Below are 254,091 nucleotides of genomic sequence, written 5' to 3'. Positions count from 1 at the left end.
CACAGTCAATGTTACAGAACTAAAAAATGAATGAATTGAAGAAAATACATCTGATCTAACTCAAGAGAAACAACAAAAACAGTTACATTTGAAATGCATCTAAATTCAGATATTGCCTTAACGTTGTGCAGCAATACCATGGATTTTCATGCAAATGTGATCACTTTTAGCTTTGTTTGTAACACACGTTTGCCAGAAAATCTCTTCCAAACCATGTGTCTGTCATCTCTACACAGACTTTCTGTTCTCTTGTGACCTCCACTGTTTACAGGTTACAAGTCAGCCATGAGGAAATGTGAGTAAATTAGAATTTTCCCTGGACAATTCACACAATCCAGGCATATCACTCCTCATTTAGTCTCCTACATGTCCAACAAACAACAGAACATTGATAGATGGTCACTGCATTGTGGAATTTCAATGAAAACAATTAGGCTAGTTTTTTAGTGAACAAAGAAAGGGTACCACATTCCAGTGTTGTACCCATAGAAATACATTGACTCCTGACTCCTCCCCCTTCTTGTTCCACTCAGTAGAAAATTCCTTGTTCTCCCACTGAAGAAGATAGCTGAGTGTTACGTGCCATGTTTTTCTTTTGTGTGGACTTCCCTGCCTTCACCTGTCAGTCACCATCCACCAAGTCCCACCTTCACCAAGCCCCACCCTCCGTGTCAATTCTGGACAGCCAATCATAACTCGCCACATCTACTATAAAAACCCCACCTGTTTGTAACAATGGATGTCTGACTGTTTGCTCTGTGTTATGTCTTTGACTATGTATGTTAACACCTCATTTGAACTTGTCTTGTTTTATGTACACTTCCAAGGCTTGGGACAGGTAAGACTGGGGGCTCCTGTACATATGCCCGTAGGCTATGTTATGTATAGATTCACTAGTCCTTAGGGGTGATTGCCAACCAATTGTGTTTCAGTCTGCTAGTTAGAGTAGATAGGCCTTTTGTTTGTGTACTTGATACACTAGATTAGTTTACTCTCTGGTTTAGCTAGCTTGTTTGTTTGTTCTTTTGGCAACATCCAGCGTCCGTTGACCCTGGTAGTGTGTGTCTGGGTTGTTATATGTCTGGTAGTTTGTTGCACCGTTTTGTTTATCACAGTAAACACCCGTGCACTGAGTTGCTGCTTTGTCTGTGTTTTTTTGTTGTTACCAAATCTACAGCATTAACATCTCCCGGCCATTTAACATCAAGTTACATACCCCATGCACCCCTAGACCCATGGGGTCGTAACATATTTGGGGGCTCGTCCGGGATTGCTGAATTGTGTAACAAAAAAAAAAAATTAACTGTAAAGATAACATTGTGTGTACAGTGGTGCAGTATTAGGACAATGACTTCGTTTGATGTCAATGACTTTCTGAGCAGTCTGTCAGATGATGCACTGGATCTGTGCCGTAAGATTGACCTGCTGGAAATTGCAGAGCACGTGGGTCTTGTGGTGTCTGCTGCTCTCCGGAAGAGAGAGATTAAGTCGCGGGTAAGGGAGAGGCTGGTGGAACTCAAAATTCTTGCCTCGCCTGTTGCTGTTTGTCCGCTTGTCCAGCCTGACATGTCGCCTACTGGGCCTGCTGCGAGTCCACAGTCGCCTCGGGGCGCTGGTGGTTCTGCTGTGGTAGGAGTGAAAGAGGAGATTCCTCCAACTACCCCTCCACCTACATTGCCCAGGTTTGAGGCGTACTCGCCGAGTTCTTGTGGGTCGGGTAGTAATGCCCGGCTAAAGATCCGTCTCGCCCGGTTGAAGTTCGAGGCTGAGGAGAAGGCTCGTAAGGCAGATACTGAGGCACGAGAGAGGCACGAAAACAGGAACAGGAATTTCAGTTGGCTATGCGTAAACTGGAATTAGAGACAGAGATTAAGATGCGGCAGCTGGAGTTACAAAATGCTACAGAGCAAAATTCCACTGTGGTTACCCCAGGTACGTCCCCACCGCTTGGTTTTGCTGGCTATGATGTCAGGAGACATGTGGCATTACCCTCTTTCAGGGAGACTGAAGTAGATGCCTATTTCAGCACTTTTGAACGTTTGGCAGCAGCTCTTAACTGGCCCAAAGAAATTTGGACAACCTTGCTGCAGTGTAAACTCATTGGAAAAGCACAAGATGTAATGGCTACACTAACTCTTGAGGATAGCATGAACTATGATGTGGTAAAAGCGGCTATTCTTCGTGTATATGAGTTGGTCCCGGAGGCCTATCGACAGAAATTTAGAAATCAAAAGAAAACCTCCGCCCAATCGTTCGTAGAGTTCGCCAGAGAAAAGGGAACTCTGTTTGACAAATGGTGTGCTGCGAGTAAAGTTGATAATTATGACTCTCTGCGTGAATTAATTTTGATAGAAGAGTTTAAAAATTGTGTTCCGGAACGTGTTGTAGTTTACTTAAACGAACAAAAAGTGATGTCTTTGTCTGAAGCTGCGATATTTGCGGATGAGTTTGCACTCACTCATAAGACTGTGTTTGGTTCCACCCAAGGAGCTAAGTCTGTTGCGTCTCGCAGTTCTAAAGACAACGAATCTCCAAAAGATTCCAAAATGTCACCCCCACGGTCTAAAGAGGAACGTGAATGTTTCTACTGCCATAAGGTAGGGCATGTTATTGCTAACTGTTTTACTTTGAAAAAGAAAACCGCTGCCCAAGCTAAGCCTACAGGCTTTGTTAGAATTGTTCCTCGAACTGATCAGTGTTTAAACGGTCCTGAAAGCAAACCTGAAGATGGTTTTGAGCCGTTTATTTTTGAAGGTTTTGTTTCCCTTTCCGGTGATCCGACTGAGCAAAAACCGGTGCGGATTTTAAGAGACACGGGAGCTTCACAATCCTTCGTGTTAGCCGACGTGATAGCCGTATCGGACGTGACCTATAGTGGTGCTAATGTGGTAATTCAGGGCATTGATATGGCCTTGGTTACCGTTCCCTTACACAAAGTACATGTTCAGACTGATTTAGTCACGGGTTATTTTAATGTGGCTGTACGGTCCGCTTTACCTGTACCAGGCGTGGACTTCATTATGGGCAATGATCTTGCCGGAGGTAAAGTGCGTCCAGTACTCGAAGTTTTAAATAACCCCGTATCATGTCCCATCTCTGACATGTCTAGATCACTTCCCGGTGTTTTCCCTGCTTGCGTGCTCACTCGAGCTCAATCAAAGAAGTGGGGTGAGGAAGTTGATTTATCAGAATCTGTTTTAGCGTCCACTTTTACTGAGGATAGTTATCTCACCAAACCGGAAGTACCACGTGTAAAGCCGGAGGTAGATACAGAGGTTGAACCTCAAGATTTTTGTGAAAAAGAGGAATCTCTTACCTTATCTCTAGAGTTTGCCTCAGATAAATTGCCTGTCACTCGCGAACAACTAGTTGCTGCTCAGGAAAATGATCCGTCTTTGCGTAAGTATTTTGAGATGGTGGTTAAACCTGTTGCAATGGAAGAAAAGTCGACTGCTTATTTTGTAGATAATGGTTTGTTAATGAGGAAGTGGTCGTCTTCATTAATTAAGGGAGCCGAATGGGGTGTGGTTTTTCAAATTGTGGTACCTGGCATGTATCGACCACAGGTGTTAGCGTTGGCACATGAAAATCCATGGTCTGGTCATTTGGGAATTTCTAAAACGTATAATCGTGTGTTAAAGAATTTCTTTTGGCCAGGACTTAAAAGTGCTGTTGTAAAACACTGTCGGTCTTGTCACATTTGTCAGGTCACGGGAAAACCTAATCAGGTTGTTCCACCAGCCCCGCTCTGTCCAATTCCAGTACTTGGTGAACCATTTCAGCATGTAATTGTTGATTGCGTGGGTCCGCTTCCTAAGGCAAAGTCTGGTCAACAGTTTCTGCTCACTATAATGTGTATCGCGACTAGATTTCCGGAAGCTATTCCATTGCGCACCATCACTACCAAGAACGTCATTAAAGCACTGACTAAGTTCTTTTCTATATTTGGATTCCCTAAAATTATCCAAACGGATCAGGGTTCTAACTTTGTCTCGAAACAGTTTAAACAATTTGTGCAGTCTCTAGCTATTAAGCATCAGATCGCAAGTGCTTACCACCCTGAGAGCCAGGGGGCACTAGAGCGTTGGCATCAGACTCTCAAATCGGCTCTCCGCAAATATTGTTTGGAGACTGGAAATTGTTGGGAAGAAGGGTTGCCATACATTCTGTTCGCTTTAAGAGAAGCGGTACAGGAATCGTTAGGGTTCAGCCCTGCTGAACTAGTGTTTGGGCATACTGTTCGGGGTCCTTTAAAAGTTTTAAAGGATCAGTTCATATATGACTCGAATATAAAGCCTAATGTGTTGGATTACGTTAGTCAGGTCCGAGAGAAATTGCATCATGCCTGTTCCATTGCTAAAGAATCGCTCTCTTTGTGTCAGAGTAAAATGAAGCGTCGTTTTGATTGGAAGGCTGTTGATCGTAATTTCAAACCTGGTGATCAGGTCCTAGTTTTGCTACCGATTGCTGGATCTGCCTTGTCTGCTCGTTTTTCTGGTCCCTATACTGTAGAAGAAAAACTGAGTGAAAGCAATTACGTAATTCAAACACCCGATCGTAAGCGCCAGTCACGCGTGTGCCATATTAATATGCTTAAGGCATATAATTCTAGGACGACACTTCAGTCGAAGGATGTGAAGAAAGTTCTGCCTGTGTCACGAGTTTCTAGCATTAGCCCTGTACCTAGTAACCCCAGTTTTAATTGTACAGAGGATGAGGATGGCCTCGTGCTTCGGAACGCCCCTCAGCAGTGTGCTAGACTCACCAATTCGGAGACTTTGTTAGAATTGTCGTCCCACCTTGCTCACTTATCAGATGTTCAAAGGTCTGATATTGTTAATTTAATACATGAGTTTCCAAATCTTTTTGGTGATACTCCCTCGCAGACTACCGTAACACATCATGACATTGATGTGAACGGTGCCGCCCCTATTAGACAACACCCATATCGGGTTAATTGTACAAAACGTGAGGCTATGAGACGGGAAGTGCAATACCTGCTAGAAAATAATTTGGCTAAGCCCAGTGCTAGTCCATGGAGCTCGCCTTGTATTCTTGTGCCGAAACCTGATGGAACGTCACGTTTCTGCACTGACTTTCGAAAAGTCAATGCGGTTACGGTGCCAGACTCCTATCCCCTACCGAGAATGGAGGACTGCATCGATAACATTGGTGCCGCTAAGTTTGTCACTAAACTTGACTTGTTGAAAGGGTATTGGCAAGTGCCGTTGACTCCTCGCGCGTCTGAGATTTCAGCGTTTGTTACCCCCGATAACTTCCTCCAATATAATGTTTTAGCCTTCGGCCTTAGAAACGCTCCGGCCACGTTTCAGCGTCTAGTCAATACAATACTTATGGGTATTTCGGATTGTTATGCCTATTTAGATGACTTGGTTATTAGGTCAGATAATTGGGCCGACCATGTTTCCGTACTGCGTTGTGTGTTTGAGAGGTTGGCCAAAGCAACGCTAACTCTGAATCTCGCCAAATGTGAGTTTGGCAAAGCGACAGTAACATACCTGGGAAAGCAAGTGGGTCATGGCCAAGTTCGGCCAATGGAAGCAAAGGTTGCTGCCATTGCTGGTTTCCCTGCGCCTACTAGTAGGCGTGAGTTACGCCGTTTCCTCGGGATGGCAGGGTATTATCGGAGTTTTTGTAGGAACTTCTCGGTTGTTGTGGCACCCTTAACGAGTGCGCTTAGTATTAGGAAACCTTTTATGTGGACCTCAGACTGCCAAATAGCTTTTGAGGCTGTTAAGCTTTTGCTATGCAGTGCGCCTGTACTCGCGGCTCCAGACCTTGCGCAACCGTTTAAGTTAGAGGTTGATGCAAGCGCTCTAGGAGCTGGTGCGGTACTGCTACAAGAAGATAAAGATGGAATTGATCACCCCGTCTGCTTCTTCTCCCGAAAATTTAATAAACACCAAATAAACTACAGCACCATCGAAAAGGAAGCACTAGCGTTGTTATTAGCCTTGCAGTTCTTCGAGGTGTACATTGGCTCGAGTTCTACCCCTGTCGAGGTCTTCACAGACCATAATCCATTAGTGTTTTTATCGCGAATGTACAATCAGAACCAGCGCCTTATGCGTTGGTCGCTGATTCTACAGGCATATAATTTAAATATTCGCCATATTAAAGGGACTGACAATGTACTGGCTGATACATTGTCTCGTAGTTTTGAATAATTAAAACATTTGAATAAATTGTGTGTGTAATAGTGCGGTAACACCACTATGTGTTAAATAAAAATATCATGTCAAGTATTGAATTGTGTATAGGTAAGGGGGAATTGGCACAATGTGTGTACGCCTGTAATTATGTACTTTGGTATTTTAGAATTAAGTGGTGTATAAGATTACCATGTGTGTTAACTAACTTAAAAATAAATGAATGTGTTAAGTTAGTTCTTAAGGGGGGAAGTGTTACGTGCCATGTTTTTCTTTTGTGTGGACTTCCCTGCCTTCACCTGTCAGTCACCATCCACCAAGTCCCACCTTCACCAAGCCCCACCCTCCGTGTCAATTCTGGACAGCCAATCATAACTCGCCACATCTACTATAAAAACCCCACCTGTTTGTAACAATGGATGTCTGACTGTTTGCTCTGTGTTATGTCTTTGACTATGTATGTTAACACCTCATTTGAACTTGTCTTGTTTTATGTACACTTCCAAGGCTTGGGACAGGTAAGACTGGGGGCTCCTGTACATATGCCCGTAGGCTATGTTATGTATAGATTCACTAGTCCTTAGGGGTGATTGCCAACCAATTGTGTTTCAGTCTGCTAGTTAGAGTAGATAGGCCTTTTGTTTGTGTACTTGATACACTAGATTAGTTTACTCTCTGGTTTAGCTAGCTTGTTTGTTTGTTCTTTTGGCAACATCCAGCGTCCGTTGACCCTGGTAGTGTGTGTCTGGGTTGTTATATGTCTGGTAGTTTGTTGCACCGTTTTGTTTATCACAGTAAACACCCGTGCACTGAGTTGCTGCTTTGTCTGTGTTTTTTTTGTTGTTACCAAATCTACAGCATTAACATCTCCCGGCCATTTAACATCAAGTTACATACCCCATGCACCCCTAGACCCATGGGGTCGTAACACTGAGACAGTGAAACATACACTGTATGGCCAAAAGTATGCAGACACCTGCCATCCAACATCTCATCCAAAACACATGTGAAGCAATTTGCGCCAAACATTATGGTGCCCTGAAATGGGGGGCACCATAATGGGAAGTTATGTGCCAATGCGAGAATTTTTTTTATTTATTTTTTTGTCCCAAATGTTATGGAGCTCGCTGTATATTAACAGTATTCAATTAATCAGGAAATTTCTTTGGTCCAGTGACACTAATCACAAAGAGTAGGGGGTTCCCCAGAGCCCCGACTAAATCTCAAAACTGGCTCTTTCAACCTGCCACCTAATTATCCCCTGATTTTACTCGCTAAAAATTGTTATCTCCCTTTCCATCTTAACCACGGTGTGGTGAGTGTAAACTGCTAATTAATGCTAAAACTTTTACAATACACCCTGAGAAGTAAACTCGACTAGCATATTTTTTCTGACCAGAGTGTTATTCCATAGGACACTTCTCAGTGAAAAATAGCATAGCTCTACCTGTATTATTATAAGGAATGTATATGGCTCAGTTTACCAGTGAACTGTAGGCAAGTGGTGCAATAATTGTTGCAGCAAAAATATCTTTCATGCAGTGATTTCAGTACATACCTGTAGCCAACAAACAGCACTAAAAATGTAATACTTTCCTTAATAGTGCTATTATTGATAAGTCAATAACAATAACAATCCCCCCATGAGCTAGAACTATTTGATCATTAACTGAATTATAGCTCCTGCTACTTTGTTGTCTTTACAGTTGTTTTTCAAATAAATGCCAAAGTGCCAAGCTTCCATGCATGCAACAACTACTGTAACTTCAATAATCAAAACAATGCCAATGAAGGTGGATTCATCCTTCCATCCATTATCTAAACCTGCTTTTCCTGGGCAGGCTTTCAGGGGTGCTGGAGCTTATCCCAGCACCCATTAGGAGGAAAACACCCTGGGCAGGCCGCCAATCTATTGCAGGGCACACACACCATTCACTCACACACTCATACCCACGGGCAATTTTGAGTCTGCAGTTTGCCTACTTGCATGTCTTTGGGCTCTGGGAGGAAACTGGAGTACCCGGAGGAAACCCACACGGACACGGGTAGAACATGAATGTAGCAGTGCCACCTTGTGGTAGTCTTGATACATGACTACTGATTGATAATTAAAAGTTAGAGAAACTAAACTGAAAGTCAAATGTAGCACTTCGTACGTGACATTGGGGTTTTACAAATTAGTTTCATAAAAGTTTCATTGCCTTGTTTCGTGAAAGAATATATAGTTTGACGCTGTCCTCGGTTGCAAACCGACATATTTTCATAGAGGACGTGGGTCTGTGCATATTCACAAAGTCTGGTCAGTTTAGTAGGCTACATTTCACTGGGGGGAAGACTTCAGGCCCATCAACACAGCTTCATGCAGCTATTTAATTCCCCAGTTCTCTCATTAAAGCACAAAACAGCCCGCATATGCCCACACACTGTAAACTACTTTCCCATAAGCCACTTTGGCGAAATATTCTGAATACAGGAAGTGCGTCACCGGAATATACGGAGAGTGAGAGTAGTCATATCTTATTGACAACAACAGCACGTAGGAATAAATAAAATGGCAGCTGCAGTTGGCTCAAATGAGGCTCAAATGTCTGAGTCAGAATTGCCGAAACTTTCTGACTTATTGGATCGTGGATGGAAGCTATTCGATGATGTGGACAGCACAAACGAACCAACTGGATCCAATCAAATACAGGTTAAAGTCAAGCGTGGGATTATGCATTTGGAGGAAGCAACGCGAATGGTAACCCAGCTCGACTTGTTCAGGTAGCTAGCTAACATAAGCTACACACTTTGTTAGCTACGAGCTAACGTACTAATACTATTACAGTACTAACAGTAAGCACTTGTGGCGCAGTGGATACTTGTAAGCTTAGCCAGTTGGTAACGTTACAAGCGTATCTTGCGGTAATTTAGTTGTTTAGAGGCAGGTTGCCAGCTAGCTCACAACAACATTTAGAATAGCTGGTAGCTAGCTAACGTTAGCCCGACCCGCAAGCGTAGAAATGTGTTACCTCGGTGGCACAATTATGTCAAGAACGTTTATAATGGCATCATAGCGCGAAAGTTTTAAACCATATCGCTGCAACCCCCTACAGAACAAAAGAAAAACTCTAGGCTACACCTTATTGCTGAATTCCCCTCATCAGTCAGTGTGAATTCCAAAATGCATTATGCTACATCCTCGCCTGCTTAGACTTTAGTGGATGCCTCTGCCCACTTTTTGCAGTCGGTCACATATGCACATATTGCCTCTTGAAGTTACCGTCCATTTCCCCATAAGGTCCATCCTGACCAGTACAAATGGCTCAGACACCTGAGCAGTTCCAAATGATTTAGAATTGGACATTAAAATATTGGTAACCTTATATACAAAGAGACATGAATACATTAAGTGTTGTTTGATGTTCTTCTTCTGGTACCAGGGCAGTTATGGAATAAGATGCTGTCCTATTTCCATGTCAATGATTACTCAGTAATAACATCTTTGCCCGTGGCAACCCATAAACATGGCTGAGGCTCACTTCAGTTTTCTTATGTACTAACTATAGATTTTCCCCTGCATTTTATGGAGTGGTGTTGGGATGTGCTCCGTATCATATGATAGTTGTAATACTTGAATAACCAATTTTAGGTGAAAGGGAACTTTGACAAGGTTGACCCTACAAGGTTTTATAAGCACAGGGCTATGGCATACTTTCTAAAAATAATAAAGTGTACTTTGTTGACTTTTGAACTATTATACAATTCAGGAAAGTATACTTGGGCTGATATATTTGAACTTCTTAGCAACCTTTAGTACATCAAGTATACTCAAGTTGGCAACAAAAATGATAGCTACTAAAATACTTAACTAAGCCTCTAGTGCTCACTGTATTTTTAAGATAATTTTGAGGTTTACTGATTAAACAGTGGGCCAGTTTAGTCCCAGAGTTGCGAAAGTCACACTAGTGGGTCTATATTTAAACGTCACTTGTAGCCTACAGTTTCTTTTGAGGGGTTCCATCGCTATATTTGTTTAAACGCTATGAATCAGATTAAGCGGGTGACTGACGAGTGTTTTATTTATATATTTTTTTAATACATGGTAGGTTTGATCTAAATGCAGTGACCGCATTTAAATCATTCGTATCTCGATATAATTTTGCCGCCGTGGTAACACATGTTAACGTGTCAGGTACTCTTCACAGTTAGAATACATTTTAGGACAGCGATTCCGGCATTGCTTGCGTCGAAAAGGATGCAAGATTTCACTTGCAGTTACATCTGTCCAGGCTGAAAACAAGTCAGGGGTTTTTAACGGTAGCTAAGAAGAAATTTTACGACAACGTTATCTAATTACTTAGCTAGCTAACGGTAAACCACTGGCCGACATGAAGTGATTTATAAATTGCTTCATAGATCATTCTAGCATTTGCAGGCAAAGTATTCAACTAGGTGATTGCTTAGTTTGTAATTATCATGTAACGTAAGTATTCATTTAGGTGTGATTTTAGCGACATGGCTAAGCTAACGTTGCCTATAATACAGTGATGCTGCGATTTCTAGGTAAATGGCTACTGATGTGTGTACGCGTAATACATTGTAACATACGTAGATATCTAGGCAGCTTACGACTTGTTTTCCTATTGGTTACGTCCGTTACGTGCTTGATTTAACAGCCGAAATGAAGAACTGGAAGAAATTGCAACTGCAGATCTGAAGTACCTGATGCTACCTGCACTTCTCGGAGCCCTTACAATGAAGCAAGTGAATTTGGCAAAGCGGCTGGAGCAGGTCCAGAGTGCAAGGGTTTACTTTTTGGACTTCTTGAAAAGATGCAAAGAATACGGAATGATGAGTTTTGAACTTCCCAAAACAAACGACAGTTCTGCCGACACACCGGAGGAAGCAGAGAATGGTCCAACACCATCTTTCAACCCTCCAGATTTGATTGCCATGGCAACGCAGAGACAAGCAAAAATTGAAAGGTTAATTTTTTTTCTGTTGTGACTTAAACTCTTATGTAGTTTTCGTAAATATAAATGCATAGTTAATAATTATAACGTTAGCTATAATAATTACGACATTTCACCAGTGCTCTAAGTACATATTTTTCTGTACACACAAGCATCCACTGAAGGTTTTCCACAATATTATTTCCCCCCTCAGATACAAACATAAGAAAGACACAGAAGCCAAGCTGACAGAAATCAGGTCTGTGGTAGAAAGTGGGAAAGCTGAGGATGAAATGGTTCGGGACTTCTACCTCCTCAATGTCAGAAAATGGATTGTCATTGCTTTGGAAGAAATTGAGAGCATTGACCAGGAAATTCAGATTTTGAAGAGAATGGATGCATTTAAACAGGTACATGTCTTTAAAATCTTGCTTTAAATGTAAAATGGTTGGGGTTATTGTCTTTAGTACGGGATGGGTAGGACCTAGCGTACACTGATTTGATTTAGCCCCCCCCCCCATCCTTACTAAAACATTTTTCTTTTTAAATGGTTAGAATCCAGCCAAACCATCACAGTCCCAGCAGAGGCCTCCAATGAAGCCCTTCATTCTCACTAAGGATGCTGTTCAGGCTAGGTATGCAAGTGCAATACATTATAACATTTTGATTGGCTGCTGGGGAAAAAAAAAAACACTGTAATTGGAATGCTAACATGTAATTTTTATTGTCTTTAGAGTGTTTGGTGCTGGCTATCCCAGCCTCCCAACTATGACAGTGGATGACTGGTATGACCAGCACAGGAAGCATGGAATGCTCCCTGATCAGGGAATCCCACGCAGTGCAGGTAGGATAAATCTGCTTCTGGTGTGCAAGCGGTTTTACTTTACAGCCATTTAGCAAATGCTCTTATCTGGAGCAACTTGCAATCAAACACAAGTGCTACCTTTGGGGATCAAAGTGCAGTAATATCCTAGAGGGAGAGTTTTTTACAGCCTGGGGTCGGTCAAACCCATTGTGGGGTACCCTTAACACCTCTGTCCTCTTTCAGCTGAAATTGACAATGAGGAGCGGGAGAAGGAAGAGAAAGAGCGACAGATTGAGAATGACGATGAGGAGGCTTTGCAGAAAGCTCGCGACTGGGACAACTGGAAAGACACCCACCGAAGAGGCTACGGCAACCGCAAAAACATGGGCTGATGCCTGTCCTGTTCAAAACGCCATCTTTCAGATGCACAGTATTCACAATGGTTTCAAGAATTCCAAGACACGCAAAATAAATAATTTTGAATACACCGGTCAAGAGTTGCCTGTGGTGAAATGTGGCAACAACCTGTATTAATGATGCTGTTTTACCTTAGATTAGACAAAATTCCCCTGTGTCTGCTTACTTGATATTACTTCTTTGGCTGTAATACAATATTGGGAATGTAAAATACTGGGTATTTGTTCTTGAAAGTGGCAGGGGTTAGTCAAGGTTGGTATGTCCTGTTTTCCTGAAGATCAGTCTTTTGACACTTGGCCGATTATACATTTGTTGGAAAATCCCATGTTTTCAATCCCTTTGCATTTCAAAGACGTATTATTCTTGTGCTTGATGAAGACAACTTCAAAGACCCTATGGTTTTTCTTCTAAATTTCCCCTTTATCTGATCCCTGGTGTACTCCATTTTGAAGCTGGGCAGTTGAGAAATACATTTATTTTGTAAATATCAGTACCGCCATTCGTGTTGCCAAAATATAGCGGATAAACTTGGCTCTGCTGAATGTGTCAACACAAGAAGTCAAAGTGTACTGCCGTGCAGGATATAAGGATATGTTATAGTTTCGCTACTTGGGAGAAATTGACTCCATCTGTTAAGGCATTTACTTGTGATGTGGATATTCCCTTCTCTTGGTTAAATCCATGTTTAGTTTTTACCAGTTTATTGTGAATAGATTCATTGAATTTACTCATGTAAGTTGCAACGTTGTCATAAAAAGTTGGCGCGGGTATCCCAGTTTTATCTTTTACGGCCTCTTCAAAATGTCCATGAGGCAGTTCTCTTACCCCTTAGATATGATAAAGCATTGTATTCTCATTTTGACAACTTAATGAAATCAAATATAATCATGGTTAACAAAGCCTACTTCTGAGCATCGAAGCTGGTCAACCCAATTAGCTTCAAGTGAACGGTCTTGAGGGATCAGGCTAAGAAAGTGATGTGATACAGTAACACTTTGAATCTTTAACATTTCCCTTTATATCAAGAGGCCTTAAATGGATTCATAGCTTCGTGTGATGGATGCCTCTGAGCCAAAAAAGAGACACAACTTTCTTTTATGAAGAGATTCTGCTTGTATAATATAAATATGTATGATCTGTTTTCTTTTGCTGGTACATATTTGAGTTTATTTTTGTGCATTTTACAACATGTATTTTACATTGTTTTGTGCATTAAAGAGGTTACCCAAATGTGGCTTATTGCTTACCTAATCATTACGCATCTGGAATCATTTATCATTTTATTTCAGTTTTGATGTCACTTTAGGTAAAAAAAAAAAAAAAGTATTGATACATTCTAATGCACATCATTTGAGATTTGTGGTAACATGCCTTGTGTGTAATCCCCGCAAATGAAACCCTAAGCAGGGTCTATGAAAAAAGTCTGCTTTATTTTGCAAAAATAATTTTTAAGCTAAAAATGCAAAAATTGGAGTACAAAACATAATCCCAATAATAAGGCTGAGTGAACAACAAAAAAAGACAGAATATGGTACTGACTGAGGTTGTGACATAGGAATTAAAAACTGACAGAGACCAGACAGGCATTTAATTGTAATAATCATACTTGTAACAAACTTTGTGACAGTGGGGCTGGAAACTTGAACATATTGGACTTTATACATTTTAACAGAGGTACTCATCTTAACACTTAATCCTTTGGAAGCCTGAATGTATATTTATATATCTCGACATTTAAATGAATGAAATAGAAATGTATACCATTCTAAATAATTGAGTGTTCCTCATAGCTCATCATGCCTTCCATCATTTGGTTTTAGAAGTCTACCAATTAGAAGAATGGAATTGGTTTTCTTGTCCTGAACAAGGAAAATGAAAGGATGGTCAGCGTAGAAAAGCTTGGGAGTCTTCAGCTCCTCTCGGCCAAAAACATTCTCATCAAAGGGATTGCCTCCAGTAGTTATCTCGAATGCTGTGGCGTGAAGGAAATTTGAGATATGCAGGTCTTTCTTCCCTGTGATTCCTGAAAAATCTGCCTTGGATTTGTCGACAGCCTCCACTAAACCCAGCTGCTGCAGGTGTTTCTGTGGGTAAAGAATTGCAAGTTAACTTCCCCCCCACTTACCAGTGCTCAATGCATTTTAGTTCTGTGTACGTATGAAAGTGAAACGCAAATTAAAATGAACTTGATTTGGAAACTGAAAATGTGGCCAGAAATCCAGCACTCACCTGGAGCTCGTGTTTGACATCAAGGTCTATTTTTGGCAGTGACACAGCCACGGCTACTTCCTGCAGCTGTTCTGACCACCGGCGGAGATTTTCAGCAGTCAGCATGTTCTCCAGCCTGTCCAGCGGCTCCACGTGAAAAGGCATTATGATGATCAAACTGCTTTGATTCTGACCCAGCGGCATCTCAACTATCTGCAACTGATTGGCTTCATCTTCGTAATACTTGTAAAAACCTAGCGGACAGAAAATGAATCAGTATGAAGTGCAATATCCATGAAAAGCATTATTACATATGTATGTGATGGTACCCCAACTATTCCTTACCCTAACCACCAAAAAACTACAAATAAAGTGTTCAAGGAAACACAGAGTTTTAAAGATGAGGGGTTGGTTTGCCCTTCAGTGTTGTCCATAAATATTTGGAGAGTGACACAATTTTTGTTATTTGGACTGTTATTTTAGTCCACCAAATTTGGGATTTGAAATGACACAGTGAATATGAGGTGACAGTGCCAACAGTCAGTTTTAATTTAAGGATATTTACATCCATAGCTGGTGAGCCATGTAGGAATTGCAGCTCTTACATTATTAAAACACAAAATAATTGGTAGCTGAAAAGTATATGAAGTGTATGAGCAATTCAGGCACAAATGCAAAGGACGTCTTTTCCCTATAAATCTTTGTCACGTTTTATGCTCCATGATGAGAACATCATGGTATTATTTAATTGTGTACACTACTGTCATTTGAACTATTTTCCCTGCCATGAGCATAGACAACTAACGTTCCGCTCAAGAACCTCTAAGTTCCCCACCTGTGCGATGCATCATTGGCACAGATACGGTCCGAGTCCGAGACATCATGAAACCCCGTTTATCCACCATGTTGTGGCTAAAGGCCTCACCCCAGTGGGCTGTAAAAATAAACATTTAGGTCCAGTTAACATCAGTACAATAAATGACACTGATAAATAAGATGAAAATCATTAATGATCAAAACCAATTATTAAGCATAATATAAAATGAACTGAGACTAAACCTTGTTCACAATGTTTATTACGCAACAGTTAGTTCCGGATGAATAATTTCATTGGACAAGTGCTGTTCCACGAGTGCTGATATACAGTGCAACAACAGTGGAACTTTTTACTGTGGTGTATTGTTCCGCTTTGTTCATATTCTTACTGATACATTGTTGAGAAAAATGATATTTTAATGGAATCCTGAATTAACTATATTTGTTGGTGGAGCAGAAACAACAAAAGCATAATCTGTTGTCTCAATCATTACTTGATAAATAGTTTATAGGCTAGCAGAACCGTGGTATAAAAGCAATACCACACTGGGGATTGTGTTGTTATACCTAAAAGACCAAATCACAGCCATGTTGTTATACAGTATAACAGCCCTATCTCTCTCTCTCGTTTGTTATTGCTTAAGTATAATGCATACAGAAGTGGGCATATAACTCAAAGGCTTTGGGCTTGACTCCCATTCAGTGTGATGCTGTTGTACTGAGCAACAAACCTGAATTGCTTCACTAAATATGCAGCTGTATAAAAGCACATTATGTAAAAATATAATCTGTGTAAGTTGCTCTGGATAAGAGTATCTGCTTATTTCCAAAAAAACTAAATTACATTAACCACTGGGGAAACTCAATTTTTAACAGCACTTTCAATATGTTTCTATTTTACTTACGTTTGAAGTACATGGTATTGACAAACATGGCTCCTTCAGACTCAGGCAAATCTTTAATTATCTCAGGCAGTTTTCCCCCAGTCTTCAAGGCTGCCCAGTTGTTAATTTCTAAGAGGGCATTTCTTTTGTCCCTGAAGTTGATTTTGTTGTGGTCGTGTCCGTAGTGTGCCTTGCTCTTCTCAGTGAAGTCCCTGGTTAACTTGGCCCAGGCCGGCCCGTAAAAGCTGCTGCCGATCTTCCAGGTGGTGTCACCGGCAGCCTCCTTACTGACGTCACCCAGTAGCTCCGACATGGACCGGTGGAGCTTGTCTTCATGCAGCGGCACATTGAGGAGAGACTTCACCTGACTGGCTGTGCTCTGCCTGGCACCCAGACTCATGACACCGAGAGACGAGGTCAGCACAAGAGGGGAGAAGAGCACATTCTGTGATTTCAGAGACTTGTCCTTAACCATGGTGTGATACAGGCTGAGGCCCAGGTTGTTGGTGCTCTCTGATAACATGGCAGATGGGTCTTTCTTGGACAGAGGCTCTGCAACCACTATGCAGAAAAGAGCAGCTACTACTGCTACGCTGAGAGCCATGGCTTCTTGCAGTGGGCACTTTCTGACTGCAAGCAAACACACACACACAATTATAATGAATATACTGTTTAGTGCGACCGCATTGAAAATGCTATGTATATTTTAAAATTTCTTACCAATTTTGCATTTTTTGTTCTTGCAGTAGATTCATCTTTAATTCAATACTGTATTTCCCTGCAGTACCTACAGTGTTTGTAATGTTTAATTCAACATAAAACAGTCCCTTCACGTGAACTCAAATATATCAAGAATTTACATTACTAAGGCTACTAAATGTATTAATTAAATCGATTTAGGTTTTTACTGGGAATAGCCCTTTTCAATCATTAGATACTGCAGATAGTATTGAGTTGAAAATGTCTCATTAAATTTCTCATTTCCATTTTATCCACTTCATGCAATGCAATCTTTTCAATGCGATGTAAGTCTCTGTGCGGTCCATTCTGAAAGAAACAATTTTACATGTAAAACATGTTTGCATGTGACAAAGTGTTTTATTTTTCTTTCTTTCTTTCTTTTTGCATTTTTTGCTGAATCTACTGAAATGCCACTCATTAAATCCTTTGCAGACCACGGCACATGCGTTGTAGTTAGTTGCCGAGGTCTACGACGGACTGTGGAGCAAGTATTTCCATGTAAGATAATTGTTAATACGCCTACAAGTATTAGCGTACGTTCTTACTTCCAGGCGATTTCGTACATCTAAAATGATGACCTCATTATATGCAAGAAAAAACAAGTAGGCCTACGGTTGGATAATTATTTTCCATATCAGAAATATGCCCTTTTGTAGAATAACCTAAAACAGCCACAACACGAAACATAAAATGCAGTTGCAAAGTTACCTTTTTTGTCGTAGGTGAAGTTCTTGCCGTTCCTCTCGGTCCCCTTTCTTCGGATGTCCCAGATTTCTTTTCAGCTGATTTATACTGTTGCGCACAGAAACTTCCAGAAGCCCCCCCCCGAAACTTCGTTCACAACTGCCTTTGAAATTCGAGCGGGTTTCAGAGAATCGCCTCCCATGTATCATCTAACTTAAGTAATATTCATCAGACAGGCATTACAGAGAAAAGTTGTAACAGATCGTACATATTGCATCATCCGATAACATTATAACAAAGTAGTAATTTTAGGTACATGCACATGTCAATATCTTTAAACTAGCCTAAATAAAGTTTTAATGTTTCTAAAACCGACTCTGGCAATGCAGAGTGTATGTAGGCTAGTGTAGGCTACAGATGTTGCGTGCTGATATGCCACGTCGGCAGGACGGCTATTCTCATTCTAAAATTCTGATTATGATTACAACGGTATTGCATCATTTGCAATTCGCACGTTTAAATCGCCAAGCGAACGACCCTTTCTATTGATATCATAGCTATAAATGTAGTTTTTTAAATTTTATTTATTTTTCTCATTTAGCTACTCAGAAAATATTAAATGAGCATTTTTAAAAAAACTTAAAACAGCTTTGACATGGCATTGAAGTGAGATGTAGTAACGCCCATATCGATGAGGAAAACTGCTTTTGTTTGTTTTCTTACATCCAGACAAGTTTTTCCAAAACAAACAGCCTACTATACATACCGATTTTATGTGTAGGCTTATTATAAATACCGTGACCGGAGTGACTGTTTCTTTTTTAAGTTAAACAATGATGAGTACAATTAATGTCTTCAACAAAATAAAACCATTTAAGATGCCTAAGGTCTCCCGAAGCTCACTACTGGAAGACGGTTTTCATTACATTACAGGCATTTAGCAGACGCTCTTATTGTCATTTATACAGCTGGATATATACTGAAGCAATTTCGGTTAAGTACCTTGCTCAAGGGTACAACGGCAGTGTCCTACACGGGAATCGAATCTACAACCTTTCGGTTACAAGTCCAGTTCCTTACCCACTATGCTACACTCTGTCCTTTTAACACCATCAAGCGTCTCTAGTCTCTAAAATCTGAAATCTGAATCTCCATTACGTCCCTGGGCACCAAGCCTTCGTTTTCTCTTTTGATGGCATTCTGTAAACATATAACAACAAAAAAGTACGTTGTTTGTTATACACAGTAAAATGCCTAGTGTCAATTCAACTCCAACAGTGTTCATTTCACTTAACAGTACCATTTGGTGCAACATTCGAAAGTGGTTACCAAATGTTATCAGTTAAGAGCCGAATTAACACTGTTAGAGTTGAATTATCAACTCAGAAGCGGGATAATCGTAACAACTGTTACATTTAAACAGACGGGGACTTGTTTATTTATTTATTTATTTATGGTCACCTAGCAAACAATTACTGCTAAAATTCACTGAGAAAACCATACTAAATTGTACATTGTAAATAAAAAGTACAGATGACTGCTTAATATTATGTATCATTTGATTTATTGTAAATAAAATCAATGCCTTCTACCCGAAAATTACTTCCGGAACAGATTTTTTCTTAACTTGTTCAAAAACAGTTTTTCAGAAATATTCCCACAAATGTTATTGCTCCGTTCTTTTGAGATAGGCAGAGGTGGAAATATCTAATTTAAATATATAAATATTAGGAAAGTCAGAATTCCATATTCATTTCTCACATGAATAATCCACCAATCCATCTGTTCACTTTTAAAAATAAAAAAAAAGTTTCACACCAGTAGTTACATGCAGTAAATGTTTCTCTTAATGTGTTTACTACACGAACATGCCATGGTTTTGGGTGATAACACCATTTATTTTCTACTTGCGTCATTCTTTCATTTATTACGGCCATTGGTTTTGTATGCTCCTTTTCTTCAATTATTACGGCTATTTAGTGTCCTTCATTTCCTTGATTGAATTATACGCGTGCAAATCTCTTTTTACAATTTGCACCTGTTGGCTTTCTATTTAAACCCCTAGCAAACCGATAAGCTTTGCTTCTGTGTCAACTTGCGTTACACGAAGCTGGTAACTTGGTCAGTTCGGTAATAGGTTCAGTTATTTTGTTCAGTAGTAGATCAGTCCTTCTTCTGCGTCCTCTGATTTACGCGAAGAGTTACTGCGGAACTGAATTTTGAAGTTGGGGGCTACTAAATTAGCACCAATATCTTTACAAATTTCTACAACTCTCTTGTGGTTCTTTTGACAGTCCTCTGCGCAGGGCTGCTCTCAAAGTTCTCCCGTTCACCAATCTATTCAGACTTGTTTTGTTTTAGTATACTCAATACTCCTTAAGCCTTAGTTTCTTCACCCTGTAGGCTACTCGGGTTATTAAAGCATTTTCTTTGTTATAGTCTCCCATAGGAGTATTGTTTTTCTTTTCGTCAACTTTTCCCCTATCGTTTTGCCTCTAACGAGACTTAGTGGTTATTCCGCCCAGGTGGATAGTTTAAAGTATCCTGCTCAGTCGCATTTGGTCTCTCCAATTCCCCACTCCTTTTTGGGATCAATTCCTTTGCAGTCAATTCAAGAAACTCATTAAAATTCAATTCAATGAATAGAAAAATGGCCATTATGTTCTATTGATTTTTTTTTTTTTAGTTTTTTTTTTTAATGTTTGGGCTTATCAAAAAATGGATGAAATGAATGGAAGGAAACTGTCACAGGCTAAATCATTAGGCTGATTAAATAATTGAGAGCAGAAGTTAGTATGAAATCTGAGAAGAGCACTCCTTCCTGAGTTGATGCATGATTGATTTAGTTGCTGTGGTCAGTGTATTTATAAAACATCAAATCTTATATTTATCATAGACATACAGTGTTGGTACTATCACCTGCCAATACCGGTTGGACAGCACCTTTAAATCTCTCCGTAACTGGTCCAATGAACATATACGTCTCACAGGACTGAACAGCAGCATGGAACCCCTGACTTCTGAAACACCTACTACTTAAATTATCACCTATATAATGGAATATACTGGAAGCTCTGAAAATCAAGTTAGGAATGATCAAATTTCACATTCGTTAATGGACTTGATTCCAGTCCAGACATTCCCTGCATTCATAAACAGAGACCCACCACTCACCTCCATTTACTAAAGTTATCTGAATTTATGCACTTGAATAATAGCTAATGCAGACTGAGTAAATATAACATTTAATGAGTCATCAGGAGAATGTTGGACCAAATAAGAATAGCAGTTTCCTTAGCATAATGTCTCTTGCAAGTAGCAAGAGAGAACAGAATGGTATTTTGCACTGTGGTACCTCTTTTCTCCTTTTGTCCTTTCTTTTCATTGTGTGGGATTTGCTTTGTTTTATCCTAAGGATAAATTCTGGCATGTGGCAAAAAATAACGCCCAAACAAATGAACCTTGACACACATTGGGAGTGTGTACGTTAAAAAAATAAAAAAATACCTTCAGTAAAATTTCAACAATGGCTTAAATCCCAGAAATATACTCAGAAACCAGACCCAAAACATGTAATTATTATTGTTTATTAATAGCTATATAATAATAACAAAAAACTTTCCCCCAAAATCTTAGTCACCTACTGTCCAACTGCTTGACTTCAGCAATTAAAATAGCAAAATACAAATTTTCAATAGAGTGGGGAGTACAAGTAAAAATAACATTGCCTGAAAGATAAGTGTACATGTGACCAGTATTAATCTGGAGCAGTAGAAACAGAAATAGCAAAACTATTTTAAAAAGTGTGAGGACTGAAGTGGCAACTTTTTGTTTGGCTCAAAGGCAAGAGAAAATTAACTGAAATGTATGGAATAAAAAATTAAATTTGCACTCTGGGTAATGCTACCGTATAAAGAATACCATATACTGTATGTTCTCCTGGGAATTACACAAATATTACATTTTATGCAGGCTAATTTGTAGTAAATCTATGCATCAATGTTATGCAAGCTTGATGTTATGCACCTGTGCCATTTTTTGTGGTAAGTGGTAAAGGGCTAAAGTGTGAATGAATTCAATCTATTGCAACTCTTTATAATGGCTAAAGTACTTTTGAATTGCCTGTTAATTTTGATGATTTTTCCATCCATCCATCCATCCATCCATTAACTATAGCCGCTTATCCTGGGCAGGGTCATGGGGGGTGCTGGAGCCTTTCCCAGCGTGCATTGGGCGAGAGGCAGGAATACACCCTGGACAGGTCGTCAATCTGTCACAGGGCACACAGTTCACTCACCATTTACTCTCACACTCATTTGATGATTGTTTTGCAAAGTCATTTTAAACATACATAATTTCGTAAATGCCACCTAGAAGGCAGCTACTTTTCACTTATGTAGTATGTGATTTTGAACAGATTATAATTTCATTTTCATATAACACACATAAAAATTGATTTAACAATTTGTCTGTAGACCATCTGTTATGTAGTCATTTTAATTATTAATTAAAAAAAAAAATGTTCAATTTCATTAGTCTTTCAAAATATTCCCTATTGTCTTGCTGCTCTCTTCAGAGCCTTTTGATTGATGCTGACATCAGATTTAGGACCCTGGCATTAGCTTGATGAAAAGCCAAGGCTATGCACCTTCCAAATTCAATCACCTTGTAACTTCACTTAACAGTCTGTCCGCAAACTAAACACACACCTGTTCAGATTTAGCCTTCACTTCCAGAATTTGGATTTACCTACACTGACCATGTATTCTGAAGTGTATTCCCATACAGAGCATTGTAAAAAAATGAAAATATTGTGCAAATATCTGTAAGCATGGAACAATGACAGTACTATGCATACGTTGGTTTTATGAATCATGGCCTGGTACCATAGTCATGGTAAACGCACACTGCTTTTACCAATCTGTGTTAACTAAAGCACTTATACATTCTCTAAAGAAAATAGCTTTTTTACTGTTATGATGATGATAATCGCAACATTTAAGGGTGAATTTTTAAAATGAGTTAGCCATGTAATCACCAGGAGAACCCACACGGAGCTGTAAGCTAAAAAAAAAAAAAAAAGAATTCTTTATTTATATACGAGATAAGATTAACTATTGGTCTTATAAAATACAGTAAGAACAACAGAAGAGTATGATCTTAGGTGATCATATATGATATACAAAGGTCATATATACATGTATATTACCCCAAAATTACATATTCATCAATTTTCAAAAAATCATGGTCATTGATTTAATTAATTTACAATCAATTAAACAAACCGTAAATAGTACCCATCATAGTCAACTGTATTTTTGTACCACATCATACATCATTTATTTACCAGTGCTTTATACATGTGCAAATTTGGATTATAATTCTTTTTTTAATTTTTGTACCACGGGCACAAAAGTATAGCGAAAACAAATACCTGTATGAAAGAGAGAAATAAAGCAGTCTTTGCCTCAAAATCACCATTGCAGTGGTGAAGCTGAAAATTGCAGTGAACATCAGATTATGTAGTGAGAACGGGGTGAACTTTATTTTCATTGCATTTTCAAATAAGATGAAGGAAAAACTATTGCTGCAAGTGCAGCAACTGGTGTTATTCATCAGATTCATTCATTTAGATTCATCTCTAAAAATGACAGCTCATAGCTTGGTCTGGCACATTGTGAGCATGGCCACAGGTCTGTCAGCTTGGTACAAATCTGTGATTATTTACCCAGCAAAGCCTATGATGCTAGTTCATGGAGCTAGCTAGATACAACACAATTGGATATCACAGGTTAACACAAATTCTCACAATAATTTACCGCACAAAGCCTATGAGGCTAACTAATGTAGCACTATAGTGTTAGACATAACCTAACCTGATAAACCGGTTAGGTACACTGCTGTACAATGAGACACGTTAATGAAAATGCTAATGCTAATTTTCCTCACAAAGCTTATGAGGCTAGCTAACTAGATGCACCAGTTGTACTAGTGATGGAAATGATCATTAACTTTATTGATTTAGATCATGACTGAGACTTATAGTGTATTTCTATATATATAAAAAAAGAATGATGTAAAAAAAGAATTTGTTTTTCCAATGAAACACAATGCTAGGTTGCCTGCTTAAGTTCCCACCATAAAGCTCCACCCAAGAAAATGCTGAAGAAATCCTTAGCACTCAACATTTTACTGTGTATCAAAATGAGGTACAACCAGAATCAAATCTGTTATTATACAGAATGTCTATGACACAGGGATGAAGGCAACTACAGGTGACTACAAAAGACTACAGTAAACATGTTGGCCTGATGAATTACCACCATAGGGTATCTGGGCGCATAAGTATTGCAACAGAAACTTGATAAATTTACATTTATAATGTGATCAGTAAGAAGTTAGTAGCCATATGGTTGCCAAAAAGTGAACTGCACATTAGGTTGCGCAAATGGACTGCTGCAGAGGTAGAAGTGTGATAGTATGGCCTTCAAAAGAGCACAAATTTACTGCATTGATGTGGAGATTATATTTTGCCCCTCACCCCCGATCCTTGCTATTCACAACTTAACCCCTGACGTGCATATAACACTGCACACACAAAAATCTAAACTTGGAGGAATTAAAAATGATAACCTGGCTGAACTTATCAATAACCCTACCACTGGAAACCTAATGACTGGGCATCCCTCTTGTTAATGTAGGCTGGATTAGCATGTGTGAGGTGATGAATAGGACACACACATTTTTACAAAATTCAGGAGTTAAAAAGAGCACCATGATAAACCCCCAACATGGTGTAGCATAGATATTTTCCCAAGTCACTAAGATATACAGAACATTTGATATGTACACAGTAACATGTCATGTGTTATTTCAACTCTAATAGTGTTAGTCCAGCTCTTAAGAAATAACATTTGGTCTCACTCTGGAATATCTGTTAGGAATGGAATTAACACTTGACATTTTACTGTGTAGTTAATGTCAACGTCTGAAAATGATGTAAAAATAATAATGGAAAATAGTGGAAACAACCTTCAGGCATTAAAATGCAGTTTGGAAAAAAAACAATTTCTTAAACTTAAAACTTAAACTTAACTTTTCTATCAAATGGAGAATCATTTTAAAGCTGAAAGTACATGCATCCATTGGGTCTGTGCCATAAAATTGGCTTCTCATCATATGAGGGGAAAATCAGTTCTGAAACAGAAATACACATTAGCCACTTGGTGTAGCTCAATTCATAAAGTCTTGGAGAAAAGCTTGACACCTAAAAATCTGAGTTACCAAAGTCCTAACCCCCAAAACATTAGATTATTTTAAGTAGCTACGCCAGGGTTGAACTTATTATTATTATTATTATTATTTGTTAATATTGCTATTTTGATTAAGTACACCCAGACAAATTCTTGACATGGGCTATAGGTCTTATTACTGTGGTGGTTCATAATTTTATGATCCATCAATCAACTACTCTTATTCATTAAACAATCATGGAATTAACAAGTGAACTAGTAATGGATGTGGCCAGTTATAAAATCATGCAGATAAAATAACTCAAAACATGTAAAGCTGTATGCCCACTGCAAACATGGAAAGTAAAATTAGGCTTAATGAATCCTGTCCTGGGACTAGAAATGAGGACGGATTGTGCTGCTTTCTATCAACGAGGGATCCAATTAATTCTGGATGACTCTGGGAGTGAAGACTATTACTTAACCAAATTCAAGTCATTACTCCTGTTTTAATCTTAGTCCCAAACCCTACCCTACCCAAGAGGAAAATCTGCTAGAGGGCGAATGTAAATACCATGGTACAAAATGACATCCGTTCCTAGACTCAAATTTATAGAAACTGCAATAAAACTGTTACAGGCAATATTAAATGAAACATAAGTAACCTTTGCTCTAGCACAATGATACCCTTCCTTTTTAATTACATCAGAGACCAAGAGACCCTAAATTAATTCAATTATAAGATAATAGACAAAGGAAGCTAAAGATTACAGCATAAAGCAGATGACAGGCATATTGAGAATATACAAGAATGTAGTCGTGTTTGATATGTTTTTTCATATAGTTATATTCCATTAAGTTCAGACAGTTTCGTGTATAAACTGGATCATGGCTTATTTTCTTAATTGAATTGTGCTGCAATGAGAAGTCCCTTTGTCCCTGTAATGTTAAAATCGCCCTTCAAAAGCTTTTAACAAATACACACAAACACACTCATACACTGACAAAAGTCTCCAATTAATCATTCTATATGCCTCAGAATACAAAAAATCCATAATAACACCACCTTGAAAATTAAAAACCCCTATCTCTGAAAAGGAAGATTCAAGTCAGAAAATTATATCTAGAGCGACCCTCATTTTTCAGTTTACAGTACCTAAAAATTTCCATAGACATTAAAGAACAAAAACAGGAATGGATAGATTTTGAGAGCAAATAAATAAATAAATAAATTCCAGACAACATTTAATAAGCAATAAAAAGTTAAGTTATCATGCAGATGAGAAAAGAAAAAAAAAAAAAAACCAGAGGTGGTGAGTTACCAGATATCACTTGTGAGTCCCTCTTGTGAGAGGGGCATGAACTTTCTGTTGAAGAGGATCTCCGACCTGCTTTTGACCGTGGAGTTATGCTGGCCCACCTGTCCATTCAGCAGAGTCATGGGGATGTTGCAGTACACGGGCCGATGTCCCAGCGTGGCCACCCGGATCGGGGTGGGACCATTGTCAAAATCGTATCTGCGGCAGTAGTGCTTCTTCTGCGTGTGGTTCATCTGGTCGAACCTGGGGATCTTGGTGTGGGCCGGCACCAGGGACGCGGAGGCGGAGGTCATGGCGATGGTGGAGACACCGTGCAGGTCAGCGAAGAGGCCCTGCTCCCCGGAGTCCAGCATCTGCCCGCGTGACAGGCTCTCATTCCTCCTGACAGGCATTTCGCACAGGACCCGCTTCCAGAACTTAGACGTGAGCTCATTGTCCTTGGGGCCCCTCCACTTGACCACGGAGAGCAGTTTGATGGTGTGCTTTAAGGCTTCCACCTCCTGGTAGTTGATGACCCTCTGGAGGTCGCTACATTCGATCATGACGACCTTGATCTCGCCGGTCACCAGCATGTTGTGGAGATGGGCCTCCAGCTGGAAGATGGTCCAGCCGCGCTTCGCCACGAAGCTGGGCGTCAGGACGATGATGATCCTCCGGCTCTGCTCCACACTGCGCACCAGGTCCTCCACATACCCTGCAAGCCCATGCAGTAAGAGAGTGCTGAATGAGACAGACATTTTTAACATGCTAAGAACAGACATGTCATCTTTCCCCCTCATTTACATCTGTTAAAATGTAATGTATTTAATGTAAAGGCCAAGTAGCCTGAAATTGCTAGCTAGTTGGTTAGAAATGGCGGTAACACAATGCAATCCATTGTTGAGTATAAATTTTTTTTAAATACAGAATATGTAACATTTTGTCCCATACAATTTCCTCTACAGGAATAATGAATAACAGAAATGTAGTTGATTGATTGGCATTTAAACAGCATAAGAATTGCCAGTAGTGAAAAAAATTGTCTCAAAAAGAAATACAGAACAATTCATTGAATGAACAGGAAGAAAAGCTGACTGAGGACTACTGTGAAACTACCGTTACCTTGGCTATGACTCATTATGGGCGTAAATGACACATTTGATCTTTGCAGGTGACACATTCCCAGAAGATAGATACAATGATTGGCCTTGCGACATTCGGCCTTCCTCGCAGGAGCCTTGTGATTCACACCACACCTGTCAACATTGCACACCAATATTCCCCTGTACATTGCTCTCTACAGTCCACTTCTGTCCAAATGCCTGCTGCTGTGCTTTCCTGCAGAGACATCACTTCCCCCACTGCCCACATCAACCCCCCTCCATTTTGGCTGCCACTGACATCAGCGTCCAACCCTCATTTGACAAATTCTAAGCCACTCTGAGGAGCTACAAAATCCCGTTGAATGTGAAAAACTAGGGTTCAAATCAGCAAAATGAGCACAACTGTGCTTATTAATACAGTTGCTCTGAAACTATTATAGTCTTGTTTTACAGCGCTCAGCACTGCAGTGCCATCTCAGAGAATGCCCTTACACATTTAGAGGAACATTTAAAGATTTGTATGGTGCCACATTATGTTTTTTTTTTAATTTATTTCAATTCATCTTGCACTAGTTTCCAAATAAAAAAGGGACAAAATATGGCAATTTCATGGTCAATTTGTGGTGTATATATAAACCTATTTGAACAAGCTGTACTGAGCTTTAGAGATTTTATTGCTTATAATATAAATCTATTAATAAAACCCTCAAACCTAGTGTATACAAAAGCTAGTGAAAGCCCTCTGTGCTATTTATTTTGCTTTGTGGGACCTTGGCCTGTGTTTGACAAATGGCAGTACCCAATGTGTGCAAGCTCTCTGTCTACAAACACAAACAAAATTATCCTGTGTGTATTTCAGTTCTTTGCATCATTGAAAGCACTGGTGTTTCTTTCAAATTGTATGTGATCAAATTTGGATGGCAATGATGTAATTTTGGAGATTCTAACAGGCTTGGGATCAATTTAGATAAAAGCTTACTTCATACTCTGATGCAAAACAGCCGATGCAGAGTGAAATTACATATAAACAAGTGTGCACATACGTATCATTTAAACTTTTTATTTATCTATTTATTCCAATTAATTTATTTTTTTGAGGGGGGTTCAGAGAGTCTTGGGTGATTCTTGGTGTTCCAAAACACTTTTGCCTGGATTCAGGCACAAATTCAGAGAACTGCAAGCGCTTACTTTTGTTGATTGCTCTCAAGGCTTTTTTTTTTCTGGCAGCCCTTCCAAAAAAGCCAATAAGCATGGAGGTGAAGTCTGATGGCTGCATCCTGGGGGCACAAAATCTCCATATCTGCCAGGTTTTGTAGATCTCCAACTTTTAATACACCAGCAGATAAGAATGGCTGCTTTAGGGCCCATGGAATAAGACTGACAGCAGAGCACATGTGACCCTTCCAGCTCCCTGCATACAATTTTAAACATTTCCTCTGACTGCCGTGTAATGGCCACAAAGAAACCGACACTGGCACACGATGTCACGTGAGATGAGTGCCATCGCTTACCGCTGCTGGGGATGAGGTCGCGGTCGGGGATGAAGAGTTTGTACCCATAGTGTTTCTCCAGGACATCCGGGAGGACCTCGAGAGCAAACTGTTCCTCCTCGGTCGAGTCGTGCTCGAACAGGCCCAGGTCCACCTTGGTGTAGCAGAGAGATGCGTCGTACTCCTTGTTGTCTGATGGCAGAAAGAGTTATGTTGACCACAGCAATATCACAATGTCATGTCCCAACCAGTGGCACGGAGAGTGAACAGAGATATTCATCCCTTTGCCAACCATACCTTGTGCAGTAAAAAAATGTGTGTGTGTATATATATATATATATATATATATATTACAGAAATAAAATAAAAGGTACCTATCATCATACACTTGAGTGTTATTGTATCAGTGTTTAATATCTGAGATTTTAACAAACCGATCAGTGATAGATTTTGAGTGATGTTCTCTTCAGAGATGATATACTGCATGTGCCAAAACATCTATCATCATCAGTTCCCCAGATCCCATCACTTTATTAATGTCGTTGAGGGACAATAGTGCTGCTATGATTAAGAACTTTTACCCTGGCTCACTTTTTTTTGATAGTCTTGTGAAGTTATTAATACAAAACCTAGGTATGGATGATTTTGTTGAAACGTTTACTCATGTTTATGACAGAATAAAGCAGGATTTGTACTGCCATTAAAGAAAAACTTCACCACAATGTAACTTACGATTATTGTATTTTAGTATTCTCCCACAAGAAATATATGCTCGGAAAAGTTGATTTGGCATTGTCAGAGTTCCCCGCAAGCATTTTGCAAACATCCCATAGATACCATTTGCTGTGACCCATGGGCACTTGAGACAAGGGAAGTAAGGATATGACTGTGCTTTCAAGATAAAGTAAAAAATAAAAAAAAATCAGAGAAGCCAAAGTGACAGTAACAAAGAACAAGTACCCACACACAGAGTTGATTGATTTTAAGACTGTAAATATAATGACAAGCAGCTGACAGCATGAATGCCATTGTAAGTACAGTTTTCAAACAGGAATGGAGTTCTTCCATTCTACATCACCTAGAATAATTCTCAAGAGCATTATCATGTCAAGTGAGTATTATGTACATCATGGTCTGAGTGTTTGAATAATAATTTACGGATAGGAAAAAACATTTTTGACATTTGGGAGAATAGTTCTTTCAAGCAAAGATTACAGACTGAAGTACCATTTCAGACTAACTGAGATGTCACCCATCAAAACAGCCTTCTGAGGTCAAATTCAGTTTTACTTGCAGGTTATCCGTTTCTGGAAAGTCTAGCTTTCTTTGCGATGTCACACACACTTGCCCCTCAGGAGATCTGAGGGACAGACTGGGTGCTTGCACGGGCTTACCATTCTCCGCCTCACTTCTCCCAAAGTGTTTGCGGTAGCACAACATGAGCTCCACTTTATTGCACTTGTAGACAGCAGTGAGGAGGCCGAGTAGTAGCAGGACCACCCCAAGGCCACCGGCAAGCTCTAATCTGCGCATATCTGTGGGGAGTATCCCAGGGTCAAAGGACAAAGGGCAAAGGTCAAATGTGAGGCTGGAGAAAATCTGTACAAAGCAAAGCATGAAGGAGTCCAGTAATCTCAGACACATATTTGTGACACAGGAACATGGCCGTGGGTCACAACCAGTGGCATGCAGTCAGAGTAGACAGGGTTGGGCCAGGGATCACTGCCTTCACTGTGTTGCCTGACATATCTATGCTAATTTCAGTGCATTGTAATTAACACACGCATATTAGTGACAGAAAGCCCCTGCCATTGTTATGACCAAAAAAAATTAACCATGTGCACAAACATTAACTCTGTGTGTGAAGTAAAATGAAAGAATGTATTATTTTGCTGGATTTTCACATGGTAGTTGCTTCCTACTGTGTCTGCATAACTTCATATCCCTAGTTTAATATGGCTGATATGAATCTATGATAGAATCTAAAAAACACCCATGATGTAAACAGTCCAACATCATTTATAAAGATCATTTCTACTGATCAACAGCAAAACAATTGTGATAGGGAAAAACATAGTTTTACAGTAAGGCAGCACATAACAATTAAATTGTATGAACTTGTGCACATCATTTACAACAATAGTCATTTCATGATTGTTAATGAGGTGTTTTAGCTAATGTGAAACTCAAATCATTGGACTGAACAGATGTGAGAGATTGACTCTGCTGTGCGGGGTAGTCCATGTACTGATTTAATGTTATTTTCTGGACTGAGTGATTGTTTACGCTTGCTGTGTTTACAGAAAAGCAGCTTTGTGGGCCTCTTAGGGGATGATTCAAAGCAGAACCTCACACACGGGCACTAGGCTAGCACACACATTCACACATCAGTCAAAGCAATGGATAACTGTGATAACTGTCATTTTTTAATTATTAATGGACTGTTGTCCCTGCCATTTGTGAAGATGAAATCACAACTCGTTTCCACCCCTGATTTCCAGGGTTGGTGAAGACCACTTTGAGGGTTAGTGGAGACTGCATGGCCTGAAACGCAGACAGATGAGAAATTATACCTCCTGCTACAGCAGTACACAGTAAAATGTTCAGTGTTAAATCAACTCTTACAGAGTACATATGTTCACTATTGGACTTTTACTGAGCAATTTGTACTGCTGGGTCCTTTTCTGTATGACAGGATATTTAAATATACAGTACTGTCATGCTTAAATTCAATGAGGAAAATATATGCAGTGAAATGTCACTTTCTTGGAAAAAATCTTCATAAATGTCATCACACTACCTCTAAATTCTAATGAGACTCCACAGTACTGTGTGCACCAGATTAAATGTTAATTCACACCAGTAGAGGTCTCTATACTCCAGTTTGTCAGCCGCATGGTCAGAAAGAATAGTTATGTATGGTAGTAGGAGTTGGGTAATTTATTTTATTGTGTTACAGCTATATTCAATAGAAATAAAATGGCTGTATCACTGTTGAGCAACATTTACATGAATAAACACAGATTTATTTTCCAGTACAGTATATACAGGCTTCTCCCTGCTTCTGTCATTGTAGGCAATGATTTGATGGGTATATAATTTTGGAACCTCCTTGTCATGCACCTCCTGGTTGTGCCTTTCCTTCTCGTAATTGTACTTGCTCAATTGTTCAGTGGCACTCGCTGGCAGCCTAACACGTGCTTGGGGATTGGTTGCTTTAAAACAATGGCAGAGATTAATATTTCATGCATGTGCTTGATATTTGAATTTTGCGTGAAAGCAATCCCAAATGATATTGTTTTAAAAAAACACATTACTATTGTGGGTTTTGATGTTTTAGAAGATACTGTAGATACTGTTTCAAGAATTGTGTTTCAGTAACTGTAAAATCAGAGTCGGTTCCAGATCTCAGTCAAATATCATCTTGTCACTCAAGATCATGCAATCTGAAATAATTTAAAAGCACTGTATTTAACAACACAGCCATTATTCAAAGTGTGTATGAAGCATATTTACCAGATTCCAAAATATCCAGACTATGAGTTCCAGATGAGGATTTAGAAATGAATGGAATATTTATGAAGTGTGATATACTGATTTACATTGCACATCTCATATCCACAGCATATATATGCTATGCGCATCATTTGTATTAAGATGTGATTTAGTGTGAGTGTGATGTTCATTAGATTGACAAAGCCATTAACATATGGTGCACTACATTGTGTATTCTGTTTATAGGTGGGGTGCTTTGAAGGGATGAAGGATTGTGGGATTTTGGCTTCCTCCCATACTCTTCGCACTCAGGGAGTTTTTCAAGAAAGAAAATCTAGTTAAATCTCTGAATAAATCTCAACAAAGGTAATTATTAGCTTCTGGGACTATTCAGTGAGATTTTAATCAGAGAGAACATAAGAGAGTGTCTGGTCAAGTTTGCCTCATTGAGCTGAGCATTTACGAGCACACCTGCCAGCACCTTTCTCCACATTGTAATAAGTCATATGGGCAGAGTAGTTTGCACCCTTCGTGATACTCCCGTTCTAAGAATAGCCATGGTAATTTACAGCGGATGTGAGCCACTGTTCGTTTCAAGAAAACCTTCAGTCTTCCCTTCAAGGAGCACAGTGGACTATCTGAGCAGTACCTCTTTTCTGCAGAATGGCCCTGCCATGACTCCTTCCGATGTGGTTCTCCACGTAGCAGGTGTAGCTGCCCATGTCCTCTTCTTCCACGGCGTCGAAGGTCAGGGAGAGCTCCACCTCTTTCTCGCCCAGGTACTCCCTGAGGACCCTGCCGGGTGGGGGAATATTCGGACAACCAGAGGCTTAGGGGCCCGCGTGACCTCACCAGGGGGACAGAAGCGCAGTTTCGCCGAATCTACCGAAGGCTCACTGCCAAGGCCATTCTAATTAATCACCATTGCCCTCAATGAATGTCTCCATCGGTGGGCAGAGAAAAGCCTCCCTCATGCCATTAAGGAAAACATGTCATTAAACATAACGAGCCTCAGCACAACCTCCCCCATGCTAACGCGCGCACTGAGCGCTCGTCTAAGGCGCGTGCCTCCACCGCGCGTTATGAGGCACTTGATGAACACCCTGCTTCTTTAGCGCAGGTTGCGGCTTCAGGGAGCCTGGCTATCAGCAGTGATTGACTTGCGGTCTGTGGCATTGGGGATGCTGCGGTTAGCAGCAATCCCCGTTAACCTGGGGAGGATGGTGGGCACTTGTCCGCAGTCTGGGAAAAGCTAGCCAGACGGACCTGCCCGCCTGTCGTCACAGCGTGAGATTGATGGCCCTGTCTGCAGAGTGAGTGAGTCCAACTGCGATTTATCTTTCGTGCAGGGTGGGAAGCGCATTTGGTGGTGGAGGGGGGAAGACATTTGCAGCCCCCGAAGAGAACCTCACCATTTACGTGTCAAATTTTGTTTTGTCAGAGATGCTGTAATTAGCCTTAGAGTAGCGCAGGCCATTGGATTGTCCTATCGGTCAGAGATACTAACAGAAATGGCTCACAGGAGGGGTTCACTGCCAACAAAAATAAAAGAAGCTTTCCGCATTATCAGTGACTTGGGACTTTGAGAGAGCTGTGAGGACTCCTACCTTTTTTTTCGATAATCCTTAATTAGTGGGTTCACACTGATGGTCACACACACACACACTCTCTCTCTCTCTCTCACACACACACACAAACATGCAATGCAGCATACACTTTGTTTAATCCCTGAAAAGAACTGAGAAACTGGGTCATGGGTTTTCGCTCAGTCTTCATGCCCTGACCTGTGCTCTGTGGACGCTAAAGCATATCTCTTTTTAAAGTGGGCTTGCTGTTTGTTCTATGGTAGTTACATGTTTTTCTTTTTTTCAGAAGGTTCTTAATTCTTCCACCAAAAGAAACATCTCTCATTCACAAAGAACTTGCAGAAAGGGAGCTTGTAACGATTCCTTGCCATTCTTATTTCCTCTGTATGAAGCCCTCACCCAACATGCCGAGGTTTCTGCCCATTTGTCTCCCTGGTAAGAGGCTTGAGGGAATTTGAAGAACCAGCTTTCTGTCTAAATTCGGGGATTTTACACTGCGGCGGTTTGGGGATGAGAAGAAACTCTGCTATTGTTTCCAGAGTCACCCGTAGGAGACATGGCAGGATATTAATAGGGCAGAAAGCAGACTGAGATTTAAAGATCTGCCTCGTGATGAGTTGTTTTTTGAAAGTCACCGTGCACTTTATCGTCACAAAGTGCAACACGAGGTGTACCTCTGTGTCCTGTGGACTTTAATGCAGTGCTCTATTATTAAACAGGACTGCTTCATTTGACATAACAGTTTTATGAGGGTAATAACGGGTTTAGAGAGTTCTATCCTCCCCACCATCTTATGTGGACTAAGGGGAGATTAAAAACAGGAAGCTGCTCCGTATCCCTTCCACATCCACAGTAACTCAATTTTGATTCATCCCAGAACCCCAACGACAGGGCAGTCCATTATCGACCTGCTTCGCTGTAGTAGCCCCATGTGTTTAATTTCTCCCACTGTCCTCTTGGTTTTTGGGGGCAGAAAATCGTATGGAAGAACCATACTCCGGTTTCCCCATGAGAACACACCTGATCGCCTGAAGATACCAACCGCGTTTCAGGTGTGCATCGTCAGTGTACGCATGCATCAGTGGGCAGTGTGTGTATGTAACTGCTCCTCTTTTCAGAAATGTGTCTTATGAAATATAATTGCTTCCTCCATGTGACTGAGCAACAGCTTGTAAGCTGCCTTAATCAGTCAGGAGGCATGTCCAGGGTCTGGACCCACCGGCATTGAAAAAATCCTTGTCAGCCGCCAAAATAATGTCTCGCACGGCACATCGAATATAGATTTTGAAAACCATTCCATTCAAATTTTCCTCAAATAAAATTTGTATTGTGAAAAAAACATTTTTTTTTGGTTTTAACTCTCTTCATGATGTGCCAAAAATGCATCCTTTGTAGTCCAGGCAGTTTCATCTAATACAATACCCCACTCCACCCTTTTTGCTGTAAGCGACCTTACCTGACTTCACTTTCTTTTATGTGACCTTCCAGCTCCTCCACAAACTTCTCCCCTTTCATCCAGTAGATAATGGGTCTGGATTCACCGCTGTAGCCGAAAAAGGCCCTGCAGTCGATACTGAGTGGCATACCTGCGTAGAGGGAGGGGGTGAAATGGTGGCTGTCATATTGCGCGGCTCAATCATGTGCAACTCTGAAAACGCATTTGGTGAAAGGCCTCTAACACCATGGCCAAGCACAACTGCATAGCCATGCAGAACTCAGCCTCTCGCACAACGCTGAAGGCGTCTATTCAGCACCATCAGTGTTTGGTAGTCCTTGTAACTCCCAGCTGTTCAGGGACCCACGCTGGTCAGAGCCAATCAAAGGCAGAGGATTACCCTGAAGATCAAAGAACACAACCCAGACCCCATGGGTTAAGGGAAAAAACTTAAAAAAACAAAAAAAACAAGCCTTTTAATAGATCTAGGACCACATTCATTAAATATTTAACACCACCCCTGGTTTACACCTCAGCTCCTAAGACAAATAAAGTGGCACCTTTAACCTTGACAAAATGATTGCTAAAGCTGCGTATGTGAAAGTAGCAGTTGGCTGAACAGATGCTTTCATAAGATGAGAACGCTACATAAAGTCGTATGTTAACTGTATGACACAGCCCGCTGGGCGGCCAACTCTCAAACCATATACAAATCCCCTTTGCAGCTGGGGGTTTGATCCTCTGCCCAGGAATTTCTGTACCGCAGTCAAATCTATCTGTAACTCTCTCTGCTTTCGCCTACATAAGGAGGGCAGATTTCTGTCCGAGTTTATTCAGTTGCGCTGAACTGAGAGGTTAGTATGGAACATTTGATTTGTGTCTTTCCACAAAATTTACTTCACTTACATAAAGGAACCCGTGCCTAAGACTAGAGTGCAAGATAGATCGTAATTACATGGGATGACCATCACAAGCGCCTTCCCATCTCAAGCGAGTTTTTGGATGCATGTTAAAGTTCTGTAGTTGCACAGTGAATGAGTATCTATTCACATAAATGGTTTATCACTTTAAATAATTGTTCATAAGCAAAGTAAAGTGGCCATCTGATGCTGGTCAATTAAGTATCCTTTCACCCCTCTAAATTATAATTGTTTGGCAATAGAGACATTCATTTCTTAAAACTGTATTGTGGAGGATCTATTTTTGTAGATGGGCAAGGAGCCAGATTAATGCTTGAGCATTAGCCATGCCCTTACAGTAATTCCAAGATCCTCACCAATGTTTGATGAAGGTGTTGATATAACTGAATCTGTCTGGGACATGATCCAATTCCCCAGTTCTCATCTACAACTATAAAACACAATGTATCATAATTCTATAACTGTCACAAGATATGTGAAAATGATAGAATGTCATCTTGCGGAAGACTTGCATGAAGATGTTTTCCATCTGTCAGAGCTGAGCTGTGCAGGCTTTTGTATATTACGTAAGGCAATAAAGTAATTATTATGAGTTTGCTTTAACTTTTCCCAATAGAGAATGGATGGGAGAAAAAAGATTTCCTGTTATCTTATTAATTTTTCTCTTTTCTCCAAGGTGACCTTTCCACTGAAATTTTTCAGCCAGTCTGTAGTGCCAGGTCTGCCTGATTGTGGCAGGGCCAATTTTATTTGCCCTTTATTTATTCAGGGAGTCACAATGAGATCAGAGATCTCAGTTACAGGTGAGCCCTGAACCTATACTGCAATGAACACAGGGTATTGCCCCCTCTGATTAATCGGTAATGAGAAACACAGAGGTTTCGCGATTAAAAAGTAGAAATGGGGATGGAGTCAGTTTTTTTTTCTCTTTCGAGAGAAAATGAGAATGAAGTTAAACAGGAATACATGTTTTATGTTTAATAATCAACACTAAAATAAAAATCATTCATTTGAATGAAAGTTTGGAATTTGGCCAGCATGTAGCAAATAACAGGTCAGATCATGGTGACTGGGTGCATATTGCTTTCATTTATTTCCTTTTTTTAGAATTGATTTGGGAGTCAGAATCCTATTTCCATTCACATTATCACCTTTCTGTACCCGTACTCTGATTTCCATCTTACAGTGCTTCTGTCCAAGTCAAGGTGAGTGAAGTAAACAACCTTCAATATTCAAACTTGAAAACTGGAAAACTTAACTTTTACTTTCTCCTGACTGATCTTGTGGCACTGTAATTTTGGAATAAAAACTCAAAGGCATGTTGTAGGGCCTGCAAAAACACAGATTCTCAGTGTAGCGAGAAACTGTATAAATCCTGACTCCGCCAGTGCTGGATGTGGGCAGCAGCAAGGTGGCACGTAATTAGCTGTACCATTGTCGAGCAAGAGAGGATTCATTCGGCAGGGAACTACCCATTGTGCACAAGAGAGCCCTCTGGCCAACCTGGGTGCCTGCAGGCTGTGTAAACAAGGCATTCTCCAGTGCAGTGACAGCACAGCGAAGCCTGGCTACACAGGCTTTAGGGGGATGTGTGTACTCATCTGCAAGCTACCAGACTGAAGATGTTGCAGTAATAGAGCTAGGCAACAACTGGCAATGGCAAAAAAAAATTCACTTTGTCGATCCTTAATTGATAGCCACCTCTGACACACAGACTAACTATCTCTGGCCTGGAGAGGTGCAGGGTTGGCTGGTTTTTGATTTACCCCTAAAATCAGCTGCCAATATAGACCCTAGAAAAAAGGTGAGAGAAATTCGGTGTAATCGACTGTTTTAATTGAGCAATTAAGTGCTGAATAACAAAGAAATCACTGGACCCTATGGCTCTCCAGGACAGGGCTGACGACCTTGATATGTTTTCGTCAAGGTATTTTTATTCTAAAGGCTTTGTTTTTGTAAGGCCTTGGTCGTTTATGCATTGCTTAATGTTTATTTGTATCTTGTTCCATTTCACTGCCTTGACTGCCAGGAAAGATACATGGTAAATAAAATATACCATTACTATTTGGAGGATGTCTTGTGTTTCAGAGTAAAGTGATTTTTTTCTTAGCAGAATCGACAAGTTTTTCATTTTTGCAGAGAAACTCATTTCACCCTTGCAGTTTGACATTCTATTTGTTTCCTACATGTATGGCACCTTTTGTTTGTATTGTTGTGAAAACCACTCCCATCCTTTTCCACGGAAATAACAAATTGCAGTGTCATCATCCATGTTGAAAACAAAGACAAAGAAGAAAATACAATGAAAACTCATGGACCACGGACAATAAGTACAGGGACACGTATGATGATAATGTCACTCTTTACGGGCAAAAAGAACACAATTAGGTTCATTGCAAATCAATTCAAATGACATTATTTGGCTATCATTTCACATCAGAATCAGAATCAGAATCAGAATCGAATTTATTGCCAAGTACATTTACACATACGAGGAATTTGCTTTGGTCAACACACCGAGGCAGCCATCTGCGGCGCCAACTTATTCAGGTGACCACTGCCAAAAAAGCTTTCTAAACTTTCCACAGCTTTTGTCCAAATACATAGGAATCAGTGCATACTGAAACTACACTCAAAGGGACCTTACTGAGATTTCAATTCATCTCATTTCACCACATAACGGTCATTTAATATGAAATAATAATGGCTGATTAGGTCCTACCATTAATTGTACAGATATATTTCAAATTCAGACTATTCTGACAGCCATTATGTGCTATCCTGTGGAGAATCACACACTTTCCCCTGAGGCACCCAAGAGCTTTTCTGTACTCATGCCCCTTCTGAGATGGAATTCAGTTCAATTTTATGTGTACAGCACTGAGATTTTTTACAGGAACACCATCACAAAGGCACTTCACAGGAAACGTGGGAAAGACTGAGCCTAAACATATGAGGTGAGTGGAATTCAGAATATCTAGATTTTTTTGGGTGAGATATCCTTTTAACGGAAGTCCTTTTGTGTGGAACAAAACAAAATCCTAGAGTTACTAGATGATTCAGTTACTTGGTGGATTGGGGCATGTTACAGACACAGGGGGCGAAGAAGGACTCATCAAAACAAAGCTAGAGACTGACTAAACACTCTTGTTTTGTGTCAGTGCAGGTCAGGGCCTGAACCGACACACCATACAGCAGTTGAAGTTTTGTCACAGATCAGCCGAAGGCACGGGAGCGACGTGTGCAATGTTCTCTCGCGCGTCAGCGAAAGCTACCAGCTTCGCTGAGAGCAGGCCGAAAGAAGCTTCCGGATTTCAGAAACCCACTGACCGCCAGAGGTGCCAGGTGTAAGCACAGGTACAGGAGTGTCTCTGCGGGCCTGGCTTCAGTTCGGCAGGAAGTGAAAGGGGGGAACGGGAGCACGGTCCCCAGATGGCTGTAGGTCTGCTCACTGCAGCTGCTGTGAACAGTTTGGCTCAGCAAGGCACTCTAATGGGTGACTTCAAACAGCTGACATCACTGATTCTCTGGCACCCAAAGCACGCTAACTGGGAATAAACCATCAGTGCCACATCAGGAAACGTGACAGTTCGGTATTGTTCAAACTGCTTCCATTAGACCTCATAACAAAGCAGGTGGCCCCTGGTCTTACAATGCCCTCTATAACGATTGGGACGAAGACAGATTTTTTCTTTATTTGGCTCTGCACTCCACAATTTTAGATTTGTATTCAGACCTGGGTAAAATACGTATTTTTGTTTTGAATTCAAACTTTTCTGTGCTCTATTGATCTTGCCTGGTGTAAATTAGCCTGCCAATATGACCAGAAGGCGGGGTTTGCACTTTTTGAGAGTATCTCATTGGTTCCAATACACCAGAAAAGAGCACTAAAGTGTAGAAAAGTATTTGACCCAGGTCTGTTGTAATCAAAGAATTTGCATGGTGCAGATTCTCAGTTTTTATTAAACCATATTTTTTAATACATTTTGGTTTCACCAAGTAGAAATGACAGCACTTTTTATACATGCTCCCCATTTCAGGGCACCATAATGTTTGGGACATATATGTTTGGCCCATACTTGATCTGACCCAAGGTCACACAGCTAAAAAATAGGCCTGATACTCAGTCTGATCACATCATACTTTCAGGCCCTGCAGGTTCTGGTCACGATGCAGACCTCTATCAAATGTGTGCTGCAACAAAAAGGCATTTCACATGTGCTTACACACACTTTAAAACATTTTTCATCTGTATTTGCACTGCAGCAGTGAATAAAAAAATGAAGAAAGTTGCAAGGTGCCTGTAGAAAGGTACCTCCCACCTGGGAGAACTCTATGTCCAGTTATTCGCTTTCCACCATAATGAAGTCGTACCCCAAATACAAAACAAGTTCATTTTCAATACCAAGATTTACTGCTTCTCTAGGGCATATGCATGACAGATCTACACTCCAATGTTCTTCAGTGCTAATCCCTGTTGTCTAAATTTCACTGTTTAAGGGAAAATAATAAAAAACAGAATACTCATTATTCAGATATGAAGGTGCCATACTCCACCTCTAGAGTAATAAGAATAGATTACTTTGTACAAGAATAAAAAAGTGACAGACTGAAATGAGAACTTCGGATCAAAGGAAAAACACAGTAGCAGAACCTCGCTGCTCCAGGCTCTGGCTGAATCATTTTAATCGTGAAGTTTGTTGCTGCCGACTCCTGAAGACCTGCATGTGCCTGTACCTGTGGTAGAGGTCTGCTTTAATTGCAATGGAAACACCAACTGGCTGGTGCCTTTCAACAACTGTCCAACGGGTCAGAAGTGAATCTCAATGAAAATCAACACTGCCATCAAGGAAGCTGTGCTTTCAGTGACAAACACCTCTGCACTGCGGCTAGGAAATATGGCTTTCAACTTCATAGCCAAGCTGTTTCATCTCACAGCATGGGCACACACATGCGGGATTTTACACTGAGGAGGTTTCCACTGAGGTACACATTTTAATCACAATAGCTCTCTATGCCCGTCAGGGATATCCAGGGATTAATGGGAAATTAAAAATATTTTGCGTTGACTGGTATTGCCTCAGAGTATACGAGGCTGTTATTAGAAAAGATTGTCAAGATAAAACTTCCACCATATTTTAACACCTATAAACAGCACACACTCAGACTGGTAGGGGATAAATATGTTGCTGGGACACCTTCCCTTTACAAATGAAGGGAACATATTTAACACTTATTTAACATATTTTCTAGAAGGAACAGGGCATCTTTTGTATGATTCCAACAGTCAGTGGAGACTTTTAACAGAATGTCAGTTACCATTGTAGGGCATTTCAGTTATGCATTGTACAGCATAATAGACACAAGGCTTGCATTAACATACAGAATTCAAGCTACATACTACATCTTCCACAGAGTACAAGGACATTGGTGTGTATGTTCATTGGTGGTAGATTACAGGATTTATTTGGTCAACGGGAACATATATCATTGCGATTCACAGTTCACTGCTTTAATAGATAGTGTCATATATGGCTCAAGCCTTTGCAGTTGTTTTATTACAATTTATCTGACAATTACATAGGGGTGAATATATTGTGTGCTACATGCTGGCACACTCTCAAACTATAAATAATTGCAAATGCATGGATCTGCGCCCAGTGCAGCCCGTACTTCAAAAGCCTCATCTGAAGGCCATTCAAGCAAGAAGCACACCACCTATTACACTCATATTACACTCGAATGAGCATGCTCAGAAATTAATAAGAGCACCACGGCTTTTAGAAAATTCACACTCGTTTTTACAATGGACGTCTCAACCGAGGAGTGGGCTGGAGTGGGTAAACAAACATTCTGAAGAAGCGGGAATGATTTGCGCAGTCAAATTGGCTGTTTTTGTTCTGCGGCCTGGCTGCGGCATATGCCCAGGGGTGTGCTTCAGAGTAAACACCCTCGCAGGCAGCCAGGAAGTGAAACATCCAAATGTGCTGAGCAGGCGACCGGGAGACAGCCCGGCCTAATCTGCACGAGTGAATGCGCTGGCACCGCAGTGTGGCTCTGGGTACACTCTCCAAATTAACAAATTAACAATTAACAAATACAATGAACCGAGGAAATCAAAGGAGATGAGGATCATCAAATCTTAAAACACAGTCACACCAAAATAAATTATAAACGGCAGACAAACGCAATAAGGATGAAGACTGGAGATGAAAGATTAAGATAAACATAATAAAAATGAAAAGCTGGATAAGAGCCTCTGTAAAAAGTCAAAATGTAAATATAAATAAGGTTTAAACATGATGTTAAACATTTTTATAATACTGTCTTCCTTTCTCAAATAAATACTGATTATATATGGACAAAAAAAATACATAATTAATGCAACAGAGACTCACATCCTGGAAGAAGACCTGCAGTACATCCCAAAAATTTCTACTGAAAAATATACTTATATAATCCAAAATATTAATATCATTCATGTTGTAACCACATTCCAAGGTTTATTTTCTGTTTATAATATGTGTAGTGTACCCAAAATCTAACCTCTATCATTTGTCCTTAATCACTGTGAGATTCACTATATTCTTGGAAAGTGAGAAACTCAGGCATCTCAGAACCTAGCACACTTGCCCAATTATAAAGCAATTCCTATGCTGAATTTTGACATTTAAACAACAGTGCATTTGTCTTTGATAATGCAAGTTATCATGGCACTTAAGGAGAACAATACAGTACATTTCAGACTTTCTCACAAAGGCATGCAAAATGAGATGGGGCAGTAGGTGTTCCGCTACACTGTACCACTCCCTGTACTGAAATGTTCCCCAAAAAACTGATAGAGCAGACAGAAAACTAATTTAATCACAAAATTTAAATATTACTTTTCTTGTTTCATTTTCATTTGTTTTAGCCTTTCATTCTTTGAGCATACACTGCTGCAAGCTGTTTCAAAGTTATTTGTCTTATTTAACTATTTTTGTGCAAGTAATACAATTTTTATGAGTAGACCTACTTCCAATTGTTTAAAAAACAAGGTCACTGCTCTTTAAAAATGCCAGTTACACATCAGCAGTTCTAGGCACTAGAAGCAGCAAATAACAGTTTGAGAACATTGCCATCAACCCTCTGTGCTTAATTATTGACAGCTGACAAAATTCAAAATGAAATACAATAATGGTAAAATGGAATTATGTAGCTACTTTTTTCATGGCCGCCATGGCAATGTTGCTACTGTATAATGTGGTCACTAAAGGCACTGTCTTAATAGGTTGTTAAAGTTTGCCACTAGTTTGTCCTAAGTAAGTAAAAAAAATCAAGTAAGTGTACAAAAAAAAATAGTTGGCCTTTTAAAGTTGTATACCTGAGGATTTCCTGCCTGTGCCAGAGAAAGCTATATTCTAGAATGCTTGATGGTATGGGTTTTAAGTTGGCTGGTCTTATCTTTTTCCCTTGACTTTATTGTGTATATCACAGCTGTCCAATTTTAATTCAGCAATTTCCTCTTAATTAGGGCTACTAAGTTGTACAAGTCATCAGCAGAAGCACGCTTTCCAGGGATGTTGTTGTATTGCTGGTTGGGGTTCATGCAAAGCCTGTGCTCTTCTTGTTGTGTAGTCAGTCTTGTTGTAATAGTGGCTCAAAAAGTAAAAGTGCATTTACATAATCATGTTTCTTTTTTGGTACCACCATAAAGTGTTGGAATAGTTCACACAATGACCGCATTGCAGTTAGGAATACAATATTGTCATAGGATAGCTCCAAGTAGTGCGGGAGCAGGACACAGCGTGTGTGGAAAATGTATTCCGAAAAAACCTATGGCCTACCCACATTTTCATAGGCCTGCACAAAAATGTATTTCTGCCTAAATCCCTGGTTTAAACAAACTTACTTTAAAAAATTATAACTATGATCATGAAACTACTGACCTTTAAAAAGCTTAACAGTTTTTTCATTCTCCTTTTTCTTTTTTTTTACAACTTGAAATGCCAAATGATAGTTGTAAACATGTCTGTAACAAGGCAAGCCACAGAGGAACAGTACAAAGGTGTCACCACCAAGCGGATGGAGGAAAGTGTTCTTTATTTGGAATGTTAATTGGATGATAAAATGATTGATGAATGCATGTTCTCCCTGTGTCCTCCGGGTACTCCGGTTTCCTCCCACAGTCTAAAAACATGCATGTAGGCTAACTGGAGACTATAAATTGCCCGTAGGCATGAGTGTGTGATTGAATTTTGTGTGTGCCCTGCGATAGATTGGCTACCTGTGCAGGGTGTATTCCTGCCTTGTGCCCAATGCATGCTGGGATAGACTCCAGCACCCCCTGCACCCCTGCCCAAAAATAAGCTGGTATAGATGATTGATGGATGGATTTATGAATGACACAGTCACTCTTTTCTTACATTGGCTTGCATCATAATGTAAAATACTCCAATAAAGGCACTATTCCAGCGCAGATGGGCCTCATCTGGTGTTGAATTCGGACTGTGATGACTGTGGCCGACAGCCCTGTAGGGCAATGCACAATTGACTCTAATGTCACCCATGTAATAGAAGGTTTCATTTGGCAGTGATTAGAGGGTCTCAACATGCTCTTGCCTCTTCCACTGGTTGACTGGGCACCCACAAGACCACCTATTGAGCTGCAAACAAGGCGTTTTCCTTTGACTCATGTCAAGCCTGACTTACGAACAGTATGGTAAGAAGTTGAAATCACATGCTTCGGAGAAGAGCACATTCTTGCCTGGGCTTACCACCATGCAAAGACGCCACTATTTGCATCTGCATTTGTTCAACTGATAAGTAAAGTATTTGTATTTGTAATTGGATAGAAACCAGAAGTGTGCATGGTTTAAACCGGAAGTGACACAAAAGTCAAGAGTAACAGATTTCTAGCTGTTTTGTATTTATATCCGCTATCATTGATTATGTATCCACCTAGTATTATGTTCATAACCGCCGCTCGCCCCATCCTTTAAAAAAAAAAAAAAAAATCCAATATATTGTAACGGCAGGGATCAGACCAGTCTCGAACATTGGGTCTCCAGGGGATGGGCTGCACTAGCCACTGCACTAAAGATTAATTCACTGTTAGCAGAGCAGTTAGCCTCAGGAGTATATCGCTACTCTACTCCCCACCTTCCACGGAGCACGCCCTCATTCTCTCATGCCACTCACAGGAAGCCGCACCTGCGGGGCACTGCCCTGTCCATCGGAGCCATTCACCAGTGAAAAGGCAAGGATCTGGCAGGTCTTGAACTCGGATCTCTGAATTCACCGTTAGCGAAGCAGTTAGGCAGCCTCAGGAGCGTATCACTACAGTGTAGCCACCCTAAGTGACTATAGCATTCCGAGGAAGCTATTACTGAATAGAAAATACATAGTGTATGGTCAGATATTTCAATGATAGATTACAGAGGCATATTATGTTCCTATCTTCCTACTTCCTACATATTCTGTTCCTACTCTTAGCAGTGATTATGTGATTATGCCCGCAGGCAAATCACCTACAGGCTATTTAGGTGAGGGCTAGCGGGAGAGGGACTGCGTGAAACTTTGATGCTGACTTGCTAACTCCATTATTGATAAAGAAATGTGTGACTTTTGTTTTTGAACAAATGTATGAATCACACCCTGCTCGCTGTTAATCGGGCAAAAACATAAATGACAGTAGTCATATAACTACCGTCTGAGAAACGAGGCTATATAAAAACACTGAAGGCAGCTCCAGCCCAATCAGACATGGATAACCCACAAAGACACCTTTTTTGTGGCTCTCTCCCTCCTACATCTTATTCTTCTCTGTGCTGTGGCAGCTCTGAAAATGTGATCAAGTAGGTGCAACATACAAACTGGCACTATTACTTTGCCATTGGATATAAATTAATATTTGGGCATTTATAATTATGTCATAATTTGTGAATCTGAATTGATAGTGAAAGCTATGGCAGTGACCACAGAGGAAAAAAGATTGAGCAGCCCAAAATAGGGAGGTTTTTTAAAAAAAAGTATAATATCAGTAAAGTACTTTCATGAACCCATGCACTGCAGTTTGAAAGCAGCCAAGACATTAAGTGTTGGTTGGTAAGTATAAGGTATCCATTTCTGAGCTTTTTAAATGGTGTCTACATTTTTTGACACTATCTGTTGTAATGAAATAATTGTGATTGAATGAAAAGCTGACCTGCTATAAGGACACCATGTTCTCTTTATATGTTATATACTCAATTATGTGAAGTTCTCAAAATGGTTCCTCATTGTCCTTCTGACACAAATAAAGTATACGCTTCAGGAACTGTGTCACAACCAGTGAAGGACAAAGTAGACTCACACAGGGCCCGTTACACTCCAAAACCTGACTTCACCAAGTACAGTATCCTTCAAATGAAGCTTAACTCTCCTTATCCTTTTAATTAAAATTAAAATGATTTTTTGTGCATCAAAAGATGTCTAGGTCTCCCTATTCCTTGTGACACATAGTTGCCTTACCACAATCACTCAGTCCGCCAGTTATACTTGGAGACCTTGTAGACCCTTCTCTGCATTCATGGGATTGGTCCTGAGATAATCTAATTACATTAATAAAATGTTTAGCCTATAAGGTGGCACAGTTCTTAGAAGAAAATGGATGGGAAAGGCTTTGACAAAAGACACTGCCCATGGTTGAGCACACCTGACATTGCAATTAAGGGAGCATCTGGTCAGATCAGAGAAAGAATATGGGTGGCCAAAGAATGTGTGTGTGTGTTTCATCCTCAGTATATTTCTTTTTTTCAAAGGACACAAAGAAATAAAATCATTTTCCTTCCAGATAATTTTCCATTTGCAGGTTGTTTTTGGCATTTCTAATGATTCCACAATAAAAAAATAAATTGAACGTAAAAATATCTGTACATGAGTAATGACAAATGTTAGAGCTTCATTATGTAAACTGTGTATGTATTTAGCAAGGCACAAATGTGATGTGTGACAGAATTCCTTCCAGAATCTTGCATGTGTTTCTCTAGAGATTTTAACTTTCTCACAAAATTATGCCAAGAAATCCTGGGCTCTAAGTCTCATCCTGTTAACTGCTCTTGTATACAATGCACTACAAGAACTCCATCTTCATTAGCTGCTTTGAGGAGAAAGAAAGAACTGATCTGAAGTCAGAGGTTCTGCCTCATCGTGTCAGTGCTCAAAGATGCTGATTCTTCAGGCACCCTGTTGCTAATTATAGGTCTTTCTTGTGTAAAGGTTATGAGGAGCTGATTTTCATGGTGCTATTGAATCTTCCCTGCACTTAGCATCCCCTGAGCTAATTAATGCTGACAGCTGTGGCCTAATAGTCTAGCTGCCAGATCTAGCAACAGCTATGCTGCTACAATTAATAACTGATTTTTTTTTTTTTTGAGCTACAGGCTACTGTCATGTTACTGTGGCTCAGTAGATTTTCCATGTGCATTATGTGAATGACTCACTTATAGAAATACATTTCCAACAAGCTACCTTCTGGCATCCAGCAGCCACATATACAAGTCTTCCCACATATTCTTGTATATAAACTGGCATGGAGAGGCATTATATATTTTATAGCTACAGCTGAAATTCATGAAAAAAAGTATATAAAACAGTATTGTCAGAAATAAAATTCAAACCTTAAGTTCATTTTTGACAGTGCGTAATATTTCAATGTTTTTAAAGTCTGAGTCTATGAAATGGGGACTGAGGCAGTCTTTTGGAGTGCAAGGCTACACAGCTGGCCAGAAACAGCTGAGCAGCCAATTGTCCAATTACTTTTGGTTGACTAAAATGGGGGGCTATGGATAAAAAGAGTTGTAATTCCTACACAGATCACCCAGTACAGATGTAAATACTCTCCAATTAAAGCTGACTATAAAGTCTGCACTATAACCACATATTCCTTGTTTAATTTCAGATCCAACCTGCTAGAGTTAAGGAGCTAAAACAACCAAAATTGTGTTACAATTAAAATACTTACGGAGTGCACTGTATGTTTGGTGATGCAAACTGTATTTGCAAAAATAATGGTGTCATTTATTAATATTTTTATAGCAGCACTCTGACACAGTTTTATCTCCAACAATTTACTCGCCATCACTTTACTGTCACATATTAAGTAATGCCTGACAACTTATTTAAAGTTTATATGTGCTTTTTCTCTGAAAACTGTAGGTATTGGTTCAAGGGATTGACAACATTGACTTGTACTATATTGTATATTAGAGTAAGTAAATCACTAATGACAGCGTCCCTGACCCCCAGCTAAGAACAAGCTCTTAAATATGGAGCCAAATGTCCAGAGAATTCTTTGCTGTGTTTCTGGAGCAATTACAACAATTATGGATTACAACAACACTGTGGATTAGACTTTTTATTAACTCCCAGATCTATCATTACAATTACATGTTCAGTGCATTTTTTTCAATAATTACTTTTAAACGACTTAATGAGGTTGTTTCCATAAACATACAAAAATAATTAACAGGCACCGTACTACTTTGAGAGAAACGTGAATGCGTCTTCTAATGACCTTATTATTCTTATTCTTATTACTGTACAGCAATAGTACAGAACTAATATTTTTGCTAGTTAAAAAACACCCCACCCCACTTTATTTTTTAGTCTTCTTCAATTTTGAAACACCTAGTTGGGGTGCTCTTGCACAATAATCCAGGTAGTGCCATCTAACTCACTTTCTGATTAGAGCAAGCTATGGTCAATTATGCATAGTGACATCCAAGTGGTGACCAAATAGTGACTAGTGGTCAGCACTATCACCAGAGAACTGACACATGGTTTATAGTGACTTTTTACAACCTTTAGTGTTCAACAGCTCTTCAAATAGGAGGTATTTAATACATGAAGCAGGCCACTTACAACAATTAGTCATCACACCTGGATATAGGTTTTATGAACTACTTAAATTAAACTGCGCAATTTTACAGATCTTAATTTAGGAAATGATTATGACTGACCCAGCAGATTAAATGCCATCAAACTATAAAATACTGAACCAGCATCAGCAGTTTGCCACCCTGTTATTAGTGTGCTAACATGCAGCAGTGTGTGTTTTCACCTCGAACACTGAGATTAGCCAGGCTACAGCATTCGGACATTAAACTCCAGTGAGACACAAGAGTGCAGGGCCAAATGCACTCAGTGTTTCAGGGATGAGCCTGCCTGACATCCACTGATTTAATTAATCCGCTGGGGACTCGGGTCCTTCGGCGAGAGACTTACCCAGTTGGGCGTCTATAACACTGGGAGGCTTCTCTGTGGGGAACAGCACCTTAGGAGGCCTCGCGGTGAGCAGAGCTGTCAGAAAGAAATGTAGTTATGAAAAAGCGGGTCTAGCTTCACTCACCAGATTATTATACACTGTTTGGAAGAGAATGAGAGGATTCACTGGAAATTCATCCCTCACAAGGCTGTTACTCCTGCAGCATCTAATATTCTATGCCAGAGACACAAATTATCCATGGTGAAACACACACATACACACACACACACACACACCTTGTGGAATAAGAGGCTTCTGAAAGACTGCAGAAGAGAAACAGACCTTCAGAACGCTCTAATAGCATGACATTAAATGTGTGTGGCAGAAGTATTGTCACATCACTTGAGACTTTGAAGAAAAGCTCAGCAGATTAATCACATTTATCCAGAGTCATTTTCCAAAACCCACAGAAAGCACTTGTAAGCTTTTAAGAAGTATTTGATCTTAAACAGCTTTAAGATCAAGAAGTAACAAGGACATATTATATGAACGTTATCTCTGTAGTATAAAAGCAAAATTGTAGCTTTCAACTGAGGGGTGGCACAGATACCTAGTTTTCGGTTTTGTTTTAGAAACATTGATGCATGAATGTAGGACCGCTTGACAAAGCTTCACAACCGGTCTTCATCTTTGAAAAACATGGAAATGTTTGCCAGTCACTGACAAAAGAGGAAGATATTGGCCTGGATTCAGTCAACATTTGTCCTTAACTGACTTACTAGTAAATGCAAGCAGTACTTTTCCTCCACAAACTAAGCTCGGTGATTTAGCTTTAGTATTGATTAACTCGCCAAATGGTTTTCATGAAGGAGAAACATTTTTTTGAATTGTTGATTAATTCCCAGTTGATATATCATGAATTGAGCCCAATAAAAATATTACACCAATTTGCTGATCAGCTCAATGTTTCCCTTCCTCATTCACAGGAAGAGAACGTATAAATCTCAGTAACATACACTACATTTCCAAAAGTATGTGGACACCTGAACATCACCCACATATATACAAGCTGAACATCTCATTCCAAAACCATTGATATGCAGTTGCACCTTCCCCTCCACTCTTCTGGGAAGGCTTTCCAGTAGACTTTGGAGCATGGCTGCAGGGATTCACTTCCATTTAGCCACAAGAGCATTAGAGAGGTTGGGCATGGATGTTGGGCGTAAGGTCAGGCTTGCACTCGGCATTCCAGTTCATCTCAAAGGTGTTTGATGGGGTAGAGCTCAGGCCAGTCAACTCAAGTTCCTCCCCACCAAACCATTTATTTAAGGACCTTGCTTTATGCACGTGGGCATTGTCATGCTGAAACAGGAAAGGGCCTTCCCCATACTGTTGCTAGAAAGGTGGAAGCGCACAATTTTCTAGAATGCCACTGTATGCTGCAGAATTAAGATTTTGTTCACTGGAATTAAGGGGCCTAGCCTAAACTATAAAAAACAGCCCCAGACCATTATTCCTCCACCACCAAACTTTACAATTGGCACTATTTGGGCCAGTACGGTTGGCACTATGCATTCCACCAAACCCAGATTCGTCCATCAGACTGCCACATAGTGAAGCATGATTCATCACTCCACAGAACGAGTTTCCACTGCTAAAGAGTCCAATGGCGGTGTGCTTTACTCCACTCCAACTGATGCTTGACATTGTGCATGGTGATCTTAGGCTTATGTACGGCTGCTCAGCCATGGAAACCCATTTTATGAAGCTCTTGACAAACAGTTCTTGAGCTGACGTTGTTTCCAGAGGTAGTTTGGAACTCTGTAGTGAGTGTTGCAACCAAGGACAGATGATATTTAGGCACTACATGCTTCAGCACTCAGCGGTCCCATTCTGTAAGCTTGTGTCACTTACCGCTTCATGGCTGAGCTGTTGTCCCTCCTATACATTTCCACTTCACAATAATGGCACTGACAGTTAACTGGGGCAGCTCTAGCACGGCAACAATTTGATGAACTGTCTTGTTGGTAAAGTGGCATCCTATGTCAGTGCCACAATAAAGTCACTGAGTTCTTCAGTACGACCCATTCTACTGCCAATGTATGTCAATGGAGATTGCATGGCTGTATGCTTGGTTTTATGCACCTGTTAACAAGGGTGTGGCTGAAATAGCTGAAACCACTAATTAGAAGGGGTGTCCACATAATTTTAGAAATGTAAAGTAGCACTCAATGTTACAGTACCATCGTATCAAGGGTAGTGCGGAAATTGGCCCTGGCTAATTTAGTCTTTTCCGTGTCTAAACCAGATAAAGCAGGAGCGAAGCAGGACCCTCTCATCCATCTTTGAGGCTTGGGAAGGGAAGAGGAGGGGGAGGAGGGGTAATGCTGCAGCAGCCTTGCCATGCAAATTCTTGCCATCCCACTGATACTTAATATTCTCCTGCCAATCGGACCACCTTCCTGCAGCCCCACACGTCATCAGTCCCCTTTCAGACGGACCCCCACCGTATCTAGAAGCCCACTTTGTCCACCTCCTCATTGGACCAGGCAGCAAAGTGCCTTCCCAACAGAGAGGTAACACCTTTTCTGACACATTGGTTAATTATAAATAGACCCAGTGTCCTTTTTTTAGCAATATTAATGACACACGCATTAATATCTTGAAAATGAAATGCTACCTTCCTTCTTGCGGGTGGATAATCCCCAAAGTAATAAAACTTTGATATTAAATCAAGCGTTTATTAAGGTTACACCAGGGCATGTCCTAACTGTTGGAACCTTAAATTATTGACAAAATGTTGAGGATGTGATCTTGTCAGAAAAAATCTTTTTGCACCTTGGTCAATGTGATATATACATTCGTAGGTCTAAAGCGTTTAACTACAAGTACCCTTATACATTCACATTTTGCATTTAGCAAAGACCCTAAGTAACTTATGCAGATTACATTTCTGCATTCAATACATGATATTTAACAAAAGCAATTTGGTGCAAGTACCTTGCATTCAAATACAACGGCAAGACCCCACCTGGGAAAAAAACCCAGAACCTTTTAGTTCCCTAACCATTATGGTACACCTTCACCCCAATGTGTGGACCAGACCAATATAAATCACATAGAATACACAAGTAATGGCTTTTGTCATTTACTTTGTCCCAAGTATCAATCAAAATCACATTTACAATGGTGATTTTTCACAAACATATCAACATTATTGTAACTGTTGCAGTGATGTCACATTAAAGTTTTGTGAACCTGGTCTGCTTTGCTCTCAAGAAGCAGGAATTTAAAATTTTGTAAAGCATATCAATGTATTCCCTCATTTGTAAATTAATTCCCTACATGGAGCGATACCAAACTTTTTCAGACAAGAAATTTATCCTTAATTTTATCTGCATCCTAATTTAATTCTGATGTAGATATTTTTACATACACCTTTAAGGCAAGGGTGGCCACACTTTTTGGCTTGGCTAGTTCCATACTTTTGCACAGGAATGAAAATTGTATTGATCTTATCAAAAGCCAAAAACAAATTTCCCAAAAAAGTTGGACTGTGCCTTTAAGCCTGCATTCAAAGTTATGGATAAACAGTCATTCAACCCACACCTTATTTATTTATTTACTACTACTATTTATTTCTTTCTACTATATATGCTTTCTTGCTTGCGGCTGTCCATCGTTGCCAAAGATAACGTCACTTCCTTGGGGGGTGGTTAGTGGAGTGTTGTGGCTACCGCTGCTGTCGGTGGTGCCATTGGAGGTGGCTGTGAAGCCCGATCCTTAACCCGCATGTCCTGCCACAGCTGGGGCATATGAGGGCTGAGTCTGGTGATGCTTGGGGTTGTTGCGCATGATGATTCCTGCACTGTCGTTGCGCTTCTCTCTGGGACGTGCGTTTTGATTCAAGGAGGCCGATTCCAGAGATCACGGATGCGGTCCAGGCCCGGCGGTCCATGGCGGTTGCTTCAAGGGCCCCTGGCTTTATTCCACATTTCTTAAGTGACTCTCTAAGATGGCCCTTGTACTCCCGTTGTTGTGCTGTTTATTTATTTACACACACACACCATTGAGCTCTTGCAATCACTGTTCTGATTATGAACAACTTCAAAAATGTATTTAAATTTTATACGCACATGTACACTTTCTGTACTACTCTCCCACTTTATTGCATTCTCTTTACTGGAATATTGCATCAACAGTTACGTAGACGGCTCTATTAACCAACAGTCGAGCATGAATTTGCATATATATAGGATATCATCTTTAAATAGGGAACCATGCCAAGTGAGCATTAATTCTTTTTAATAACCTCAATAAATGCTGTACATATGTATTCCAAAGCCATTCAGTTAGCTATATTGAAAATGCATCTTTGAGCCATGCATCACCTCACATTCTATTAATTCCAAACATAAAAAATTATTTATATTCTTGTATTCAGTAAGTGATTAATGGTCTAAATTGGTACTGCTCCATGATTAGACTGCAAACAAGGACATTACTGCTTCTCAAACAAGGAAAATGACACACCAGTGAACTATAAATGGAATTATGTTGTTTCCCGATGCTATTTTGAAAAATAAGCTGAAGTAAGTGAAACCTGCTATCACTGAACTATTTGCATTACATTACATTTATTTGGCAGACGCTTTTATCCAAAGCAACATATAATAAGATACCAAAGGTCATTTAAATAACTACAAAACACAGGTTTGATAAGGTACAATTCTCATTATGTAACAGTTATTCATAGCCATAAACACGTTATGTCCAGTTCACACAGTAAGCATAGGCTACATCAGAGAGTAATGTTAAGTCAAACTAGGAGGCACGCCAACAAGCTACAACATCAAGATAACGATACAAGAACTGACAGAACTGCATGGTAGTATAGGGCAAAGTCAGATTTCTACTCAGCACTTGTCATTCAAGCATGACTAATATATATATATATTATATATATATATCTGTTTTCCCTACATTCAGTAGGCAAGAGCAACCCTTCTGAGATGTATGGGCATAATGAATGTCCCCTGAAATGCAGATGAAAACATGCTGCCCAACACTAAAGCCGCGTTTCCACCAAAATTACCCGGAACTTTCAGTCCCAGGAACTACTTTACCAGGAACTAAAAGGTTCCTTCAGCCAATGGTTGTCTGCGTTTCCACCGGGGTCTAAAGTACCGCGAAGATTAGGCAAATTAGCCCACTGACGTTGTCGTCGGTCCATCTGTCATATGATTTCTTCTGTAACTCCATACTACCACCGAAGTAGCCTACATTATTTTCTAATAACCGGGACAGCCCGGAGGGGTTTATTCCACTTATATACAACGGGTTACCAACAATGACTATATATGGTTACTTTTGTATTTATTGATTTTCATATATCCTCTCAAACACATTCATTAACAGCAGAAAACATGCACACGTTGTAAACAATTTGCTGTTTTATTACTTTCTCGTCGTCAATTCCATGTAGGCTAATCGCAAAATGACAAAAATAGAACGAAAACTCGGACTTGCGTGAAAATGTAAATTAGTAGTGGTACAGCCACCGTTTGCTTTCCTTCGAAGTTACTGCTAGCCGAGCAGCGAAGTGTGCCCTCCAGATGCGAACCATGCACCATAAATTAGTCCATAGTCTTCCTGGTCTTTTCGTGGAATTGAAAAATGGCAGTAAAATTGAGTAAAATTACGGCAGTCTGAAAAAGATAAAGGGAAGATTACTAGAATTAACCTCTTATTTTACCCGGATAAAAAGTGCGGAAGGTGATTTCCAGTTTGCTTGTACTGTATCACCAATGTTAATTATGCAGAACTACCGCATACCTCACATAACTGTATCAAACGTTTTGAGTCAATTACAACGGGCTAACAAAGAAAATCCGGAAGAAAATATTCAGCAACCGAATTAATCCGTTTGAATGTTTTGGTAGCCTACGTAATATGCTGTCCCAGCACGAATGCTTGGCATTTTATAAAACGAATACTAAAGCAAGAAAAGAACAGAAGAGCACACGTTATAATTCCAAGACGTTGACAGGCTATAACCAAAAGTAGGCTACCGCGCCGCATAACATACAAGTTTGATTTGAAGTTATTATGAAAATAAATTGGTTTGCCGCTGCATATTTTCAAACATGGCGGGTAATGGCGGAAAATAAATACAACACAAATGCTACGAGTACTCGACCAATCAGAAATGTTCAGCGCTGCAAGCTCCAACCTAAAGGTTCCTGTACTTTCGGAAAGTACTACCCCCCGAGCAGGAACGTTTTGGGGGGTAAAACAAAGCCCCCAGAACTAAATTTAGACCCTAGTTCCTGCGGTGGAAACGCACTGAGTTCCTCAAAAGGTTCCTAGTTCCGGGGTATAGTTCCTGCGGTGGAAACGCGGCTTTACTGAATACTAAAGAAATGTTGTTCAAAAAAATTTCTGTGATGAAATTAATGTGCCTGAATGATTGTCATGTTCATAATATATCCATCCATTTTCTATACCCGCTTATTCTTGGTCAGGGTTACGGGAGGTGCTGGAGCCTATCCCAGCATGCATTGGGCGAGAGGCAGGAATACATCCTGGACAGTTCGCCAGTCCATCGCAAGGCCTGCACACCATTCACTCACACACTCATACCTAGGGGAAATTTATACTCTCCAATTAACCTAACCAGGATGTCTTTGGTCTGTGGGAAGAAAGCGGAGTACCCAGAGGAAACCCACGCGGCCATGGGGAGAACAGGCAAACTCACACAGAAAGGCCCCAGCCGGGATTCAGACCAAAGCATGCACCACCATGCCACCCCGTTTATAATATAGACCTCTGACCTCTTCATCAGGTATAGTAGCCTACAAGCTAGTTACATCATACATAATAGGCTAGCATTGTTTTGTTTTTTTCATACTGGTAGCTAGCTTCACACATGGCACCATTTATAATACACAGTTTGTGGTTTATCTAGTGCTAAATTGTTAACGTGTCATTATATCTAATTAATTAGATTTCTGTGAGTGAAGAGCACTGCCATATAGAAAATGCTACTGTACTACTTGGCTAATGTTAATGATTTCAATGTGATATATTGATGTGCTTCAGCTTGGGACATTATTACAACAAGTTAATGCACTGCCACCATTCTATTAATGGAAAACCGTTTAGAAGAGCCTTAAAATGCAACAAAGTTATATTGCTACAAATACTAATTTGCTTTCACATGTAAATGAAAAAGTACTTACGTTAATTAGGATAGCAGATAGCATTTATTTTTTTGCAGGGGTTTATCGTTAGTTTATTAAATAAATATAAATATTTTATATTTATTTTTGTGTGGATTACAGGCTGACATGATCCCATCAATTAGTGGAGAGGACCATGGGTATACGCTTTTTATTGGTTTACTGATTAGCCTATTTTCTGCTCTTTATTTATTTTGATTAGTTTCAAAACGAAAGTAAATCGGTGAAAAATTGAAATATTGTGACATTATCAGGTGAACATCTAATCAAATAGAGAAGAAATGTATTCTAATAGTTCACAATTGATATTTCTAGTCGTTAGACAGCGGCTAGTGGTACAGCAAGAAATAAGATTGCTGCTTTTGACAGTTAGAAGATCTGGGAAGGTAGAACATAGCAGGCCATCTGACAGTGCAGTCTATTGGCAGTGTAGGACCTCAGTCTGCTACGGGTGGAGCAGCGTCTCAAACAGATGGCTGGCCACGGCAGGGAGCCCGGAGTCTCTGTTTGCAGGCTTTTGCAAAAATGGTAACATTTATAAAGACCTGGATGTTTGCCACCCTACCATTTGGAGCAGGCTTTTCTCCATCCCCAGGTACCCCAGTCATTCTGAAGTGGTAACATACCTCGCTTGGCTCATCCTGAGAGCTACCACACCACCGTTTACAGCCAAAGCCTAATTAAGTCTGACAGCAGCAGAGAATTTCCTATATACTGTAGAGGCAGTATTGTCTGTGAAACCACATCATTTTCTGTAATTATAAGATGCGTCTCTCATAGAATAATGGATGTGCATTTTGAGTATAGGTCTTTGATTCAGATTTTGCATTTGCGATTTAATGATTTCGATGGTGAACTTCTCTATGCCAAATGTAAGATGGCGGATCACATGTAGCATACCCTATATATAGGTTAAACATCTCTGACAACCACTGTTTGATCTAACGACAACTGTATTGTAAATATGTTCATTCACATGAGACACACAATGGTAAACTGACTCCTTTCCAATCCACAAGTGTTCCCATCATGGTAAATTATGCTTTTATTATGTTTTTTCTCAATCAAAGTTGAGTGATTAGTAATTCAACCACAGTATTTAAATGACATTATAACATTGGCTATTGCTCACTCCAAAATGACATACTGTTTTATTTACACATTTTACATGTGTGGATGTTTGGAGTGGCGACTGCACATCTATTCAACTATAGAGGTCTCCAGCCCATTGCTGATGGCCTTTCTGGTGAAACATCTGGAATGGAAGGCTTCCAGTGTAAACAATTCTCTGAAGTTGTTTGTTGAAATTTTAGTATACCCTTGTATCTCTAATTACTGCTACTTTCAGCTCAGTATTGGCTAGACATAAGATTACTCAACAGCGACACTTGCCTATATATCTACAGTGCAAGTCAAGTAATGGTAAAAATAGGGCTAAAAGGAAGGATCAAAAAACAAAACTATCAAAGCTTGGATATGTATTGTTTGTACAGGCTGGGATGGCAGGTCAATCTTGATTGATGGTAATCTTTCAGAGTGCTATTGCTTATAATGGTACACTGACTGTATTAACCATGGTTGTCTGCTTTCATTTATTCTGACCTTTAAAATGCACACTATTATTTTAATCCTAGTTTCTGCTGTGGTTTGGACACCTTCTGACCATGGCTTCAACCATATTCAATTATTTTAATTGAGCACATAACCACCTGCTGATGCTTAATTAATAATGTGTGATATGTGCATTTATTTCCATATCAATAATTTAAAAAAGCTTTGTACAATATACAGCAATGATTTGTTTATTCATTATGCATTATTGATAGTTTGACTGCCTGATGATAAGCTCCATTATCAAAGGACTAAAATTCTAAGCTTAGAATTTATAAATACATTACACTAAGTTCTTAATTATACAATTTATTATAACACTTCTATGTGATAATTACATTTAAAAAGGAAACAAGAATTTACAAACTTTTTGTGAAAATCATTTTTGTTCACTTTCGTCTTTAAAATAACTGTCATACACCTCTTCAGGAAAAGTTAAGATAATTGATATTAGCATTCACATGTGGAAGTAAGTGATTGCAAACATAAGGGCTCAGTTATTTAATTGAAATGAACGTCCATCGGTGTCAGTGAGCAAAAGCATATAGACTGACAAAAGATGACTCGTCAGACTGTCAATAAAAAGACACTCCAATTGACCAAATTCTTTGAGTTTAATTTAGGCATCTCATGTTCACTGTCTCCCCGGAAACAAATCTCTTTGTGGCATGACCACCCATGTCAAAACATAGTAATAAATCACCTGAGCAACCCTGTCAGACATTTTGAAAGAAAAAGCCATATTCAATGTTGAAGCTCATTTAAAATTTACAGGTGCAGTTCAATTCATGACCCTGTGCTCTGTAGGTTTTATTGGCTTTGCATCAAACATGACCACATTCTGACTGTCATATTGAGATGGGACATCTGTAAGGGCCCAACATGTTTATGCACCATGTCCCAAGGTAAATTCTTGCACATACACTGCCGTTCACTTAAACTCATTTTAGATCTACAGGAAAACGGAGACTGTACAACAAGCAATTAACTGGCAAACATGCCTACAGTAGTCCTTTCTGCAAACATAATTGTTTTATATTCTTCTGAATGATGATTGTATCCTCATTGTGCTTCTTAAATCTGGAAGTTTTTGGTCAACCTAATTTTCAAAGGAGTTATGGTTTTAGACCAGGGATTGGTAGCACCTTTCAAAGTTCAAGCATATGAGTTCTTATCACTCTGGAGCACAGCATGGCCCAACTTTAGAAAAGTGGGCACTCAAATCTTAAGCACTCAATCCCCCCCAGGTTATGCACTCCACAAATCAACCTTTTCATTAAATAAGGAAAATTGACAGGCATCAAGATTAATGCCTCATTTCCTTCTTCCTCTAAGTGAAAAATTAGATGACACTCATTAGTGTTATCACTCCATTCCAGTTACAATATATGTGGCCCAGAAGAGAGGCCACTCATCTTTGGATCTTTCTAATTAAAACTTTTGTGGCCCATTTTTAGAAAGTTCATGCAAAGGAATGTTAAAATCCCCCTCCTGAATTACATTTGGAGTATTCAAGCATTAAAAAAAATTAGGACATCAAGGATTTTAGTCTCATACAATGTTTCGAAACCTTATGTATGCAGGGACAGACTTTGTGAATAACTAGCAGTAGCCTACATGAAAAAAAACACATTCACATATTTGTACTCCTTTGCATTTAAGACACTAGTTGAACATAAGAATGAACAACACATGCTAATTTCATCAGTGCCACCTTATTTATTGTTCAAGAAGCAAACTCGTCATCATGATTACTATGCTTTCTCTGTACATTCTGTGATCATGTCAAACATAACCTATAAGCCCATTCTACAGAAAACATATTGTTTAAACTATTCAATGAAATAACCTATGGTCATTCTTTTGGTACTGGTGTTATTTTCCAATATGCAAAGATTGCTGGGAGATATGTATTTGTATGCTGTCGTCCGATGTCGAGTGTCTATTTGTCATAACTGTTAGTTTTGGTGAGCAAAGCTAGCTAGCTGAGGAAGAGAGCAAAGAGGAGTCCTAGCTACAACTAAACATTGGCCTATCAAAATGCCTTATAAACACAAAAAATAGATCTCAGAAGAGAAAAGAGAAAACGGACCAGGACAGAAAGGTAGACAAGTCACCAGAGTTGCGTCAGAGCTCGGGACCTGAAATTGAAGGTGATTACTGATAATTTTGTAAATGAAGGCTCGTCAGATGCCCGTCAAATGAGTGAGTACTTTTCAAGGGGATTTGTGTTGGGTTTCTGATGCTGCCAGCCTGTTGTAGTTTCAATTGGGCCACCGCCATTTGTCTCAACAATTGTTTTTTTTTTATACAGCAAAGCAGCAGTACTGAACGGTAAACCTTGATCACACTGTAAAATAATTCAGATACTGATAACCATAATCCACATGCATTTCTTAATGGGTTAGTTCACATTTTTAGAACCAGGTCTGCTGAGCTACTCGCCACACATCGTGTGATAAATTGGTGGGCTCAAGCCCTCCCAACTTGTGTACGCATAGCTCACTCTCTGTTTGCCGTTAGCTTTGTTAGCCAAATAACACTGATATTGAACAATGGCTGTGTAAATATTACGATCAATAAATAACACACGTCAGACCAATATCTGCGTTTATAGGAAGCAGTGTATTTTTTCCCTCCGTTTTTGGCTGTTCTTATCTGTGTAAAAAATGCAGACCTCTGAGTCTGATATTAACCTCTGGACCACAAGCATATAATTGAGCATGTGCATAAAATAACAATGATCTTGAAAAATAATGCCCTCTGGCACACTATTTAGCAACTGAATGACCGACGCAGTGACCATGCCATCGCATAATGAAATCATTTGATGTTACTGTAATTTTGAGGAACAATTTGTATGCATCATTGGAATCATCAACAATTTGTTAACACAACACAAGTTTAGTAGAAGCACCATAACAGCAATTTGATGTGTGAGAAATGGGATGTTCTCAAATTCATAACTCAGCATGATAGTTTTATAATGGTATCTGCATTTCAGCTACAATCACTCATGATATCCAAGACCTTATTTCTCTGCCAACTCTTTCGAGGAAGAGGATTGCCTTTCATAATGGTTCCCACAGGTTTCATCAGTAAATATCATCTTTCTGAAATGCAGTTTTATTTATATTGAAATGCTGAAGCTCCTAAAATAATACAAATGACTTAAATACATATTTATAAAATGCATCATTGATGTTCCTCTTCTTTTAGAGTGTGTACTCACAATTTACAATTTACACACAATTTTAATGAAAAAGACAGACAAAGTGAGATTATTTTTTATCACTGTGGTTGAATGGATTACTTCAGGGTTTTATGCTCTTTCTTTGTTGTATCCAGAACCTGATCACTTGTCCTTCTCTCCTGTCTTAAGTATTATCATGTTGCTTCCACTACCACTTATACAAAAAATCAAATATGCAAAGGCATGAGGGAACATTTTGTGATGCTAAGGAAATGCAATTTGTGGCTGTTCTTCCTGTGCTGGCGTTATGAAATTATGAATCAATTTTTGTTTTGCTACCATGCTGAACGATATACTATTAGTGTTTTTTCTTTTCTTTTTGTAATAATACACAGTTAAATGATCCCACAGTCCATTGCTTCCTCAAATTCACATTCTCTACCTGCTCCATTGGTGGTAATGTATCCCAGGAGCAACTTCAAAGACAACAGGCTTGTTGAGAATGTGATGGATGTCAGCCCTATTAATTATCCAGCTCATTACAAAGGGAAAATAAATCACTTTTATCTGGAGTCTATCAAGTCTGGCACAATGGGCCACCGCAGGTTTCCCCCAGTCTCCTGGTTTCATTAAAAAGCCTGTCACCCTCTTGCTTTGCAATAAGGCATTCCTGTCACCATGTCCGATTGTCAATTTCTACAAAGGAATTTGAATACAGCCACACAAAGTAACTTATTTCGCCTTTCTTCCAAAGGATACCATTAACTCGATAATCTCCAATAAAGTGAACTCAAACCAGCTCTTCCCAGACAAAAGCAATTTCAGTAATTTAACATCAGACTGAGGGGGTCAGTTACTTTTAACTGTATACTACTTTAGAATTCCCTCAACTAAATGATTTAACCTCTTCTCCAATTTGCTCTGCATTAGTTGAGATGGCAGCCTCTCCTGCACGTTGGCATTAGATAAGTTCCCACCCCTTTCCTGCAATCAGTAAACCAGTGATTAATTTCAGGGAAGGATAGGGCCCTTCATTCATTCTTCTAACGAATCCTGGCACTCTTCCCTTAGGAGACTAAGGCTGCGATCACACCGGACACGCTCTAACCGCTGGGAGTTTGAAGTGTTTTCTACGCTGATTTTGTGCACCAGGCGCCTCACGCTTATCCGTCCAGGGTTCCTTGGTGTTTTCAGGTGCACATGCGGCTGAAAATGATCCTACTTTGAAGCGCTTTGAGGAAAAAGTGCTTCTTTGCCGTCCAATCGCATGAAAAAAGAGGCAGGCCTTGATTCTGCCGTTAGATTCCAATAAAGAAGATGAAAGAGAAGTTGGTCGTTACAGCTTCTGGCCACTCAAAGTTGTACGATTTCACAAATCGTAACTACCATGACAAAAATAAGCGGTCCAAGGCACTGCGACAAATTAGTGCAAGTTATTTTCGGGCGAAATTAGTTAGCTAATGCCATTAAATACATTATGCAAGTGATTGACAGGAGTAGAGTGTGGTTGCCTGGCAACAGCAAAAAAAAGAGACTCCTCCTGCGCCTTTTTCAGGGTAGGCTTCATAAAATCAAGACAGGCAGTGCATCTCGTGTTTTTAAGCCAATAAAACGCATCCGGAGTGAATGCAGCCTAATGCTGCCTGACAGAAATCGTTCAGAAGAGATTCTTGTGCAGTTGTCATCTTCTGAGCTTTATTTGAAGTCTCCTGACGCAAACGACGCAAACACAGGAGCCATTTGGATCAAGAAGATGACACCCCCTCCAAGCGATCAGACTATCAACTCAACTCCCCAAGGTCACACCACTGACCGCCACCAACAGCTATAAAACAGGGCTTGTGCCATCTCCAATAAGATCTTTATCTGGGGAGGAATTAAGAGGCTGGAAGGTGGAAGGCAGTGGCATCAGGTTAATTAAATTTTCCCTTTCTGCACTCCTGATGACAGTTCCTTCGTTATTCTGTGGTCTCACCTCTGCTCCTGAGCATGGCAAAACCAGTCCATTTATCTACGCTCTCTTAGCTTCAGTCTACGCCATGAATTCTAATGTGCGTCCGTCAATAAGATGCCCACCATTCGACAAGGGGAAAAACCCCTGTAAATTCTCCTTATAGTATTTTTTGAAGGAAGCTAAGTGCCAGAAGATTAATTCAGGGCATTTGAATGGGAATGCAGTGATTTTGAGGAAGAAAGTGACAAAAAAGAGGACGGTTGGAGTTGGATTTTTGGGGTAAAGTGTATATTTAAAAAAAATGGCATGTGCATCTGAGCCCCGAGGACGACACATAAAGGCATTACTGAAAATATACTCAACAGAAGTAAATCGAGATCTGGCAACAACCTTGCAAATGCGATGCGAAAAAGCGATTACATTTATATGTATCATATGTCGGATGCATAAATTCATTATTGCAAGAAAATTCCTCAATATCCAAGTAAACAAAGACATGGTTTTTATACCTGCTGTCCACTCAAAATATGCATGTGCAGGTTTTTATCTTTGTAGGGTGGTATTACAGAAGTGTGCCCCTTATCAGAGCCCCAAAGGGAAACAGACTGTGTTTACTGTATTGACAGGGAGTCAGCGAGGTTTGATAAAGAGACAGTGCGCATTTGCAAAATATCCTATACTGGACCAGCATTACGCAACCCTTAGGTTCCCCATGGTACAGTGTAATCACGTTTCGTATTGCTGGAAAGGTTGATGTCATGGGGAACAAGTTGGTGTCTTTGGTGGTGCGGCATAGCAGGTGCTGACTAAAGATCTTGAGACCTATAGGTCAGCATCCAGCCAGCTGCAAAGGTTATCCCAGCGTGATAGGCTTACAGAGATAGTACAAGTAAGATCATAGATGTATGGTTTTGTCACGATTGTGTCTTTATTTGATGACATGGGGTTTTTCTTTGATCTTTGGGTATATACGTGGAAAAGTGGAGCGGTTTTGGGGAGACTTGTCAATACAACCTCCTGCGCACCATTTGTGTATAGCCATTTCACTACACACAGACTTTTGCACCATTGTATATTGCCATTATTGAACACACTGTACAATACACTGCATTCCCTTTGACCTGACATTTCTCTTTGACTGTTGCCGCTGCACACCTAGCAGTTTTAAGGTTCTAACAAACACAGAACTCTACACCTCGAAGGATATCTACACCTCATAGCCACTCGCCTATACACTAGTGCCGTTGCAACATACACAACTGAATCTACAGTATGCAGACTACACATGCCAGAGATATGGCCATGTCTACCAAGATAGATAGCAATCCATATTGAGCCACACTACTGCGGATCATTTGCAGTCTCCTTCTATGTAAAACTGTTAGCAAAGAGGAAAAGTTTAAAAATTACGTAGGAGTCAGATAACTAAGATATCATTAAATTAATCCCGTTCCAGTAGCCCCAGGTTAAGACTACTCATGTTCCTTGGCCACTCAGATACTTCAGCTGGTTGGTGTATCCGAGGGTATTCTTACATCTTCATGTTAAATGTATACTTCACAGAGTAGGGGTTCCAAAAAAACAAAAACAAATGAGGCATAAGCATCTGATACTACACTGCCTGGCCAAAAAAAATCGTGCACACTAATATTTTGTTGGGCCGCCTTTAGTTTTGATTACGGCGCACATTCGTCGTGGCATTGTTTCGACAACCTTATGCAACGTCACAGCGTTTATTTCCGTCCAGAATTGCATTCATTTTATTCATTTATGCGGCAATAAAATGAAGTCAGCTGAGTACCTGAATGTACTGAATGACCAGGTTATCCCATCAATGGATTTTTTCTTTCCTGACGGCACGGGCATATTCCAGGACGACAATGCCAAGATTCATCGGGCTCAAATTGTGAAATTGTGAACTGAGAGAAAACAGTGAAATGGTAGCTGGTCAGAGGAGGCTGGGCTCCCCCCTATTGAGTCTTAGTTCCCATCAAGGTTCCTCTTACCTCTGGCTAGTTTTGTGGGGGTTTAGCCCAAAGTATAGCATGAAGTATATTAGGAGAAACTCTTTGTAAAAAAAAAAAAAAAAAAAAAAAAAAAGAAAAACACAATATAAATAATACTGGATTGATTAATTGGTTGACTGTACTTCTCTTTCACATTTCCATCACCTGTCACTTCCAAATTAATGCAATTAATTTAAAGATTTCAACAGAATACAATATTACGTGGATGACAATCTGACCTTCTTCCTTGCAAGCACGATGCATGAAGGCAGAGGCAGCAGGTTTTGGTTGAGCCTTATTAATGGTGACTGGCTGAATCTCCTCCCCCAGGCCCCCCCTCCCCTCACTTGTGACCCCAATGGAATTCGAATCTGAAGCAGACCAGTGGATCAGAGGTTATGATTTAGATGTCGTACAACAAACCCATGAATATGTGGAACAGTGTTTTTAGGAATTATTTTTTTCCTTTCCACAGTTTCTCATACAGAAATGTATTGTACTGCATTCAGAGACCCATTGATTAAGGAATAAGTAAAACATAAAAACATTAAAAATGTATGTGGATTGAAGCATTATTTAAATGTACTGGATTGCTTCCTTTATATAATATCACAATTCTAAAGTTTTAAACTGTATTTTACAGATGCAAATTGAAGAATAAAAACATAGCTCATGAAGGGGGGAAAATGTCTAACTTCAGAGGTGGGATGCAAATTTGTCCCAAATTGATTCAAAATGAATGGTACAGTTACAGTTCACATGCATGCACTACAGACCATTAAACACCGGGAAACTTTATAATGAATCAGGCAGTGACAGCTTGCCTTCCATTTAAAATCCCAAAGTGAAAAACAATCTTCAAAAACCACTGTCATGATGATGATGATGATCAGCTGCCAGTTGCACAAAAATTGCTGTCAAGTTTCATAACTAACTGCACTCCACGACTAACTAATTGCACTCTTTGTAAACACACCTTCACATCATTGCTCAAATTCACCAAAAAACAAGAGATACAGCACTGCTTTTTTACTTATTGACAAGAAAACTTTGGATGTCCATTCATTACCTTGTTCAGCACACAAATGTACGCAACATGAGAATTCAGGCTTTTACATGCTGTTTCATTTAACTTTATCTGACATACAACATATCAGTTGTAGTTTTTCTGACAAAAAAAATGCACCACTCCTGAGTCCATTTTGTCCCAACACTTTTGGTAAAAACGGTCACCCTTCTACCACCAAAATTCATAAAATGTGTATTGCCACTGAAGCATGTTCACTCTTGAGAGCATGATAACCAAAAGTTAGATTACCTTATTTCGATTAAAAGTAGAAATATATTGATGGAAATAAGTTGTTTTTGTCACAGATATATTGCCTTTAATGTGCATACAGTGCCCTCATAACGACTGGAACAAAGACATATTGTTTCTTGATTTGACTCAGTACTCCATAATTTAAGATCTGTTACCAAACAATTCCAAAAGAAGCAATTGAACACACCTGACTAGTAAGAAACACCTGTGAAGTCTTTGTCCCAAACATTATGGAAGACACCGCATGTCTTAGTAAAAGAGTGAGTAACAAGCCAAAGTTATGATTATGAGTAGCAGCACTACATAACTTGATATGGTATAGCAGTATTATCACATTATAGTTTTGGTCTGTGTACTATGTTTAGTATTTACATCCACAACCACCACCCAATCTAAGTATTTTGATAATATTCAACACAAAGGAGTGCTAGACTGGACAGTCCACCTGCCCCACATCCCTGTATTGCTACAAGCACAGTAGGTTCAGTGCTAAATCCACACTCAAAGAGAAAGGGTAAGCGAGGCAGATTGCAACATTTCACTTCTGTTACTTTCGGTTGAACTGTAATTGACAGGAATGCCCTAGAACATTACTGATGGTCTATAATCATAGCAAAGACATGATTATACAGGGGTGTTGCCAGGAACGACATGAAGCAGAGTAACTGCAAATCTCTGGAGGCATGACTGTATTCAGGATAGAGCACGGACTCGATTGCTGTGCTGCTTTTATAAAATGTTTAGAGTATGTATAAAGAATTGATGACACAATATAATTTATTTTGTAATATTATTCGTAAGTAAAGGTTTGTGCGTGGAGTGACACTGTTTGCAAACTGGCTGTTTGATTAACTGTTATTGTATTGAATTCACCACCACCGTAAAACTCTGTCTCAGCCAATCAGCATCCAATATAAAAAAAAAAAAATAGTTTCATAAATCTTGTTTGTAGGTGACAAATATTTACATTTACTAATATGTGTATGTATTTTTTTAAATAAGCAAAAACCTAAAAGCTTTAGGTTATGCCGTGGTCTCCCCTACAGATCATCCCACTTGACTCATATGTACTCTGCCAGAGTTAAATTAACACTGGACATGGTACTGTGTACCTACCTTCCATGTTACCAAGGGTTATGAGCCTGTGAGGATAATACTACCTCTTTTTAAAGCAGGCTGAATAAATAAATAAATACCAATATCTGCATCCTACTTTTTCAGATGAAGACTTCAAGAGAAGCCAAACAATGGCAGGGTCGATAGAAGGCTGCTTCTCAGGGAAAAGGCTTACATTTTCAGTGTCTTTTATTTTCTATCTGCATGAGTCACTCTTCCAAGGTGATCGCGCTCATCCTGCTCAAGCTTGTTGAAAAGAAGAGGTTTCAGGTCTCATGATAAATTGCACTGTTGCCCCAAATGACCGTAAATCAATCTATGTCTTACTGCCCTGTCATCTGTCATTTAGGAAGGGACTACACTGGCGCTGAAGACGACTTGGCAACAGGACCACTGTAGTCTTAAACTGCCATTATACTGGTTGCTAAGAATGTTGACTCAGATGACAGTGTTACAATGCTTTTTAGAAATCTACAAAAAATATCATATTGAGAACAAACTTTGACCTATTTCAGGTATATGTGATTGAGCCTTCTTAAACCAGCGAAAAATATGGTGTGATTTTTTTATTTGTTTCAGCATGTACTAAAAGCAGAAATAATGTTATTTGTGCCTTTTGACTACAATGAGTACAGTAATTACAACCAACCTTGAAATACTGCATTCCATTTCAATCATCACCTGAAGGCATGCCTGGTCATTCGTCAGCATTTGATTTGTTGCTGTTGATCGAAAGGCCATCTTTTCAAACAGCCATTTATGTAGCACACACTGGCCAGCCTTAAGTCCTTTTTTCTAAATGGATACAGTTGGTGACCTCAGCGGAGTGTGTGGCATGTTGAGTTGGCATGAAGCAGTTCATAGGACTCAGTGTAATAATTTTCATCAAAATAATTACTTCCTCAGTGCTAATTAAAAAACCAAATCTGATGTTGTATGTTCGTATTGCCTTGGCAGCATTACGGGAGTGTACAGTGTCAGAGTTAAAGATTTCTTAGAATTCAGAGACATGACCAGCTAGGGAGCAAAAGCAGTGTATGGAATTATGGCAAGCTCACAAAGAAGAGTCACTACCACTTCCACTGGCCAGCTACATTATGGAGGGAAAAAAAAAAAAAACCTTTGGTCTCATTTTTCAATGCTGCACAGACACAGGTCTGTATTAGTGGGCTTACTGAAATGGGTGATATAGAGATTATTTTTTTTTTCAAAATTTGGCAGAAAAAAGGGAGCTCAGAACAGAATGATGAGCCAATAATTTAACTGGCTGCCAGCTCAACTGATCATGGAAATTTAATTGGAACAACGGTAAACAAAATGTAATTTCATGTAAATTATTCTTGGGATTTCCCCCAGTTTTAATCCTAAAATGGGCTTTAAATTAGCTATCGATACATCCATAAATCCATTGATCCTGACCTCTGCTATAGATGGCTGTTTCAGCACGTATATCTATCTCAACCACCTTCCACATCTAATGTATTAATGTTCATTCTGTCTTGTTATCTGTTGGCGTGGTACATCTGTAGCCTTCACAGATCATTTTCCATTTTAACATCCCTTGAGCAATTGCACATCCCAGAAACGTCAATTCAACGCTTCAATAACCAGCTTAATTACAATAATGATTATGTTTAAATATTATATTTATAATGCGAATGCAGTGCAATGAGTCATGTCACAAAATCTATCAGCTTTTAGACTAATTAAAGTCGTATCAGTAACTGTGTTTCCTTCTATATTTGTATCTATTGTACTAAAATCAGGTCATGTAAGGACAAAACAACAGACTGAACATTTTTTTTTAAATCTCATTCATATGCTTGTTTAAGAGAAAAAAAACTTGGAAATTAAGACTACCAATACGCAGTGGTAAATGCTGGAGATCATGAAGAGATACAATTAAAACCAAAATTAAAAAGGTTTATTTAAATTTCAAGGTTATTTAAATGTGCTGCAAAGCCACAACCTAAGAGTCTGGTAGGGAACTTAGAGTAGAGCATCTCTCAGCTGTGTATGGGTCTAACAGACTGAGCATCCTCATGTCTCCCCTGTGTCCTGAAGCGAATGTTATCCTCAAGCTTGACAAATATTCAAAGTTACAAGCTGACACGTGCAAAATTCTTTTTTTATTTTGCACACATTCACGTGATTCCTCTTTTTTTGTCCCACACACTTACACAATTATGTTTTGTTTGTTATTTGCACATATTTGGCCCAAACATTACAAACAGTATCTTACTTGATTACAGTCCATTATCAGGTCAAATTGTGCACCTCTATAAAGCACTAATGTAGTCTGAAGGGTAGTTAGCAAGGTGTAAATACTACCTAAGAATTGTGTACTGTTCAGAAAGTTTGTAGCTGCTTTGTCTACATCTATTGAGCAAGGTGATAAATGCTAAAGTGACTTTGTGCACATCTGAGTATTTTGAGAGCTTTAAATTATTAATTTCACAGAGAAGCTACAAGCCTCCCATTGGGATACAACAGATGTCTCGTCTAATGACATTAACACCCCAGCTTTTGAACCATGAATGGCACTCTAAGATGCTACACACATTGATGCTAATACAAAACCTGAGACATAATAGACCTATGAGTTGGTACCAACAGATATTTTGCTGGCATACAGAACATTAGGTTTGTGATGTCTCTGAACCAGCAGTTTGATTGACTACCCTAGTCTCATGCACTTTGCATCACCATGGACACATGTCATCCTATCAGCACCAAGGGTATGAGACCAGTCTCAAACATTTTATGATTATATAAGCCTCCAGTCTGCCCTAAAATAATATCTAAACTAAATCCACTCTGAGGAATATTGGACTGTGAAACTAGTTGGCTTTGAAAACATAAAAAAGAAAACCAGCCAGATGGAAGTTTAATTGTAAAGGTGGTTAATAATCTGATCACAATGATGTGAAGGGACATGACCAGGTTGGTTTGACATGGGGAAGTCAAATTTTTGGAGGCAACAATTAAGTAAACAACAGCTATTCTAGAATGAAGACCAGCTGCCTTTGATAAAAACAATGTAATCTAACTAAATCAATGGTAAATATTATTTGTAAATCCTTTTAAATAATGTCAATAAAAAGAAGAAACCAGAAAAATTAGAAAAGTAAGGAACTGTTTCCATAGGTGGGAGAAATGACTGTGGTGCAGAGGGGAAAAGCTGCTATTGAGAATGTAAAAAGGAAGAAAAAACTTGTCCCTGGAAACTATGATTTGGTGTTTAATTTGCTCACACAAAGAGATGGGGAAATAAGGCTACGAGTGGGATTTAGAGAGCAAAGAGGAGAATTGCAACCATACCAAGAAGTATAAATGGCCAGTGTTTCTCCATGTCTCATAAACTTGCCAAAAATCAGAGTCTGATCATTCTGATCATCAACAAGATCTTGTGTGTTTTTCCTCTCTTATTAACATTATGATTTGCATATGATTATCTGATAGATACGGAATGTGAATTGTCAAAACAATCACTTAAATCCAGAATTTTTATTTTTATTACTCTGGATTGAAATTTACTTAATTCCAGGTTAGATCCTGTATGCGTGAGTGCCAATGCCTTGGTTTCTTCCTTAATTTGCTGTATAGAACAATCTAACTGGGAACACTTTTTCAATGTACAAGTTACTCACACATACAGTACAAAGTACTGTCTATAAGTCATTCATTCAAACTTGCAAAACCTAGGCCTGCCATTAAAAATATTGACATCAAAATTAGGCCAAGTTACAACAAACAATACTGGCTACCTTAGCTCGCACAAATTAAACAACCTACCCAATGTTTCCTAAATTTCATGTAACTTTGCCCTGCATTTTTTCATCTTACCACCTTAAAAGGTGTATCTGACTTGACTATGTGTGAGTAGCTTGGTATTTTTGCATGGTGAAAACATTTATTTATATATTGAGACATCATTCCTTTTTGTGCTGTGTTTGTTAGGAGTAACAGATGATAATAATGCACATAACTGTATGAATCTTAAGGCAATTAAATCTAGAGACAGACATGGATACACATACATACATGCAAACACACATTATATATCATAGAAATGCATAGGCTTGAATTCAGTCATCCTTTACCTTGACCACAATTCCCAACCCTAATTACTCATGTCTTTCCCATAGATCTAAATGCAGATGTCACTGTTGTCACTGTTCCAACTGAAACACTGGCCAGTTGAGCAGTCTTTCTGAAGCTCCTGCCATCCGTGCCCCAAAAATGAACCCACTTTCAAAGACACTTAGATATTTTCCTCTTGCCATCTTGATCCAAAATCAAGGTCAACTGGGTCTAATCAGCATTTTTATACATGCTACAGAGCATGATAGAATGTTAATTGCTTAATTGTATCATTCAATACACCTGTATGGAAGCGTCTGCATTCATTATGTTTCTTCACTCATTTTTCAGGTTTTTTTCTTTAATTTGTCTCCCTCTATATATGTATGTACGATGAATGTATATACATGTGTTTGATACATGTCACATGAAGAAAACTACATTTCTGTATCAAATATTTGTGGTCATCTTTCACCCAACATCTACTTTTATATCTTTTACCGAACATGTTTCTCGTCTGGTAGCAGCGTGTGGCCTGTGGAAGAATAACAGATAAAAGGACCTGACAATGTTTGATTGACCATACATCGTCCTCTTCTCTTTGTTTCCCTTAACCTCATCACACGGTTCACAACCCTTAGACAAAGCCCACTTCAGAATCTGCCACATGAAGCAGATCTTCAGTCAGGAAAACCACGCACTGTTGCTTACAGTAGTTTAAAGAGATGTGGCAGCTCATATTTTTAAATATCTCATATCTTTAAGTATCACGAACAAGTTCTGTTACACTTACTGTAATTTGATATAACAGCTCTGATGTTACTATAGCAGCTCTGTGTGGAGGTATGGCGGGATATCTCATTCCAGACGAATGCATGCACAACATTAGGGAAACCTGATGGTTTGCCCTTCTTTTGTAATTTTCTCTACTTTATACAGGCAGGGGGAAATTCAGAGAGGGTTACAGATAGAGATGAGATCAAAGTATAGGAAGTGTCATGGTGGGGAATCAAGCCCCCAACCACATGAGGCATTCATATTTTCACTTAGCCGCCTTACAGACTGTGCTACACGGCCTTCTCAACCATGCCATCTTGATTCATGCAGTGACTGCAACGTGTTTTCCTCACCATAAGAGGCACTTGATAATGTTGCATGCTTTAAATAATCACAACCAAAGTAATTCATAACTCACGCTCATTGCTGTTTCTTTTGAAATGGTTATTTTCAATTTATGCGGCAACATACTCCTCACTGAGCCACAGCAGGGGAACAAATAGTTTATCCATAAACACACCTTGCATCCCTGACACGTCAGAATACAGGGAAACTGAAAACCTTGCTATTACACGACTCATCAGATGTGCTTTATTTTCCTGAATGGCACGCTTGTTGCAGACAGCCCCGATTTTGCTCACGGGCACGTACACGTGCAGAGCAAAGGCTTCTGGGAAAGCTGGCAGTTTGGCATTTCAGCTCGTCGCGTGGTGACCCGCTAAACGGCTGCGGCAGTGTTAGTACACTGTCAGCCCAGCCCTCCTGCCCATGTGTCTGCAAGCGCATGTTTTGGGAGAATACATTCCCAAATAAATTACAGTGGTGTCTCCCTTTTAGGTGGCATCTTCTAATGTCCAGTCTTATGATCTTAATGCATTCTATAAATCACATGCACAACATACAGTTTCTGTACAGTTTCTGACATGTTCTCATTCCACACAGTACATTATAACAAATTATTCCGTGTATTGCCTTTTCATTTATAATTATAATTAACCATAGACAGTACTTAGCCCCCAGAGGTTCCAAGCAGTGTTCTGGGATTATGGTCAAAAACCTTTCCTGTTGCCCTCACAACCATTCTGTATCTCCGGAACACCGCTGCCATGTTTCTTAGCCTCATATCTTCTGAGTGTGTGTGTGTGTGTATATGTGTGTGCGTGTGTGTGTGTGTGTGTTCTCCATTGCATAAGATTACATTCACTAAGATTATCTTATCCAGAGTGAGAAAGTGAGGAACATCAGCATTAGTAATGCAGTGAAATATCACCAAGAAGACCTAATTATAATCAATAAAATTGCACTTCAATCACACACACATGCACACATATACTGTACATCATTACAGACTGGGAACTAATCTTTATAAATGGCACTGACACCGTAGTTACTACCTTGCTAAAAGACAAACACAACTTCTTCCCACAATAACTTTAGGACCTGAGATAACCTGGTTTAGCTAGGGACAATTTAGGGACTCATGTTTTTTGTCCTTTCAGGTGCAACTATTGTATTCATGATTTTGTCCTTCTGAACATCTAAAAAATGCATTTAACCATAGATGGTCTGCCTTTTAAATCTGCATATTAGAATGAGGAGTACAGTTGCCTACCTGTGACTTTTAACTCTGTGGTTCGCCGCACCAGTCTGCTTCCGTACTTGAGCTCACATGTGTAATTCCCACCATCCTCTTCCTCAATCTCAGGGATCCAGATAGTTGTTCTGTTCACCACTATTGAACTCCTCCATGTTTTCTTTTCACACTCCTGTAAGAACAGGACCCACAATTGTCATATCCAGTCCTAATTACTATGTAATGTTTCTGTCCTAGATTCCGTGACCACATGCCGGTACATGAGGTGCACTTTTTTAAGCATTTATCAGGCACTCTTTTACATAGTATCCATTTTTATAGCTGGACATTTACTGAAGCAATTCAGGTTCAGTACCTAGCTCATGGATACAATGGCAGTGCCCTACCAGCCCTGCAATCTCTGAGTTATAACCCTACTTCTGAAAAGGCGATTTCAACCTTCCTGCCAGATTTTTGAACAATCACATCAGATCTCATCTACATTGCATTAAATGATGGCATTACAAAAAAATACAATGTCCACAAACCAATGGTATTTACCTTGTACCAGGCAAGAATGGGCTGTCTGTATGGAGCCAGGTAATCTTCAATGTCAGGGCAGGTAATGGTTTTGCTCTTTGTGATCTCGGCCTTCTCCAGGTAACGGATCTTGCTGCTGTAGCAGAGATCAGAGTCTCTGTCCTCCACCGTCAGGGACATGGACACTTTCATACAGTATGTGGAGTTTCTGCAAGGGACAGAAACCTTTACATTTCTTACACTACCTTCAGCAATCTGCTTTGTGCAGAAAGCAATTACTGACTCCTTTTTTCAGTCTTGTTCATGGTCTAAGTATACAAAGGGAGTTAGTTAGCAAACATTAGCACTTGCAGACCAAAAAAGGAACATGTAAATTGTTTTTTTCTTTTTTGTTGCCATTTTAATGGCAGTTAAAAGTACCCACTTTTCAGTTTTTGGTTCATGCTCTCAGTAGTTAGTTAGCAAACATTAGAACCTGCAGACCAAAAAAAGAACATGTAAATTGTTTGGCATTTTAAAAACGCAAGTGCATATGGTTCAAAGTGGGTAGGTACAGTACGCCCATGGAATGAGATGAGGGTGTAGCTCATTTTAAAGAAAGAGTTGAGTTACATATCATAAAATCCTAACTTAGATTTCTATGATTAACCCATCCTGGATTTTTGAATTCAATTAAATCCTTAAAATCCAATTTCTTGCCATGTACACAATTCAACTTCTCATATTGTGAATGCAGATTGAGCACTTCAGATAATTACTCAGCATGCCACTGGCATCTAAACATTAAAATTTTGCTGTCTTGTGCATACAACAGATTCACCTTCATGCTAAAAAAGTACTGTACCCAAGCAGCCATGAGACTCTTAACAGCTGTTAGGTTAGCAGAGCCTGGATGATTTAACATGTTATGCAGTGTTTTGTATCATGACACAAGTACACATCGATAGAACGGATCTTATTAATGCAATAGGTACCACTGATGAGTGAGACTTCTGTCACCTACACACAGACAGGTACTGTACGTATCTCACAATCCAGGCATTGAGGGAGGTAGTGCCAGCCTTTTAATTAATAGTCTCAGTTGCTGGCAGTTCTTAGACCCTAGATTTGTATTGTACATGGATCCAAACGCACATCTGCAACTGTCTCTGTTTCATTTACATTCAGTGCAGTGTTCACAGAATTGTTAAAGGTTTTGATAAAATTACAATCATTTGCTAGTGTTACCACATATATGAAACATCTGTTTCTCTTGTTATGAGGGGAAAAATGAGTCAAATGACAACAAGACAAATGCACTGTCTCTATGGCAAGCACTGAGTATATGTTTTCCTGCTTTAAGACAAAACTGTAATATAGCTTTGTTTAGTGCAATCAAGCCTGTAACAGAAAAAAGGGGACAGATGGCATAGTCTGCTAGAATAGAAGAGCATTTCCTGTGATTTGTAGCTGACAGTTAAAAGGAGTAATCATGTTTAACTGTTGTTTGGTACTGACTCATTTACATCTTGTTTATCAAGTCTTGTTGCCTTTCAGGTAATTGTTCTCAAATGAAAGCCAGCTCTTTCCAACTGAACTATCGGCTTAACAGAAATTGTTTTCTGTATGCTTCAACACATTTCCAAACTGGTTTATCTAAGCATTAAATGATGCATTTACAATACCACGCAGTTTTATGAACAGTCACAACGTGTAGTTTATTTTGAAAAATTCTGTTGCTCTGAACTTGTAAAACCCTGAAATATTATTTATTTATTTATAAATTATTTGCATTTCCATTTCCCACTGTGTGCACATGTACAGTATTGTAAGACTGTCAGGAATTGTGTTTTACTACATTTTCAGTGTACAGAACACAAGTAAAGTAGGGAGAGGTTAAGGTTGGACTTTATATTTATTCACCAACTCAGCCTAGGAAAACCACAGTCAATATCCAGTGAATACGTTCCTACACACAACCAATACTGGGTCCAGACAAAGCTGAAAGGAGAACAACCGCCTTTTAAACAACACTAGATCCTGGCTTTCTGTGACCCGGCATGGAGTAATGGTTATCTTTCTACAAGAGAAAGGATGGACGTGAACTATCACCATTTATCCACAAATGATGCTGTCCACTCTCTAAACTCTAAACAGGCTTTTGAAAAGATCAGGGGATTTATCCTGTTGGATGGTGCATTCCCGAGCAGTACGAGTAAATGCATCTGTTAATGTTAAGATAGCAGTACTAATCTTCCAGCATGAGCACACTTGGGGTAGCTTTAAAACCTTACATAAACACGAACAATAAAGCAAGTGTGTTATTTGGGGTAATGCAAATGGACAATACGGTATGTCCGTAAAAAGAACCAAAAACATGTTAGTGTGACTATATTATTTGCAATTATAGCACAATTATGCCATGTGATTTATCACTCAGCCAGGAAAAAATGTTCCAGTTAATAGAAGGGATAAAGATGTTTTTAAAGCAATTTCTGCTTTTAAGAGTTTTGCAAATAAAATGTATTACACAGGGTTGTATGTTTTGTGGGGTTAACAGTCACTCAGGTCAAAGCCTTTACCATAAATAAATACACAAGGCAAAAATTCAGGTCCCTTTCCCCTGCTCTCAGAGCAATAGTGAAATTCTCACACTCGCTTTGTTGGAGTAACATTTTATAGTGCAGTCCATTCTCAAACCCAGACACAGATCCCGTATTTTCAAACCCCCAGTGTGGTCAGGGGGTCGATTCCCACCTATGACACTTTGTGGACTGTGATCCCATGTCTAATCTCAACAAACAAAAAAAAAAAAAAAAAAAAACTGGTTGTGTGGAACATCACTCATTTCTGTAAGCTGGCAGGATGGTAATGAAGAGCAGCAGCGTGTGACAGCAGAAGGGACTGCCAACCTTGCGGCGTGTGTGTGCCTCCAGTGAAGGTGAATCACCTAAGATAATGACCGCATAAAGCATAGAGAACTATGTTGGTAAACCAGAGTGTAACTTATTGAAGTACATTAAATCTATCCAAAATATCAATTCAACTGGGATGTTAAAATACTTTTTCGAATATGCCAACAGAATGCTAAAGTCAAGAAACTGTAACTGAAAATGAGTTTTTGCTTCTACTACAAAAAAAACTTTATTGTTCATTTTTTCTGAAATTTGATTCTTACCACATAATGCTAAAATAACACTGACGTCCTGAGTAAAATAACCTAGTGATCAAAATCTAAAAACATTTGCAAGTGTCACATTTTGCAAGTGTATATTGATAAACACTGAATAAAACATGTGCAGTGTAATTCCTAAATCCATTATCCCAGAATAGCAAATCTTTGAATCATATGCAAGCTTTTGTAGGGTAAATCTCTGGCTTAACCATGAAATGATACAAGTTTTCTTCAAAAACACATTTTGGGGAATTCAGAAATCCCTAACTTGCAAGATTGACTCACATTGGTACATTAGGAAAAAAAAAATTGTAAAATGTTCCTTTGAATACAAGGTTAGCAAGCTATAAAGGCATTAAGGTTTAAAACGTACATCTGAGAAAACAAGCCTTCAGCTAAGTTTCAGGTAAATCCCATTTCAGTCATGCTGAACTTCAGACAAGTACAGTAACTAAAAATGTGCATTGTTTTTTTTTATTAAATACACAATGTGTGATTTTCCACAAACCGAATGCTAAAGAAGCTATTTTTTGCCATTACAAAATACGGCGGAACCTCAAAGAGCCCTACCTCAGGACGCAGGTGTAAAATCCGTTGTCTTCCAGCTCGGCGGTTCGGAACCAAATGGAGTCCTCCTCCTTGCTTAACCTGTGTCCTGAGAAGATGATGGGCTCCTCAGAGTCGCCCTTGTTCTTGTACCAGATGAGGCGTAGCTTGGCGTTCTGGGCCATGGTGTAATTGGTCCTGATGTAACTGTAGAACAGGGCGCACTTCACTCTCACCGGCTCGCCTGCCAGAGACCTGTACGTCTTCAGATCCACCGACCAGTCAATGCAGCCATCCACTAAAAACAAAAAACACCGGTAGGTGTAAATTTAGTTATGCGTCCCATTGCAAAACATAACTGGAGTTTGTTGCAGCTCACTGACTGTAATGGAAGACTGGCTGCTACTACACTTTAGGTAAAATTCAAATTCTTCTTAAAGTGCAGTCTAAGTGCGTCTATCTGCTATTAGCATATCCGGCCCCTGCAATTTATGTGCTTGTTACCAAATGGACCTTTTCGGAACTTTCAAATCTTCACATGAATAATGAAGAGGTGAATTGTTTTTTTGTTTTCTTTCCCAGAGGAGAGAAGTGCAAAGATACACCTGATGACATCCTGATGATAACTCAGGCGAATTTACCCAGAAGAATGCACACAGTGAAAGTCTGATCATTTCAGTGGTATTTTTGCTGGTATATCTGCTGTACGTGAGAAGTAGCACATTAATTGTGACTATGAAAACACAAGAGCAAAGAGATAAAGGACTGGATCAGTTGCATAGAAAATCAAGATCAATTAAAATCAAACAAAAAATGTAACAAAGAAGCACAAAGCATGAATGTACACAAACACCAACAGACAAGTCAGGAATCTAAATTGGACCTCTTTTAATGACATTAGCATTTAGCAAATGTCATCAAAGAGGTAAATTTGTGATCTAACCTCATTGCTCAATTGAGTTCCCATTTCAAAACGCTTTATTTGGTTTGGACAAAGCTCTGTTAAATAAACAAAATGAGATTTCAAGGAGTTACTTGGCCTTAAGGAGCATAAGAGCATATTTCTATAATCTATGAGCAATTACACATGCGTGTGTTTGGGGAGGAGGGGTCTTGCTACTTGCTGCTTGCTGTCACATCAATAATTTTTGCCTTCCCTCTCTGCCCTGCTGTCTGCAGTAGTTTATGTAATAACTGTCACTAATCTTTTAGGGCAATTATTTTCTATGTACATTGATTTTAATTGCTCTTATGTTTAATTACATTAATGCAGAGCAAAGAACTTAATGGATGAGAGTGGTGACAAGTTGGGAGCATTAGCTTTTTGCAGAGTTTTTACACTGAAGAGGCACATACAGAGTTTCTGCAAAAATGTAAATAAATTCATAGCAATTCAAAAAAATATATAAATCACAGTATGTCCACCTGGTTTTGCAAACACACTTTTGTGATACAAAAGTAAATAGAGTTATAATTAACTAATAAAAATTATGATTTGCAAATAAATACCATGTGATTTTATCATTTAAACACTCTTATGCCATTTAGGTATATTATGGTAGCTGGATCTATTTTTTGTGAATGAAAATGCATTTGTGATTCACACTTTCAGTCCAGTTACATTGGAGTATTGTGTATGGTATTTACAAAATATGATTTAAATCTGAAAGCCGTTTCATATTCAAATGCAAATAGTTTATTTGGTAATTGTTATCAACTAGATACAACATGTTGGTTGTAACCAGGTTTGTCCATACACAAATATAATGTATTGTTCTTCTACTAACGACATGAACAATTGACACTATTTAGTTGAGTACAGATGCACATGGTGCTTGGAATATTTGCCTGGGCTTCTTGCAGATTCACATAGTGTATGCATTATCAAATTGCACCATACTGAAGACATGCCTTTCTGCATTATGCTGATCCTCCGTTTCCTAAAGTAAGTCTTTGGACGATGATGTGCCCCCACCTTAAGTCCATGGAAAAAGCCTGAGCATGACAGGACTGCCTGGTGATCATAATGAAACTTTAGCTTATTGTACACTGTCCACAGAATTCTGAGAAGCCCTGCAGACTCAATTTGCATGTATAGAGAACTCCGGCAGCATGACCACTAGTCTCCAAGGCTAGTAAGATGGAGACGGTTTCCCAACATTCCATTCCAATTAGCCGGTCTTCAATTGTTAAATATGTCAAATAAACATCTCCAAATAACAATGGAAAACTATACATCTATGTGAAAAAGTATAGCAAATCTAAGCCACTGACATGTTTTTTTCTTTTTTTCATCACATAAAACACAGGCATGTACACATAGACAGTTATGTTTGAGCTTTGCTATTGTGATTGTTATAAAAAACAATTTAAGGATAATACTGTAATACACTTTCGATATACTTCAATTTAATTCTATTTGTCTAGTGCCTCTTACAGAAATCCTGTCCTTAAAATGCCTTTCAGGAAAATTATGGAGGCCACACACATACAGTGTGATCCAGTAAACCCACTGTTGATTTTATGTTGATGACTTACTATTCTTTCTGTTTAGTTTCCCTCACAGAGCTCTTTATCATGTTCTGTCACTTAGGTATTGTCAAGTGATGGTCCAAAACCGCATTTATAACTGTTTGCATCAAATGCCATTGAATTTAAAAAAAACATAATTTCTAAACCATATTTAATTTAATATTTAATTACGCTATCTCCCCTAAAATGGGGGACTAAATATGAAAATGGCTTCAAATCAGTATGAATGTACAGTGAATTCCCTCAGATTAAAGCAGACAACCTCTACTTTACCCTCATTCATTGTTTTATGTACAGAGCCAAAAATAAAAAATAAAAAATCAGTCACTGTCCAAATATTTACACACTGCACAGTAGTGTGATACCCTCAGCAATGATACTTATGAGTACTTAATTTGTTTAGTTATATTTGTGATATTCTAATCACACCCCTTTTGTTTGTTTGCCTACACATTTGGACAGTCACATTGCATGTACACATGTATTTTTCCACTTTAAAACAGTGAAGGTTTGAGAATGTATTATAAGCACCATATAGTGTGCAAACTTTAGTGGTTCAAGAAAAGAAAGGCTACAGTCACAATGTGCTTGAGCAATCAAATTCCACAAGAACTGTAACTTATATTAAAAAAAACCTTCCAAATGTGTTATATATCATATATATATATATGGCAAGTATCGCTTTAATATGATCTGCATATTTATACAGGAGTTGCTTCAATTTTCAAAAGCCCTCTACTGTAAATATAGTCCTTGTAGAGTGTAAAAACGTAGTACAGGTTATGAGGTTATGAGGATTACAATGTGGGCTGATACTTGCATGCATGGCTAGAAAGTCATTAACATTGAGAGTAACGGCAGTCATGGAAAACCTGTGATGGTGGACTGCAGCTGTAAACTTAATTTAATCTAAGAGGATTCAAATCCCCACAAGCGATTGCTAGCACATAAATGGAACAGCCCAGAGCTTAAAGAGGGCTTTAAAACCAATTAAATTGTCATATTGCATGTATATATTTTAATGCTGAACTGCATGTATTTTTTCCTTGCTAGAATGGGTTTTGCTGACCATGGTGTGGATCAAATAAACAGTTGCCAGTTGTCACTGATGGCTCAGGACCTGGACTTTATGTCAATAATTCCACGCTATTCCAGAGTGTTCCAGAGAAGAATATGTTGCACAGATAAAAGTATACTGATGTTACAATACAGCAAACGTAAAGTTATTGCTGCTAAAAGAGGTTATACAATCTATATTTTTGAACAGATAATTGGAAGGTTGTACATTTTTGTGTTATTTGCTATAAAAACGAGGACTTACGCGATGATAGATTCAAAATCTTCCAAAAAACAAGAAATGAGTTGGGGGTGGGGGGAGGGGGTAATCATAGCACTGTGTGTGTGTGTGTGTGTGTGTGTGTGTGTGTGTGTGTGTGTGTGTGTGTGAATAAATACACCTCTTTGTCTTTGCCATGATTATTTGTCCCAGGTCAATTCCCATGCCAATAAAACAATCACAGGGAAAAGCCACAAAAGCAAGTTGGACTGAAACAGTTTAGTCACATCAGTGTAATGGCTACAGCACAATGGCTTTCTCGAACTTCTCTCTGAGAGACTCAATGCATCTTGCACTGTATAGTTGCAAACACCATTTTTCAGGTGGGCTGATTGTGTTGGACAGCTGGTGTATTTGTCACGTTGCCAGCACAAGGCATTCTGGCCTCCTCCCCGCTTCCCTCTGCGATGCTGGCTCTGCGCCGAGTAAACTCCCCATGCAGTTTGTTTGGCTTTGCCAGTCATTAATAAAGAATATAGTGACCTGGCCTTCACTGACAACGGCCGTCCCCTGAGAATAAGTCTAAATGACTGCAGTCTTTTCTGTGCTTAATGATCTGCTTCAAGCAGTATTGTTATTTGGGTGTAGATTGCCTGCCAGTCCAGGTAACCTTCCAGAGCTTCAGTGTGACAGCTTCAGTCACTTTGGCTCACAGATCTTTTATAGTCTGTTAACAGCCTAAGTGGTAAGAAAGTTATAACTAATCCACTAATCAGCAGAATAATTAATCTGTGGTTTATAGGGTATCTGTAGAATGTAATGCCAATTAAAATTTTAACATCAACCTTAGCAAATGCTGTTTAATTATTTCCAGACTTATTAAGCCAATGGCTCATGAATTAGTCTGTGGTTAATTAATGATTAATTAGTGACATATTTTTAATAAAATAAAACATGGTCGCCTTCTGATTACTGATCACTGTGCCATGTTTTGTGCATCAGAGGCGTGTGTCTTTGCTTAACAGTAAGGAATTAGCTTCCCATGAGTTGAGCTTTGTCACCTTTTAGATCTGTGCACTCCTTTCTTTCAGTTGGGACATGTATGAAATGTTGGTCTAAGGATTTCCTGGCCCCAGATGTAAAAGGTTTATAGGTTTGTCCTTTGAATTTTTATTTTATTCATTATTGTTGTTTATTTAATTAAAATTTGTATTATTTGGAAACTTCCAACAAATTGGAACATACTTCCTCCTCGTTTCCCATTACCGTGTGATGTTCTTAGATCACACTTTGACTGTTGATCACACTTTGACTGTTTTCAAAGTGTGCTCATGAGAATGTCCATGTTTCCCAAACCAACACGAAGTTCCGAAATATACCCTACGTAAGCATGGGAAAGCAAATGACAGCACCGGGCCAATATACTGTAAACACACGGCCTGGTTGTACATACTCAATGTGGGTTCTTACAGTATGTCACAGCGTAGGAAATAAACCCAAGTCCTCAAGGGGGAGATCTAGGACAGTTGAAAAAGACAGAGCGGAAGAAAGCGCAAATTGAAGAAGATGACTCAATCTTGACATTGCCTGCTATAGTGCCCCCTTGGTGTGACACTTGGCACTACAGCTTGCGTTGCATCAAGAATTCCAAGTGACACATTTTAGAATGCAATGACGTGTGAAATAGACTTTGCGTAGCTTGAAACATCCGTGTTTCAGTACTAACACAGAGTATGTTTCAGGCATAAAGCCGCTTTTTCATGACAAGAATGAAATGCTGTGTTCAATGCCAAGCCAGTGACTACACGAGAAGAATCGAGCGTAGCCAGCTGTTGAAACTTGACGTCGTCCATCCAGGAAAGCCGTTGGTACGGAAAACTGTAACAAGCGGTGATAGCAGTAGGTTGCCTGCGGTATAAGGTGAAATTGTGAACTCACCATGTGAAGCCAAAAATCCTAGATTTATCCCAAAATGTTCTTCAAAATGTTTACATCTGCCTGTTTCATACAAAGCCATGAAGTGACTGGACACGTTATGAATGGTCAGCTTCAATCAAGGTCAAAGTTAAAATGATTTTGAGGATCACAACTTGCCATTATTTTGAGCTGTGCACTACGCCAAGATTAGTGCTGTTGCCATGTCGGGCAATAACACTCCCTCCAACACTCACACCACAGTAGTCAATTGACCTTTGTCACAGTAGTCAATTGACCTTTGTCACTTTAAGAAAATCAATAAATCTGCCATCATGAAATCCATATGGCTCCCCCTTTGTGACTTTTCCTAAACATACTGTATGTATTGAACATTCTGATATAATTTGAAAGGTCATGAACGGTCAAATTCACCGTCATATACACTATATATATATACAAAAGTATGTTGAAACCTGATGTCCAACATCTTATCCAAAATTATGGAATTGGTGCATCTTTTGCTGCTATAACAATCTCCAGTCTTCTGGCCAGGCTTTATACTAGGTGCCGGAGTGTTGCTGCAGGGATTTGCTTCCATTCAACCAGAAGAGCAAATAGTGAGGTCAGGCACTGATTGGATGATTAGGCCTAGCTCGCAGTTGGCTTTCTGACTGATCCCAAAGGTGTTGGGGTTGAGGTCAGTGCTCTGTGCAGGCCAGTCAAGTTCTTCCACACCATTCTTGACAAAACCATTTATACATGGACCTTGCTGTGTGCCTGGGGGCATTGTCATGCTGAAATGGGAAAAGGCCTTCCCAAAACTGTTGCGGAAACACAGAATCATCTAGAATGTGATTGTATGCTGTAGCATTAAGATTTGCCTTCACTGCAACTAAAAGGCCTAGCTCAAACCATGAAAAACAGCTCCAGACCAAGGGGTATCCAGATACTTTTGGCCATATAATGACAAGGCTGCCAATCCCATATGCACTTGTGTTGCAAAGTAATCTAATTGTTCTTACGGTTATTACTGTATGACTTATGCTAACTATACAGTATATTAAGTTAACTAACTTCAACTTAAGTTAGTATGGAATCTAGGCAGTTCTAGTGTTAACCTGCCTAGTAGCCTCACTTACTTAATACACCTGTTAACCACTACTCCCAAATAGGCCTATATCACCTATGAGAACAAAATGGTAAATTTGTTTTATATTCATTTCAATTTATTTGAATGAAAAAAATCACTTTAATTCAATACTTTGTGTCAAATTATTCAATGGTTTCTTTCATAAGGTAAATAACCATGCAATCAGCGGAATAATCCACTCCAAGGTGGTCAGCTATAAAAAAATAATAATCTTAACAGAGGCAACCCACCTCCATTTTGTGCCAGGGGGTTCCCCCCCACCCTGCATCAGTCATTACTTTTCAATACCTGACCACCTCATTGTGGATTCTTCCTTAAATAGAATATAGAACCAAGCCAGCTAATCACATAACCACAAATATTGCAATGTATCAAATGGCTGCATAACATTCTTATATTCTGTCCAGTAAAATTTCATGTTAATGACTATGTGCAACCTATTATAACAGATGCATAAAATAAGTAAGGGTATGACCAAATAGTCATGGTAGGGTAAAGTCATGAAAGAGTACCAACTGCCTGGGACTCCTTGGCACAACGTTCCTCATTAACCATTCATCTCTCCTGACATGTTCAATTTGCTCTCAGAGCTAGATCAACCGGAAGAACTCTCATATGCCATCGTAACTGATGGAAAATTTAACACTGCTCTGTTGTGTCATTCAAAGCCCCACAACCTCCCCTGAAGAAAGGTTTTTGTTGAGTCCTGACACATTTTGCAAATTTGTTCCAGCCTGCTGCAGACAGCACGCAGTCACAAGATGCTTGCTTTCTTTTGTAAAATGTTGCGTTGCTCAAGAGAACTGAAAAAAAAACTTCAAAAATAGGACCTAAAAAATGCTCAAATTTCCTGCATGTTGCATTTTCAGTGATTAAATAATATAACTAGTCAATATTCACATTAAGTGCAATTTGAACATAACTTATTTGTAAATATTCAAGTCTAAGCTCATAAATTGGAGCATTTTTGTTGTTTTCAAATTATGTCTGTAATATTTGGGTCATGACATGAACAGTTTTATGTCATTATAAATAGGTGGGTGACGAACACTGATTTCAGTGACAAATTCTACAATTAGTAAAGTTAATTTGCTGGATTTCTCAGGAAAATAAAATAACACTACCAGTTTCTATTTGTATGAATTTATTGTATAATTAAAGACCTAATAATATGAATGATGACCCTTCATAAACTTTCCGTTCAATATTCTGTACTACTGGTTTCTGAAATGTGTTCAAATGTAAAATACACACACACACACACAAACCCAGCAGCACAGAACACAGTGACTTGGAGCGCCAAAGAACTCAGCCAATTATCCAGAGTGTCAGTGAAGCAGCTGGACACCTGTCATTAGGCCCTGCTGCCTATACCAGGGAAAAGGAAAAAGAATCTGTCACACCAGTGACACTCCAGCGTGGATGGAGCAGTCAGGATGAGAAAGTGTGTGAGAGAGATGGTGGGAGAGAGAGGGAGAGAGTGTGAAAGCAAGACATTGTAGCTAATAGTAATAGCCCTAAGTTTAGACTAAAAAAAATCAGGTGAAACCTTACATGGCACATTTCACGCAGGATGATCAGTTTGATGATCAATAAAATTTGAAAATAATGTTTGGTAACAATTAAAAGCAGCGGGCTCAAACGAAGCTAACATTGTGCACTGCAGATATAGTGAATGTGACTTAAACCAAATGCGCAAACAGAGGCCTGTTAAACAGTAATTAAGCATTCACAGGTGGACATACAGCGAAAATGTGATGGCGCAATCACAGCTACCCAATCTATCTGCACCGGATGTCCTCTGGTTACAGCCACGCTAGCCTATCTCATCATCAAGTTTAATGTCCCAGTGCCTCACTGAGGCTGTGGATATGGCAGCAGACATGAGCTTATTAAAGCTGTTATCAGCTGGGGCCAGTGTGTAAATCATTCTTTACATTGGCTCACTTGTGCTACACACATTGGCACAAGTGAGCACACATCAGCAGGCAACACACCGCTCGGAGCTACAGTGACCTGCCTTTGGTTCTTTTCCATTGTTCATTTAATACAGTTTAATGCTCATTTGGGTAGTTTTTTATTTTTATTTTTTTGTACAACTTAGTTTAAATTTAATAGGTTATTTCACAAGTTTTTAATCTAGTCTCCACCTCCTTGTACTTGATCCTCTTGGGATTACACTTTCACCCTCAAGGGAATGAATGCACTTTGACCCCTGATCTTTTTGTGTTTGCATTAAATGTCACTGATTGTCTGCTTAAGTAAAATAAAGACTCATCAGAGCAGGTCTACTGCCAGAGAACAGTTCAGTGCACTAAATTCACTCAATGAGAAAGGAAGTTCCTGTTTCAGGACTGTATGTGCTGAGATCGTGCCTACTCACTGGGCAGCTGCCCATACATTTAGATTACATAGCCATAACACAGCTGAGGAAACCAGGGCCCAACCAACTCAACATCACAAGGAGGCTAAATTAAAAAGACCAGCCATGTGCACAGTTTATTTCACTCCAAAATATAGGTTCACTCTCCAAGATTAATCCTTTGAACATATGTGAAACCTTCAATGTTCCAAGAAGCTGTGCCAGTTTGTGCTGTGACCTCTGAATTTTGATTAGATTTGGAGGCTACAAGGGGCTAAAATGTCCTGTATTTGAAAAGTAACTGGAAATGTAAATTAATTTACCTTTCCACCCAAGCAACACTTTTAACAATTAGTTTTTTTTTCTGCCAACAAAAAAATACAGTAATTTCTCAAATTTGGCAGAATAATTCTTGAACGTTTACAAACACATTATCCCCCCTCCCCCATTTCTATCACTTTCACAAAAGATCACAAATAAGTTACTCATTTTGAAAAAAATTTTCTCCAAAATAAATCTAAAGAATCTCATTTATTACCATCAATGCAGATCAATACTTTAGCCACAATAAAGATTCAAAGCTCTGCATCCTTTGAATTTGTTCCCAGCATCGCCGAAAGATATGAAACTGCACAGTGGGATCTGGCAGAGCCTGAGTCGAGCCCGCTGCAATGGCAGCGGAGTGTTTCTGGGCGCACCATCTACTCTCCAGAGCAAAGCAGGCCTCTGCGGATGCTCTGCAGACCAGCGCCGTTGTTCACAACGCACATAGCGGGGGGGGAGGGGGGGTGTCCTGCAGGCTGGGGCTCTGAATCCAAACACATGGGACCCAAACCCTCCAAGAACATCCATCTTCCCTGGCACCCGGTCTCAGGAAAGCTGCCACGCAGACGGAAAGGCCAGGCCGGTAATGGTCTTTCGGGCTGAGGAGGAAATGGCAAACCACACGGGCGAAAGGAAGAATAACCGGGAAATGCCGGGGAGGATTGAACAAATCTGCGCAGCTAATATGCTACCGTGGAGTGTTTCCAGGAAGAAACACAGGAAAACATTATCTGGAAATAAATAAGTCGTGACAATCACTCCATCACATGCTGGTCCTCACTCATATCTGTCTTACGATGCTGATTGTATTATAGAATAGCAGACCATTCAGCAAGCTGTCTGCGGGATTTCTGTGGACACACATTACAAATGGAACAATATCAGTGTGCATGGAATTGCTGTTCTCACCAAACATAAATGTGATTATCCTGATGTCAGCGTAACAGGAAATGCTTATTGGAATGGCAAAATATGTCATTCGATCCTGCTATGGAAAAACAGAAAATAACAAAAAACATTTTTTTCTGGTCATTTCTGTTTTATTTCATTTGTAAAAGTCAATGTAGGAAGGGGAAATGACTGCACACTGCTTAACGCGGGGAAAAAATAGAGAAGCAATTACTAACTTACCAAACTAGCGTGAGTTTGTGTATGCTCTCCCTCTCTCTTTCATGCACTCCCATATGCACAATAAAAAACCCAGTATTTATTTTAGCTTCACAATTCCCATTATGTAGCCTAGCATTAAGCTTGTAAAATAGCTTTACTCTTCTAATGGTTACAACATTTAGAACTGTTACAGCAAGGCTGCTCACACTGTTCAGTTGTTTGATGAGTGCAGTCTTTGGTTATTCCAGGTATAATTTCTCCTTGGAAAATCTTATCTCTTGTATGTAAGGTTTTTCTTTGCCCTTCTGGAGACTACCCAAAGTTCCCTGGAGCAGCTTTTTACAATCCAGTGCCTCAATTCAGTCCCTAACTTACACCAGTCCCACTTCAGTCATTGTTTCTGCTTGGTATAACAAACTCATAAATGCTAAGAATACCCATTTCTGTATGGCTTTTAATGTGAGTCAAGATGAATTATGATATTATTTGCATTTTGAATACTGTTTATGTTCCAAAATGTACCTCGAGCAAAGACATATAATTTTTTTGTATTTATCTGTTTATTTTATGTAGCATGTTGTGGAAACAAATACACTGTTTTTCCTGTTTTTTAAGGAGGACCTACAAACAGATGCACCCACACTTCCTGCACTTCATACCTGAGTTTTGACCAAGTGGATCACAAACGTGCTCAAAAAGGCTGTGCAAGGATGGAATGAGTCCATGTCCACCCCAGCACAGCAAGCCAGCGGTACATAGTCTGCAATTCAATTATGCATTTTTCATGCATGTATTTTGTAGGTCATAGTTTTCCCTGCTTATTCAAAGATTTTAAAAATGTAATGTTTTTTTTTTTTTTGTGCTGCTGTGGAACACTGATTACTTAGTGTTACTAACTTTTTGACCCATCTCCCCTTTGAGACAATAGCCTGACACCATGTTGGTAGGTGATGCCACTACACAAATTAGAGCATTCCTCATTCTCTTCATTACGTCCAATTTAAAGCCACACATCACTCAGAATTCAAGCTCTGAGCCCTCAGTACCCTTGCATTTGCTCATCAAGGGGAATCCACATGGTTAGGTTTCCATTTCTCAGCGTTTCAAAAATGAATTTGAAAGAACAATGTCAAGGCCTGCTTCCACATATACCATAGGCTATAATTTAAAGCACTCCTTTAATAGTCCCAGTGTTTGTAATGAACCTTTGGTTTCCCAGGAGCAATGGTTCACATTGCACCCTCTAATCAGCTGCCATGTTCTTCTGGCCCTCCACCAGTAACCAACAGAAAACAGGTAGCAATTACTATCAGAACATATCCACACTGTTCTGCTCTCTGCTAGTGGTAACTAATAACAATCTCAGAGGGGGAAATTCTAGCCCTGTGTTAATGTCTTGCCACTTATGAGTGCAAGGCCTAAGCTACATTGTGGATGCAGGTTTATGCTACAAATAGCCAGTTATGCAAGTTGAAAATCAACTATGTCGCATATGGTCCATTGTACAACAAGAAACCTTCCAAGAAATGGTTTCCTTTTCTTGCAAATGTTGCCAACTGAATCGCCTGCAGAATTTTTGAACACACCACATGGCTTCTGAAAAATGAAACACTTTATACACTGAAAATGTTGCCACATATGGGTGTCAAGAAACTGTCAGAAGACAAAAGGGGGATAACATACTCAATCCCTTGCCAAAAGCTAAAAAAGAATTGCCAACATTAGAAAGCACCCCATTTAAAATCTGGTGGAATCTGGAGTTGAGCAAACCTGTGGGTGTGCCAAAAACTTACTTCTAAGTGGGCCAATAACCTTATGTAATACTCAGTCAGTTGTTAGGCTAGTTATATCATTTTAGCATTATCTAAAATCATTGCATTGTAATGTAAATTAAATTAAAATGAATAAAAAGGAATTTGGGAACATAAGCGCAATATGAAATGCTTTTATATATCCTGTGCACACATTGCAAAAATCCAGAAGGATAAAAATATATTTTTGGGATTCATGATTGCTGCCTTCTTTCTCATTAGGTACACATAGGTAATACATGTATCAAAATTTGGCCCAAATTGCAGTCGTGATGTCTCCTACTGATGTTGTTTATTTTCATTTCAGTGGTCTCAGTTCTTCAGGTATTACCAATGTCTCCCCCAGAATACTGTTTCCTCTTTATTTCTATTGCAGGTTATTGTATAAATTACCAATTAGCAAGCCAGGAATAGCCAGGGCAAAGCAAGTCTTTTCTTTATACCACAGCAACTGAGAACTTGCAGGAAAATTACAAGTAAACTAAGAGCAGTTGCAATCTGAAACTAGAATTCTGGTTGACATTTTGCACCAAGTGGCTTAAACAAATTGTATATATAAAAAAATGCATCTAAAGCAGAATTTCTGAGGTAGATGCTTTCTTACATAAATAAAAAAATGTAAGGTTCAAAAATACAATGTTGCGGCAAACAGCACTAAGCTTTACTTGGTAGTCAATACTTGACTGAAAAAGTTTTTTTTTTTTTTTTTTTTTTTTTAAGAATTCTGTTCATTTCCATGACTAAGGCAATGTTCTGTCTTAGCATGGGTATGAGAAGAAACAGTGGTTCACGGTCTAAATGTTAACCATCATCCCACTGCTTGGATGGCAGAAGGAAAGGCACTTGCATATAACAGGTCCACATTTAAAACAAACAAAACAAGTATTTTTGGTTATGATAGTTGATTCAAAAATACCTAATTAAAAATACTGCCAAAAAGCTATTTTAGGTGAGGAAGGCAGTGAGTAATTCACAAGTTCTGACATTCAGAGATGGTTTATTAGAGAATATATATCACAAGACAGTCTTCATTGTTGTGGGAGATTTCAACCCCTGCAACCTTAGGATAGCACTCCCCAAATACCTCCAACATTTATCCTGTAACACCAGGGATGAGCATGTTTTGAATCACTGTCATACTACCATTAAGAGGGCTTACAGATCTCTACCGGGACCCCCATTTTGGAAAGTCTGACCATGTATCAGTGCTTTTACAAACAGAGGCTCCAGATCATCAAGAGCACGAGTAGAACTATACAGAGCTAGACTGAGGAAATTCAGCTTGTTAAAATCTAAAATCTAACCTGTCATGAACAACATCCCAACAATGTAAAAACTTTGTAGTCACAACTTTCCAACTTTGTTAACATGTAATATTATAAGAACATTCTTGAGAAAACCGTATTGTAACCTGCCAATAAAGAACATCCCAACAATGTTGTAATAATGTTGCAGTCAGAATATACAATCTTTGTTCACATGTAACAGGGACGTTCTTTAAAATTTTTTAAAAAAAACATACTGAAACTGGCATGTACAGTAAGTAGTAAAAGTCTTCTGACCCATTCCAGTTTGCATATAGACTAAACAGATCTGTCTCAGATGTGATCTCTCTGACTAGTAACACTGCCTTAGAAAAAACACCTGGACAAGAGGAAAATATATGGGTACATACAGTATGTTGTTTGTAGACTACAGTTCTGCTTTTAACACAAGTATTCCTTCAAAACTGGTCATTAAACTGAGGTCACTGGGTATTGATAATACTGTTGGAAGCTCGATTTTAGTTTTTTTTACCTGGTAGACCACAATCGATTAGAATAGGTAATGTGCAGTCCTCCACACTCTTCCACTGGCTCATCACAGGGATGTCTCAAGTACATTACTGTATTGTCTATTCACCTACGACTGTCCTGGCATGCACAGTAGCAACTGCATTACTGAGTTTGCAGATGACACCACTGTTCTCAGTCTAATAACCAATAACAAAGAGTCAGCCTACAGAGCTGAGAAGCAGAATCCTGTGCTGTGGTGCGGGACTTGAATGTCATAAATTGTTTATTGCTCATTTCAGGAGAATTACCGTAACACACACTCCCATAACTGTAAACGGGACAGGTGTTTAGTTGAGTAAACAGCTGCAAATTCCTTGCAAGTCATGCAAATCTGGGGCTCTAACACCGGTATTCTTAGACATAAAGCAGAATCTCTGTTTTCTTTCTTTTTTTATGGAGGTCATGGAGCTGGTCTGTAAAAGAACAGAATGACATATAAAAATGACTACACTAAGCACGCATTGCTGTACATTGTCATTCATCTGTTTCCCCTTTGACTCTCCCATGGATACTGAGGCCCTGAAGGAGCAGAGGTAAAGGTACAGATCCATCAAACCATGGATTAGAGAAGGATGTTACTCAAGCTTACAGCAAAATAATAGCAGGTGATGTCTGAGCCCAGAGCCCGGAGGCATCACACGCATGCACACATGTAGACCTAAAAACTGCATCTGTTTCCATACGGAAAACAGGAATTAAGGGACCTGACTGGTACATTTGTGACTGACTGGTATGTATAATTTAAATATATAATACACAATAAATAGTAAAAAAGCAACAAACATGTGCACCATCCCAAGTGTAATGCCAAATTGCTACTTTATTGACTGAATTTTCTGTGCATACTGTTTATACTAGTATTACAATCCTCACCTGAACACTGTTGATAATTTTTTTGTTTTTTAGATTTTAAAACATTTCAGTCAGGACAACTCATGTATTTCGATTAAATATACTAATGAATATGTAAAGTAATTCAATTTGGTTTGCTGCTGAATGGATCTGCTTTAGGAACATTTACTTGAGGTAGTGCATGCACCAGCGTGCACTAACCTATCAAACAGGGATCACTATAAATATCCCCTACTAAACAACAGGTGGAAGTTGGGGTGGTAGAGGGTAGCACAATTCTGTGAGCTGCAGCAAACGGAGCATGCAAAGAGCAGCGCAGGAAATGAGCAGCACCACCTGGATCAGACATTGGCCATGATAACATTATGTGGTAGTGTACAGCAGAGTGCCTGCTGTTTCCTGAAAGACCATATCGATCTCTGTCCAGCATGGAGACGAAACACAAGATGTGAGCCTGGACCAGACATTGGCCATACTAACATCATGTGATAGTGAACTGTGAGTACAACAGCGCACATGCTGTTAACTGAACATCAGGAAGTCCAAAAATTGATATCTCAAGTTAACCACTGCACCAGGTGACGCCAGGCTCAGAAAAGGACATAGTACTACATACGGCTACTTTTGCTTAAGTCAGTGCCCAGCAACCACCAGAAATATATTTAATTTATTAAATATAGTAGCAAAAGCAATTGGCAAATGTTAGCAGCACATGCACGCATATTTAGATGCTCATGAGCTTAATTAATGCCCTCGCTATTGCATCTAGTGTAGCGTTCAAAAGCAGCAGATAACTGTTGCCATGAGTGTGGCTGTGTGAAATTCAGGAGCTGCCACGGTAGCTGCACCGATCCTGAAGGAGTGGGCAATCGCAGCCCACTGCTTTGGCACAGAAGATGGCGTTTAGTGCAGAACCAGAGGCTGAACAAGCATTGCTGGCATCGGTCATGAACACAGGCTCATGAGAAACAGCATAGCAAAGAGGAAATTGAAGCCTGCAATAATGATTTCGAGAGAGAGAGAGCTGCATTTTACGAGACTGAAAGCACTTAAAGCAGTACGAAATCACAAACCATGGGAATGTTAACCCGGAGAGGTGAAACAGAAAAGGCAGCAGAGAAAGAGAAGGACCGTGCAGAGTCATGGGGCTTCAATGTTGATTTCACTATCCCTGACCTCATGCAATTAGCAGCAGGATGCAATAAGGGTACGTTTACACTGCCTGGCAAAAGTGACCCAATTCCACATGTGGCAAAGATTGGATATGTATCATGAGTATGAAAACAGGAAAAAAGCACACGGAATTATATATATTCAGATCTTTTAGGGCCACATTCATATGTGGAAATAAATCCGATGGGAATCCGATATCTGGCAATGCGACTCATCTAAACGTAGAGATTGTAATTTCCCGATCATTGCGATTCACACGTGATTAAAAATGTGATGTTCTCATACTTCATACTACTGCTAAAAAAGGTCTTGTGAAAAACATGTAATTTGCATATCATTATGCTCGTCTTCCATTGCAACGATAGACTATGGAAATTGGCAGCATTCCCTGTGCAATGCGCACAGCTCTTAAAGGGAGTGAAAAGAGGTCATGTATACTGTAATTTAAGAGATTTGATTGTGTCAAATCAAAATGTCATCTACATACCAAAATCCATTACCACAACATTTTTTTTTCTAAACATGATAATTAAGATTTGTTAATTTATGCCCAAGATAATCTTGCATTATAAAGAACCCTGTCTAAAACGTTTTTTGTTTTTTTTTTCATTATTTTGTTTGTAGGTGGTTTAATGATGTAAGTGTCCAGAGACGGTTGTGTGCTTCCATGTGTAGCTTCTAAAAATAAGCAATACAATATGTGTGGGGGCTGTGTGGAGCTTCAAATGGCACTGAGTATAAACCACACAAGTTTAGTTAGACAGGGATGGAATACAGAAGGAAAAATTGCATAAGCACACAGTTCACTCTGGAGGTATCTTCCATGCAAATAACTTTATTAGGAAGCACTGAATACAAATACAAAGACCGGAATACAAAGACTGTGTTAGTGCTGAATCCAAGCCAAAGTACTCAATTTGAGAATGTGCATGGGTGATAAGGGTGTCTGATAACTATTTTCATTAAATAAATGAAATAATAATTTAAAAAATGTTTTTTGTTTACTCAGTTTCCCATTGCCTAATATTACATTCTGTCTAAAGATCTAAAGTCATTCAGTGTGACAAATACGCAATAAGAGAGGAAATCAGGAAGCGGGCATGGAAACTTTCTCATGGCACGGTATCTGTGTAAGTGACATCTCAAAAACTTTAATTCAGTTTCACACATTCATTTTTGGTGAAACAAAATGATTCTGCAAGCCATTCAATTAACAGCATTTTAAATGAGTTATAATTAAATCTAATTCACTGTTGGATCACCCCGTGACTGTTTGATACTCTGCATTTGAAACAAGAACAACAAGTAGAGAGCATTTTGGGGCAATGTCATATACAGTGCTGGGACCAAATAAACCCAATTACCATAAGATGCGCCCAAATACAAATATATTGACAAATTACAGCATTTCACAAATTTTTGAAATATAATTGCTAATTAACAAGCACGATATTTGGCCAGGTTAAAAAACTGCAGTGGCAAGACCCTAAAGTTGAATATATAATCAGTTTAACATATCCTAATTTCACAGGCAATGAGTAATCACAGATAATACTGGGGCACCTTTTTAAAAGTTCAGCTCACATTCAGCTCAACGATCATCACATACTGTAAACATGGCTGTAACTTTCAATGCATTAATAGCATGACAACTGGTGTAAACTACTTGGGGTGGGTATTGGAGTGCAGTGATCTATTGGGGAACAGATTGCAAAGACCCCTAAGTGAGGTCTACAGTAAGGATTTTCATAAATAGAAAAAGCATTTAATTATTTAAAAAAGGCACATATTGGAACTTGAATATTATAAACTGAGTTCTACATAGAGACAGCAGGATACAGGGCCAGTAAATTTTAAACATTTATGACTACATATTTTGTGCATCACTAATTTATTATTGTGAATTATTAATCATTTACAAGATTTTTTTTTTTGGATTTTTAATGTAAATATCTTTATTTTATCATAAAAATGAATATAAATATCTTCAGAAAAACTCAGATCAATGAATCTATATTCCCAGACCATGCTGGTTTATTTTTTTATCAAAAGTTGTAGTTCTTCACTGGTTCCCACTGGTTAAGGAGTACACTGCTAGTGTCCAGAATTCAGTAGAGAAACTGGCTCTAATGCATCCTTTACAATTCCAACTACCCTAATACATATGCCAGTCAGGTCTGGACAACTACAGTTTTGGAACAACTTGGCTTGATGTAATAAATGGTGACTGTCTCTCTGGTAAAAGCACAACTGGAGTGAAGTGAATTTACCTCAGATTTCCAACAGAGATGAGATGATGATAATTCAAACTCTTCTGTAACAACAACAAAGCCAAGATACGAAAAAGCCCATCATGTTGAGAAACTACAGTAATGTCAGCCATTGCTTTGACAACAAATGGTAAGATTATTATTAACTACTTATCAGCTACAACTCCCCATTCAGGTGAAGCTCGCATCAAACAGCTATCAACTGTCAGTGAGTTAACAGCTCCATAATTATTTACCTCGTCAAACAAACATTAGTTTATGAAATGTATTCCATTCTGACAAAATGTTGGTAGTAAGAAAGACATGCAGGTGCAAAGTTAGAGCCCTTAAATAGAGCCCTCAAAAGGATGTAAAGCTATAGCCCAGCTCTTGACTGCTGTTCCAGTCTTTGCGATGTATGCTACAAAGAGATAAAACCACAGTTCAAACCGTTGCTTAGTATACAAGAGAATCATTTCAATATAAAAGCTGCATGTCCAAACTCAGAATGACGTTTGAGAATTATTAAAAAAGAAAAGGACATTTGCAATTCCCCACGTGGTTTCTTGTACAAGATATTTTTATATTTAAAAGTGGACTCCAAGAAAAGAAAAACACCATCTCCGCTAATGGTTGATGTATTGTGCTTTCCTCCATGCAAATTATAAATGGGGACACTTTGATCCACATTGCCATCTTCAACAGTATATTCAAAAGTAGAAAATCAGTACCACTGATATATTCATTTTCATCATGTTTACTGCCCTAATTAATAACCTGTTTTTGGTTACACAGCAAAATGTTTTTTATTTTTTTAACAAAAAAAAAATTGATTTCACCCTTTGACAATGACGAATGACTCAGCGAAGCAAATCCTCCCTCTGCTCTACAAAATACCTTTTGAACACAATCTCCTGTTTTATACATTTCCCATACGGTAACACATATTGCAGGCAAATCCAAAATGCTTTAAGTTGTGTGTGTTCTCTCACTGGCTGTCCTGCTGTACCCTGCTCTTAGATGCCCTTTTAAAGGGCTTCTGAAAGAAACGTAATTATACTCAGTTATAAGGCCGCAGAAATAATTCCCTGCCCGCCACATGTAAATGCATACATTTCAAGCATCTTATGAGGGCAAAACCATCTGAATATATAATAATGGATAGAAGTTTATAATCCACTGTGAGAGTTAACATTTACTCTGAAGAATAGAGGGCAGGCACAGCACTGAAATCAATTTAACTGAGATTAGTGGAGCATTAACATATCAATAATGAAACAGCAATACTTTCTGATAACACCCATTCTGAGAGGGACCAGTACATTAAGATAAAGGGCTAGAGCATAATTTTGTTATTATATTAAACTTTGCTTTTAATATAGTTTCCCAGTTTTAGTCAGTGAGACAGTTCTCACTTAAATTGAGGGTACATTTGCCATCCAAACTGTAGGTGTGCCGTGAAGTGTCTGTATATGAAATGTGCTTGGATATATTACTCATTCTGTGAAACAAATACATGTAGGTCATGTAGGTCATAAACAAATTATTACTGAACTTATTGCACGTTACTCTACTTGCACTGACACGACCCACCACGACACATTGTGGATTGCACTTGGGTTGCACTGAAGTAGAGCTCAATGATTTCTCTTCCAGCTGTCACATCTATCATCTTGGCATTTCCACAAGGTGCTAAACTGAGATTTGACACCTGTGATAATCCAAGGCCTAATGCTCTACACCTATGTTGGTGAAATACAAAAGTGTCAAAGGGAGATATGTCACTCTTAAAGGATTTTCATCAGGTGTTTCTGCTTTTACAATTTGTGCAATAATTAGAGCCATTAATGGAAGTTCTTATGTAAGCAATAACATAATGCACACATTAAAATTCAAGATTGGGGTAGCGGGGTGGCATAATGGTTAGGGAACTCACTGGCCTTGTGACACTGAGGCAGCAGGTATGTACCGTATAAACAGTACAGTACAAATAATGGAAACACTTAAAAACATTTATCTCTGCCCTTTCTTTTTTGTTTCGCTTCTTGGGGCCATTTTCATCTGTAAAAATGTATTTGTATTTGTCTTGACCATGAGTGGTAGCAGCATTATGTGATGTGAGGCAGGGCTGGGGGTGGCCACTGCTCACGTGGTGGACAGACAGGACAAAAAAAAACATAAAGTTTGGCTTACCGCCTTCCAAAACCACAACAAACTGGCATGCCATCTCTCCATGCCATCCCCAGCCCCCAAACACATCTCTTCTAGGCCTAGGAGCTAGGCCTCTTACAGAGCCCATAATTAGGTAATAGGCCACAGCTCATGTGATTACAACGAATCACAGCTGCCACCATGCCTGTCTGGAGGGCTGGTGCTGCCCCCTGGTGGACAGCACCCACATTTCCTTCCTGGCACCACAATGACCATCAGTAATTGGAAGTAATGCATGCAAGCCAAATATCCAAAATTAAGATACATTAAACTTCTCAATTATGTTGGTATGAATGAATACAAATAGGAAGGTGTAATGATTATTAGTTCTTCTACTGTCTTCTACAGTCCACAGAAGACTTCATGAACAGAACTGCAAAGGCTACACTGCAGGATGCAAACTACTAGTTAGCCGCAAAAACAGGACGGTCAAGTTAAGGTTTGCTAAGAAGTACCTAAAATACCCTGTGAGTTTTGAAAAAGGGTATATATTTAAAAGTTAATTCCAAAAAAAGGAAAGCACCATCTCCACTAATGGTTAAGCTTGAGCTAGTGCTACTAGCCATAGTCCATCTAAAGTTGGAGTTACCATTCTTCTCTTGTCTGCATTAGTCATGCAAGACCAACACAACTGTTTTTATTATTCACAGCTAAACTGTGTTTAAAAGCATGCCATAGTAAAGCACATGCCCTCAGCACCTGTGGACTTATCTTGACTTTAAATGAGTGAGTCTACAGGAGCATCTTCTCAAGATTATTATCAGAAGCCTTTGATACCTAATTATAAATCACACAGTGTAAATATGCACATTTTATATATACACCCAGAGGCTCCATATGATGGGGGAGATGAGGGGTGGAGCTAGGATGATTCGAAAAGGCTCTTTGAATCATGACAGGAGTGGTGGGGCCCAATGTGAGATCTTTTCATGAGGCCCAAAATTATTTGCGGTGTCCCTACATACAATGAGGTTACGAGGCACAAAAATGTTAGCAACAGAAACAGAAAACCAGTGACAGCCCCTCGGCACATGCAACGTTTCTGTTTAAGGCTCACAAATGACATCAAACCTTAATTCCTATGATAAACACGTTATTATAAGTATTTTGCATAAGTACATTCGGCTTAGTTGTACAATAAAATGGTTATGTAACTGCAATTATACTGCAGCACGCAAGCACTTTTGACAAAACAGTCAATTGAACAAGTCCAAAATACCACTGAAATCCAAAACTCACTTTTCTATCCTGAGGTTCAACAACTCAATTGTTCTAGTGTACATAATTACTCCATATCTAAAATAAACAGCAATAATTTGGGTTTAGGCCTTTTTAAAAGGCTTACATTTATATATTCATTCATCAGCCAAAAATACTGCTGTTTCTGTCACAAATTAGTTTACACTTCAGCATTGCTTTTCTCTTGAAATTCATCAAGGGGAAATTCACATAGGCATTTATAGACATGGTTTTTATGACATATAATACATTTAATAATACAATGTTCAGAAAATAGCGTCAGGGAGGAAGGAAGTTCATACAACTTTCTTTCAAACTAAATATTGTTTCAGCCGAAGTGAAGACGGAGTAGATGTCTGTTTTGGGGATTTGATTAGAATGACTGTACTTTTATTCAGCATACAGATTGACAATGGGCTCCAGAGGCCCCATATCTTACTCAAGTGTTTAATCACGTACAGTGATGTAGCTTGGCCATGAATATACATATCATTAAAATGTAAACCAGTCAAAAATATTTTTTTAAATGGCCGGTGAGTGCATGTCCATTCACTCTACAGTGACATTCTGTATATGACCAATCCCTTGGTGTACAGGTATTGTAGTTATTGTTAGTGCAGTGACCTCTATTCAAGAACTCTCTGTAGATTTATAGTGGTACATGTCTAGTAGGGGTGCAACGGTACAACCTGATGATGATATGCTGCAATAGTGATACTCTGAACAATGATATGATTCTTCATTTTGATACATTTCTTAACTCTTAATTTATAATGATATGATTCACATGAATTGCTTTCAATTGTATGTGACCACTAGATTTGGCAGATTCTCACCACCCCGCCAGCACTCAAGAGATCACCAAAATAACAGACAGTATAACTTTCAAAGTTAAAGACTGTTTAACTTCAGTGACTCAATTTTCAAGGATAAAATGTCAAGTACATTAACGATTTATTTCAATAAAAATCGAATCATACATGTCACACGCAGTTGCCCCGCAACATTTACATCGCGATGCACTGATGCCTCAGTGTTTCTTAATACCCTTAATGCCTAGCATACAGTAGCAACAGTGACCTGCACACTGACACTATTATTTCTTAAGTACTGCAGTCAGTGATATAGCTGAAGAATTGCCCATTAAATGTTCATCACATAATAAAATGAACTAATAGGCAACAACATTTATTTCTGTAAAGCATTCATATGTAAATGTGTATGTCTTCAACCCGCAGAATGGCTTTGTTGCATTGTGTAAGCCAATCTATCGACCCAGCAAAAATTTCCCTCTAATTAGAAAATGAAACAAATCCATCAGAAATCTTGTTTCCCTGCATTATTAGTGCCTCCACCCACCCTCATCTATATATAGCTATGACAGCCTACATCCTGGACTTGATCCTGTTATTTAACATCCTTTGGAAAAAAGGATGTAAATTAAGATTTGGGCCTGGAATTTCTACTTGGAAGGGAAAGACATAACTGTCGACAATCTCCAAAGCCCAGAGGTCTCAGAGCCTCTAGAAGAGAGGTGTTAAACACTACAAAAGTGTTTCAATTTTCAATGACTACACTCCATGAGGTATGAGTAAACATTCTGATCTCCATTTAAACTGTATTGCAACCTATGTCGTCACATCAGCTAATTATGTATTCGTGCAACAAAACTGGTCGCTTATCTGCAGCTGGCTAATTTTTCATGCTTTCGTCTTGGAGGGGCCATCTTATTTATTTACTTACTAACCACGGCAACATCAAAGTGTCTCTCTGGCAGTTTGGCATGCAGAAAGTCTAAAAAAAAATGCAATTGGATATACTGATCCAAAGACCAGGTCAGGAGATCAACGTATATACTGACTTGGAACTGTATATGTCATGCTATTATCTGTTGCCCACTAAAGTGTGTGACCCTGGACGGTGACATTCGACATTCCGATCCTCAGAACCCAAACACCTGCCTTCCATCAACTACGGCTTTTGTTTGACAGTCACAGTTATTGCATCTTTTCCCTGTATTCCGATGGCAAAAAGTGCAATACATCCACATTTGTACATTGTTAACCACAATACCACAAATATGAAAGTGACTAATTCATTTTATCATGCTTGATAAATTTTGCTTTAAGGGATATGTTTCTGTACGCACAGTTGGGCCCCCTTACTAGTTAAGATGTGCAGATAAAGGTTATCAGATACGAGCCTCCATACAGAAAATAGGCGGATGTAAAAATCACCATACACCTCACAAGAGTACAAAGCGCCCCACTGTAAACACATACAGTATAAGACCATAGAAACAAAGGTTACACAACTCTATATAAAAAAATTGAATTGGCTGAGGCATGGATTAAAGCAACATTTGTTCTTACTGTAACTTGGTTTTAGATTTAAATGCAATATTCATGGTTTTCAGCTTAAACACAGTTTGAAAAGCTAACTCGATTATTTGGCGATATATAAAATAAATTGTTTGTGCGTCAAATTTTATGACAAATATTGATTCCATTGTGGCCTACTTGATTGAATTATCGCGGCTTTTGTACCATCATGAGCATTTACAAATGAGCTGTTTACATTACTAACAAAACAACAAACAACACCACTGCAGTGCTAAAGTATAAAGCTGTATATATTTTGTATTTCCCCTCAATCCATCCATCCATTATCTATACCTGCTTATCCTGGGCCGGGTTGCGGGGGGTGCTGGAGCCTATCCCAGGATGCATTGGTCAAAGAGGCAGAAATACACCCTGGACAGGTCGGCAGTCTATCGCAGGGCTTTCCCCTCAATACATTAGTTAATTATTGCTCAGAGAAACAGCACATTATTTTGGAAGTATCTGCATATGAATGATCAATTGAATAAACTGGCTTAGAAGAGACTTTTGGAAGTGAAATAAACAACGACTGGTAGTATAAAAATGTGTGTGAAGATGGTGCATGAACTTGCTGAACTACAGTACATTCTATATTTAGAAATTGTTAGAGGCTGCGAGAGTACCTGATTTAAAAAAAAAAGATGCTATGCATGGAAAGCTGCTTAAAAAACTGCAGGAGGAGAGGGAATGGGGAACATTTCTGAGACTCACCAACAAACACACACACACACACACACACAATTTTGCAACACATATCTCACCAACTCCAAATTAATCTAACAAAAGCACATTCCTGGTGTGAAATCTGCTAATGCATTATTACTCACTAGGGCAGTTCAGTTTAGAGACCATAATGCATTTAATTAATGAAATTTACATATTATCACAGAAATAGTACACAAAAGAGACACAGGAGTAGGTGAAATCATTTATTTCCATCATCACTCATCTCAGAAATGAATTTCGCATTGTAACAAAACCTTAAAACATGGCTTTAGAATAAAGAATACAATGTGAACTATTGCAATCTCGGTCTTTGAATCTAGGAAATTGTGCTTTACTTCTTTTTAAATTTGCACGTTTACACAAGTCTAACAAGTACACATTTTTGTAAAGGACGTACATTGCACCATGGCTGAAAAATACATATGGCTGAAAAATAAACATGGATATTGATTCATAGAGGGGGATGGGATTTTAACAGAACAATAATTGATAATATGAGAAGTGGTGACAGTAAAATAATACTGTTAGATATTAAAACAGTAACTTTTCAGGAGTGGGCAAACTTTTCAAAATAAGACAAGCTAAAAAAAGGTAACTGGGGTAATAATGGTTATTACCAAAGGAACTGGAAAATATTGTGGGTTTGATTCCTAGCTTGGATGATGCAGTTATAGCCGTGAACAAGGTACTTAACCTGAGTTGCTTCAGTAGTCTATCCAGCTGTGTAAATGGATAGTTTGTAAAAGTGTCACTTAAATAAGTTGCTCTAGAGAAGTGAGCCTGCTAAACTAATTGCTGATTTCTGCCCATTTCTGAGAGTCAGGCAGGCACTGATTAAGATTTCAGAATATTCTACTGCACTCACACTCATTCTAATCATTCCACTTTGTTCAAAATTTAAGAAAATTAAGATTAAATCTGAAACAGATGAGGGAATGCACAGCAACATAGTTCTTAAGACTAATTTCACACAGCCTTATTTCAAGTCACCAACCCTATAGACGTGTAATTAGTGGTATAATTAGATGTGCCAGGCTCTTTTCTTCTTTTTTCCACTGTACTTTCCAAAGACTGTATATTGTCAGGTGTTCTGAATGGTAGCTCATGGATTCTGTGTTATTTTATACTTCACCAGACAAGCAAATCAAGAGCAGCGCGGCTCTTGTGAGTGCTCATGTATTTTATAGAGCATGCTAAAGTGGCCAGAAAAAAAAAGAAGAAATTATTCACTTTTTATGAATTACCACATAATGATAGCATCCCTGTGGCATTGTGCTCAGCTCTTTTCAGACATTTCCTTATAGAATGAACAGCCAACTAATTTGCTTCCGGTTACTGCTTAGTAGTGACCGCATATGCCATTGTACAAAGGCTGAAAGTGCAGGGCAGGGTTTTCCACCTGAGAGAAAGAGGGTGGCACTTTTATTTTTAACATAATTAGTTAAAATTCACAACCCAAACTAAGACTATATAGCGAAGGGGTTGCTGTGCCCAATCCAATGATCATTCCTTTAGGAAGCAAAATGGATTAGGTGTAGAGACATGACGTGCAATACAGTTAGAATAATGGACAGAATTTCACCAGTTCAGTGTCCATCATTGGATCAAGTAAAGGTGAGACTGACAGAAATGTATTGAATCCTTCCAGATTTAACATCCAAACCTTGGGCTGTTGCAAATACTACAGGCCAGGCTACAATTACTGTCTCTGGGCTGGTGACAACTTGCTGAAAAATTCCCTGTCAATTATTCTCCTCATAAAAAGATTTTGACAGTGCAGATTCCACTTGTGCATGATTATATACATACAGGACATTGGATAAGCCTACGTCTAGATTGCATTAACACCATAAAGCTTTGCAGTTGAGATATGAGATGTGTATCCTAAATTACTGAATAAGTGAACATATTAAGTGAAATAATTCTAAAATAATAATCTAAAAGAACTGAGAGAACAGAAATATTTTTTCTTCCAATGAGTAGCTATTACTCAATGACAATTTGACCTGAACTGTTCAGGGCTAAGAAAAATCTAAATAGTGACTACATCACCATACAGGCCAGTATTTATCAAATTGTTGCAAAGCTGCTTAATGCAGACTGATGTTGGTTTCAGTTAGTTAGAAAAACCTGTTAAAACTTCAGGGAAATTTTGGGTGTCGGTCAGGAACAGTAGTTTCCTATGTCAACACATCTATTTCCAGAAAGGTCTGCACACTCTCGGGCCATGTCTGTGATCAGGGATTTCTGGACTTGGACATTTCCGATGAATTCATGGAATCTGCCTGCATGAGGGCCGAGGGCCATGTCTGATCATTATGCCAAGTGTCTGGACAAGAACACTCCTGTACACAAAATTATGTCTGTCTCTGACACTGCCACACATGGCAGGACACATCCAGAAATAACTAGATACAGAGAGTTTCAGATTTGTGCGCTGTGGTGTCCGCCCTGCGAAGTCAGTGTAATGCAGATTCAGACATGTGAGTACAAAGTCGTACAAAATACTGGAGCAAAAAGCCCTTTTGCCTTATTTTGGCACAGTTTCTGGCTCTTGCTCTGACTAGATCAGACCAAAAGTTGGATCCATGGCTTACATTTAAAAACAAGATGTAGACAACGAGTTGGCATCATGGCTGCCATAAGAGACTGCTGTCCTTACCAGTATCTCTATAATGGTAATGATAAAATGGACAGGGACCTGGTCTACAATGTGAAGTTTTGGACAAATGCAACAGTAATTGAGAGATACAAATGTATGCTCTCTCTAAGCTGTAATAGTCTTGGGCAATAATCAACATTGCCCTGTGAAAAGCACTTCCATCAAGATGTGTTGTCAGAAGGGTGACAAATCAAAAGAGAAACCAACATAGTCTCTTTGGCCACCACAAGCCACCAGAACAGCTTCAGTGGGCCTTGGCATAGATTCTACAATTCTCTGGAACTCTAATGGAGGGATGGAACCCCCTATTTCCAGAAGGTATTCCCTCATCTATTGTTTTGATGATGGTGGTGTAGAGCGCTAACACCTCAGTCCAAAATCTCCCATAGTTGTTGAGATCTGGTGACTGTGAAGGCCATACTGTGATTCACACCATTTTCATACTCATCAAACCACAAAGTGACCCCTCATGCCCTGTAGATGGGGGCATTGTCATCCTGGAAGAGACCACTCCTATGATGACAGAAATGTTTCATCATAGGACAAAGGTGATCACTAAGAATAACTTATTTGCAGTGACCCTTCCTTCTAAGGGGACAAGTGGACCCCAAAACATTCCAGGAAAATGCCCCCCACAGCATAACAGAGCCATGTGACCTCCTCACTGTAGGGGTCAAGCTTTCAGGCCTATACCGTCCTCTTAGTGTACGCCACACATTGACTTGCCCACTTGACGAGAATATGGTGAAGGATGACTCATCTGACAATATTACTGTTTTCCACATCTCTGTAGACCAGTGCATATGGCTTTGGCACCACTGAACTCAAATGTGCATTTGTCTTTGTAATGAGGAGTTTATGCACTGCAACCCTACAATATCCCTCTGTGTAGCTGTCGACGGACTGTTCTGACACATCCTGCACTGACCTTCTCAGTCATCTGAGGAAGAGTTTCTCCTGTTTTTCCTTACATATTGCACTAATGCACGAGAATCACATTCATTGAATTGACCGCTTTTTACAACAATTTCTGACCCTATTTATTGATGTCTTTCCCATAGATCTAAATGTAGATGTCACTTCAGTTACTGAAGCACTAGCCAGTTCAACAGTCTTTGTGACTGAGGTTCCTGCCTCAATAATGAACCTCTTTCAAAGTCACTTAGATCTTTTCTTCTTTCAAAATTGAGGTCAATGGGGCCTGCTCAGTATTTTTATACATGCCACAGACCATGATAGGATGCTAATTGCTCAATTGTATCATGCATTACACCTGTGCGAGTTGCAGCATTATTTATTCTGGTATGCACACACACAGGGGAAGTGAGATCAGGAGATTGTCATTAAAACGTTTGAATCCAGGCAAATACACCTGTTCACACAAAAGCAAAAACCATTAAAAGGTAAATAATATCTAAATAACTGTCAACTTCACAATTGAGCAATTATATAATATAACTTGCTTGAACCACTTCCGTTCAGGTCCCGACCATGTCACAGAGCATGACAGGAAGTTAATTGCTTAATTGTATCATTCAGTACACCTGTAGGGAAGCATCTGCATTTGTTATGTTTCTCCACTCATTTATTCAGGTTTTTCATTTAATTTGTCACCCATATATATCTTAAGTCAATTCAATTCAATTCAATAAACTTTATTTATCCAAGAGGGGCAATTCATTGCTGGGCAAGTCACCATTCACCAATCACCAACTGATTATACTTCATTATCACTGCCGTATTGAGTAATCCCTGTATTACTCTACTTTTGTGCGCTGCACATAAAATTAAATGATTATGCATGATTCATGTTTGGTCCTTGGACCACAAATGAAGATACATGCTTCATTTTCTAATTGATTAAAAAAAATTCCAAACAAAATAAAACATCAATTTTTAATATTGCTACAGTACATTTGTAACCTAGGATTTGTTTCTCTATTCTGTGACTTCATTAAGAAAATCTCCAGGTTCTGAAGGCTTTAACAGCTCTACTGATGAAAAATAGAGGTTACAAGTCATTTCCATAATTCGTAAATTCACCCACTTTTAAGGAACAATGGTTAATATACAGTCAGCAGTAGTAATACTGGAATATGTGGAACTCTGAATTTTGGTGACCAGACCAGAATTTTGGTGACCAGGTGCAGCATCATTCTGTTGCTGTAATCACATTAAACTGCCGGTATGATTCAACACACATCCCTTAAAATTTTCCATAATTCGTGAATTGGATTAAATGGGTCACATTCAGCTGGTCAGTTCAATGAGTCTGTTAATGCAGGCAATTGAGTTTGAGAGTCAATGTCACTCTACCTCATTTTAGACTGAAAATATTAATAGACATACTTAGGGTGTCAGTACTCCTGTAATGGAGGACGACTGCATTATCTAACACTCACAATCATTTCAAAGGAACCTAATGCAAAATGTTGTAATTCTGTCAAATAAAATAATTTTGTTATATTTAAAAATCTGCACAGGGCCTGAGGTAGATGCCGTAATAGACTTTCTGTGCTGCAGTGTGCAGTATGAAGCCTAGAAATTTGTTGATGTTAACTTGTTGATATGCAGCATTGTTAACTTTATTAATTATCAAAATATTCTTCTTTCCTTGTGAAATGTTTCACATGAAAACAGTGTCAGTACATTCATAGTATAAAGGTATTACATCAAGACATTACATACAGAAAGATTGCATGGACAGAGTATTCCATGCTTAGTTAAAACAGCTCTGATAAGAGTACATCTGGTTCCTTCTGGACTCATATTAAGTGAAAATATCACTTCAGAAATACAAGTTTCCAATACACCAAAATAAAAAAAAATGATTTGCACTGAAAACCAAAATTATTCACTAGTCCCAGAATGTTTCTTTCTCCCTCAAGGAAAAGCTGAGTGAAAGATGATTCCATCACCCCTGTAGAGCACTGAGAGAACAAAGTGAGATGAACACCTACTGGTTGCCTATTTTTGCATTGTGATAAGGGGGTTCGGCTCCAGGAAGGATGGCGTGGAGGAGTGCGTGTTGGCACAAGTCCCCTGGCACGGGCTCACTGGAGCCTACATCGACAGAATGGGGATGATCAGCCCCAGATGGGCATTCCCATGGGCCACTGGCAGTTCCGTTCCCCACAGACCACTACCCAGTCCTTGGCATCGAGGACTGAAAAGCACCCAGAGAGCAATGGATGAACACGGTGCTGGGTTACATGATCCTCCGACGTCTTCAGACCCATCTGTGGGGGAACACTTCGATTTGCGACTTGGCAGCAGGCTGACAGCTTTGTGGAGCTTGATTAAGTATGTCTGGATTTACAGAACGAGTGCTCCAGCTTCAGCACTCAACAGTCCTGCTCTGGGGCCTCCCCCCCTCCCCTGTCCCTAGAAACGATGGTCTGATGTCTGTCAAGGAGGAATATCATCCAATCAGGTGCAACTGATCTGTCTGCGGTAGGGAAAAGGATGACTACTGGCTATAATCTATGTTATCATTGACTTCTTCAAGCAATTAATTGAGAGACCTGGTGATTTAAACCATTGGCAATAATTCATCAACACCAAAGATGAAACAAGTAAGAAATATTAGTAGAAAACAGACACTACCGTATTGTTATTTCATGAAAATTATTCGTTGTCGAATTTGAGGGTTTGACTGCTGTCCAGCTGAAGCCATTTATGTCAGTTTCATGCCCTTGATGTACCAAATAATACAATGACAGGTTTCTTACCAAACAGGTCTGCAGCGAGGGCTAAAAGCTTTGTGCCTTTGGTTAAGAGATGAAATGGGCAATGACTTGAAGGGAGCTGTTTAAAGTGCCTTCTCAGCACAGGCCCTGACAGTCGTCACCCCCCCCCTCCCTTCTACCCTCATCAACACAGCACCACCGACAGCTGTGACACAAATCTCTCAGTATGACACTGTAGCAGCCGGCAGGAGGGGCTCAGGGACTGGCTGCTATGCACTCCCCAGAGAGGTGAAACTTGCCCCAAAGGAACTCATTGGTCTTCTGTCTGGGGGAACACATGGTGATATAACCAACTGTAATGCTACTGCTATTCAGGGCCAGATTAAGACTGCGTGGGCCCCACGGCAACGACAACCGTTAGGCCCCCCGCCCATTTGATAGCGCAGAAAATCATAAGTGCCAGGCTATCTCTGAATTATTGCTGCTTTCAGACAACCGTGCACGACAGAGGAGAAGCAATAGTCCAATGCACATGAACGCAGAATCCAGGGTGCTTAACAAGACACGTTCTAAGGACTTGTGAGTGAGATTGCTCAGACTTAATTGTCCCATGGCGATCTCATTTTGTTCTTTATCAGTAACCGTTTAGAAAGCTCCCCAGAAGCATTAGTCACAGGCAACGTTAAATAGATTTGCAAGGCAATGTCAACATTCAGAAAAATGTATAACGGACCATTTCCTTATGAGCGATAAAATTTCCTTCCGCCTTCTAGTGGCTCACTTCTTTAAATATATGCCAACTTTGTTCAATTTTGCATGTGTCAATTTTGCAACGTATGTTGTTTCATGCTGTTAGCAAGGCTATGTTTGCTATGATTTTGCTACAACAGTATAGCTGTAGTTTTTAAGAAAATTGAATAGATGGCTAGCTAACTATCCATTATAAAACACATTCCATCCCAAGATCAAACAGAATTTTATGCGAGTGACAGCGACTTAGCACAACGCTGGCTTGTCTGGCTGGTTAATAGGTTGTACCTGCAGTTTGGGCTATTTTCCAGAATCATGAACTTTTGCACTGTAAACTCATATTTATTATGGGATGGCGGTGGTTGTTTTACAGACATTAGTCTGTGTCAGACCCTCATATGCTGACAGGAAAATGGCACCTTCAACAAAAATAGTCTTATTTTAATTTTTGGAGCGTGACCATGGTAAAAACAGGATGTTTCACTCCGAGGTATGCAGAAGAGCCACATGAGAATCAAATAAATGTCTATTTTTATTGTACAGAGGAAAAAGATCTGGCTCCTTGAAAAGACTCAAAATGCCCATTTGTGAGACATTCTGAGGTGAGTGGGTTGAGCGAGAAGGGACAAGGAGGAGCTTATGCTCGATCTAGTTTGATGAACTATGAGGGTCAGTCACTCACAGCCTAGTCAACAGCCCTGGCCCTCTCGCACCCAGACAACACCCCCCCCCCTCCTTTCAGAGAGTGCAGGATCGATAAACATGACCGATAAACAGGTAGGATTTGCATTCTTGGATAATTGGGGAAAATAAAAAATTTCCCGGACCCGGACAGCAAAACTGCTCAAGTTTGTTCCTAACACAAAATACATATGATAAAACAATGTGGAGGGGTAAAACTGCAGCTCAAACGTAGTTTTTTATAACCCTGCAAGCAAACATGTTTGGTTGTGCCCAGCTACTGAAAATAAGTCTGAGACACAATGAGTCACAAGTACAAGCATATCTGTGATTGATTATGTATATACTTAATGGATGAAATGACACCAGTGCTATTGTTTTGTATTTTCTTAATGTAAGGCTGTATATTTCCAGACCCGTTCGACACACTATTATTCTAAATAAGGATGTGGTCATGTACCATCATCAAGTAATTTGTAAGCCAAATCATCTAAATAATGAAACAATTACTGTCACGATTTTCCAGCAGGTTTTCATTAATAGTCCCACAATGACTACCTCCTACCTGACCTGTATGTGTTCATTAGCCTATTAAATATGTGACACATCTAACATTTATTAAGGAGGAGTACTACCTTTTTTTGTCCTACAATAAATTACATTTTCCCATTAGCTGACTAGGTCATTCTGAATATTGCACCATCTTCATTTCTATCAGCTCTGCATGTAATTCCAAAGAAATCAGATTTGATTTCATTGTTCTCTTTCATATTTGATCTCATTTTTTTTTTCTCATCATTACCCCATGTGTTCCCAAACACTTGAGCCAGTCGAGGCACACTCCCCACTGTGTTTTATACTGTGTGCCACTAACTGTGACTGTAGGTGTATTTCCAGTGACCTCTTCTTGATCTGTTTTACAAAACTGAACATAGGGCAAATTAACAATACAATGTACAACGTGCAATATAATGCACATTTCCCATAGCTTACACCAAGTGCAAGACTTTACTATGCACTTATTTATACTATGAACTTGTAATCATTGACCCCCATCCAAACCCACTTTAGCTCATTTTTGTCTTGACTTGCACAGAAAACAGCAGATTAACCAAGTCATACTCCTTGTATGTATGAAAATATAATTGGCCAATAACGTCAGATTCTGACAGAAATTCCAAAAACATATTTCTTGTGTTTATTTGCACTTATCACTTCAGTAAATCTGGCCTATAGCAATTTTATATTCACAGGGTTTCCAAAAGTGTAATTTGAGAAATGTGTGGCATCTGTGAAGAGCTCCATGGGCTTTCCACACATGAACACCTTCATTTGAACAGCATGCGTAGTCACAACATTAATAAGCGTGCTTATTTGTGTTCTCAACCTGAAAATTGCCAACTGTGTTTCTCGATGAGCAGGCTATGCAAATGGTCCTAGAGTTTTGACTATATCAACAGTTTGTCAATTGTTTGAACATGGGAGTTCAAGCAACCATATCTGAAGACAATGGATATAAGCTGAACTCTAGGCTTCCTGCAACAAATCCATGAGGCAAATAGGCTGCCACACAGACACATACCACGTAAGCACAAGTCATTTGTTTTCAAATGGCTTTGGCATTTAAGCAGAAGCTGCGCTGTCTCCATGTAAAACCACAAATGGTGCCTGCAACATTCTGCAATACCATCTGTGTTTCTTCAGTCAAACACAATATCACAAATTATCCCTCGTTAATTTCATCTATTTATATCATGCTTGAATGGGTAAAATACTTAAATAATAAAAAATATTCTCCTTCTAGTGTTTTATCCAGGATTAATTTAGAGTGGGACTCTAAATTGGCTACTTATAATTTTTTTACAGGGTCACTGTCAAATGTGGGCAGCACGGTGGTGCACTGGTTAATACTGTCACCGCACAGCTAGAAGGTTGTGGGTTCGAATCTCGGCTTGGGGCCTTTCTGTGTGTAGTTTGCATGCCCTCCCTGTGTTCGTGTCGGTTTCCTCCGGGTACTCCGGTTTCCCCCAAAGACATGCAGGTACGCTAATTGGAGACCCATAGGTATGAATGTGTGAATGAATGGTGTGAGTGCCTTGCGATAGATTGGTGGCCAGTCCAGGGTGCATTCCTGCCTCTCATGTGATGTGGACTGTCTAAGGCTGCACATGTTTAGGCTGATGTTGTCAGTTTAGCAACTGACAACATCAGCCGAACCTGGAGTAGTACCCCTGCACCTTACCCTTTCCTATCCAGGCTCCCAGCCTGGAGGTGATACTACTACAGCCTGGAGTTAATACTGCTGGTTCCCCCGAGCCCGTCACTACTAAACCACACTATGGCAATTCCTAGAGTCTGACCACAGTTCTTTGAAACTGACAAAATACCCAGAACATTGACTAAGATGCTGTCTCCCTGCAGCACTAAGTAACTAGAAAGAGTGAAAACACATACAAGTTGACGCCAAGTTGATGTGGTGATCAACACCCCAGGAACAGACTCAGGAACACCAAAGGATGAGACGGCGATAGCAGGTGCAATAAGTGACAATATACTGTATTAACCAACATGCACACAGGGAGAGCACATCTTGGGCAGTCCAAGTGAACTCTGAAGATATAATATAGATATGCTAAATGTCTAAATTTAAATGCAATGTTGATATGTTAAATGCTTAAATGTAAATGTAATGCAGATACTGTATGTTAAATTCCTAAAATGTCAACCATGGAGGTTTCTCCAGTTAGGGAGCACTTTGTTAATACCATAACATTAGAATGGACTTGTTAAGTGTCTAAGTGTTAGGATCTGAAATTTATGAAGAAATGCATACAAAAAAAAAAAATGTTAGTATATGTGACTGCTGCAATGCTGCAGTTTCTGTACCATATCTTTAGGTATGTCGTTCATTGAAACACCTTAACAGAAAATAAGAATCACCATGTTGCCTTAGAGATCTCTCTATTTAACATAGATTCACACCCCTACACAGGAGACATTAAGAGTGATTAATGAGGTCAAGTGAGTGTGCTGATTGAGATAACAATGAGATAACAGATGACACTCTGAGAATCAATGAGCTTTTAGCCGAATAAGTCTGGGCCTTTCCAGATGTGACCTATGCTGGACTTTTCCAAACTGGCCTGGGGGGAATGGCTGTGTTCACTCACCAATCATGGGAGAGAAAGCTGGACATTTCAAAAGTCAGCACTGCAAAGCTACATATGATTGTTCACAACAATAAATACCTCATCCAACAGGAAGCTGGAGTCACATTAAGAGTCACAGTGGCCTGCTATGCTTTAGAGCTTCTTGCACACCAAATTGATATTTTCCTACAATCCAATACAAATGCTAGTATCAAGTGTGGCAGCCTCATTTATGTATTTCTGCTCTCTTCTAAAAGGATCTTCACAATTCAGCAAGCCTGACTGGTGGTGTTCAGTCAAGCAAAGTCAAGGTGTCGTGCCTTGGAAACAAATTTTTGCGTGTCATGTTTTTGGTGATGTGGAAAGACCTCACCAAGCTTTGTTATTTAAATGCATCACTTTTAAAGTCGTCATACCTGCCATTGAGAGCACAATAATGCACTTTCTTAAAAGTTTAAATATGTACATTCTTTATCTAGTCTGCAGGTGACCACCAGGCTGTCCTGCTAGAGTTCTAACGAGAACAAATAAGATGAAACATAGGATACAAATCCTAGCCGGTAGAGCAGTTTTTCATTGTAATATTACAATAACTGAGTATTATTGGAAATACCAAGTCCAGTTCAGAAACAATAACAGTGCACATCCCTTTGTCTTCACACATTGTGAGAGGAAGCCACAGTTAAAGTGGTTCCCATCACTACTGTACTTCAAAGTGGAAATGTGTGACGTTGAAAAAAAGGACTGAGGAGTGTGAGTGGTGTGAGTGGGAACATGTTGGTGGAAGTGTTGTATAATGGTTAGGGAATTGAACTTGTAACTCAAAGGTTGTAGGTTCCCAGGTGGGGAAATGCTATTGTGCGCTTGAGCAAGGTGCTTAAGCTGAATTGCTTCAGTAAATATCCAGCTGTAAATGGACTGGATGTAAAGAGTGTAACCTGCGTTAGTTGCTCTGGATAAGAGCGTCTGGTAAATGCCAGAATTTAAAGTGTAATGACGGTGATTAGACCAGTTGATGACCTCTCAGCTAAAGAGCTTATTTGTTCTTCCATGTAAATCCCATGAAAATCACACTGTATATGGCAATGAATTAAGAGTACAATAAGCTTTGCCCAAAGCAATGTCTGCAGTTTAAACATTTCAAAGGTGCTTTTGCCAAATACACAGAGGGCAGGATACATGTGAATCCCCTCCTTTCACTTGAGTGTGTGCCAATCATCGAGCAGTGAAGACTACTCTCTCAGCAGCTAGAAAGATCTGTTGACTCTATTGCCAACTCGTAACATGAATCACATGTTTTACTGTTGTTTTCTTTGTCAAACATAAGGGGCCAGAGAATATTGGGGGGTATATATACACTAGGTCTTGTTGGATCAAAAAGCTTTATAATCTATCATACTGTGCAGAATTCACTACAGGTGAGAAATATGGAGCCCTATCCGGGGTCCAATTACAGTTCACACAGGAGAAGCTTGCCAAACAGACTTATTCACAGGCTGACAGGTTGGAATTCATGGAATTCATCTGTTGACAGGACTATTCTCTGATTAAAAACACAGTGGTTCTCCATTTTTTCAGCATATTCAACCCAATGTTCTCTTGTGTTGCTATAGACTCCTCATCACTACTTTTTAATTGGCATCTAATTGGCCTAAATTTTTAATTGCCATCTGATTGGAACTTTGTCTACTACGGTGAGAATTAAATGCTCAATGTGAGTTGTGCCCGTGGAAACAAGCTGTAATTTCAGTGATTTCATCACAGAACAAAAATCTGCATTTCATTTGCGCTTTATTGATGCTGCACTGACATGAATCACCAAGAATTTATAATCATATGAGAATGGAAAACAACACTTGGGGTCTGCAACACTATCTGTGCAGAGAAGAACTGGGTTAAGTTGCAGTGCCATGGTGGTAAACTATTTACCAGAAAAAATTGCATGGTGGCCATGTTATTTATTCCTCAATGTGTGGGAAGGGGGCTTTTTATTATTATGACATGTTTTACAAAGAGTAAGGATTTCTAGTTGAGCAAGGCAAAACTGCATTGGGAGGGAGGTACAATTGTAAGGGTAATAACCAAATAAATGGCAGACAGCAATATGCTTTTAAACATATGAGCGCTATCATGCGACAATCCAATGATTTTGAAATGAATGTAAAAATAATTGCAATCAGGCTTATTACTACTACTGTCAATATGAAAATAGTTTGGACAATAATTGAATTTAAATGAAAAATGTGTTCATCATTGCACAGTTCCTAGTTATATACTTAATCGTACTTGATTGTGAAATGGCAAATTGCATCAGAATCTAGAGAACTCTCAATCTAGTATTTACAGTACAGAACAGTACAGATGCCTATTTTGAAAGAGAAAACTGCTGTCAAATAAGTACTGTAATGAGTCATAAAACACTTTGTAGATACTTTGTATTTAATTACAGAAACTGACACCATACCAGCTATCTCAAAGCTAATCATATTCCAGCCCAACCATTTACAAAACAATCCTTCATATTTACTAGGGCATCTTCTAGTAAAAACGTTTTATTACATTAAGGCCAAGATTATTGCAAATAATGCAGAATATTAGATTGGCCTGTTCTGCGCAAGCTGATTCTGAGATGAGGGGCTCAATTTTCCGGCTGGCATATGGTGTGATAGATCTGAACAAATTTATCTTATTTGAGATATGAGATTCACTAATTATTATTATTTTATTTTTTTTAAGTGACAGCCCTATACTGTACCACAAGAAAGTCAGTTTCCTCTTGGGAGAAGCTTCTTATGAGGAGCATATACTCATTTTCCATTGCAGGGGTAGGTCATGGAGACTGGCTGTACACCGGGGCGCAAATCACATGGGAATGAAAACTGAAGGTAATGAAAAGAGGTCATTTTATTGACTACGATTGAGTCCGGCTGCAACACACCCACTGATAATATACTCAGCCTAACCCAGGCCATTTTCCACCTGCGCCCTGCGCTGAAAGCTGCAGTGCACACTCTTCGCTTCCCGTCACAGAAATATCAAGATTCAGTGGCCAAGCCCAGCGTGCACATTCTCTGTGCCATTGACTGCAGCCATGTGCTGTGCACCATTGATTCAAGAAAATAGAGCCCAAAGACTCGCCGGCCTCAGCAGAAACCTTCAACAGCTCATTTCATTTCTGTCCATCCTGCCTGGTTTAATTACATAGGTAGGATGTCAGTACTATTCTAGCTTTTCCACTTGTTACCACAGAGGTGGTAATTACCAGAGACATTTGAAAAGACTCTCAGCATATTTTTTTACAAGGATATCATCTGCCATTATTAAGTACTGGACCACAGTACTTTCAGCCATAGGCACCAACTTTTGAAAATGACTGGGGGTGCTCATTTTTAAGAAAATGTCTACCTTTATCTTATCAAACATATTAAGTCACATTGACGGGGTTACATTTCAGCTGTGGCACAAAATGGACGTATTTACAAAGTAAAATAGTATGTTCAGTATTCCAGTGTCTTATTTGAAATGAAACACAAAATTGACCCTGTAGTCAGACACAGCTTTTTTATATGGCCATTAACCATAGTATAGGCTAACCTGAAAATAAAGTAGACTGCTTACCAAAATACTTTGGCATCGCAAACATTTCCCTGCACAATAAAAAAAAATTAATTAATTTGCACATCCTTTAATGTCAAGCAGTATGTCCCCATTAGGCTGTGTAACAGTGACGCAGCTCAACCTGGTCTGTGTCACTGTTGACCCCAGGAATGTTTTAAAACATCAGAGTCCAGAAAAGACCCCTTGCTTGTACATGCTGTAACTGGTGTAGTTGAACAAGTCTAATGAAAGTACAGGGTACAGAGATGCGGGAGACAGGAACCTTTTAAAAGCTGACATGTCCTACACAGTGCCTACTATGCTCAGGTGAGTCTGTAAAAACTTCAGCATATGATCACACTGCGTTGTCATCAATCACAATCAAAATCACCTCCTTAAAAATCAAAAACAGCTTCTTAAATTTGTTGACCAGCAATCAATTTCACCACTTGATCCAAATGTCCCATGCTTTCAGTAGAAAATCTTTCATGTAGAACCATCAGTGCACAATCATACACCTCAGCATAATGACACTTGTAAAAGAACGTGAATGGGACAACCTCCAATTGCAGTTCGCTTTGGTGCTCATTACCTTCATGGCACTTGTGGTTTGGAAACATCTCCATTACTTGCCTTGCCTTGTTATGTTTGTCCAAAATTAGTTACCCCTTAAGTGCTGAAGAGTGGTTTTCAGATTCACAACAATCACAGAACCTTGTATGAAGCAGAGGGTACTGGCCTGTACTGCCATGTTTGCTGCACCAACATGCAAAAACAATTTCAAAAGCAAGTGAAAAACACAGCAAATGTCCCCAATCTTGACTGAAACCAGCATGCTTTGGCACCAATTTCAGTGGTGTCTTCATTTGTCATAGTCTCAAAACAATCCATCAGTTCACTGCGATTGCCTGTTATTGGTTTCTTTTACAATAAAGCACATTGTAATTAATGTTCGTCCGTTTCAAAGTTTCATTCACCTTTTCCTCGCTGCATGGTGCAGTAAAGACATTACTACAAAGCAGTTTATCTGCAATTCAGACAGATAACTGCCTGTTAACTTGGACAGAAAATTATGACAGGTTCCCTGATTACCTTCACGTGCGATTAAATAGACTACTAAATTAGCCAATCATTACAGGATCATCACAAAATGATCACCAAACAATTTGGAGGCAGATCCTACATATGAAAGATGTAAGACTGCCCCAGTCTCTCTTTGCCATGTCTTGGTTGTGCCCTGGATTAGCAAAATGATGCGGGAAATGTTTGATGTTTTAAAATCAATAAGAACTGAATAATTAAATGATTACATGTTCTTTGCAGTTTTGAATTAAGAGGGGGGCCTGTAATACTCAGGTTCAATGCCCTTCTGGTCTGAAGCCTCCTTTGATCCTAGCCAGCTTTCAATTAGAAAGCAATCATTTATTCTCCCAGCTCCCATTCAAATCCAAACCTCAGGAGGTTTGCCACAATGAAGCCTTGTAGTCTCTTTAAATTCTGACACTCTTTTTTTTAATTCATTTTGACAATTTAATCAGGATTTTTTTTAAAAACACAGATTAGGAAGCACCAACCTGGAGTCTTAATCCTGGGTGCAGTTACACCCTTGGACCAGGCCCAGAATCTGAATTTCATTAGAAAAATTCCCAACTGTATAAGTGTACAATGATTAAACTGCAAACTATGTACACTGGATGTACACTAAGATTAATCTGAAGCTAGTAAACTATTATGCAAATTTCAATTTTTCAACAAACATGATACAGCAAGTACTACTGAATGATTCACCGTTACATTATGAAAAGATGCACGAACACATGCATAAGCATTTATTGTGTAGTTATATCTGACAATAATACTGATACTGTTTATATATAAATATAGGGTACTGGGAAGTGTTCTGGCCCACACTGATATTTATATGTAATGCATAAAAGGACATTGCAAATAAAAAGACTAGACATGGAGAATAATGTGCAATGAAAGAATACCTGATTATTTCATGCATCTAGTGTGACACACATCTTACCAACTTTAGATTTGCAAGATGATGAGTCACGATTAATAACGTATGATAAAGTGAACAATTATCTAATTGCTCTGCTTTCAATAAAATGAGTAGAACTGACAGAAGTGCTAATCCTGGAATGTTGGAATTTGCAAATTCCGCGAAATCTGGATATATTTTAATAAACATCTAATTAATAATGAATGCTGGCAATGATGACTCAGATACTGGGCAGTTTTGTTCATATAATAAATATAATAATAATAATACTGACATTTTGTAACCACTCTTTTGGGTGACAGTAATATGCACAGTTCTAATTCTGGTAAACATGGCTCATATTAAATCCTCTTTATTTATCCCTATGTACTTTATGGCGAACTTAGACAAGAACTAATGAGAGTTGAATATATAGAGCATATAGTTAAAGGACTGTGTCAGCTGAACACTAGCACATTCTCCTTCTCCAAGTGTGGAAACGTATTTCCCTTGGCATTTACATTGATTTCTCCCACAAGTAATGTTCACGCTTTTTTTGCAACTTCACTCCCTGAGCTATGGAACACTGACCTTCCATTCCTCTTGCACAGTGAGCAGAAACTCAATTTAAATCTGCTTTAATTCATTTTTAGCATGACTTTAGTTTTGTGATAGACAACTATTTCAACAGCATTTGATGATCCATAATTATATGTCACCTCTTGCTACATTAATCAATCTGAAGTTTTATTACTAGATATGCCATGGAACAATGCAGTTGTTTGGCATGCCTGTAACTTCAATTGGTATCTTAATGATCACATCCATAAAATAATTCAGGGTTTTCACTAATTTATCAATAAACTGTGTGACAAACCAGACTTTTACTAACAGGAGCAAATAAGAATTATTGCCTTACAAACAGAAATCAGAAACCCTGCCATACATGATAAGATTAAATATGAGAGCAATGATAAATAAATAAGTTGATAAATAAACGAGACCAGGTCAAAACCTAGTATATGGCTGGACCGGGCGACCAATGGTGTAACTTCATAACTCGGCCGAACAATGGTGTAACTTCATCACTCAGTCACTCAGTCACAGACATTTGCGTTTGTAGGGCTGGCCCCGCCAAAAAATAATCACTGTCATCACCATGGATTCTAAGGTCCTCACACAGTACAAATGTGTGATGTGTGACAAAAAAGAATGCTGATGCTATCAATTCAGGGGTTACATACAGACAAAAACTCAGTTTCAGTCAGCACAATATTTCAGTGAAAGTTACGTAACTGGATGTAATTATCACACTTGTAGAAAAGGTGTCAGATAGCCCCACTAATCAGTGCACCTTTCTTATACATACCGCAGAGACTCCACAATCAGTTCTAGAGTGAACCTTGCAGAGGATTTACACCAGAATTATGTTACAGAAGTGTAACTGGGTTTTGCTTGTCATTTACATTCATGTGACTACAATGTGTTTCCCTGTTAATTTTGCAAAACAGCACAAACATTCGTTTTCATCCAAAACTATTCACACCCTAGAATAAAAGTGACTGTAAAATAAAAATATATGAGCTAGATTTTGTGCTAAAAATATGAAAAATGATATTCTTTATTTAATGTTAAAATACTTGCTCATAAAAATCATCACAGTAATATTTTATCAAGGAATTTCATTTGTGGACTGCCCTCTGCAATCCAAACCACAAATTTCTGGTCTGAAGATTTAGATGGCCATTTTAAAACAGTAATTTCTTGGTTGGTTTTGAGGCTTTATTTTGTATCATTACCTTATGTATGAAGCATTTGTGGTGAGGAGGATACCAGCTGATTCTACATGATTCTACAGACCATAACATAGATATCTCATCTGACCATAACATTTGGTTCCAATCAAAGTTGCAATGCAAATTCATATCACATTATACGTTACAATGAATTAACAAGCATAAAGTTTAAATATATATGCATAAATAGTCTGCCTGTCATCCCTGATGTTAATACTTAGGAATCTGTGTAAAACCAGATCTCCCAACCACAGAAATGTAGTACCAAGTTTAAGTTTGTTTTGATAAATGAAGCCTCAGGCAATCTTTAGGGCTGAGAATGTCTGCATAATGGTTCAAGCAAAACAATATCAATCGTTGGTATATACAGAGATTCTAAATTATCTGGAAGAAGAAACTGCAGATGAACTACTTCTCTTAGATTACAGTTTGTGCAGCTAATTTATATAGAATTAACCTAATAGTGAGACACTGGGCACCTACAGCTCAGAATTACAGTCACTACAGTCAATTCCATAATGAATTCTAAAACAGTACAGATGTTTTGCTATTTGAGGATACATTTGTTATAGTGTTTACATTGATTGCAACTGAAACTTCAGGATAAACATCCCTCATCCCCCTGGAAGAATAAAACACAATACAAAATCTAGAAATAGCAAATATGTACAGCTTGTGTAAAATGCAAGGCGCTATTAAAATTTTAACTGGAACATGAAACATAGAACATATGCAGACAAGTGAAAAAAAGAAGCCCCACCCCAGAATTCTCCTTTAGTTCACTGCAAACCCTGAACCCTTCTCTCTGGTTTCTGTATCAAATCCTAAACTCTTCTCTCTGGTCTCTCTCTCAAACACTGACATGTCTGCTCTGGTTTCTCACCCCTCAACACAGCCAATTCTTTTTGTCGGGCATACCAAAACCACCTGTTTGCATCCCTCTGTGTGACTGAGACAAGGGTGGCAGTCAATCCTGTGAGAAATGAGAAGTAACCTGAACTCTCACTTTTCATGGCTCTAGGCATAGACGACAACAGAAGGCAAGCAGATGGAGCTGAGAAGCTGCTATGTGTCGTTCTCCCACCACTCCATTTTGGCTGCGATGCCAACCAGTATGTTAGCGAGGGAAAATCTAACGAAGAGAGAGGTTTCTCCAGAGCCAGTGTCTTTCGGTGTTCAGCTACACTCTGCACACCATCAATGACTGTTCTTAGAAACTGTGCTACAGCCTGAGCTTTTAAATCCCTTCATTATACAGTTATTAATTTAAAATCTGACTGGTTGTCTGGGCAGAATAAAAGAAGAGCCCCTACCTTTCATTATGCAAGCATAATGCTGAGTGTGACTAATGTAGACATTAGAAACCATTGTGTAACTACTGAAAAAGGAGAAACTGACTAAAATTCAAATCCAAAGGATAGCCCTTTGTAAGTTTGGAGGGCTGTATGATCATGTATCTAACATTCACTACACAATACCTCAATGGTAGATTTAATGTAGCACTGTATTAAACAAGAAATGCAGGGAAATTTAGCAACAGAAGCAGACTGGCTGCTATCTGTTATGCAGTGTGAGTATACCAGGGCCAGCTGGATCTGGGGAAAATGGGAAAATTTTCCCTCTGCCCCCCAAACTTCACAGATAACTAACCCTACATGAAAAAATACATTCATATACAGGCCCTTACATACAAGTCGCTCATTAAACATCAAAGAATACGTGAATTTTCCTTAGCACTGTCTGCTTTTTAGACAATTCAACAAGCAAACCCATCTTGAATATGGTTAATACGATTTTGTTGTGCAATAGACCGTGCTCATGTCAAATTTAACCTATATGCCCATTCTACAGTAAAAAGATTGTATACACTATTCAATGAAATAATTTGTGGCAACTTCTTCAGTACAAATGTTATTTTCTGATATACAAAGATTGCTGGGAAATATGTAGGTGTATTGCTGATGTCCAATGTCAAGTGTCAATTTGTCATAACTGTCAGCTACTTTTGGCGGTCAAATTGTAAGGTCAGCTAGTTAGCTGCAGAAAAGGGCAAATAGGGGTCCTATCTACAACTAAGCATATCAAAATGTGTTATAAACAGAAAAAGAGAAAAGAGAAAATGGACCAGGAGAGAAAGGTAGACAAGTTGTCAGAGTTGGATGGTTTTGTCAAACCCACAACTCAACCATGTCAAAAAGTTTGTTGGACCCCAGATATATCAACAACATTATTTGCTCAACTGCTTTAAAACTGAAATCATCAACAAACATTTCAGTCTCCTAACTTGCAAAAATGCAAAATGTACATCATCCAGTAACCTTCGGTGAGAAGGTTAATAATTTTTCATCGTCATTATTGCTGTAACGGAAAACCAAGAATAATAACTAAGAACTACAGAATAAATCATGGATTGCGGATTTGTTTGTATACACACATGATTTTTTGTCTGGACTGAGATATCCACAATTTTGGCTGTCTGGTACTTACATGCTTCATTTTTTATTCCATCATTATGTCTGATGAAACTGGCTGATGAAATGTTAAATTCTTTTTGGAAAATATATTAATTACCAGCATACATCCCTTGAGATGAAACATCTAGTTTTTAAGGCAATCCTGTGTCAATGCAATAAAAATTACACACACATACACAGATGCATGCACACACATAAGAATAAGTATGATATCCCAATAGTGCTCATTATCAAACCGACTGGAGAAAAATGAGGTAGCATGAAACTGCAGCTGGGAGTGTGACTTCAATACAAATGAAGAATCAGGATGGAGCAATACTGCCTCCAATGAGGCTCCAACTAATTAATCACAAGAAACAATCAGCTTAAAGGTCTTTCAAGTCAGGATGATGTGACAGTGTGTTCTCATGCCGGGTTTCTGTAAAGAGACTGTTTACTCAGAAGTGATGGGTCGGAGCAGGACAGATGGTAATCCCTGTCTTGATGTTACTTCATGAATTCAGTGTAAAATACTTGCAGAGGAATTAAATACCACTGAAAACTCAATTTAACAATGGTGCTATTGCCGTATGAGCATTACCAAATGAAAATGATCTTTATCATTACATGATATGCGTTCCCTGTCATTCTGCATTCAAAAACGTATGAAATCATGTCAGGGTGTACCTCTGTCATCACCTAAAACTCAGGTTATAAGAATACCTCTTTGTCTTTTGAGCATTGATTTGCTCAGACCTACCAACACACTACAAGAAACCATTCAATAATATTTTATCTTACTTTCATGCAATTTCGCTTGACAAACAACCACATAAATTTTACATTAAAAAAAAATGTATTCCTCACTAATGGCTCCCATAGTTTAATTCATCTCATAAATGAATTTGTGCATGATATGGATAATCAGGTCTTGAATAATTATAAAAATATACTTTTAACGGTTTTAAACCTAAGATGACAAGGTAGTACGGGAGTTTTCCATTGTTAGTTTTCCATTGTTGTGAGGTCTGGGTAATGTCACCTCAGCTCTGCTCTCATCTGTGTAGCCCTAGCCCCACCCACCCTGTTTGCTCTGGCAAAAGATTGGTTGTAAAGGCGCGTTGAAATTTGAAGCAGCCGATTTCAAAGCCTGGGGCAGACAGAAAGACCAGATTTTTTTTCTTAAACCTTTTAATTTATTTATATCTGTCAAGATGTGGAGGAAATTTAACCAAATATGAGTTGTAAAGTATCCTTACAACAAGCATAGTGCATGTTTAAGGTATTAAAACACATTTTAATAAAAGCAGAGAATCTGCAATTTAACCACATGTGAATTGTTAGATTATATTAAAAACAAATCTAAAATTGCTTTATCTAAAGCCAAATGATTATATATACATAAACAATTTTGAATGTATAATACAGACATTAGAACCTAAATTAAGTGACCTAAATATGAAAATCTGTAGAGAAGACTGAGCAGTAAAAGGATTTTACAAATATATAAAGCCACCAATTCCCTAGCCAGTAATTCTGTAAAACCATTAACTCAGAAGTTTAATGATTTACCACAAAGTGGAAGGAATATCTCCCGTAGGGACATTTCTGTGAACAGCCCTAACAGATGAGTGTCTAACAGCCCAAGTCTTCATTAGAGTGTCTTTGCTCACAGTGACAGATTAATCTTTAATAGAAAATACTATCCTATATACAGGTATAATATTATGGATCAATGTATATTGCATAATTATGGAGAAACTGTAGACAAAAAATCTGTTTAACCTTAAATTCCCATTAAAATGTATGTTTGCCCTCATATTCTACATCATTAAATCCTTTTTTCAAAACCTTAAACACTGTAACCTCAAACAAGACATACCAAGTGGCTGCAGCTCTCCTTTATCCATTTCCTTTTCATTTTGACACACTGTGTAAACATATTCAATTAATGTATGCGCAGAAAAAGGGAGAATTTGAGTACTCAATGAGAAATGAATTCCCATCTGCTCTCAATTCACCCACTCTTACACTGTAGGTACAGGCTTCCCCTCACTCTCCTGCTAAAGGTGGATGTAAAGGATGATTCAGTACACCCATTTGGATACAAATATACAGTATACAAATCAAGTTAGTAAAAAATTATAAATAAATGAAACCACTCAGTGATACAAGTGTGTAAATGTGCTACATCTAACTTTAATAAGGACAAATTTAAAAAAGACATTGAGGAAAGAAGCAGAGTAAAAATATTGACTATGAATTTGTAATTAAATTGATTTTGCAGTCCATAAGCCCTATTGTGTTTATGTCTGTCTGTAACATCATATACTGGGGTTATCACCTCCAACAACACACCTGAGCCAATAGCGCACCCAACTTTTTCTTAAAAAATGATCTCTGGGGCCGATTGCCAGTTAGTTACTGTGAAGAAATGGCTGAATTTGTAGGTAAGTGCATAACTCCACCAGAGAGCCAACTAAGCTGAACCAACTCTAGCTTAGACCCAAAAAACCCCACTATCCATCTCAACAGTTGAGTGATATAAGATGTGGGAAATCAATAGTTAGCACCAAAAATAATGTTAAAATAGCAATAACCTATTGAAAGACACTCAATAATGTATATAACCAAAATATTTTTAACAGTAATAGTTACATATCGAGGATGAAATCTTATCTGCGTCCATAGGCATCCTCCTCCTCATGTGAATCAATTCTGTCGCTCTCCTCTTTTGGCTTACTCCAGAAAACAATATCAGCTAGGTGAGCATATGCCTTAGCCATTCTGAAGAATAATTATATTTTACATAAAATGGCAGAAAACAACAATTACGTCTCGCCAGGTGCATGTCTTTTACTGCTATTGCAGAGGCTGAATGCATAACTCAGCAATGATGAGGCTAAACTTTAAGCTGGGCTATAAATCCCTATTTCAAAAGTCAAATTAGACATGTCATACATTGTTGGGAAGCTTTATACTGTCACCTACTAAGTAAAATAATTGCCAATCTAGCCAGAATGTACTAAAAATGGCGACAACGCCGTGAGCAGCATGCGTGGTTTTACGCACAACTATCTCAGAAGGTACCCCGGCATCACAAATGAGTGTATATTTCATAAACAAATTATTCAAGACAATATTGGAGCACTCAGTCTTAAAAGACTCTGCCCAAAAAACCAATGGTAAGGTTGTATATTTATTCCATATTTAGTCACAAATATTGTTAGTAGAACGACGTGGTATAATTACACAAGAATTCATCTTAATTCACTACTCAGTGAGCAGCGTTTTTTACACTGTACTGGCATACCCTCAGGCTATTCCTGCCTTTATCTTGTTGTTATGATGGAATAGAAATTTCTAATGGTGAAAGAATAATTTTATGAACTCCTAGATAGATGCTATTGTCCAGTCTGTGTCACACTTGGGGGGTATACTTGAAGATGAGACTGCAGGGAGGGGGTGCTTGTTAAATGGACAACTTATGCAAAAATGGTGGCATTTAGAATCTATTTATTTAATATAGCTGTCAATTTTTTACATTATTTAGGCTAAATTATAGTTGTTACTGTTGTTGTAAAGCCTAATCATTTTTGTTGGGTAACTGTACAGTGAATTTTCCTTCAGTATTACTTTTGAGTCAGATTAGTCAATAGCGGAACTTTTTGGATGACATGGGTCACATTAGGTCTGGCATAAAGCAAATACAGCATTTCACATTAAGAACATCAAAAGTCAAAAATGATGGTGGTAATGTGAACATGTGGGGATGCTTTGCTGCCTCCAGACCTGGACAACTTGCCATTATTGAAGGAACCATGAATTCTGACTTGTACCAGAAAATTTTTAACGTCCGGTCATCTGTCTCTGAGGAGAAGCTGACGCATAATTGTGTTATGTAGCAAGACATGCAATGATCCCAAACACAAAAAACTTCCCAAACAAAATTAAAGTTTTTGAGTAGCCTAGCCAGTCCTGAGATGCTGTGGCAGGACTTAAATGAGTAGTTAATGCTTGGAAACCTAGTAATTTGAATTAAAGTAGTTCTGCACAGAGAGTGGGCTATAATTCCTCCACAGTGATGTGAAAGACTGATATCAAATTATAGGAAGTTTAATAGTTAATAGTTATAGGACGTTTAATAATTTTAGCTAAATTAAGTGACATTTTTCTCATGCTGATGTATAGATTCATGTTAGCAAGCCAGCTCATATTAGTCAGCTAACATTCATTTCTTAGCCTCAATTTTAATACAGTTATGACTTTGATACAATGGTTAATAAAACACAGTATACTGTATATTTTACTAACAATCAAATGCCATTTTCAAATATATGCACAAATTTACACAATTACCACGACTTTTGTTTTTAGCACTTACTCACCAACACGTTTGCTGGATTGCATGACCGACAATAGAAACAAAGCCGGGATTCACTTCTTCAGTCACAAACATCCAAAAGTCTTTAATACACCTTCTTTTTTGGAAAATGCTTTTAATTGGATAATGTGTGTGTGACTAACAGAATTATCAACCAATAGAAACATACTTTAAACACACCCCTTTTGCTTTTGATATGCCCCTTGCTTTTGACATGCCCCATACTCCTGCAGATACTGATATTTGAGTCTTTGGGCAGTCTGAAACCAGCAATGCTAATCTACAGATCTACAGTAAAAGACAAAGACTGGTAAATGACTTTTTATTCATTCTAAGTTACAAAAAGAAAAATTATTAAATGCTTCTTGAAAAAATTGAATTCTGATAGCATATGGCATTATGTCAATCTGATATATTGCCTCCAGTGGAAAATGAAGATTAAGCATTGCTTATAAATAGATATTTCCTAGTAAAATATTGAGCTACCAAGGAGAAAATTCTAAGGGATACCTTCAGGACAAAGTCAATACAGAGCAAGTAGCGCCTTCCATTGTATTTACTTTGCACATTCCATATAGGCAGCGAACCTAATTACTGAGGACAAATTGATTAGGAATATTTCAGAACCTTGGAAATTCAACAGCAAGACAAATCAAATACACATTTTTGAACAGGGGTAGACAACCCTGGTCCTGGAGTGCCAGATGTTCCTGGTTCATGGTTTTTGCTCCATCCAAAGGTATAACTACTAAAGTGAAATATGTAAGTTTTGAAGCTCGTTTTGAAGAAAATGTTCCACTACCCTCCCCTCCTGTTATTTCTTTCTTAGAGCTTATCATTTATCGATATCTGATGGGATGTGAAGGAAATAAAACTAAATATAAACAATAGTGTTGTAAAACAACTAACATACTGCACTTTTAACTGTATTCATTTGTAAGCTTAATGAATGCATGTGGCCAAGCGCTGGAGGTATTCAGGAGCTCACCATTCAGGGTCAGGCTCCTAATAATCCATCAAACTCTTGCAATCAAGCATGGATGAACAAAAACCAGCAACATTACTGGCACTCCAGGATCACAGTTGTCTAGTTTGATTTAGGAACACAAGAAAGGTTATCTGTGATTCACTGACTTTTCACTATGTAGCTGAAATGTCAGATCACATAAATGATTGGGGGAATTAAATAAATAACAGATGTTGGCATGATATTTAGAAATTGATATGTCCCTCATTGCCCACCTGTGCATTGGGCTGAGATAAATATTGTGATGTAGATATTATCTGGCAGATGCTGTTAGAAGTAATGTTGGATAACACCAGCATGAATGTGAGAACATACGGTACTAAACACAAAAAAAGTTGGTTTTTTTGTTGTGGTATGCCAAGAAAACCTAAATACATTTTATTAGTTGAATATTCATTATGGATTTATTTTACATTTTAAAATACAATTAGATTTTTCTACTTGATCTGCTCACACTCAGATCATGATAATGTAGATATTCTCAGACCTTTCGAGACCGCCATTCTCATATCAACTGTCAATCTCCACTCTTATAGGGCTGTGGGGTTTTCTTACAATATTTGCATTGTCAAATATTTGGATGTCATTTGGAGGAGAATACCAGATCCCTGCGAGCAGTAGTTTTGATGGGTTGTCTTGTGTTTCCAAAATAAAATATTTTGTGTATATGGAATGGAAGAGCACAGTAAAGAGTACCGTAAGTAAGCTTTTATACTGCTGAATTCTGTGGTTTGGTGCTGTTTGAAAGCCGAGGTTTTCCCCAGCGATTGTCAGGTTAAATTGAAGAACATAAAGCGCTCAGCCAGATAAAAAGCCAAAGGGTCTACTACAAACACAAACTGAAGCATCATTCTATGAAATCTAGAAAGCAGTTATGTAACCTTAATGTAGGGCTGTGATCAGTGAACATGCACAGTCTACTTTATATTTACAGACAGTCTGTAACATTCTGGAACATTCTCTACTTTTATTTTGGTGATAGTGGCCTAATGGAATAGAATAGGGACATGGTTTATTATTTAGTGGATGCTAACCTGTTAGCAGCCTCATAAACTGCATTATAAACATGGGTTAACAACTCTACAATGCTATGAAAAGTACACATGCATCCAAAATAACAAAATATATATTAAATATTACAACTTCTCAATCGATGGAGACTTACTGGGGGTGCCAGGATACATTCAGATTGAAATAAAATAATAATGAAGAAAATTTGCTTCAGTGTGCTAAACTCTTGGAGGTAAAATCAACCATGCGCTCAAAGTAAGATAATGGGGAGAAGATGTGAGAACAGGCCAGTATGTCATGGAGAGATCAAGAAGGACAAATTGGAAAATGAATGATGCCAGTTGGAAAGTGGCACACCTTGTCAAACTGTGACACATTGAAACATCCTTCTCTTGCTAACAGCCACGGAAGGCTTAATTGAACTGAGTAAGAAAATGACCTTAGGCGTTATTGTTTTCGTAACTCTCTGATGCGTGTCTTTGGAAACAGCACACAATGTTGCAGAGGACCAGGGTAGCTGTCACCCATTTGTGTTGGCTTAATGCGTCTGTTCCTCTGCACAGACATTTTTGCATATAGCAGTACATTTCCTAGCTTTCGAGTATGATAGCAAGCTAGCCTCCATAACATAAAAATGGCAACATGCAGAACAGATGTGACTAAATTGCCTTTCTCTTCCACTCTCTGCAGACAGCAGCCCCAGCTAGGTCACTGTTGATGAACTGAATCTGAGATTTATATTCTAATTCATTTTTATATCCTGCCCAATTGAATCTTCAAGACAGGGACGAGTATGGTATAACGAGCCAAGTAATGTATAACAGGACAAACTGAAATACTGCCTCATCATTTTAACTGCTGATTTAAAAAACATTTGATAGTGAGATGGTCTGAGGTTAAAGAATTCTGGAGAATAAAAATGACATGTAGAAATTGTTTTCCATCAACTTCATTTCCCCAGGAAAGACAAACAGGATGACTAGCATCGAAGAAGAAAAGGCAGAGAGGGCATAACATGGTTTTCTTAATGGTTTAATAACCAGGGGACCAGTTAGTATTCACTTCTTTATCAAGCTGACAACTCTATTGGATTTGAACTTGGACAAAATTAGACTGATTTTAACGAGTCACATAATAAAATAAAACTGCACAATCTCCCATAAGTAATTCCCCTGGTACGTTGGTATTAGCAACACTTCCCTTCTAATTTGTAAAAGGCAATTAAGCACAACCTAATAGCTTTTCTATTTGTGACTCCCATTTGATCCCCTCAACAGGAGAGGAGTTTCTTTAGGTCAGTTAATACACTTCAGCAAGATATGCATGGATCAGACTGAGGCAGTCCAAGCCTACATTACCAGCTTGCTTACTGTATGCACCTGGCCTAATTGAGTTTTGAACACCATTTATCTCCTCCATGTATTGTACAAGAAGCATAGAGTTAATTATTTATGTCCTTGCAAAGAGAACCTTCTAGCACGTCACACAATGAGGAACAGATGCAGACTGAAAGCACTATGCAGATCTTACATACTGATATTGCTCCCTTTTTGAGACATTCCTCAAAGTTATTTACTAAAGCTTAAATCCATTTGTTCATAACATAGAAGGAATCCATAATGAACTTGATAAAATACCACATGCACATTTTCTAATAACAATATTGAGTAATGAGTATTGTCCAAAATTTAGGATACTGCTTTTCATTAGGGTGATATTTGATCACTGAGAAATCATGTTTATGGCGAGAATAATGTAATTTAGGATATAAACTGGGGAACGAATCAATTGCTAATGCTAAGAAACGCAATACAGTTCATGCATTTTAACAGTAATACCTGTTAATGTTTTATTAGTGTACAGCATTATGGTTCATAAATGAGATTTAATATATATGGCAACATTTTCATTTGGATGAATAATAGAAAAGCTTGGGGATTCAAATAACCTGAACCTGATTACAGTCCTATCAGGCACTGGGTTATGATAAACTAGCTTGTTGGGTTATGTCAATAATATGTCAATAACCCAGTACATAAATTCACAATGGGATTTTTGATACACCAGTTAAATATTGTCTTTGCAGACCAGCACATAAATGAAGATAGTGATTTTCAAATTCAAGAGTTAAGACAATTTATTAATCCAAACATTATTATAAGCACAATGTTCTGCGTTGTTTGCTTACCATGTAAAATTTATTTTTGTTAAGTCACTTTGCTGACGGTTCCTGCCAAATACACTTTAAGTCACTTTTACTGAAGGTGTTTGCTATAAATGTTAAAACTGTAAATTATAATTGCATTGCTTATATGTCTGTAACGGCTGAAACATAATGGTTTTTGGAAGCTCTAATTACTTTCAGTCATAATTCTGTATTAATGTATGCACTGTAACATTATGTTTCTAAGTTTCTAAAATGGCAAAAAACCACAATACCTCCAACTGGTTAAATAAGGGAAAAAAATACAGGTGTTAACCCAGTCTTTATAATCCTTGTCAGGATAGTTTTGCTGGTAAAACCAATATTTAGGTGACTGAAATTGTAAAGGTCAGTTGACATTGAGACAGAAAATCCCTGAACCCGAGAGATTGATTTGCTGGCAGAGCATTATGTGGCTTGAGAGAACATGCTGGAAACAAACAAGGCTCAATTCTGCCAGTCTTCTGTAAGTATTTGAAGTAGGTCCCAAAAGATGCATGCTGACAAAGTCAAAGACAAGGGCATTCAAACTGCACATGAATGCCTCCTTTGTAGTTTAACCAAGCTCCAACTAAAGAATGATCTGCTGGACAGCATGCAATACCTCTTTTAGTTCTCATGAAAAATGAATGCATTTTAATGTATGTTAAAATGAAGCTATTAATGATAAGCAATGTGTATATGTAAATATAACCTGCACTGCATTTATAATTATGTTAATTGGGATGGCAGGTACGACATCCCGCCAAGTTACGGCTTGGTGGGGCGGCATGCCCCATATCTATACAGCACCGAGAATTTGGCACTTTTTATGCATAATACTGTATGTACATGATAGTAATATGTATATGAAATATTTACCCACTTAAACATTACTTATACTTGTTATTTGATCTTTATTTCACACTAATATTTTGTTTAAACTATTAGAAACTATATACAGTATTATAAGTTAAATAATTGAGGGACTAGTAATTCACCAGTACTGTTTCTGAAAAAGAGGTTTGCTCATGACTGAGGTGAATCTTATACATAGGTCTGCCTTATGCAATGGCCAATGCAGTAATATTGCCATATGGAATGTGTTAGGGTTTGTGGAGCTGTACAAAAACAATGCATGGCTTTTATACTTTTATTATTTCCTCAAGCTTTTTGGAGATTTATTTTATTTTTTGATGAAGTAGGGTTTGTTACAGAAAAAAAACAAAAAGCAATCTGCAATCCCCAATGACTTGACCATGTTCGAAAAGCTGACAAAAGCAGTGTGGGCGAGTCCATATCCTCTGCCAATAAGCCTAACCTAGAGTGCAATTCAGAGTGCTTCAATACACAGAAATATTGTGAACATCCTACAAGAGATTGGCAGCTATCTACACTCAAATTTTAGTAGCAAGGAGGTTTATTTCACTTTTGCCTTCAGTATACAGAATCTCTGTAGGTAAAAGTGAAGGTCAGAGATTTTTTTTTTCTTTTGCCTTCTAAATAGAACATGTTCCAATTTTCTCGCTGTTCAGTTGAATTTAAATGGAATCTGTAAATCTGACATGACCCGGGATTCAGATATATAACAAGTATTTATACCACAATGATTTGGTTCACTCAGAAAATTCACCGGGATATTTATTGTGAAAAAAGGAGAATACAAACAGTCGGGGAGAGCCTTGAACAGGTTAGACAGCTAGACTGCAGACTGAAGATATGCAGTGAGGACTGGGCACAAGCAATGGGCCAGTGAAGGATGATGCGGCACACACGCAAGTAGCAACACCAAGTGTGGAAAACAGGTCATCAAAAAAAATCTGTTAGGTATACACAATGCAAAGTGTAAGGCTTTCCACACACTACAAATAGCAGTGTATCATAACACCAAATACAGTGGAAGAACGGAGAGAGTATAGCTACAAATATTCTATCTACTTCATATCCCCTTCTCATGCTGACAATAAAATAGTACAGATATAATGGATGGTTGATGGAAAATCTTTTTTTTTGTATTACAATTGTATCATGTCAAATAAAACAAAATGGAAAACAGTGTGTTTGAAAGTTATGAATATGTGGTGTGCCTTTAGTTCAAAATGTTTGTATTGTTGACTACCGTGTGCCTATTTATTGTATTCACCTCTCAGTTCTCTACACCAGCGGTTCTCAAACTGCATATGCCGGTTTTCATTCCAACCTCAACTGTAATCCCAGAATTTTTAACAAGCTGTTCATTTTTCATAATTAGATGCTTTTCATGTTTTAGACCTGGGGTCCCCAGTCTTATCCAGGAATGGCCAGTGTGGGTGCATCTGATTCTACTAATCAAGGTGCTTAGCAAAGACTCTGGTGGTTGATTAGTAGAATCATTAAAATACTGGGATTGCAGCTGAGGTTGGAATGAAAACCAGGAAACACAGTGGTCCCCCAGAACCGAGTTTGAGAACCACTGCTCTACACCATGCAAAAATCCAATTTCATGGAAGAATATTATTTGTTTTGTCTCTTTTTTCTCATTTTTGTATTTATATACACACTGAAGTTCTCATCAAGCTCTGCATACTGCAATTGTCACATATCTTAACTTATAAAGTTGATCCAAAGCCCAATGAGACCTCAAAGAAATATGCTATGTTGTTAAAGGGAAACATTTTACATTTTATGATGTTCCTGAAAATTCCATTTTATGGAGATAAAATGTTTTGTGTGGGTCGGGAGGGGGGTCACATAAGTGCACAACCTACTTCGCCAGAGAAAACACAGAATGCATTGCTCAAAAATGCAGATTAGTGACTGGTATAAACGCAGACTTCAAAAGGCTTGTACACAGGCCACCTTCTCTCAGCTGAAGCAGCTTGTTAACAGTGCAGCGTAGAGTCGTGTGTGGGCAAGGACGCAGCTGCTGGGTTCAGGTACATTAAGATGTGATTAAACAGACATTACCATTAAAGGGCCATCCTGTGGGCACAGCTTACCACCAAAGTTCATTAGAGCTTTCTTAGTATTCACAGCAAGTCACTCCATCAAGAAATCTGTCAAGCCGCCCACATTCGCAACAGTGGAAACCAAATATCAAAGAACGGTAATCATTTGCAGGACAGTTTTCTTTGCGACAGACACCATAGGATATAACAAAAGTCAAAGCAGTCTTTGTGAGGATACGGTACGTGTGTGAGTTCATTCAGAAATAAGTCACATATGTTCTGATTAGGAGTAAATATGCCAGCTGGATATGAGGTCACCATATCATGTGTTACTTTTATTACAGTTGGAGCAAACAGAGTCCTTATTAAATTAATTATTAGAATCTAATATCCTTAGCCTGGCATAGTACAAAGCATTAAAAAATTATTAAGGGATTGATATAATGCCCTACCCTGGGGGTATTACATACTGCAACACTCTTGTAAACACTTCCCTAAAACTCAATCATATAGCAAAAACAAATATCCCTTCTAGAGAATATTTTTTAAATATAATTCTTAACAATGCAACAGAACTATGATATTTCCATACAAAGAAAATGATGTATGTTGTGTCCTGAAGCTTAGATGCCAGCAAAAAAAATTAAAAGAGATCTTGAATGTTTTTCAGATGATATTAAATAAAAGAGTGAAACAATATGTCCGGATTCACACAACATTTGTCATTAACTTTAACTTTCGAATAATTTCAAATGTAAGATTTTATTTCCTCTGCATAGACGTTGGTGCAAAAATAGAATTTGCATCTATATGTAAATTAAAGTTCAGGGAGAATTTTAGCTGGCCATAATAAGGAGGTATAATGTAAATCCTGTATTGGCACCACCGAATGAATGTGCACATGATTGTTTTTCTTTCAAAGCAGGGAAACATTGATTATTTAACAGGCTAAATAATTGAACTACATAAATTTTAATTTGCCAAAGCCATGCTTACTTGCGGCAGCTCTACAGGTACTTTTATATCTTGACAGAGCAAGCTGGAGGGTGGGTGTACAGTATGTTCCTAAGATGAAATCACACCTTTTCTGAAAGACAAAGGGCAAGGCAATGTTTCTTTGTCAATTTGTTTTATGGCTTGAACCCAGTCTCTTTCTGTTAAAACAAGAAGAAAATACATCCACAAAGTTTGAAATCTGAGAAAGTTTTTCAGTCCCCCTCCCCGCATCCCCCCTTCTATACTGCACATAGTAAATGCTCAATCAAATATAGAGGTTCCTTAGTCTGGAATTTCTACCTTCATACTGCCATAACACAATATGTATAAATGCAAAAAATACAAATATAAATGAATCAGAAAACATGCACTCCAAGAATTAACATTTATCTGTGCTGCCTTTTTTAAGTTTATCTGCTATTAATAAAACAGTTTGTGTTACATGTGCATATAGCCATGCATCATAAAAACACTTAATATTGCTATACTGAGAGTCCACTCAGAGCAGTGTATTTTACATTTAAGTGCTTGTACAAATGTAGGTTGTGAAATGTACATTGTGGTTGTATAGTATTATTAAAACATTGCTGTGGGTGGGGGACTAGGGGGGAACAAATAAATCCTCAGCTGAACTTCCTGTTCTTTAGTGGAATATTCTAATCTAGGAGATACTGTACCCTGGGTGCAATCACATATAGATTGTTGCATTACATGGCCACCAAAGAGATGGAATGTACAAAAAACTGAATAATCCTGCTGTTACTACAGTGGAGGGATAAATAATTTAATTCTTGTTAAACACTTTCTAAAAAAAAAACGCATGCTTCTTTGACCCTTGATACTGCAAGTGTGGGTTCAGTCAGAGATCTATTTCCCATAAGCAGAACAGTCTTCAAACATTGGATTCTTTATTCGCATTATTACGAGCTGGTGATTTTCAACAAGCCACGCTCCGCTTGAGCCCCATGCCACAAATGGCCTGGTGCACCCTGCAGGTACCCTGCACGAGCACTCACATTAACAACAGTTGTGCCATGACATTATAGCCACTACGGATCCTCCATTTCCTGACTTGACAACTGAATGTGAAACGAAGGCCTTGTTTAGACAGACTCTTTTAAGTGACCCAAATCCAATCACATGTACAATACATATTTAATCCTTTCCTTGAAGTCTAAGCAGCAAAAAATAATATAGGATTCGATACCCACAATTTCAATTCCTATGTGGTGATAAATATGATATAGATGTGATACCTGGCCAATGCTTCGTTTCTGACCCATTAAATTTTTTGCCCTTTCAAGTGCTTTTTTCATCACTCACCACTGGGAACATTAACAGTACAACTGAACTCACTAATTACAACTCAAATTCTAATAAATTGTATCATCACATTACATGTATATAGCCGTTGCGGGACATTTTATGTTAAATGTTTTATAAACTCTCTTGACCAAATAAATGATTTATTTAAAAAATAAGAAATGTATTTTATTGCTTGCTATTACATTAGTCTACATCCTGTACTGTACATTTTATTGGAGGAAGCATATGCACATATGATGCACCGGGGCTGTTCTCCATTCTGCAGCTTTCACACAGAAAGCACCAAATAACACATAAACAACTATAAACCCAGTGGGTAGCTGACTGCAAGAAGGGAAGGCACTATGGACTGCATGTGGTTTTGTAGTATGCACCCCTCCCTGGCAAAATCACATAGCCAAGGACATTCAAAGACAAGTGCATGGCTTAATTACACAGTGGCAGGGAGACAGGCTGCATCCATCCAACTCCTGTTTCTGTGGTTAATTTGGGATTTTGCGAGAAAAGAGGGCAGGCGTGAGTAAGAGAAGACATTTTAATTCTTTCTCTGATTGCCATAAAGCTCAACTGCACTTTATTTCCTGAGTGCACAGAGAGAATATACCTTCAACTAGCATTTGTAATCCATTAACAATCTTGGCTTTAGATTTAGCAAATAGATTAATAGATTAAGGCTTATGTTGCATAAGAAAAGGAGACAAGCAAAAGGTCGAAAGTATGACTGAGAAAGACAAATGAAGAAAAATAAATGGAAGTCTATTAACTAGACTATTAACTGCAGTCTCTCAAAATCAAGCAAGTCCCCCTTCATTGGCTCATGTGGTTTTCATCTCGCTTTACCTAGTTTGACCCAGCCCTCCCTCAGAGCTCAGTATGTCCATCTGTCCACCAAAATGGGGAGAGTACACTTGTCACTGCAAACCTATTGTTGCTCTACCTCAGACTCAGACTCAATGGGTCCTATTTTTACAGGCAAAGTGCAATTGTAAAACTGAAGTGCAAATTGGGTGGTGGCAAATGAAGGCTGGTCAGACTGAATTCAAGTTCAGTAGTTTTGTGACCAGAGACAGTAGTACAGTTACAAACGAGGTTGGTTTAAGAAGAACTAATTACCCGTGGATGTGATGGGGGTTTAGATTCTTTATGGAAAATGAGATCACCCACTCCCCTTCCCTTGTTCCCCACACATCACTTTTCCCTTTAATATGAGTATGTTAACCCTTTATCAAATCAAACCCTACAACAAATGGGAAGAAATCTCAGGAGGAACCCACCTATAGAGGGGGAGCCCATCCTCTGCTGGCCAGATAGTGAACTGAGATTGTACATCACACAATCAGAGGGGCGACATAGCTCAGGAGGTAAGACCGATTGTCTGGCAGTCGGAGGGTTGCTGGTTCAAACCCCACCCTGGGCATGTCGAAGTGTCCTTGAGCAAGACACCTAATCCCTAATCCCTAACTGCTCTGGCGAATGAGAGGCATCAATTGTAAAGCGCTTTGGATAAAAGCGCTATATAAATGCAGTCCATTTACCATTTACAATCAGCAGCATTCTGAGTGAGCTGTTGCCCTAGTCCAGATGGGAGATCATCAATGCCTGCCCCAAGAGCTGGGCTGAGTAGGTGGTGCAGAAGGGGCAGGGTCTCTGGATGTCGTAAAGGAAGAATCTTCCTGCCAGACAAACTGTCATGACGCTCTCAGAGAGGGTCAGTCCCAGCCACAACGAGATTCCTAGCAGATGAAGGCAGTGACGTGAGGTTCCATTCATTTTCCAGTGGGGACTTAGCTGAGTAGTATAGTATCTCAGTTTTAACCAAGCTGAGCTTTAGTTGATGATTTGTCATCCAGCTTTAAATAGCTTGTTGGCAAGATGCGTGCCGAGACCAATAAATCGGTCGGGGGAAGAAGGGAAAGACTTGTGTGTCATCAATATAGCAATGACAAGGGATGGGAAGAGATGACAGAACCAAAATACCAAAAAAGAGAGAATAGGAGAGGACAGAAGTACTTTGTACTTGTATTTGTACTTTATATCGTCTTGATGTTGTAGCTTGTAATGCCCCATAGTTTCACTTAGCATAGGTTAGATCAGAGTAATCTTCACTATGAAAACTGGACTTTCTGTGTTCTTGGCATTGAATAACTGTACAAAATGAGTATTGTACCCTATCGGACCTGTGTTTTCCAATGTAGTTGTTCCAGTGACCTTTGGTATGCACTTTTGTACGTCGCTTTGGATAAAAGCATCTGCCAAACAAATGTAATGTAATGTATTGTAAAAGACAGAACCCCCAACCCCCATGCAACCTGGAAGGCGCAACAGTCGAGGTAGGAAGCAAACCAGTTGACAGCTGTCCTGCAAATATACAGATAGTCAAGGAATTCTAATTACCTAGAGAGACAGCTTTATTAGTTTATTTTTTATCTTTTACCTTTCCATCATTCAAGTTTGAAATAAGGCTTTATTATTTATGTTTATTATTTTAGGTTTTGTTACTAAAATTATTCACAACCTGAGTTTTTAAGTGTACCAAGCTATGTAAGTGAAATAAAACATCCAACTACCTTTCACTCTTCAACCAAAGGAGCACTAAATTGCACTTACATACAGTAGATGCATAAATCTATGTATCATTGTTACCATTCTATGATGCTTAGAGATGTTCATGAATTTTCATGAATGTTCAAAAATGCATCATGATTGCTTTATGAAGCTGGTTAATGCTGACCATAAAATGTTTGTTCTAGATGGCTGCAGTAACCAACAACATAGATTAAAGATAGTTAATTTTGCTCCGAAATGCAACCTTCCGCTATGTCAGACTTATTTTTGGGTTGCACTGAGAAGACTTTAGACAGTTCTTCTGATTAGTGTGTGTAAAGAGCTCTGCATGTTTCCTACTTGCTGACTACAAGACTTAAACTCCCAACATACTGTCCTCTTTCACATCTGATCGACAAAAAAGTCAAGCACACTTTCTACTATCTTACATTATAAAGAACAAACCTTGATGTACATATTTTCATCACCCAAAAGGATGTATGGAATTCTACAAATACCAAGAATAACTTGATAAATTTTGACAACAAACAGAATGGATGCAGTGTCTGTAAAACATTTGTTTTGTAGATGTTAGATGTCTAACTCCACACCGCCAGTAGGTTAAGTGATTCAGAATTTGTTAATACATGTAATACTGATTTATGTATTTTTTTTGGCTATACACAACTTTTGCACTGAGAATGACTGTTAAATGAAAACGAGATTAAAGATAAATACCAGTAACTCTGGTACCACCCGACTGACAGGGTTTTTCCCCATTTAGAACATGGTACTTTTTCAATTTTATGAAACTTGAAAAAACTGCTGTACCTATTATTTTAAAGTAGCTTCCATGTCCTGAATATATATATATAATTTAATAAATTATAGGATAGGAATGGCATAATTCTGGCAGGCAGTCATGGTCCATTTTGAGGTGAGACAGACTTCCACCAGTAAATCTCTAGGTCTGCATACTGAGGACAAAAACGACTAATGCCATCCTAATATTCAGTGATTAGTTGGCAGTTGTATCTTTTATAATGTGTTTTGTCACTTATCGCATTGCTAATTGTAATTGTTCAAGCTCTCAAGCTCTAATAAGCCTATTAAGGTATAATTTCATTGTGAAAAAATAAATACACAATCTGCAGGTGGTCACATGATCAGTTTGTTTTGTTATTTAGTATGTGGGTATGTATAATTAATTGGAGAAGTGTTACTTTTTAAAAAATTAAGTATTTAATATATACGCATTCAAAGCTGAAGGGAACAGATGAAGAAATTTTGCTCCAACATAACAACCAACATTCTGTCGAAAAGGTTTTATTTAGCATTACCGTATCTTTACGCCTCCAGCTCTCTCTGCGCAATTCGTTAGATATGTATTCTCGAGGAGATGATTGCGAACATAATAAACCGAGCATTCCGCCAGATCATCGTCTATTGGATTTAACACTTGAAATCTCATGCTGGGGATGCAACTGACAGACAAGATTGCCTGTGTTTCTTCTGCCCACATAAAAGCCCACTTGGCTCTGATGGTATAATTGCCCACCACACACTCACCCACACACAAACAGGCTCACAATGTGAGGCGGCCGAAAACACACAGTACGCCGGTTTTCAAAGCCGACGCTCCACTGGAATATGCATTCTAAACCTCTCAGCTTCTCCTCTGAATTACCAGCCCAGGAATATGTTTGGCATGGCAGTGACAACACTATCGCAGCCTCAAAATGAAGAGAGCAGCGGAAAGAGGAGTCTCAGGAACACGTAACATGTGGTATTTCTATCCAGAGCGACTGCAAGCACTCGTATCTTAGCTAGGCAGCAGACTGCTTCTGGTGGCTATTTACCCAAACACTAATGCTGTGATCACACATGTCAAAACTTCTTAAATTCATATAACCATTAATGACTGATCTGCACAATACACCTGCTTTATTACATTATAACATAAGAAAGCATTAATGGGAGCTGGGATATGTACCGATACTGGCAAAGGCCCATCAATAAACCTTTCGATGTTTACATAATGAATGTTATACAACACGTGAGCTTACCAGAGTTTCTCTTTGAGATGAATTTCAAATTGATGCAAGCAGCTGAGCTGATGAGGAGAACCATGAGGGTGGATGGCTTCATTTTTAAGATTTCCTCGGTAGCTGACAACACAAAGAAGACACAAGTAAGGACATTTTGGTTTATCACCCCGTCAGACCTTTTTTGAAATTGACATTAATATTCACAGCTGGGTAAAGGATGTCTGCGGCTTGACTTTTAACACAGTGTGTGATATCAAACAGTAGCCTGGCAATTTCTTATTTACAAGGCGCTCCAATCTGTTTACTCTAATAGGACAATCCATTCTCTGAAATAGCTTGGCATTTACACATCTTTTACTCTTGATTATGCTAGACCAACACAGATGTTGTTTTGCTTCTTTTTTTCCCCCATGTTCGCTGACTGAAGGGGTATGACAAAATCTCCAGTCATATTGAGTACTAAGGATCTATTTTTGAATTTGAGGAAATTATATTCATAAAATGACAAAATTCCCAAACACATGCAATTTTACTTTTATTTCATACACAAATGTTTTAGCAGGTTAACTACAACTTAGGAAGTTTCAAAGCTTTCATTTTTAGCTTTCTGTGGGTCATTCATAAAGGGAATTAATACCCATTAATAGAATGGAATGTTTCAGATTAAATCATAGAGCATTACTGAAGGACACCTCTGAAACAAATAATTTTTTTTGCACCTCAGTATTTATGTAGAACATACCGTAAGCCTCAGATAAATCATATATTTTTTTAGAAAATGTGTTGAGAATGAACGAAAGAGCGAATCAGTGGATTATCTATCTGGCATGTGCCAAATAATCAAAATTAATAGAAAGCCAGAGGTTTATAGGATTTACAGGTTTAGTCCTACGGTTGTCCATTAACTGGGGTTATTGTCTCTCCAGCACTGCTCTCACTGCAGAATTCTCAAACCACCCAGCACAGGATTAGAAAATGTGCACTGATTTACCAAGCACTATCAGGCTGAAAAACTGGACTGCATGTGTCATCCTGACCCACCATTATCTGTTGTTACACTTAAATCTGTTCAAGATGGGTTATGGGAAAATGCAGCTATTCAGAAATCTAATGATTGTTCTGAACATTAAGCCGATTATTACACAACAAGGAACAAATTATGTAATAAATGTGTACAAAAGAAGGACAGCGTAGCATCCCCTCAACAGTCCATTATTATTCTGGGTTTTGGCAGCTTTAGTCTGCAGAAATCAGCTTTCTGTGACAGGTCTGCCTTCACCTGACAGAGGAAGGGGACAATGTTTCCACAAATAATGAGAAAATACAAAAAAGCTATGCTCTAACTGTCAGGAGCAAGAATATCTGTCTAATAGCACACGCGCACACACATGCACACACACACACACACACACACACACACACACACAAAACAGCATTTCCCCTAACAGTATCCAGGTCTAATGGCCAGCAAGGCCCAGGAAATTCCCACCTTCTGCTCATACTCTGGAAAATGACCATTTATTTTTCTGTTGCTAAAGTGCTTGTACTAATTACTAATATTTCTTACAGTTGCTGTGATGATAGTCACCCTGCAAATAACTTATAGTGTATAAAAATAGATGACAGATAAATCCCTATATCATAACATCTAAATGAGGTCAAGCTGCAGTTAAAGCTTTTGAAATGACAGGGTTATCAACATTCAGTGTAACACTGGGTGCACTTACAGGTAAACCAATACTCTGGTCTTACCCCAATTATGGAAATACTCCGATTATTGAAATAGTCATGTAAAAATGTTTTTATCTGAATATCTTCAACAGTGCAAGGTCATAATTGGTGAGTTCAAAACCCAATTAAAATCTCTGGATTTTTGCCAAATCTTTTTTATTTATTTATTTATTTATTGGTGCATATAGACATCTTACTCCAATTTCTTTCAGCTTTTTCAAACTACACGTCAGGCTGAAGTCAAAGACAATGGATAAAAAACAAGGAAGGTATGACTCCATATGTGATGGATGGTACTAACCAAGCACATCACGTTGTTATCTAATTTCTTCTGTCAGCATTGGAAAAAGCCATGCCATTGACCCTTTATTTTGAAAACTTGCTTTAGCAGTATGTGTGGGATCATCATCGTCTTGCTGTAGGATGATGCACGGTCCAATGAGTTTGAAGGCATTTGCTAGAACTTGAGCAGATAAGATGCTTCTGTACACTTCAGAATTAGTTCTGCTGCTGCTACATCATCAGCTGTACCTGTAGCGGCCATACAGTACATGCCCAAACCATAACACCACTACCACATTTCACGGATGAGGGCGGTGCTTCGTATCTTGGGCAGTTCCTTTTAGCCTACACACTTTGCATTTGCCATCACTCTGCTGAAAGTGAATCCGTTTACAAGACCTTTTTCCAGAGTTCAGCAGACTCCTCTGCAGACTCTTACTGTAAGTTTTAGCAAACTGCAACCTGGTCATCCTGTTTTTGCGGCTAACTAGTGGTTTGCGTTTTGCAGTGTAGTCTCTGTAGTTCTTTTCGCGAGGTATTCTACAGACAGCAGTCACTGACACATCCATGCCTGCCTCCTAGAGTTTCTGATCTGTTGGACAAATGTTTGGGGTTTTTTCTTCATTATGGTGATAATTCTTCAGTCATCAACTGTGGAGGTCTTCTTCAGCCTACCAGGTCCTTAGCAGTTACACAGCTCACCAGTGCTCTCTTTCTCCTTAACACAAGAAAGGCAAAGTATTTTTACCTCCTATTACCGCCACGCTTGATACCCAGCAACATCCAGGCTCGTCCAGCATCATAGCATCTATTTCTGCACCCACAGTGACCTAATTCAATAAAGATTATGACACTGTATGTTGCAAAACTATAATAAAAGACACAACTGAATCAATTTCAGCATTTTTATTTCTAAAATATAGTGGTTTTGCTATACAGGCTAAGGGAAAAACGTAGCAAGGCATATGACAGGTACACTGAGAAAAATGCTAAAATGTGCAAAACAAGACAAAATGGAAAAAGCAGTTAAAGAAACAATAAGTGCAATATTTAAAATAGTCATTCCTACCGTCAGTACACTCTAGAAATTCAGTACGCTTCTCCCTTCTCCTGTTTCCACTATTTGGAGCGCACTCTTACTCTTCAAATCCAGAGAATGCACAGCATTGGTGGTTTGTGTGACCACACACAAATTGGTAGCACTTCACACTGTTGTCTTTAGCCTTTTTCCAACTGCATTTGCCAACCTGACACTGTATTTTCAGAGTTTATTCAAAGTCTCCATTTCAGTGAAAAACTGAACATAGGCTGTGTCTGAGGCATTATCTCTGCAGAGTTATAAACCATAATTTCTATAACTACAAATGCCACAATTATTCATCCTCACCCCAGAATCTTCTTCAGTATCATCACATGATTACAGTAAATGATTTTTGAGTGATTATTTGTGCAAAATCAGTTTTGATAACTCTTAATTGAGTTATTCATATCAAAGCATCAGTCGTTTAGTTGCTGAATAGCATGCAGAAGGAGAGAGCAACACATTCACACCTGGGTACTAATCCCTGCTGCCTGGCGGGGTATTTTGTACACTCCTGCACAAGTAGCCATTTCAGGTTTATGTATGTGTAATTCAGTCATCTACCAAGTGCAAAAACCAAGTCTAAAACAATTAGAATTTTTGTGGGAAGTATATATTTTTTTTAAAACTGTTTTTGAACAAGGTAAGAAAAAATATATTCAAGAAGTAATTCTGGGGATTTTTTGTACAATAAATCAAATCATACATCAGTTTAAGCAGTCATCTGTCCTTGAAAAGTTACTGTCGTTTTCGGAGTCAATTTTAGCAGAAATTGTTTGCTAGGTGACCAAAAAAGGTTTTTGTGCATCTCAGTTGTTTTTTCTTCTGTTATAATTTTATGGAATGTCTAGAAATAAAAAGAGAACGAGAGGGTTGGTACACAGGGAGTTCATGGAGAGGGCTTCAGATTTGGAGATCAGGGACACTAGATGATGATGAAGACACATCAGGCACATTAAATGGTGTTTAATATTTGTTATAAAGAAATTATCTGAACTCATCAACATGTTTAATGTTAAACATGTTCAGCTGATTTGCTTGCTGCGTTTACAAAGCAATGTCTTCAAGATGCTCCAAGTGGTTAATGAAAAATAAAAAGCCACCTAGTCACAGGTATTTCTAATAAGCATATACCAGATTGGTCTGTGTAGTACGCTGTTTGCTTTGAAAAAGCTTACATGGGTGTTTGGAAACAAACACAAGCCGCTTTCCTCATCATTTTGATATTACCACAACACAATTCACAATAAGTTACGAAGCTGCTTATGCGTCAATGTTTTTCATAAATAAAGCCCCATAATCTGAGGATGTGGTTGGTTTCACGTTACCATTAAAAATGTGTTTCCTAGACTAGCATTAGTATGTGCAGAACAAAACTTCCATACACGCATTTTAGGGCATTTTTATTTACTATAAAATTAGCCCGTCCCTTTGTTACAATTATACTGACTAGGTTGTATTTTAACATCTGACTGCTTGTATTTTGGTTTAAATTGTATTCCGACTCGATTAAGTTTGAATGTAATTCAAACAGGTAATGACTACTGACAAGTTTGTAGTAGCTGTTTGAAGTAAATTTTCATGGCACTAGGCTAAATATTTTGTGAGTAAATGCACAAAATCCAAAACCTGTTACATATATACCGACTCTCCCTGATTTTTTCCAGGTGGCTGCTGTTGCAAAAGTGTAGTCTAAAATGCTAATCCAAAATAATTAGGGAGAGGGGATCTTTCAAGCATGGTGGACATGATGACCTTTATATGCATAGTTTCACAAGCCAGTGAACACCTCAGACTGCAGGATATGTGTAATATAGGTGCAATTTTGTCTCCTTCATTTCTTTCTGTTTTTTCCATTTTGTATCATCCACATTTAGCCACTCATCCAGAAACTAGATGTCCAGGGCTTTCAAATCCAGGTACTGATTTCTGATTCATTGCATGTACGGTGCGCACATGTGGCTTAAGGCTCTTAATATTCGCTGAGCAATTTTCACTTTTAATTAGGCCATCATGAAGACAGATCTTTGGAAATTGCTTGTCTGCCAAAAAAAGAAAGGGGAGTCTAGCACTTCACCAATATGCTGCAATTTTGCAGATTTTTATCAAGCACAACCCTGTTTTCAGCTCCATATTAAAATTAATCTATTCATTGCATCATATACAGCAGTTCTTTACTCAAAATACAGTTGTTTTCCAGTTAACCCTTGTGTAAGATGGCTGACTTCCTTTAGTCGGTCAGTCAATTGTTTAGTAGCGATCACATTTTTTTTTATTGCACAGGAGCTAAGGCTTGTAGCCCACTATCTTGTGTTAGCAGATATACACAGTAATAATCGAACAGTGTTAACTGATCTCTAACAGTGCTAATCCAACACTTAACTGAGAACATTTGGTCCCAGTCCGGAATGTGGGATCAACAGTTATCTACAATAAATCAACATTGGACATTTTACTGTGTAATTGTCAGGCGTGGTCTATAGAACAGCCTACACCTATGTTTGGATTCGTGCAATTCTTATTTTTAGCATATTCTAATTTTGCATTAAACGTGTATTGGTATTAATTAATTTTTTCTCTCTCTGAACAAACAGGATTTTTCATTATGTTGTTTATAGTGATGTTTGTTGTGTTTTTGGTTCTGGACAAATGAGCTTTTAAAAGCATATCACATAAAAGCTGTTCTTATTACTGTTTACCTTGTTATTCCTGCTTTATAATTCACAGTAAAAAAATACTTCTAAAAAGTAATCTGCAATTTTATTTAAGGACATGATCACACTGGATCCACGTCTAATGGCACTGCATTTATGTTTTAATTAGGATTCATTTAATTATCCCAATAAACTAGCAAACAGATAATGCATTATTAGAAATATTTTTTTGGTTTAGTAGCCAAATGATAAGGCAGTCCATTCTTTATAGCCTATTGTAGAACCCTCGGGTCAGCACTGAGAGTATAGGCGCAGTGACGTCGCAAATGCTCAGGTACATTTCCGGTTTCTGCGCTGTCCCCCAAGTGTAAACCATCATTAACTTCATCAAAGACTTTGTCAAAAGGAAGAGACAACAACAGTGCAATATATACAACAGTCTTTAAATATGTAAGAAAATAATTTCTTAGAATCGCTTAGTCTAAAAAACTGCCAGTCGACCAAGATTTTCTTTGGGTGAAGACAGCCTTAACTGTAAGACTTCAGTATCAGAGCAACACAGTACTGTGGGTTCCCCCATACAAACAAATCTACAGAATTCATCCTTCAGGAAAGACAATTAACATCTGGATTTAAAAAATAATGGTAAGTAATTTCATTTGTATTATTATTATAATACAACATAATATATCTCAATTATTATTTATACCAAGAATATACCATGACATATCTCTACATTTCCCCTTTATAAATGGTTCTTCTATAACCGGTATGTAAAATTGACGCACAATAAAGTCTCATGTTTACTTTGAGATTTTTTGAATAAGTTATTATTTCCTCTTTAATAAAGCATCAATCATTTTCTCTAACCATCATTTTTCTGCTTTCATGTGTTATTTATTTGCTTTTTCCCCTCATATGGCCTGTAAAATACACCTTGCAAATGTATTGTATCAACAGTGAAACCAAAGGAGTTTAATTATGGGTTGTTATTCGTTGAATTTATCACACATATGCCACAGCTATATGTGTTACACTTCACACATCTCCAGGAAACAAGACTGTAGCACAAATACTTTGACCTCATGAAACCATGACTTAAAAGAATGTGCAATATGTCTCACAATATGAACCCTTTTTTTCCTTCGCTCACAATCCAAACAAAAAAACATCCAGTTCCTGAATCTGTTGTCCACCAATGAGATCTGTAGACTTAAGCAATAAAAATAATTTTGAAGCTATTCACCAATAATAATCGGAGACTTATACAATGTAAATCATTTTTAACCATCATTTACGATATGACCAAAAAAATCACGGCACCCCTTGGTCTGGGGCTGTTTTTCATGGTTTCGGCTAGGCCCCTTTTCAGTTACAGTGAAGGCAAATCTTGATGCTACAGCATCCAATCACATTCTAGACAATTCTGTGCTTCCACAACAGTTTGGGGAAGGCCTTTTCCTGTTTCAGCATGGCAATCCCTCGGGCACACAGCAAGGTCGAAATATAAATGGTTTTGTCAAGAATAGTGTGGAAGAACTTGATTGGCCTGCACAGAGCCCTGACCTCAACCGCATCCAGCACCTTTGGGATCAATTGGAAAGCCAACTGCAAGCCAGGCCTAATAGCCCAATCAGTGCTCAACCTCACTAATGCCCTACTGGCTGAATGGAAGCAAGTCCCTGCAGCAACACTCCAATGTCTAGTATAAAGCCTTCCCAGAAGAGTGGAGGTTGTTATAGCAGCAAAGGGTGGACAAACTCCATATTAATGCCCATAATTTTGGATGATATGTTGGATGACAGGTGTCCATGTACTTTTGGCCATGTAGTGTATATCGCTTCTGCTGGAGAAGCTCATCAAATATTTTATTCATACATTCATTCATTCATTCATTCATTCATTTATGCTCAGAAATGCACTGAATTCATGGTACAATATGAAATCCATAATTGTATTTTTCAGGAAAATATACATATGACAATCAGATTTTTCTTTGCAACTCACTGCTATTAAAAATAAGACATTTTTGAGCCAACAAAATCCGCTTTGTGCTATGTACAGCCACACATTTACAAAAAATTCAGTGAACTCTGTTCTGAAAGAATAAAAATCTGCTTCTGAAAAAAAATAAAATGGCTATAGGTGAGAAAATGGCAAAAAAAAACGGAAGTTTAAGTTATTATGCAATACTTGTTCCATGTTATCACAAAGCTTTCCAACACAACCAGTCCAACATATTATCTAACAAGACCAGGTTAAAACCCAGTATATGGCTGGACCTAACACACGTGATCCGGCCGACCAATGGTGTAACTTCATCACTCAGTCAGTCAGTCACTCACAGACATTCGCGTTTGTAGGGCTGGCCCCGTTGTTGCGTTCCAGCCAAAAAGACTGTTATCTTGTTATCCATTTCATTACATTTATTTGGCAGACACTTTCATCCAAAGTGACGTACAATAAGTGCATACCAAAGGTCACTGGAACAACTACAAAACACAGGTCCGATTACAATACTCATTATGTAACAGTTATTCATAGCCATAAACACAGTAAGTCCAGTTCACACAGTAAGTATAGGCTAGGTCAGAAAGTAATGTTAAGTCAAACTAGGATGCATGACAACACATGACAATGAGCTACAACATCAAGATGCTTTATCCAAGTGCATAATACATCTATGAAACATAAAAAATAAGCTTAAGGATGTGACATAACCACAAAAGTGGTTTTATACAATCATCGATTTGTATGGAAAATATATGCTCTATGTGGTTATTGATTTGTACCGAAAATATACTGTATATGTTTTAAGTACTCTTGAATCAATATTAAAATAACACATAGTCAGTCCAGAACCCTTAATTGTTGGAATCAAGTACCATTATAAAGGAAACACATTCCTTATTTACTAAATGACAAATAATTTGTCTAATCATTCAGTCACAAAATATGTTTTATGTTAAGAAATTAATTCAAGTTAAATTTGTGTCGTATAAAATATAAAAGTGATATAAAACTGCAGCTTTAATTTCACTACTTTTACACACAGCAAGCAGAGAGGTGTATTACAGAGAGAGCATGAGAAACAAGACAGGCATTTTTCTATTCTATTGCTGGGATTTGTTTTAAAGCAAAACTGTTAAGTTAAACGTACAGCATATGATGTCTCTTAAGTTAGTTTCAAAAGTTGAGTACTATGCACTAACACAAACACCAGCTTATCAGAACATATCATCCTTTTTTTCATACATACTGAACTTGCATTTACGCAAAGAGCTAATACACAGCAGCTTGGCTGCCTGCAGTCATTGTGTCACCGACCTATTCCCTTGTGCCATGCTCTCTGTACTGCTGGGATAGGGCCATGCAATCCACTCTAGAACATGGGTGCACAAACTTTTTCAGTGAATACCCAAATATATCAATCAATGCTTTTCACAACCCAAACTGATGTAATTCTTATCACTGACAATTAATTGATAATTAATTGTTAAACCGCTCACAATAGCCATGTTTTTAATATCTACAAGCTAAATGAAAGGACGGAGTTACTGAAATTAGCAGGCAATTATTCACAGAAAGCATAGTCAAATCAACAGAATTTCAGGATTTATCGATGAACCATAACATGGATAAAGTGCTCAAAGCTGCCAGACAAAAAACCATATGATAAAACATTTATTCTCATTAATGTTACAGTGATCGTCAGTGAGTTTGTTTTTAATGCTACGTACCAGCCACTTACTCATTTCCCAGTGGGAAATTTCTAATGCTAATAGAAGCTAAAGCCGTCAACTATCCTATGTTATATGAACAAGTTAATTAGGCAGAATCGGCACTCGTGAGTGCAGTAAAAATGATGCACTAGTAAGCTTTTGCATAAGTCATATGACGTACAAATGAAAATTATAAAAATGCATTTTAACTTTTTTTTTTCTATTTAGCATTTATTTGTACAAACACGGAATAACCTTAATGAATACTAACACCTTTTTCCATACAGGCCTAATTGCATTGCAGTGTTGGTTTAAGCTACACGATTCCAAAACCAAATAGATCCCCCATGACCCAATTTTGGCTGGCCGACCCAATCTTTGTGCACTGCTGCCCTAAACAAGAACTTGCTAGCCAAATAAGAGCATCAAGGAAAGCAGTTTGGCAGACTGTAGTAGAAATTATGTAAGTCGCCTCTCTCTCTCCATTGAAAATAAATGACTTCTGGCGGGAGTGCTGTGGGAGTGTCATATGTGGTGCAAATCCGGGGTAACTCAGAATGATTTCATGGCCCAAACTTGTGCACCTTGTGCAGTTTGTGCACTGCAGCTCTAGAACATTGCTCACTGGCAGTAAGAACAGGCACACACTAGTGTGAAAGAAACGAAGAGGAAGACGGATCAAAATAGCCTTTCAGAAACACAGAATCACTCTCTTTCTGAATACAGTATCCACAGATATCCACTGACACACACACACACAAACACACAAACACCCAAAATGAGTGTGTCAGTCTACCTGCTCATTTACCCTCATGAATGTGCCAAATATGAGATTCATGAAAGGTGTCCTGAGAGGTTACTAGCATTTTAAAATTGAAACTGGTGATCATATTTGTGTGCATTGTTTTTAAAATCGTGAAGAGCGAGTGAGATGTGTGGGAACTGTGTTTTCCATTTTGGGAACATGAATACAAAAAGGTTTTTACACATTTCAAGTCCACAAACGATAAAACTTTGAGAAAGATCTGTCGGCGGTTTCATGCCAGAAACCTCTGAGAGAAGAAACAACATTTTCCAAATTCTGGTGCACTATCTGCCAAAAACGAAATCACACACAGCTTTCAAAAACCTGCAAAATGGATCTTCATATAGAACTGATTTCAGAATCATATCCCCTTTAATTTGAGAGTAGCATACAAATAAAATAAAAACTCACTGATGGCCAAAAAATACCAACAATAAAAAGTATTCAATGCATCCACAAATAGATCATCTCACATATTACTACAACAAAGATCATAACTGCACCAGGAAAACAGGGAAAAAACAGGAAACCACAACTACTAGTGTGAGAGAAACAAAGAGGAATAAGGATTAAAATAGCACACACACATACAGACACACGCACGCATACACACACACACTGGAGAGGATCAAAGACTGCTATTAAACATTGCGCTGTACATCAATCTCTTGATCACCAGCCAACAATGATTATACAGGCATGCAGCTGTTTTCTTACCAACCTCCTTTCTTATCTTGTCAGTGAGAACACATATTTTTTTGCCCATGATGTGAGAAATTGCTGTAAATTGTACAAAAATTTTTTGCAGTTAGCACCTGTTTAATTTATTATTTAGATATTCAGTGGCCGTTCTTGTACAGAGCAACTTACACACACACACATACACAACCCATTTAAACAGCTGGATATTGACTGAAGCAATTCCTAGTCCAAGCCTGCCAAGAGTCCCAACTGGTAATTGAACCACAACCGTGTCTTGTCAGTATCTGACCTTTAATATTTTAATTTAGACTTTGTTTTTGTCTGTTACTGCTTTGTATTGACATGTATTTGCGTTTTGTGTGTACCCCAGGAAAAGTAGCTCCTGCATGTGCAACAGCTAATGGAGACCCAAATAAACATAGAAGTTCAATAGTAGTCAGGTTGCACATACAATGTAAGCACACCAGTATACTGACCACCTCAAATAACCACCCCTTATTATAGCTTCACAAGAGAGAAAAGTGTGCTCCCAGGCCAGGAGGGCAAATCTGGAGAAGTCACGCTTAACTTCCTTGAACCTGTGAAAGCCAGCACAGAGTTGGATGAAGACACAAATGCATTTATAATAGTAACATTCAGGAGCATCTAGATTTCTCATCCTATTAAGGCACTGTTCTAGTGCATGGATTGGCCACACGGTCTGGACACAAATCCAGACCGTGCAAGCGCTGTGGCCGCCAGGCCCACACAGTGAAGCAGTTGGCTCTAGATGACAGGTTGCCTGAAACCCTCCTTTATAGTGTTGCATCATGCACCCGGGACTCCTACTGGTCGACGTGGTGCGTGCAAGTCTGCCTGTTGAGCTGCACATATAATATCTTCCTCCAATTCATGTCTGTGCGAGCCGAACTTGCAAACTCTGGTGTGATAAGAAGGGGCTGCCAGCTTCATGTTCTTCAGAGATGAGCAACCATTTGCAGTAAGTCGTGAATTTAAGTAAGGCTGAATTCAAATGTGTATTCATCAAAACTGCTTTATTCTTAGAGCTACCTATTTAGATGCTTTTATGATAGTTTATTGAGCCATATTTTATCAGCATTAAGATGCTAAAATTACATGTTTATGAAAATCCAGTGAATTCAGTGAAATTGTTATGCAAGAAACTTAACGAACTGATCATATGATCAGATTCACCTAAGCAAGTTTGTTTGTTTCTGAGGTTATTTAATGACACCCAGGGTTACTTATAGTGCTTATCAGTTTTGTACTCTGAGGGAAACATTAAAATATTATAGTTACTGTGATAAAACACATAGCTCACAGCTATAGCAGTGAACAGAATGCAAACCCAATATTCAAGGACCAGAGTCCTACACTACACTAATACCCACAAATCAGCCTCTGCTTAAAGCCCAGGGTACAGTAAATTACAGCATGGCAGTTCAAATAAAATTACAGCTTAGCAATAACACCAGCTCCGGAGAAAGAGCGTACAGAGATGTCTGGATGACAATGCAGGTTGTCACATGAACCTGCAAGCTTAACAACAATAATTAATGTCTGCATGCAGCAGGCAGAATGGAATTTATGCACACGGTCTCTATGCTGTGTACAGTTGCTCTTGTTATGACTCATTGGCATGGTCTACAACTGACATATTCACTTGGTAAATTAGCATCCTTTGTCCTCTGAAGTAGCACTCCATTGTTCAATTGATTTTTTGTGCTTCTCTTGCTCCCTTCTGATTCTTTTCAGAGCAAATAAATGAAGAGCCAAATGCCGTTCATGTTATACCCTCATAGACAATGACCCAGTGCACCTCACCAATGAAAAACTTGCTCAACATGTGATTGCATAGGAGGCAAAAGCTCAAAACTGAAGAAATATATTTTATTACTGATCATCCCAATTAAAATAATGTACATCACCAGACATTATCTTCATGAATGGGCATGACTTTTTACAGTTTATAATCAGAATGCAATCATCCAGAAGGAAGTAAGACTTTGGATGAAGCGTTCTATGGTCCAACATGGGTCAAGTGGAGGCCATTGGCTTTCAAAACGGCAACGGTAAATGTGTATATCTTTAACTCCTTCTGAGACAAAAGGTATGCAAAATGATCAAAGTGGACAAGTATTTTATTTTTTCACTGTACTTCTGTGGAAATTAGCCTGAGGCCTTTGTAACTGATTCTCATTGACCCAGAGTCACTGCGTCAATGCTAAAGCTATTAACACCATGGCCGACGACTTGCGTAAAAAGTCAGTGTGCCATATCTCTTGCCAGGAATGCATTCAATGCTCTGGTCTAATGTTGGTCAGTATTATTAATCCAGTGATATTACTGATATCGATTCACTTCATATTTCTTATTTACAATAACAATGAACAGTTACATTGTGGTTCCATATTTCCAAGTCAAATATAGCTCCTCAAATGTATTTTTTTATATGTATAAATAAATATTTTTATTTTACTGAGTGAAATATAGCCCCTCAAGTAGCATTTTACAATTAAGAAATTAACTGATTATGTACCATATAGGAAGACTGTACAACAACTTCCATATTTGCAATGCTGACACACAGGAAGCAGAGAAAATCCTCCACCAGCTATCAATTTCAGAATGATTTAGCAATGTGTGCACTGGGAATCTCGTCACAAATTGGCCAGTGTCAGGTGAGGCCATCAAAATATATGAGGCAATATAGTTAGTATATAGTGAATTACCAGCAACCAAAACAATTTAGGAATATTTAAACAGCATTCAACTGCTTTTACTCAGATTAATCCACGTTGTCATGTACATCCACTCAGAATCAAATGACACTAAAATGCCAAAATATTGTTGCAAATCAGACGAGGAAAATGGACATCCATTTCGTTCAGGTGCACCATGTGTCAGATGTATTCACAAACAAATAAAAAATAATATCAATAACACTCAGGCATAAAATGGACATTTTCATGGCCTGCATCTTCAAATGTCTAAAATCTAGTAGCTCAGAAAATGTATTTGAATGTAATGTGCCTTTCATGATGTTTTTTCTGATTAAATGCTAACCATCAGGGGATGCTGCCATTACATTTTATGTAACTTACCTGAAACATTTTTCTGTGACTTAGGAGAAATCCATTCTGCCTATTTGAGGAATGTTTTCATCACTATTTCCAAACCAAATGACAATCGAACTGGTATGTTTCCAAATGGTTATATCATTTTATGTTAACTGAGTACAGCCAAAAAAACAAAAAATTAATAAAGGAGAAGTTGGGAAAAAAAACCCTGAAAGTGTTCCAGTGTAATGGAATACCAATATTCATGCATAGTATGGTGACTGCTTTCTATCAACATATGTAAAATGTATAGATGACAAATATTTTCATTTTGTACAATGGGATAGTTTTTCAATATGCAGAGATTAACTGGATATGGCCAATTGGCCTCACCAATAAGCAACAAATATTTGGAATGTACCCTTGCAAATAAATAAATAAATAAATAAATAAATAAATAAATAAAAAAAACACTGCCAATCCCAACCCCTCAAATGGGTGGCCTACTGGCTTTTGTGAGTCTCTTTTGATATTGCCGGCACTGATGCATTTATCAAATGACCATCATAGCTTTTGAAAGGCCATCCTTATTATGGCTGTACTAGTACTAAAAAAATACACAATAAATGACAAAAAAGATAAAATGTCAGCTGTACTATCTTGATATGAAAATACTGTCAAAACAGAAAAAGAGTGATATCTCCATGGGGAAATGATTCATCGCTATCTAATGACTCCAACTGATCGATCAGGCATCCATGGACTTGCATGTGAAAGGGTCATATGAAAGGTCTTCCTCTGATTCCACTCTGCAAGCTTATCTGTAGTCTGCAGTGTGAATAAGAAGAAACATCACGTTTCATCGGAGAACTATGGATGTCGCAGTGGGATTGCAGTGACGATTGGCCATTCCAAATTGGGGACGGAATTGGAGATGCTCAGATCGATGTTGGGAGCCAAATTATTTTTAAAATATATGTATATGTAGACAAAACTTAGTGATGCCTGACTACACTGTCATACTGGATCTAGCTGATAAGTAGCAAACTTCTGGAAATGGTACAGGCTGATGGTGCATGGCTAATTTACAAATAAATACCTGTTAAAGTTAAATTGGTTTTAAGAATATTTTGACATGAGATAACCTTATATCACCCTATATCTTGCGATTCAACGCAGCTGACTGCAGGAGAAGTTGCATGTTTTGCAGCTTGCTTTATTGTCCAGAGAGTTTAAGCACATGAAAGGAATCCAGTGTTTGATGGAAATTGCTCTTTTTGTAACACTTCCCAAAGCAGGTTAGGTTCAGTAGCTTGCTTGCCAGATTTTTAATAGTGATAGCCACAGGAGAGGTCCTAATTACATACTGTCAAGTGGATATTTAGCCTTCCATATGTGGTTATTAAATTAGATTTTTTCCACTTGGTAGTCAGTGCCTGTAGACAGTGGTATATTTCTGGAAATTAAGCTTCCTGCTTCCACATTGAGATAATCAAGAACAAAAATTGTATTGTGCTAGTGCATATTTAATTTCCTTGCTTTAAGTAATTTTGGAAGTAATTTTATTTATACAACCATTACCATTGTATGAACAACAATTATATTATTTTCTAATAAAATTCACCAGTCTTTCAGCATTTGGTTAGCCTTTGAAATGACTTTTTTTTTCTTGTTTTTTTCCACTGTTTGAGCCTGTCTAAAGGTATGGCCATCACCTGTCCTACTATTCAAAGTAGGACAGGTGATGTCCCCCCCCCCCCCCATTGCCACCCTTTTTAAAAGTTGCCTTAAAATGTATATGTTCGTACAGAACATATACATTGTTCCTCTTTCAAGGCCTGTAGATCTTTTTTAAAGAACTTTATTCCCCACAATGTAATTGTTGACATTTTCCTTTTTAACAATAAAATTGATAAGCTTGATCAAGTTGTATTAATTAAAAAGAGGTCAGAAGTTTTCCTGTTGCTTTGCATGTTCCTTTCAGGAAATTTTCAACCTATGCAAAACCAATGCAATAATTTCCATGTTATAACCAGAGTTGGACTTTGCCACCACCCAAACCATGCAATTGTGTGGGGCCACGGACACTTGGGAGGTCCCCTGCTGGGACCACAAGCAGAAGCCCGTGTATTAACCTTGAATACTGGTAAATACATAGCCGTCATTTCCACAGGGGACGCAACTTTCACAATCCAATGTGAACACGGCACAAGAAACTTGAGAATTCAATCAAAACAAATACTAGCGTGTGTATTACATGCCCTCGAATCAACAACCATATCAGCTTCAGGGTCATTCACTTTTTTAAAATTTACAATAGTCTCTGAACATGTCAAACATTTGCAGAAAACATATTACAAACACTATTAATTAAATAATCTGTGATGCTTTCTTAGGCAGCATGTGTCTTCTTTTTTGATATGCTGGGAAATATGCCTGTGTATGCTGTTGTGTAATGTCAAGTGTCTGTTTTTTATAATATGATGATGCAGAATGATGCAACAAGTAGACTAGTTTGGTGGGGAAAATTGAATAGCAGCTAGTTAGCTAGTGAGGGAGATAGTAAATAGAAGTCTAATTACAATAAAGCCTATCAAAATGCCTTATTTAGAAAAGTAGGTCTCAATGGAGAAAATAGAACAGCAGAAAAGGTAGCCGAAAGGTTGCCAAAGTTGGATGGCTTTTTTAAAAAGCAGTCACAAAACCGCAACTCAACCGTGGCAAAACATCTGTGTGACCACTACCTACAGTTAGGCCACTCAGAAGGGACATATCAGCAACCTTCCCAGCTCAACTGTGGTCATTCCGGACCTGTTTTAGAGCTGAGATTCCTCAGCACAGGTCAGTCAACTTGCAAACATGCTTATAGTGGAACGCCATTGGTGTGAAGTCTACGTTCGGTGTGGTGTGTAGCTAAAGTTACTGCACTGTTATTATTTATGACATTGGCTGTCACAGTAGCAATAGCGGAGCACTCATTTCCTAAATTAGAATTAATCAAGAACTATATGTGAGGGGTAGTATAGGGCAGGAGAGACTGAATGGACTACATTTTCTATCGAGAGTGTCAGAGCCGGGGAGCTGAATTTGAAGAAGATTGTTTAAAATTTTGCATAAGGCAAGGATGCCCTTCAAAGTAAGTAGACAAAGTGGTCTTCAAGGGGAATGGTGTTTCCAAGGGGCCGCATTGCTGCAGTCGATCAGAACCGATCTACCCCCACCCCAAATCACAGGCTGCTGTGTTCTGCCCATCCCCCCACCCCCCATGTTCAAAAATAAAAGTGGCATCCATAGAAAACATTTGATTTTATAAACCAAATACATCCTGTCTCAATGTGTAGTTACAAAAGCCAAGAGTAAGTATGATTGTTAAGACACATTAGAGGTCCATTAGGCATACAATACAGTTCTTGACTCACTCACATGCAAGCTAAAATAGGTGATAAGACAGTAGTATGTTTATGAAGATGAAGCTACCAAAAATATACACACATGCAGGGTAGACAGGTCACAGTTTTCTCCTCCGTTCTTGTTGTTTGTTTTCAAAATCTGATTGTAGGATTTGTACAAGCAAAGCAGCCTTTCCACTAGCAAGCAGTGTGGGGTGCCTCTTATAACATGCAGGGGAAGGAGATAGCTGGTTTGTTTAGAAAGCATAACAATTTGACCAATATGGCAGAATTTATGTAACCTATTGTAGCTTTTACAGGAAACTGCTTTGGGGGCCCCAAAACTAAGCTTTGCTTGGGGGCCCCAAAATGGATAAATTCACCACTGGTTATAACCTCTGCAAAGTGACAGCTTTTTGTGAGAAGTCTTAAGCATATGCTGAGAATGGGCTCATTCATTTAAAAAAATAAATAAATAAACCTAATACGTAATTCAAAGGATCATTCTTACAAGAAGTTTTACTATTATGATCACTGATTGCTGTAAGAAGGATGATTTACATTGCTAAAAATCCTTTAATGAGAAGATGTATCTGATCTGACATGGTATTTAATACAGGAGCGACTACATGATTTCATTGGATTCCCCCCCTCTCCAGAGACCTGCCATTGCTGTCGACCAAGAAAGTTAGTATGGTTTTGTTTAAAGGCAACATGCATAATAGTGATAAATATGATATAGCCTACATGTTAATACTCTTTATATCCAGTCCTCTTGGCTTTGTCTTTTCTTTGCATCTTGTGTGTCAAGCATTGAAGGCACTGAGAACGTTTAAGTAAACACACTAGGATGACTTTCGTCTCTTGATCATGTCCAGCCGTAGGTTCGCGAAATCCCCGATAACAATATGACCGTTTAGGGGTGGTTACGTGTCGATTAGCGCTCGAAGAGACTGAGGGCGCACCATATTTATGTGCAATGTTCCTGCTTCCCTTCAGTGCTTTTAACGATTGGCAGAAACACTAAAAGCAACGGCCACAATCCGACCGACTTGCAACCCTGAACACAGAGTTGATATATAGTTACTTTAAATCAATATGCCCTGGCAGGCACCCTCACCATGAGCGCACATCTAATCCAAGCATACGCGATATAGTATGGTCTTTCGTTCGACCACAGCGAGAATTATATCAGCCTTACTTTGGGAAGTCGCGAGCACGAGAGTTAAAACTGTGCAGTAAATATGTGACTTTCTGTGTTTGATCACACGGTATAGCCTATTATAAAATCACAAATAATATCATGTTTAACTATTTTCAGGGTAGTCGTTCTAAAACACCGCACTTTACTCGCCCTGCATACTCTCATGCATCCATCTGCCCTTACACATAAACACACAAATCAGTAAATTAAAATCATAAGGTTATTTCGAAATTAAACAAAAACGTCGGTTATCCTGTTGCTGCTGTATGCCGGCCTTAATGAGTGCTCAAATTGATTCTTTTCCAGTGCGTCTGATATTTTATTATTTTTTTAAATGTAGGAATAGAATATACACTAGTTTAAATCAAACAAAGCACACTCCCAAAATCATGAAAACTTTGCAACTTACCTGAAATTGTGTATCCTTTAATCAGCCAATCAACATGGACTGCTTCGTTTTCTCTGTGGTATTTCCAGTTCAGAAGTGTGCTAGTTGATAGTGCATCGGCTCATCTCATATTCTTTCCCATGTATGTCATTTGCATTCTGGGAATATGTGTTATATTACATTATAACTGCAGAACTATATTTAGTTATAAATATAGTTGGGCAAATAATTATAAATTACTAGTTTGATTACGTTCCATACCAAATCTATATATCATGCAAAGGTGATTATTCACGTCCGCGTTAGTTGATTGCGCGCTTCGGTCAAAAGACATTCGGAGACTTGCCTATTTACTCTGGAGGCAAAAAAGCAACTTCCCACTTTCCGAAATCCTGGACTCTTAGGTACAAGGGAGTTTCTCCTTCCCTTTCTCCTCCGTATTTAAACCTTCTCCGTTCTTGTATCATCCCCATAAGCCGAGTCGTTCATTTTGCTACATAAAAGCTCCACGTCTGATTTTCAGCGTTGGAATTCCTGTGTTTCTGTTCAAGTGTCTGAAGCGAAGAGATGCGCGAGTTGTCAGTCCCTGAAACCTCTAGCTCACGCGCTCATTAACTGGCATCTAAACCCAGTTACACAGGGAACATTATCCAGCAGAAATTAGTTCTACGGTTTTATTTCAGGCCACGTGTCTCCACTGACATACTTGTACTGTACAAATGATAACAAAAATAGCTTTAAGAAAGCGAGTAGGGATTCGCAGTTTAATATCTTTTATTATTATTTATATCTTTTATGTACTACCTATCGCCTCCTTGTGGTTGGGATGGATGTCAGTCCAAAAATGTTTTCATTTTTACGCAATGAAGGTGAATTTGTGATCCTGGACTTCGAATTGTTTAACACAGGGCTCATTCAGCATTAATCCAACACTACCACTTTGTCTTGAATTAAGGCTACAGACAGGCAACCGACATCTGTGCGGACACATATTTTCATACGAGACTATTATTTTTGTCAACCTTGGAATTTAACAAATACACATTGTGCTGATGGGAGTTCCTTTAGTCAGAAAAAACTTAACGTAGCGAAATGGCGACTGGAAAATACTATTTAAAATAGAAAATAATAGTACTCTATCAAATCTATCATAAAAAATGAATACCGTAGCCCTGTGCATCGTATCAGCATTGTAGTAGTTGTATTGTGTATATTATGTATTGCTTATAAATCATAGCCGAACATGTGATCTATTTAATCAATCCAATGAGGGGTGTAAAAATTTGAGCTACAGTGCTATGAAGAACTCGCGTATTCGTCATTCCGCTTCCTTATTTCTATTATTGCATATTTGTCATACTGAATGATTTCAGATCATTAGACAAAATGTAATATCAGACAAAGGGAACCTGTGTAAACACAAAACACAATTTTGAAACTATTATTCATTTAATTAAAAAAAGATATCTTTGTACATTGTACGTAAGAAATAGTAAAACAAAAGCACTTCATAATTTCACCATAATTGCAAGACATGAAGTGACATGAAGTTGGATTACCTCAAAAGTAGATTTTAAACAGAAGCAGTTTCCAGATCCAAAAATAACCACATTAGCCCACAGCTTTGAGCCAGGCTTAATGAAGTACACATTAATTGAAGCATTAATCTGATTTGAGTGACAGTCCATCCCAATAGGATTTGACTAGTTGTTTAATTACATCTGGACTTTATTTGAGGTCTGTGAATACTTGGACATAAACTAATACCGTACCACCAAGACTCCAGCTGTGTGGGTCAGATTATTCATTTATCAATGGTGAAAATTATTAGAATTAAAAAAGAAAAGGATGACTCATAATATGAAGTAATAAAGTAGTCAACATGTTAAAATGTGCTTTGGACATATTACATATTTATGTGAAGGAAAAACCAAAGGAGGACTTAAGCATGACCATCAAAACTTGATCAGTTGGGGTCATATAAACCGAGAATAATCTACTTCAAAATTTATTACAGATCTAAACAAATCACATCTGAGGTCCTTTACTGACAGTGACAGATACGCTTACTTAATGTTAATGAACTATGGACTATGATCAGCCATACAGACATTTTAAAAACATTTTCCACTTCTAAAATCCTGTGACATTTCAAATTAAATTGTATTTCAGACATTCTTTTCCCTTTCTCGTACTGCATATAAAGTCATGCAGTTTCTATTCAATTTTGTGTCTTGTCTCACTGAAGGATAAATGAATAACTAAGAATACCGCATAGCTCAGTGGGCTGAGTCAAGTGTTTAAACATGCATTTTTTCAGTATACTGTGAGAGAGTGCAGAATTCAGTCAGTTCTTCCAGCACCGGGAGTGATATTTTGTCAGAAAGAAATTTCTATACCCACCACTTAAATCACTTCAGAGAGAGGAAGCGAGGTGCAGCTGTCCTAAGAATGAGCAGAGGTATCATGGGTAATGGGGTTCAGGAGAGAGGGGTGCCCTGTGCACCTTTAAATATACTCTACACTGTAAATATACCATACACATGACAGACATACACTCTTTCTTCTGATATGGATGCATGGTGTTAGGCCCCATCCCATTTTCTCATATGGTTTTTGATATGTGCGTTTTGTTCGGTGGTCGTGCGAAACGCAACATCCTAACATGGTTTTGATGGTTTTAAGAGAAGCTCTGTATTCAATCTTTTATTAAGTGATGTCTTTGTTGTTGTCGACGGACTGTTCTTGCTGACAGTCTGATCACGTCCTGCATTGACATTTTCAGTCACCTGAAGAAGAGTTGCTCTTCTGTTTTTCCTTACATATCACACTAATGCACAAGCATCACAGTCACCAAATGTGCGCTTTCGATCACAATTTCTGACCTTATTCACTCATGTGCTTCCCATATATCTAAATGCAGATGTCACATTAGTCCCTGTCCCTACTGAAACACGTCAGCCGAGCAATCTTTGTGACTGAAGGAAAAAACCTCAATAAATGAGTGGAGAAACATAATGAATGCAGATGCTTCCATACAGGTGTACTGCATGATACAATTAAGTAATTAACATGCTCTGTGGCATGTGTAAAAATGCTGAGCAGGTCCACTTGACCTTGATTTTGCATCAAGATGAGAAGAGGAAAAGATCAAAGTGACTTTGAAAGAGGGTTCATTATTGAGGCACGGATGGCAGGAGCTTCAATCACAAAGACTGCTCAACTGGCTAGTGTTTCAATAGGAACAGTGACTAAAGTGACATCTGCATTTAGATCTATGGGAAAGATATCAGTAAATACGGTTGGACATTGTGGTCAAAAGCATACATTTGATGACCGTGATGCTCGTGTAATAGTGCAATATGCAAGGAAAAACAGAAGAGAAATGCTTCCTCAGGGGACTGAGAATGTCAGCAAAAACAGTCCATTGACATAGAAAGGGATATTATAGTAGGGTTGCAGTGCATAAACCCCTCATTACAAAGACAAATGCACATTTGAGAGTTCAGTCATGCAAAAACCATAGACACTAGTCTAGAGATGTGGAAAAAAGTGATATAGTCACGAGTCATCCTTCACCATATTCTCAACAAGTGTGCATGTATGGCATACACCAATAGAATGGTACAGGCCTGAATGCTTGGCCCCTACAGTAAGAGGGTCCAGTGGCTCTGTTATGCTGTGGGGGGCATTTTCCTGGCCTGGATTGGGTCCACTTGTCCCTGTAGTGGGAAGAGTCACTGAAAATCGATTAAAAGTTATTTTTAGTGATCACCTTTATCCTATGATATGAAAACATTTCTATCCTGATGGGACTGGTCTCTATTAGGATGACAATGCCCCCATCCTCAGAGCATGAGGGGTCACTGAATGGTTTGATGAGTATGAAAGTGATGTGAATCATATGCTATGGCCTTCGCAGTCACCAGATCTCAACCCAATTTAATCTATTGGAGATTTTGGACTGGCATGTTAAGACAGCACTCACCACCATCATCTAAACACCATATGAGAGAATATCTTTTGGAAGAATGGTGTTCCATCCCTCTCCAGTAGAGTTCCAGAGTCTTGTAGAATCTATGCCAAGGTGCATTGAAGCTGTTCTGGTGGCTCGTGTTGGGCCAACACTTTACTAAGACACTTTATGTTGGTTTTTCCTTTAGTTTGTCACTCGTCTGTATTTCTTTGAGTTCACTGTTACTTTTGGCTCAATCTTGAATTGGAAATACGGAGGTTGCCTGATAGTTCAATTGAATTGTACTTTATTTTTGAGCAGCTGTAGGCTGCAATGTACCACATATGGCCAATTGATTGGAGTATGAGCTAGAAACCTGATTGCTTTGAACTTGAGGCAATTATGCAAATAGATCCTTTCACATTTTGCATTAATTGACCACTTACAGAACCACTGAAAGAACACTTACAGATGTCAATGAAAAACAGCAAAAAACTTGTTTATTTTATTCATTTTTATTTGACCTTTCCACTATCTGCGTTTGGAAATGATGCAACAGGCTAATGGGGTGCAGCTGGGGGCAACTGACAATAAGACTTGTGGGGAGGAATAAATGGGGCCAAAAATGTGACCAATTTTAGTTCTGTGCTGTGTAGTGAAATGCAAGGTTGTAAAGTGTGTTTGTTTATTATCGTTGTCCTGTGTTGTGTAGTACGGCGTTGTGCAGTGTAGTATTGCGTAGTTTTGCATTGTGTTGTACAGTGTAGTGCTGTGTATTTTTAGGTGGTGTTGTGCATTTGTAGTGTTGTGTTGTTTTGGGCTGTGTTAGTGTACTGTTGTGTCCTTTTGAGTTGTGTTTTGTCTGTCGTGCTCATGTTCTGTGTGACGAAAACTCATCTGAATGCACTCAATCATTCACTGCTACTATGAACAGTTAAATAAACAAACATGGGTGGTTATACTTAATACTCTCGCGGTGCTGTCAGGTGACTGGGTGGATACCAGTGGAGGGGAATATAGGTAATGGGGAACCTCTGACAAAATATGAAGTGAATAAACTGATGCAAAATCAGCAGCTTACAGATCTATGTTGAAATACAGAAACCATCAAATGATACCTTTTGTACATGTCTAGTGTGATGGAAGCACTGATTGCAGCAATAGCAGATTTTGCACCAGAATTTCTATTTCTGATGACCTAATCGTATTTCTCAGAATTAAATGAAGTTCTGTTTAAAACACTATGTGTGCACATTTGACATGCAATTTTTTGTCAAGCAAGTTTAAAGAAAAAAAAGATTAATTGGCATAATGAGTGTACACTTTACTTCATGTCATTAGCATGTAATTGACCAATTGAGCATGAGGCCTTTGGATCTTTATTATTCCTCCACTTCAGTCCTACAGATGATGAGCAGTAATGAAATTAGAGCTTGTGTTCACCCACACTGCTCTCGGCATTGCTATTCCTGACAAGCTGCGCTACCTTCCAGCTTCCTCACCCCAGCTGCTGACATGGCAGTAATGTACTGTCAGGGACGAATCCCTCCCTGCCTTGAATTAACCCATTTTTCTTTTAGTCTTTTGCAGGTATCCACCAAATCACCAACAGAAGACGAACAAGGAAAGTAGAAAAAAACAGGGAAACTTTATACAAATAGCAAGAAAACTCAAGGCTCTGTCAAGCCATATATGCACCGTTTGCCATTATCTCGCTGCTTATGTCATAAACAGCTGATCAGCATTCTAAACCATTGACACTTTTGCATTCTACACAGCCGGAAGCTGACATGTTGCTAAAGCAATATAGAATGCTGGGTGAAGATGGGTTTCTGGGACGGGCAGCTTTACAGCTCAGCTGTGCACGGAAACCTGGGGCAGCGTATTCAGTATTGATAAAACAATCCCAAATTGGTGATTTCAAAAGCTAAAATGGATAAGGACACTTGTTTTACATTGAATATCATAGTAACATCAACACTGAGCTAACTAAGCAGTTTGGTGTATATGCAACATTTATTCAATATATTTAAGTAATGTTATACTATGTTAGAATCTCATTACATAAGAGTGGAAAGTCATCAATTGCACACACAAAAATAACTGTGCTGTTTAAAGAAGTTTAGGCATTGATGGCTTTTCATACATAGGCACTCAATTGAAAGAAGACAGCTTTGCTATGATTTTGTTACAACCATAGATATAGCTGGAGTTTTGAAGCAAATGGAGTAGGTGGCTAGCTAGCTATCCATGATGGAACTGCGAGACTATTTTGACCAAGATTAAATAGAATTTTGATACTAAGGAATTGTATAATTCCTCAAAAATTCCTCTTGTATTGTTTTTGCTACTCAGTGAGCAGTGTTTTCACCACTGTATTGGTATACCTCCGGGCTATTGCTGGCTTTATCTTGTTGCTCTGATGGAACACAAATTTCTGGTGGTGAAATAAGATATTTTATCAACACCCAGATGGGCTACTGTCAGGTATGTCATGCTTCAGGGGTATATTTGCAGAAGAAACTACAGAGAGGGGGTGCTTGTTAAATGGTGGACCAGAATGAAAATAGTGGCACTGTATTTAGAATCGTTGTAGCGTATAATAAAGCTAGAGCACAGAGTTTGTTGTTTACACTCATAGTTTAGTTGCAAGAGCAATGAATGAAAGTTGAGCAATCTAGGCATGCCAGGGTGCCGACTCTTAGGGGGTTTGCACAAAGAGGTTAATTGTCTAAAAGTAAGCCAATTGTCTCCTGAGTGTCTAGTGGGGCCCATGCTTTATTTCTACAGTGAAATTAATTTGATAGCTCTAAAGGGCTGCATCTATCCTTAATTCTATTTTTTTAGTGGAACATATTTATTTATTAATAAGCATTAAACGTTTTTTGGGTTTTATAAGACTGTTTTATGTGTTTTTATTATCACTCAAGATAAACTAGGTTGCTATGAATTATTTATGAACCTTCCAAAATCACCCTATGGGCATGGAGCAGAGGTTGCTATGGGGTAACATTTCCTATATAGTATATAAGGGCCATTCAGTTCTATTTTGGTTTGTTTCTCGTTTATCCTCCCTTACAGAACACCTGTTAAGTTTACTTGTTGCATGTGAAAAATTTAATCAGAAGATACAGTAGCTCACTTGAGGGAAGATTTATCCAAAGCTTTTGACACTGAATTGTGCAATAATGAAGCATAGACCTCTCAGTATAGGACCATCAGAACAAACTGTCTGTTGGTTTAAAAATTATTTATCAGGCAGATCACAGTGTGTGCAGGCTGAAGATATAACCTCTAGCTCCCTAAGCATATTTAAGGGTGTGCCACAGGGAACAGTCCTGGGGCCACTCCTTTTCACTATTAATATTAACAGTGTTGGTCATAATGTATCCAATGCAAGCCATCATTTTTATGCTGACGATACTGTTATATATTGCTCTGCTCCTACAGAGAATCAGGCTCTTTGCCCACTACCACTTCCTTTTAATACTGTACAAAGTACCATTCATGATCTGAAACTTGTTTTGAATGTAGACAATTCTTGGTCTACTTCTACCTTATTTATGTATTCATATACAAAACTGTAGGACATTACTGTTTACGTTCCCAGCAACTCCTCTTGCTTTACGTTCCGTTGCCTGTGTTCTCCAGGACACTCTTGAAAAAGCCATTTTTAATCTTAAGCCGCGTTTCCACCGCAGGAACTATACCCCGGAACTAGGAACCTTTTGAGGAACGTAGTGCGTTTCCACCGCAGGAACTAGGGTCTAAATTTAGTTCTGGGGGCTTTGTTTTACCCCCCAAAACGTTCCTGCTCGGGGGGTAGTACTTTCCGAAAGTACAGGAACCTTTTGGGTGGAGCTTGCAGCGCTGAACATTTCTGATTGGTCGAGTACTCGTAGCATTTGTGTTGTATTTATTTTCCGCCATTACCCGCCATGTTTGAAAATATGCAGCGGCAAACCAATTTATTTTCATAATAACTTCAAATCAAACTTGTATGTTATGCGGCGCAGTAGCCTACTTTTGATTATAGCCTGTCAACGTCTTGGAATTATAACGTGTGCTCTTCTGTTCTTTTCTTGCTTTAGTATTCGTTTTATAAAATGCTAAGCATTCGTGCTGGGACAGCATACCAAAACATTCAAACGGATTAATTCGGTTGCTGAATATTTTCTTCCGGATTTTCTTTGTTAGTCCGTTGTAATTGACTCAAAACGTTTGATACAGTTATGTGAGGTATGCGGTAGTTCTGCATAATTAACATTGGTGATACAGTACAAGCAAACTGGAAATCACCTTCCGCACTTTTTATCCGGGTAAAATAACAGGTTAATTCTAGTAATCTTCCCTTTAGCTTTTTCAGACTGCCGTAATTTTACCCAATTTTACTGCCATTTTTCAATTCCACAAAAAGACCAGGAAGACTATGGACTCATTTATGGTGCATGGTTCGCATCTGGAGGGCATACTTCGCTGCTCGGCTAGCAGTAACTTCGAAGGAAAGCAAACGGTGGCTGTACCACTACTAATTTACATTTTCACGCAAGTCCGAGTTTTCGTTCTATTCTTGTCATTTTGCGATTAGCCTATATGGAATTGACGACGAGAAAGTAATAAAACAGCAAATTGTTTACAACGTGTGCATGTTTTCTGCTGTTAATGAATGTGTTTGAGAGGATATATGAAAATCAATAAATACAAAAGTAACCATATATAGTCATTGTTGGTAACCCGTTGTATATAAGTGGAATAAACCCCTCCGGGCTGTCCCGGTTATTAGAAAATAATGTAGGCTACTTCGGTGGTAGTATGGGGTTCCAGAAGAAATTATATGACAGATGGACCGACGACAACGTCAGTGGGCTAATTTGCCTAATCTTCGCGGTACTTTAGACCCCGGTGGAAACGCAGACAACCATTGGCTGAAGGAACCTTTTAGTTCCTGGTAAAGTAGTTCCTGGGACTGAAAGTTCCGGGTAATTTTGGTGGAAACGCGGCTTTAATGAGGTATTTCTGGTTAAATAAAGGTTCAATAATAATAAAATATCCCGCGCATGTACACATTTCTATGATTACATTACTATTATTTGGTAGACGATTCTATACAAAGCAACATATGATAATTTCATACCAGAAGGTTGTTGGAGAAACTACAGAACACAGGTTAGATAAGATACAATTCTCATAAAGTACCAGTTATCCATAGCCATGAACATTAAATTTAGTTCACATGATAATCATAGGCTAAGTTAGTAAAGTTCTGGCAAGTCATAAACTACTAGTGAGGAATGATACAAGCAAATGATACAGAAGAGCTACAACATCATGATGAAGATACAAGTGCAACATAAAAGTGTTATTAGATCAAGATACAAGTGATACATCAGTGATACTAGATTGAGGATAACCCTGCAGAAGTGTAGTCTTAGAGTTAGTCAAGTTGTAGTCTGAAGAGAAGTGTCTTCAGACCACAGCAGAAAATGAGCTGTGACCAGTGGCGCAGGTTTCGTTTGAACATTGGGTGGGACACATCAAGCGGTGGTCTGTTGGTCCTCCCCCAGGAAATTTTGAGCATCAAACACTTCATTTCCTGCATTCTGGTGAATTTGTATGTACCAATTTGTGCCTTTTCTGCATCAATTTATGGTTGAAATGTAAAGGAAAACACAAAAATGCACATATTCTACATATTGTGGGGGAGCTAAGGTTCAAAAGAGATATCGATAGCTAAAACAAACATTTTACAAGACGTGTCCATAACGTTACATAAAACATTGGCTAAAAACATGGGGAGTCACGTTAATTCCCTGCTTAGCAACCGAGTGTAGCTATCGCCAGGTAGTTTTCTTTTAGTTTTAGTTAAGTGAACATCACATTCAGACAGTGTACCGACAGCTATTAACTAGCTAGCTACTTATCATACTATCAGATATCATAGTTAATACATTGACAACTAGCTAGCTAACATTGACGTTAGCTGGCATATTGATAGGTAATGTTACAAATATAAGATTACCGTTACCGTTCTTTCCAACCGCTGTGAGTCACTGACTTTAGCTGAAGTTTTTCCGACCGTGAAAACTGCCTGGCTTGTTTACATTTTGGACAGATGCAAAATGGGAAAATCTATCGCTGTTTCCGTCGCAGAACTTTCGACACAAGCAAAATCGGAAGCGCTATCCTAAAATTTCTTCTTACCATTTTTAGTTCTATAAGGGTTATGGGAAGTGAAGTTCTTGGTTTGATCGGCTTGAGCAATCACCTCTATTTGTTGACTACATATCCCATTTAGCACGGATGGCAGGAAGTGAAAGTCACCCTGCTGCAACAGAGCAACGCGGTCAAGCTGGCGTGTAGGGTTGAATTATCTCCTGCAGATAGGACGGGGCTGTCCTGTTGGCTGTTCTTTATGATCACCCGGTACCACGTGAGTTCACTTTCAAAGATACAAAAGAGAAAGGGTTGAGCAGTTCTGCTGAATTAGTGAGTAGAAGTTTTACAATGGTGGCTCCACTCAAAAAATAAATAAATAGAAAAAAATTACAATAAGAGGTGTGGTGGTGACAGAATAACAGGACTTTTCCAGAAGTGCTCTTTATCTTTAAATAACTAAAGTCTCAAGGAGACACCAGTACAAAGCCTCAAGAGCGCTCCAGGCAAGGAATGTTCTTTGTTTTCTCCAGAAATCATTTTGATTATTCTTGCATTTTGAAAAGCTTGATAAAGATGTGCACATGGAAAGAACTGAGTAAAGCAATTTGATATGCTGACAACAGCTGACAGCTTACAAATTTCCTCATGCAGTTAGTACAAAATTAAACTCGATGATAGGGCAAAGACAAAGTCACTTTGATTCAAAAAGATACCATCACTTCCTAGTTTAATTGAATGAGAATATTCATATTTGTAGATCTGATTATGGATGGCATGCCATAATTTTGCTTGATTAGTGTAGATGTAAAGCATTTGATTTTAATGTAACATTGAATATGTTTTGTTCAACAGGATTCTGAGATGGAAAAAATGTATCATATAAAATAGGTCTACAAATAAATACAAAAAAATTGTGGCGTTTACATTATACTTTTCTCTCCCAACTTTCAATAATGTGCAGTGCAAGGAGTATACAGTGTTACAAATGTTTCTGAGAGCTACCCAAACAGCATTTTACTTTGGAATGGGAAAAAAAACTGCATTAAAGCAGTCATTCAAGTTCACTATGCTAACCAAAATACATTCTAAATACATACAGATTGTATCCATAAGAAGCCCAAAGAAGTTAAGTCTTGAAATAAGTGGAAGAACAGAAGCTCTGAAACCTGGAATAACTGTAGTTTCTTTGGAAATAAGCTAGTTATGACGTTGGGATAACGGATGTCACACTTAACAAGGTTCAGATTGTGACAAGACAACTGGTCGAATGATAGCGTAGACCAGGGGTGCCCGATACGATTGCGATCGATTGCGATCAACCAGTCGATCGTAGAGGTCATGCTGGTAGATTGCCTCGTAAATGGTAAATAGACTGCATTTATATAGCGCTTTTATCCAAAGCGCTTTACAATTGATGCCTCTCATTCGCCAGAGCAGTTGGGGGTTAGGTGGTTAGGGGTTAGGGGACTTGCTCAAGGACACTTCGGCACGCCCAGGGCGGGGTATGAACCGGCAACCCTCCGACGGCCAGACAATCGGTCTTACCTCCCGAGCTATGTCGCTCCGTCATTTTAAAAAAACGGGTCCCATTTTCATCTCATTTCCCTACAGTTTCTGCCTGACAGACAGGTAGCCTACGCTTGATTGACGTGAAATGTGGACAATCTGCTGCTGTTAAGCGTTAAACGTGTCCATTCATTTGTGATATGGTTACGTAAATGTCCAATATTACGAAATAGCAACACGATAACTTGCATTTTATGTGGGGTAGAGCAGTTGTGACACAATAAATCAGGTCCATTTTAGGCAGAAAATTTCACTTTGAATATACAACGGACAATGGTGTTAATCTAAAATCTGGGATTTATGATATTGGTGTCATGATTACATTTTTTTGCCAGTACAGGTTTCTATTCAATTTGGCTTATATTTTTACGTAATAGTCACAAACCTTTCCAATGCAATTGGCACAGGACAATCATGGTGGTGACATGATCTGGTCAATTTTAGGTTTTGCTTTCAATATCCAATGGACAACGGTGTTTTAAATCTAAACTGGGCTATTCTTTGTTCACTAATGATGCTCTTCCAACGATTTTATTTTTGTGCCAATACAGCTACCCTACAATTGTAGCTACTTGATTTTAGAAATAGAAACTACTCACATGGTACTGGAAAATGTAGGCTAGTTAAGCTAGTAGCTCTGCCAAACACTAGATATAGAACTCTACTACACACACACACACACACACACACTCACACACACAAAAATGTTGGCTAGTGGTTGAACGCAGTAGGCTATTATTAAGTAGACTTGAAAAATAAATAGTTGGATTTACTAAAAAAAAAAAAAAAATTGTTGGATGTTGCACGCACTTAATAACCACCTATCGGGACAATCCTGACTGCATAAGCCAGTCGGATAGGTTCGGAACAGTAGTGCATAGGCCTTGCGAGTTGCGACGTTACGCCCTAAAGTTTTTCTTATGATGTGGTCCTGATTAGAAAAAAACAATTGGGAGCCCTCAACTCGTATAATGTACACCCGCCCTCAGGCAACAGTACTTGAAAAAACAATGTTTTCTTGCTTGGTAATGTTTTCCCTTTGTGTCATAAACCATGAGAGGTAATTTATTTGGGAGAGGTTTACTGAAAAGATGTTTGTTATGAGATTGTTGATTGAAATACAATTCCATTTGTAAAAGGTACAATTCTGCAGTTATTAATAAACTATGCCTGGGAAAAACTGATAGGGGAAAAATACATTTATAATTTAGTTTATAATAGTTTAATTTTGTATTATTTTGTATATTTACATGCACACATGCACGCATGCACGCACACACACACACACACACACACACTCAATGGGTTTAATTAAGGTAGATGTCTGCTTATCATCTAACTGTTCCAGTACTTCTTTTCCCATTGAGCTGAGATCATGGTCAGACTTTTTCAATCTATGTGTGCAAAAGAAACGCTTTTTGCTGAGATGTGTCCATGATGTCAGAGATGAAAGAGTAGTTAAAATTTGTAAACACCAATAGCATATTTGTTCAGGGCAAGTGGAAAAAAAACATTGAGATGTAGAAGTTGAGAACAAGTCCACCTTTCCTGTAAATATGTCCTTGAGTAAAGAAATGGTACTTTGAGAAGAATGCTATTTGGATACCAGGGTAGTAATATCCTCTGTGATATAATAAATGTTGCACATGAGCACAAATGTAGCATATAAGCTACTGTCTTGTTAGTATGCAGTATTAAGATAATGTGATCAATTCCTCCAGACTTCCTTTACAATAACAGGATGCAGTATAGCATTCTTATGGAGGATAAAGCAGCACAGACCTTCCTGTGGTCACCTCCTCTTAAAGCCTGCCTTTACAATTACTTAAATCTCCATTCAGAGATTTCAGCATTAATTTCTCTTCTTATATCCAACCCTTTGCAGAAATGAATTACACTGTTTCTGTTTAAATCGCATCCATTTTTTCTGTGTGCACCACTTAATTGCCAGTGTAGCTGTAATTTCCCATACTGTAGACCTACCAGCATAACTGTTCATCTTCACATAATTTATGCACACACAAAGACAAATCCTATTCATAATCATAATAATGTTATGCCTTCCATGTCTCCTTTGCAGATGAGATGTCCATGCAAAGCAAATAACTTGTTTCCCTTCCTATATTTTTCATGGCCTCTGTCAAAAATTCCAATGAACATTAATTTGACAGCTAATCCCTGAATATTTATAGTATCCTGCAAGAAAGGACTACTACATTGCTGAAAACAGGTGCAGTATGACATTCAAGGAAATGCATGTATACCGTTTAATTTTTGGTAACTATTTTTCTTACCAAAGATGAGCTGTCAGGTGATGCCATAAATGGAAAACAATGCCATTGATAAGGTTCCATATTAATGTGAAAACTAGAAAATCACAGGCTACAAAAACATCTGCAGAGAAGGCATGTCCCTCGTCTCCCAAACCTGTACTAACCAGCATGATGCATTTCCCTGAACTACAATAGGGGCGCTCCCTCTGAAACATTATCCTCCATATGTTAAAAGGGATTATTCTGCATGAAAACAGCCTCCCTTTGAGCATTTGGAAGATGAAAAAAGGGACTTTTATGTCAGGGTTCGGCACAGAGGAGGATTTCATGCGCTCTTATGGGCCAATCCTTTAAACAGCTTTCAGCCACTTCCCCTTTCATCCTCATGTTTTCACACTCACTGCAACAGCTTTCCCTCTGGGGAGACTCATGATGACATTTATCTCACAGAAATATATATTGAGGTTGTCAACTCTGAGCATTTTGTTCCATAGATGGATGTATATGATATATCCTGTAAAGCCATGGCGGAGGTTCAATAAAGGCTGCAATACAGTGAGAGGGTATATATTTCTTTAGAGATTCAGTACTGTGAGAAGCCCATGGCTTTGAAAATAATCACTAGGGATTTGAATACTTACCCCTGCAATTATCCTTCACAATTAAAATGTATGACAGAATTATGAGTCATAATGATTTATTATAAAACGCATGGATTTGAATCACTTGAAGAGTGATTGTGTTCTAACATCTGGCCCACACACTGGGAATCAGAGAAATCCCTGCACAAAAATTAAACCTGTTCTTTGGCATCAAAACAGAACGCTGCCTGGTGATCTAGCCCTGCACATCTGCTTCTGTATTTTGGATCTGACAGATTTGAATGCTTCTAAGAGCACCAGAACAAATGCTTGCTTTTCCCGCTGGAGAGGTCTGAAGCACATGCTCAGCTCGGTGCCAGCTCTCTGTGGAAAAGCCTGTCTATATGTATGTCAAGTCCCTGTAAAAACAATGGCATGGCTAATCAGTCCTGTTCCTTCCATTCAAGGATCATTTCAGAAAATAAACCTGTCATCTGAGTCAAGCACTCAGTAATGGCGTTGGTTAAAAGCCTGGGTCTTGCTTCATGCACATGGCTAACTCAGTTAACCTGATTAGTTTGTTGATATTTTGGGATAAACAGGATTTTCAGTTTCATTAAACAAGTTCACAATTTAGCCAGACTTGTTACTGGGGCAAGTGTCTTAAGTCCAAACCTGTGAGGCCGTACGTTTATGCTTAAGGAAGCTACTTTTCAATTATAGATTACATATAACATATTGAATTTTAAATTGCTGCTTTGAAACTGCTTGCAGCCAAAAAAATATGTACATTAAATACTACTTCCAAAAATACAAATACATATTACATGTGGGATTTCATAAGTCTAACACATTAGCATTGCTATTGAAGGTTTTTTTTACAATGCAATTTTCAAAATTATTCAGTTCTGGACAGGGTAGCTTGTAAAAAAATTCACCTGATAGGATCAATTTCATAGTGTACTGTACCATGGTGTGGGGTTCTGACACTGGCAGTGCATGAAGTGGGTCATACCTGGACTGGACGTTTTGAATCCCGGTACTTTCTCTAGCATTCCGCTACTTTTTAAAAGCATTCCCCTACTTCTCAGAAGCTCTAAGTATGATATTCCCCACATTGCACAATCACAATCCCCCTCCCCCCATCCATATTTCTGAAATTGAAATATTACATTCTCTTCTCATCTGGTCACCTTTGTTCCTGCACTTTTTTTCACTTCAAGCACTGGACATTTGCAAAACATGACATAAACACACAATATGAAAATAAATACACAAACCTCAACCCCAGCTTTGAATTATTCTGTTGTGTGTGTGTGCTGGCACACAATGTGAAAAAAAAGCATTTTTCAAATAAAAAGGTAACTGCGTATAGTGGACAACCTGCTTTATTTAGTGCAGGTTGGATTTATCAAACTTCCGTCTGAAAATCCAGTGCTCAAAGTCTGGTCTATTTAAAAATTTCTCCATACCCATAGCTAGGTATTTTTTAACTTTAACCTTAAATTGATCAATCAATACAGATTCAGATCAATCGGCGCCAGATTTGTCCTAATTATTGGCAGAAAGGAAACAGGAGCAGACAGAATTGAAGCAGGCATTTCACACTTTATGCACCTTGTTCCCCAGCTTGAGAAGCCAAAGCAGCAATTATTGAGTTCTGAATATCAAAAAAGATCTGTTACAAAGGCAGCTCAAGAGATCCTGCTGTTAATTGGCTGAAAATCTCAGGGGAGCATTTTTTTCCTTCAGGAAACTGGGCACAGGGGAAAAGTGAATAATTGTTCCTTAATAATTTCAAGGTGCGAATTTTCAAAGGTCTCTCTTTGGGGTTCTCAATCTCTGTTCTCTGATGTAATGGGAACGAGGGGAGCTGTGGCCATATTAAGATAAGAGTCAGAGCAGCAACTGCTTCCACCTGGCAGCCATATCTGACTCATACTAAGTTCTAAAACCAATCCCCATGCAGCAAAGTGGCCTGGGTAGTACTTGTTCACTTCTAACTAGAAATAGTGAAGAGTTTGCAAAATACATTTGGGAGTATGGCTTACAGCTATCTCTGGGGCTTTGAACATACTGTGCATGCCATATCATTGCCTTTTCAAAGGCTTATGTAAGAGACAGTGTTCAAGTTTCAAGGGCTTCCTGAAAGCATCCAGCAATTCAGCCCAATCCACTTGTACCCATTGCCTAAATGATATACAGTAGTTTTAAACATAAAATCAGCATATTGGAAAAATGGACAGTGGTGAATTTCAAATTCCTAAGCCATTTTATTTTAGTATCAACTGAAATGAAATATGACAATGACATTTTAAATAATTGTATTGTCCTTTATTTCAAGGTCTTAAAATGAAAACCAACCTGCCACCACTCCCAAAAATCCTGATTTGGACAGTTTATCTGTCTGATTTGGAATTCCATCAGTCAATAAAAGGAGTCATACTGTATCATGCATTTTTTGTAGATTTTGTGTCATTTACTAATGCAGTGAGCAGTAGTAGTTGTAATTATAGTTGTGCGCAATACTGGGAGACCCAGAAAACACTTTATAACTTCAATTAATGTAATTGTCTGCAAGAGTTGGTCACACTCAGGACCCAGAAGGTCTGCTTATTAATAACATTTTTTTAATAACATGTGCCATTGAGGCATTAAACTAGTGTCTTGTACAAGGAATAATGGTGAAATGATGGTTGAATGGATGATGTGTTACTATGCGTAACAAATTATGAACACAGTGTTCAGTCAAACCATGTAGGGCTGAAGATGTTGTGTAAATGAACAGCCAATCTATATAACTGTACTCTGAACTGTAATCGCTTTTATTTCATGATTATTCATCACCCTCCCCAGTGGCCACAGCCAATCATGGGATAGGATGGTATAAAAATGAAAAATGTAATTACTGCTGATAAGCTATGGGGAGACTGGCTGTTTAACCCTTGGGCATCACCATAAAAATCTGCTGAACCTAATCTAAACTCGTAAGAAGGAAAAAACTTAAAAGGAAATAGAGCATTAATAAAGTCACACCCCCAACTCTAGTAGTAGACATGCCATCACTTGGAGATAGCTAGGTTAACTATTCTGATAAATAAATAAAGTAAAATAAAATAAATAAAAACCTGCATCTCAGTGTAAGGTATGGAGCAACAAGAACCTGTCTTGAACAAGAACCTACTCATGCAGTGCTACACAGAAAAAAAATTCCATTGTTAATTCAACTCTAACAGTAGTATGTACTCTGTAAAAGTTGATTTAACGCTGAACATTTTACTGTGTATCTAACAGATACACATGAAAAGATGTTTTAAAAAGTTTTAACATTGCACTTTTGTTGTGGCTTGACTGTGCTATGGAGTGTTTCTAATTCTAGAATTCATACCACCATGTATTGCCCTGGGTGAGGGCATAAATCCATTAAATGAGAATTTTGTCCATACAAATATACAAATATTGTTTGCAGATATGAGGATTATTCAAACTGAAGCAAACAAGAATATATATTCCCCTGCTACTTCTTGTTCATTTTATTGTAACTACAAAGAAGGAAAATGTATAAAATCCATTAAAATCTGTCTCAAGGGTGGTTGTTTCTTCTTTATATCAGACACCTGCTAATTTCATCTATATACAACATTGTGTATCTAATTGTTTTTGAATATACTTGGGTTTAAATGGGGAAAAGAATCACCCATTAAAAATTTAATTGTATACATTCAATATGACGCTTAACAATTAAAATGGCGAAGTGCATGTCCCGCTTTCTGCATTAGTCTGGGATGGTGTGAAGATTTCAGTGTGTGTTAAGCTACATGTGTTTTCTATTCAACCATTCTGCATGTAAATAAAAGATTAAATAAAATGTTTAAAATGGCTAAATTCTCCATTATTTGCAGCCCCCCGCTATTACTATCATAACCTATTGTTCAGCTGCTGACAGAACAATCTTACTAATGACAGGAGGATGAACAAAGTTTTTTAATAATGAGAATGCAGATGGTGCTTTGGATAAGAGCTAAGATTTTCAGCATGTTCATGAAGTGCCTGTTCCCATCAATATGTAAAACATACTTTTACTTCTGGGGGGAGGGGGATCTTCCATTATACCCTTCAGAAAGGTTTTTATCTTGAATTGCTTTTGTAAATACCCAGCTGTATAAATGGACTGGGGAAAAATTTAAGCTGTGTAAGGTCCTCTGATAAATGCTGAAATGTAACGCTTGCTTTATTTTAAAATAATTTAAATACGGTTAATTCAAAAACATGAAAATATGAATAAAATACAGTTAAATACAAAGTATTGGGACAGTGACACAATTAAAAAAAAAACGTTTTAATTGCTTTTTGAGTGACACAGTTTTTTGGGGGTTTTTTTGGCTCTGTACCACAACACATTGCATTTGAAATAAAGCAATGAATATGAAGGTAAAATAAAGACTGTGAGCCTTAAATTGGGGGGATTTACTTATCAGGTGAATCAAGTAGCCCTTTTTAAGCACTGTCCTTCAATTTTAGGGAAGAAAAATTAATGAAATAACATCAGTTGCAAATCATTTGCATTCAATGACTACCTGAAGTCGTTCTCTGGTAATGCTCTGCTGGGCCTGTGCTGCAGTCATCTTCCTTTCTTCCTGAGGCATTTTGCCTTCAGTCTTGTCTTCACCAAGTGAAACGTATGTTCAGTTATATTCGGGACAGATGATTGAAGTCAACATTCCACTTTTTTGGCTTTAACGGTATGTCTGGGGTCATTGTCCTGCTGTGAGGTGAAATGCTGTCTAGTGAGTTTTGAGGCATGTGGTTGGATTTGACCAGGTCAAATGTGAACTTCAGAATTCATTCCGCTGCTACTGTCAGGTTGCTACTGACATGATTTGTCTTATGTGGGCTAGCTGTGTGTGGTGTGGTTCGATTGTTTGATATGAATGTGGACTAAAGTTTCCTATGATAGAATGCAGTTGGGAGAATCATTTTCCAGCTAGTTGGGCTTAGCTGGCTCTCTGGTAGAGTTATGCCCATACCAATGAAATCTGCCATTTCTTCACTGTAATTCTAACTGGCGATCAGCTGTGCATTTTATATGTGAGAAAAAGATGAGCAGGATACTGGGGTGGTAACCCCAGCATCTGATGTTGCAGACAGACATAAACACAACATGGTTTATGTACCATAAAATACACAATTTGTTAAGGAAAAGCAATATTTTACTCTTTTAATCTTTCTGCAAGCTTTGTGGGTGTATTTCTAAATTATGTGTCTATACTAAAAAGTTAGGTAAAGCACCTTTAAGAAATCCATAAGTCTGTAAACTTTCTCCTCTTGTTTCTTTTTGGGAATTATTCTAAGTGTTGTGATCAGAAAGGATAACATACAGTGCCCTTTTGCATATATGCAAGTTTGGCCTTTCTTTCTCTGGTTAACCAGCTCCTGATAATAGCTTATTGACAAGCATAAACCAGTTAACTTGGTCATCAGCTTGACTATCTTGAAGTATGTTTTGAAAGTGCTGGTCCAGCTGGTAGCTAGTCACCAGCCTGGCTTTACAAACTGTTTTGGAACAGACAAGATGGTAACTAGCTGCCAGCTCAAAGTAGATTTTACAGCAGGGTTACCAAATGTTTAAACTTTTGAAATTCTGCTTTGAGCACTTATGAAAATTTCTGACCGCATATTGATGATACAGAAATGTGCTTTCTCTGCACTCTCCTATGCAAAGCGCAGATGATGTCTACCTACAGTGTCAGAATAGAAATTCAGAAGCAGGGTGACTTCGTCTGGGGACCTGTCACTGATTCAGAGATGTTAACACAGGCTATTAGGCCCCATGTACAGACACACATTATCTTCTGGGGACTTTTAGTGAAAATTCATACTTTTTACTTTGAGACATGCATGGAATCTTGAAAAGTGCAGCAGCAAGCATGAAAGATGATACCAAAAGAGTGTACTGGACTGAGTCATTTATCCTTAACATCAAATTATGATGAAACTCAAATGTGACTTTTTCATCACAGATTTACAGTATATGGTAGTTAAAAACAATATTTAATATCAAATGGAACATAAATGCTGCTAGGGCAGCATCATGTTGGTCTGTACACCATAGACCAATAATATTTCTTTATTTAAATGTCATGTGAGGTGCTCATTGAGATTCTGCAGTAAAGGTGTATTGATACAGGTTGTAATTTAATAATTTCAAAATGTCTGCTTTGTCTTCTGAGTTGAAAAAAAATAAATAATTGCAGGTATCTTTTCTGAAATGCTAAGAATCCTGAGAAAATTTCCCTTATAAGCCAGCAAAAAATATTGCTGAAAGGTCACTTTATTCAAAGGTCACTTTATTAATCTTCACAAAATTTATTTCGAGAAGATGGAGCTGCGGATTAGAGAGAGTACATGTAACAGTTTCTGCATTCTATTTGTGATCCATGAATCATGTATATTTATCAGTGCTATTTTATTCATTTGTACACACATTTTATGAATCATGTGTACGCACCTTTGAGGATCTTTATATGATCAATTATAAGACAAAATCTATTTTTAAAAATCCATGAAGAAGCCCACTGCTTACTTAGACATGAATTGGTTACTGATTTTAAGATGACCAAAAAACAGGGTTGCAGATTCTGTTTATTTACATTGCAAGCATTTAGCAGACGCTCTTATCCAGAGCGACTTACACAACTTTTACACATAGCATTTTTTCACATTGTATCCATTTATACAGCTGGATATATATATACTGGAGCAATGTAGGTTAAGTACCTTGCTCAAGGGCACAACAGCAGTGTCCTATCCAGGAATCGAACCTATGACCTTTCGGTTACAAGGCCAGTTCCTTACCCACTGTGCTACACTGTGCCCAATGCCACCATTGATGTTTATTTAACATCAAAATAAAATATAATTCCGCCATGACATCCTGATCAGAGCTCCATCAGCTGCTATTTTTATTTTACATTGATCTACTATTTAAGCATGATTAATTCAATCATATAAAAAATATATCATGGCAGGGACCACTTTGTGTTGTGTGCTCCTTGCATACTTACAGTAGTCACAGGAACATGATGCAAAGGCTCCCTTTTTACATCATCGCAGTGAGTTGATGTAAATAAAGTTTAGTGCCATCCTCTCGGAAGAACTAGCACTTAAAAACGGCCTCTCCCAGGACATTGGTTTTAACTGTTTTAATTTGGCAAGTTGTTAGTTGTAATCTCACCATCAAAAATTTAAATGCAATACAGCTATGCTGTAGCATTTTCATTAATGATTTTTCCACAATAGACGCATATGTTTCCGTTTTGTTACTATTAAGCAGTCCAGTAATTGGTGTGGCCAGTTGGGATTTGTCCACATTATCACACCACAGCAACTTCTCTTGTCACTAGGATGTCTGTAGTCTGGACTGCACCAGCTGCACAGTGCAGTCCAGACTGCGCAACTTGGGTGGTCGATTGAAGAGTGAAAATAAGTGATGGCTGGTTACATGTGTTTTGGGGGCGGCAGGTGCTACTTTGCACTCTCCCAGACTGGGAAGAGAGTTTAGAAAGCAGGGGAGTTATTCTGGCACTCATAACTCTAATAATTGCATCGCTATGGTGTCTGAAAGCACAACCGGCTTCAAATGAATATTTCTGAATTTTCATTCCACATAACAGCTTTGCAGGGAAGATGGGCCAAATTGATCTTTATCTTTCTTATCACTTTAACAGCAGTTAAAAGGCTTATTTTCTACTGTATGCAAGAAAATTCAAACATACTCAAAATGTTGACTTTTCATATTTCCATTCCTTTTCATAAATGCACATGGGTGTTTTTTTTTTTTTTTTTAAATACAAAAACACCATGCCCTCAACAAAATTAATAAACAAAGGAGATAACTTTCTCCATGGACTGAGAGGCTAACAGTGAAGTAGTAAGCCCTATATAAATGCAATGATAATGTCTCCATATATTTATGGGCGCACAAACATTTGATTGGTTGTAGTATTGGAGTGGTCAATAAAACATTGACAGAAAAAGTATTGTTTGCTGCTTTATTGTTTAAGCCTGTTGAATCCACATTTCCTCCTAAAAGGGGTATTCCTGCATCAAGCTAATTGATCATGCAGTGAGTTTATTGCAGAGTCACAAGAAGAAGGGGGCAAGCATTTAATGATGCTTTGGTTGACCAGAAAAATGGTGAACATGACTCAGCAGAGGGTCAGTCCCATGGTCGGGAAGTCAGTCACTACAAACGTTAGCACTCACACATGCTTTTAGCAACCAGACTGAAATATGATGAGGCTCCCGTAGAGAACTGAAATCACAATTCTGCAAAGGCATCAATATCGATGTATAATTTCATAAATAAATCCTGTCCTGGCTAAATTCCTACCCTGGCTTTCTCAACCTGCCACCTAATCATCCCCTGATTTAATTGGCTAAAAAATTGTTCTCCCTCTCCACCTCAGCTGATGTGTGGTGAGGGTTCTGGCGCAAAATGGCTGTCATGCATCACCCAGAAGGGTGCTGCACATTGGTGGTGGCTGAGGCGAGTTCCCCCTCATCACTGTAAAGTGCTTTTTCACATTTCATATTTTCTCATATTCAACCAATCGCATAGACTCATCACTACATGTTCTCACACTTGACCTATCATACGCACAAATCAGTAATGGAGTGCCTCTTTTAAACCGACGGTCAGACCTCTCAGGTGCTGCTGGTTGCCTGCTCTGCACATTATCTGTATGTTACGCTTGCTGCAGCTCACAGAATTGCACTCATCTCTCCACCTTCCAGCTTCCACGTATTGTTTAGTAGGGGTTATATATTGTGATCCTTGTTTGTTAGGTTTGTGCATGCACAGACATACCTAAATCCACTCAGTGCCAAACCAAAAATAATTCATTTGCAAATTCAATATATTTAATCTAAATACCTGAGTTGTCCCAACTGAAATACACTTCCTCCATATGATGGCCTCTGTCACAGGGGATTATGTCATGCTTTAAATCTCACATTAATTCATAATTGATCATTCACTCTTCATGTTTATCCTAGCATTTTAGAGTATATACTACTTTGAGTGGTGTGTTCCTCCAGGTTATTATTGGAGGAATGCTCTTCTTCTTTCACCTACAAAATAAGCATCAGCCATTTCTAGTGTGTTTGTCAGATTATTAGCAAGCACCAAATAAAATATTGTTGGTTGGGGGGAAGTTGTCAACATTATCAAGAGAACGTAGGGAGACACCATTTTTATGCACATAGATCTTGCAATAAAAGTGCCCAACAATTTTCTATTTAATTTAGGTCAAATCCTGCTGTTTTACTTTCCTTTTCGTACATGTCATCATGACTTCTGAATGAGATTTGTGAAAAAGTAAATGAAGTTGCTGGTTGGACATTAAATTATTAATTGGATTATCATATTATTAGAACTATTCACCCTTGTATGTTGCATTCATAATGACATTTATAAAGTATCTTTAGATAAGAGACATAATTATCCTGGTACTTTAAATCCAGGTAATGACTTTACCTTTGTGGGCTGTTTAGTGGAAGAAGGGTGGAGAAAGTGTATTTAGCAGTGTTCTAGTTTTGCTAAAGCACATTTGATTTAACTTTTAATCTAACGACTAATTCTGATTCGCAGTGAAGTGCTCTTACCAGTTTTCATAACAGCACATCCTGCACTTTTCTGACTCTACATAATACACATATGCGTGTATCTAGTGGCTGCATATTTAATGTATTCTGTAAAGTGTACCCCAGGACATAAAGCACAGTGGTATCTTTTCAGTAACAGCCCAGTAACCTGTCGTCTGCAATTGAAAAAGGAAAAGGTCCAGTTCACTCCATCTGTCTGCAGTGTGTCACTGATTAATGGCAGTCTAGAAACACTCTCCTGAGTTGATGTGCACATCACATCAGATCAAGAAAACAATTTCCCTCATCCACTGGGCATGTCATAGATCTATAGTAATATGGTGGTTGCTGAGCAGGAAAAACACTTCTGTCAGATACCCAGGACACATTTAATTGGCTCATGTTTGAAGCAACTTCCCATGCTTCTGAGAGATCTGCATTTGAGACAAAGAAGGCTGTGTCTTTTCATCCAGACACAGGGTCACCTTCAACTCTTCCCACTGTCCCAGCCTCCAGATTTCGAGCTGGCCTGTTTATGGGCATCGTACTGCTACTATATGAGTTTCCTCTCCAAATGGCAGTACGCAATCTGAAATAAGGCTGGTCTTTTAAATCACGACTGCTTCTATTATTGTGGTGGTTGGTTTTATTGTATTACTTACATTTTTCTTGGAAGGAATAAGTCCTCCGGATGCAAAAATGCCAGGGATCTTGGCATACGCACCTCCGTCCTTGACTGTGCCAGGTCTACTCAAATGGATGGCTCTGGCAAGCCTTCAGCTAGGACCGCTAATACACCAAACAAACCGAGGAGCAACAAATCTCAGAGACAATTTAAGGATCAAAACTGAATTAGAGAAAGACCATTAACTACAGTTAAATTAAATGGCTAACTCCATAACAATGAGTCTGAATGTACAGTTTGTCTACATAAACAGCTTTGAGTTACAGGAAACACACAGAAAATTAAAAGCACCATTTTGCAGTCACTGATTTGCTAATGCAAGATTTGGATCATGGTGACAATAGGGCTATAAGGCTCAGTATTAAAGTGGTTTAACTATTTTCCACTCAAAAATTATGCTGATAACAGGCTTTGTATTATTATTTTTTTGATGCATTTTATATTGCATCAAAACAACATTTTGCATCATTTTATTTTAGTATTTGAAGTCTGACATATTGTTATTAATAATTTTCATATTTGTATATTTCTTTCAACCACTTAAAACATTTAAAATTGACCTAATTGGAAAAAAACAGGTTTGTAGCTGCAAATAAAAATTATTTTCTGTTTTAATTTTTATAAAGCTCAGTGAAGAATATCTCTCAACCTGGTCTTGCAACCCATTTGTCTCTATTCAAGGAATTTCCAGCACCTTAACATTTGTACTTATTCTGCCAATTTTCTTTTGCCAGTGAATCAAAGGTAAGCCAGGTAATTTCAAATGTACATTTCTAAAAACCATTATTTTATAATTGCATTTTAATGCAATGTGATGAATCATTCTCCAGCTTCTTCACCTCGTGATATATGTTTAAAGAGAACCAAACACTACATGCTCTGATGGCTTGCTCATGAGCTAAATCCATTATTATTGATCATAATACTGCAGCCTCACTGATCTAAATGGACCTAGCTGGCTAGCTTCGTAGCTATGCAAGACACAGCTAAGTAATATAACACAATACGGACAGAAAAAAAGTAGATGAAAAAGCTATAAATATGCACAAAATAAGAAAGGTTTTCTTTAAACGTATGTTTGAAATTCAATATTGATGTGGGCTTACCTTTGTTGATTGTTTTTATTCACTTGGTTTAAAAGTGTTACATTTAATTTCACTTGAACTGGGTGAAGCGCATTGCAAGGCTTTGGTACTGATATTTGTCTTATTCCCCTACGTTTGTGTTGGATTATTCAGGCCCATTAAGTGGATTAGAATACCACTACCAAAACCACCGTATAACGAATATGCATGGGCTTTTTTGAAAAAAGCCCATGAAGCTACCATTTGAGCTTCTTGGGGAGAGAAGTGGAGTACACATTGTGTTCTTGCTGGCAAGATGTTAAGGCAAAGTATTTGATGAGACATCATTCTCTGAAATTTTCTCCACAAAAACAATATTAACAAAGTAAATGTATTGCTATTAAAAGAGATTGTGATCTGTGTATGCTCAGTGATGGTCACAGTCCTGCATGTTGAGAGCATCCATGACTAACCCTAGCACCTAGGGCAGATTGCTTTAACTGTCCTCTCCTTGGGAAGGGAATTTTTCTCATTTCTTGTTAAGCGTTTACCAACAGAGTATAGTGGGTGGGAGAATTGGCAAGGAAACTCTGTGCCGTGAAAAGGCATCCAAATATCTTGGCACAGTATCCCTCAAGCTGTCTGTATGATTCCTGTATCCACAGCCTAAAACAGCTAGAATATCACACTTTCCAATGGACAACATATGTGGAGCTTCTGAGTATACATACGTGCACTATAGATTCATGGAAATCTTAGTACCATCATCGCTTCTCATTTGAAATGTGCGATAAATGTGCACGGCTCTTCTACTATTGTACACCTTCCCCATGGCCCAACCCCTCCATCAGTCTCCCCACCATTTTCCCCACAAGGAATCCAGCCACTGAGGATCCTGCCAGTAACACTACAAAACTTTAAAAAATCAGACTGTCATAGTTATTAGTCATTGTGCTGAACGTGGCTTTTGACTGCATTAAAGCTAGTATGGTGTCTATTTTATGCTACTCCGGGGGAAGAGGTTAATGCATTTTAAAACAATTCTGTAGACAAACATAACTGTGGAACAGTTGTCATTCACTCCGGAACAAATGCGTTCACTACGGAACAAATGACATCCGATTGTGGCAAACGGAGACTCTTTTAGAACACTTATTCACACATTGCAGGGTAACAGCATGACAGCAATTCTATCCAGCCCCTGCCCACCTACAGAAGAAGAAATGAGAGGATCTGCTGCCTCTTTTCTCTCAACAATTGGCTGAGTGAGTGGTGCAAGTCATTGGTTTTATCGACATTTTCAACACATTCCTGGGAAGATTGGGGTTCTGCAAGCAAGATGGCATTCACCCAAATCACAGAGGGGCTTTTATGCTATCAAATTACATGCATAATACGAGTATGTCAGTCTGACTCTATATTGAACCAACAGCATTTCAGGACGGTGATTTTAATTTAAATAGTGCTATCCATCCCAATGGCTTTGTGTTGAAGATGGAGATCAACATAGCAGGATAAGAAAACATTGATCCAATAAAAAGGTGGAGGAGTAACCTTATATATACAGGAAAAATAGAATATTCCGAAAATTTCATGAATTCACCATCTCAGCACAAGTGAAGACATTTGGATTAAACTACTGTCTGGGGTATAATGAAAGGGGCCTTAATGTTGGAGTATGCTTAACGTTGGCAAATACTCTGGAATCTACTAGGATAACCCAAGATCTGAACAGAATCCAGAAGGAGGCTGAAGCATAGGAGATGACATTCAATATTTTTATTTTTATTTTTTGCATGTGGGGGGAAAAAAAAACTTAAGACGGGAATATTTCATGGGAGGAATTAAAATATTAGTGGACCACAGTTTTTTAGAGCAGTCTAAGCATTGTACTGTAGCTGTGAAGAAAGCCAACAGGATGCTGGGATATTATATTAAATCCAAGGAAGTAATCTTAACGTTTGTCAGCAAGATGAGGATTAATTGAAATATGTTTAATTTTCAGAACCCAGCAGTTTTAACCGTTAACACCCTTGTTTGACATCTGGCACTCTGAATACTGAAAACAAGTACATCAATAGTTAAAACACCTCACTTATCCAACATGTAACATATATTTATTTGACTTCATTTAGTAATTATTATGAAAGAGGTTGAGGACCGGATAATTTTACGACAAGACATTCAAACGATAAGGGACTTGGTATGGCAACAGCATTTGTTTTGATATTACTGCGGTGTAAAACAACGGCAAGAGGAGTGGGGTTTTTCAATGAATGAGTACCCTGGGGGAGTCGCCTTGTTTAAATGAATAAATTCTTCAGGTTTCTGCTAAGTCTCAGTTAAACACCAGAGGGAAGCCATGTTCGTTTTGCTATAGACAAAGTTCCGATGAGAGCCGCGGTGTAGATTTTTCGGACAGGATATTATGTACAAATCACTGCGTGCAAGCAAGGCAGGAGGTCTGGTCTTAGTCAATTGTAAATGAAGAAGTCCTGTAATTGAGTATTTCAGTGCCCTGTTGGTAGGTACGGTAGCACTTAGGATGATCCAAAAAAATTGCTGATTAAATTGCGATCTTATTGTAACTATTAACACTTTAAAAAGTGTCCCAATTTAGCTGAAATTCTTGTCCCATTTTACCAAACACCATTTGGTAAAATGGGACAGTGCTTCAAATGCTTATTCACAAAAAAACTATGTGTATTCGGCAAATAGTGACTCTGCACTTCATGAATCAATTAGAGCAATTGATTACACAGTTAACTCAACTCACCTGTCTTGGGTCTCAATTGGGTGCTGATTTTAAGGTGAAAACAAAAAACAGCAGACCATGTAGCTCTCCAGGACCAGGGTTGGAGACCACTGGTGTAGATGGTATGTCATAATGCTGTCTATACGTTCGGTGAATGGCGGGTAGATGTGGTGCAAAAGCAAGAGTTGAGAAATAAAAGACAATTATTAGTGAGCAAATAAGCATGTATAAGAAATTTGGTTCAGATGGGGCTTGAACTTGTGACTCCATGATCTGTAGACTGTGACGTTACCAGTAAGCCACGGAGTGTCTAGCTGTAGATACTGGCAATTTTCTTGTGTAAAAAGATCCATTTTGCGTGTGTATGTGACATTTTTATTGGCTGGTGTTGGTAAAGGATTGGCTGGTGTACGTAAAATGACCAATGGGGAGACATATTGTTTGTGGGCTAGGAGGCAGGAAAAAGAAGAAGAAGGAGAAAACGCAAAATCCCCTTAGTTTGGTGCTTTATTGTGTGGACATGTTAAGTTGTTAATGAATTCTGTCTGTTGAAATGGGGTCAGAATGTATGGAAATGAATGTTTTTAAGGGATGAGAGTCTCTGGCTGTTGCCGCTATTTATGTGGGTAACCCTGAAAAGTGCCAAACTCTCAGTGCTGTATAGGTATGGGGCATGCCGCCCCGCCAAGGCGTAACTTGGCGAGATGGCATACCTGCCATCCCAAATAGTGAAAGAGAAGAAGGGGCATGGGAATGGACACCCCCTCTGGCACACACACATTCACACACATACCCACACTCACCCACAGACACACACATTCACACTTCCAATGGCCACTTGTGGCTGGAATAAAGGCACTTATTGGCAAGACTGTCCATTCATGGGAAGTTGACTTCATGAATTTTCCCCCATCCAAGATGGTTTTGCTGTAGCTCTTTAGCTCCATTTTAATGGCCTCTTTAATGGAAAGGCCCTGCCCCGATGGAGTAGTTCCTTTCTTGATAAAGCTTCCAAGAGTTTTCTTGGCCTTTTCTGCTGCCACTGTTTAGCTTTTGTCCTAACACTTGCTGTGGTGGATTCACAAAGTTTACAACTCTCTTGGTACTCCTTCAGATGTTTAATTTTCAGGTGATGAAACAAATTTGCACTTCCTTTTGCTGCTAATGTCCTCCGACATATTCTGCGCACAATGTGAGAGGCAAGGAGAGACAACCTGTTTGGCACACACGACCTTCAAAGCTCCACAAAAGAGGAGAGATCTGACTTGAATTACTACACAATCTACTTCACTAAACAATGCAGATTTAAGTAATGTGGTCTCCGGTGATATATTGGTTACAATGATTAATATTATTAAAAGGAATTAAAATGATCTTATCAGAAGATTTGACTGACAGAGAATATCCCATGATCCGAAACCAAATAAAGGCTCATAATATTGGTATTTCAGTGCATATAACTTAATGTAAGTTGAACCATATTAATGTTGTTTAAATGTTCATAGACTTATAGACCTCTTAAAACAAGTCAAGCCGAGTCAACAGAACACATGTCTTAGGCACAGCAGGCTCCTTCAGTGATCTATCCCTACACTGAACACCACTCAGATGTTTCAGGTCTGTTTAAATGGCCCTGTCATCTGAGCAATTCATCTGCTGCAGGTGTATCTCACTAGTGGACCATAGGTACCTGTCATCAAATAGCTGGAAATGATGCTCCTTGTGCATGTTTTCCAGTTGCTTGCCAAGAGCCCTTCGGATTAATTGGCTTGGCAATAACTGGCATGTTCAGACATCTGAGGGCTTTAATAATGTTGTGTGCATTCCTGAGTGGGACATTTATCCAGCCACTGACAGATACAGGCGGGGAAATAATCATGTTGAATAAAATCCTGTAACTTCTAATGGAATTCACACAGACTTAAAGTGCTATGCAGTGAGAGAGACCCAGGTATATCATGTATACTGGCACAACTATGGGTACTGTTAGACACAAAGTGAAGCCAACAATCTGCAACCCCTTGCCAATATTCATGCAATATATCATCACCTAAAGCAGGGGTGATTTGTTCAATTAGCAGGGGTGCCCATACTTTTTTGGCTTGCAATCTACCTTTTCAATAGCCAGCAGAACGTGATCTACGGGGGTGGTAGCGTAACCAAAAAGTGGCTGAATGCAATGTTATTAAGGAAAACTAATCGAAAACATTCCACAAATGAATGGACACGCTTAATGTAACGAAGTTCTCAATAGCAGCAGATTGGCCACATTTCACATCAATCAAGTGTACCTGTCTGTCAGGCAGAAACCGTAGGGAAATGGAATGAAAACAGGAAGAATTGGACGCATTTTTTAAAAAGACACGGCGATCTACCAGCATGGCCTCTGCAATCGATATATTGGGCACCCCTGACCTGAAGCATGACTGCACAACCCTGTTCCTGGGGATCTACCATGCTGTACGTTTTTGCACCATTTTCATCAAAGCACGTTTTTATAACAGTTGATCCAACAGTTTGCTCTGCCTATCAATGAATTTAGCGATTTAATTGATAATTGATATATATATAAATATAAGAAAAAGAAAAAAAAGGATCCCAGTTTATCTAGGCCACATGACCAAAAACAGATGTGTGCTTGAATGTTAACAGTCCACTGACAAATCCGAACTTACGTGCATTTTTTAATAGGCATGCAAAAAAATGGCAGAGTTGGTCAAATCTACTGACAGCATGGTCACAGATGAGTCTACAATGCTCTGTGTCCTAGCTTTATTAGCAGACAATACAGGATAACTAAGTTAAATACAGAGTTTCAAAGAGCCGCCATTGTCATGTAGGGCATCCATTTAACAAGCATCCCCTCCCTGTAGTCTCATCTGCAACTATACCCCCCAAGCATTCAAACTATAAAAGAACGTCATTTTTTGCATTTTCACCAAGACAATTGCATTTGTGGCACTTCAGTTTATATTCTAAATTTAGATAATAATCCAATAAATCCAAGAAATAATAATCCAAGTTAGTATTGTAAATGGTACAATGTCTTGCTTCATTTAAGCACCCCCTAAATGGGAAAGGATTGGCCAGATTTGGCATTCGCAGAAGGGGTTAATTAATTTTCTGCAACACTGGTGGACATTTATTCCCTAGTCCCCATAGTGCTTTTAGGGAATGAACATGGTGGTACAGATAACTGTTTAATTTCATCTGCCACTGATAAAACATTGCTTTATTAATCGAGGATCTACATAAAGAAAAGTGTCAGAAGGAGAAATGCATTTTCAATACATGAAATTTCTAAACATTCAATATAAAGATATGCTTCAAGGTTAGGACACACCTGTTTAGCTAGTGGCCCCCTCCTCAAGTTCCAACTGGTCCACGAGGGAACTGCCAAACATTACATAAATAATAAATGATATGGGGTAAAAAGAAAAAATCTAGACCACCCTTATTGCATTGGTTGTAAAAATACCAGGAATAATTTTAATCTCCTCCTGCGAATACTGGCATCATAAAAAAAAGTCTACCCACTGACAGCTGTCACTCAATGCAGTCTTGCTGCTGGCCGAAATGTCTGTCCACATAAAGATTTGCTCAACTGCTGTGTGTCCAAAGCTAACCATATGCTAGTAATTACAGGTAGCTGAGTTAATAAATCCATTTTGGTCTCAAAATGTCTTTCTCAAAGCCAGAAAGGAAGAAAATCACCATTTAAAAAGACAATGGACTGACTCATGCTTACCAGCGAGCGCAAAGCCTTTGTGAAAAATACAATGATGAGAGCCACTACTGTATACAGCTTGCATAATTTTCATTCAGTTTCCCAGAGGGCTTGTATGAACAGTGATCAACAGGGGAGAGAATGTTGGCCTGTTTTGAGTTGAGCTGTTTGACTCTTGGCTGGTTTTGCACAGAATAGGAAAATGTTGCAAAGGCCATTTAGAGTGTCAGAGATAAAGGAAAACTAAATATTTCAGTTACTGATGAAATAATTGCTCATGAAATTGTGCAGGCAAATTTTTTAAATTAAAAGTACCTCTGTCAGATACGTCCACATTACTCAGAGAGGAAATGGTTGTCAGTAATGTGTCAAGGAAACTCTTGGACAAGCTTGGACAAGCTGAGGCAATGCCAATCACTATGGATGAGTCAACTGATAAAAGTGACACTGCACAACTGTGCTTGTACACAAGGTTCTGTCTTGGAATGTGCTTTTAAGAGTAACTGCTTGGACTGAATACTATGGGTGAGATAATTTATCCAAAAAATATTTTTATTTTTTATTTTTAACTAGAATAAACTTGAGTTATTGTGCATTTCCTTGTAAGTGACAGATGGTGCTCCTGTGATGATTGGGAGAGTTGAAGGGCTCTCAGAAAGACTATCCACTCGCCCCACAGATGCATGTGACTATGAGGAAAGATTGAGTCAGTCCTTCAAAACTGTCCAGCATAAATTTTGTTAATTCTCCAGCACTTAGTGTTAGTACTCGTGTTTCACAGTTGAGCCTTGACTGTTAAAATAGGGCCACCTTCGTTAATTCCTTTCAAGTATTAAAGCAAGAACTTTTCTGTAAGGGAGGAAATCCGCTATACAGAAAAGGGATGAATAATCTTTAGCCTTGACACAAAACACTGATCACACAGCATACATAGAAGTTCATAATGCAATTTAATCTGTGTATAATTTACAAATGCAATTTGCTGGCTTTTCATAAATGGTAAGCATACCCAATATCTACGCCTGATTTTTACATTTTTCTACATCACTCCACTGTACATGTGCGGAAAAAACATCCAATATTTTTTTCTAGATATCATATTAGCAAGTTCCAGGTTTATAGATGACACACATAATCATTATTACCCTGACAAAAAGAGAGATAATTCTGAGAGCCAGGGTACTTGCAAAATTTTGCTAGCAGCTAGCATTCCTATTTCCTACCATAATGTTGCACAATGAGTCTTCCATTTTTAGCATTCAAATCACATTACATAAAACTGGCAATTAAATAAAGCCTGTTTTAAGTATAAAGTGTATCTGCAAGGGATGAGTTACTATTTTTAGGTAATGAAAGATGAATGATATGTTTATGGATTTCCTGCTGGTAATGGAATAACTGATTCTATTATGTGATTTTGTGCAAAACATGTGTGACTGAACAAACAAATAAATAAATAAATAACAACACATTAAATTATGGTTCATGCTTCTCACTGCTAAACTGATTCTAATCAGTATGAGGACAGTGAAGTTGCAGAATTTTAAGATGAGATGGAAACTGGAATAATAAGTTACATATTTCAGATCCATTCACACACACTCAACTGAAACCAGTAATGTGATAATGCTTGACCCTCATGATAAGCACCTAAAACAATGATTCGAGTATACAATAAAAGGGCACCAAATGGAATAATTGTCAGAATTAGCTGGAGAAGATTTTGTGGTTTGTTATTTGTGGAAATTAAGCTAATTAAGGTAACAGGAAAAAAAGACTCTTATTCCTGTAATTTCATATATAATGGCTTCTTGACTTGCCATCTGCAAAGGAGGGCACTAGTGGGGTGGTCGGCTATTGAACGTGCATTGTTTAAGTTCCACACCCGTGTGTGCATCTTTTGTTATGTTCATTGGGTCTGGTTTTACAGCAGTAGCCCAGTGATGTCAGCCACCCCTCTAACGAGTCTTTAGTGAGCCAACTTAGTGAAGTTGGCTCATCCTTGGTCCACCCACTGCCTCCAGCTTGTATACCTGGCACTAGAAGTCTTTCTCTAACTTCTTACAAATGAGAGTATAGACACAAAAATACCCATGTTTATAACTTTAGGATAGTGATTAAACTTGGTGCGGGTGCCACTTTGTTTTCCCATAGCATATGATGTTTTCTTTGTTTTTTGCATTTGGTTGGAGGGGCTCATACTGAAGGAGCTGTCGTCTTGCAGGTGTGTCTTGTTAATCAGGTAAGTGTTCAGGTCTTTCTCTGTTGTCATTAACAATGTGCACAGAAATTTGGAAAATGAAAAAAAAATGCATCAAAAAATGTATCAGTATATAGTCTCCAAAGGGGAAACATGTTGTATATACTAAATACTATATTCCATATTTTATTTAATAAAAGCAGTAGACCCATCCAATGAAGTTATATGCAGAGAGACAGACAGACAGGCACACCACACACACACACACACACATGCCTACTTAGTAGGTCCAACAGAGTTCTAAAAACGCCAAGATGCACCACACAGACAGAAAAGACCTTCTTGGTTTGAGAAATGCTTCCATTATTGTTATGTTTAGTGCAAGGCTACTCAAACCCAAGCACAGAGGGCACAATGTCTGCATCGTTTTGTTTAATGTAACCTCTGGATTCAACTAATAGGTCTCTCAAACACTTGTAGAAATAACACAGTAATGACCATGGGTAATTTAACAGCAAATACTCTATAGTGAGCAGAAGAATTGAGAGATCAGATTTGAAAATGTAGTGGGTGAGCATTTAAATTTTTGGGCCAAAGTTTCTCGAATTTCCTTTGATCGTGGCATAGTATGCTGTAAATTTTGTGGCGACTATCTCACTCTGATAGTAAGGTTCAATATTAGCGAACCTTTCCATCAAGCCTGGCTGTGTTCAATCAGCTGAATTTAATTATCAATACAATTTAGTCCATTGGTTGATTCAGTAACTAATAGGGAAATTACACATGGGAGACATGGGTGTTTGATAACTTTTTTCATTAAATTCCTGAAATAATATCTTTAAAAATATGTTTTGTGTTCACTCAGTTATCCTTTGTTTAATATTACATGTTGTCTAAAGATCTGAAACAATTCAGTGTGAGAAACATGCAGTAATAGAGGAAATATACCACTTCATGGCACTGTATTGTTACGTCCCGTAACACCCATGTTAAATAACCAGGTGTACGCTGTACCAAATGTAACACTAAGCCACCTCAGTATTAACCACAACTGGAAAGAAGACCCAGTCAAGCACAAAGTGCTATGTTAGAATGGAAGGAGGCGTTTATTTACAGCAAAGCAGGGAGTTATTAGTCCTAAAGGAATTATAAGAAGATAATGTACAGATATATCACAAGTTGCAGGATCTCACCGGGCAGGTAGATGTAAACCAGCAAGATCAGCCTCTGGCCTAAAGGTCTGTCCTCCAGTTCCTTACTGATCTTCAGAGTTAGAAACTGGGGTATCGCTGACTATTGCTACAATATGCACTTTCTATAAGTAAGAAGCAACACAAAGGCTAGTATTAGCAATTTAACACTTTATAGAATATGCCTTTAACAAGTTAAAGAGAACAGACAATGTGGACTGTAGGCAGTAGGCTAACCAAAACTAAGACCAAGACCAAGATCAAGACTGACTTAGAGAGATGCACATCATAAATATATAGTCCTGCATCTTCCTAATATCGCTGCCCCACGACAATCCCGGCGTGCTCACAACAGGCATCCATTGGCCTGGTTGCCAAGTGATGGCGTGCGTCATCTCTTCGGTGCATTTTTGGATCTGCATTTCTGCTATGGGACCATGACGTCATTATGTCCGTCTGTAGGGGAGCCAGAAACAACGCGGCAGCAACAAAACACAAAGCCCAAAAAAGACTGGGACTGTAACAGTATGACACATAACTTCCAGTACATCATGTGCTGGCTGGGGTAATTGGGACTGAAAAGGCAGTGAGCTGGACACTGCAAAAGAGAAAGTATAAAACCGTGAAAAGCTGCTGAAAAGCAAAGTTTTTGTTTATTTTTGTTTTGTGTAAGTTTTAGGTGAATCAGGATAAATCACAGTTAATCTCCTCTGTGTGATGCTAAATATCATTTGTGGAATGAGAATCATGGTAAATACTATAGTTGGAAAGGCTAATCATACTTTAGGGAGCAGGATCCTGGCATAAAAGCTAGGCCAAAAAATTATGTTAAATAAGGGTAGAGCACAGTAAATCCTGGTAGACATCCTGTTTCGGAATATAATAATGGTAAATATCCTTTGTGGAAATATAAACATGGTACATGGAACACAGACCTGGCATAAAACCTTCAAATAGAGACACGGTAAATCTGGGTAAACGATGGTAATCAGGGTAATTGTCATCTTCTGGGATATAATAATAGCATATATTCTTTGTGGAAATAGAAACATGGCAAACACCATTTTCAAGAGGCTAATCATAGTAAATACCCTGCTTTATAACAAGATCCTGGCATAAAGCTTCAAAAATGGAAACATGCCAAATCATGATAAATCATAGTAAATATCCTCTATGGGAATTGAATAATGGTAAATATCATTTGTGAAAACAGAATTGTGGTAAATACTACTTTTAGAAAGGCTAATCATGGGAAATAACTTACTGGAGAACACAGTCCTGGCATAAAAGCTTCAAAAATGGATTCATGGTAAATCAGGGTAAAACATAGCCAATAATGGTTTGTGGGAATGAAATGAAGGGAAATTTCATTTGTGGAAATGTAATCATGGTAAATAGTATTTTTGAAAATTATGATTGTCATAAATATCCTGCTTGAAAAACAGATCTGTCATAAAACCTTTAAAAATAGGAAAATGGTAAATCAGGGTAAACCTTGGTAATTCAGGGTAATTATCATATTTTGGGATAAAATAATACTATATATCCTTTGTGGAAATATAGACATAGTACATATAGCACAGAACTGGCATAAACGTTTCAAATATAAAGACACGGCAAATCAGGGTAAACCATGGTAAATCAGGGTAATTATCATCTGCGATAAAATAATATTATATATCCTTTGTGGAAATAGAAATATGATAAACACCATTTTCAAAAGGCTAATCATGACAAATACTTTGCTTCTTCAGATCAAGATCCTGGCATATAAGCTTCAAAAATGGAAACATGCCAAATCATGATAGATTATAGTAAATATCCTGTGTGGAAATTGAATAATGGTAAATATCATCTGTGGAAACAGAATTGTGGTATATACTATTTTTTGAAAGACTAATCATGGCAAATAACTTGCTGGAGAACACAGTCCTGGCATAAAAGTTTGAAACATGTATTCATAGTAAATCAGGGTGAACCATGGTATATCAGGGTAATTATCATATTTTGGGATAAAGTAACAGTATCTATGCTTTGTGGAATTACAGAAATAGTAAATGGAACACAGAACTGGCATAAAAATTGAAACATGGTAAATCAGGGTAATAATATTTTGTGATAAAATAATTCCTTTGTGGAAATATAGACATAATACATGGAAAACAGAACTGGTGTAAAAGTTTCAAAAATAGAAACATGGTAAATCAGGGTAAACCATCTTTGAAAAACAAATTATGCACTATTTATTATTTTTCCAAATAAAATATTTTTTCGCATCGAAAATATATTTTTAAAAATATCTAAATATAATTTCCAGTTTACTTCATTCACACCTTGCCTGTGCAAAACAAATAACTTTTCATTTATCTATCAGAGCTTTTGGAGAGGAAGTGGCCACCAATGAACTGTGCTGAAGAACAATGTAACACCATGCAGTGCAGAGCAAAAGAGAAAGTGTCAGAGAAAGAAGCAAAAAAAATATATCTTATGAAATGTACCATGTACTTATGAAATTTACCATGACATTTGTTAGTCAGTGCAGCAAAATATGAGGTATTGTACACTGCAATGGGAATGTAGCAATTGACACAGCCATCAGCCATAAGCCACCGCTGAGTCCTGCATCATCATACAACACAGTCCTTACAATACCTTCCAGCTGCATGCTTTTCTGGACTCCATAATCATTGCATCCCAACATAACAGAGAGCTAAGGGAGCCAGAGTATGTTGTAATTTGGGACAATGGCAGTTTTTCCATACTGTAATTTGGGACAACAGCAGTTTCTCCCAACTGTATTTTCGGACAACAGCAGTATCATTACTTGATTGATGAACAATTGGTTTGATAATCATACACCTTTTTCAGCTGTTCTTCTCCCACCATATTCTTCCTCCCTTGTACCTCAGTCTTCGCTAGGACAGCTTTTTCAGCATGCCGTTGGAAGGTTTGAATGATTGTCTTTCCTGACAGTATCTGACACTTTTTCAGGCAGTGGACGTGTGTGGAGACAGAGATAAAGATGCATTCCAGGGATTCCACATGGGGGCAACATCACTTGCAAAGTTTATGAAAAAATGTGCCCTAACAGGAATTTTCCTCTAAATTCTGTACGTATTTACTATGTATGTTCTTTTTCTGGGGTTTTTTTTTTTCTTTGTGTTGTATTTATAATAGAAATTACAGCTGCATTTATTTATACATAGTCACAAAATCTAAAATTGTTGTTCAATAATACCTGTTTTTATAATGGCATGTGCATTACACTTTGAATTTTTGATTACATTTTTTGAGAACAGCTTTTTCGGGGAATGTGTATTAGACATTGAGACAATCTGAGTCAATTATCAATGCCTCTTCCATACAAGAATACACATAAATTTCATATTTATTAGAAAAACATGATGCCTGTACATCCATTTCATTTTAGCTGCTATATAACATGACTTAGGCCATTTATCCTTGTTAAAATGCAATTTAGATCAGAAACCAGGCAAAGATAAATCAAAACATTTGTTGCAAAAAACAGTATGGGGGAATTGTTTCTATTGTTTTTCTAATACACACAGTCATTTTATGTTTGCAAGCTTAATACTTTGTCACTTCTAGCTGATATATTTGTATAGGCTACACTGCACCTCATCATAGGTGGCTTAAAAGCCTGTTCATTTTTTAACTATATTGTGTGAGAAAGAGAGCTGACAGCTCATCTTGCTGAAACACTTATTTAGTGTAGTGATGCACACCACATCCATGGTGCATCACTACATGACATTTTGGCATTTAGCAGACACTTATCCAGAGCAATTTACAAAGAGTACATTTTACATGCAATCCATTACCCAGCTGGATATCTACAAAAGCAATTCAGGTTAAGTACCATGCTCAAGGGTACAATGTCGAATCCACAAACTCTGGGTTAAAAACCCAGTTCAAACATTACACTACACTGGATCACTGGTCTATCAAGTCAGCACTAGTCAGTTACCCAGGATGGCGTATAATTGGCCACGGCATTGCCCAAGGCGGAAGAGCTTAAATCACTGTGATTGTCTTACTCTGACCGTGCACAGGAAAACTTCAGCATAAAGCATACATATTGAATTATACCACTTTAACACAACAGCTGAACTGGTGTACTACAAAGTTAACAGCAGTATGCACCTAATATGAAAATGCATGCTTGCCTTTGTTCTCTACAATTATTCCAAATTGAGAAGGAAGGAAAATCTTGGATTAAAAATGTTTTTTAAAGAGTTGCATAACACATAGAAAAACAAGGATATGAAATCAGAACAATAGGGTGCCCTAAACCTTCAGTGACCAACACCCATTAATAAGTAAGAGTCCAGCAGGAAGGAAAGATGGACACACGGTTCACTTGCTCACTAGATTTCAGTCACAACTGCATCATGAGACATGGCTGTAGAATTAGTATATGTAAAGACTGACATCTTGTGGTAGGATGACAAATTATGGCCAGGATGACTTTCTATATGCCCAGATTAAATCAACATTTGTTTAAAAATTTTATTCACAGTGAAAAGCACATTTTGGTGTTTTTCATCTCAAGTGGAGTTTGGAGAGTTTGGCAATGACTGAAATAACTGAGAAATCTGTGTCTGCTTTTTTTATATGCTGCACCTGCAGACGGGTGACAAATTAAAGGAAAAACCTGAGTAAATAAGTGGAGAAACAGAAGAAATACAGATACTTCCATACAGGTGTACTGCATGATACAATTGAACAATTAACATTTTATCATGCTCTGTGGCATGTAAAAAAATGCTGAGCAGGCCCAGTTGACCTCGATTTTGGATCAAGATGGAAAGAGGATTGTGGTGTGGGGATGGCTGGTTTAAGCAGCCACACCTGCCCTGGGTCAAGCTAATTAGACCTGGCCAATTGGATAATTGGTGAAGAATTAGATAATTGGCCAGGCTAATTGGACCCAGGAACAGGAGTGGCTGCACCTGTGCGTAGTGAGGTAATCACTGCGCACAGGTTAAATCTGCCATCCCCACCCACACCAGGGAGCTTCCGTCATGACAGGGTTAACATCTGCTCATTTGGCTTTACCATCTTGCCAAACCCTCGTGGAATAAATGTGGACTGTTTTAACATCATCTCCCTGTGTCTCTGTGCTGGAGGGCCCCAAAGAAAGCCACTTCGGTGGCCTGTGGCAGGCGTGTTTGCCACAGTGGCGCCCAACGTGGGGCTCCTCCGGCACGGCAAAGAGGCACAGGAGGGCCAGCCAGGAAGCACACTGGAGGAGGGGCGGCTGAGGTGTTCCCGACAGGGCTTCGGGTGGATCCTCCGGGCCAAAAATGGGGGGCTGAAGATGACCAGGGAGGGGAAGGAGGCAATCCTCAGCTGGGATGCTGAGGAGCTGCACCTGGCCGAGAAGGCAGGTCAGCGACGGGCGGTGCACGAGAGGTGGTCGCGCCGTGAGCTGGACTTGGCCGGGAAGGCGGGTCAGCCACGGGCGGCGCACGAGCGGTGGCCGCGCCGTTTTGCTTCCTTTCTTGTCCGTTTTGGTTGTTTTTAGTTCTTTGTTTTGGCCTGGTTGGTTTGCCCGGAGCCCATGAGGGGATAAGCCTGCAGCCGCCTGCCAGCAGAGCCGACTGGCGGCCACCACAGCCACGAGGGTTCCTGGTCCCCAGCACCACACGGCCAGTCCACCAGCCCACCAGCCCAGCCACCCCACCACAGCCCCTGGAACAGCCCAAGCCGGTGATGCCCCCACCAGCCAGCAGAGCAGCCCAGGACTTCCCGTGCTCCAGGAGGGAGGAGGAAGAAGGGCTGCCTTGTTGTCCGAAGGAGGGTCACCGCATGTACTGGACTGTTCCGGGGCCACCCACCCTGATTTTTTTTTAATTTTTTTAGCGTGTTTAGAGTTTTTATTTTTATTTGTCTGTTGCTTTGTTGGGAGTGCGGGGTGGGGGGGGGGTAGGCTTCGGCCAGTGATTCTCCCTGGCCTCAGTTTGGCGTTGGGGGTATGTGGTGTGGGGATGGCTGGTTTAAGCAGCCACACCTGCCCTGGGTCAAGCTAATTAGACCTGGCCAATTGGATAATTGGTGAAGAATTAGATAATTGGCCAGGCTAATTGGACCCAGGAACAGGAGTGGCTGCACCTGTGCGTAGTGAGGTAATCACTGCGCACAGGTTAAATCTGCCATCCCCACCCACACCAGGGAGCTTCCGTCATGACAGGGTTAACATCTGCTCATTTGGCTTTACCATCTTGCCAAACCCTCGTGGAATAAATGTGGACTGTTTTAACATCATCTCCCTGTGTCTCTGTGCTGGAGGGCCCCAAAGAAAGCCACTTCGGTGGCCTGTGGCAGGCGTGTTTGCCACAAGGATCTAAGTGACTTTGAAAGAGGGTTTATTATTGGGGTACAGGAGTTTCAGCTACAAAGACTGCTCAACTGGCCAGTGTTTCAATTGGAGCAGTGACTAAAGTGATATCTGCATTTAAATCTATGGGAAAGACATCAGTAAGGGATGGAAATTGTGGCCGAAAGCGCACATTCGATGACTGTGATGCTCATGCATTAGTGCGATATGTAAGGAAAATGAGAAAAGCAACTCTTCCTTAGGTGACTGAGAATGTCAATGCAGGACGTGATCAGATTGCATCAGCAAAAACAATCCATCCACAACTACATAAACAGGGATATCACAGTAGGGTTGTAGTGCATAAACTCTGCATTACAAAGACAAATGCACATTTGAGAGTTCAGTGGTGCAAAAACCATAGGCACTGGTCTACAGAAATGTGGAAAAAAGTGATATGGTCAGACAAGTCATTCATCACCATATTCTCAACTATTGTGAGAGTGCATGTGTGGCATAGACCAAGAGAATGGTACAGGCCTGAATGCTTGACCCATTGGGGGGGTCCGGTGTCTCTGTTATGCTGTGGGGGGCATTTTCCTGGCATGGTTTGGGTCCACTTCTCCCCTGGGTCACTGAAAATCAATACAAAGTTATTTTGAGTGATCACCTGTATCCTATGATAAAACATTTCTAACCTGATGGGAGTGGTTTCTTCCAGGATGACAATGCCCCCATCCACAGAGCATGAGGGGTTACTGAATGGTTTGATGAAAATTAATATGGTGTGAATATGGCCTTCGCAGTACACAGATCTAAATCCAATTGAGCACCTATGGGAGATTTTGGACCAATGTGTTAAACAGTGCTCTCCACCACCATCATTAAAATTAATGGTGTTCCATCCCTCCAGTAGAGTTCCAGAGACTTGTAGAATCTGCAGTATGCCAAGGTGCATTGAAGCTGTTCTGGGGGCTCGTGGTGGCACCTTATTCCTTTAATTTGTCACCTCTCTTAATATGCCTGTTATCAGTAAAATTAACCAGTAAATCCACAGCAGGCAAGAAGAATTTTGTTCAACGGATTACTTTAACAACTCTATGCATAAATCATGAACAAACTGTTGTCATCGTTTTGAAAATTCCATTAGGCTATGACTGTAGCAACATCAGATTTGCTCCAAGCTTAAACGCTCAATATGCAATATTAGCATGTCAGTTCAGCAGTCCAGCACTATAAATACTATAGCATTACTTACTGTAGCCATATATTCTAGATCAGTGTGTTTAGATGACATTAATTGTTGAATACCTCATAATCTAGGTTACACCATAATAACGATAATAAAGTTACTTCTGAAATGTACCATATAAGTGAAAATACGATTGATAAATAATATTATAAAACATGATACAACCCTTTGTTTTTCTTCTTCTCCACAAGGCCACACTGATCACACTGAATAATGTAATTAGCACAGTGCAGGCTGCGAGGCTATAGCTGCACCAACTCCATGCTTAATTAGATCTAGCCCCCCCTCCGAATATGATCCACACCATACCCAAATGTTTTTTTCAACCTTACTATTTTGTACCATTGCGTGGAAAAGCTGGAACTGATTCGGGTTCAGTAAACTGGGTAAAACTTTAATTTCCTACTATTGAGTATACAAGCTGCATATAACTGTATGCAACTGGTATACTCAACAGTAGCCAAGTGACGCGGCCTCAGTTCACACTATCTTAAACACAGTTACCATGGGATTTAACCAATAGAATTGAATATAGTTTGTTCAAAGGAATCATGTACCAATCGAATTCGTGAAAGGGTCTGACATATTTAATAGTAGCCAAATTATTTTCCAATCAAACCACGATTCTGTGTGATTGACGTTTCAAGACCACCTTACTGCAAATAAATTATCCGGTGCTAGCGAATCACTTTGGACAGTAGGGAGGGCGGTTAACAACCATCAAGTTAAGCTGTGATAAAGAAACAAACACGCTTTTCTTTCTTCTTTGCCTGCATACTGGGGCGAACTCTGGCAACCTAGCTACAGTTTTAATCCCGTTTCTGATATTTTTGAGTAAGGTAAATTTGGAAGGTTTTCGGACGTTTTAGTGAAGGGGATCGTTTTTATGTGCTTGGCATAAAGGCTGTCTCATTGTTGCCGTCTATGATGGCTCGTAACAATTAGCTTGATTCTCTGTTAGACTAGCTAGCTGACTTTAAGAAATTAGCTGGATAACATTTTCCGACAATCTACGTAATTGACACTGTTTTGCTAGCTGGCTAGCTAGCTAAATTTGTTTTATTAATGTTGTATGACCAGACGTTTTGTTGTTAGCTAGTTAACATAGCGTTATGCTAGTAAAATACTTTCAACACAACTATTGGGAAGAAATGTAATTTAATTTGACAATATTAGATAGCTGTATCGCTGTGGTAATACGGCGCGGGGGTCTTGCTACTTAGTTTAGCAAGTTATAACGTGTAGAGCTAGCTAACTTGGCTAACCATGGATGATTTCGTCAACCAGCTACTGCAAGAAATCCGAAATTAGTAATTTTTATACTCTGCAAATGTTTGTGGCGGAGGTAAAATAATTAGAAATAAAATGAGTCGCTTGCCTCGTTGAAGTTTAACGTTAGATGGCTAGCTGGCGCTAGTTCGGTAACCAGAGGATACGTCTAACGTTAATATTGGCTAGCAAGTGTTAGTTATCTCAGTCTGGGCACTTTAATTTTGGAATTCAACGAGGAACGCATCCAGTTTTGCATAGTTGGCTTTGGTCTTTTTGCTAATGTTATGTTGGTATTGGTTATGAATGCTGTTTGAATTTTCTTTGGCCATTAGATAATCGATTTGCCCTCAGACGGCGCTTCTCTTACCTAACCAGCGTGTTTTTCGAAGTTGCATAACGAACGCATGGCAGTGTTGGCTATGTTGACAGTTACCTTACTGTACCGTATTTTGCTGTAATTGTTGAAAAAATAATTTCGTGTGTTTTTCCCACATTTGTGCAAGACACTCAACCGCGGGTAGGAGTTCAGTGTTCTTCTTTTGTCCCTCCCCCCCGACTTGTAGCAGTCCTGTAACGTTTTATTGCCTTGCCTAAAACTAAAGGGTTACAGAGGGTTCTAAGGGTTTGATCTGAAACATGGGTTTATTTGTTAACTTTTCTGTCCTTTTGAATAATAACCATAGTATTTTTGTAATCCAATGTTAATTTAGTTTTGAATTGGGCGTGTTCATGTGGTGTCCCTTTTAGAATGCATGGGAACAGAGGAACTCGCCCTGAACAACACAACCAAGGTCCTCCCAGACATCAGGATGCCCTAGACCACCAGAACAAAGCAACAGATGCTAAGAGCAATGGACAGCATTCAGAAACCGGTGAACCACAAAATTCAAGTAAGTTGATTTGATGTGTGAATCGGTCAGATTTTTCCTCTAGTTTAGTGATCTGCTTTTTCTTATTACAAAAATGTGTGCTCCTCCAGGCACATCCCTGACCATAGATCTACAGAGTTTCAGAAAGCCAGGAGAGAAGGCTTATACTCAGCGCAGCAGACTGTTTGTGGGTAATCTACCGGCTGGGGTGACTGAGGAGGAGGTTGAGAAGCTGTTCTCCAAGTATGGAAAGTCTTCAGAAATTTTCATTCACAAGGACAGGGGCTTTGGTTTCATTAGGCTGGTAAGTCACAGAACAAAATAATTTCTGACTTTAGACTTGTGTACTAGAAATTCCATTTTCCCTTAATCCCTACTTGTTTAACATTTCACTTTTTTTTTTTTTTACCCGCAGGAGTCAAGAACCTTAGCGGAGATTGCTAAAGCAGAGCTTGATGACACGCCTTTCAGGGGCAGGCAACTCCGCGTCCGCTTTGCAACCCATGGGGCAGCGCTCTCTGTAAAGAATCTGCCTCAGTTTCTTTCAAACGAGCTGCTGGAAGAGGCTTTCTCCATCTTCGGTCCGATTGAGAGGGCCATCGTCATCGTGGACGACCGTGGCAGACCCACCGGGAAAGGGATTGTGGAGTACGCCAACAAGCCAGCGGCTAGGAAGGCTCTCGATAGATGTGCCGATGGTGCTTTCTTGTTGACTGCGTAAGTGACTGAGTTTTGTTCTCGGGACAGTCATCTAAAGGTGGCATTATACTTGATAAGAAAGCTAATTTGGGTGAAATCTAGCCACATCTGTCCTTGGTGCCGCAAATGTGTGTCTATTGCATGTTCAAACTGTTTAGTGACACTCTACCAATGCAGGGCACGTATTCAGATTCTGTAGTTGAGAGAACCCATGAGGAATGTGGAAGTGATGTTTGCCACACCGATAAGCACAGAAAACCGCAATGACTGCGGTAAAGGAGCAGAAAGATCCAGAAGATGGACATGGATGATTTCAAAGTCATGTTTGTTTAGCGCTGCAAAAAAATGAAAGAAGAAAGAGAAGATGCAGTATTATTCTGCTCAGTTAGATGATAAAACGAGGTGCTGCCAAAACAGTCACCCATGTGATATTAAATCAGTTGCAGGGAATTGGCGCATTTACGCTAGTGTGTGAACATCTTCATCCACAAACACCTTGCATTATGGTATTTAGTTTGTACAACAAACAAGCCAAAGTTTGTGTCCACAGCAAGTGCTCTCAGCTTAATGGGGGTTGTTTTCAGTTGTAATGGACACTGTTTTAGTAAATCTATGATGTATTCATAAAACCGGACAAACATGGCAAACTGTTCATAAACTCTCATATTCCACCTAAACAGTCCACTAAAATGTGTTTCTGAAAACATTTGCGGCGAGAAATAGACCATGTAATTTCTGAATCTTGGTTCATATTTGATTTGCAACGCCTTGTTTGACAGTGTGTTCCAAGTATCATAAATAATTTGCTTATGGAATACTTTATGCAAATGAGATGGACTCACCTACTCCTCCACCCCAGGATGCATTTTTTCAGAATTGTGTTTAGGTGGAGCCAGGCTGAAATGGCGTAATTACTCTAAGGTAGAGAATGCATAAAAAATAAAAATTCATCAGAGAATGCTCTGAACAGAATAAAATGGCTTTGAAAGAATGCTATTTCAATTGACAATGATAAAAAAAAAAAAAAAAAGATATTTAAACAGTAATAGTTGGTAACAAACCATCCTTCCTAACAGGGTCTCAGCTGAAGACAGTAAGTGGAAAAGCTTGCAGCCCTGTGTAGAACGGTGTCTGTAAGTTGTCAGATTGTAGATTGTCCAGGATTTTGCTGTACGTGCAGCTGAGACAGAAAGAACGGATATTTTAGGGACGTGCATGATGGGTTATAGTCATTATTGAGTCGTTGCTCGTGCCTGTTAAGGAAAAATGTACAAATTACCAACTGTTTACACAGGAAATCTTTTAACAAATGCATGCAAATGAGTCCAATTTGTTATTTAAAAATTGTATTAAATTGTTAATTTACAACTTAATTAAATAGTATTTAATTAAAGCATGAATCATTTTTGAATGTGTTTTCATTGTTCATTGTGCTGTTTTATTCTGAAACCAACAAAATTTGTATCAGCTTTCCCAGGCCTGTGACTGTGGAACCAATGGAACAGTTTGATGAGGATGAGGGTCTACCTGAGAAGATCGTTGCCAAAAACCAGCAGTATCACAAGTGAGTATTAATGATGCTGTTTTATAAAGATAGGAGGACTGATTGGACCTGTGCTTATACAACTGTATTGTGAACACTGTTTGCTTATTTATGGTTTTGCCCTCAAACACTTGAACCCACACCATCCCTGCGCACGTTACTCATTCCAAGAGTGCAAGAACCTCTAGATATAGTTGGCTCTGTCTGCCATCTTGCATGACAGGTTTTTCACTTGCCCCTTTTCCATCCATTTTGTTGGTTCAAATGGGAAACCAGTGTTTTGGAAAAAGAATTCCCCCTTCAGCAGACACTAACACAGGAAAAAACAAAATGCTGATTTCAGAGAGCGGGAACAGCCGCCGCGATTCGCCCATCCGGGGACGTTCGAGTACGAGTACGCCATGCGCTGGAAGGCCCTGATGGAGATGGAGAAGCAGCAGTACGAACAGGTGGACCGGAACATCAAAGAGGCCCAGGAGAAGCTGGAGGCAGAGATGGAGGCGGCGAGGCACGAGCACCAGGTCATGCTGATGAGGCAGGGTGAGTGTGGCCTAGCGTGGCCATGGCAGTGGGGAAGGAAATGGGCCTGGTTAGCCCAGTTGTGTCCTCCCATACGGAAATGTACTGAAGTGCATTGCCAATATGTTGACATATTTTAAAATTTGGCAATAAATGTATTTTGCTGCTGTCTATTTTGTTAGAGTATTACAGTATCTGAAAGCGGCAGGTCTTTGTATATTTGCCCGTATATTGTAAAATTTTTCAATATCGTGATATGTTTTAGAAGGTAGTTTATTTCATTTCAAGGGCTAAGTTGTCATTATAGAAGTTTGTCTCCTGGACATGATTCCCCCCTCCCCGAACTTATACCTGTAACCCTGTTTCCACTCATTGTTATCATGGAGTGTTATGAGTTTGGCTGTGTGCACCCCCCTCTCGGGAGAAATGATTTGGTTTGCACCATTGCTTCTTCTGAGACCGGTCATTTATCAAGGGCTACCACTTCTGCAGGATGTGTGTCAGAGTAGGCTATGAAGGACATTTTCTGTATCCTTGTGTCCATTTCAGAACTACAGAATTTTCAGTCTTTTGCTGAAGGAAAGTCTGTATATGCAGAGGAAAATGGGGCAAATGTTTTTGCCATTAATTTGTTCGTAAGAAGCAACCCATTACCTAGCATTTGACATGCAACCATAGTGTCCTTAGAAAATCAAGAGCACTGTTTGTATTTGGCATATTGCTGGGGAGTCTGCTGATTTTAGGGTTAATCGCCGGATTTTTAATGTACTTCACTTGTTTTTGAGCAGCTTTGTGTATCTGATCGATTTATTCAGTTGGCTCTCTTCAATGTTCAAGGTTCTAATGCAACTTAAACTCACCAAACTCTTCCTAGTAGTTTTAAAAGGAGTGAGAGTACAGAATAATGTTTGAACTGAGCACTGGTTTATAATTTGCATCCCTAATTTATGCCCCAAGATCCAAGGTGCCTGTTAACTGACATGGCTCCCTAAACGCAGCTCAGTGGGCTTTAGTGATTTCTGTGGAGCCACCAGTGCTAAGGCGGTAAGGTTTTGGTGTGATCCCCACCAGACCTGCTGCGGCGTCAGGACGAGCTGAGGAGGATGGAGGAGCTGCACAGCCAGGAGCTGCAGAAGCGCAAGCAGATCGAGCTGCGGCAGGAGGAGGAGCGCCGCCGCCGGGAGGAGGGGATGAGGATGCACAGCGAGGACATGAGGAGGCAGCAGGAGGGCTTCAAGGGCCCCTTCCCTGAGAACGTGAGTCCCTGAGCTCTACCCGACGCTGCCACCAAACGCAAAGCAACCTTTGCCGCACATTGTGAAACTGTGACGCTGAAATATCGTCTGAGAACACAGTGTTGTGTACGACTCATTTAAGGACAAACTGCAATGCATAACAATTTAATTGGGCTCTTTATTAAATTCACATGAATATGGTGGGATTTGGAAAATAATTTGTGCTGTGTGCTAATTGCACTTTGTTTTTCCAGCGGGAGCAGGAGATGAGGATGCACATGGCAGGTAAGTGCACTCCGTTTCGGCCGACTCAGGGCTTGGAACCACAGGGTTGTGGGTTCAATTCCCACGTGAGGAAAGCTGTGTAAGTCACTGTAGATGCGTGTCTAAAAACGCACGTCTGTCATCCACTGGGCTGGTTTGGATCTATAAACTCTGCACTCCCTTGTCATTGAGGTCAAGCGATGGGAATGAACAGAAACTCCAGCGGAGGGAATCCTGCACCCGCAGGAGCTGGAAACATACCAACCGATCCTGTCCCTTTAACGGTAATGTCAGCAGTTGCTAAATTGATTGTGATCAGTGGATTCCTGCGTGTTTGAAATACGGGATGCTAGAAACTTGACAATAAGTAGGGAACTTGGTCTACATGCAATACCATTACCAACAGTGATGTTCACAATAAAATAAAATTTTACCTCTACTTGAGTAACTCAGTATGTTGGTACAGACCAAACCTGTTACATGAGCAGCACTTGTTTTAACGTTTTTATCAATTAAATGCAGTCTTATCTAGAGAAAAGTTTCCCTAAAATTCAGAGCTTAGCTGCTGCACACTATTCAACGGACACACTCCCTGAGCGAGTTTAGTTGCAGTCCTTTAAATCACAAACATGTACAGTGCCTTTTCTGTAAGTACAATAAAAAAATTTAAAAAAAAACTGCTAAAGTGCCTCCGATGTACTTTGTGACTTTATTTTCACTGAAAATATGGCTAATACCACCCTCTTTTTGGAGATTTAGTATTGTTCAATGTCAAACTAGTTCAGACACAATTAGGTGGCATCTTCGAGGAAAATTATATATACTAGTCAATGGTAACATGTCAAAATGAAACCTACCTGCCTCTAACTCTCCTTTTCCTTTATGTTGCCTTTGCATTGATGCTGTGACTCCAGCCCGGAGCAGGAAACCCCATTCCGGGCCAAGCAGGCTTTCCAAGAGGCCCCCCCGGGCCCGCTGATTTTGGCCCTAACAAGCGCCGTAGATTCTGAGGACTCAATTAGATTTTTCTTTTCTTTTTTTTTTTTTTTTTTTTTTTTTTTTAAGAAACTTTCTTTGTACAATATTTTAAATGCAATTTTGGATTTTCTGCTTTTATGTGCCTTTGAAATTGTATGGAACTTATTTGGGATTTTAACTGGGTTGAATTTTGATGTAGGACTACAAAAGCCCAACCCCATCCTCTGGGTTGGAGCATAGTCCATTGTTAAAATGCCTGTGTTCAGCTCTTTTTTTTTTTTTTGTTAATCCAACTCTCCCAACCTTTGTACATTTATATAGGCTTGTTACTTGCATTTTCCTCATGTCTGTTGGTTTCTGGAAAGTAGCTGCTTTTCGTTACATTAAATACATTTTTAAAATAGTTTGTGTTGTTATCTGCATCTGTACATAAAGGCCAAACTGAGATCTGTTGGCTGAAAATATCAGGTGATATAGGGCTTCCACGGATGTATCTGTATTTGGGCAAATCCCACTGAAAAGTCTCTTGAAACAGCATTACAGAAAACCGCATTCATAGACAAGAGTTTTTTTGGAGTTCTTGAGTTTCTGACAGTGTAGATGCTACCATGCTTATTACTGCCCTCCACTGGCAAAATAAATATTAGCTTGTGTATTGGTTCACATCACTAAACATGGGCTTTAGGCCAGTTTTGGTTAACAACTGCAACTTTTCTTTGAGTGAGTTGGAAAAAACCGAAGTCCCTGAATCTGATAGAAACAAAGATACCTTTTCTGCATTATATTTCTGGCACAATAGAAGTATATGCTGATTTGTCTCTGGAGGGCCACAGTCCCATAGCCCGTCAGGGTGTTTTCCTATAATGGAATGCTTTGACACAAACAAACCTTCAAGGTGAATGTTCATAGGCAACTGACTCCCTATAGTGGTTAACATTAGTATATATCTTATTTTAGGTTATAGCCAAAGGTTACAGTACGAGATCAGCTTGATAAGAACATTATGTAGTTTCATTGTTGCCATGTTTATTATAAGACACTTTGGGCAACTAGCTTTTGTATTGAATTCTGTTCTCCCATCAAGATGTCTTCCTCCCTATGGGAACGGCTGTTACTGTTTAGTCACAACTTAGCTAGCTTGGTAATTCACCTCCATTTATTTAAATCAGGGAAAATTAATTTGATACAGCATGCATGCTATCTAGCTACGTGTAGCCAACTTCACTTATAAAAGCGAACAAAGCTGCTAACAAAGACTCCCGTCCTCATCAAGGTTCACTCATAATAAAACATAGCAAACTGCCTAGGCTTCGGTAGTTTACCTGCATTCATTTCAATCAGGGGAACTTGAATTCACTACAGCATGCATGTGATCTATCTACATGTAGCCAACTTCACTAACAAAGTTAATAAAGTTTCTAATCAATGGCTTCATAAACATTCAATTCACAGGTTGTAGTGAAAATGAAAATGACACTAAATGAATATTTGCTAAACTTTCAACATAATATTTCATTACATTACATTTCAAACCATTCTCCTCAGATATATTACATATATATGTAATATGAGATTACATGTTATTTGGCAGACACTTTTATCCAAAGTGAGGCAAAATAACTGCATACTGGTGGTTGTTGTAACAACTACAGAACACAGGTCAGATAAGGTAGCACAATTCACATTAAGCACCAGTTATCCATAGCCATTAACATACACATATGATGTTGCATTTGAGAAAATAAAGAAGCTAATATTTGGATAGGCTACAGATAGAGTATAGAGTACACACACATACACACATATACTGCATAATTTTTTTTAAATTCATAGAATGGTCAAATATAAAATAGTGAGTGTTCACCTAAAGAAATGGATGCCTGGAGAAGCTTGTGCTTGATCATCAAGCAGGACCACAAAAAATAAACACAGTGCACAGTTCTGTGAAATTGGGGTCATCGCTAATCCAAAAGAAAAAAAACATACTTCCACAATGATGCTGAAACCAAGGCACTAAAAATCCCACCATTTCTCCTACATTTTCTATCCATATAAACTGTGCAGCTGCTGTGCTGTGCCAATGATTACTGTTCACATTGTATGTACGAGGAGGAAAAAGTCTAAATCATAATTCAATTGCAAGTATATAATCTCAGAACCATGGCACAGCAGAGATTTTATTGTGAGTAGTTGGTAATATTTAAAAGGCATTTCTTTTTACACCAGCACCACAACAGGAACTTTGCTGTGTGTTTCGGTTGAGTTTGGTTTCTAACTGGTTCTCCAGAATTTCATCTTTCGGCCTTGCACGTTCAAGAATTTCATCTGGTTGTTGTTTTTCCATGAGAGCTTCCACAATACATCTGTTGAAAAAGAGAAATAATTAAAATGAACATTTTTAAATTAAAGTTTTTAATAGGATGCCCAACAAAAGCAGAACAGAAGTTGTGCATACCTGACTGTTTCTTCAATGTGTATGTTTTCCTTAACTGATATCTCCTTCCATGCAATAAATTGAAGTAACCTGGAAGTGTCCTCTATCTCTTGACTTGACACAGCATGTTCTGTGAGGTCACTCTAGAGAAAATATGATTAAATTGACCCACACAACTATTGACACCACTTGCAAAAGAGCATGATAAATACTTATTTCATATACACACTTCACAAGCATGGAAAATTGTTACCTTATTTCCCAGAAGAATGCAAGGTATTGGAAGTCCATTTCCACTCAGTATCACATCATCCACAGTTTTCTTCAGTAAGGTGCTATATTGAAAGGATTTCTGACTGGTCAAATCAAACATTATGATACAAGCATGTGCATCTTTATAAAAGGCTCTTGTAAACGGCAAGGTATCCTCTTGTCCTGAAAGATGAGAGGAGACTGAAATAAAAGTAAAGTAGACAATTTCTCGAATGTACTGTAGTTGGCAAATGCAACATGAAAAACTGGCTATTTCATTAGTGGCTGAGCGACCAGATATGACCAGCCATAAATGGTACTCTTTTATCGTTGAGAATAAAAATGTATACCGTACCATACCGGTCTGTGTACCTCAGCATACCTTTCACTGTTGCCACTGTATACTGAGGGCTTAACTCAGCATATTTTCATGAAGAACCTGCACTTGGACTGTCATTTGCTGAACTACAAGTGCTGTCACACAGTTACATGGTCTTTCTATCCAATAGTGCTAGTCTTAACATTTGTAACGTTTTCCTTTTCCTAACATTCTTGAGACATCCCAGTATTTGACTTTTTTCAATGCTGTGTTAATTTTAAAGATTCAATTAATTAAATATTAATTTAATACACTATTTGAATTATTAATTATTCCATACCTTCTATATCCCAAAACTGCAGCCTCATGGTTTGTTCACTGGACCATTCAATTGTTTTCATAGCAAAGTCCACTACATAATGAGATAAACATAACAGTTAATTTTCTTTTTCAGAATCAACCTTTGTGGGTAGAAATTCACAAGATTCCCAGTGCTTTTACAAATAACAGTCTTTTTTTTTAGAAAACAAAATATACCCATTGAATTGGACCCTTTGTTTTTGCACACAGTTTTTCATTCCATGGTCATGATTATCTAAGTACCACATATATTTTCCAATTATCTTTGCACATGTAGTTATCCCAGGGGTGCAAAAGAGGACTGATACATTTCAGGATTTTCTGCGATAAAGCTAACAAGCCCAAGGCATGCCAATACAGTGGGGAAAAACATTGCTAACTGAATAGCAAAATAAAATTTTTGCTATTATAAAATTTATTAAAATGTATTTAATTATAAAACGTCATTCTACCATCAGTGCTAAATATGGGATAAATATACAATAATTGGTTATCCATGTAAAGATATCGCTTTCAAGATTCAGTGGTCATTTATTGTCTTGAACAATCCATTTGAGAAATAAACACGCAAATAGAAAGCGGGAGTAGGTATTTACAATAAGTCACGCACAAAACTTGCTATTTACACCAGTGCAACTTTTTTCAGTTTGTTGTGGTTTGATTGACAACTGTTTTATCCAGTAGAGGACAGTACAAGCTTTCCAAAGGTGCATGGCAAGTTTCCATTGAAATTTTAAGCATTTTCATGTAATAGAATTATGCTTTACTCTACATTTACATTAATATCTTGTAGTATTTTTGCTTAGATTTTTTTACTGTGATAAAAAAAAATCTAAGTGATAAATACTAATGCCTAAAATGTATTTTTCCTAATATTCTTTTCCCATAATTAGTGCTCGTGCATAACATATGGCCATTCTGGGCCTTTGTTTCACTACATCAAGTCTCATTAAGCAGTCTCACATTAAGCAGAAATAATGCTTACCAGACAAAAAAAATGTTATTTAAATCATATTTCCATCCCATCATGACTGCATGGGCTCTCCATCCCTGTCCTAGTAGATATGCAGCCATATTCTACTCCTGGCGGCGTCCCACAATACATAGCACTGGCACTTACTCACTGTCTGGTATATTGCAAATCCCTTAACTGCTGTTTCCACCCTCTTCCCCACGCTGCCGGCGGGGCTCTTGCCCCAACCCTCGAGAGTGCTTCGAGAGTCGTCTGGTCTCCCCCACCTCTGCGGTCCAGCCCCTCCTTCGTCATTGCCTCCACCCTGCCCACATCTGCCGCCACCTGCTGTTCCCCATCACCGCCACCTGGCCCCACCCATCATCTGAGCCACATCACTTATCATATCTTCTGCATAAACTGGCTGACATGCTGGTCACCAGTCGGCACCCTGAGCCGACCAGAGGAGGATGGGTTTCCCCCTTGAGCCTGGTTCCTTCCAAGGTTTCTCCCCATCTGCCACAGGGAGTTTTTCCTTGCCACTGTTGCCTTAGGCTTGCTCCTGTGGGGGTTTAGGCTAGGGCTGTCTGTAAAGCGTATTGTGACAACTGTTGTAAAATACGCTATATAAATAAAATTTGATTGATTGAGTGATTGATCCTCTTGACCACAGATAGTAATCATCAAAAGCTTCGATGGCAAAAGCTCTTAATTTCTCAGCATTTAGTCTCATTAAGCATTGTCTTGTTAAACTGTATCGAATAACAATTTGGCAGGTAAAGGTTAATAAATTACACACCAGAAGCTACTTTTACACGTATTTGACGGTTGACATTTTCAGAACCTGGAGCACAAACTGTAAAGCAAAGAGACAGATATACATACCGCCAATGGTGGTTTTGTACCCTTCACTGAAAACGCCATTAACATAATGTTGTACAAAAGATGTTTTACCCACTTTTGACCGACCAATAACTAATATCTTGAACAAATGATCTGAAGGCATTGCTTTAGTTTTAACATCCTTATAAAAGTTTCTGTTTCATAGCTTCTGTAGATAATTATTCAAGTTGAAACTGAGACAGTTCTTACCACTGACTGGACTTACTACAAGAGCAGACGACTGACTGTAAGCAAGCAGTTAACAATTAATTCCAAAGGTCACTGCCGTTCCCCTTCCTTCAAAAAGAATTGCAACGTAATCATATACCCATAAAAATGTAGCCATATTTCAGGATTTTTCTTTATTTTTTTACTGTCACACAGTTACAGCCATAATGTGACAAGAAACTGTACAGGTGGAGGGGCTGTTAGGGCTTTTTTACAAAAAGCATAATGGGTTGTAGCAGTGGTTTAAATCCAATCACTTCACACTGACAGTGCTTGTAGTTGGCGGGGGCAGCTCTAGCAGGGCAGAAATTTGACAAACAAACTTATAGGAAAGGTGGCATCCTACGACAGTGCCACGTTGAAAGTCACTGAGCTCTTCAATATGACCCCTTCTACTGCAAATTTTTGTCTATGGAGAATGCATGACTAAATGGTGGATTTTATCCACCTGTTACCAATCGGTGTGGCTGAAGTAGCCAAACCCACTAATTAGAAAGGGTGTCCACATACTTTTGGCCATGTAGTATATTTGAGCCCTCTAAGACTTGAGTCTGAAATCATTGCACTGAAGTTTTCTCCATCATTTCAGATGACAGCATTACCATCAATATAGGGAACTGTGGGTCATCTTCCTAATGTATAAAGTTTTAGATATTCACTGGTGCTTAAATTTTCCATATTCGTGAACCCATATGATGCACAAGCTTATGCAATGTTACAAATATTAGTTAACTGGATTGGTAAAATTAGGTGTGACTAATAAATGTATAAGTACAGTTAGAAAGTGCTCAAAAGTGCAGAAACAGCTGGAAAGATCCAAAGTTTTGTGATTTTTTTAAACATCTCTTTTTACATCATGCACCAATAAATTACATAAGGAAAAGGTACCATGACACTAAAGAATTAGTAAAGCACCAGAAGATATCCGAAATTGTGTCGGGGAAGGTAAAGAATTACAAGTTACAAAAAGCAATTCAGACTTCACTTGTTTATTCTAGAAAGCAGTTTGCCAAGAAAAATGAAAATGGACTGTCTTTTCATAGAAGAAAATATTAATCAATAGAAAGCAGGCTCCAAGAGAAGGTAAGGAGTTTTTTTGTGAGAGATGATGTCACCCAATCAACCAGGACTATGTTGCTCAGGCTCGAGGGAGATGCATTCAGTGGGCCACTGAACTTTGAGAAAGGAGGAAAAAACAAAGAATGTTTCAACCAGTAAGAATGACCGTGAGAAAAGAGATGAGAGTTCTCCATATAAAATGATTGCTATGTTTTCCAAGGCATCAGTTCAACATCCATGATGGAGAGCTAAGAATAATATGAAATCAAATTAATGTTTGATACACATAGATTTTGCTGAAAACTATTGATGTAAATTGTCTGCAGAGATCCAAGCAATCCACTTTGCATCCTCTCAGCAGCAGACAACTGTGCATACTGGAACACTTCATGTGGGTGGAGAGGACAAACATTTGTGCTTCACAACCATTTCAGCTTCAAAGGAGAAAAGTCCATTGGCTATAGTGCTGTGACAAAGTATTTTCCCTCTTCCTGATTTATTCTATTGTTGTATATTTGTCACACTGAATGGTTTCAGATCTTTGGACAAAATGTAATATTAGACCTAGGGAACCTGAGTAAACACAAAACATGTTTTTAAAAGTTATTATTCCATTTATTTGATGAAAAATCTTATTAAATACCCATATCACCCATGTGAAAAAGTAATTGCCCCCTTAAACTTAATAACTGGTAGCACCACTTTTAGCAGCAATAACTGCAACCAAACACTTCCTATAATTTGATATCAGTCTTTCACATTCCGGAGGAATTTTAGCACATTCTTATTTGCAGTATTGCTTTAATTCAGACAAATTGGAAGGTTTTCAAGCATTAACTGCTAATTTCAGGTCCTGCCACAGCATCTCTATTGGGTTCAAGTTAGGACTTTGACTAGGCCACTCCAAAACCTTAATTTTGTTTCTTTTCATCCATTGAGATGTAGAATTGCTTTTGTGTTTTTTGAATCAATGTCTTAATGCATAACCCAATTACACTTCAGGTTCAGCTCATGGACAGATGACCAGACATTCAAATGACCTGACTGAGAGTTTTCTGATACAGAGCAAAATGAGTGGTTCCTTCAATAATGGCGAGTCATCCAGATCCTGATACAGCAAAGAATCCCCACACCATCACACTAACATGATCATGTTTGACTGTTGGTATGATGTTCTTACTGTGGAATGCTGTATTTGCTTTACACCATACATAATGGGACCCGTGTCATTCAAAAAGTTCCACTTTTGACTAATCTGTTCGTAGAACATAATCTAAATTTTGGAACTACATGTCATACCTACATGTCATACAAAAGACCAAATTCCTACATGGCCGTAACATTCATGAGGCAGGCCAATGCAGAAACAAATTATTTTTACGTACAGACGAACAACTAATACAAGTAGGCTATGCGTCAAGAGGGGGCGCCGTTTACTAAAAATCGCTGTAAAGTGGGCGTTTATCATGTGTTTAACCATTAATGACAGTTACACACTGACATTAACATCCATCGTTCACCAATCATGGACGAAAAACTGATGGCAGATGATTTGTTTTAGGTTTATATACGTCGCACTGTAAAGAGTACATGGGTGGCACTGTATAAATTGCCAAACGTCATGCTGATGGATTTCTTAATCTTAGTCCTGCATGGCCTCGATTCAAAACGTGTTAGCTGCCGCAACTACACTATCAAGAGCTTCTATCCACAATCAGCCCAATATTACAGACAAACACACAATACTCTATATATATCCATAATTCACAGTTGCGCCTACTGACATTGGACACAGAAAAGAAAAGAAAAAACATCACTGGCTTCTGGACGTTTTATAATAGGACCTTACTGCTGCTAATTAGCTATTCATTTTCAAATAAAAGAATGTAAGTTAAGCACTGTGACCCATGTGAAATGTGCTTAATGAACTTATTAATTACGGTGGAACAAATAGACCTACTTCGAAGCGCAAATAATAATAACACTAATAATAATAATAATAATAATAATAATAATAATAATAATAATAATAATAATAATAATAATAATCGTTTATATGCCTAGATTTTCAGTTTGAATCAGGATGCACCGCTTCCCAATGGCAAGGATATGCTGTGGCAACTTGGTCCACAAGTGAATGACAAGACATTAGCACATATCACGTGACTAAACGAAGGACGCACGAATATGCCCGGCAGTTCGAACCATTCAGCAAGGTGATGAGCGTTCTTAAAAGAATAGCCTACATAAAAAAGACTGCATTAGGGAAATATACTGACTGTTATGGAATCTCCAGCTGACTTTATGAGCGTGGATTTTGATTTCTCTCTCAACTTCTTTTAAGAAAGCACTGCTGCTAACTTGGAAGTCACAAGGGAGAAGAAATGCAATGACGAGAATACTCATTTACTTTTAATTACACGTTTAAATGTTGTGATAAACACGTAGATGCCTTGGTTTTCATTCGAATACAAAAACATTTCAGCAGCCGGATATAATGAATGAATGGAAATACACGGAATGCTCCACGCTATTGAAAAGGATACGAAGGATATTCAACAACAGAGAAATAACTGAATTATACTAATATACTTGTAATTAGAGCGTGTATTAAATTACGCTTATTTGGGAAATCGCCGACTTATATCTATGCCTATTCTGACCAGTAGCCTAGGCTATAGGAGATAGCCTGTGCAATTATAATACATGGCAAAAGTTACCTGTTTTCGGATTGATGCAAGAAAACTGTTTTAATGTTCTGTTTCGGGCGAAAAGGTATTGATGGGCTGTTATATTTATCGAGAATATGGAGTCTGAGGTGAACATGAGCTGTATCGATTGTTTATCCCACGCTCCGAATCAAAGTAGCCTCACAGCGCAAAGTGCATCTGCCGGGGTGACAACAGCGCTAGCCAGCGTGCTGATCTTCACCATCGTTGTCGACATCCTCGGAAACCTGCTTGTCATTTTATCAGTGTTCAGGAACAAGAAGCTCAGGAATGCGGGTAAGACTCGTTATGGTGAATGATTTAAAGTTGCGTATTTCCATTTCCACGCAATATGAATTAGCTTATATTAGCCTAGCGTTTAGGTTCAATTTAAATATTGAACATATTGCTTGCTTCGATTTAAACATTGGACATAGTTGCTTGGAAATCGAAAAATAATTACGCAGGTTATTGTTTTGTTTTTTAAATACGGTTTTACCATAAAACGGTTAAAGTTGCTCAATTTTAGAAAAAGCACTGACAAGAGTGATATGTTCAGACGGCTACATAAATCCACAAATGATTTCCGCATTCAGAACGAACTAGACTGTTATAACCTACCCCAAAAAACCTGAAAGAATGTTGTGCATTCGTTTCATGTCAAATCGAATACCATTTTGACATGACTCTTGACTTCATTCTTTCTTCTCCATGGACATAGACTTGCACGACTTTTCCCACAGTACTAATACAGGCTAGCTATATGTGTGTTTTTAATTGAACATGGTGAAGAGCACATCAAAACAACGCCTGTATCATATTTGTCATTAACGTAATAAAGTGAAATACGTAAGGTGATATTTTAAAAAAACCTTTAATGGCAATTGAGCAGTCTATGTTCTAGAGCTGTGTTGCTGAACTTTAAATTCCATTCAATATTTAATTAAATATGAAATTCTTCTTGCCTACATTAGAGTTATGTTTGTCTCAGGGTTGAAATGAAGTTCATGTAAGGGTAATCTTCCAAAAAAAATTACACACACATATATATATATATATATTAAAGTAGCCTACCACACAGGTGAGGTAAATGGGCACAAATAGCTTCACTAAATATCACCGTTTATTGATCATATTTACATGTGTTTTACATTTACATTTACACATTTACAATTCTACCAAATTTGCAGTGTTGTGCTGGCCAAGTGTACATATGTTATTAGTCGTATTTTGTGTGGCAAAATATGGACCATTATCATAAATATGAACCAAGGGTTTCATTTTATGATTTTTGCATGGTTTAGTCACAGATGGACACTAAGAATGGGATATTCAAAGCATGAGTTGAAATATGATGGTTTTTTTGAAGCCAAAAAAAATGAAATGCATGAACCTCAATGGGTAATCATGCATATTAGATGACTGCATAAGCAGGAATAAAAAGTAATCCATGTACAGAGTCCTGGGCATCCATCCTGTGTAATGCTGCTGCTACTTGTCACTCAACATGTCATGGAGCACTTCTCTGGAGATTCCCACATTCCTATTTTCAGTGTTGTGACAATGCTACATAAAAGTCCCATTTGTGTTACAGTTTCAGGCGTGAAACACAGACTTTGATCCTGTGCCTAAAATGACTTTGCTGTTTTATTCTGGTCTTCAAGGTTTTAAGTCTGTGACGTAGAGCAACAAAGGATTTGCTGAAGGGACATTATAAAATGTGAATGTCTTCAACTGGCAGGATGCAAGAGTGTATGGTGTGTGGCATTTGAATAACAATTTCATTAAACTTGTGAGTTTGTCAGAGCGATAACAAAACAACTTTCTTTCCATTTAAACTGATATTACTAGCATTTTAAACCTGTAAACCCTTTTAAACACTATTTCGCTATTATGTGTAGCATAAAGTATGTAAGGACAAATTTTAACTTTGAATTTCTAAAACAATGATGTCCACCAACATTTACCACAGGTGAAAGCATGTGCCACTGTGCCAAGGACAACACCTGGAATGCAGACACCTTGTGTATTGTGAGGATAAATTAATGGAGAGGTTACCAGAGGAACCGTGATTGATATAAAATAACCCTTACCACTGTGGTCTCCTGAATATATGTGGCTACAGATGGAGTCAAAGATTACTCAGATACTGTGCACAGCCTGTGTTTGTGGTGAACACTGACCAAGTCACTTATTGATTTATGTATATTATGTGACCTGTAAACTTCCTTTTGTGAAAATTTGCAATACGAATGGTAAAAAAAAAAAAAGTAAGCCATGTCAAGGGTAAGTCCAACAATCAACACTTTCAGGGGATAATGTAAGGCAGCAAGGAGTGAATTTCCATTTATTGCTGGAATAAAACAGCTTCCAATCTGTGTGCATGAGTACGTGTGCCTGCAATACAGTTCACAGCACCACCAGTACAATCCTGCATGTTAGCATGTCATTCACAAGACGGTTTATCTCAAGACATGACTGGATGATTCAGTGCCTTTATTGTCAACCAGAAGTGCTATATTTAGCATGGCAGGGCGCTAATACGTATAGCTAATGTTCTATTGTGTATAAAGCATCAAAATCCTCTTTGGAACTAGACGTAATGAGCTGGAAATGGTAGTTGTGGTTTTGGCCAAGTACTGCATGTTCTGCCCTGTTTCTTCCTTTTCAGGAAGGCTTTATTATAATTTTTCAGTTTTGTAGACATATGCAGGAGCAAAGTTTGGCTCATTTCCAAACTTCAATGTAGTCTTTGAAAGTACTGTCGGAATTATGTGGGTAAGCAGCCCTCCTTTGAAAGTTAAATAATGCAAACCAATGGAATGCCCACACGATTCAATTTATTTCCATGGAATCAAAGTCAGGACTGAAAATATGAAGCAAACTTAACCAAAGAGCTTATCAGGAAGAAAAGCTGGAAGTGACTGGCGTAGCCGCCTCAGTCACCAGATTTAAACCCCATTGAACATGCTTTTCGCTTGCTCAAAAAGAAAGTGAAGTCCAAAATTCCAGAGAACACAAGGCATCTGAAAGAGGCAGTGGTAAAAGCTTGGCAGAGCATCTCAGAGGATTACATCATGAACCTTATGATGTCCATAAATCGCAGACTTGATGCAGTCATCAAATGTAAGGGGTATGCAATGAAATATTAACCTTGTACGTCATTATATTTGTTAATACTTTGTCCCAACACTTATGCTGGCTTGAAATGGGAGGACTTTGAGTGGCATTGTTGTAATATAGTTCAATATATATTATACAGAAGTAGACAGAAAATAGTTGTAAACATTCTGAATTTTGTCCTCAGTCATTGTTTGATTTGAAATAAAAATATAATTAGTACAGAAGAAAAACAGAAGGTTTGACTTTTTTAATATTTTTGCATATATCTCAATGTATAAAGCCCCTTTCAGACAGGCATATTAACCCATAAATGTTCCTGCAATTTTCACTGTCAGCGTCATGTAAACGTCATGACGTTCCTCTAAATTGCCAGGTCAGGACCAAGTTAAGATTTAGGGAAATCTTCTGGCATGTTTCTAGTGCGAACAAAAGCAGAAACATTCCCGGATAAAGCAGGCAAAAGCGTAATGACATTGTTATGTAAGACTTTTTGACTGTTTTTTGGCACAATTTCTCTTATAAATATTTTGCTGAATCTGTCCTCTCAATCTCATATACAAATATTAGACTTTGCACATAGGAGATATTGGAGCTGCACTGAGTTGTTTTTGTGAGGGCAAACTGAACATTTATTTTAGGCATGGAATAAACATTGTCATTGTACTTGCTTGACTAGTCTATTGTAAGAACACCAGTGCAAAATTGACATCATTGACTCACACATTACTTATGTGTTATGCAATAGTTCTCACTGATAAACATCTGGCTCTTCTAGTTTAAAGTTGCTTTCCTACCCAATGTAGCAAGCTGGCTTGTGCCACATACAGTATCAATGGCCGATATAACTTGCCTAACATAACTATTCTTGACTATGTTGGCTTCTATCATTTTGGACGCTTTTATAATTGGGATCTTTCATATTGTACATCTTTTGGATAAGATTAAATGAAAGTCATGTAATCTAACTCTAAATCTTCACCACTTAATTAAAATTAAGTTGCAAATAGAAGTTGTGGATCAGTACAAGAAAATTGATGGAAAAAAGAACGATATATCCAAACTCAGCATTTTCTTTTTATACATATTTAAATCCCTTATGAATGTACTAATGAATGCGATATTACATGGTACATTTCAGTGCAGGGCTGCCCAACCCTGTTCTTGGAGATCTACCTTCTTATAGATTTTCATTCCAGCCATAAGAAAGCACACCTCATTCAACTGCTAGAGATCACATTGAACAGCTAACTACTAGAATGGTGTGCCAAGTTAGGGTTGAAATGATATCCAGGAACAGGGCTGGGCAGCCCTGTTTTAATACAATGAGGTTATAGAGTATAGCGAGCATAGAGTTAAGATTAGCAGTTTTTGTATAACATTACAGAAATTATGTTATCTATGAAGACACCCTTTTTATCATTTGCCATTATTGTGATTTATAAATCCTAACCATTTGCATGCCATTAAGGTGATCCATAAAACCTGACTGTGTCAATAAAAGAATTATACTTGAGTCAGCAGTTTTAGGCAGGTGGAGATATAGCAAGTATATCATAAATCACTGGAAAATGTATTATTTGATGTTTCTTATTTGTAAACATGGGAAAAATAGCAGGACATTGTTTAGAGGAGTGGTCAGTTCGCCCTCGTGGAGGAAAGCAGAGACTGTTACTGATAGAGTTTGGATCACAGTGCAGAATCTGCCATGGCAGGGAGTCAAGCCCTCACTTACAGGGGGGATTTACATGCCAGAGGCTGCTGTCCTCCACCAAGGCACAAAAGCAGGTGCCTTTAAATGGAATGGAAGCTGACACTCTGATTGGTTTATTGCATTTTATGTGAAAGACACACCTATTAATTAATTAAGCTCAGCTCTTGTGAACCATGCGCCGTACTCTGCGCTCAAACAATCCACCGTTAAACAAGAAAAAGCGGACCTGGCCACGCCCTAAATGCATTTGCTGTACATTCTGTAGGGGAAAACACCTCTACGAATTGCAGAATAGTGAGGATAATTAAAACGTGTATGTTTAAATAATACTCTCAAGTAGGCACCAAGGAATGCAGGTGTGTGTCTAGTCACGTGTGAGTTCACCAGCACAAGTGGGGCAAGGAACAAAAGCTCCTCTGATGGACAGAAATTATGAATCCCTTTAGCATGTGCTGCTAAACCTGGTCTGGAAATCAGGGGAATGGCATGGAAAAAAAGGCTACTGGAGTTAGTTACGTCTAGCTAATTTCAGCATACTCAGTCTAAATATATGAGACCATATATCGAATGAGTATATGTTAGTGCATGAGAGATCACATGCACAGATCTCAGTTAAAAGGAAGGTGGACTGTAAGCTAATGTTAGTATCAGTGTATATACGTGAGCTATGCGCGCTAGGCGGCTGTCGCGATTTAACAAGGGACGTTATATCATCTAAAAACAACATTACATACAATCAGTAACACAATCCATTGAAAGAAAAGAACAAACAGAAGTTTTCTAAGCTAGTTACATTGCATTTTTGTTATACCTAGTTAATGCCTGGATGTTTGTCAGTCTTACTGTGGGGGTGCAGATGGTTCTTTGTGGTGCTGGCTTGTCCAGGGGAACTTGGGCATTGGCTCTGAATCTCTGTTGCGCTGTCAGTAGAAAAGCCGGTCTTAGTCCTGGTTCTCTTTCGACCTGGAGCTGAAAGTTGCTTTGCTAACCATCGCAGGAAAGTTGCATGGACTACGCGTGGTTAACTTGTTGCTATGTTGCAGAATGATAGAAAGTGTAAAGTTGATAAACGAATGTCGTGGCTACAACCCGAGAGAGCCAGTTCGTCCCTCCGTGTGTCCATTTACAGGCAGGACTTAGCCTCTTTAGGCCTGTAAGAGAGTGCCTAGTGCATGTCTCTCCAGTTGAGTAGCAAAGAGAAGAAGGGAAGAGGAGAGACAGGAACACACATTCTACTGGAAGTACACAGTCCTTGTGATCATTCTGTCTGTGATGATGTGACATCACTGAACCAAATTGGCGGCCAGTTCTTACAATAATATATACTAAGAGTGCGTCCTAATATAAAAAAATGTATCCTCCTTTCCTTCACTATCACCTCTCCTCCGTGCCCCGGAAACAATTCTTTGTGTCCTCCTTCCCTCCAGTGTCCCAACATTTGAGGAGACAAGCAAAGCACACAGAACTGTGTTGGCGAAGCCGCTTCAAACTTGTCTGCTCCCCTCCTTTCTTTTTCACCTACTTCTGGGTAAATGAGTGGTAATGGGGGAGTGGAGGAAAGGAGGTGAGGAGTGAAAAGCAATGGGATGCACCCGAAGAACCTTTTAGCACATGCAAAAGCAATAACATGAGCAGTGATTGGTCATGGTATTGGTTTTGCACCAATGATTGGTTTTGATATTAGTTTTGCGTGTGCTAAAAGGTTTTGCACATGCTCAAGGTCTTAAATCAGGCCCTTAATCGCTGAATTGTCTGTTACATATGCAGTATCAGATATAATGGGGAATCAATTTTTTTTCTTTCTAAATATTCACCTGCGTATCTTACCATCTTAGATATGTGCATCTGGGTCACTTTGCTATGGTTCAGAAGCACAAAGTTAGAAGATGGAGAGTGCCACATATTCAATGAGAGCAGGAGACTTTAGAGGGCATCTTCAAATGGCTAATCGACTGAACAATGAGTAATTGGAGCAGTCAAGAGCTGCAAACCCTATTAATGAGAATATCACTCCCAAAGTGTCGAGGTCAGTGTACTCTCCCTGCTTTTATCATACGCAATTAGCTTGTAGATTGCTTTTTTCTAATTAATATTAAGGAATTCACACCCTTTCCAAGGGCTTTGAACAGTCTGGCAATACCCTGCATAAATGGTGAGCTGAGTTGTTTGTAGGGCAGGCAGTAATTATTTAATGTCTTTGATCTTTGATTCCAACCTGCATTTCAGTCTGGTTTCAGATAATCGGATTAATCATCTGGGACAGTATAACTTTATAGAACCAGTCAGAAAACTTAATTCACTTAATTTAATTCACATATTGCATGTTTAGCACAGGCATATTGAATATAAAATCTACATTGATAAGCACAAGACCCATCTATGAATGTAAGGTGAAAGTAGTACATAAAGTGGGTGGCAGTTCTATGGAATCATTCATCTCTTCAGGCCTACTTTGCCACACTGGACATTTCAGCTGATCAATCTTTTTATTTATTGCATAACTCATCAGCAGTTTTACAACAGCCAAAGGGTACTGTACTTGGCAGTAATTTTGCTCTCTCTGGATCTCAAAACAATATCTCACAGTACAATTTTATTAATTTACAGAACCATTTTTTGCACACACACACACACACACACAAAAAGGTATTCCTTGTAAATGGTAGTCTAAATCAAACACGTTACCCATTTGATACAGTTTAGATTACTTTGTGAGACTTGTGTTATACTGTTTATGCTCCTGATCAGCTTTGAAATATAACTGCTCTCAGCTAGAGCTGACAAGGAAAAATACAGTATAACTGTAATGTCTGTATTCTTGTTATTGTGCAACCCATTTTGGTTACATTGTCATATAGGAGCATGGGAAGTTTTTATACATAAATTTAAACATAGGAAAAAAAACCTTCCATGTTATCCCTCAATACTTCAGAGAATTTTCTGTTTGTTTTGTCCTAAGGGAACTAATTATCTTAACTGACTTATTCATGGCCCCCTTTGTGGCAAGATCATGTATTTGAATGTGTACTGTTTATATTTGTTCGTTTCCAAAATGTTTAAATTTTTATATTAACAAACTCACACACTTTTCCCACATTTGAAAAAGGTGCTTTACCTGAACTGCTTCAAAACATATTCTGTTGTATAAATAGATAGCATATAAAGAATATAAGCTGTGTAGCTTGGATAAGTCACTCTGGATGAAAAGTGTCTGAATCAAATGTTTAGCTAGCCTAGCTACAATGAGGAAAACATCTTTATTTTCCCATTGGGAGTTCTCCTTCCTCCCAAAAGACAAGAGGGTGAAGTCATTCAGGAGATTTACAAGATTATAAAAATACCAAAAAGTTGTTATGTGGTGGTGTTACGTCCCCTGCCTCTGCTTGCCTGGGTAGTGCAGGTGGAGGTAGTTGCTTAATTACCTAATTGCCTGATTGCTTCCACCTGCCTGTGGCCCAATATATGCCCAGTAGTATGAGGCAGGGGAGATTTTCTTTTGGGGCTTGTGATTTGTGTGGAGAGCTTTGGTTTTGTGAACTTTGTGTGTTTTTGTTTGTAATTTAGATTAATAAATGTCTGGGTTTGTTTTTAGATCAGTTTCTGTCTTGTTTTTGGTGCATCTGGACTTTGTTTGTTGCGGCCAGTCGAGCCAGCCGTAACAGGTGGGTAAGAACTCCTATTTTAAGTTTTATGTCCTCTATATATTTCCGGTCAACGTAGCCATACCTACAGCCATACATCTTTTTTTAATCACTTCCATTCATTTTCAATGAGATCTGATTCTTCACGTCCACAAGGCATGCTGGGATAGCTGGCTATGCAGGTCAAGCCAGCGGAGACTCAACTAACGATCAGATGAAAGATCCGGGATGGAAGCTGTCTCCGATTTCAAATTTTATTTCCCCATTACACATTAAGTAGTCCTGTTAAGGAGGACGCGTTAATTATTGCTGTTTGTGGATTTCAAAAATATACTATCGATAGACATTTATCAAACACTGTTTTAAAAATTGAAAACACACTCACACAGGGCGAACTGTGGGAGGCGTGAGTGATGCCAGGTGATCTCCTTGAAGGATGTGTGACTTTACCCTTAAGATAAAGCCACACATCCTTCGGCGAGAATTGACTGTGTAATTGCCTCTAATCATTTCATGGAAGATGGTTTTTTTGTATTATGACTTTTCATTTTTTTAATTTTTAAAATATGCAAATGAGCTATTAGCTCATTAAATACTAAAAGCTAATTTGCATATAAGCGTATATATTAAATATTTAAGCTCAACAGATTTTTTTATGTGATCAATAACTCAATAGTTAGGGCATGTCAGAGGCTTTTGTCAAAATATTGTTTTTTAAAAATGAATTATTCAAAAAACAATATGTACATGCTGAAAAAAATGTTTTTGACCTATTTTTATAAAATGCCTCATAAAATGAAAATTACAAAACATATCAAAAAAAGCCTCTGACACGCCCTAGCTGTAATATTTAAGAAGCAGTATGTAAAATTATGTAGCTGTGTCTATTGTTAAAGTTGAGAGAAATTGAATACCCTATGGGCAATACACAGTTTTGAGAAAATGGCTGCTGAAGGGCCCTTTAAACGCTAGTAGCCAATGAATTCAAAGAGTTCTGCTTGTCATTCGTCCATCCTCACAGTGACAGCAAAGGAAATAGCCACGTATGGTCATTCTAGAAGTACGCTCCAGGAAACAAGCTTTTTAACGATATATGATTCAACCCGGTCTGTTTTAAAACCGCAGAGGCATTTAATCATAAAAGATGCCATCATAAGCTCATTTTACGTTTTGTGTACTTGACGATGGTGTTATATTATCATCTAAATTAACTATTTATAATGATTATTTACATTTAGTTTGTTCATTTTATGAAACTATAGAAGTCATAGAAGCAAAATATCTAAATTGACATATGGAACCAAAATCATCGTTTTTAAACTGCTTTAGAATGCTGGATTTTTGTAGCGCATTGATTTTAGAACTGTTAAAAGGCTGAGGTGTCCCTTTACTGAGAAATAACTTGTTGTGAGGTAAAAAAATAAAATAAAAAATAATTTAAAAAAACCTGGACTGGAGGAAAAAAAAACCTGGACTGGAAGAAAAAATACCTAGACTGGATGAAAAAAAATACGGAGCCCCCTAAGGGTCATGGTGGGGATTTTTATTTATTTATTTATTTATTTATTTATTTGAGCTACTTTTGTGTTCCCTCACAATGCTTTTGCATTACCTCGCAATGTTTGACATTCACAACAATTACACGCAGGCTACCTTTCCATGCAATTCTGATAATTCATCTTGCCCTGGCTCTACATTTTGAACGGTATAGTGACATGCACCCTTTTGTAATGTCTAATGTTGATAAAAACGGAATGTCGTCGCTTGCAGTGATTTGTTAACGTTCTTTTGTTAAGGGTGTTATGTAAGGAATAAACACGACGGGCTGTCCTGTTATTGGAAATTATACAACGGCTTGGTTGAATACTTGATTCTAATTGGTCCAAAGGGTGTGCATTATTTCTCAGTAAAGGGACACCTCAGGCCTTTTAATAATTCTAAAATAATTTGCTACAAAATCCAGCATTAAAGCAGTTAAAACAGCAACATTATTCTTTCGGTTTTCAATTGTTACGTCCCCTCCCCTTTTCAGTGTCCAATTTCGCAAATGATGGCACTGTTGAATCACGGTTCTAGTTACTGGCTTCATTTAGGAATGCCAACAATCCGGCAAATACGGAATCGTCCCTTATTTTGACAGTAGACTCGGCGTTCCGTATTTAAGTCATGACTATGGGACGCATTTTCATCCATATCTTTGTAAAGGATTGCGTTTGTAGTGACCGCTGTTATGAATACAATTCAATAGTTAGCTAGCTAGCTAGCTGAGATAACAAGCATGCTGTGAGACCATTCTGACTTAAAACCCAGAATTTTAATATTGGCTAGGTGACAAGTGACGGTGAATCAGTTTTTGGAATAATAATTTCCTCAGATTTTTGTGCTTTCTGTGACACTTTGTCAGTTTTAGATGGGAACTGTCATCTATAGGCAAGGCCTGTTGCATTTTCACAATTTATCCAAACGCTAGGTGAAACAAAGTATGACCATGTAGATTCTAGAATTTGTGCATCAGCTACGACAAAGAAAAATCCCAGCTTTAGATTTACAACCCCATTATCCATCACATGTTGAAATCAAAATTCCCTGCCTAAAATGGACCAGATTTATTGCGTAAAATGCATTGGAAAGTTATCCTGTTATCGTCACATAATATTTGACATTTATAAGACCATACCATGGCATGTTTAGTGCACAATCGTGCGTATATCATGAATGGGCATGCTTAAAGGTGAAGTATGTAAGATTTTTTTAGAACCCCTTTATTCATTGTGTAAAATATAAGCCAAACTGTATATAAACCTGTACTGGCATAAGTTAAATCATTCAGCCAGAATCATATCTGGCCAAAATTTATGTCATTTACAATAGGGATGGTTCTGAATACAAATACCATATTCGGCAACTCTGAATGTTTTCTCCTCCCGAATGTGGCCAGTATTATTTGGATTCAGATGTTTTTTCCCCCACCTCTTTGATGCGATTCCCTGAGAAGTCAGCAACAAGTTTCTTGAGGACAAGACACACCTGCAGAGAGACAGCAACTGAGAGTTTCCTTCACCAGAGCGACGCCATGGGGCTTTGGGGTCTTTAAATTTTAAATTACTTTAACCCCATAAATGTTATATCCTCCTCCTTCGGCAACTTTCCTAAATATTTGTTCTTAAAATAACTGTTTTTTAAATTTGCCAGGCAATAGACAACAGGTGCTTTTACCCAGATGCAAATGTGTCAGTGTCTACTCTGGTATGCCATTCAGAACTGAGTGATGGAGCTTTGATACAAATTTCCCAATCACATGCTATTGAAATTAATTTTGAACATATAATCACACAAAACGAATGCACTGCAATCGTGTGATGAAATTGATAAAGCCTTTAGGTTGGGGATAAATAATTGTGAATGTTGTAGTGATAGAAATAATTAGAACTCAGAGATAACGCCCCCAACATATTTTCAGGTTTTCTCTGAAACTGAGACTTTAAATAAACAGAATGGAGCAGCTACATGACAACTGTGTGAAATGTAATCGATCTGTGTGCATCCAGTCCCAGCAGACCACCACAGTTGTGCATTCTCTGTGGAATTTATACAGTGCATAGGCTGTGTAAAAGTGCAGTCTAAGGAGAAGCAAGAAGTGACCTAGATATTTCACTTAGTTTTCTTCTAACGACTTTTTCCATTTTGTGATTTGTCATGCCATTTTAGCGCTTTTCTCAAGGTTCCTGATGTCGCTGGACAACAGTGGAATGGTAGTAGGGGGTTAAAAAATGCAGCCTTTCTAGTGTTAAGACATTGCAGACAGGTTGTTGGCTAATGACACACCCAGCACTGCCTCACGCGACTCTAAAATATCTGACATAATCCCCCCAGGGGATGTCGTTTCTACCCATCGCTCTAGACTGCACCCAGCTGCAGGCGCTTGTCTTCACTTAAATACAACTTGGGGAAGTTTGAGTAAGTGTATAATAGCTGTATTCCACCCAGGGAGCTTTTCTATTTTTCTTTAATTTATTTATTATTTATTAAATAGTCTTCAATGGAATCCACTGGACTGAATTCGAATTACTGGCTTCTATCCTTGAGAGTTTAAAGGAGTAAAACATAAATTGGCCACTACAATTGAATCCCTAAGCATGTTTGTGAAAATAATACCATGTTTTCCAATTCCTTAATTGGAAAAAAATAGTGTTTAGTGATTGCCTTATTCTACCACGCTAAATAGTAACAAAATTATGGTGAAGAATGTGGTATTTTTGTGCTGCTGTTTTAGATCCAGAATCACATTGCAATGTGCTAGTCCCAAAGTCATGCAAATGAACTCATGCCTCTGTCGCTGATCTTCTAATCCTGCCATCAGATGAAGGTGTGTGGAGTTACCATCTGAAGTAATGAAATATTTCATATGTGAAGAGAGATATGTCCTGCCTACATCCCTCAGAGGGGTGCTTACATAATACATTTCTATTTCTGTATGATAGTATTGTGGGAATATTCTGGGAGAATGCCGTCAGTTTTTGACTCTACACTTTAATGCTTGGGGTGATGAGTCTCTCCAAATAACAGCTCTAAATGATGCATCTCCACTGTTGAAGCTTCTGCATTATCACAGAAGACAAAAGGAAAGGATTACTTATCTTTCTTTAGAGGTACGAACAAGGCCCTGGCAAGTACAGTGCTTTGAGATTTGAGCTTCTTAGAGATCAGTCAAGCATTTCACTCCCTTGCACACATTAGTCAGAACTTAAATGTCAAAATGCATCTGTCTCTTTTTCTTCGGTGAATGTAATTATGTACACTCCAACCAGCGAGGCCAGTAATTCATGAGGGAGCGTGGAAGGTCTGCAGTGTCTACATTTTTAAAAGAAGCATTTAATTTTCGATAGGCTTTGTCATTTCCTCTCCTTATTTACTGTTATGTCGTCTATTTATCAACTACCAAGCGACAGCTGACAAAGGCAGGTTTCCTGAAAAAAAGGGACCAAAACATACCATTGGAGCTTAGCCAAAAACCAATCATTGCCTTAATAGCCCAATGCTGCAATGAAACGAGGGCAGAGCTTAACAGTTATTTGACGTTTCGGTCCTGACCTGTCCTAATGATAAAACAGAGCTTTAATTCAATTACACCAAAAGTCCTGTGGAATGGAGTTTCTCTGATATGTTTCCACAGTTGCAAAAGCACTGGAATTTGATGAACAGTGCAAGATGTGGTCACTGATTTCCTTGCTGCAGATAAAGAGGTTGTGGCTGTCATTTAATTCTCTGTGATGCTCACATCTCGAGCTGTAATGCCTTACATAGAAAGTAGGCCTCTTATTGGATCCCCAAGGGAAAACAGACTGTTTACTGTGGTGACAGGGTGTCTGCAGGGTTTGATAAAAGGTCTGCAGTGGCAGTTGCTAAACATTCTACTAGATCAGCATTATGTAAATCTCAAGTTGGTGTCTTTGATAGTGAGCTGTGATGTGGTGAGGTCAAATGTTACCCAGTATGATAGGGCTTTTGACTTGGGGTTTTCCTTTGATCCTTGGGTATATAATGGGAAAAGTGGAATTGTTTGAGACTCGTCAATATAATCTCCCGCAAGCATTCGTGTACAACCATTCCACCACACATCTTACACCATATTGCTATCATTGAACATACTGTACAATAAATTGCATTCACACCCCTTTGACTCTTGCCGCTACGCACATAGCAGTTTTAAGATCCTAACATGCACATAGAACTCAGGATGTCTGCACCCGTAGTCAATCACCTGTACACTAGAGCTGTACCAAGATACACAGTTGTATCTATGCATGCTCCACATGCCCGAAGCATGTCTGCATCTACCAAGATAGATAGCGATCCATATAGAGCCACATTACTGGTGGATCATTTGTAGTCTCCTTCTGTGTAAAACCATTAGCACAGAGGAAAGGTTAAAACACTATTTTGGAGTCAGATCGAGATATAATTAAATGAACACTGCTCCAGTGGCACCAAATAAAACTGCACACATTCCTTCACCACTCAGATACTTCCATCGTTTGGGGTAGCTTAGGGGATTCTTACAAGAACATGCCCTAAATGGGTGAGTATTGGGGAGATTCTGTGCAAAGGGGTTAAGTTAACGGCATTGTTAATGTGCTCACAAGCAACAACAAAAAAAGACCAAAATGCAGCAGGTCTTTAAGCATCATGTTTAGATCTATCAATAAGAACATTAATCTCTGTAAACCCTCTCACCATGGATGCATGCATGCCATATGGAAGTTTCTATACTAAGAAGGTTCAGTAACAGCCCTGCTGTTTCTGGTTATTCTATTATGGGCTATTTTCATATAAGCTTACCCCTGAGATCCCAAGATGGCCACTGGAAAGGTAGTCCTCAAACATTTATTTATTTATTTAAGGTTGTAGAATACTAAATGCCATCCAAAACAGCCATACTAAAAGGTTTTTATTGTATAAGGAAATATGAATTTTTTATGTGCTTAAAGAACATATCAGACCTCAGTAAAAATATATTGCAATGCAAAACAGAATGATGTCCTCTATTCTCTTTTGTAAAGAACAGGAGGAAACAAATGCGATATATAGGTAGTTTATGGTGGCACAGTTATGTGATATCGGCCTGGATGGACAGGTTTGTCACTCAAGATAAAGAGAATCATTCAGTGTACAGTACTGGGCAAGCTGAACAAGCTGATTATCCATGTCTATCTGGATAGCAGTGAGGGCTAAATTAATTTTTAAGAAAAGAAAATTTATTTGTCATCATGGTAAAAAAAGTGGCCGCTGACATTGTGTATTTTAGAGGAGAGTACATGCTTGACTGCACTTTCCTGAATCAATAGCCAAGGTTGCATATTTCAAATTGGGAGAAAAGAGGCTGTAACGCCTTTCGTTACAGCTTATGTTTACAGCTGTCTAATAAGATATGTGTAAACATACAGTCATTGGTCTAGATTCAGTTCCTATGAACATCCTTGCAGAGGGTCGGTGTACACAGGGCTGCACGTGTGCTAATCTGATGTGAACAAATATAACTGTCCAAATTTAAACTGATGGAGCCATGCACATGACAGTCACTGAAACATCTTCAAACTATTTCTGGTATCACCTTCAACTACCTTTTTTTTTTTTTTGGAAAATAACAGGTGATGTTGTTCATCAGATTTTTGTGCTGCTGTCAGTGACAGAAAAGGAGATCCTGAATGGAGCAGTTCAGTTTATATGCAGATCTGGCATACAGTTTGGGAAATAATATTACTGAGTAAGCATTGTAAAATGTGTTGCAGTTAATTTGTTATTCCAGTTGACCCATCGAGGACCTTGGCTAAGCGATGCAGGTCTTTGGTTAGTCCACTCCAAGTCAGTTTGCAGAGGAAATGCATCTGGAAATGCATCTGTCTCATCTCAGGTATCGCTAACATACTGGTAGCCATGAACTATCATCCAGGGCCAGTGAAAACCTGCAGCAAGTTTGCCTTTGGTTGTACTTATTTATACATTTTTATTGTTTATTAGCATAACTTCTAAATCTTGGAAGCTGATAATACCATCATCCTAAATGTACAATTATGTAAACTGGTTTCCTTTTTTTTTATTCCTTCCCTAATGTCCTCCCTAATTTCACCACTCTATGCTCTTCCCATCAGTTGAGTTCACTCCCTGATTTCTGGAGGGCGCACATGATAATATCAGTAACACGTTAAGTTAGTTAACTGCTTCTTTGCCATTCTGCAGTGGTTAATGCACAGGCCATTATGCATTCGCAGTATTGCAGGTGTTTTTTTTATTTAATTTTTTTATTTAAAAAGGTATGTTACCTGAGAACAAAATTTATTTTGCAGTTATGACCTGGGGAATCAGATATTGGAAAACAATTAAAGTGTGAAATTTGAGGGATGACAAAAATATAACCTCATTTGCAGTCACTCTCAATGTGCACATAGTTAAGATTGCTGGCATCAATAAAATGATGTTATTTACATGCTTCTTCTGTGGTCTGGTACCTCTCTGGGTGCTCGTAAAATAATGTGATAAATATAAAAAGGGGAATAGTGAAAACTTACTGTTATGGAAGCTCTGTTTTGCTTTCTAAATTATTTTGTTTTTGTTTTGCTCTATAAAATAAGGTCATTTGATGTCCTCTTTCATTTTCATCTTTTCTGAGGGTCCAGCTGGAGCACAATCATTTTTTTGTTAAAAAACTGAATGGGCAATAAATTTTGCCTTCATCCATAAATTTTCAAGTCATATGATACCCTGCAAGCTTAGAAATTACATGCTTTCTTTGCCATAGAAACAACGTATTCGGGCAAAAATATTTGTCACACTGATGTCCCAGTTCCCCAACAGTATGCTAGATCACGTCTTCATGCAAAACAGATAATCAACATTAAAACATAATCGTTAAAACAAAAGGTCCAACTGTGAATGATTGCAGTGAAATGAAATTTACCGCAGTAAGGCAATGCTTCTCTGACTCATAAATTAACTTATTTTAATTTGCTCATAAACTTCTCAGTTGAACACTAGAATCGCTCATGCACACATGCACGCACACTGACATCCGAAAAGCCACAGAAATCAACGCCAGGTTTGACATTCTCAAGAATGGACAGTTAAGAGCATGTTTAAAGACCAGTTTAAAGGTCGGGGACAGACCACAGAATAAAGTCTTTTAAGAAATTATGCACGCTGCCACTGCCTATCACGCTATTGAAAGCCCAGTAAATAGCATGAACAGCATTTTGGGCCAGGGGCAGTGCATACACTATTTGATGTAGGAGAGCTTTTTTAATGCCACGTGCTTATTCATTAAAAATAGCTCTTGTTGTTTGCAAAAAAGACAGTAGCTAAACATCTTATATGGTTGTATAAACAGGGCTATCAAAGCAAAATTCTGAAGCATGCGAGACACAGGTGAACAAATCACAAGGCAATCAACTGCTGTAACTTCAAAAGGTCCTTTTTTCTGAAGATGTGGCATATTAAGAGGCTTATCTTTCAACAGTTTTGTTAGCAGGTTCATTTAGCGTCCTGGTCTCCTATTATCACTCACTTTTTAAATCCTGGAAAGTAGAAAAGAAAAAAACAGAAACTTGAAAACTGAGGGCTGATGAAGCATGGCCAGTAAGGCAGCCTTTTTAAAGACGAACATCCACTCATTGATAGGAACATTTTGCAGTGATTTGTCAAGAGAGTGCATTAATGTGAGGTTCAGAGCACTGAGACTTGCTGTGTTACCATTTACCACTGCCTGTTGTGATACAGTGTGAGATGTGAGATGCTGAAGGAACTTTTGGCTTGCTCCCTAAACAGATTATATCCTCTCTTTATACCAGATAATCTTCTGGAGATCTGTAGCTGAGGAAAAAGCGACATCTTTTTAAAAGCAAGACTGCTTACATCACATCACATCACATCACAGGGGAAATATGGGTGTGGGGATAAGGAACAGCCATGTTTAAGGCGTGACTCCACATTTCCTACATCTCGCTGCCTATATTTGAAGTACAGTGCCACAATCTGCACAATTTAGGAATCCATGTGATTTACAAATCCTTATTTGTTCCTGTCACAGTTCCTACAAATTTGAGACTATGCCGATATTTTTGGATTTTTACAACTTCTAGACAAACCACTGTAGAATTTAAAAGACTGCCAAAGGTCATTGATACATTCCACATGGGTATCAATGGGTAAAAGGTCATCTGGGATAATGGACAAGTACAGCTGGGTATCATCTGCTTTCGAGTGGAAGTCAATGCCATGTTTGCAGATGATGGTGCATGTACAAACTTGGGAAAATGGTAACTTTATGTGAAGAGTCATTCACGGTCCTGTGAGACGTGCCTTACGTGCACAGCATTGTGGCTACTTTCAAAGTACAAGATGAAGCAGAGATGTAAATATCTCACTGCTGCTTTCAATGTATTGGATTTTAATTATTTTGCTGCCTTGCCTTTAAAAAATAATACTCCATTGAAATACACAGCAATCGCTTAAATAGCTTTGCAGATGACACGCAACCATACATCCCAATGTAAACTAATTATAACAATGCCAATTACCTAGTGAAATGTCCAAAGAACATACTAATTTGTATGTCTAATATTTTCTTCTAACTTAACCGAAGACAAAACAGAAGTTGTCATTATTGGATTGGAAGACCAAAAGGAAAAGATAATCTAGGCTCCATGGTCTTAAATGCTGAACCATGATGAGGTGAGAAATCTTGGGATAACCTTAGGATCAGACCTTAGCTTTCAGTCTTCTTTGAAGAAAAAACTATAGTCTGTTTTTTTTTCACCTTAGGAACAGAGCCTTTCTTTCATAGTGTGATGCTGGAAAATTAATTCACACTTATGTCTTTAGTAGACTAGAGAATTCTGCTGAAAGAATAAAGAATAGAGCTCACATTAGCCCAGTATTTGCATCTCTTCATTAATATTCAACATTTTATGTTACTGTGTGTGTTTTCTATGAAAGTGGCTATATGCTTATGTAGCCACTTTCTATTAAAGTCGCTATATGAATAAAGTTTGTTGTTGTTACCAGTAATTCACACAAGAGGCTACTGATCAACTGGTCATAGGAATTACCAAGGGATTATAAAATTTCTCTGGTGATCACCAGCCATTAGAGCCTGACAACCAGGCTGTGAGTGATTTTGACAATGAAGCAGGTGTATAGGTGGCAGTGTGCGCTTCTAGCAGTAGCGTATTATTCAAGTCGCACATTGTGCTGTTAATGGCTTGCATGGATGTGTGCGAAAAGGTTGGATGTCAGTGAACATCCACTGAATCTCTTATGTCCTCATATACTAAATAACGCCAAAAAATACTCTATTAAGTCACTCTCTCTGGTGCCTGCCCTGTGATCGTTTTGCCATATGCCTTGAGACTAAATACAGTTTGCGTACAGTGTCAGCGGTTGACATTCAGCTGGCCTTGTTTGTGACATTTAAGCTCTTAACATTACATCAATATATTTAGCTCAATGGCATACAGCTGAGGGTATGGGGTTTTCAGCTGCTCTGTAGCCACAGTCTTTGGCATGATATAAATTGTTCTGAATGATACTGACAGTAAGACAAAGAGGACTGGAACAAAGCCCACTGCACCCACTGATCTGATCTGAAAACAGTGTGGTCCGGTCAATGCTATAAGGACGCTGTAAAAAAAAAACTACATGATGTTAGAATGTAGAATGTTGAGCACAACTGCATGGATGCATTAAATATTAATGGCTGCACTAATGCATAGTGACAGGTCTGGCAAGAGCAATGACTGGCCAAAGACATAAAGGACAATGAACAGGATCTGTAATGGGTGGCTGTGAATGCTGGATCACTTTTTCTTCTCTGATTAAAGTTCTCGCCATGAAGCAGCCATAGCACTTAAAACAGACACTGTATAGTCCTCTGGTATTTTAGTGATGTGAAATCAGACTACTGATGTTGCCCATCGCTTTGACAAAATTACACAACCATTACATTTTCTGTTTTATTCACAAACACAGCTGATTGCAAGCTCAAAATAAATAGTGTTTTGAATAAAAAATTCAAGCTCTAATTTATTTGAAGCTTAGGTTTGTCATCTTTTGAATGCTGAGCCTGTCCTCAAATTGGGCAAGCAGGCATGCCTTTTCAAGTCCATTAATTGTAGCATTATGGCACAATGCAGCAGACGTCTAATTATTCTGCTAACTGCAAGTGAAATTATGCTTACATTAATAGACATAAGAACTTCCACAAATACAGTTTTCATGCCATTGCTGTTCATCAAATGATGGCATGAAATTTGGAAGTTAGTCAAGACACTGCCTTTTTAGCATACATTTTAATTATTAAGTACAATACTAAAACTAGGTGTCATTTCAAGCTTTCTCAAACTGTCTCAAAGATGCTTTACAGAATTGCAGAAAAAGAGCAAAAACCAGGCCTGAACCCACAAAGAGCAAGTGGGGAGAAAAACCCTCAAACAGTGGCAAGAATAACTAGCCAATGGGAAGAAATCTCAGGAGGAACCCAGCTATAGAGGGGGAGTCTACTGGCCAGCCCGCAATACTAATCTTGCCAAAGTTGGGGTGGATGATTCCGAACAACTCTGAAAATTAATTTAATCATAAATGTGAGAATAGAGGGTTTACATTTCAGCAAATTTGTGACATTGTGTGAAACTCAAATGATGAGAAATTTTCCAAAGGTAATAGACTTATGACATAGAAAAGAAGAAGCAATGCTGGCCATTTCTAACTGAGAAAGATTATTGGAATTAGCAGGATAGGCTTCAATAAGAATAGCCTGACCATTGGTCCCTCACCAGGTTTCTGAGTATAGAGTCTAGTTTATTGTCACAGATAAGATCATTTATAATAAAAAATATTCATTTGTAAGTGAGCTGATGTTAAAAAGTGCCATACTAAGTTTTAGCTGTTTGCTGTGATGCCTGTGCTGGATGTGTAGGGGGGTGATTTTAATTAGATTGTCTTTATTATTTATTTGTTCCTTCTGACTATGGTGAGCAAATGAATTAGCAGGATAGGCTTCAATAAGAATAGCCTGACCATTGGTCCCTCACCAGGTTTCTGAGTATAGAGTCTAGTTTATTGTCACAGATAAGATCATTTATAATAAAAAATATTCATTTGTAAGTGAGCTGATGTTAAAAAGTGCCATACTAAGTTTTAGCTGTTTGCTGTGATGCCTGTGCTGGATGTGTAGGGGGGTGATTTTAATTAGATTGTCTTTATTATTTATTTGTTCCTTCTGACTATGGTGAGCAAATGACCTATAGCAATGTGAGTAGCAACAGGGAGAATGGGAGCATGAAGGGGAACTCCAGGGGACAGGGTGATACATCTGGAGCATCCTGCCTGCGTCGAGGCGTGGGCGTGAAGCGGGGGAGGAACAGGACTACAGCAGACCGTGACCACTCAGCAAGGGACAGGGCTGGAGCGCTCCGTGAACTCAGGGCGAGGAAACAAGGCTGGAGTGGTCCGTGAACTCTAGGTGAAGAACAAGGCTGGAGTGTTTCAGTGAACCCAGGGTGAGGAAACAAGGCTGGAGTGGTTTGTGAACTCATGGTGAGGAATAAGGCTGGAGTGTTTCAGTGAACCCAGGGTGAGGAAACAAGGCTGGAGTGCTTCAGTGAACCCAGGGTGAGGAAACAAGGCTGGAGTGGTTTGTGAACTCAGGGTGAGGAAACAAGGCTGGAATGGTTTGTGAACTCATGGTGAGGAATAAGGCTGGAGTGATCTGTGAACTCAGGGTGAGGAACAAGGCTGGAGTGATCCGTGAACTTAGGGTGAGGAAACAAGGCTGGAGTGATCCGTGAACTTAGGGTGAGGAAACAAGGTTGGAGCTGTCCGGGCGAGGGAGGGGCAAGAGTTCCAGGGAAAATGAAACAGAAGAGATTTATCAACACACTGAGTAAATGTAGTCTCTGTGCCAAAAAACTAGGATAAACGCATACAGAAGCTCCATTCAGCTACTATACAATCCTCAGCTGCCAGTGTCTAACCTATAATGGCTTAGACAGCCACTACTAAGAGTCCTCCTAGTGGAGCCCCAGCCTGATTTCAATTTATGTTCTTACCCTGCAGTATAAATCAGACCATGCATTTATGGACTAGGCTCAGCTACCTTCCTCCCTCTGTACCATAGCCCAGAACAATGAGCTGGGCTAGGATGATAAGTGGACATCTGGCCCTGCTGGCTTGAGGGGCAGCACTACTAGGATGCCCCGGCCTGCTCAGCAGTCCACACATACGCACATAGCTTCCTGAACTAAATGATAATTTATCAGGATATATGACCATAGGTTTGGCTTACCATAGGATTGACTAAAGAGGTAAGTTCTGAGCCTATGCTTCACAGAGACAGAGAGAGTGCGTCTGAAGCCCGAACATGCATAGGGAGATTGTACCATACATAGGAGCTATTTAAGGGAAGCCTGTACCTCCCATTGTAATTGTATATATACTTGGAGTTTTCACATAGCCAGCATCTGTTGTTGGTCTATGTAGAGGTTAAAGATCACAATAAACCCTGAGCTTTTCTTTAAACAATGTTCAAATTCAGGTTTGGGCATTCAGAATGGATTATTTTGTTACTATAAATAAATATGGCACTGTGAAATTACAATGAAAATGTAGAAAGCATCTCATCCTAATTCTTATATGTGTACGAAAGCTTCCTATATGTATTAGTTCACACCTACATTATTGAGCAGTCTAAAGTATCTTATTTTTGGAAATTTTATAATGAGCTTGACATTTATTTCTTTGTCCAGTTGTGTTCTACATACAAAAATAATACTATCCATTAAAATAAAAAATGTTAAAATACCATTAAATGGCATTTTTATACATTTTAGTTGGAGAGATGCTAGAAAGCATGTACTGACATCTTGCCACTGACGTGGCATCAAGATCCAGTGTTTCTGGTCCGATTCTGAAGAGTGCCATGGGATTGGGTGAAAAGATCTTCGGGCAGATCACAGAGTGCAATAGAGCTGAAAGCCCAATCAACCGTGGGGCACAAGTGTATTGTCAGCCTACAGCTCTTTGACCATAGCACATATGTAGACGCCTGGGGAGAGAGGAGCTCACTCAGATAGACGGGCCTGTCACCACTGAGGGTCTTGAAAACCATACTGTAAGTAGAATTAAAGACAATTCTGAGTAGACAGGATGCCAGTCCCGTAAGAACAGGGCAGGGGTGAGGGAGGCACACCATCCTGGATAACCTGCAGTCTCCTTATAAGAAGCCCATTGCAATTATCCAGTCTGAAGGAAACAAGAACATGGAGAAGCTGTGCTGACACTGAGGTGTCAAAATTACTTTTTTATACAGTTAATGTGCTGTATGAAAGTGATGGAGGGCTTAATGACCAAAGTTGGTTACATATTTATAATGTGGCAGTCAATCTGCAGGATAATTCAAAGCTGACCTTTTCTTGCTCCTACAGGTAGGCATTTATTTTGTCTCAGGACACTGGTGGAGTTGGGTTTGGTCTTAATGCCGAACTGTGGATTCACTAAAACTGAACACAATGGATTTTATTGAGGTAGCTAAGGAGAAGCTTGTAAATGGGAAAAAGGACTGAACCAAGCACATAACCTTGAGGCACACCATATGTTATTAGAACAGGTTTAGTTATGACTTTACCCAAGACCAAATATTAAATCGCATTACATTTATTTCACAAATGGAGTATACAATACAGGTGAACATTGCATTCCTTTGATTTATATGAGCGATAGTACCATACCTGACTAACTACATTTCCAGAGCATGAGTAGAGAGGCAACACCATTGAAACACTTATTTTATTTATTCGTTTATCTGACAGGGTCAATGCACATTAATAACATTTCTGTACATGTGCCAGAGTTGGCCATGGAGGTTAATTTTCATCTGTAGACCCAGGGATACATGTCCTTGGAGCGCCCAGAGAAAACGGGGGGGGGGGGGGGGGGGGGCACACAGAGAGGATCTGGGCCTGCACTTAAACCCAGAACCTCTGTATTTAAAGGCAGCAGTAGTAACTAATGCACCACCGTTCCTTTACAAAAAACAAACCTCTATGTTCAAAATGTATGTGTGTTAAGGAGTGCTAGTCTGTATGTGTGTTAGGGGTCCTAGTTTGTGTCTGAAATAAGATAAGATAAGGGGCACACTTCTATAAACCACCTTACTCTTCCACTACTGGGGGGGTCAGTCCAGACAGGCAACATGACTGGGAGGAGCAACGACAAAGGATAGAGATGGAAAGTCACCCCAAGGTTGTGGAGCAGAGAGGGTTTAGAGGGTGAATATTGATTAGAAGTGTGGCAAAGCTCCATTAGCCATTAACTGCACTGTAGGATAGTCCCAAGCTCTTCGACTTGGTGTGCACAGTATCAGGCAGCCATTGAAGTGAGATTAGGAGAGGTGTGCCACAAGTGTGCTTGGAAAGATTGTAGACAAGTCATGCAGCTGCATTCTGTATTAGGTTCTGGGGTATAGTGGCACAGGTAGGAAGAGTGGCAGTAATGGAATTGCAGTTATCCAGGCATGAGAGTACCAGGACACGGATTATGAGCTGTGTAAAGTTGGTGGTGAGGAAGGGGTGGGTTCTTTGGATGTTGTATATAAACACCCTGCATGTCTGACTCATGCCACTAAATTGGAGAAGAAATGATTGTCCAGATTCTAGGGTTACCCCTATACTGCTTATTATAGGTGTGCCCTGAGTGAAAGTGTTTTATTGAGTCATTCACAATAAGTGGCTTGTTTGAGACTGGTTGTTTAACAGCGCATATTTTTTACACAGCTCTGTGGCTGTTCTATTATTCAGAAAAAAATATTAAGAAAACCATCTGTTAATGATTTTTTGGATGACTCACCAGAGCGTGAACAGGTTTGCATTCTTTTGTGTTAACTAAGGCATACATTAATGCAGGTTAATAGAACATTTTGGCAGTGTCATCGATTCTGTTAATTGCACTTTCTGGTATGGCTGTTTGTGCATGTCCATTCAGTTTCCACATGAGAGTCTGAGTGTTGAGATCTTGATGACTTAAATTAATGTGTTTCAGATCATTTTCAGAGTTGATTGCATGTTTCTTTATAACTGTATAAATTACTGTATAGATCTATCTAAGTGAAAAATTGTATTTTCTAAGTAGAATATTCATATTCACCTGCCCTAGTGAATAAGGCAGGTGAATGTAACAAAGTACAAGCACACTTCTGTCTTCAGCTTAGTCAGTTTCAACTGGCTGCTTTTGAACATGAAGATCAATTGACATAGTCAAGGTAATTCACCAAAACAGCCAAATAATTGGAGTTTCAGTTGAATGTGGGTACAAAAGTATATTGCAAATGATCATTGACGACATTAGCTCCTCTTCTTACACTTTCATTGATCTCACATGCAGTCAAAGTGTCCATAAAGATGCTGTGATGGGTTTGAGAGGTTTCAGTTAAGAAAACGTTAAAATAAGGTGTCTGAGGTTTCTTGTGAGCCGTAAGTGTGAGGAATGCTGGATCATGCACTGGACTCTGAACCTGAGGATTGCGGGTTTGAGTTCAAGTTAGCATACTGGTGTTTTTTGTTGTTGTATGTATTCCTCTGTAGAGGTGAGAAGTGACTGTGAGCATTGGTAATCATGTAAATGTGCTAATCACGGTCAGATGTAGAGGTCGCTATGCTAATGCAATCATGGCATTAGAAAGAGCTGTTAATTTATCAAATGACCTCTTATTGGAAAATATATTACATTTACCAATCTGGCAACAACAGTAACTACGCAATATGCCACTGTTCTTGCTTTGGATTAAAAAAATAACTTTTATCTGTTGAATTTGAAATACTTTGAAAACCGTATCCTAATGCTGACAGGTATAGAGCATGGTCTGGCATTCTGAAAAATCACACATCTAATTGTACCATTTGTTGCACACAGTTGGATCCTAACAGTACTGAAACTCAAGATGTGAGTTTGCTTAAATTCAAAACACAGATGCTTTCCCTGCAAAACAGACTACTAGAACTCCATGGAATAGACAGCTATACTGCCAAGCACACAAGCAAATATTTTGTAATTTGGGGAAAATAACAAGATATTAAAATATCTGCATTTTTTTGTTTCACTAACTTGCAAATGCTTCTTAGATGTATTCAAGACTTTTGAAGATTTCTTACCTAATTACTGGTAGCGCTCAAACCTGGAGATAATACCTTACCTTTCTGAGTTATAACCTATTGTGCTGGGATGAAGGCAGTACTTATGGCTTTAATGGAAATTGATGTGCTCCAGATCTTCAGAATTAAATTTAGAAAACAGGGCAGGTAAGGTTTCATAGACCAGTTATTTTCGCTGGATATATAGCTTTATGGGCTATTGTACTATAATATCAGATGGTATTATGCCAGTAAATCATCTATTCAATAAAATGGCACCTCATTACTCAATAAAACATATCTGACCCACATAATGAAATGCTTACCCAGCCCAATTTTACACTACACCAACTTCAGTACATCCAATTTCAACAAGCACCTGATATGAAGGAGATGATTTAACTACAGTGCAAACTAATATTGTTTCACTGGGCTCACTGGGGTGCAGGAATATTTTGTACTGAACCAAGAGACTGTCTAACTGACAGGAAACCATACTGAATTTTTAAAGTCAAATAAAGATCCAGTAATGTAAAATTCAGTAAAACAAATTCAGTAAAACAGCAGGCAACCATTTCCTGCACCCTCCATTTTCAAGTGGAGCATGCTGACATTCCATACAATACTTGATAATCAATTCTCCTTTTAAGTTAGTGCCTTGACACGTGGCATGTGCCTGTCTGGGCTGGAAATACCAACAGAGACTCTTTAGTATGATAGGAAGCACATATTTATCCAGGTATAGGGGGCCTTCTGAGCACTGAACCTTGCAGACCTTGGTATTAAACATATCTAGCATTATGTAAAGCTTCAAAATGTATGGCATAATTGTTCAAAGCCTTTTAATCAGGTAGAATTATGATAATGATGTGATTATGTGTTCTCATTACTTTGGGCATCAAGTATGATGATTTTAGTGGTGCATTTGCATCTCTCCCAGTTGCACTGTACTAATCTCTCTCTCTCTCTCTCACTTACAGGGAATATTTTTGTGGTAAGTTTGTCTGTGGCAGACATTGTGGTAGCAGTGTACCCCTACCCCCTGGCCCTCATGGCAATTTTCCACAATGACTGGACCATGGGGGACATGCATTGCCAAGTAAGCGGCTTCATCATGGGCCTCAGTGTTATCGGGTCCATCTTTAATATCACCGCCATTGCCATCAACCGTTACTGCTACATCTGCCACAGCCTGCAGTACGACCGGCTCTACAGCATCAAGAATACCTGCTGCTACTTGTGTCTGACTTGGCTTCTCACCACCCTTGCCACTGTGCCAAACTTTTTTGTGGGCTCCCTACAGTATGACCCTCGCATCTTCTCATGCACTTTCGCCCAGACTGTCAGTTCCTATTACACCATCTCAGTGGTGGTGATCCACTTCCTCGTACCTCTCTCGGTTGTCTCCTTTTGCTACCTAAGGATTTGGGTTTTGGTCATCCAGGTAAAGCATCGGGTCAAACCTGATAACAAGCAGAAAATAAAGCCCAGCGACTTAAGGAATTTCCTGACCATGTTTGTGGTCTTTGTGTTGTTCGCTGTGTGCTGGGGCCCATTGAATTTTATTGGCTTAGCTGTGGCCATCAACCCCGCGAAGGTGGCTCCGAACATCCCTGAGTGGCTCTTTGTCACAAGCTACTTCATGGCTTACTTCAACAGTTGCCTCAATGCTGTAATCTACGGGCTGCTCAACCAAAACTTCCGTAAGGAATATAAACGAATCCTTTTAGCACTATGCACCCCTCGTATGCTGTTTGTGGACACCTCCAAATATGGGACGGAAGGCCTAAAGAGCAAGCCCTCACCTGCAGTAACAAATAACAACTTGGCAGAAGTGAACCTGTGAAACGCCTTGTTATTTACAGTATTTTTCTCTATGTTTCCATATGTGAATCTTGAGGTTTTCAAAATGGGTGGGAATGTGTTTTATGGGCTTTATTTTTTGTTTTTCCTGAATTATCACTGCGTGCCTACTTCCTTCTTTTTTTAATGAGTTGTAGCTTTTCTTTCTCTATGGTTTTTTTCATGACAATATTTGTTTTTTATAATTTAAGATGAATGTTTCAAAGAGGATAAAACATATTGCAATGCTTTCTACTTTTTCTTTGGTAGTATTCAAAGAAGCCTTTTATTATTATTATTTCACCGATCAGGAAGAAAATGTCAGTGAGAATGTTTACTTATAAACTTTGCCATACACTTTACCACCAAGTTGTGGTGATGTGAATCAGCTTTATTTTGAAAAAAAGTGAAAAATCTATTAAACCATTTTGCCAATGATTGATGTTTTCTGTATCCACATGTTCCTACTGTGAAAGTTTTTACTGATATGAAATCAGGATTAAGACAGTACTGATACATGTAAAAAAAAACTACAATGTTGTATTCACATACGTTTGATCTAACTTAAATACTTGATGGTTTGACTATTAAACCATTGTATATTGTATGTTTGTATTGTTATATTTACTACATTACTAAAAATTGTGATAATTATCTTATCCAGGTGCTAAACAACATAATCTTTCATAATTGCAGCATTAATTTATTACAAGACTTTTTCTAAATACACATATTTTTTGGTTGCCTTGATGACAGAAGGCAACTTTGTCAAGTTTCAAAGAAAGAATAATGTAACATATGTCATGTAACAGTTGAACTGTAGAGTGGCTTGTGTGTCTGTGTGTGTGTGTGTGTGTGTGTGTCAGTGAGTCTGTGTGTTTGTGTGTCTGTGCTTTTGTGTGCCAGTGGACAAAATTATTCTCAGTGATACCAACGGATCCCTATCTATCTTCTGAAATCCAGGGAGTCCATTAACCTCATGCCGGCTGGGATGTTGTCATTTCAGGGGCCTCTCCACGAATACTAAACCTCGTATTGTTCAGTGCCATTCCCTTACTGTTTGCATAAAGTATTTTCACATAAAATACCCCCCCCCCCCCAATTCAAAAGCATCACAGCTTAATCAATCAATTATAATTGAAACATTAAAGATGAACTGTTAAGTCATGATTAAGCAACACTTTAAATGTGCATGACTTTTTAAAGCTGAACTTTCAGTGTAGTTCTAGGGTACCCAAACCTGATCCTGGAGATCTACCATTCTGTAGGTTTTCATTCTAACCCTAACAAAGCACACCTCATTCAACAGTTATATACAGTACTGCATAGATCCTCATAGAGTCAGGCAAGCCAAGTTAGTGTTTAAATGAAAACTTCCAAGACCGTAGGTCTCCAGGAACAGGGCAGCCCTGGTGCATTTGTGCCCTTTCATCGTTTTCCTGGTCAAAATGGGGGATATGAAATACCCCTTTTTACAACATACTGGCACGTGCTTTGTTTAAAATACAGCAGCCATTTTAAATCTCTGGCTTCATTTGTCTAATTTCCCTTTGTTCACAAACTTAAGCAACTGTGCATGTGAATGTTAATTGAAGGTCGTACCTCCTATAATGAAACTTTTATGTAACAGGAATGCCAATTATTAATTAAGTAATGGCAACATGAGTCAAGCTGTACTAAATTACAGCATCATTCATAAAAAGTTAATTAATATTGCCATTTACATATGGGGCAGATTGACTAGGGATGGTGCCAATTAGCATCATGGATCTATCTCGGTTCACAGGAGAGTTTGGACCCAGGCACAGAGATCACACAGGGAGGCAGAAACCAAAAAAACAATTGGTTACAAAACAATAAACAGGTGTAACATGAGGAAACAGGGTAAGTATAAACTAGACACAAGGGACTAGTGTCCAGTAACAACATGCAGGAAACACAAAGACCAAGCAATGAGCTGAAGGAAACCAGGAACTTAAATACACAGTGAGACACAGTGAGAACCTAACTAAAAACCAGCAGAAGTGTGGAGTGTAAATGAATTATCTAATAACAAACGAGCCGCAGGCAGGAGACCTGAAACACAGGGAATGCATATTCTGATGAGATTCATTAATTTATTCAGTGTAAAATCAACACTGATAGAGCATTTAACTGCAAAACAGTAAATATTTCTCCTATTGGAGTTGATTCAATAGTTTAATAGCCACCTTATCATTTGCGGCAGATTAGCTCATCTTAACCAGAGTGGCCATCACATTCAAAGAAATCGGTCAGCACTGCTTTTGCAAATGGATCTCCCCTGCCAGGCAGGAGATGGTTTCCTTTTTTCCACCATTCCCCCATTCTTTTGAGGAGATTGTGACAATGAGATCTTTTGACTGGGATATAGTATTACAAATACACAAGGGTAATAAAATGAACCCCTGAGGGCAGAAAATTAGCTGGTGAGTTTTCTTTGGAATGGGAAAAATGAGACAAAATTAAATGTTGCTCAGTAATGAATTTAATATGTCTATGCTGTGATTTATTTAATGGAAAAGGCCAGATACAACTGCATGTCTATACCTGTGTACATCTATAACAAATTCCAAGCACAAAGGCAAATTAACTTCCCTTGAAATGGTAAATGACGATTTATATTATGAGGAAATGTACAACTGGCAAGTTAGTTATCATGGCAACCCATTATGTTTATTGTATTAATTATTATAGATCACGAGTCCTGGTTGAATCTAGATGCATTTAACAAGATGAAAATTGCATAATTTGGCATGATACCAGCTTTCCTGCACTCAGTCCTTACCCCTACATAATGGAAGCATCCCTTCTGGAGTGGCAGGGCAATATGTGGAAGCCAGATGGCCTTGAACCAAATGGATTTCTATAGTGTGGAAGACTAATACAGCCTCTAATTCTAAGACACATACAGCTTTTGAAATTGCAGGCTGTCATATTGGTGCTGATGTGCTTCCATCCAGTTACTCAGGGTAGACAAGTGCTAATAATGACAAACAAATTGGTACATGCACAAATCATGCTACATTGGATGATCTGACAGTATACTTTATTATGGAGCATGCCATATTATATTATAGGCCATCCATATCTAAAATCCCTCTAAGGTGTTTCTCTACAAGGAGATGCTATGTGCCAAGAAATTTAATAAATATAAAATGACGAAAAGGCTAGATGAGCTCATGTTGGCAGAGATAAACATGCTCTGTGTCCTTACCATGTTCTGCCCCCTGAACGACCTCTCGTTCACCCTGGATTGCATCACAGTATCTGCCTTTCCAACCATGAAGAACCTTGAGGTGATTCTTGGCAATGAGCTGACCTTTTCAGAGAACCCTTTCGGCAATGAGTGGGGCATACAGCTTTCTTACCATCTACTCACCCCAGCACCTGATCCATGCCCTGGTGCTGAAGCAGACAGGAAACAAACCTCTTCCTGACTGTAACAAGCTAGGCAAAAACACATAGAAAGCCAACAGAGACACAAACAGTGTTGCCAATTTAGCAACTTTGTTGCTAAATTTAATGACTTTTTGACCTTCCCTAGCGACTAAAAATCTTATCTAGCGACTAGTGAGTTGCGACTTCTCGCAACTTTGGCAACCTCCGTTCTCGTTGTTGAGCAATAGAAAAAATCACCTTTCACCAATTTGTGAATGACGTCATATCTGCCTTTCCTAGTGCTCTAGCGTTGCCCACGTCTATAAAAGTAATGATTGACCTATGTAGAATCAGCCGCTGTAATTACACGGAAGTAGATGTTCTACAGATCTAACAGATACTACACAGCTCGGCCAACGTCATTGGAGGGCAGGCAGACACAAAACCTAAGCTATGCCTATCGCCGTGCGTGGCTTAACATACGTTTTTTTATTATATGCAAATGATTACGTGGTGACGTCATCCATATGCAAATTAACGTATGACGTCATTTAGCGACTTTTAGAGGAGGACTTAGCTACTTTTCATAGAAAATAGTTGGCAACACCGGACACAAAACATTTCTAGGCTGAGGTTTAGGAGAGACAAGCCTCATAATTAATTATATGTTTGTTGTGCTACTGTGAGACTTGGTCAGGTAAAAAAAATGCACCAAGTTACAAGACTAGTCCTATCACCTTGACCTCACTGTTATTCTTAGCCTGCACCAGGAATGACCGATGTGCCTGTTAATGGGGGTAAACTACTAT

At 38.7% G+C, this 254,091-nt stretch overlaps 6 protein-coding genes and 1 long non-coding RNA gene across 11 annotated transcripts; 3 read left to right on the top strand and 4 right to left on the bottom strand.

The window, feature by feature from the left end:
• Nucleotides 1-8,678: 8,678 nt before the first annotated feature.
• Nucleotides 8,679-13,560, top strand: igbp1 (immunoglobulin (CD79A) binding protein 1). Of its 2 annotated transcripts, none has more exons than XM_064350423.1 (6): nucleotides 8,679-8,910; nucleotides 10,829-11,137; nucleotides 11,319-11,514; nucleotides 11,660-11,739; nucleotides 11,839-11,948; nucleotides 12,153-13,560. In XM_064350423.1, the coding sequence occupies exons 1-6, from the start codon at nucleotides 8,744-8,746 to the stop codon at nucleotides 12,299-12,301; spliced, it is 1,011 nt and encodes a 336-aa protein (XP_064206493.1). In that variant the 5' UTR covers nucleotides 8,679-8,743; the 3' UTR covers nucleotides 12,302-13,560. The 2 variants fall into 2 exon arrangements, with proteins under 2 accessions (XP_064206493.1, XP_064206492.1); XM_064350422.1 differs by having other exon boundaries at nucleotides 8,681-8,933.
• Nucleotides 13,561-13,735: 175 nt separating this feature from the next.
• On the bottom strand, nucleotides 13,736-18,168 carry LOC135262953 (serpin H1-like). Of its 2 annotated transcripts, XM_064350420.1 has the most exons (6): nucleotides 17,684-18,167; nucleotides 16,955-17,281; nucleotides 16,256-16,864; nucleotides 15,370-15,468; nucleotides 14,556-14,788; nucleotides 13,736-14,410 (listed from the first exon to the last, which is right to left on the bottom strand). In XM_064350420.1, the coding sequence occupies exons 3-6, from the start codon at nucleotides 16,836-16,838 to the stop codon at nucleotides 14,111-14,113; spliced, it is 1,215 nt and encodes a 404-aa protein (XP_064206490.1). In that variant the 5' UTR covers nucleotides 16,839-16,864; nucleotides 16,955-17,281; nucleotides 17,684-18,167; the 3' UTR covers nucleotides 13,736-14,110. The 2 variants fall into 2 exon arrangements, with proteins under 2 accessions (XP_064206490.1, XP_064206491.1); XM_064350421.1 differs by lacking the exon at nucleotides 16,955-17,281 and having other exon boundaries at nucleotides 17,684-18,168.
• Nucleotides 18,169-21,198: 3,030 nt separating this feature from the next.
• On the bottom strand, nucleotides 21,199-172,851 carry LOC135262952 (X-linked interleukin-1 receptor accessory protein-like 2). Of its 2 annotated transcripts, none has more exons than XM_064350419.1 (11): nucleotides 161,954-162,048; nucleotides 142,934-143,035; nucleotides 78,583-78,856; nucleotides 74,880-75,066; nucleotides 74,358-74,511; nucleotides 49,464-49,538; nucleotides 35,320-35,449; nucleotides 32,927-33,072; nucleotides 30,177-30,317; nucleotides 28,804-28,974; nucleotides 21,199-26,904 (listed from the first exon to the last, which is right to left on the bottom strand). In XM_064350419.1, exons 2-11 carry the CDS (start codon nucleotides 143,013-143,015, stop codon nucleotides 26,210-26,212), a joined length of 2,055 nt encoding a protein of 684 aa, XP_064206489.1. In that variant the 5' UTR covers nucleotides 143,016-143,035; nucleotides 161,954-162,048; the 3' UTR covers nucleotides 21,199-26,209. The 2 variants fall into 2 exon arrangements, with proteins under 2 accessions (XP_064206489.1, XP_064206488.1); XM_064350418.1 differs by lacking the exon at nucleotides 161,954-162,048 and adding an exon at nucleotides 171,913-172,851 and having other exon boundaries at nucleotides 21,200-26,904.
• A 31,250-nt stretch (nucleotides 172,852-204,101) lies between these two features.
• On the bottom strand, nucleotides 204,102-205,776 carry LOC135262386 (uncharacterized). The gene is made up of 2 exons (XR_010332202.1): nucleotides 205,487-205,776; nucleotides 204,102-204,704 (listed from the first exon to the last, which is right to left on the bottom strand). It is a non-coding gene; the product is annotated as an uncharacterized LOC135262386 (long non-coding RNA).
• A 224-nt stretch (nucleotides 205,777-206,000) lies between these two features.
• LOC135262950 (non-POU domain-containing octamer-binding protein-like) lies at nucleotides 206,001-213,103 on the top strand. 2 transcript variants are annotated; one of them, XM_064350415.1, is made up of 10 exons: nucleotides 206,001-206,160; nucleotides 207,341-207,483; nucleotides 207,573-207,766; nucleotides 207,878-208,179; nucleotides 209,630-209,725; nucleotides 210,048-210,244; nucleotides 211,295-211,479; nucleotides 211,713-211,743; nucleotides 211,915-212,006; nucleotides 212,637-213,103. In XM_064350415.1, the coding sequence occupies exons 2-10, from the start codon at nucleotides 207,342-207,344 to the stop codon at nucleotides 212,730-212,732; spliced, it is 1,335 nt and encodes a 444-aa protein (XP_064206485.1). In that variant the 5' UTR covers nucleotides 206,001-206,160; nucleotide 207,341; the 3' UTR covers nucleotides 212,733-213,103. The 2 variants fall into 2 exon arrangements, with proteins under 2 accessions (XP_064206485.1, XP_064206486.1); XM_064350416.1 differs by having other exon boundaries at nucleotides 206,017-206,155.
• A 1,744-nt stretch (nucleotides 213,104-214,847) lies between these two features.
• LOC135262951 (ras-related protein Rab-7L1-like) lies at nucleotides 214,848-218,137 on the bottom strand. Its single transcript, XM_064350417.1, has 5 exons — nucleotides 217,903-218,137; nucleotides 216,046-216,117; nucleotides 215,388-215,587; nucleotides 215,156-215,277; nucleotides 214,848-215,063 (listed from the first exon to the last, which is right to left on the bottom strand). Exons 1-5 carry the CDS (start codon nucleotides 218,021-218,023, stop codon nucleotides 214,901-214,903), a joined length of 678 nt encoding a protein of 225 aa, XP_064206487.1. The 5' UTR covers nucleotides 218,024-218,137; the 3' UTR covers nucleotides 214,848-214,900.
• Nucleotides 218,138-221,402: 3,265 nt separating this feature from the next.
• Nucleotides 221,403-250,321, top strand: mtnr1c (melatonin receptor 1C). The gene is made up of 2 exons (XM_064350414.1): nucleotides 221,403-222,191; nucleotides 249,022-250,321. Exons 1-2 carry the CDS (start codon nucleotides 221,993-221,995, stop codon nucleotides 249,885-249,887), a joined length of 1,065 nt encoding a protein of 354 aa, XP_064206484.1. The 5' UTR covers nucleotides 221,403-221,992; the 3' UTR covers nucleotides 249,888-250,321.
• The last annotated feature ends 3,770 nt before the right edge of the window (nucleotides 250,322-254,091 follow it).

Source organism: Anguilla rostrata, chromosome 9 (assembly GCF_018555375.3).
Source record: "Anguilla rostrata isolate EN2019 chromosome 9, ASM1855537v3, whole genome shotgun sequence".
Lineage (NCBI taxonomy): Eukaryota > Metazoa > Chordata > Actinopteri > Anguilliformes > Anguillidae > Anguilla > Anguilla rostrata.
The sequence above is the reverse complement of the archived record's forward strand: the minus strand, read 5'-3'. Positions and strand labels throughout refer to the sequence as shown.

Excerpts from the sequence above, each read along its gene's own strand:
- LOC135262952 (XM_064350418.1), bottom strand. The coding sequence starts at position 143,015 with ATGAAGCCATCCACCCTCATGGTTCTCCTCATCAGCTCAGCTGCTTGC. Across the intron at positions 75,067-78,582 it reads TTTTACACCTGCGTCCTGAG|AAACTCCACATACTGTATGA; the intron begins GTAGGGCTCTTT and ends TGTCCCTTGCAG. Across the intron at positions 35,450-49,463 it reads TGTTATAGACGCCCAACTGG|GTATGCCACTCAGTATCGAC; the intron begins GTAAGTCTCTCG and ends CCCTCTACGCAG.
- igbp1 (XM_064350422.1), top strand. The coding sequence starts at position 8,722 with ATGGCAGCTGCAGTTGGCTCAAATGAGGCTCAAATGTCTGAGTCAGAA. Across the intron at positions 11,138-11,318 it reads AGACAAGCAAAAATTGAAAG|ATACAAACATAAGAAAGACA; the intron begins GTTAATTTTTTT and ends TTCCCCCCTCAG. Across the intron at positions 11,949-12,152 it reads GGGAATCCCACGCAGTGCAG|CTGAAATTGACAATGAGGAG; the intron begins GTAGGATAAATC and ends GTCCTCTTTCAG.
- LOC135262953 (XM_064350421.1), bottom strand. The coding sequence starts at position 16,838 with ATGGCTCTCAGCGTAGCAGTAGTAGCTGCTCTTTTCTGCATAGTGGTT. Across the intron at positions 15,469-16,255 it reads CAATACCATGTACTTCAAAC|CCCACTGGGGTGAGGCCTTT; the intron begins GTAAGTAAAATA and ends TTATTTTTACAG. Across the intron at positions 14,411-14,555 it reads ATGTCAAACACGAGCTCCAG|AAACACCTGCAGCAGCTGGG; the intron begins GTGAGTGCTGGA and ends CTTTACCCACAG.
- LOC135262950 (XM_064350415.1), top strand. The coding sequence starts at position 207,342 with ATGCATGGGAACAGAGGAACTCGCCCTGAACAACACAACCAAGGTCCT. Across the intron at positions 207,767-207,877 it reads GCTTTGGTTTCATTAGGCTG|GAGTCAAGAACCTTAGCGGA; the intron begins GTAAGTCACAGA and ends TTTTACCCGCAG. Across the intron at positions 209,726-210,047 it reads AAAAACCAGCAGTATCACAA|AGAGCGGGAACAGCCGCCGC; the intron begins GTGAGTATTAAT and ends TGCTGATTTCAG.
- LOC135262951 (XM_064350417.1), bottom strand. The coding sequence starts at position 218,023 with ATGCCTTCAGATCATTTGTTCAAGATATTAGTTATTGGTCGGTCAAAA. Across the intron at positions 215,278-215,387 it reads GCATTCTTCTGGGAAATAAG|AGTGACCTCACAGAACATGC; the intron begins GTAACAATTTTC and ends TATTTTCTCTAG. Across the intron at positions 215,064-215,155 it reads CACATTGAAGAAACAGTCAG|ATGTATTGTGGAAGCTCTCA; the intron begins GTATGCACAACT and ends CTTTTTCAACAG.
- mtnr1c (XM_064350414.1), top strand. The coding sequence starts at position 221,993 with ATGGAGTCTGAGGTGAACATGAGCTGTATCGATTGTTTATCCCACGCT. Across the intron at positions 222,192-249,021 it reads CAAGAAGCTCAGGAATGCGG|GGAATATTTTTGTGGTAAGT; the intron begins GTAAGACTCGTT and ends TCTCACTTACAG.